The sequence below is a fragment of the Coregonus lavaretus genome (genome assembly GCF_964263955.1).
Source record: "Coregonus lavaretus genome assembly, chromosome: 4".
NCBI lineage: Eukaryota > Metazoa > Chordata > Actinopteri > Salmoniformes > Salmonidae > Coregonus > Coregonus lavaretus.
In genome coordinates this window covers 5,280,960-5,569,317 of record NC_139991.1, presented here as the reverse complement: position 1 = coordinate 5,569,317, position 288,358 = coordinate 5,280,960, and the positions used below count along the sequence as shown (strand labels likewise).

Genomic DNA, 288,358 nt, shown 5'->3' with positions numbered 1-288,358 from the left:
AGAACAGAACAAACAGAACTATGATGTGAGACCACACACAGAACACAGACTCAGTGGAATGCATCAGTATATTGTGTTCGACGAAAACACAAGGATTGCATGTTCAAATAAATATCAAATATAACAAAGAATCATGATCAGTCTTTCATTATAATGTATATCATTTTGATCCACTGTGAATATACTGAAGGGACATTCCTATCTGTTCTCAGTGTCAGGGCTTTCTAAGACTGGCACTGAAAGCTCTGGATGGACAGATGAGAGAGGAGGGGGTAAACTGGCATGAAAGGATGAAGAGATAGCTTTCCCCCTTTTTCTGTCCAATCGTCTATGTCAGCAGCAATGGAATGAATATCTGAGTTTTGGAAACTACATTGGAAGTGTGACAAACAGCACTGGTTTGGAACAAACATTTTCACTCTGAAACAAACATTAGTTGCATGACTCTCGCATCGTTATACTTTTTTAAAGGCCCAGTGCAGTCAAACACACGATTTTCCTGTGTTTTATATATATTTCCTCACTATGAGGTTGGAATAATACTATGAAATTGTGAAAATGATGATAATGCCCTTTTAGTGTAAGAGCTGTTTGAAAAGACCGCCTGAAATGTCCAACAAGCTCTCACAGTCTCACGGCAGAATTAGACGTTTATCCACATTTCTCCAAACGTCAAATTTCGAAGTTGCTCCAAATGTCAAATTTCAAAGTGTTTTTGACACCCTGGTTTGACTCCTTCCGCTCAGTATCATTCCGTTTCTCCAAAAGTCAAATTCCGAAGTTGCTCCAAACAAAGGTTTTGGATAGGGTTAAAACTTTAAGTTTAGGCACTCATTCGGAATGCTTAAGGTAAGGGTTAAAGTTTAAGGTTAAAACAAAAAAATTAAAAACAAGTGTCCATCACTGAGATCGATCACCCTAGCAAAACCCAAGCCTACTTGATGGTAATAGCACTCACTGTTGCCTCTAATGGCTGATTTTGAAGGCATTTCCCAACGTCCTCAGCACATGGATAGACGTCCAATTTCAAAGTCACTCTTGAGCAATCTGCCTGGAAAGTTTTGGCCTGCCTAGTGACATCACCAGGCTGTAAATTAGTCAATATACCAATAAGAAGGAGAGTTCCAAACCTCTCTGCCAATAACAGCTAGTTTTCAGTTTTCCCCTTCCCACTCAGACCACTCCCAGACATTCCTATCAACATTCTTGCTTGAGAAATTGCTCTTTGCTAGGAAGCTATTTTGGTTTCTTTTTTACCATTAATTGGAAACAATCACAGTAAGGTCCTTAACTGTTACCCAGAAATGATTTGATATTGAGAAAAAACGGCTGCATTGGACCTTTAACAAACTTTGGGACAATTCTGGAACATAACGGAATGGTAGCATTCTGGAACATACTTTTATGTTCTGAAATGAAAGTCGGGGTTCTAGCACAGATGGGACGGGAGGCAGGCTGGACGGATGTCATCCCGTTGAAAGACAGTAAGTGGTATGGAGGGAGAGGACAGGACAGAACAGGACTGGAGCCTATAGGCTCCTGACTGGAGCCTATAAGCAGAGATTTGAAAGCAGGCAGAGCACGGACACACAGAGCAACTGATGTGTTAAATTAGGGATCAAGGGGAGACATTTTTATCACAACAGTAAATCACAGAGTACACTATATCTGAAAGGTACAATAAAGGTCAAAATGACTACCTTCTACCATTTCTAAGTGAAAATACAATTGAGCCTGGAGCGGAATGGAGAGGCGGACATGTAAGGTCTGTTGGCATCCCTGCAAGCAAGGCAACTATTTCACAATGCAGCACATGTGTAATGTGTGTTGCTGCTGTTGCTCATAGATTGCTGGACCTGACAGCGACTGGGACTTTCACAAGATGAAGGAGCTGCCAGAGCACATGGAGGACCAGCTATTACTCTAACTACAGACTCTGCTGGTCAGAACTCATTTCAACAAGTCATACACACATGCTGATAAATGGCCTCTTGGGTTCTACTGTGGCCTTGCAATCTTTTTGTCATTAGAAAGATCAGATCACACAGCTCCTTCATAACAACATGACACCAAGGACCTGAGGATGCCCACAGGCAGGTGCACATATAGGCTACTACATGTGTTCTGTCAGTTCTCTACCAGCCGGAAAATGATAATCGGTGCAGTCAGTACAGTCTTGAAAATCCCCTACAATATTCTGTAATCAAACTATATCACTATAATCTATTGTGTCAAGATTTGCTTAGCTGAAGTTGGCAGGGGAAACACATTGATTCTGCATAAACACACATTTCTGTAGCAGCGTGGCTCTGTAAATGTGGTCCCATCTACCTTAGCCCCAGTCTCTGTGTGCACTCCCAGGGTTGGCAGGCTAAAGCCTGAGTATGATGAGGAAAAGGCACAAATAGCCTAGTGCAGGAACTCCGGAGTGAAGCACTGCCAGTGATTATACACAGACCTGCCCAAGTGCTGAAGCTTTTAATCACATTCCCCAGGCGAGTGGGGAAGGAAGAGTCCACTGTGTGTATGCACATGCAGTACACAGTATAGTCTATTGTTTGTGGGACTTCCATTGTATATGCAAATGTTCAGTGATGAGAAGTCCATTGTGTATGCACATATATTGTTGTGCAGTGGTGAAGCTGGTGAGCAGTGCTTGCTTTGTGTCACATCCTCTCACAGAGGTGGCTGAATCAGTTTCTCAGCAATGTTTTGAATTTGCATGCTGGGTAAGGGAACACACTGGCCATATGTATATTTGCTATTCAAGTTGAATCCAAACAGTTCTATTTTTAGTGGCTCAATCCTAGAAGTGCTATGCTTTGTAAACACTGTGAAACATATGTTGAATGTGTGCAGCCTTTGTGGCACAATTATTTTCACCCTAGCGTACATATACACTGAGTGTACAAAACATTAGGAACACCTTCCTAATATTGAGTTGCACCACCCCCTTTTGCCTTCAGGACAGCCTCAATTCGCCGGGGCATGGACTATACAAGGTGTCGAAAGCGTTCCACAGGGATGCTGGCCCATGTTGACTCCAATGCTTACCAAAGTTGTGTCAAGTTGGCTGGATGTCCTTTGGGTGGTGGACCATTCTTGATACACACAGGAAACTGTTGAGTATGAAAACAGCATTGCAGTTCTTGACACAAACCGGTACACCTGGCACCTACTACCATACCCCGTTCAAAGACACTTAAATATTTTGTCTTGCCCATTCACCCTCTGAATGGCACACATACACAATCCATGTCTCAATTGTCTCAAGGCTTAAAAGTCCTGATTGAAGTGGATTTAATCAGTGACATCAATAAAGGCTCAAGGATTTCACCTGGATTCACCTGGTCAGTCTATGTCATGGAAAGAGCAGGTGTTCTTAATGTTTTGTACACTCAGTGTACACATACAGTATCTTGAAATAAGGCTTTGGCATTTCCTGGAAAGAGAATATAATCCTATCCAAATACCACAAAAGTATTCAAAAAATAGCACTGAACTTCAAGACAACTCAATAGACTAGACATATGGCATGTCTGTCAACTATACACTCTCTTTTTCCTTTTCAACTTTGAATGTGACAGAAAAATATATACTTAAACTTATGCCTTTTGCTCTAAAGTCTTGCAATATTAGAGTTCAAAACCCCTTTGATCAATACCTGTCATTGCTATGCAATACTGCCTACTTTGAAAAGAACACTGTGTTTTTTAAAGAGGAGAGGTTGTGACCGGTGAGGCTACCGTCAGTGTTTCATATTCCCAACTCAGAATATCAACTTGGCGAAGTTCAGAGATATAGGCATAGCTGTGAATGTGAATGCTGTTGTCTAGTATCAGCTAGCAGCCCCTGAAAATGAATTGCACTTGTTTGGGAAAGGTGTTGGAAATGAAGAAGGGAATGGATCCTTCATTATCTGTGTATGTTGATGAGGCTACTCTGTTCTCCATTGCATGCTTCTTTCTAAAAAACAGCTTTCCTATTTCCTTTGAGGAAATGTGTTTCTTGGCTTGTGAGATCAAAAGCAATGCATAAAACTGCTACATTATCCCAGAGACAACCCTGCTGAATTCACTGGAACAATTTCAATGTTTCAAAATCCATTGTCCCTTCAGGTCGTCCTTGAAGTCTTTACTTTCTACCGGTTGCTGTCTGCTGATGGGAGATAAGGTATCTCGTGTTATTTCACCCTCAGCTCAAACACAGCATAGCCTTACTTGCATTTGAGTTACAAAATGTAATTTACTAAGTTTTCTTATCTTCTCCATGGCAACTGTGATCCTCCAAACAGATTCTATGACAGACACAACTCCTGCTGCAAGGTGGCTAGTCAACAGTTCACAGTATACAAGGAGCTGAAGGTGCCAAGAGCACAAAAGTTATTGCAAAAGAGTGATTGCAAAAGGCAATGTGTGTGTGACTATGTTGTTAAATCAAAATTAAACTGCATCCCTCTGATTGCAAATAAACTTGTCCTTGGGAGGGCCAATGAAGCAAAGTAAACACTCTTCAACTCGATGCTTCTGCAAACTTCACACATGTGCAAGCATTTTAAATAGTCTCTCTGTTGTTGCACCTTCAACTTCTCTTGCCCTGAATCCTTTGAGCAAATGTTTGTGCTGATTGCAGCAGGGATTACTGTGTTTATTTGCTACATTGAAGTTTATCCAAATGAAAGTTCCTTTGCGTGCTCTTGGGAGGACCCCAGAAAGGCAGTGATCCCTCAAAAGAAAGATCCTGTCTAAAGTCCTCTTGCAGTCTAATAATAATAATATGCCATTTAGCAGACGCTTTTATCCAAAGCGACTTACAGTCATGCGTGCATACATTTTCTTTGTGTATGGGTGGTCCCGGGGATCGAACCCACTACCTTGGCGTTACAAGCGCCGTGCTCTACCAGCTGAGCTACAGAGGACCACATCTAACAAACTAATTCAAAGACGATAGAAATGTACCATTGCATCCTCTAAAACGTAATCTGTTTAATTTCACATCTGTTCTCCTTCTGTGATTCAAAGGAGCTGCACATGAATCAAATGTTCAATCGAATTTGATCTCAAGCTGTTTCAAGGATGCCATCTTCACTGCTCATTTTATTGTTTGGACTTAAAGGAATGATTTGCATACAAATATCTTCCTGACTATCTGCAGGGGTCATTGTATTAGGCGACTCACCACAAAACTCCTCAGCTCAAGATGGCTGCTGTCATGGAGAATGGGCCATAGACATGTCCTTTTGTACCAGCTGTTATGGTGCTCTGGCTTATGGCCCATGCCCTGCTTTGCTCGCTATTCCCTCCACCAACCTCACCCAGCTGTGATACCCCCCCTCTCTCCCCCCAGGTCAGCATCTGCCCCACCTGTAGACAAGCCTCCTCATTCCTCACATGCAAGTCAATAGAGTCTGTGTATAGATGCAGCTTGAATCCCCCAACAGACGATATTACCTATGCTCAATTCAAACACATGCCTTGGGTATTTTATGGTCAGGGATGAGTCCGTCTATGTATTTCATCGTCTTTGGTATGTGTGATTTGCTATGGCTGTGTTGTGTATTGGGGCACTCTTGGCACTTTGACGTCTTAATCACTTCCTGTTAGTGTAAGCACTTGAACAAATTATTTTAGTCCGCTGTGGACAGTAGTGCACATCTAGGAAACAGTTTCGTTCTTTTCCCAAAATGTTGCACTTTCCAATATAACAACAATTCTCAACAGGAATCACATGGTGTTAACCTGTTGGTCTATTGGGGTGAGACAATGCATTGTGATGTGATTCAGTATCCGTGCACTGTATTCTTTATTTAGAAGCATTTTGACACAGTTGAATAAATAAAGCTCTTCTCTATACTGGAAGAGGCAGAGAGCAAGTTCTCGTGAAGATTTTAAACTTCCTGCCTCCAACTCCCTGTCTATTGCCCTGAATAGTCTTTGTCCTCTAATATAAACTGACATATTGGACCCCTCATAGCATTATGAGAGAAATTAAGACTCATATTATGGCGCATATGGAGACAAGCTAAGAGCTGTCACACATAATCATGATCTATTTATATTATGTTGACAATACGCAAGCAGCGTGCCATAGTAGGACACAAATCAGAGCTCCAGCATTGATTTTATGAATCTCAAAGCACCACCAGTCAAAAGAATGCAGTAGAAAGCAAGGAAATAGCACAATATCACAACCTAAATAAGGATTGCCTTGACACACGTTTAGATGACATCTTGTGCATTCTCATGACAGAAGAATGAGAAAAAGGTGTGATTGTACCCAGATTGGCTCTGTTCAGTGACTGTCTGAACACAAATCCACACATCATCATCTACGGTGCTGCTATCACTGCTCTGCTACCATTGTGCTCCGATGGCAGGCAATAACAGGCTCAAACGCTTTTCAGACAATTCCGATTTTGACATTTAATTTCTACCAAATGTTTAAAAAGCAATGGGGATACATTGTCTCTATTTCTTTAATAAGAAAAATACAAGAAAACTTCAAGGGAATATTCAACTGAAAAAGGTCACACGCTCAGAACGAATTACTAAACCATACATTTTCAGTGTTCTTTCTTTAATTTATTTCTAACTTAAGGGATCCATATTATGATTTATGTAGCATAAATGATATAGGCCTATCCGTGATATATTGATTTTGTTTTGGTATGACAAAGACATTTCAGTGTGGATTTAGACTGAGAGGGCAAAATGGAATATCTGACTGAATTGAGTGGAATATACTGCTGGTGCCTCACCGACCACCTGCAGCAGTACACGTCAACGGTTAATCTATGTAGAGGGGCACAGAGCATCCGGAGCTCATTTGGCAATTAACCTGTGGGCCTCCCTACTCCCCTCCATTAGCATGACTCTGAGACAGCTTTGTTAGCTCAGCACTTCCTCTCCAGCTCCTGGCCCCACCTTAAAGCTCAGTGAGCTTCACAGCATACAAAGAGAGATAAATTGACTTGATAATGAAAATGAAATATACTTCTGGGTGGTATTAGCACTGAGTCGCTGACATAATGCATTATGGCAAGGATGCGTCAATAGGGAGATTGTATTATGAGGTGGTTTTGGGGCAGATTGTTATTTGACAAATTCTGCGGCTCTGCTAGGGAAAATGTTCTTTGTTGTGTCAAACAAGCTCTCGAATTGGGATTTTATTGTAGTCAATACGCATATGGAAATAGAACGGCTGAAAGGTCAAAATGATGAGGACATGCTGCTGGGATGTTTTGTTCATTACTGTCTGTTCAGATTATGAAGGATGGTTTGTGTGTGAGGCAGCTGCACTGGACCTGTGCTTCATTTTATCTGTTGATTAACTTTTCAGAATGAGCTGGGGGAAAGAAACTATGCCTCAGCAAGAAAAGTAATTATTTTTTCCATTTAACTTTAGGAGATAAGGAATCGATGCTCTCTGTGTCTGTAATCATGACTATGTAGAGAAATCCCGCATGAGTCACATTCTCCCTGCTCACACATAATTCACACTGTTATTTCTCTAGATAACACAATTACACATTACAATATTAACATGCACATTAGTCACAATGCGAAACTAAATGTTCCTTTGTTGCACCACGCAGGAGGAGGGGACTGTTGAGAGTAATCCTCCTGTTTGTTCTCTCATGAAGTTAAACTGCAGTCCTCCGAAATAATTTGCCAGCTCATTTCTGTTGAACATTCATCATTTATAAACATTTACCCCGGTGGAAGATCATATCTAAAGGTATCATTAATTATTGGGCAGCTTTTCACCACACTCGTCTTCTGCATCAAAGAATACCACAGCAAATATGTATTTATACTGTATTTACTGGTATTATAATTCCTAGGTTTTCAGGACGATACAAAGCACAGAATGATTCACCTGTCAAGCAAGATTAGAGTCTATGTGCCTACGCATTACTTCACATCAGTTAGGTTGATAAACAATGTTCCATTCAGACAGTCTCACTGTTGTTGAAACACATCGCAATCACTTTTATCTCAGTGCAGTTTCACCCAGCAGCACAGCCCTCTGGCATGTATAGAGGGGTTTCTCCTGATTCTCAAACAAGAAAAGAAACAGGAAGTTTGTCAAGATCGTCTAGTAGCGAAGTAGACCAAGGCGCAGCGTGTGAAAGAAACATGACTTTATTAGATAAAGTTACTTAATAAACAAACAAAACACGACTCGTGAAGTCCAAACGGTTACACTGACCGAACACGGAACAAAAACCCACAACACCCAAAGGAAAACATACAGATTAAATATGGCTCCCAATCAGAGACAACCAGCCCACAGCTGACACTCGTTGCCCCTGATTGGGAGTCATTATCTCAAACATAGAAATGAACCCAACAGAAATACCAACATAGAAATACACCCAATGAATGAACACACCCTGGCTCAATATACAGAGTCCCGGAGCCAGAGCGTGACAGTACCCCCCCCTAAAGGCGCGGACTGCGACCGCGCCTCAATAAGGGCTAAACAAGGGAGGGCTGGGTGGGCATACCTCCTCGGCGGTGGTTCTGGCTCCGGCCTTGACCACCACCCTTCCACAATCCCCCCGTAGCGCCCCCGATCCGGTCTGACCCCGCTGGCTGGATCTGGACCGGACATAGACGGAGCGGATTGCTCAAACTCCGTAGTGGAGTAGCTGACCTGATCAGGCACCGGACTGACGACGCGCACCCCTGGCTTGGCGCGTGAGGCAGGAACGGACCGGACCTGGCTGACGATACGCACCCTTGGCTTGGTGCGTGGAGCCGGAACGGACCTCACCAGGCTGACGACTCGCATCCTTGGCTTGGTGCGAGTAGCAGGAATGGGCTGGATCAGGCTGACGACTCGCACCCTTGGCTTGGTGCGAGTAGCAGGAACGAGCTGGACCAGGCCGACGACGCACCCCGTAGGCTTGGTGCGTGGAGCAGGAACAGGCCGGGCTGGGCTGGCGACGCACACCGTAGGCTTAGTGCGTGGAGCAGGAACAGGCCGGACAGGGCTGGCGACGCACACCGTAGGTTTGGTGCGTGGAGCAGGGACAGGCCGGGCCGGGCTGACGACGCACCCCGTAGGCTTGGTGCGTGGAGCAGGAACAGGCCGGGCTGGGCTGGCGACGCACACCGTAGGCTTAGTGCGTGGAGCAGGAACAGGCCGGACAGGGCTGGCGACGCACACCGTAGGTTTGGTGCGTGGAGCAGGGACAGGCCGGGCCGGGCTGACGACGCACCCCGTAGGCTTGGTGCGTGGAGCAGGAACAGGCCGGGCTGGGCTGGCGACGCACACCGTAGGCTTAGTGCGTGGAGCAGGAACAAGCCGGACAGGACTGGCGACGCACACCGTAGGTTTGGTGCGTGGAGCAGGGACAGGCCGGACCGTACTGGGAACACACACCACTGGCTTTAAATGGGGATCAGGAATGGGCCGGACCGGACTGGCAATCCACCTCAGTCCCTCTCGCCGTGCCACTACGACTTCCTTCCCTCCTCTCGCCAATGGCTCCCGTAACCCGGTGGCCTTTTCTCCTCTTCTCCTACTACGCCCCGTGGCAGCCTCCTGCTGCCCAGTCGCCCATGCCGTGTGCCCCCCCCTAAAAAATTCTTGGGGGTGCCTCTCGTCCGTCCGACGATGGCACTGCTGACGCCGCTGCTCCTCTCTCGCCAGGGCCTTGATCCTACCCCAAGGTCCCTTGCCCCCGAGCATGTCCTCCCAGGACCACACTTTGCCCACCTGGGCCATCGCCAGCCTCTCCATCTCCTTGCCTGGCGCTTCCTCCCATGACCAGACTGCCTGCTCCTGGACACGCTGCTTGGTCTTTGTATGGTGGGTTTTTCTGTCAAGATCGTCTAGTAGCGAAGTAGACCAAGGCGCAGCGTGTGAAAGAAACATGACTTTATTAGATAAAGTTACTTAATAAACAAACAAAACACGACTCGTGAAGTCCAAACGGTTACACTGACCGAACACGGAACAAAAACCCACAACACCCAAAGGAAAACATACAGATTAAATATGGCTCCCAATCAGAGACAACCAGCCCACAGCTGACACTCGTTGCCCCTGATTGGGAGTCATTATCTCAAACATAGAAATGAACCCAACAGAAATACCAACATAGAAATACACCCAATGAATGAACACACCCTGGCTCAATATACAGAGTCCCGGAGCCAGAGCGTGACAAAGTTGTTCCAGGACCAGTGACCATCATTACCTTCACCACACATCAGGAATGACACTAGATCAGAGGGACATCAAAATCCCACTGAACCTTATTATTAAATGTACTAGCCATCAAATAGAATATTATGCAGTGTCTCAATGACAGCCGTGGCATCAGTGTGATGAAACATTCATGGAACAAGAACCAAATAACATGCACAGTGGGCAATTCTATGATCACTGAGTCTGTGCCAAGCACAGAAATAAGCCCATGTGCTATTTCAATGTATCCTTGGTCTGCTGACACCATGTGTCCTTTCATAAAACAATCCCTCTTCGTCTCTCTTTTCTAGAATCATATCCTGATGGCTAATTAGACATACGGACTGAGACAGGGTTCAGAGCGTCTTTTTACAGGAATATGATATGGACACTGAGAAGGGTTTAGAGTTGGAAGCTGAGCTGCTGACATATCCCTCTCATTGACTGATACCTAAATCGTTGGGATGATGCTTCTGTGCCAAAGATATGTATTTTTTAAGGGACAGAGGAGGCATTTCTTTAGTCTGATGTGGGCTAGAGGACTGCATGTAAGGCAATGCATGACTGTTAGCTGTCGTGACTGTTGTCTGTGTTACCTGAGATAAGGATGCTTTACATAGTTATATTACTGTAAAGTTTTGGAGTGGAACCAGAACTATAGTCTATGCTGTGTCCTCAATATGTGTGTATGTAGCATGGGAAGGAGAGGAGATGGAAAGGACAAAACATCTACTTATTCTTGCATTGTAAAGGGGTCAATTTCTTGGGCTTTATGATGAATATGCAGAATTGCAAATATGCTGCCTCACCATAAAAGCATCCTGAAGTATAATGGGCTCAAGACAGCAATAAAACCAGGTATATGCTTTATGTAGCTAGACACCCTCTCATGCATCATAAATCTAAATGCAGAAAGTGCTATTCTAGGATTATAAAAGGTGTGTGCGTGTGCGTGTGCGTGTACGTGTGCATGTGTGTGTGTGTGCAACTGACAGAGAGAGAGGGAGAAAGACAGAAAATTGTGTGAAGGTGAAAGAGAGGTTCACCACTACAGCCTTTAATGTTGAAGGTGACTGAGGTATTGACACTCAGCTCTCTCTCTCTCTCTGTTCCTGTTGAGTCTGGAGCAGCTGTCCATCACTAAGCCGTATCCTCCTCTCCACCTCCACAGCTGCTGCTGGCTGCAGAAACTACACCACACTATACAACACAAACTGACAGCCCCTGAAGATCTGAACAGAGGCCTCTCTCCTACAGTACAGGCCAGGACAGAAAACGCACCCACAGCACACTGATAAAGCTCTAATTAAAGGCCAGTAGAGAATGAACAGTGACATTTCTTTCTGTGCATTCCTCCTACTCACACAAATTGGGCTTATTTTTCTGGTCTTAAATTAAACACGTAACTAAATGAACGATTTCCTTCTGTTCCAGGTTTAGATTTAATTAGGGAAATTGATGGAAAAGTGCTCGCTTCGATTTAAAAGTAATGTTAATTGGATTTTCGGTACTGATGGATGTGGTTGCATCATGCTCATTCAACAGTTTGCAACTTTTTCCTCAAATTCTCCTGTATAACTGTGAGCATCACCCTCATCGTCTGGCCACCCTACATATCTACCTTAATTATCTCGTACCCGTGTTTATAGCCAAGTTATTGTCGCTGTGTATTTATTCCTTGTGTTATTATTTTTCTATTATTTTTCTATTTTTCTCTCTGCATTGTTGGGAAGGGCACATGAGTAAGCATTTCACTGTTAGTCTACACCTGTTGTTTTACGAAGCATGTGACAAATACAATTTGATTTGATTTGTGTGAACCAAGCCTTTTGCCTTTTGGTTTCATCATCAGACAGCCATTCTAAGAGTTAATTGTGTATAGCATGAGTACCGTCACATAGCTTGATAAACATTTTCAAAAGAGTATTAACACCAGACATATTTGCATTTTGCATAAGTTCATCCACCATTTTCATCAGTTTGTGTGCTTTTCTGCATTCCTGCATGACTTCGATCACCTTTACCATAGCTTTGCACTCAAATTGAATGCATTTTCTTCTTTGCTAGAATCCATTTCAACAGCATTGGACCCAACACCAATACCTGTCTGGAACACAATTGCCTATACTTGTAGGGAAGCCTTTTCCTAACACAGTTTCAAGTACCGATTCTTTAACATTTACATTTACATTTTAGTCATTTAGCAGACGCTCTTATCCAGAGCGACTTACAGTTAGTGAATGCATACATGTTTTTTTGTTTGTTTTTTCATACTGGCCCCCCGTGGGAAACGAACCCACATCCCTGCCGGCCAAACCCTCCCCTACCTTGGACGACGCTGGACCAATTCTGCGCCGCCCATGGGTCTCCCGGTCGCGGCCGGCTGCGACAGAGCCTGGACTCGAACCAGGATCTCTAGTGGCACAGCTAGCACTGCGATGCAGTGCCTTAGACCACTGCACCACTCGCCAACGTCACACAGTCACGTTTGCAACACTCAGGTTTGAGTGTCAAAACACATCACCAGCGCTTGCACCTTGAACGTGCCCAGTAGAATCCATCAACAAAATGCAACACAATCTCCGCCTTCGTATTACCAAAACAAAAACAAAACCCACCACCTGGGGCCTGTTGCACAAAAGTAGAATTAAGACATCCGGGATAAATGACTCAGCTGAGCTCAATGAAGCCAAAACATGTGCGTCCAGGCTTAATTGGTTGCACAAAGACCAAGCCAGGATGAGCAGACACGGATTCATTAAGCCAGGTGAAACCAATCCTGGATAGGTGCGCGCTCACGGCTCACTCAAATAGACCCCGCCACAGATCACAGATTAACTGATTTACCATGGCAACTAGAGCCGCGTACTTTTCCCCGTCGGAAGCACAAATCCTCATGGAGGCATACGAGGAGGTAAAAGATATAATTAAGAAGAAAGGCAACACCGCCACAGTGATAAAGCAAAGAGAAAAAGCGTGGCAAAGTATTGCAGACCGCCTGAATGCGTAAGTAGTGCACAATTACACACTCACCGCTCCGCTGAAACATCACAATTACAATTCAAATATTTAATTCACATCTCCAAAAATGCAGTTGTACTGTAATTATGAAACGGTTAAATTTTTAATTGAAATGCACTGCAGATATGAGTGAAATTGTGTAAAGTAACTCCATCACACTGTATAAAGCTATGATAAATTTTTTGATATTTTTACTGAAAACAAGACAAAAATAACAAAGTAATTTTTTGCAGTGTGACTCCATTAAATGTGTGTGTGTGTGTGTGTGTGTGTGTGTAGATTAAACATGAACGGGCCAAAACGGACATGGCAGCAGGTCAAAATCAAATACAAGAACATTCTGCAGAATGGTATGGTCCCTGACTAATATTTAACAAAGCACAAGCATATATTGTACCCAGAAGGTGCCTGCTCACACATTGTCTGTACTGTTTTAGCAGTGAAAAAGAATACCCACAGACAAGGCACGGGTGGTGGGTCACCAAAGGCTGACCTTACCCCAGCAGAGGACATGGCCTTGGAGCTAAATAAAGGCAGGCCCGTCTTAGAGGGGATCCCTGGGGGGAAAGAGACGAGCATAGGTTCCTCCCAAGATGCCACCCGCTTCATTCAAGGTATGTCCTTCCATCTCTACATGGGATACAACCACATTCATATTGAATCAATTTGGACTGTCTGACTTTGGTTTACCTATTGCCTTGCAGTGTCTGGCAGCACTGTGTTCCTGTTAGAGCCACCAGCACAAGCACCAGACGATGCTGATCCAGTGAGTACTCCATCAAAGGCATACTGTAGGCCTGGCATGTCTTGTCTACTAGCTTCAATATGAATCCGATTAAATGTGATAGGGTGAAGGCCCCAGTGCAGCAGCAACAGCACATGATGGAGACGATGATGAGGAGGAGACCATCTCTCTGGATTCCAGAAGGCATGAGGTATCATGTTAAGACTGTGAAAGTACTATTTACTCTACAATGGTGAGGAGTCCTCATCAAAATCAAAAAATCTAATTTCTTTTACAGGACCCAGATGCTATACAGTGGGAAAACCAGCCTGGCAACATAGTGCGTATTAATAAAAGGACACCACATCCTGCCAAATTCCAGCTGCGCTAATTGTATTGTGTTCACAGAGCTCACAAGCTATCAGAAAGTTGTATGGCAACCACCTCCGGCGCCAAATAGAACTGGCAGACATAGACATTCAGTACAAGAAGAAAAAGATGGAAAATCTTGCACTGGAGTCCGAAATAAAAAAGAGGACAATTAGGAAACTGGACCTTGAAATAAAAAAACTTGAGAGGGAGGTGAGATATGCCTTCAATGTACACTGTATGCTAACTGTAACACAAATGTATTAATCATTATTTTTCTTTCCTCCCCCAGCTCCAAGAAGATGACACAGCTCAAAATAAAAATTAGGTATATTCTCGTAAAGTCAAGTGAGCCATGACATATGAGCTCTTATTGTGAGCACACAGGACGGTGGCATCTTTCTAAGGTTTTTTTTATTTTCCCAGCAATCAGTACAACCAAGTCATCGTTATAAGGCATCGCCCTCTTTTACCCACCCCCCCAGCACCAGGTGTGGCCACTAGCCTATATGAAGGCCCAAAATTGTGTGTTCCTTTCTGCTCTGACAATGGCATGCCCATTCGTGCGAGATGTGGTGGATGAAGAAGCACTTGTGCTGAGGAGAGCCTTCAGGCGAGAAAGGGTCTTCAGGGACCGGTTGGACCCACTGGCCTTCCCTGATGACCATCTATATGAAAGATACAGGTTTTCTGCAGATGGCATCAGGTATCTATGCAGACTACTGGGTCCCAGGATTAAGCACCGCACTGCACGGAGCCATGCACTGAGTGTGGAGCAAATGGTTTGTGTGGCCTTGCGCTTTTTTGCTAGTGGAGCCTTCCTGTACTCAGTGGGGGATGCAGAACAGCTGAACAAGGCCACAATTTGCCGCACAATAAGGAGTGTGTGTCTGGCTATCAAAGCATTAGCAGATGTCTTCATCTCCTTCCCTGGCCACAGAAGACTCTGTGACATCAAAGAGGAGTTCTATAGGATTGCAGGTAAGAGGATCTACAAATTACAGGACAACTGTTAACACATAGTAGGATACTCATTACTTTGTGTGACAGGTTTCCCCAATGTCATTGGTGCAGTGGACTGCACACACATAAGGATAAAAGCCCCCTCAGGTGCCCATGAGGCCGATTTTGTGAATAGGAAATCCTTTCACAGCATTAATGTTCAGGTGAACATAACTTTTTGATATTGTCCATTGACGAACACTCTGCATTGCCAGTGATGTGCATTGATTGGTGTAATATTCCTCATCTTATGATTTCAGATGGTCTGCAATGCTGACTGTGTGATCAGCAATGTTGTGGCAAAATGGCCTGGCTCAGTCCATGACTCCAGAATCTTTCGGGCCTCTGAAATCTATCAGTGCCTATCACAAGGTAAGCCACACAACCCCTATTTATAACCATCATGGCTGTGTCAAGAATATCACTGTGTTTATGAGGTAGTAATGATGAGATTTTGTGTTGACAGGTGAATTCTCTGGTGTGTTGCTGGGAGACAGGGGGTATGGCTGCCAGCCTTTTCTCCTGACACCTTTCACAGACCCCCAGGAAGCACAGCAGGCCTACAACCATGCCCATGCCAGGACCAGGGCCAGAGTTGAAATGACCTTTGGCCTCCTGAAGGCACGCTTTCACTGCCTTCACAAATTAAGGGTCAGCCCTGTTAGGGCATGTGATATTACTGTGGCTTGTGCTGTCCTCCACAATGTGGCCTGCCTGAGGAAGGAGAGGGCCCCCAGAGTGCCACCAGCCATGGACTGGGACAATCCGGCAATCTTCCCTGATGACGACAGTGGTCGGCTGCTGAGGGACCAATATGTGTTGAATTATTTTAGTTAGTATGTGTGCTTTCAATTTTGGTTAAATATGTCCTGCGGTGGCAGAGGAATTTGGTTTTTTTTGGGTTCGTTCTTTTACGAATTTGGCCTCTTATGATGTTTGTGCGGTATACTGTGTGTAATACAAGGCTGCAGGGAGGCTACTGCATCCATTCATTTGTCTGTTCAGTTGATGTGTATGGATTTGTCCTGCATTTATTTTAGTGTGCAGACATGCAGGGTGTGTTATATACAGACCTTTGAATGTGTATGTATCATTTTGTATAATATGCTTGGATTCTGTGCTTTCCATCTTGTAGAGTCACTGTGACTTCAGTTTCGAAAGGAGCTGATGGTTTACCTGCTTTGTTTTGTCCTTATTCAATAAAGGAACATAATGTTACACATTGTGTTTTTATATTCATATGGAATGTGTATTTGTTTATATGACAGAGTACTAGGGCCACACTGAAGAAAAAGGATAAAGTCATAAATTTATGAGGCTGGTTCTTTCTGCAGAAAAGCTACATATTGTTTTTACAGTTTTGATACTTATGACAATGTGATACTTAATATTCTGGCACATCAGCATGTCTTTGTTTATGAAACCATACTGAAGTACAATTTCACGAAATGCCCCACATCTGTCATTTTAACAACTGTCCTCCTTTAAAACAACTGGTTACAATATTATGACTTGTGTTTTTTTCCCCTCTGTGGCCCTAATATTCTATCATTTTATATATAGCCTTATAGTCTATGGGAAACTGTAAATTATCTAATGATAGCAACATCATCTAAAAATCATTTTTTATCCAAAATCATTGAAATTAATGATCACAAACGTTTAAATAATGACAGTGGGTCTAGTTATATGTGATAACAATGTATAGTGAGCAGTGAAATAACTATTGGTTTCCATTTGTGGTGACTGCTGACTGACATTAGGGATGAGATTAAATAGATCCTGGAATTTAGCCTGGTCTGGAGCAGGCTAGCTCCACAGAATAAATCTCCATGGTAATTTATACCATAACATATCCTCCTGCCCCCTATCCATCTTTAGTGCAACCGGATTACGGATCAATTGAGCCAGGATCACCAAGATATCCTGGCTTAATCCCTTATCCTAGTTTTGTGCAACAGGCCCCTGACCTGTAACTGTAGCTCAGCTGGTAGAGCACGGCGCTTGTAACGCCAAGGTAGTGGGTTCGATCCCCGGGACCACCCATACACAAAAAAAATGAATGCACGCATGACTGTAAGTCGCTTTGGATAAAAGCGTCTGCTAAATGGCATATTAAATTTTTAATTTTTTTAATTAAAATTAATTAAATTAACTAGACTAGAGTGCCCCTGGTGGTGACAAGTGACAACCAACAACACACTGACCAGCAAAAAGGCTCTTACAATAATTAGCAACCTATTGAAGTTGTGGACCATCCTCAGGCAGTCACCTAGAGGTTCACAAAGATGTGAATAAGACTCATTCTTGGAGATAGATACAACTTTGCCTTGCATCAAAAGGCCTTGCACCAAGGGCACTAAACCTGTTATTCCATCAGAGTGTTTTATTTGAATGCAAAAACAAAATCTCAAACCATTAAATTGCAATGCTCCTCAAGGAGATAGACCTAAAGTGATGGCAGGTGGGCTGTCTGTCAGTAGATTGATACAGCAGGTTATTGAAGCAGTCAGTGTCAGTTTGTCTGCTGCAGACAAAGCAATGAGGCTGAATATTACGGCTTTCTGTATTTGTCAGACTGCTGGATCATCACAGAGAGGCAGAGGGAGCCCTGATAAATCACAAGGCTAATTTCCTGGGCCGCACCTCCACTAGCCAGGAAATGACTGGTTCTAAGTAATTCTTTATGCTGTGGGAGTGCAGTATAGTATGTTGGATGATATGGCCCTGTGTGCAATCATATATTTTGGTACATGCCCATCCTCTAAAGACCATTTTAAAAAGGAATAATCTGGACTATTTGCTTGAACACTAAAATCGGTCCACACATTTGATACATTTAAACTCAAGCATTTCTGGAAAGTGGCTGTCAAGACCAATTATACAGAAATTGAATGCATCTTACAACACTTTAACTGTGCCATTGTGTCATGCATTTAAAGCGCTGTCCCTCGTTGAGGAATCTAGAGACTGTACCTCTGTTTCAATCCTGCCTCTCTCTCTCTTCTCTCTCTGCTCCGTTTATTGTCCTCTTTTATCATTCAGTGGCTGATTCTTTTTTTCTGTTAGAAAAGCGGCAGCATCTCCCAGAAGGCTCTCTTTGGTCCAGCGTCTCTTTGACTGGTCTGCTCAAAGACTTTTATTAAAGGGCCTTCCCTATTAAATATTCATAGGCCCAATAACAGCTCAAAGTTTCCTCCACCCCCTACCAGAGATTAATGTGACACTTTTTCCTGAGACATGTCTGTAGTGTGGGTAGGTGGGTGGGACTTCATAGACGTTAAATCAAAGTGGTTGAGTTAATCACTATATTTACGTGATATATAATTTAAATTACAATACTGTACATAACATTGCATTTTTAAGGTGGTAAATGTGTCTGGTTCAAATATCTCTCTCCCTATGTCCTGTGAGTCTGAGTCACATTATGAGAGAAGGAGTATTCTGATGTTCCACCTACACTGTTACTGCCTGCTGTTGTTCTCATCTGCTGTTTCCCATTCCGTTTCTGCTAAAGCTGTTGTGTAATCCAAATCTTTCTATTCAGTTGTAGGGATAGCAGGAGCATACTGTATAAACAGGGTCTCAGGGGCTACACTGTGTTTGGTGTGGCTCATTCCTAGAGCTAGTCATCACAGATATAATTATGATGGATTATATAACATTGGGAAAGTTACAGCACATGAGAGGACACAAATCAATGACACAGTAAATTGTTTTCCAAAGGCAAACACACTGATCAAAATTAATTATAGCCTAGAACTACCCACTTCCCATGAATTTCATTTGGGGTGTAACCATTGAGCCAATCATGGTAAATAATTTAGAGGGAAAATCAATACACAATGCAAAACCCTGGCAGGCGCACCAGTCACAGGAGGACTGTTCCAAACAATACCTTACCAAGCAGACGACAAGTCCTTATTTGCCTTTTAAATTGACGGAGTGTATTAAGAGTAACACTGTATTCATGTTTGCAATGCTTAACAACTTCAATTGCATTTTGAATTGCAGGGAAGGGATTTGAAGGAGGCCTACGGAATTAATGCAGAGGCTTGAAAGGCACCTAGCAGTCCAGTGGATCTGGGCCTTTGTTAGTAGTGGCCCAAGGGACAGAGGTGTCGGGTATGGCAGCGCAACCTCTGAATCAACATGCTGCAGTCTCACAGGCTCCAAGGGAATGGAGAATGATTGACTGAGACTAAAATTCCCATTATTGGCTCTAGTCTAAAACAACCATTTTGATTCTATAGGACAGAACACAGTATTACTTCAACATTGATCAATCACTTGCGCTTGCCTGCCTGTAACCAACATGTAACCTAATGGGTATTAGCAGCCTGGCCTCAGAGACATACAAAATATACAGTCGTGGTCAAAAGTTTTGAGAATGACACAAGTATTGGTCTTTACAAAGTTTGCTGCTTCAGTGTTTTTAGATATTTTTGTCAGATGTTACTATGGTATACTGAAGTATAATTACAAGCATTCCATAAGTGTCAAAGGCTTTTATTGACAATTACATTAAGTTATGCAAAGAGTCAATATTTGCAATGTTGATCCTTCTTTTTCAAGACCTTTGCAATCCGCCCTGGCATGCTGTCAATTAACTTCTGGGCCACATCCTGACTGATGGCAGCCCATTCCTGCATAATCAATGCTTGGAGTTTGTCAGAATTTGTGGGGTTTTGTTTGTCCACCCGCCTCTTGAGGATTGACCACAAGTTCTCAATGGGATTAAGGTCTGGGGAGTTTCCTGGCCATGGACCCAACATTTTGATGTTTTGTTCCCCGAGCCACTTAGTTATCACTTTTGCCTTATGGCAAGGTGCTCCATCATGCTGGAAAAGGCATTGTTCATCACCAAACTGTTCTTGGATGGTTGGGAGAAGTTGCTCTCGGAGGATGTGTCGGTACCATTCTTTATTCATGGCTGTGTTCTTAGGCAAAATTGTGAGTGAGCCCACTCCCTTGGCTGAGCAGCAACCCCACACATGAATGGTCTCAGGATGCTTTACTGTTGGCATGACACAGGACTGATGGTAGCGCTCACCTTGTCTTCTCCGGAGAAGCTTTTTTTCCAGATGCCCCAAACAATCGGAAAGGGGATTCATCAGAGAAAATGACTTTACCCCAGTCCTCAGCAGTCCAATCCCTGTACCTTTTGCAGAATATCAGTCTGTCCCTGATATTTTTCCTGGAGAGAAGTGGCTTCCTCGCTGCCCTTCTTGACACCAGGCCATCCTCCAAAAGTCTTCGCCTCACTGTGCGTGCAGATGCACTCACACCTGCCTGCTGCCATTCCTGAGCAAGCTCTGCACTGTTGGTGCCCCGATCCCGCAGCTTAATCAACTTTAGGAGACGGTCCTGGTGCTTGCTGGACTTTCTTGGGCGCCCTGAAGCCTTCTTCACAACAATTGAAGCTCTCTCCTTGAAGTTCTTGATGATCCGATAAATGGTTGATTTAGGTGCAATCTTACTAGCAGCAATATCCTTGCCTGTGAAGCCCTTTTTGTGCAAAGCAATGATGACGGCACGTGTTTCCTTGCAGGTAACCATGGTCAACAGAGGAAGAACCATGATTTCAAGCACCACCCTCCTTTTAAAGCTTCCAGTCTGTTATTCTAACTTAACCTTTGTCTTTAGTTCCCCTAACCACCAACGTATCTCTGGTCTCAGATAAAGACGTGCAATACTATACGTCCTCCAAGAAGTATGATAAAGTATGTAATCCAATTTGTATGCTATTGTATGATCAAAAAGACATATGATACTATACGTCCTCTAAATTGTATGATATTGTACGACCGCTATTCAGTTCATAATGTAACCTAACGTAACATGACATATCATACTAAATTATATGGAGTGTCACAGATTTACATACAGTATAATACAAATTGCCCTGAGACTGCGTTGGTATTAGGGACACTTTCTGTAAAGTGAGACCCAGTAGGATTGTAAAATGGCTGGTTTCCCGGAGACAGATTACGCATCTTCCTGGACTAAAAAGTGCTTTCAATGAAAATTCTCCATTGGACTAGGCTTAATCTGAGTTCTGGAAACCGGCCCTCAAAGTTTTACACTACATTAAATATGTTGTTTATGACCACTTATGATCTTGGTAGGAGCGATTGCATTCATTACCCCCCAAGTTAGTCTGTGAAGTCCCACTGGAACTATCAAACGATCACCCTCAGTGCAGGCAGGGCTCCCCAGTGTGTGGAGATTGGTTGTTGGTCATGATGCAGTACACCACCACTGCTTGGGTGCATGATTAATTAGCCTTGTGTGTTAGCACAGGGACAGTGGGCAAGGTGAAACACTAAGGGGGTGGCCTCAGCCTCATTAATCCTGAGAATCTGATTTCATTGACCTTTGAGCCACCTTGCCAATCTATGAGCCGTGAGGTGAGATAAAGGGTTACGCTGCTCATTTCCATGAGACAACTATAGTTGAAGTTCTGACGTGTGATAAAACGGCATAATGAAAGGGTTCACAGAAGAGGCAGGGGTACACTGTGATAGTTACTATGTAAATATGCATCATCTTAGCATGCAGTGATTACACATAGTACCATTTTTTGTTTAATTAGGATGAGAACTAAATGACTAGCAGATGTTAACCATGATTTGGCTTGAACAGAATAATTTAAATGTGGGTGAATGAGGAAGAAATGATCATGTTGTGATGTGGGTTTAAATTATTTGTGGGATGTGCATTCTCAAACTAATATGGCAGCTGTAAAGCACTTTATTCCATATCATCATACACAATTATTGTTTATTTCTAGCAAACACAACTGAATGCACAATTATACATTCATAACCATACTCACAGCTGGCCTTTGACAACTTTACAGATGTACAGTGAGGGAAAAAAGTATTTAGTCAGCCACCAATTGTGCAAGTTCTCCCACTTAAAAATATGAGAGAGGCCTGTAATTTTCATCATAGGTACACGTCAACTATGACAGACAAAATGAGAAAAAAAATCCAGAAAATCACATTGTAGGATTTTTAATGAATTTATTTGCAAATTATGGTGGAAAATAAGTATTTGGTCAATAACAAAAGTTTCTCAATACTTTGTTATATACCCTTTGTTGGCAATGACACAGGTCAAACGTTTTCTGTAAGTCTTCACAAGGTTTTCACACACTGTTGCTGGTATTTTGGCCCATTCCTCCATGCAGATCTCCTCTAGAGCAGTGATGTTTTGGGGCTGTCGCTAGGCAACACGGACTTTCAACTCCCTCCAAAGATTTTCTATGGGGTTGAGATCTGGAGACTGGCTAGGCCACTCCAGGACCTTGAAATGCTTCTTACGAAGCCACTCCTTCGTTGCCCGGGTGGTGTGTTTGGGATCATTGTCATGCTGAAAGACCCAGCCACGTTTCACCTTCAATGCCCTTGCTGATGGAAAGAGGTTTTCACTCAAAATCTGACGATACATGGCCCCATTCATTCTTTCCTTTACACGGATCAGTCGTCCTGGTCCCTTTGCAGAAAAACAGCCCCAAAGCATGATGTTTCCACCCCCATGCTTCACAGTAGGTATGGTGTTCTTTGGATGCAACTCAGCATTCTTTGTCCTCCAAACACGACGAGTTGAGTTTTTACCAAAAAGTTATATTTTGGTTTCATCTGACCATATGACAACCCTCCCAATCCTCCCAATTTCTTTGCAGAAAAACAGCCCCAAAGCAAGATGTTTCCACCCCCCTATGGTGTTCTTTGGCTGCAACTCACCCAATCCTCTTCTGGATCATCCAAATGCACTCTAGCAAACTTCAGACGGGCCTGGACATGTACTGGCTTAAGCAGGGGGACACGTCTGGCACTGCAGGATTTGAGTCCCTGGCGGCGTAGTGTGTTACTGATGGTAGGCTTTGTTACTTTGGTCCCAGCTCTCTGCAGGTAATTCACTAGGTCCCCCCGTGTGGTTCTGGGATTTTTGCTCACCGTTCTTGTGATCATTTTGACCCCACGGGGTGAGATCTTGCGAGGAGCCCCAGATCGAGGGAGATTATCAGTGGTCTTGTATGTCTTCCATTTCCTAATATTTGCTCCCACAGTTGATTTCTTCAAACCAAGCTGCTTACCTATTACAGATTCAGTCTTCCCAGCCTGGTGCAGGTCTACAATTTTGTTTCTGGTGTCCTTTGACAGCTCTTTGGTCTTGGCCATAGTGGAGTTTGGAGTGTGACTGTTTGAGGTTGTGGACAGGTGTCTTTTATACTGATAACAAGTTCAAACAGGTGCCATTAATACAGGTAACGAGTGGAGGACAGAGGAGCCTCTTAAAGAAGAAGTTACAGGTCTGTGAGAGCCAGAAATCTTGCTTGTTTGTAGGTGACCAAATACTTATTTTCCACCATAATTTGCATATAAATTCATTAAAAATACTACAATGTGATTTTCTGGATTTTCTTTTCTCAATTTGTCTGTCATAGTTGACGTGTACCTATGATGAAAATTACAGGCCTCTCTCATATTTTGGGAGAAGTGGGAGAACTTGCACAATTGGTGGCTGACTAAATACTTTTTTCCCCACTGTACCTCATGCACCTGGAACTACATTTAACAAAAATATAAACGCAACCTGCAACATTTTCAAAGATTTTAGCGAGTTACAGTTCATATAAGGAAATCAGTCAATTGAAATTAATTCATTAGGCCCTAATCTATGAATTCCACATGACTGGGAATACAGGTATGCATCTGTTGGTCACAGATACCTTTAAAAAAAGGTAGGGGCGTGGATCAGAAAAACAGTTAGTATCTGGTGTGACCACCATCTGCCTCATGCAGCGCGACACATCTCCTTCGCATAGAGTTAATCAGGCTGTTGATTGTGGCATGTGGAATGTTCTCCCACTCCTTCTTCAATGGCTGTGTGAAGTTTCTGGATATTGGTTGGAACTGGAACATGCTTTTATACACGTCAATCCAGAGCATCCCAAACATGCTCAGTGGGTGACATGTCTGGTGAGTATGCAGGCCATGGAAGAACTGGGACATTTTCAGCTTCCAGGAATTGTGTACAGATCCTTGCGACATGGGGCTGTGCATTATCATGCTGGAACATGAGGTGATGGCGGCGGATGAATAGTTTGACAATGGGCCTCAGGATCTCGTCACTGTATCTCTGTGCATTCAAATTGCCATCGATAAAATGCAATTGAGTTCGTTGTCCATAGTTTATGCCTGCCCATACCATAACCCCACCACCACCATGGGGTTACGTTGACATCAGCAAACCGCTCGCCAACACGATGCCATACACATTGACTGCCAACTACCCGGTTCAGTAGAAACCGGGATTCATTTGTGAATAGCACACTTCTCCAGCGTGTCAGTGGCCATCGAAGGTGAGGATTTGCCTACTGAAGTCAGTTACGACATCGAACTGCAGTCAGGTCAAGCAGTGGTGGAAAAGGTACCCAATTGTCATACTTGAGTAAAAGTATAGCTACCTTAATAGAAAATGACTAGCAGATATTAACCATGATTTGGCTTGAACAGAATAATTTAAATGTGGGTGAATGAGGAAGAAATGATCATGTTGTGATGTGGGTTTAAATTATTTGTGGGATGTGCATTCTCAAACTAATATGGCAGCTGTAAAGCACTTTATTCCATATCATCATACACAATTATTGTTTATTTCTAGCAAACACAACTGAATGCACAATTATACATTCATAACCATACTCACAGCTGGCCTTTGACAACTTTACAGATGTACCTCATGCACCTGGAACTACATTGAACAAAAATATAAACGCAACATGCAACATTTTCAAAGATTTTAGCGAGTTACAGTTCATATAAGGAAATCAGTCAATAGAAATTAATTCATTAGGCCCTAATCTATGAATTCCACATGACTGGGAATACAGGTATGCATCTGTTGGTCACAGATACCTTTAAAAAAGGTAGGGGCGTGGATCAGAAAAACAGTTAGTATCTGGTGTGACCACCATCTGCCTCATGGCCAAGATAAAGCAAAGCAGTGCGATAAAAACAACAACACAGAGTTACTTATGGGGTAAACAAAACATAAAGTCAAAAATACAACAGAAAATATATATACAGTGTGTGCGAATGTAGTAAGTTATGGAGGTAAGGCAATAAATAAATAGGCCATAGTGCAAAAATAGTTACAATTTCGTAATTAACACTGGAATGATAGATGTGCAAAAGATGATGTGCAAATAGAGATACTGGGGTGCAAATTAGCAAAATAAATAACAATATGGGGATGAGGTAGTTGGGTGGGTGACAAAACGGATGGCACTGTGATAGACTACATCCAATTTGCTGAGTAGAGTGTTGGAGGCTATTTTATAAATGACATCGCCGAAGTCAAGGATCGGTAGGATAGTCAGTTTTACGAGGGCATGTTTGGCAGCATGAGTGAAGGAGGCTTTGTTTTGCGAAATAGGAAGCCGATTCTAGATCTAACTTTTGATTGGAGATGCTTAATGTGAGTCTGGAAGGAGAGTTTACAGTCTAACCAGACACCTAGGTATATGTAGTTGTCCACATACTCTAGGTCAGACCCGCCGAGAGTAGTGATTCTAGTCGGGTGGGCGGGTGCAAGCAGCGTTCGGTTGAAGAGCATGCATTTAGTTTTACTAGTGTTTAAGAGCAGTTGGAGGCTACGGAAGGAGTGTTGTATGGCGTTGAAGCTCGTTTGGAGGTTTGTTAACACAGTGTCCAATGAAGGGCCAGATGTATACATGTGGTCTGTGGTTGTGAGGCCAGTTGGACGTACTGCCAAATTCTCTAAAACTACGTTGGAGGCGGCTTATGGTAGAGAAATGAATGTTAAATTCTCTGACAACAGCTCTGGTGGACATTCCTGCAGTCAGCATGCCAATTGCACGCTACCTCAAAACTTGAGACATCTGTGGCATTGTGTTGTGTGAAAAAACTGCACATTTTAGAGTTGCCTTCTTTTATCCCCAGCACAAGGTGCACCTGTGTAATGATCATGCTGTTTAATCAGCTTCTTGATATGCCACACCTGTCAGATGGATGGATTATCTTGGCAAAGGAGAAATGCTCACTAACAGGGATGTAAACAAATGTGTGCACATCATTTGACAGAAATAAGCTTTTTGTGAGTGTGGAACATTTCTGGGACCTTTCATTTCAGCTCATGAAACATGGGACCAACACTTTACATGTTGCATTTATATTTTTGTTCAGTATAGTTTCAAATCTAGGAAGAATAACGAAAATGCATTTTACATTTACACTATATTTTAGTAATTTAGCAGCAGGTGCACTTATCCAGAGCAATTTAAAATAAGTGCATTTAAACGTTTTTCTGGCTGTACTTGTTCTCTGATGGATTCAGTCTAATTATAAAACACAAACCACTCTGACACCTCTTTCTTCAAATGATACCCCTCTTTTGTATGAGTCACCAGTGTTGGCATTTAAGGAGTTGCCTGGATGGTGAGAAGTGCAGCCAGTGGTCATGTGTGCATTTCATAACTCTGAGCACTATGTCTGCAATACCTCCTGTCAATCATCACTGGAGTGCTTGGGTGGGCTCAAAGGATGGAAAAGGGATTTCAGTGAAAGGCAGGTAATGATTTATGTGTCCTTGAAATGAAAAACACCAGCATGAGCTTTAGCACCCCGAATACTCACCACTCACTAAAATGTCTCTCTGGAGAACCACTATAAAAGTGACTGGCACATAAAAATGCCATCAGCGCTTGTAAATGACAGCTTTCCTCCCATGGAAGAAGTGTGTAATTGCATATGAAAGTAAATAACACCTGTGGCTTGAAGAGATGTCACGATCGTTCAAGGAAGTGACGGACCAAGGCGCAGCGTGATATGCGTACATTATTTATTTAAGTACACCACACGAACAAACACAACAAACAAACGATACGTGAAGTCCTAGGTTACAAACACAAACCTTCCGGAACAAGATCCCACCATAAACAGTGCCAAACAGGCTGCCTAAGTATGGTCCCCAATCAGAGACAACGAGAAACAGCTGCCTCTGATTGGGAACCACCCTGGCCAACATAGATCTACACGATCTAGATCAACAACATAGAAAATACAACATAGACACTACACACCCTGGCTCAACATTTAAGAGTCCCCAGAGCCAGGGCGTGACAAGAGAAGTGTGTGTTAACGTGGCAGTCAGCTGTCATACCATTCCTCTGTTGACTTTGTGTTAAGTTAAGCAGGGTTAAGCCTGGTGGGTACCTAAATGGGAGATCATCCAAGTGGTGAAGGGCAACCCAATGCCCAAGGACAGTGGAAGGAACTCAAAGCCCCCACTTGCCTGTTCACATTGGAAGCCGATGTGAGGTTGACATGTATTACCCTGGTGGGTGCTACCAATACAATGTAAAACATTTTGAGACTAGTGAAAAGTGTAATAGAAAATGCAATCCATTATTATGACCATTAATGACATTTTGAATAATGTAGTTCCTCTAAATTACACACATGCAGGCTTTTCAAAAGGATGTGATTGAATGACGAGAAATCTTTTCAAGACATTTGGTTATACTCTGAAAACATGAAATGAGTGGGTGTGTTTTCAACAGTACAGGCAGAGAAAGTCATTAACAGCAAGTATTTGTTCATCCATTTAACACTACAGAGTTCCATTTCTCATATTCTGTACATATCCAGTAGGGCAGCTGCACAATGTCATTCAAGAGCTCTGTTTCTCCTTGTCTTGCACCATATTGAGACACAGTTTCCATTTAGATTTACCATCTCTGTCATTTAACAGACACTCGTATCCAGAGCACTTAGGGTTAAGTGCCTTGCTCAAGGGCACATTGACAGATTTGTCACCTAGTCGGCTCGGCGATTCAAACCAGCAACCTTTCGGTTACTGGTCTCTATCTCTAAGGTATGTTTCCAATGCTGACCTCTATTGATTTTGCCCATTGCTCATCCTGGTAGACACATTTTCAACACATCGACGAAACAGTGAAGTCTGTAATTGGTGGTTGTGAGTATACAAATGGCTTTCTCTTTATGTGGTGCCCAGCTTGCAATTTTTGTTATTCTCTTTTATTTAACCAGGGAAAAACACATTGAGACCTAGGTCTCATTTGCAAAAAAATGTATATACACAATTTAAAACACAAAATTAAAAGAATAGCAATAAAAGAATAGCAAATATTACATACACAATAAACAATCAAACAAAACAAACACATTTATCAATATAGAAATCCCTAGCCTTTCTCCTAAACTGACCCAGAGACAACAACACATCCAAACCAAACGTTACTTGGAGATTATTCCACATGATAAGGGCCTGGTAGGAAAAGGCAGATTTACCCAACTCTGTGGATACACGTGGAGTCTCCTGTAATCTAGTGTTGTAATCCGAGTTTCTATATTTCAACAATGATGTTAAGTAAATTGGTAGTTTATTGATAAAAGGACAACCTCCAAATTATCTTTCTATGTATACTGAACAAAAATATTAACGCAACATACAACAATTTCAAAGATTTTACTGAGTTACAGTTCATATAAGGAAATCAGGTCCTAATCTATGGATTTCACATGACTGGGAATACAGATATGCATCTGTTGGTCACCGATATTGTACCTTTTAAAAAAGGTAGGGGCGTGGATCAGAAAACCAGTCAGTATCTAGTGTGACCACAATGTGCCTCAATGCAGGGCAAAAGCACTCTGCCCCCATCAAAACGAGGTCAGTCTACACTTGGCTAACCTCATTTGTAGCCTGAAAGATAAACATGATCAAAGACATGCAGATTGCAGCCTTGCCTTCCTGGAATCTTGGCACAGATCCTCCCCCACTGCTGAATACAGGGCAGCTCCTTCATAACAACATACTGAAACCAAGGACCTGAGGATGATTGCAGGCATGCAAGCAAACACACAAACACACATGCAGTATGAGACAAGAAGAGCACCTTTGGAAGCAAATCACGCCAGTGCCAAGATATACTGTACATCTAGGCTCATCTCAGTGTGAACACTTTGAGGAGACTGACAGACCTTATCCTGTCTCGATTCTCACATATATGTGTGAGGCACAGAAGTTGTTTACTGTTGGGAAAAACAACTCTGGAGAGAGTGCTTGAGGATGTGATAAATGCTCTGTTCTGGAGGTGTTGCTATAGCAGAACAAATATCTCACTCATGGAGATCTTGTGGAAAAGACTGCTGATATGGAAAGTGGATGAAGATTAGTCTAAAATAATCTATGGATGTAAGCTATATGACTGTCAATACTTAGATTTATCATATTTGGCAATGCAACAATGTTTACATATTGTCCCTGAGGATTCCAATCACAAACCATGAAAACATCACGTCAAGGATGCACTGTATTTGAAAAATCTCCTGAAAGCCCACTTTAAATTCAGCCTTTGCTGGGTGTTGAAAATCTCTGAGCTGACAGCCTTGACACTTCATTCATAACGAGCAACATGGGAACCGAGTGTAACTTTCTACTGACTTTTCCAAACTGATGGAGACACCCAGAAGCATCTTTGAGCTGTTATTCACTTCATCTGAAAATGGTGCCATCACACGCTGTCACGCCCTGGCCTTGAGAGGCCGGTTGTCTTTAGTTGGTTTGGTCAGGGCGTGAGAATCTATGCTAGAAATTCTATGTTTATGTTCTAGGTATTGTCACGGTCGTCTAGTAGCGAAGTAGACCAAGGCGCAGCGTGTGATACAAACATGACTTTATTTAATTAAAGTTTCTAAATACAAACAAAACACGACTCGTGAAGTCCAACGGTTAACATACCGACACGGAACAAAAACCCACAACACCCAAAGGAAAACACACAGATTAAATATGGCTCCCAATCAGAGACAACCAGCCGACAGCTGACACTCGTTGCCTCTGATTGGGAGTCATACAGGCAAACATAGAAACAGAACAACTAGAATACCCAACATAGAAAACGAACACATAGAATGCACACACCCTGGCTCAACATATAGAGTCCCCGAGCCAGGGTGTGACAGTACCCCCCCCTAAAGGCGCGGACTGCGACCGCGTCTAAACACCCCAAACAGGGGAGGGCTGGGTGGGCATTCCTCCTAGGAGGCGGCTCCGGCTCCGGCTTTGACCACCACCCCTCCATACTACCCCCGTAGCGCCCCTGGTCCGGTCTGACCCCGCTGGCTGGATCTGGACTGGACATTGACGGAGCGGATTGCTTACGCTCCGTTGTGGAGCAGCTGACCGGTCTTACCAGGCTGACGACTCGCACCCCGGGCTTGGTGCGAGTAGCAGGAACGGGCTGAACCAGGCTGACGACTCGCACCCCTGGCTTGGTGCGAGTGGCAGGAACAGGCTGGACCAGGCTGGCGACTCGCACCCCTGGCTTGGTGCGAGTGGCAGGAACAGACCGGGCCGGGCTGGCGACTCGCACCCCTGGCTTGGTGCGAGTGACAGGAACAGGCCGGGCCGGGCTGGCGACGCGCACCGTAGGTTTGGTGCGAGTGGCAGGAACAGGCCGGGCCGGGCTGACGACGCACACCGTAGGTTTGGTGCGTGGAGCAGGAACAGGCCGGGCAGGGCTGTCGACGCACACCGTAGGTTTGGTGCGTGGAGCAGGAACAGGCCGGGCAGGGCTGGCGACGCACACCGTAGACTTGGTGCGTGGAGCAGGAACAGGCCGGGCAGGGCTGGCGACGCACACCGTAGACTTGGTGCGTGGAGCAGGAACAGGCCGGGCAGGGCTGTCGACGCACACCGTAGACTTGGTGCGTGGAGCAGGAACAGGCCGGGCAGGGCTGGCGACGCACACCGTAGACTTGGTGCGTGGAGCAGGAACAGGCCGGGCAGGGCTGTCGACGCACACCGTAGACTTGGTGCGTGGAGCAGGAACAGACGGGCTGGGCTGGCGACGCACACCGTAGGTTTGGCGCGTGGAGCAGGAACAGGCCGGGCAGGGCTGTCGACGCACACCGTAGGTTTGGTGCGTGGAGCAGGAACAGGCCGGGCAGGGCTGGCGACGCACACCGTAGACTTGGTGCGTGGAGCAGGAACAGGCCGGGCAGGGCTGGCGACGCACACCGTAGACTTGGTGCGTGGAGCAGGAACAGGCCGGGCAGGGCTGTCGACGCACACCGTAGACTTGATGCGAGAGGCAGGAACAGGCCGGGCTGGGCTGGCGATGCGCACCGTACACTTAGTGCGGGAAGCAGGAACGAGCCGGGCCGGGCTGGCGACGTGCACCGTACACTTAGTGCGGGAAGCAGGAACGGGCCGGACCGGACTGGTGACGCACACCACTTGCTTGGTGTGAGGAGCGGGACTGGGTTTCATCATAACCCTCCGCTCCCTCAGCTGCCTACCGAGTTCCTCTCGCCGTGCCTCATTTCTCACCCTTTCCCTAATCGCCTCTAATAGCTCCATCCTCTGCAACATTAACTCCTGCTCCCTCTTCGCCAGTAGCCCCCTTAACCTGGTGGCCTCCTCTCCAAATCGCCCAATACGCCCTGTGGCAGCCTCCTGCTGCCCAGTCGCCCATGACGTGTGCCCCCCCCTAAAAAATTATTGGGGGTGCCTCTCGTCCGTCCGACGATGGCACTGCTGACGCCGCTGCTCCTCTCTTGTCCAGTCTGCCTGCTCCTGGACACGCTGCTTGGTCCTTTTACGGTGGGTTTTTCTGTCACGGTCGTCTAGTAGCGAAGTAGACCAAGGCGCAGCGTGTGATACAAACATGACTTTATTTAATTAAAGTTTCTAAATACAAACAAAACACGACTCGTGAAGTCCAACGGTTAACATACCAACACGGAACAAAAACCCACAACACCCAAAGGAAAACATACAGATTAAATATGGCTCCCAATCAGAGACAACCAGCCGACAGCTGACACTCGTTGCCTCTGATTGGGAGTCATACAGGCAAACATAGAAACAGAACAACTAGAATACCCAACATAGAAAACGAACAAATAGAATGCACACACCCTGGCTCAACATATAGAGTCCCCGAGCCAGGGTGTGACAGGTATTTTATTTCTATGTTTGGCCGGGTGTGATTCCCAATCAGAGACAGCTGTCGCTCGTTGTCTCTGATTGGGGATCATACTTAAGTAGCCTGTTTGCCTACCGTAGTTGCGGGATCTTGTTCTGTGTCTAGGCTTGTATGTGTATAGCCTGAGGACTTCACGTTACGCTGTTTCTTGTTTTGTTATGTTTATTGAGTTGAATAAATATGTACGCTTTTCACGCTGCACCTTGGTCTGACCCGTCTCTCAACGTTCGTGACAGAAGATCCCACCACCAACGGACCAAGCAGCGTGCCCAGAAGGAGCAAACACCCTGGACACAGGTGGGGAAGATGTGGTCTTGGGAGGAGATATTTGCGGGTAAAGGACCCTGGGCGAAGGAGGAAGCCCAGGCAGGAGAGGGGAAACGGCGACCCAAAAGGACTCGGTCAGGAAGAAAGCCCGGGAAGCAGCCCCAAGATAATTTTGGGGGGGCACACGGGGTGGTTGGCGGAACCAGGGTTCAGAGCAGAGCCAACTCCCCGTAGTCACGCTAGGAAGCGTGTGACCGTGCAGGCTCCGTGTTATGCGGAGCTACGCAGTGTGTCGCCAGTGCGCCGGCACAGTCCGGTGCGTCCTGTGCTAGCGCCACGCACGTGCCGTGCGAAAATGGGCATCCAGCCAGGACGGGTTGTGCCGGCTCAACGCTCCTGGTCTTCAGTACGCCTCCTCGGTCCAGCATATCCTGCGCCAGTTCTACGTACTGTATCGCCAGTGTGCGTGCACAGCCCAGTGCGTCCTGTGCTAACGCCACACACTGTGCGGAAGTGGGCATCCAGCCAGGACGGGTTGTGCCAGCTCTACGCGCCAGACCTCCAGTGCGCCTCCACAGTCCGGTACGCCCCGTTCCTGCTCCCCGCACCAAACCAGTGGTGCGTGTATCCAGTCCGGTACGGCCCGTGCCAGCTCCTCACACCAAACCAGGGGTGCCTGTCGCCAGCCCGGTATGCCCCGTACCTGCTCCCCGCACCAGGCCAGTGGTGCGCGTCTCCAGTCTGGCCCGGCCCGTGCCTGCTCCTCGCACCAGACCAGTGGTGCGTGTCCCCAGTCCGGCCCGGCCCGTTCCTGCTCCTCGCACCAGACCAGTGGTGCGTGTCCCCAGTCCGGCTCGGCCCGTTCCTGCTCCTCGCACCAGACCTGTGGTGCGTGTCTCCAGTCTGGCACGGCCCGTGCCCGTTCCACCGGTGCCTGGTCCAGCACCGGTCAGCTGCTCCACTCCGGAGCCAGAGCAGTCCGCTCCACCAGTGCCCAGTTCAGCTCCGGTCAGCGGATCCACTGACCGGAGCTGAACTGGGCACCGGTGGAGCGGACTGTCACGAGAATCTATGCTAGAAATTCTATGTTTATGTTCTAGGTATTGTATTTCTATGTTTGGCCGGGTGTGATTCCCAATCAGAGACAGCTGTCGCTCGTTGTCTCTGATTGGGGATCATACTTAAGTAGCCTGTTTGCCTACCGTAGTTGTGGGATCTTGTTCCGTGTCTAGGCTTGTATGTGTATAGCCTGAGGACTTCACGTTACGCTGTTTCTTGTTTTGTTATGTTTATTGAGTTGACTACCGGTAAATATGTACACTTTTCACGCTGCACCTTGGTCTGATCCGTCTCTCAACGATCGTGACACACGCAAGCATTTCATTTCGATTCTCTGCTGTGTGTGCCTGCATTCTTCTTGCCCCAGACAATGCCTCACAAAGCCTCGACAGTCCTTTTTAAATCTTCATCCAAGGCCACCTATTGAAAACCCCAGCATAACTCTCTCCAGTGAGGATGTCTCAGACTTCATTGTGGATTTTAAATTCAGATAAACATATTTACTTGGTCTGTGCTCAAACATTTGTAAATGTCTTCACAATAGTGAGTGTAGCGAGAAAGTATTTATTGAAATAGTGCATTATGAACAGCTGTACTGCCCTCAGTGACCTCCCGAGTGGCGCAGTGGTCTAAGGCACTGCATTGCAGTGCTAGCTGTGCCACTAGAGATCCTGGTTCGAATCCAGGCTCTGTCGTAGCCGGCCGTGACCGGGAGACCCGTGGGGCGGTGCACAATTGGTCCTGGGTAGGGGAGGGAATGGCCGGCAGGGATGTAGCTCAGTTGTTAGAGCATGGCGTTTGCAATGCCAGGGTTGTGGGTTCGGTTCCCACGGGGGGCCAGTATGAAAAATTAAAAAATAATGTACTCTGGATAAGTGTCTGCAAAATGCCGTAAATGTAACAAGAAGAGCATATTCGTTTCTATTCTGAAACACAAAATCGGTCAGTCCAAACCCCTGAGAATGTCCGCTACATGACTTCAGTATTCATTTGAATATGAATATGGCTAGAAATCACATAAAGTACAGTACAGTATGTTCAGTCAGTGAGTCAGACTGCTTTCAGTATTAGTATTCCACACATGGCTGCAAGCCCTCTCTCGATCAATACCTAGAGTTTAGGGTATGTCATAAGATTCAGTCCACAACTAATATCCATCAAACACCACTTGACGGCCAAGTATTGAGTTCTGGTGGACGGAGATGGTGGACACATTTCTCTTCATGTCAGCATGTGTACATCAGGGGATTACAGTCTCCTATTAGCATCTATTAAAGTTCTAAAGACAATGAAGTCCATCTAAATATTGAAAGGGGATCAAGAAAACAAAACTGTAAATCAACCAATCTAGCCTACAACACATTACTGTATTACAACCACATTCTATGTTTAAAAGTTTTACAATGAAAAACGTATTCCCCTGTGTGCTTTTCTCTCCCAAGGCCAGCTGGCCCAGGTGACTTGGCCTGTTTAGATTGGCCAGTCCTTTAATCAGGCTTTAATTCATAGTGTGTATCAGAGTGGAAGATAAAGCACCCACATCGCTCAGTCCTGACAGGACACCTCCCTGCATGCCAAAGTCATTTGGCACCACCAATCTGACGCCCATTTGTCTCACTAAACCTGAGGGATTTGGTTGGGAATGTTATACAGTGGCATAACAATGGGTCATTTGAGTAGGGTCAAGGTTTTTGTCTGTCTGTAACCAATACTTTCTTGCCACTCCTGCGTATCAGGACTACAGCTAAACTAAAAGTACCTTGCTCTTTACACATTAGGGGACACTCATTATGATTTGATTGAAATTAATCACTTTTATGCAACATTTGGAGCTCCGTTTTTTAAACTACAACACAGCTGGGAATTAACAATTCACATCAGCTGGCATTACAGTGTTTCTAATTCTTGGGTACAGTCAACTATACCTAAACAGAAAATTTTGTTTGCCTATTATTCACAGATCATGGATCATTTCAGAATTTGCAGCGATTCCCTCTGAAATATGATGACATCCTCAAGGGCTATTGAACCTAAATATTGGGAGAAGTGAGTTTTCCACAGATGAATAACTTTAGGGGGATGTAAGTGTAGTGACACGGGTAAGATGGGTCACTCTGTCAGGTGGTTGACAGGCATTTACTGTGGAGAATGGACCTCCATCTCTCAGAGTGCAGCTTGTCAGAGAGCCTGCCTATCAGTCATCAACCAGTGTGCCTCAGTCCTCCAAAGGGGTCCCATACTGCAACACTCAAACAATCCATCCCCAATTAACCACACTGGGGTGTCATACATTTGAAACCCCACCTCTTTAAGGAATACCTGGGATAGGATAAACTAATCCTTCTACCCCGCCGCCCACCCCCCCCCCTAAACAATTTTTTTTGTAAAGTGGTTATCCCACTGGCTATAGGGTGAATGCACCAATTTGTAAGTCGCTCTGGATAAGAGCGTCTGCTAAATGACGTAAATGTAAATTAGTTCACTTTACACTAGGATTTGATCATACCGTTTGTTTAGTCACTTGACTAAACAACTCCTAAAAAAAACTGACAGCTATATGCATAGGTAATCTACTTAGTCACTCAAAGTGTTAGGCTGGATTCCTGGCACATCTTGCAGCTTTATAGCACTTGTTTATATGAACACTCCATGTGCATGTGAGGTAGAGAAGAGAAACTAGCAGAGGCTCCAAATCATAAAGAGCTCATCAGCACCATCTACTGGTCATTTGTAATACAGCAAGTAAATAATCTGAGTCCTTGACAGAAATATTGAGTACTAATAGCCTATCAGAAATATTGAGTACTGATAGCCTAACATTCTAACAGACATAGAAGCTCAGATAAATATGACTAAGAGTAAGATATTACGTTACCTATCATTTATGATTCATAAATATTTATACATTTCTAGACTCACAAACCTTTGCTATGCTTATGCTGCATTCTTCATTGGAGATATGCATTGAAAAGACTTCCATTTGTCTTTCATTTGTCCAAAACCGTCAAGGCAGCAATGTGTGAGTGAAATTATTAGAGCTGCTAAGTGCTGAGCCCTGGCCTTCCTGCATGTTTAATGAAGTATAACCCCCCCTGGTCACTCTAGTGTGGGAGGTTGCATATGAAACTGAAATGACAACGCACCAGGAAAAGTCACAGACAGTAATATATTTGCTGATACGTAAGCGCTGTTAAAATGACAAATGCATATAAAAGAGGGCAGCAAGGCAGTTCTCGTACTGTAAATAGCTACTGTATATTGAAGACCCCAAACTAAAACCTGCTGATACTCACACTCACTGGCACAGGCACTGGCGCACACAAACAGTACGTACATAGGGCCTACTGTAAACTCACTTGCAACAAGCTTATACAAATGGTCTTCTGATGGTATCACTTTGGGCCTTATTAGCAGCAGTGGGCGCCCACAGCCAGACAGCTGGTCTATTTCCCTGTGATTAATGATTTAAGAAAGCCTTACAGTCACACAGCTGCCTGTAGAAATGTGAGGGAAAGTCTATACAACCTCCACAATGAGAGGTAAAGAAGTGGACTTGAGTGGATAATAAGAACTGACCATGAAGCAGCCAGCTTCCACAGTGACAAAGGAATTTCGGGCCTATTGACCATAGTCACGGTCCAGAATTTGAAAGGTTCTCTAAACTACCTACAAGAGTTAAACATGTTAGTGTGATGTGCATTGGTCATTGTCTTGAATTACAAAAAAACTAAATGTACAAGAATTCCTTCACAAAGGTATTAGCTCACAATCCTCTCATGTAATCTGATTACAAAAAAACTGTAACTGTAATCAGTTACGTTACCAGCACAAATATTGTAATCCGATTACAGATACTTTTGAAAACCTAGATGATTACTTATTGGATTACTTTTAAATTCAGAAAGGATGTTTGCAACAACAACAAAAAACGTTATGACGCCTTTCTGTTTTCTTGATGGCATTCAATTCAGCATTGACAAAATATGTAAGTTTAAGTTTGTTCCACCTGAGCAAGTCAGACCACAAGTCAGAGACCACTATGATGACAAACCAAATGATGACCACCAATCACAGACCACTATGATGACACACCAAATGTCTTTGATGGATCCTTTTTGTCTTCTTCTAATGCCTCTTAATGGAGAAAGTATTCAAAAATATTATGTTACTGAGTTTGGTTAATCCAAAAATTACGTTATTGATTGCTATTTTGGACAGGCAACTAGTAACTGTAACGGATTACATTTATAAAGTAACCTACCCAACCCTGATAGCGCCATTGTGCTTCCATTGAGGAATATATCAAGACTGGAAATAATGGGCTTTTCATCAGAGAGGGAAATAGCTAAACTTGGCAGATGTCAAGCAAGTCTGTCAGTGTGGATATAATCAAATCAAATCAAATTTCATTGGTCACATACACAAATTTAGCAGATGTTATTGCGGGTGTAGCGAAATGCTTGTGTTCCTAGCTCCAACAGTGCAGTAGTATCTAACATAGACAATATCTGATTAAACTGATTTCATTTCCCCAGAACCTCCGGGTACTGTGTCAAGGTATTCCTGTCTACCATACATTTCAGATGTTTCATATCAGCACAATTTAATACCTGATGCGATTGCTTTCAATAGACATGCTTGAAGGCAGCATCACCACTGACAGGAGTGCAATTTAATTAGCAGAATATATGTAGTAAAAGTAACTTCCTGCTCAATGTTAATGATTGCCAGTAAGCATAAGAAACCTTAAATGTATCTATCATTGTCTGTGTATTCAGTCCTGGCATTGCCTAATGCCTACTGTGGCTGACCATGGGGCTGGGCTGATGACACACTACAAGAGAGACAGACAGGTACAGACTGGCAGAATGAAATGTGTCTAGCCTTGTGTTATGCCGGCCTCATGAACCTCTGCTTCCAAAAGTAAAATACTTGGGAGAAACACAATGCTCAGTGAACTTCCTTGATAATTAAATCCTTTATACAGGGCTATGCGCCATCCCACTGGGCACACACTGGTTGAATCAACATTGTTTCCACGTCATTTCAATGAAATCTACGTGGAACTGAGGTGAAATAGATGTTGAATTCACATCTGTGCCCAGTTGTTTAGAAAGCAGATTACACATAGTGCTTAAAATTCTAACCGACCATGATGTCTCTGAAGCTGGAGACTCTTATCTCCCTCACTAACTTTAAGCATCAGTTGTCAGAGCACCTTACCGATCACTGCACATGTACACAGCCCATCTGAAATTAGCCCACCCAACTACCTCATCCCTATATTGTTATTTATTTTGCTCTTTTGCACCCCAGTATCTCTATTTGCACATAATCTCTTGCACATCTAGCATTCCAGTGTTAATACTAATTGTAATTATTTTGCACTATAGCCTATTTATTGCCTTACCTCCATAACTTGCTACATTTGCACACACTGTATATATATTTTCTGTTGTATTTTATGACCTTATGTTTTTTTTTACCCCATATGTAACTCTGTGTTGTTGTTTTTATCGCACTGCTTTGCTTTATCTTGGCCAGGTCGCAGTTGTAAATGAGAACTTGTTCTCAACTGGCTTACCTGGTTAAATAAAGGTGAAAAAAATAAAATAAAATGTAATCTAATGAACCTTGACAAACACAAGAAAGTACATAAAACCAATAGACACATTGACAAGAGAAAGATTGATTAAAGTTTCAGCCCCTGGTGGAGGGCTTTGAGGTATAGCCACTGAATAAGTCACAAACTGTATGATGTGGGTGGTAGAGAAAGAAACCTGAGCACCGGTAGCCATTTACCGGAGGCATGAGGATCTGACTCAACATGACCACATGAGCAATGTGATCAACAGTGTCAACAAGCATACTGCGTCACTTGACAAAATGTTAAGACACAGTTCCAGGAACTTCTTTCAGCAACATAGTCTGGCCCTCCTCTCAGTTCATTATGACTATTGTGAAATCTCAGAGCAGAACGTTCTGTACACTGCACTGAACTGTAAATCAAATAGTGTTAATGTTTTGAAATCACTGAATGTGAATACTGAAATTCAGGACAATCGTAAAATAGCCCACTGAATCAAGTTGAATCCCTAAGAACTCACAACAATAGGCTACATGAAACCGATATTCTCTTTTACTTTTATCAGAGATGTGTCAGTGAGCCTCCTAAATCTAAACATACTGCCTGGAGGCACCAGACCCCCAGTCAATCAATGTACTGCACTGGCAAATGAGCACATTGTCTGGGTCGACATCCTGTGCACTTTGGCTCTCTGATAATCGGGCCAGTGAGACTTATACTACCCATGGCTTTACAGAAACTGAATGACAAGGGGTTTAACCATGGGAGACCACCACAGATGGGTTACCATCTGCCTGTAGAGGAGGAGCCTCTCTATATTACTTGAATTGATGTCAATGAGATGGTAAAAAATAAAATGAATAAGCCGCTATACAATTTTTTAAAATCCAGATATTGCAACTAATAATTATATAAAAACACATACTCACATTTACAATAGCTCAGACACAAATAAATAGAATAGAAAAAACAAAATAAATATTGTATTTTTTTTTCAGACACTATTAGGAATTAGATAAAAGGCTTTATAACAATTCAAAGCGAGAGTGTGCAGTTTATGAATTCAGTCCAGGAATACAACACATAAATGCATAATGCATTTATTTCCCCCAGTAAACTGACGTTACATATTTATTTTCTTTAGGGATTGAAAAAAAAAAATATGTGGGGGAGTATTTGATGCGGTTTTACGTGAGATACAAAGGCTGGCAGCCCAGCAAATAAAGTCCCATCAACGCATGACGTAGATTACAGTCAGCATTCTTCTCACCGGTGCGAGGTTTGGCCCTGGAACGCACTGCTTTTTTTATTTAAGTATTTCCATTTAATCACGACCAAACAGGGTCCCCTCCTTCTATATTTTTATTTCTCATATTTGGAAACCACACAACCTACAAAACTGACGTTCCTTCGGTGAAGGTATGATCGTTAAATCTTGTCAGCATTTAACTTTAGGTTTGGCTAGCTAGCCGGTTAACGTTAACCGTTCTAAAATGGCTTCCGAATGTTAGCCTAGCTAGCTAGCCACTAGCGTTCCATGCAATGTGGCGTTTCGTGCGTATGCTAACTGGTTAGCAGGCTATAAGCTAACTAGCATTTTAACTACAATTTATCTCGACACATTAGCAGAAAATGGCGTCCTGCCATTGGGAATATACAACTAATATTAAGCACTTGCCACACAGAACCGGCATATTGTTATTTTCATTTAAAAGAACGATAGCAGCTACCTTGCTAGCTAATAAGCTTAGTAAATGTTGATATCGTATCACAAGACAGCTGACAATAATAATGTTGAAGGTGATATGACTGCTTGCTAACTAGCTAGCCAGCTAACGTAGCTAACTAATCCACCACATCCAACAGGTATTGAGGAAATGATGAGCTAGCTACCGGTAGCTTTAATTAGCTAACTAGTTAACGTTAGTTATTATTAATAAACTGATACCACGTTTGATCAAAACAGCCATGGGATGGCTAAGTTAACCATGACATTGATTCGGAATCTCAGCATTACAATGTACTTGTCAAATTGTGTCTAGCTAGGCAAGTTAGCTAAATGAGTCAGATATAGCTAGCTAGCCTAACGTTAGCTACTAGCCATTTACAACAAAGGATGTGTAGCTTCGAGTGAAACTAGCTAACGTTAGCTAGCTTTGTGCTGTATTCTAGCTCTATGCTGGAGCAGGAAGTGTATGCCATGCGTCAATGTATTCTTAATTTACTTTGTACTGTAAAAAGGCTTTTCTTTCTTCAGGTCGCTTTTGCCTACCCCCACCCTTTGAATATTATTATTTTCGTGAATTCATTGTTGTCAAGCCGCCAAAGTGGAGAGTGTGATTGCAGAAGGGGGTGCTTCTCGTTTCAGGTAAGATTGTAATTTGTTTCAGTCTAAATGCAACTTATTTCTCATGGGTCGTCGTTTTACTTCCTACTGATATCCTTGACATAGTGTAGAATAGATTATAGCTTTAATAGTCCTAACTATGTCCTTTTGTTCACATTATTCATCAAGTAAATAATATTTGTTCCACAGTGCTTCTTCGGGTGGGGGAGGAGGTAGGGGTGCCTCTCAACACCATCCCAAGACTGTCGGCAACAGGTACTATTCAAGCCATTTTACCACAACTTAATGTTACTCAAAACATTCTTACTTCAGATGTCACTAATGCTGTTGTTAATTGCAGCGAGTTCCTGGGGAAAGCCCCAGGATCTAGCGTTCAGAGATGGGTTCCTTCACGAAGCACTAGACGAGATGCCAATGCCTCCAATGAAAAAGAACGACATGATGCAATCTTCAGGAAAGTGAGAGGGTATGTATCCCTTAATAAATTGTGACAAAGACAAATATAATCTTGTAAGCTGGTTGCACCACATAGAAAAGCTATCCGATATCATTGGTTCATTTGCAAGTCTGCTGATTTCAGTGAATATGTGTTACAGTGGTGCTATTTTCTAACACAAGATAATGCCTTGTGTCTTCAAAATGAAGTATTTTTCATCTTATGTTTCCTATTCTTTCCATCCTCAGCATACTTAATAAACTGACCCCCGAGAAGTTTGACAAGCTATGCCTTGAGCTCCTGAATGTGGGCGTAGATTCAAAACTCGTCCTAAAAGGAGTAATCTTGCTGGTAATTTAAACATCTATTTCTCAGCTCTGTGTGCATTCATGTTTATTATTGATCGAGTGGAAAATGGCTATATTGTTCAGTGTACATCACCCCTTTTCAAACAGATTGTTGACAAAGCCCTTGAAGAGCCCAAGTATAGTTCGCTTTATGCACAGCTATGTCTGCGCTTGGCAGAGGACGCACCGAACTTTGACGGCCCATCGCCAGAGATCCAAACGTCACAAAAACAAAGCACCGTAAGCGTCTTTGTCATCCTCATCAAAAATTGATTACTACCATTATAGACAATGGTATCACAAGGTTAAACAACAATGTGATTAATCTCGTTTTGGTGTTTTCCCCCATCTAATCTTTTCATTTGGCAACAATGTGTGTTTTGCAGACATTCAGGAGACTTTTGATTTCTAAGCTTCAAGATGAATTTGAGAACCGTGCCAGAAATGTTGAAAGTGAGTAAACATTTGAAAAATGTGCCTATGTTCTGTGCCCTGTGTGGTTGACTGTGTTAACCGTTGCTCTTTTCTATTCCCTCAGTCTATGACAAACATGACAACCCTCTTACCTCTGAGGAAGAGGAGCAGCATGCCATTGCCAAGTTTAAGATGCTGGGCAATATCAAATTCATTGGGGAACTTGGCAAACTCGATCTTATCCATGAATCTATCCTTCATAAGTGCATCAAAACAGTAAGTCTAATACATTAGCACAGTTTTCATATAGTTAAACCATATGAAATGCATGTTAACTAATCTTGCGTCTTTTATTTCAGCTTTTGGAAAAGAAGAAGAGAGTCCAACTTAAGGATATGGGGGAAGATTTGGAGTGCCTCTGTCAGATAATGAGAACAGTGGGGCCTAGACTCGATCATGAAAAGGCTAGGGTAAGCATATACTCTTGAGTCATTTTATCTAGTATCTTAATATTATTTTCCATTTGGGCATGACTAATTGGTTTCTCTTGCAGTCTTTAATGGATCAGTACTTTGGCCGTATGAAATCCTTAATGAACAACAAGGACTTGCCGGCAAGGATTCGTTTCCTAGTGCAGGATTCAGTGGAGTTGCGAGAGAACAATTGGGTGGCTCGCAAAGCTTTTATCGATAATGGACCAAAGACGATGAACCAGATTCGTCAGGAAGCAGTAAAAGTTAGTTAACCATTCTTTGTGTTAAGTGCAGACAAATCTTATGAATCTGTAATGCCACGGCGTGTCTTAATACATGTCTGCTTTGTGTCTTGCAGGATTTGGGTGTTTTTATTCCACCAATGGCCCAGGGAATGAGGACTGACTTCTTTTTGGAGGGGCCCTTCATGCCTAGGATGAAACTTGACAGGGAAACTCTTGGAGGGTTGGCGGATATGTTTGGACAGATGCCAGGTACATCCATGACATGCTCTTGAGTAGTTTGAGCTTATTGCTGTCTCTCGAGTCCTGTTGTCCAACATTTAACGTGTGTCCTGGCTACTAGGGAGTGGAATCGGCACAGGCCCTGGAGTGATTCAGGACCGGTATTCGCCCACCATGGGCCGTCACCGCACCAACCCACTCTTCAACGGCCACAGTGGGCACACAGCCCCTGCTACCCAGTCTCAGTTCGAGATGGGAGGCAAGCCCTTCATCAAATCTAACCAGGTAAAAGTTGTACCCTTTACTAAAAGCAGTAGTTTTTTAGTGTTCTTGAACTGCTCAAATCTTGATGGATATGGCATTGCATCCAAAGTAATTTCAAACATTTCTCAGGGGCAGAATCCAATTTTCCAGAACCAGAATCACTCACAGCAACATCAGGCTCAGTCTAAGGACATGGCACCGCGTTTCATCAAGAAAGGATCGCTCAACGCTGATGAGGTACAACACCTGGTAGATACCCACTCTTTTAAACCACCGTTTGCACAGGCAACAAGCCAAAATACTTTAATGCAAGAGATGAGAACGATGCATAATACCCTCTATTCCCCCTCTTAGATCAGTCTAAGGCCAGCACAGTCATTCCTTCTCAACACAAACCAAGTGCCAAAGTTGCAGCCGCAGATACCAACAATGATTCCTCCAAGTGCTCAACCTCCACGCACTCAAACGCCACCACTGGGACAGGTAAAAACAAACACGCATACCGCTTTTATAGCATTCAGCTGGGGTTTATGCTTATCTAAAGTCTGTGCCCACTCTAAACGGTCTTATCATTTCTCAGCCTCCTCTACTTGGTCTGAAAACCAACCCTCCTCCAATTCAGGAAAAACCTCCAAAGACCACCAAGAAACCGCCTCCTGCAAAGGAAGAGTTGCTTAAGATGACCGTATGTTCCACTTCACTATCTCAGCCACTCTCTCAAGTTATACTTTTTGCCCCACAGAGGAAATTTGAAAGCTAACAGTCTTTGTCCATATTATATCTTATCAGGAGACCATAGTGACTGATTACCTGAACAGCAAAAACATTGATGAAGCTGTGAAAGGTGTAAGAGAGATGAAGGCTCCCAAACACTTCCTGCCTGAGATGTTGAGCAAGATCGTGATCTGTTCTCTTGACTGCCCAGACGAAGACAAGGAGCACGCCAGCACCTTGATCCACACACTCCGCACCGAGGGCCTTGTTACTGGGGAGAGCTTCATGCAGGTCAGTCTTCCAGTCATGGCAAAGGAAGAGCTTTTGTTGTAAGATATCAAAGGGTGTACTGTTCAGTGAATTTACTCACCACATGCCTCTTTATTTTTTAATTTTTTTAAAAAAAAAAATTTAATTTTTTTTTTTAAACAGGCTTTCCTCAGTGTTCTGGACCAGTGTCCCAAGATCGAAGTGGACGTTCCTCTTGTGAAGTCCTACCTGGCCCAGTTTGCGGCGCGAGCCATCATCGCAGAGCTGGTGAGCATGGATGAGCTAGCCCACCCTCTGGAGAACGGCACCCACTTCCCCCTCTTCCTGCTTTGTCTGCAACAGACTGCCAAGCTGAAGGACCGCGAGTGGCTCACTGATCTATTCCAGCAAAGCAAGGTCAACATGCAGAAGATGCTGCCTGGTATGTCAACATCTCCTCAAACCTTAGCCTAGAAAGCTCTCATGTTTTCACATTTGAACATGATTGTTGTGATTTTTACATTTGCCAAAACTCACATCTGCAGAAATCGACCAAAACAAGGATCGCATGCTGGAAATCTTGGAGGGCAAAGGCCTGAGCTTCTTATTCCCTCTCATGAAGCTGGAAAAGGAACTGCTGAAGCAGATCAAAGCAGACCCTTCTCCCCAGTCCATCTACAAGTGGATCAAGGACAATATCTCCCCCAAGCTCCACACTGACAAGGGCTTCGTCAACATCCTCATGACCAGGTATGGGGAAAGGGCCAATGCCCACATTGCGGAGTGGGTATGCATCTTGAGATGACTTATGTTAAGACTTGGTCTAAATCCCCCCCCCCCCCCCCCCCCCACCCAGTTTCTTGCAGTACATTGCCCAAGAGATAAATGCCAGTGAGGAAGAAGACCAGTTATCAGCCCCCACTAAAGAACAGCTGGACCAGGAGAAGCTGCTGCTGCTGGCCTTCAAGCCAGTGATGCAGAAGTTCCTGCATGATCACCAGGACCTGCAAGTCAGTGCCCTCTATGCACTGCAGGTCCACTGCAACGCTAACGCTTTCCCTAAAGGTACGTACGGGTCACAGGCCCAAATTATTACTTGGATCAATTTGAATGCAAACACATTTACCTCGAAGGGTCTTGTTTTTGTTCAAAACATGTTTTTAAATATAGATTATTTCTCTCTAGGCATGTTACTGCGCTATTTTGTCCACTTCTACGATATGGAAATCATTGAAGAAGAAGCCTTCCTTGCATGGAAAGAAGACATAACTCAAGAGTTTCCTGGAAAGGGAAAAGCATTATTCCAGGTAAATAGATTTATACTCCCAGATAATGTGTATTGCAACTCACACCATTGCAGGTGCATACCAAACTGGCTTTTTTTATTAGGCTATAAATGTATTACCCATGTCTGTGGTGCATCTCTGTTTTGGGCTCATTGTATGTTCTCTCTCCCTGTGAAGGTGAACCAGTGGCTGACCTGGCTGGAGACTGCTGAGGAAGAGGAGTCTGAGGAGGAAGCTGACTGAAGAACCAGCCAAAAGCCTTATGGTGCAAAAACGCTATTGATATAATACTGCTTTTTTTGTTTCCTTCCCCATCTCCCCTATCCCATTATGATATGCATACCTAACCACTGCAACATTTCATTCCGCTATCAAGTTTTTGGCCATGTTAAGCCAATGCATGTTACGTTTTTTTCCCCCTTTTTGGCTCTTTTCTAGCGCTTAAGCGTATAATGGTTTGCCATCTGTTTTAAGAGCCCCTTTTTAAGATCAATGGTATTAGCAGCTTTGAATCTAGACCTTGGTTTTTCTTCAAGACAATTGAATTGCAAGGGCCTTGTTCCTGCTGCTGAATTCTATGCTCTTTTTTTTTTTACCAATTAGCAACACTGTAGAGATGCACTTTGCTCAACGTCATACGTGAGTCGTTGCAATATTCACTCATCTCTTGATTGTTATAAAGAATCCTCAACTGTAATCATTGGTTACCATAACATTAATGGTTTATATTTGCTTGTGTTTCTACCTCCTCATTATGGGCTTCATGTGCTGGGTTTGAATTACTTCATGTCCCCAATTCAAATAAACGCTTAGTCTGGACTAATGCATAAGTCTGTAATAAAAACAACTTTTACTTGCACAATAATATCCTGATTGTAAGAATTCAAATTCAGCCCTTTTTTAAGTGCTTTTTGTGGATGTGTGGCACATCACCTGGGAGAGATGAAATTATGCGGCCTTGTTAATTTATCAACCCTCTTTGCTGTGTACCTCCCTCTGTATCTGTCAAACATTGTGATACTTGAATTCCTAATTTCTTTACAGGGAACTACCAAACAATGGGTGAGTTGGTTTTGCATGGCTCGGTGCCCCGGGTGGGTGGGGATTTCACTTAGGACCAATGGAATGGTCTAAAATTTGTTAACTAGCCCACCGGGGGCATCGGCCCATGCAAAACGAACTCACACATGGTCTGTTCTCATGCAACAATTTTTAAACTACGCAGAAGTGCAACATGAGTTTTTAACATGTTTTAATTGGTGAATAATAATTTGGTTTTATTACACTTTAACTCTGCCCCCCTCATGTGAAAATTTGAAGCCTGTTTGCCATAATGTCTGATCTAGATATTTATTGATAGTTTTTATGGAAAAAAAATTATTCTCAACTTATTATGATCTGATGAAATCACGAGGTATAACTCTATACAGTACAACTTTCTATAAGTGTTACAGAACCTTACAGTAAGTGTTAAGAATGTTCTTGTGTACCACTATTGCTTAACTTTCAAATAAAGTTAAACACTTGAGTTCACATAGACTTGTCCTGTGTAATATTTCATCAAGATTCAGGTATGTGTGAGCCCAAGAGGAGCAACAGTCCATTGAATATGTTTCACAACATGCTGTAACTACTGCATTAGTGCATGGTTGCTATGTATAACTCCCCAGTGGCCAAGGCAAGCTCTCAATAACACTTCCTCTGTTTCTTGGCAGGCCTCAGAGGAATGCCCAACAATTACAGATATTCCTGTTATCATGGACGTGAACTTTGTTTAGATTTTTGTTTATAATATGCCATTTAGCAGACGCTTTTATCCAAAGCGACTTAGTCATGTGTGCATACATTTTTACGTATGTTTAAGGAATTCTTGCCTTAATATAGCATTGTCACACCATTATTTATCAGGCCATTCCAATACTGAAAGGTTTTATTGCAATGGACTGATCCTTTTAGAGAACACATGATATGCATTTTGTAAGAAATTATGGTTAGAGATAAACTTGCTTATTGAAGTAGGTTGCAAAGGATGGATGTGAAGCAGCATTATGAAGTGGGTGGTTTGAGCCCTGAATGCTGACAGCTGTGGTATATCAGATTGTATACCATGGGTATGACAAAACATATTTTTCTGCTCTAATTACGTTGTTATCCAGTTTATAATTGCAAAAAGGCACCTCGGGGGTTTGTGGTATATGGCCAATATACCACAGCTAAGGGCTGTGTCCAGGCATTCCACGTTGTGTCGTGCGGAAGAACAGCACTTAGCCATGGACATTGGCCATATACCACTCCCCCTCGGGCATTATTGCTTAATTATAGTACTGTAGCATTTTTGGGGAAGACAGTTGTATGTTAATACAGCATGTCCACAGCTAAATAAGGCACTGGATCTTCAGTGTATTTAGTGGGCTGGGGGTATTCACCAGACTTTTGATGAGTATTTGCAATGCACTTTAGACTATAGCCAAGGCCTAGTTGTTCACTTTACTTATATAGTCCCATTTCCTTACGAGCTTTTATAATTCTTAGATTTAGCAGGTAGCTTAGTGGTTAAGAGCGTTGTGCCAGTAACCGAAAGGTCGCTGGTTCTAATCCCCGAGCCGACTAGGTGAAAAATCTGTCGATGTGCCCTTGAGCAAGGCACTTAACCCTAATTGCTCCTGTAAGTCGCTCTGGATAAGAGCGTCTGCTAAATGACTAAAATGTAAATGTAAATCTGCACTTAACAGAACTACACTGGTACCCATATTCAGAACCATGTTTATGCTACCAACACAGTGACAACTCTGAGCAAACCTCTACAACAGGGGTGTCAAACTCATTCCATTGAGGGCCTAGTTTCTGTTTTTTCCTTTCAATTAAGACCTAGACAACCAGGTGAGGGGAGTCCCTTACTAATCAAGTACAAGGGAGGAGCGAAAAGCCGCAGATACTCGGCCCTTCGTCAAATGAGTTTGACACGTGCTCTACAACATACGATCTTCAGAAAGGCTCGGTCAGCTCCGTCAGACATACCCTGAACTGGTGTTGTCAGTTCCAGAGGCTGGCCCCACAGACCTGACCTCTTCACAAACATGTGTTTGCCTCATCCACCCCACTGTGGTACCTCCAGAATGGGGCCATGTATTCCGAGTCTGGATGTGTCTCATATCTATAAATACATTTACAACTGCAACACCTAGGCCTGCCACCAGATTACTTAGCACTTCTTGTATCCATAGAGGACCTTAATTAAAAATGGCACATATTTACACTTTTAACTATTAAAGCTAAACTTGTAATATGGCATTTTATTCAGAAATATTTTTCTGAATGGCAGAGGCCATGTTGATACACAAACAAGGCAAATGCAGCCAAAACAATTGCGACACATTTACCCCATAATCAGAAGATAACTAAGTGTCAAGTTGTTTTCCAATGTCATACAAGCAGCTTCATCATCAGAAATGGAAAAAACCCACATATTTATTTTGTGTTTGTTTATTATCTACATATAATTTTTCCCATCTCTGGGCCGATTTACTAATATTCCATGACGTCACCTCTTCCAATCATTTTAAGGTACAAAATATATGGGTTACAGCTGTCAGACTACTTACAAGTCACATTTTCCATACATCATCAACAAAACAAAAGGACATGAGGTACAGCATCAATGTAAAAGTCTTAACAGTCTGGTGACCAAAAACGAGTAAAGACAACCCACATTATGGGCTACAAAGCTACACTGCATGTGCTCATTTCAATTTCAGGGTACAAACCAAGACGGAACAAAAAAGCCTCTACAAAAATTAATGTCAAAATAACCTCTTTTCTTTTCAGTAGGAAAAAATTCAGTTCTGAGATTGAAGCTTCAGTCGCTGTCAGAGCCAGAGCCGTGGTTTGAGGCCTTGTCGGCAGAGCCCTCTGGTTCTGATCCGTTGTCGGAGCGGTGTGGGGAGCCTGCCGGAGAGCCCGCCGGAGAGCCTGCTTCAGAGCCAGAGGCTGCGGCCGGTGAGCCTGGTCGGGACTCGTTGTCCGACCCAGAGCGGCTCCTCTTGCTCTCATTATCAGACTGCTCTGAGTCAGACTGCTGCTGCACTCTCTTCCTCTTCACTGGACGGTCGCTGCCTGAGTCGCTACCTGAGTTTCCGGAGCGTTGGGGGCTTCCAGCTTCGCTGCCAGAGCGGTTCCTGCCCCCGTCAGACTCACTGTCGGAGGCGATGCGCTTCTTGTGGCCGCCCTCATTATCAGAGCCTGAACCACTGTCTCTGGGGTTTCTGGGTGGTCAACAGACAAATAATCATAATGTATTAGTGTGTCACAAAACCCTTCTGAGTTGTATTTTCATGTAGCATTTCATGTACGAATGAGTTTATGCCCTCACCGGTCTTCAGCAATTTTCAGTCCATCCTCGTCTGATGAAGAGTCGGAGGACGAGATGATGGCCTTCGACTTGATCTTGCCTTTGAGAGACGGTGGCACAGGCTCAGCCTAGACAAAAACAGAACCGTTAAAACTCTGGGCATAAGGCTGGTCATTTGGGTTAAACAATACCATTAAAGGACAAAAAGACATTTAACTGACCTTCTGGAACTTCTTGCCGCCCGCTCTGGGTTTGCGTTGCTTTTTGGGCCGTGAGCCTCCCTCCTCATCATCACTGCCATCGTCACCCCCTTTGGTGGGTCTGAAATACACAGTCACAGCGCCACTCACACCAGGCCACTTTCCTACCCGTCACTACAAATAACACTTTCCACAGCAGTCTCACCTCCTCCTCTTCTTGCGGCCCTCCTCCTCACTCCCGCTGCCACCCTTCCTCTTCTTCCTCCTCCTCACTGGCAGGTCCTCATCAGAGCCATCGTTGACAAACTCATCAAAGTCACCCCCTTTCTTGCGCTGGGGAGAATGAAACAAACAAGAACAATGTATTCACACTGCACCCTAGAGCCTTTCTTTGAGATTCATATCGATCTGATGTGCCATTAGCTAATCATTGATCACCCCGGACCTCCACGTTGCACTAGCTGTTCTCTACACATTTGCACTCACTCGGCCGCCACCTTTCCTCTTCTCTTTCCTTTCCTCCTTCATTCCATCGGCGAAGGAGAGCAGACCCTTGGTCTTCTCCACGTACATGGCTCTCTGCTCCAGCAGCTTCTTCTGATCCTCTTCCTGCTTGGTTCTCTTCTCCTCCTGGTGGGGCAGCAGGAAGACAAGGTCAGTGGTTTAGAGTCACACCGTTATAAAGGAATACATTTACTGTGGACCAAAGAAACATGTTATTCAAGACATCACAGGTCTGTTTACTTAAATTGCTTATCCATTATGGTTTACAAGTACAGCATAGAAGAGGTGAGGGACTTGTGGAGATGTGACACCCCAGCCCACAGACAGACCTGTTCTTTATGCATCTGTTGGCGCAGGAAGTCCCTCTCCTGATCCTGCTTGGCCCGGATCTCCTTCTCCTCCTCGTCCTGCTTCCTGGCCCGAGCCACGTGGTACTGGGCCTGACTCAGCAGGTCAGAGCATTGCCTGCAACGACCCCACACAAACACAGCTCACAATCCAGGCTTAGCCCAACGTCTGACGGCTGGGCTCAGCTGTCATCCCTCTAAGTTCCTATGAGGTGTGATCTGAACTTTGGCTAAGAGTAGTTTATTGATTTACTGAAGGCTATGAAGTAATTACTGGCCTGAATTATTATTTTAGAGGGAAGATATTTGTTCAAACTGACCTGGCCTCAGTGGAGGCAAGCACTAGGTCGAACCTCATCTTGTCTCCTGCCTTGGCAAGGTAGCTGAAATACCTGAGACAAAAGAAAAGAGAAGATTAGGCTGAGAAAAGTGAAGGATTCTTTTACGAGAGGTGTTTGAGTTTAGGGCGTACCGGTGGGCCAGCTCCAGCTCTTTGACAGCACTGAGTACAGCCTTTAGGTTACTCTTCTCGTCCTTCAGCACCAGAGTGGCCAGCCTCTGCAGCACCAGGGCCACGTTGAACATCAGCACCGTGTCACTGGGGGCCACGTGACGCGCCTGGGGACACAGTCAGCCACACCAGTGAGTAACAGGTAGGGTTGCAATAAATTCCCTGGTTCCCCAGAAATCCTGGTTGGAGGATTCCGAATTTCCTGCTTATTCCCTTCTGATTCCGTGAATCCTCCATCCGGGATTTAGTGAAAAGTCAACTTTTAAGAGTTAACAGAATTTTGCAACCCTAGTAACACGACAATCACACAAGGGTCACCCTGTTTTCACATAAACAAGCTCAGCCAAATGAAGCCCAGCCATAGGGTTACTCAAAGGAATGAGAGACGTTTAATTTGACACAAATCTCACCTTCAGCAGAGTCTGTTTGCACTCCTGGAGTTTCCCGCATTTGAAGAGTGCCCGAGCAAGGTACAGCAGCACCTCCGTGTTCTGATGCTTGTAGAATTTCTTCAGACAGTTCTCGTACTAACACCACAAAGAGTGGATAAGACATTTTAAAAGTACAATACAGGAATATAAACCCCCCTGCAGTGTGTACTATGAGCCAGTACAGAGCCTTACCATCTGCACAGCGCTGATGTACTGTTTCTGCTCCACGTAGATGTGGGCCAGGTTGAGCCAGACGTCGCTGATATCAGCCGTGGCCTCTCTTACCTGGGCAAACACGTCACGGGCCTCACGGTAGTAGCCCTTATGGGCCAGGACGGCACCTGGACAGAAAAGACGGCAAACGGAGGTAAATACATGCTAATAGGTAAACACTCAGTCAAGTTTGAGTATTAAGCATTTATGGGAATACAATGAGTGAGAGAAGGCCAACAAACCTATGCCGTTGGCAGCGTAAAGGTTCTTGGAGTCGTTTCGTAGGACCTGTTTGTAAATGGCCAGGGCTCGATCCTGATGTCTCTTTTCCTGAGAGACACAACCACAGGCACAGACAGATGATGAAGGCACTGTTTCTGACAGTGATGATTTTCATGGCTCCACATCAAAACAATGAATATTTTGCCATACCTTCTCCCGGTCCCTGGTGGGCTGGTGCAGGGTCTGTAGCCACACGTTGCCCAGGGCCAGCATGGAGTAGGTGTCGTTCTGAGTGGACGGCTGCTTGAGGATACGCTCAAACTTCTTCTGACCCGGACCCCACTCCTGCTTGGCCAAGTGGAGATTCCCGATCAGGGACCAGGCGTCTGGGTGATCCTGATTGATCTGCAGAGCCTCTTTGAACCAGTCGGAAGCTTCATAGAAGTTTCCTTTGTCACGAGCCATTGCTCCAAGACGTAGGTAACCTGCAAGCAACAACAAAGGACCAATTGATACACACACGCACCCTAAAGAGACAGACATTAACCAAAAAGTATTGCGTGTCTTCAGTGCTTACAGTCGACGTAGTTGGGATGTTCTCTCAGGATGTTCTTGTAGAGTTTCTCCGCCTCGTGGAATTCGCACATGGCCTCGTAGAGCCTGGCTAGGTTGTAAGAGGTGGTGACAGAGATGGCGTTGTAGTAATGCTCGTCATGCTCGCCCTCAGCTTTGGCCCGCTCCAAAGAGGCCAGGAAGTATTTCTAAACATGGACAGACAAACATGACCAACCCTAAAATCAATTAATCTATTTATAGCTCTGTTGTGTCTACTAGGGTTGGGCGATGTCTGGAATGACACATCGTCCTGTCCAAACATCATTGATATACGATTGTATCGGTTTAAAAAAATCTGGGCGGGTTCGCGTTGCGCACGGAGGGGTCAGTCAAATGGGGCGGGAAGAACGCACTATAAAGGACGCATTGTTAGGCCTGAACTGTGTTAGGCCTAGTTCTTTTTTAAAATCTTGTCTAGGCTGTAGAATGATTTACAAAATTGGTAGGGCTATGTTTCTCTTGTTCATAAAAATACTCCGATATCAGTTAGCCTACCTTTTAAAAAGGAATATTATAGCCATATCAAGTGTAGTCTATAGTTATTTCATTAGGCTACTTTCCCGACAGTTTCAGACTTTTTTTTAAAAAGGACGTGACGGGATTTCACTATAGTACAGTCTGCCTTACTCCAAATCAGGGGGAAAAATGTGGCTCCTTGGTGGGAAAGAAAAGCCTGTCTTCGCCTGTTTGGCAGTTCTTCAGTTTCAGACCGAATGTTAAAGGTGAGCCAGCAGACCTGACCAAAGTCACTTGCAGAATATGTCAAAAGATAATCAGGGCAAAGGACGGACAGACTACAAACCTCCATCAACATTTCAAAGTCCATCATCCTGCTGAGTTCGTTACTCTGGGGCAGAAAAGGTGAACATGCTGGTGTTCCTTGGCAGAAACCTTTAGGTAGGCCTAAGACAAACTAGACCTAATGGTTCCTAATTATACATTTTTGTTTAATTTTTAAATGTAGCCTATATTCAAATGCATCTTACTCGAATGGCATAGACTATTCTAGCCTATCAAAGCTTGGTTTGGTTTTTGTTGCACTATTTTTTGTTATTTTCGTACTTATTTTGTTTAGGCTACTTTATTTATTTTGTAGGCATATATTTAGGATTTGTACAGTTCAATAGACAAGAGGCATATCCTAATAGGCCCATTCGTTTTTAGAATAAGCTAATGTTCATTCAAGTGTTATAAAGAATGTTAGGCTAAATAACTATTAGTTTTATCTGATTGTTGTTGACAATTTATTTTGCCTACACTTTGGTCAAGTAAAGCAGAAACGTCCCAGGTTAGTTTATGCTTCCTATTCCATTAGTCTATCTTGCAATTGTTTGTTCTTTCCCTCATTATTACTATACTAGGTGTTATTTAGGCTATTCACAACAACTTTCTGAGATGGAACTCCGTTAGGCCTATAGATTCATTCAATGGTTGTTCATGAAAGAGTAGGCTATGCCTAGGCCAACAAGTCACATTAAAATCGAATCGAATGGGGATTGGGTAGAAAAATGGAAATGAAGATGTTAAAACATTAAGCCAGACGGAGCGTCTGCTGCTAAAGGCCCATGATCATCCGACATTGGGTGAAAACACATTAGGCCCCATCTGACATTTTCCGCTGCACTTTCTACAATCTACATTGTTCTCTTGCATTATGTTAATATTCTGACTACCTCATATGTATTGAACATTTAGGCTATGGCAAATAGGGAATAGGCCATTTGGCATGTCCCCCTGCTGTGTGCTCACTGCGCCGTGCTGTCGTGCGCTGCCAGACTCCGGAGGTGCAGTCAAATTCAAATATGCTAAACCATCGTTTGTGACATCACGATGTCGTCACTATCGACGATGGCTGTCCAACATCGTCGATAGACGACACAATCGAAAATCACCCAACCCTCGGTGTCTACCATTACCACAAAGGCAAGTTCCGAAACTACAAATAACCATTCAAGTAGGTAATTGCTACAACATGCAATTACTAATTCTAGCCAGGTAGCTCTGCCATCCTCCTGAACTGTACCTTGGCCTCTCCCAGGTTGCCCAGTCTGAAGTGGAGAGCCCCCAGGTTGTTGAGGATCTCAGGGGGAACGTCGGCCTGGACCTTCTCCTGCAGGATGCGGGTGGCCGTGCCGTAGGCAGAGAGGGCGCCCTGGATGTCGGTCTGCTCCAGGATCTGGGCCAGCTCGATCCAGGCCTCCACGTCATCAGGGTACTGCTCAGTCACCTTCTTCAGATGACCCTGCAGAACACAAAGCCATTACATAATATTTATTTTAGCAATAGTACTGATTAACATCTACAGAGTTACAAGTGTAGAGATAATGCCACAGAGATCAGACAAACACTTATACTTCATGTGTGGTTCACCTGTGCATAGCTGTTTTACTTACTTTGGCAATGTCTCTCTTTTCCTGGTCATCTGAAGTAGCATAGAGAGAGCCCAGGATCTTCATGGTTTCATAGTTGTTGGGGTAGGCCTTTAGGACCTTTTCAAAGCACTGGGCGGCATTCTCCTTGTCTCTACGGTACACGTACATCTGCCCCAGGCCAAAGAAAGGCAGCACAAAGGTAGACGAGGCAAATTGGGTGGCCTGGTAGTAGTACTGGAAGGCCTGGTCATAGTCCTCCTGAAATACACAAGAAGGAGAGATGTCATGCCCATTCAATTAGAAAAGCAAGAGTCTTCCGAAAAATAAGCTGAGGCCTTAGCGCTTACCTGTACATGAAAGGAGCGGGCCAACTGGTAGCAGCTCTCAGCCTGCATCGCTTCCACCTCTGTGTTGTGAAAGGCATGGAGAGCCAGGTGCTGCACTTTACTGTAGTCCTGAAAATAAGAAAGTACAACAACGTGAATGATAAGGGAAACTCAGGTCAAGACATGCTACTATATGCCAGGAATAGGATGACAACCCTCTCACCTTTTTGAAGAAGAAGTGGTTAGCCAGGTGGTTGAGCACCATGGGGTTGCTGGGGTCGATGGTGTAAGCTCTGGAGAGGAGCTGCACTCCGTTCTTGATGGAGTCGGGCTCCTTGCTGTTGAGCTCCAGCACAGCCAAGCCCACAAGGGCTCCCACACACTTGGAGTTGAGCTCCAGGGCCCGGCCAAAGGCCAGACGGGCCTTCTCCAGCTTACTGAGCTTGACAAAGCAGTGGCCCATACCCAGCCTCACCTCGGCTGGTAAGAGAAATAGTGACAGTATGTTAGGAGAGACCAGGGATATTATTCATCTTAATATGACAGGTGCAAGTGAAATGCTTACCAGGACATCCAGGGTTTGTGCGTAGAGCCTTCTTGTAGTAGGCCAGTGCTCCCCTGTAATCCTTCTTATTGAAGGAGATGCAAGCTTTACCTGTTGAAATAAAATGTAGTGGTTAGGCCCTATTTCGAAGTGAACCTTTGTGGTCGTAATGGTAGATCTTTCCCTTTATGTTTTACTAACCAAGTAGAGCAGGGATGTTATTGGTAGACTGGTTCAAGACAAAGTGGAACTGAGCGTCAGCCTGGTCCATTTTGTCCCCCTCCAGAAGGCAGAAACAAGCTCTTCCCAACAAGTGGTTCTGTTACAAACAAAGAAATAGATTACACTAGGTTATTATTTTTTTGTGATGGGGAAATTAACTTTCACATTTTCCAATAATGGTTAAGCTGATTTTCTTACCTGGTCGTACATGATGATCTTGTCTGCCATGGTGTAGAGCAGTGTGGCCTGAGTGATGAGCTCCTTCTTAGCATCTTTGTTCTTCTCTTTACGTGCCTGCTGGACATAGTAGGCAGCCAGGGTGTCCAGACAGGTCATCTGGTCCTTCTCATGGTCTCTGTAGTCCAGGTTTCCATCGATACGGGCCGCTTCCAGCAGCTTGACAAAGTCCTCCGTCTTCGTCTGTTTGTAATACTCCAGCTAAAAGAAACATCTGTTTTTGTTTATTTTGGTGACACACAATCCATGAACAAACCATCAGTCAGTGGGAATGCAACTACATAACTCACCAGGGAGGATAGCCCATTTCCTAGACCAGAGTTCTGTATAACATTTAGCCACCTTGGGAGATATTTGCCGACCCGTACGGCAACGCTTTTCCCACGCCGGAGAGTATACCCGTGGTCGGTGGACAGTTCTGTTAAGGAAATTGTCGTTTGCGTCGCCAGACTGTGCCCAGGAAATAATTACATTCAATTGTTAGATGCTACCACCCCTCTCCAAATCAAAATTCCATGTTGTGTCTCGCTTGTGTGTTTCACACCTGTTTGTCTAGCTAATCAGCCTCACAATTGGGCAGCATGCTGCCGCAGACAGGTAGAAGAACAGAGTGTGTGCGCAAACATAGACATCTAACAATTTGATTAAATGATTTCCTTCACCGATGCATACGACAATTTCCTTATCAGAACCGTCCACGGATATACTCTCCGATGTGGGAAAAGTGTCTCCAAACAGGCACAGGTCGGCTAATATCTCACACAGACGGAATGTTACTGTTAAAATAACTGTATATGGCGGCGAGCCTGTAGGGCTACAGGGAGGAGTTACAGGTAACAGTAGAAATTACAATCTAACTGTTTTGATGCAACACTCATACAGAGTAATATGTGCAACTATCAATTCAACCATCTTTTTAAGGAATTTCCATACCAGTCTGTGTATTCATACTTACAGCAAGAGCAATCCATATGTGCAACTGTGTATGTTCCTGTTTCAGGATACTGATGACCTCATCTCCTTCTGGCAGCTGGTCGAAATCAAGCTCAATAACCTGCAGAACAAATAATTGATTCACTAACAAGACACAGGTCTATGTGAGCACCAGTTCGTACACATACAACATGACATTGTGACCTTTAACCTATGGCTAAAAAGCTTGATCAGAGGCTAAGTTATTTTATGAAATGTTTTGACTGGGGACAAGAAGTGGTTGCATTTGATTGGTTCCTGAGTCTTGTATCTCACGTTAACTAGTTAAGATTACTGAATGATCGGAAAGACAATATCACCTGTAGAAATAGACAACTTATAACTCAAACATGGGTTATGACCAATAATTTGCATGACTGATAGTAAAAATAAAAAATAAAACACTTATCCGAAGTTGTTAGCGATCTGGCTGACGTTAGTCAACAAACACAGGGCAATACTACGTTAGCCAACGTTAGTAGACTAGCAATAGCAATCCACGGTCAAACAAAGCAGCGTAGCTAGTCCTTACCTCGTCGGTGTCCCGTAAGGGAATTTCAATTGAACCCCGAGACATCTTGGCTGATGGAAATCCACGTCCCTACACCAATATATTCCCAAAATTTGTTCAGCGGTCTCGAGTATCTTCCTCCACTTCCGCCCTAGAACAAATACATGGGTGTTCACAAAACAATGTCCGGGTAGTACAACGAGCGACTGGTGGGATAATATGACCCACTGGTGTAATACCAGTAGCAAATAAAAATGTCCTCCTGACTAATACAGCTGTTGTTCTCTCTCTTCTTGGCAGGCTAAACTTCTTTAGACTGAAAGAGAAACATTCTGTATTTTCACAGTAGTATTTGTTGTATTTTCAAAAGTAGTATGTCTATTTGTTGTTTAGAAATCTGTAAATGTTTGTTAATAACAAAAGGTGGTATGTTCACTATTTTACCATGTGCAAAGTAGGGACCTAGAATTTGTACAGTATGCTGCACGCCAGAATGCCATTCCATTCAAGCCCGATAGTGGTCGTGTTCGAGAGCATCAAAACCGTGATGTATTAAGGGTACATTGTGTCTCTGATCTACAGATAATAAAAGACAAGAAAGGGAAGGACAGGACAGGACAATCAATCAATCAAATTTGATTGGTTGATTGATGATTGATTAAGGGAGGGAAAAGTAAGACATTAATAAAAGCTGTGATAATCCTCTGTGATGTGTTTCTGTGACCAGTGCCCAGTTCAGGTCTTCATTGACCCTGCCCTATCCTAAAGAATCTGATTGCATCTGTATAAAAAAACATCAACAAGCTGGTCCCGTGTAGCTCAGTTGGTAGAGCATGGCGTCTGCTAAATGACTTAAATGTAAAATGTGATTTCCTATTGGTTTATACGAAAGATGTTATGCAGATGATCTAGAATCATTTGATATGTTAAACTGACTAATGTTAATACAAAAAGTCCATTAACTGCGTTATTGTTTGCTGGCCTGAGCCAGCAATCAGTGGAGCTGAAGGGAGGGGGTGGGGTGTCAGCTGGTTTTGATGTGTGGCAGTGAATGATCAAAACAGGCAAAGGCTACACTCACTGAAGATCATCTTGAGGGTTTCCCACTGCAAACTGGCAGCAATAGAACTGTCTAAAATTAGATTGCATTTTTGACCAGTTTGTGTGATAAGATGTAGCTAGTTGTTATACGTTTTCATATGAACATTTTCTGCAGCTTTCAAAGGAATATTCCTCAACTGGGAGGTAATACTTTATTTGTATGTATTCTCACCGTTTTCTAACATATCTAACATGCTTAGGGTAAGTATATATGTCTTGTGTAACTTCATAATGCAATCTTGATTAATTAATAACTGTAAATATCTAACGTAGGCTACTTGACATCTAGTAAGCTTAAACAATCACCCTCTGTTTTGTTCTGTAATGTTTCCACTGTCTTTCTTTGCTTTGTGTGCTGTTGACTGACCTGCAGTTTCATTTACATGACTGTCACAAATCTAGTCCCTGGTTAGGTTAAAGTTCTGAAGGGTCATTCCTTTCTCTTGCCCAGGGACCCAAAAGGAAAAAACACCTGAGTTCAGGGAACACAAGTTAACAAAATAACATTCACATTCTAACGGGCCCTTAATACATTACCATGCATGTAAGTATGGTAGTATATGCGGATAATGCACTTCTACAGCGATAGCTTGTTAAGGACTATTCTAACTCAGACTTTCCCCCCATAATCAAATAGACATATTTGATATTTTACATATAAAAACAACACTTCTATTCTAACAATTTCTTCAAACTTCAGACTTTTTCAGACTAAAAGTATTTTATATGCATTGTCATATTTTTCTTTATACAGAGAGATGTTATGGCCTCGGAGAACTTACTGAATGGAGGTCAGAGTTTTCATGGTGAAAAATCTGAGTCTAATCTTCTGAGCAGCCACAGTGAGAACCATGAAAGCAGCAGGCCATCAGCTCAGACCAGGCCGATGCGAGAGGACAGAAGGGGATACATAGCACCAGCTCTCTCAAGGGACTCTGGAGTTAGCTCCATAGAGCATCACCAGGTGCCGGACAGTAATGAAAGTAAGCAATGATATTAATATTGACTTATTGTCAATGGCATAAAACATTATCATCATACAACACACCTTGATAACCAGGCATTTATTTTTTCAGAGCAGTAAACGGAATGCGTTTCAAATACTTTTTTAGAAAAAGATGTGAATAGACATTTAAGTTTAAAACTACTTTCACCACTGCACTTTGACTTCTGCATTTGCTTATTAGAAGTTGTATATGACAAAGCCTAACGGATGTGGTCCTCTGTAGCTCAATTGGTAGAGCACGGCGCTTGTAACGCCAGGGTAGTGGGTTCGATCCCCGGGACCACCCATACACAAAAAAAAATGTATGCACGCATGACTGTAAGTCGCTTTGGATAAAAGCGTCTGCTAAATGGCATATTATTATATATTATATGTTTTAGTGTGGAGCAGCTGTGGACCAGACGATTCTACTGAAGAAACCGTGGACACAAGTACATTCTCTGAGGAAGAGCTTCTTGATATTACATTTGAGGCATGCAATACCACTGGCACAGGTACAGGTCATCTCTTGTAATAACAGCTGTACATTACTGTTCTTTGTTTATTGGCATGCTTACCAAGTCTTTGTTCTCATTAGGAGAGGTTCTGGCCTCCACGATCATGCAGTACCTGCAGACGATGACTAGCCAGAGCCCAGAACAGGACAGGCTGAATGCTTTGAATCGCATGCTGGACCCTGAGTGCCGGGACCCCGCTATTAGCAGGGCCACATTCCAATCCACCATGAGGGAGTGGATTGCCCAGTGCAACCAGGATGGGTAAGGAAAAATACTCCAGACAGCTAACTGCTATAGAATGTTCATCTGCAGCAGCCTTATAATCAACAACATGCCTCAGAAGTTTTGCCACAAAAAATGACTGAAATTTGTAGTTGATTACATCTGTTTATTTGATTTATTTGTATAAGACATCGATAAGCCTGCTAATCTGCTTCACACCTATAATTGGAGACTAATGATTGTTTGTATCTTTCAGCATGCATGAGGACGACAAACATATTTCAGGGGAAAACCCTTGTAAAGTGCCTATAAATGGTAAGGTTTTACTTTTGTAGGCAGCCTGGGAATCCGTCTCAGAATCCAGTGCAATTCACTCACTAATTGTGTTGCACTTTCAGGGATGGATTTCTCCGGTCCTGAGATCAAAACTGCCTTCTCAGAAGGAGAACAGTGTTATTGGTAAGTTATTCAGCTTTTCTCAGTCACTCATGATTTGACTCTTTCTATACAGTACTATTTCTGTATTGTACTGTATTCACCTGGCTTCCAGTTGAATCACGCATCCACTACAAGACCATGGTGCTTACCTACGGAACAGCAAGAGGAACTGCCCCCCCCCCCCCCCCCCCCCCCTTTCTATGCCTGTGATATGTGTTTGTCCCACCTAGCTATCTTAAGATGAATGCACTAACTGTAAGTCGCTCTGGATAAGAGCGTCTGCTAAATGGCTAAAATGTCAAATGTAAATGTATTAATGCTATAAATCTGACTACTCATTTGGCTCTAGTGACTCCAGGGAGCTGCTAGCCACTGTGGCTGAGCTGAAGCATGCACACCATAGGATGAGTAAGCAGAACAACAGCCTGTTGAGGACTGTATCTCAGGGTGAGGACACCAACTTGCAGCTCACAGTGGAGATCACTGAACTAAGTGCCAAGCTGGCCAGGTACTGTCTGTGAGGATGGAGCAATATGTTATTTTGATATGGTGGAACATTATATGGATCCATTATTGCAAGGCATGGTAGTTCTGAAGATTTACAGTTGTAAAACTGTCTGTGTGACGTCCCCAGTGCCCAGCGGTCAGCAGGGAGAACCAGGTCCCTTGTGGAGGAGCTGGAGGAGGCCAGGAGAGCCCTGAGGGAGGCAAAGGAGAGAGCCAGCCGAGCCCAGGCTAGCAGCTGCAAACTGGTACTGCTCTCTGAGCAGGGCTCAGCTAGAGAGACTGCTATTGTAATAAGGAAATTACATATAAGGAAATGGCGTACAAATGGCTTAGGTTTAGCCAGAGGGTGGATGATTTTATTGGAATTTATACATTTCCATTTCCATTGCACCTTTTTTCCATTTTAGAGCAAAGAATGTGACTGTCTGAAAGCACACATTCAATTGCTTGAAGAAAAGGTAACTTTGATCTTTATTATTATTTTATAATGCATGTATAAAGTTTGTCATGTTACATACTATATATTATATGTGCGTAACACAATCACTTTTATATCTGCAGAATGAACAACTCACACTCGAGGGGACTTGTTCTGAAGATTGTCTCAACAAATTGAGGAAGGTTAATGCTGAGATGAGGGTAGGAACTTTTGGCCAGAACATCTCTGTCTGTCACTGAGATAGGAGTCCAGTAATGGAGATCCCCTAATTTGTTTTGCAGGAGGAACTTGAAGAGACCCTTGTCATGCTAGCTGTAAGAGACAGGGAACTCACTAAGGTTAGTATACCATATCTTCACACATAGTGGGTTCATTCTCTGTTTTACAATGACTGCATTGGTAGATTTAGATTTTTTCCTGTTCCTTTCCAGAAAGACATACTTATGGATAAGCTGAAGAACTCTCATCTGGAGAACCATAGAATTATTGAGGTATCTTCATAATAACATTCATCATTTCAAGTTCCTGCTGTTATGCCTGTGTACTAGCAGAAAGTAGCTCTGATCGTTTTTTTCCCTGTCATTGAAGGGGCTACAGTCAGAGTTTATGCATTTATCAGAACATTCCCAGCAAGCTCTTTTGAGGTAAGTGCTGTCAATCATTTCTATGTCCATATGCTACTCATCATTATTTTTGTTACCAACATCTCACCCAACAGCTGTTCAGGTGACATATTTGTTTGGGCTTATTTGTTACTTAGAATGTATGTGAGTGACATCATCACAATGGGACATGCTAGGGGTCAGTGGGGTCAGTGTGTTTAACCTGGTGGTGTGCTGCTGTAATTCATAGGTTTGACAGGCACTGTAGCAGTCCACAGGGTTTCCAGGGAAGGAGTGGAGGTGTTCCTAATCACCGCTCTCTGCATGCTGAGATCCAGGACATTCAGCAGGTGACAAAGGCTTTAGTTCTGCAGTTGGTTATCAATAGCCCTATCGTGTTACTATAGGTTTATTGTAAGGATCTATTTCCCCCAGCAGCGTAGGGGTCTGGAGGAGATGACTGGCCCAGTATGTGGGGTTCGGTCCCCTCACACTCAGAGGGACGATATCCAAAACATAATTCAGAGGATCAAGTCTGCTGAGCTGGCCCACCTTCTCCATGCACACTACCCAGAGAGGGTGAGAGCACACGCACATGCACATGCACACGCACACGCACACGCACACACACACACACACACACACACACACACACACACACACACACACACACACACACACACACACACACACACACACACACACACACACACACACACACACACACACACACACACCTGTCACCTGTCACCTGAATGATAAAAGTGTAGGAAGCTGTTTTGAGGGTCTGATGTCTGTTCAATCACTCAGGATTCTGTTGGTTGTTGTGCTGTTGAGACCCTGGAGAGGCCATATCCCCACAGCCAGCAGCCACAGGCTAGCATCAAGCAGCAGCTGGTTAATGTGTATGTGAGTTTTTATCCCCTTCTCTCTTCTGTTGTGATTACGGACATATTAAAAGTACGACATTGGCTGCTATTTATTGAAACCCATTCAGACAATAAAAAAAGAAATCCTGGTGTTGCTACTTGCCAGAGCAATTATATAGACTACCATTATGTCATCAGCAGTAGTTACTGGCTTTCTGTCTAAGATGTTAGAGTTAAGTGCAGTTTTAGGATCCTTGGTTACTTCAAGATGTAACAATGTGTGAGTGAGTTGTTTATAAAGTCCAGGCTGTTCTTCCAGACTGAAGGAACTGGAGCTGCAGAGGGCTCTGTGGGAGGACAGACAGGAGAAGGTGGCGGAACAGCGGAGGCTACAGGAGCAGCAGGAGCAGAGGCAGAAGCCCCAGGCCAAGAGGGCAGCTGTGGTGAACTGGTGGAGAACCCTTAAGGTGGAGGGGAGTAGGACCAAGGCCCAGCCGGAAGACACCCTGACCCAGCCCAGCCAGGCCCTCACTGAGACAGAGTCCAAGCTCCAACAGGCAGAGCACACCATCACAAAGATTAGGGAGCAGGTATGCCACCTTGAGGCAGCTCTGAGAACTGCCCAGGAGGGTGTTGCTGAGCACAAAAACATTCAGGACAGGGTGGGAGTTCTTCACAAAGACAAGGAGACCAACACGGTGAGAGAGGGACCTGGCTGGGCTGGGGAGGAGGCATCAAAGGAGCGTAAGGACGTGGCTGTGGCTACAGACCCTGTGGAGGACCCAGGTAGATCAGAGAAGGTAGCAGCCCAGCTTTTGACCTCGGAAGGTCTGCTGGTGACCCTCAGGAGGATGGAGGCCATGGTCAGCAGTGCCCTGGAGGCAGCTGAGCTGGTCAGGGAGAGTCAGCGAAGGGTCAGCCAGGTCAAGGAGAGAATGGAGAGCATCACTCAGAAGATGGAGGAAGCTCTGACCAGAGCAGTGGACACAGAGGGTCAGCTCAGTGCCCTGGAGGCCAGGGTCACAGCCAAACCTCAGGTCAGTTTGTATAGTCTTTTCTGTGTATTACAGGAATAGTGAGCTCAAATAAGCCCTAATAATACAAGTTTAGAATTTTAATTAATCTAGTATCTGCATTTTGAATATGCAGCCCCACATTTACGCTCACATGTCTGCTTTTGCAATGATTACCAATGATCTATTATACTAGGCTGTGTTTGTTTTCCTCCGGTAAAACCCTTAAAAGTTATTTACAGCCGTTTAATTTGCATTTCCTCTCTCTCTTCTGTTCCGAAGTTGCCAGGTCCTATAGGGCAAACAGCCCAGCCTGATGTTGAAGCTGTAGGCAGAGACAGACCCAGGAACCCCTCTCCACCAGAGCCTGTGAGCGACAGCTACAGCAAGTCTCGATGGCCCCTTATAAGCGGTATGATGAGACTACTACTACTGAAATACAGGGCAAACACAGCATTTGTATGTCACTGACTGTAGCAGTATTAATTAGCCTATTCTACTGTAAGAGGAGAAACACAGAGGGAAACAAATTAGTTAGCCACTTTCCTTTTTATTAATAGTCCCTGGGGATGTTACTGAAATAGACCCAGCAGACTGTAAGGTATACAAAGCAGCTGGCGCAGAGAGGCTGAAGGCCCCTTGGTGAGTGTCAGTCATCATGAAGGGTTTACTGTGACCACCATGGGCCTTGCCCTTCTTTTCTGTGTCTCAGAAGCCCTTTTATCTGGGGAGGAATAGAGGAAGCCCCTCAGTAGAAACACCAGGCTGTAAACACTGAACATTTGGTGTGGTTTGCTCTCACAGCTAGAGGGAAGACCAGCTCTGTTTGGTTCACACGAAAGGGAGCCATGCTCATGTGCCCTCCATGATGGGAGTCCATCTATGCAAAGTCACAGCCTTATTGTTTATTTGTTCCCTAGCCTTCTTCACGGTCAAGTTGATGAGTTTGGAAAATCTTGAGAATGCTGGAGATCAGTGGTGGTTGTTTGGTATAAACAGGCCTACTGGTCAGTGTTTGTAGTGTGTTGGTGATCAGATCAGGACAGTAGGTTTACAGTACAGTGTAGTTTATCACCTGACCCTTGCACCTGTTCTGCCAGGGTTTTGTGGTGATGAGTAGTCTTCTATTTGCTTAACAAATGAAGCAGCTGCCATGAGAACAGCAATATGCCAGAAGCATCCTCTGATGCTCAAATAACATCATTACACTGACCTTATGCATTCTCACCTGGCAGACATTCTCACACAACCATAGAATATGGCACATACTGCATGTAGGTAGTACAGGCGCTGCAGGTGGGATATGTGATATGTGGACTACTGAAAGCCAGCACCAGGATAATGTAATACCTCTAGATGTGGGCTGTGTGTAATCTAACCCAATTGATATGGCTCCTGGCTGCTTTCACTTTAGAAGTAACTCTCCATAAAAGGAGCTCTGGATGCCAGCATCAGCTCTAGCTTGACATAAAAAATCAAATGGAATCCATCCAGTAAGACAGGATGAACCTCCAGCCCTCTCTGCATGGAAATGAAGATATTTGGAATATACCTTGCAAATGTAGGCCTGTTAAGGTGTTAGTAAAAGGCCAGTATTCCAACACGCTGACTGTAACATCTCCTGGAATAAGCTTGTAGGATAGTAGCCTTCGTCTGTTTACCTTGTTATCTACATTCTACTAAGTCATTCTACTCCTATTTACCCATAAAACCCTAAAAGCAATTTTATATCCCCTGCACATCGTTTTTCATACCAACCAGGAGAGTTTAATATGGGCTAGTGTTTATTAGAATATATTAACCTGAATTCAAGTATGTTTTGTTCATACTGAACATTTTGTGCCAAAACATTTGTATTTAGTAGTACGGTAAACTAAAGCAATATTGTACATACAGTACTGTAGGCCCTATCATTATGTACAACATCACTTGTACAGGTGCTTATGGTTTTACATGAGTAATACCTATAGGACTAGAGCAAAGACTTGTAGAGCAGGTGTATGTCACTATCAAGAGACTGGCTCAATTCACATACACATATAACAAGATATGTATATTTGTTTACTGAAATCAGCAGTGGCAGGGGCGAATGTGACATTTTTACTATAGCCAGAAAGCAAAAGGGCTCTTATGACCATTTATGCTTTTCTGAGGCTGAGAGCTCTTGGTGGCGACATTGTAAAATAAATACTACACAAGAATGAAGTGCTTCCGAGATGTTTTGCCAACGCGAGGTGCAAACTGATGTTTTCCTGTCTGTCCACTGTTGGAGTTAAATAGCTGAGATGTGGTTTATTTTAATCACAACCTGCCTCTGACCCCAGAATGAATGAATTATAGATCCTTGTGATCATTGTATTTCCCTCTGTAATTAGATCTAAAAACCATGAGCACTTTTTCAGTGATAAGGATGCTTCAAGTAGCATGTAGCATTGGTGTCATTTTGATTTTTGTTTGTTCGCAATGACGTAACGACAGTGTCTTTCAGGAGAGGTTCAAAAGGATATGACACAATAGGCCTATCATGGACCAAGTGCTTTCAACCAGAGGATCAAGCGTCCCATGGAATTGGTTGCCAGGTTATTGTTGCCCCTAGAAATGGAGGTAGGGGGTGAGGTAGAGGACTTCCTGAAATACTGTCCGGTCCACCAATTAGACAGACAGCTCACTCGGTGCGTCATCCTCAGAGGAATACTCCCCAATTTAGTGCATTTTAATGCCATTCATTTACATGACATACAGTACAGTACCAGTAACATGCAAATTGAGCCCTCCTCACTTTCTCTGGTTTGGTTCAAACAGGGGCCATTTATTCACGAACTGGAGGAGGCAGCAACAGTGGCAGCAAGGTAAGATTTATTTATTTTTTTTCAGTACTTTAGGTGTTGTATAGGCTAACATAACAAATAATAAATATTGTTTGCAAGTTCATATTTTACTACACGTCTTCTCCCTTTTCCTACAATTCTGATCTATTTAATTTATTTCCTGATGTAGTGACAGTTCACTGTCTGAATCATTATTATGTTTGTCTTATAACCCAGATGACTAAGCTCTTTGTTCTCTGTATATGTTCAGTAGCATGATCCCACATGTGCTGACAGCCTGTGCCTCTGAATGGAGCTTCGCGTTTTGATCTAATTGAGTTAAATATGAGAGGAATATCTAGAATGTTTTCTACAGCTATTTCTCCCTTTCTCTCTAATCCTTTCTGGGCTTCAAACACCCAAACCTGAGATAAACAATTATCCATGTCAGCCCATATTAGAGCAAACTGTACTGCTGCTCCCAGAACAGTGAGATACAGGCTAGCTGTGTCATTATTGGATCATTTAATAATCACACACTGACAGAAGGCCTTTTCTCTTTTTGTTGTGATCTGATTTAAAATGTAAACAGGTTCCATAATGTGTCCGCTGTTACTGGTTCTACCTTCCACTTACTTAATGTGATATGTCGTATCCCCTGTTTCTCATGCTCTCTAATGGTCTTATGGTCTATTACTGTAAAAAAGCTTATAAACTCAGATCATCCATAACATTTGAGAAGCTTATCAGGAGAGCTTTTTTAGTCTGTGTGCCTCTGTATGTAGAGAACAGAGGATGCATATGTGTGCATGAGCATGCATGCATGTGCGTGTATGTCTGTGTGTTTATTTTAGGCGCTCAGTAGGAGCTACCCATCCACCCTTCATTTCTTGAGGTTATGTGACTGCTTGGAAGACTGTTTACACCCTAAACTGTGTCCTAGACTCTGATCTGGTGGGGGATTGAGGAATTATAGTTTGAGTTATAGGGTGTTTTGATCAAACACACACATCCAAACTCTACCCATCCCTGGTCAGACCTCTGCCCCCACAGAATGACCACAGAGAGGAGAAAAAAAAAGCAATTTGACGCTCCCAGGCAGAGTACGAGCTCAGAGTTGGAGCTCAGAGTTGGAGTGTAATTCAGGAGATGTGATCAGTCAGGGCTGAGTGGAGCGGAGCGGCAGCCTTAGAGAAGAGCTGTACACATACACAGCAGCAGCCCAGAGAGGCACACAGATCCTTCTCCTTAAATGGTCAAAGCTCCCAGGAGTGAAAGAGAGGCTGGTGCTGGGGAAAAAAAGACGGGGAAAGGAAAGAAAAGAGACAGCCAGGGATAGCTGGGTTTTCTGTGAAAAAATCTGGGAATGACAGTTTGACTGAGGGAAGGTTCTGTCGGGTGTTTTATGTGGAGTTTATGTGGAGCTAAGCAGTGGAGGTGGTATCTCTCACAGGAGATTACAGGTACAGCTATGATCTATTCTCTGCTCTGTGGACAGGTAGAGATGATGTATTGTACGCACGTTTTATTTGTTTAAAGATTAGAGGGTCTGCAGCTGCATGACATGCACTTTATTGTTAGTATCTTTGGCTATGTACATTTGCACTGTTCATCATCATTTTGGGGTTATTATGATTTTGTTGGAATATGCATACTTTTGGTGAGGGTCTATAGGCTGTCACTTATTGGGAAGATGGCAATGGTTTGCTAAGGGGCAATAATAATTACAAGAGTTGGTTGGAAGTTGCACATACTGTGATTCTATGCATGACCAGCAGATGCTAATGACTTATTTGTTTTATTGCTATACTGTATATAGCCATGATAGCCTAAATGGCATTGGTATTTTGAACAAGCTCACTTGCCTTCCCCTCTATCTTCCGCCATCCACCTCTCATCTTTCTCACACTCTCTCCATATCCTGTTATCTGGGATGGTGGCTGTGTAACCACCACTTCCTCTGCCGGTCCTGTACTCCCTGTGCTTCACACAACCAAATTTTAAACAAATCTGGCAACAGCTTACGTAACAGGGGAGGGGGGGGGTCGGGGCGAACGCTCTGCTCAGCTCACTTTATCATGAGGGAGCAGCGAGGCCAGGCCACTGCCTTGCCGTGAGGTAACTCTGTAGCCCTCAGGGACCTGCCTGCTAAAGGGGACCGGCTGGAGGTTCCCGAAAATAGCTCTGGTCAGGGGAGAGAGAGGCTGAGAGGCCCTGTGTGTCCAGTGGACAGAGCCTTGCAGGCGTTGATGTACTCCCGGGCCTGGCAGGAAATAATCAGAGTGATTCAATTACACTGCCATATTCATCTCATTGTCTCTCTGTTTAGACTCCTGCAGCTCAGCTTGGCCCCCTCGACTCTGTTTGCTTTGAAATTTACTCTCACTGTGGACTCCCAGAAACTGTCTCACCCACTAATCTAGTTGTTTCAACTAATTTTTATTAAGTAACTGGTCCACAGTGTTTTTTGTTTACTCAACTTTTTGTCCAAGTGTTACCTGAACTAAAAAAAATGTTGGCCCAAACTTAGCGACAACTTGACAAAAATTCTATCAAATGATGTGTTTGCTCAACTTTCTCATATGTTCATTTTACTAGAAATTATTATTTTGGCACCTTACCTAAAAAATGGCTGTGGAACTAGTTACAAACACACACAGTGCTTTTAACATACAATGTTTTCAACTTACGTATTTGACACACGTTGACATACATGATTACATTGTGCATGTTCATTTATGCAGTAATTATTATTCAACATGCCCTCACCTGGAATTTGAACTAACAACCTCTTGGTTCAAGGCATTCTGATCTTCCTGCTACGCCACCCAAATAATAATTTCTAGTTTAATTAACACGAGACAATTTAAGCAAACATTGTTTTAATTTGACTGAATTTTTGCCTACGTTTTCTCATGTTGGAGCTAAGTTTGGGCCAACAAAAAATGTTAAGTTCAGGTAACACTTTGACCGAAAAAAAAGCTGTGGAACCAGTTAGTTAATAATATTTAGTTGAATTCAAATATATATATTTTTACAGTGTGTCAAAACCCTTGCAATGTTGCACTCTCACAGTACAGCAGTCTTCCTGGACTGCTTTTATTTGTCATTGTGTGGCTGTTCTTTAGATCATTGTTTTATCCATATCTTAACTTTGTTTGAAAGTGTTCTCTCCACTTCATCTCCTTCATCATGTACAGGTATAGAAGTGTGTAGGAGTAAATACGCAGGCTTGATGAGGAGGAGACCTCCGGTACTGAACCTGATCTCACTACACCCTCACACTAATGGAAATAGTCAAACACGGCAGCATTCTCTGATGTTTGATAATGCACTAGAGATTTATAACAGCTTGTTATTAACTTTTATGACAAATCATTTATCTGTTTATTGTAGTATGTTAGACAGGAGATCCGGGTGCATTTTGTGTTGTATATGAATGGTTCATCACAGCTCCAGTTGTAGGAAGTTGGCCTATCTGGACATTGTATTTTGTGAAGGCCATAACAGGACAGTGATTTAATTTGGTCAGTGTTGGGTCTAGTTTTTCTGATCAGAGACTGGCACACAGTTCTCCTGGCTCATTGGCTCAATGTGATTATGGAAAATAAAAGGCCATGTCCTTACAAAGGGGTCAAGCAACTCCAGTTATATTATAAGTATTTCAAACTGAAAATAAATTGTTTTTCAAGGTTTTGTATTAGCTCACATTTGCTGTTCCTGGGTGTTTTTTTAACTCTATAAAAACGAGTAGAGAATAAGAACATAAGTACTTTCATCTTCCTGAGGCCTGGTCTAAATATCCTTCTTGTTCCTAGGAGACCGCTAAACAGTCTACTTCCTCCCTTGTGAGGGATGGCTCTATTAGCCTCACGTTCCCAGCATCCTCTAGCCATGTTAGCCATGTTTGTCATGACATTTATCAGCATACACTGTTACTGTACTGTGTCTGGACTCAGGACTCAGGAAGCCATTCCTCAATGAAATGTGCACTCTGGATTACTTATCAGCGAAGATAAGAGGGTGGTGGTTTTGAATGTTTTCTGTTCTACAGCTTTTAATTTATTCCCTTTTGCTTAGTGAATACTGAACACAGAACACTCAATCCCTCATTGTCGTGATGTCAGAAAAATCCATTGATGCAGTCTCTCTTTTTTTTTTTTTTTTTTGTCAAAATAGGCTAGATATGATACGGCTAACAGCCCCATAAAACATTAAACATAGGTAGGGACTAGGAGATGATGAGTGTGGATGACACAGCATAGTTCATGAATGGATAATGGAAGATGTTGTTTTCTGTCTGTCAGAGCTGTGACGATTCAGAGGCACCCTGCAATGATGAGAACAAACCAAGCCAAGTCCAATGTCCTGACTTTGTCCCAGACCAAAAGCACAACAGTACCAGCAGTGATGGTCCTGCACCTGCATTTTTAGGTAATAGATCCACTGCCATCTACAAATAAAAATCAAATGTATTTGTCACATACACAGCTTACAGCAGGTATAAAAGGTGCAGCGAAATGCTCATGTGCACCTCACATCTCTTCCACTTCCTTTTGGCAGGTAAACAGTGCTAACATTCATTTGCCTGTCATTTGATCTGCCTGTCATTTTTGCTCTTATCTCCTGTCTATCTGCTTGTTTAATGTGTTTTGTTTTCACACGTCTGCTACTTTGCCTACAACATGTTGTTAGTGTGACTGGGACCTCCCTGTCTGACCGTGTTGGTTCCTCCCTCTCGTAGGTTCCATCCCAGTGTCAGAGACACAAACGCCCCCAGTGTCCCCATCCCAAGTCTTCCTCCAGTACGAGTGTGCACCTCCTCTTACCGTCCCACCGGAAACACCCCCTCAGTCTGCCTGTGACAGTCATGCTGCTGCTCACACTGAGGAGAATGTAGCACGGTTAGTGTTTATATTCTCTCTTTTACAGGAAGAGGATATTGCATGTGTTTAGATTAACATCCCCCCACACTGAAGAGCTAGGCTAAAGTGAGACTGTGCAGGGATGTCGGTGTTTACATGGTCACACACCAGCGCCCCAATAATATTTTAGTGGCACTCAGTATGTTCCTAGGAGGAAGCGGGAACTGTCAGAGGATTGCATAAAGTGTGTTAGGAAAGGCCCACCTCTCAGGGTTTAGCATGAGGAGGTGGTGGTATTTCACAGAGCAGGAAGCTGTGGAAGTTATCTCAAATATTCAAGCTGATATACGGGTTATAATTGTGTTTGATATGATTTTGGAGAGATTTCCCTGTTGATTATGGATTAAGAACAGTGTGTTGATGTGTTTGATCAGTCTCAGATCGGAGGATCCTTGTTGCCGTGACTACTGTCAGTCAGAGACCCGCGACTGTGGGAGTGGCCAGGCCTTGCCACCTGGAGACTGTGGGAGGAGTCAGCCATCAGACTCAGGATACAGTGCTGGTAGTAAAGCCTCTGAACCAGAAGATAGTGGGAGGAGCAACAAATTAGAACCAACAGATATTGGGTGTGATCTAGAGCACTGTGGGAGTTTCCATTCTCGAGATCTACCGACTGTTTTAATAACATGCTTAGATAAGGTAAGTTTAGACTGAAAACGTTTTAATGATTACTTTAATGAGGATAGCCTCTTTTATTATTTAATGTTCGGGTGATTCCCAAATCACTGTAGTTCAAAAATAAATGGGCAGAGACAGAAACATAAGCAAGTTATTTTATCCATTTAAGGTGTACACATCCTTCCAAATCCATGGTTTCCTACACAAACACCCCCTCCTATACCCAGGAACAGAGTGAGTGGTGCTTGAGGGCTGGCTGTGGGGGGCACGGGTTGGCTGATGGATAGAGAGGCAGGGCAGGATGAGGGGGGACGGGCTGGGCGGGGTTGGAATGGAGGCAAGGAGCCCTGGAGTGAGCCCTGGCAAAGACCATTAGGCTCAGAGAGGGAGACTCCAGTAAGAATGTGACCTCTGTCAACCCCGACAGTGCTCTGACTGATGACATGTCTGATTTGGATGTTTCTGGCTCTGCTGTATGACATTTTCCCAGTGTGTTATTTCCATAGGTATATTGAAATGGATAGAATAAATGTAACTGTGTTTGTTTCCCCTTTAGAATCAGATTGTGATTGTGTGGTTAGATATGCTCCTTTTCATGTAAATATGGTAGTTCAAGCTAACCTTGCTCTATGACGATTTAATTGCGACCCTGCTAACCTTTCATCCTCCATTGTGTTACCTCGCTGCCCTCCCAGTTTGATTTGCCTGTCATAGATGTTTAGATTCGTTGCAAGGCAAGGGTATCTTGTTTTTCTTTGTTCATTCTCAGAATGAAATAAGTCTAATTTTAATAGCTGGAAGAATGCGTTCCTCTGGGATTCCCGTTCTTCCAGATTAACTTGGCTCATCCGCCCCCGCCTCTGGGGAGAGAAAGGTCACATTTGTTTATGCACAGTTCTGGAGGCTGCGGGACTTGCTAGTCAGGTCTAACAATAGAGAGAAGCAGCTGACATATCTGTGTGGTGCTTTTGTCTGAAACATTATTATAGTAATATGCCACTAGAGAGTTGTGCTGGATCTGGAATATTGCAATGATAATTCATTGCATCATAACCAAGTTATTTGAGAGAAGTGCAATTCCATTGTAACAGAGTGATACAATTCCATTGTAACGGGCTGATGGAAACATGAAATGCCTGTACAATTTTATAAATGCCGACAAACAATTTGTTCGTTCGACATGGTGGGATCTTTTTGTGTCGGTAAAATTTATTATTTGAGAAATGGTGGTGGAAATGCCTTTATGTGGAAACATTGATATAATAACTATCATATTGAAGTAAACTTGGAGTCACGCGATGATATGTTGTGTGGTCCTCCCACTATGACTCGGGAAAGCATGCAGTTTATTAAGCTACAGATGAAATAAATGATGATGAACTTCACAGGGTGATTAATGTGCAAGGGGATGAGCTTGCTCCTTTCCAATAAATATTGAGGGTCTTATTCTGGTGACATGATGATCAATGGTTGTCTGCCGTTTGACAAATACAAATAATATCGCTCTTATCCATAGTAATCTCATAATGTACAGTGCATTCAGAAAGTATTCAGACCCCTTCCCTTTTTCCACATTTTGTTACGTTACAGCATTACTCTAAAATGTATTAAATTACTTTTTTTCGTCATCAATCTACACACAATACCCCATAATGACAAAGCGAAAACAGGTTTTTAGACATTCTTGCAAATGTATTACAAATAATAAACAGATATACCGTATTTACATAAGTATTCACACCCTTTGCTATGAGACTCGAAATTGATCTCAGGTGCATCCTGTTTCCAATGATAATCCTTGATATGTTTCTACAACTTGATTGGAGTCCACGTGTGGTAAATTCAATTGATTGGACATGATTTGGAAAGGCACACACCTGTCTATATAAGGTCCCACAGTTGACAGTGCATGTCAGAGCAAAAACCAAGCCATGAGGTCGAAGGAATTGTCCGTAGAGCTCCGAGACAGGATTGTGTCAAGGCACAGATCTGGGGAAGGGTACCAAAACATTTCTGTAGCATTGAAGGTCCCCAAGAACACAGTGGCCTCCATCATTCTTAAGAGGAAGAAGTTTGGAACCACCAAAACTCTTCCTAGAGCTGGCCGCCCGGCCAAACTCAGCAATCGGGGGAGGAGGGCCTTGGTCAGGGACATGACCAAGAACCCGATGGTCACTCTGACAGAGCTCCAGAGTTCCTCTATGGAGATGGGAGAACCTTCCAGATGGACAACCATCTCTGCAGCACTTCTTTTTCAGTGGCAGGGACTGGGAGACCAGTCAGGATCGAGGGAAAGATGAATGGAAGTACAGAGAGGTCCTTGATGAAAACCTGCTCCAGAGCACTAAGGACCTCAGACTGGGGTGAAGGTTCACCTTCCAACAGGACAACGACCCTAAGCACACAGCCAAGACAACGCAGGAGTGGCTTCAGGACAAGTCTTTGAATGTTCTTGAGTGGCCGAACCAGAGCCCGGACTTGAACCCGATCTAACATCTCTGGAGAGACCTGAAAATAGCTGTGCAGCGACACTCCCCATCCAACCTGACAGAGCTTGAGAGGATCTGCAGAGAAGAATGAGAGAAACTGCCCAAATATAGGTGTGCCAAGCTTGTAGTGTCATACCCAAGAAGATTCGAGGCTGTAATCGCTTCCAAAGGTGCTTCAACAAAGTACTTAGTAAAGGGTCTGAATACATACGTAAATGTGATATTTCAGTTTTTTATTTTTAATACATTTGCAAAAATGTCTAAAAACCAGTTTTTGCTTTTTCATTATGGGGTATTGTGTGTAGATTGATGAGGGGGAAAAACTATTTAATCCATTTTAGAATAAGGCTGTAACGTAACAAAATGTGGAAAAAGTCAAGGGGTCTTTCCAAATGCACTGTAGGTAGACTACCCGCACTGTATCTGCGAGCTGTTGGTTAAACCGTATGTGCCAAGACAAGAGTGGGCACATTTGCTATATAACGCAACGGTGTTTGTGACAAAACCATCAGTAGGGTTGAAAATGCGATGGAAACCCATTTAACCTGTATTTATCATTCAGTAGATGGGAATTTAATGGAAAAAGTCATTTATTTGCACTACATCATCGCGCACAGACTTTTACCCGCAAAAGGTCAGTTTGATGGAAATACATCTCTGGTGGAAAATGGGCATATTGTTTTATTCAGATTTTTGAATATTCACATACAAATCTGTCGTAAATTGGATGGAAACCCAACTACTGTGATTGTTTACAATCAAAATAGTCAAAAAGAAACAAAAATAGCTTCTTATCAAGAGCAATTTCTCAAGCAAGAGTTTTGCTAGGACTGTCTGGGAGTGGTCTGAGTTGGGAGGGAAAAACTGAAAACTAGCTGTTATTGGCAGAGAGGTTTGGAACTCTCTTTCTTATTGGTCTATTATTAACTAATTTACAGCCTAGTGACGTCACCAGGCAGGCCAAAACTCCATCCCACCAAAACAGGCTGAAAGTTCAGACAGTCTTTTCAAACAGCTCTTACACTAAAAGAGCATTATCATAATTTTCACAATTTCACAGTATTATTCCAACTTCATAGTTTGGAAATATATATAAATACACAGAAGTCTATACACAGAAGCCTACTTTTAACAATTGCCACTGAAAATGTTATTAAAACACATTTACTAGAGGAATAGTGCAGATGCAAAGTTTGGTAACTGAATGACAGTAAAATCTCCCTCAGTTTTTGATTTGACCACGTTTTCCAAAAGCTCAAAAAAATATTCAAAGATGTCTGCAGAAAGAATGGGGTGTTAGCTATGATATGGCACCTTGAGTTTGAAAAGATCTACACTGAACAAAAATAGAAACTCAACATGCAACAATTTCAAAGATTTTACTGAATTAGAGTTCATAAAAGGAAATCAGTCAATTGAAATAAATTCATTAAGCTCTAATCCAATGTTTCCCAACTCCAGTCCTCCAGTACCCCCAACAGTACACATCTTTATTGTAGCCCTGGACTAGCACACCTGATTCAACTTGTCAACTAATCATCAAGCCCTCAATGAGCTGAATAAGGTGTGTTTGTCCAGGGCTACAACGAAACGTTGTACTGTTGGCGGTACTGGAGGACCAGGGTTGGGAAACACTGCTCTAATCTATGGATTTCACATGACTGGGAATACAGATATGCATCTGTTGGTCACAGATACCTTAAAAAAAAAAGTTGGGGCTTGGATCAGAAAACCAGTCAGGTATCTGGTGTGACCACCATTTGCCTCATGCAGCGCGACACATCTCCTTCGCATAGAGTTAATCAGGCTGTTGATTGCGGCCTGTGGAATGTTGTCCTCTCCTTTTCAATGGCTGTGCGAAGTTGCTCGATATTGGCGGGAACTGGAACACGCTGTCATACACGTCGATCCAGAGCATGCCAAAAATGCTCAATGGGTGACATGTCTGGTGAGTATGCAGGCCATGGAAGAACTGGGACATTTTCAGCTTCCAGGAATTGTGTACAGATCCTTGCGACATGGGGCCGTGCATTATCATACTGAAACATGAGGTGATAGCGGCGGATGAATGGCTCGACAATGGGCCTCAGGATCTCGTCATGGTATCTCTGTGCATTAAAATTGCCGTCGATAAAATGCAATTGTGTTTGTTGTCCGTAGCGTATGCTTGCCCATAACCCTACCGCCACCATGGGGCACTTTGTTCACAACGTTGACATCAGCAAACCGCTCGCCCACGTAACGCCATATGGCTGTCTGCCATCTGCCCGGTACAGCTGAACCTGGGATTCATCCGTGAAGAGCACACTTCTCCAGTGTGCCAGTGGCCATCGAAGGTGAGCATTTGCCCACTGAAGTTGGATACGACACCGAACTGCAGTCAGGTCAAGACCCTGGTGAGGACAATGAGCACACAGATGAGCTTCCCTGAGACGGTTTCTGACAGTTTGTGCAGAAATTCTTCAGTTGTGCAAACCCACAGTTTCATCAGCTGTCCTGGTGGCTGGTCTCAGACAATCCCACAGGTGAAGAAGCCAGATGTGGAAGTCCTGGGCTGGCATGGTTGCATGTGGTCTGCGGTTGTGAGGCCGGTTGGACGTACTGCCAAATTTTCTAAAACGACGTTAGTGTCAGCTTATGGTAGAAAAATTAACATTCAATTCTCTGGCAACAGCTCTGGTGGGCATTCCTGCAGTCAGCATGCCAAATTCACGCTCCCTCAAAACTTGAGACATCTGTGGCATTGTGTTGTGTGACAAAACTGCACATTTATGATCATGCTGTTTAATCAACTTCTTGATATGCCACACCTGTCAGGTGGATGGATTATCTTGGCAAAGGAGAAATGCTCACTAACAGGGATGTAAACAAATTTGTGCACAAAATTTGAGAGAAATACAATTTTCTGGGATCTTTTATTTCAGCTCATGAAACATGGGACCAACACTTTACATGTTACGTTTATATTTTTGTTCTGTATATTTTGGTTAGTAAGTGAAGTGGAAATCACATCATGGGTCCTTGATCTGGACTATACAGAAATGCAATTATGAATGTAATTCTATTCATGGTGATACATCCTGAATAAGTAGAACAATTGTATATACTCCTTTGCATGTTTGGGTATTATTCTACACACTGGCTATTATTGGTCCAGACCGGACCAAATCTGTACCAATCATAAACGTCTATGTTTCACAAGTTTGGACATCGTACAGCACAGTAGATTACAGTACAGCACAGTACAGTAGAGTATAATTCAGTATAGTACAGTAAAGAAAAGTAAAGTATAGTTTAGTAAAGTAGAGCACAGTACAGTAAAGCATAGTACAGTACAGTAAATAAGTACAGTACAATAGAGTCCAGTCCATTTTAATGTACTGTACTGTACTGTGCTGTGCTGTACTGTACTGCAACTGCAACTGCAACTGCGACTGTGGCAACTACTACTATGATTTTCCATTGTGGCCAATTCAATTGCAGTCATTATGTTACAGATTTTCCAGTCACTCTGTTACAAATTTGGTAACAGTGATGCGTTTTAATCACTTAATAATTCATAAATACTATAACTAATTGTTAGGTCTACCTTTACTTGTTACTTCTGTGAACTTTCATATCCCCCTCCTCATGAGGGAGAGAAATTAGAAAATATCTTAAAGATATGTGGGTTTTTGATAACAGAATGACAAGCCACTTGCCAATATTTCTAAACTTACAGGCAAATCGTTTCTGTAAAAGTAAATATAAGTGTTGATATTAGTTGGCAGGGGTCTTTACTTCAACATTATTGTGTTTTAATGTATTTCTGATACCTTTTAAGACTTTTTCTGGTAGATGTTTTCTAAGACCCCTTTTCCATCTGTTTATCCAGAAATTAAAGCCTTTACTTATGCCACATTTTATGGATGGAAAATGATTGAAAAACCTATCTATGCCTTCATGTCCCAAAAATATAGACTCTTAGCTTTCATTTGACACCAAATTTCATATGCTAACATCAAAGCGGTGAACCGATCCTGCAGGTTCATGCTCTACAACATTCGCAGAGTACGACCCTACCTTACACAGAAAGCGTCACAGGTCCTAATCCAGGCACTTGTCATCTCCCGTCTGGATTACTGCAACTCGCTGTTGGCTGGGCTCCCTGCCTGTGCCATTAAACCCCTACAACTTATCCAGAACGCTGCAGCCCGTCTGGTGTTCAACCTTCCCAAGTTCTCTCATGTCACCCCGCTCCTCCGTACACTCCACTGGCTTCCAGTTGAAGCTCGCATCTACTACAAAACCATGGTGCTTGCCTACGGAGCTGTGAGGGGAACGGCACCTCCTTACCTTCAGGCTCTGATCAGACCCTACACCCAAACGAGGGCACTACGTTCATCCACCTCTGGCCTGCTAGCCCCCCTACCTCTACGGAAGCACAGTTCCCGCTCAGCCTAGTCAAAACTATTCGCTGCTCTGGCACCCCAATGGTGGAACAAGCTCCGCCACGACGCCAGGACAGCGGAGTCACTGACCACCTTCCAGAGACACTTGAAACCCTACCTCTTTAAGGAATACCTGGAATAGTATAAAAGTAATCATTCTCCCCCACACCCCCCATTAAAAATAAATAAATAGGGTGGTTGTCCCACTGGCTATCATAAGTTGAATGCACCAATTTGTAAGTCGCTCTGGATAAGAGCGTCTGCTACAGGGACGGCTTGTTCAATAGGGCGATATGGGCGACGCACTGCCAAACGGGAAAAGGAAGGGATTTTTTTTCTAATCAATTATATCACGGCAACAGCAGTTATCAGTGTTCACGTCTGATCTGCCAGCCACTAAATGTCAAATCAGGCTAAAGTCGTGCTTCAAATGGCCCCGCCCGTTTTTTGGGCGATTTCAGTCAGGTTGAAAATCGCCCAGAAGTCTCTCATAGCCTGTCATGTAAAATCTATTTTTTTCACATTTCAAAGCTTTCAATACATTCTCTATGGGTGTCTGTGGGCTTGCACTTACGCGCTTTCGTCATACGTGACGTAACGTTGAACGTAACTAAGACAATGGCGGCTAGCAGCGTCTCTGTTGTGACCTGCAGTGTGGCGTTATTTTATGTTTTTAATTTGTAGACTTAGTTTACAAACATTCTGCAAACATTCTGCTTTGGACTGATCTTCGGTTTTGGACTGATCTTGTTGATCGTGTACATACCCGCTACGAACGGACTAAATAATGAAAACGCTGCTGGCAGCGGAATCCCAATACAGCTGGGAGACTTGGCTGGATGACAGAGTCCCGGACAGAGAGGTGGAGCCGGCCGGCTTCACCCTGGTCAGAGCGGACCGCGATCCTGGTAAGAGAGCGACTCTGTACCCCGACATTGAACTGCTTTCTGTGTCATTGAACCTTACTATTGTTGATAAAACAAGTTTACTGGAGAACGGAGACCAAGTAGAGACTTTTGGACAAGGTGGATAATTGTATAATATAAGGCAGTTTATTCAGAGGTAAAGATATCTGGAATCGCGTGCACGGACCCGTTCGTCAAACTCGTAGGGAGTTTATCAGAAGAGCCCCTAAACATTGTGTGCTGACATTTTATACAATAAAATGAAGTAGGTTGAATCTAGTAGTTCTGATCTTCTGATTGGTCCTGATGAGTTGGGCGAGGTCACCTCCAGGCTAGTGTCACTGTTGCATTGGCTCTGAGTCGGGTTCTCTGTCTTCAGATGTTCAGCCTAAGAGAAGAGGATTTGTGTGTGTGTGTGTGTGTGTTTGTTATCAGTGTGTGTGTGTGTGTGTGTGTGTGTGTGTGTGTGTGTTTGTTATCAGTGATGATGTGTGTGTGTGTGTGTGTGTGTGTGTGTGTGTGTGTGTGTTTGTTATCAGTGATGATGTGTGTGTGTGTGTGTGTGTGTTTATCAGTGATGATGTGTGTGTGTGTGTGTGTGTGTGTGTATGTGTGTGTGTGGGTGTGTGTGTGTGTGTCCTCAGGGCAAGAACTCGTGAGTTGGAAGAACTGAGAGACCTATGGCGTGGGTGTTATCCTTAGCCACCTGCTGACAAGGCTGACAAGATAGGACTCTTGTTCATTGTATTGAATACAAAGGCCCAACACAAAATGGGTCATGCACAAGATTTTAGTCAGACCAAGCTATAACATTATATATTTACTACGACAGTACATTCAACCAAAAGCTAATATAACAAAGGCATCAGAGATTATTTATAATCTGTCACAGAAACTGGAATCCATCTCCCCAGATCAGTCAATAAATGCTTCTGGTATTGACTTATATGCTGCCCCTGTCTTCATGTTGTTGCTGGACATATCTTTTTTAAAATGTGTGTAGGTCACCTAAATCATCAGAAAAATTGCCCCTCCTGAGAATTTTTTCAGGAGCCGCCACTGGTCTGCTAAAATATGTAAATGTAATAAACTTCAAATGTTGGTGCTCATTGGTCCTTTTACATGGAGATGACCAGAATACTGCAACTGCAATACTATTTACAGACTTTGAATGTATGTCTACAAGGCCCTTTCCTTATGATACCATTGGTTTTGTCTTGCAACATCAAAGTTCAAACAGACATAGCCACCACCAGTTGGCACACCCATTCATAAGCAAATGTATCAATACACTTATCCTATTTGAGGAAGTGTCATACTTCTTTGTGGTTTCCCTGATAGTTAGAAGTATATTATCACTTGTGCATCTGTGACTTCATGCCTGCATACATATAATTCTGGTTACAGGAAGGAGGGGGCCACGAGTTGTACTGCTTTCCCTGGGTTCAGACTGAACAGCAGTTAGAAGAATCCCCTACCCAACCCATTCCAGCTGAGAGCCCCTTTTTTTTCCCCCTGACACGACCCCGTCCCCCACAGCCCCCCGTCATGCCCGTCCTCCCTGAAGAAGAAGAGGATTCCCCTGAGGAGCTCGACAGTTCCTCCAGCTCACCCAGCACAGTGAGTACCTATCCATTACACTAAACCTTCACTCTAAAGCTGTGGTATGTTTCACTCAGAGCTATACATGGCACTAGCTCATCAATACTGAACCTAGAACCTAAGGTTCAGTATTGACAAGCTATACTGATTTGCAATGAATATGTTAGCAACAATAGCATATGAACAATACGAGCATTAGGCTTAGATCATATCTATGCTCATAGTGTTGCTCACATATTCATTGCTAATACATGTTAATGTGTTATGGATGTGTGTATCTTTAGTAACAATTAATAGAAATCCCTTCACCGTCCCTCACCAGACTTTACTTACTTCATGATGTGAATTTGGGATTCCTGTGCTTTATGGTCTGCTTTCCAAAAATGGTGGCTTCCCCACTTCTATTTTTGAATCAGGAACAAAGCTTCACTCAGCAGTGAAAATATGTAATTAATCCCAGCAAAATCATGAGCAGGATGTTCTTTCCTCTTCTGTCCAGCTCACTAACTTTTTTTCTTCAGTCCCTCTTATTACCCAGTTTTTTTGTGTTGATGCGGTAATTTGCACTGCACTGGTGGTCAAGAGAGGTTAGCACAGTGTGTCCAGAACACTCCAGATCTTGGCTCTACTCTAAAGACTGAACTGTCTCTCGTTGTTTTGTTCTGTCATCTGTTCAGATCCTGTGGCTCCCCACCCTAATATTTATTGAGTTGAGTAGACAATACAGATCTGTGGATAGCTTGGATGTTTTATGAGTCTCTGAATGTGGCCTTGCCCGCAGTCCTGTATGTCTCCCAGAAAACATGCTATTGAAACTCTCTTAGTCTTTGAGACAAAAAGTAGAGGCTTTCTGAAAGCTGTCTGTTTACAGTCAGGAGCTATATACGGCTGTTTGATTTACACTGTAGAGACACAACAGATTTGTGTTGAGCGGATGGCTGCCTCACCAAAACCTCTGAGTTACTCCTCCTAGGAGTATACTGTCATCCGTCCCAGTCAGTCATTAACACAGCCTAGATAAGACTTCTCTGAGGAATGCAATGAGCCTCTGTAATCTAACCTGGGGGTATGGCAACCGTATAAAATTATCCTCCTTTATTAAACAATAGCCCTGGCCTTTCAGCAGTTTTAGACTGTTATAGGGATATAATTTATTAGCATTCTCTTCCAGGACAAAGGTCTCAGTGAAGCTCTCAGTGAAGTATCATTTAATGTCTCACTGTTTATTTGCATACTTTTATCTGAGGATAGAACTAGGATACTAGGATATAAATCTAAAATGAAAGAGGTATATAAGCCTGACCTTTAATGTTGGAAATATACTTAATATGGTTGACTTAGTTACAGATCACATGGTTCAAGTGAGTGTTCATTCTGTCCTTCCACTCTCCTGGGATGCTGAGGTCCGGTGAGTTCAGGATGTGTTTAATCCAGAGGGACGTTGTCTAGAGTTTCTGATGTTCAGGGGTTCAGGTTGTTGACATTGTGCTGCTGAGCTAGAAATGCTGCTGCTGGAAACCAGGGACCACCTGTTAGTCAACAGAGCTAAGTGTCTCACTGAAATACCCACCGATAACAGAGGACCACAAGTTTATTTTATTTTCCCCTTAAAAGTGCTTTGAAATGGTTATGCCTTGAAGTTGAAGTGTCCTTTTCCCCCTGCGGATTCCACCACGTTCCCCATACAGTCCCAGTCATGGTCAACATCAGGGAGGGCCTAGAGAGACTTTAAGGTGTCTGTTTGGCTCTGTCTTCACATTAATATCAACATTAATAGCTTAAGAAAACAGCAAATCTTCAGTTTGGGGAACCAAGTCACCAAACATCTCTGTGAAAGTGTATACACAAGATGTTATAGATGTGTACATAAGCAGGAAGGTTAAAGGGTAGAGAATGAGAAAGTTTTGCTGCCTTTGCAGTGACACAAGCCATTTGGTGACATGTTTACTCAAATATCTCTGTAATCTTTGTTTTGCATGCTTTTATGTTTCGAATGACTTAAATGAAATTGTCCCCCAATTTACGTAATTGCAATAACAATATCCATATCTATGAATTTGCCTTCTATTTGAGAGACAATATCTGATTTTTCAGGTGTCAGGATCCCATTTCTGTTATCCAGGTCCCTCAAAAGTCCACTCAAAACCTTTTTCATGCGGACTAGTTCTGGTCTTGCTGCACAACAAAAGTTACACCTCTCCTAACTTATTTGAAACCTTTTGTTTCTCACATATCTTTCTCTCTAGTATACACCAGTTGAAAGTAGAGCAGTTACCATGGCCATGCCTGCTCCCACCATTGTCTTCCCAAAGCAAGCGTCCGTAACCGTGTTCCAAGCAGACGGTCGCCCTCTGGAACAGACCAGGTACATGTGTTATTTCATCCTCAGAACAGGACTGTTCATGTCAAAAAAGCTTGAGAGCAATCCACCTCTTGAAAAATGAGCCACTTTATCCAAACCAGCATCGAGATATTTCTAGAAAATAAAATCGATCCTCCACGTTTCTCTTTCCCAGACCACACAGTCCCAGACCTTGCTTGTCCCGAAACTCCCTGGGAGGACCCATCACTACAGTCGGTGGGTACAGTCAAGTACTTAAAGGCTAAATATAGCCTCATGTTAACAACACTTACATAAGTCCATTGTTCAAAATGTGTGTTCCATTGTGATTTTTTTCAGCATAACATTGTATGGCTAATTTTAATTCCATCTATTGAAATGTCTAAGTTTGGTCATCAGTGTCTGACAGCATAGAGAACTGGGGCCCTTTGTCCTTAGAAAAGCAGAGCCAAAGCTCTCAGTGCCTGGATGCCTCTGCTTTGATTACTATTGATGTTGGCTTGTTGCTCTGTGCTTAGCTCAGAGAGAAGACTATTGGTTGTTGCCATTTGTCTCTTATTGTCTCTGTTTGTGTTTTAATTACGACTTGTGCGTGTGTACATGTGTATCCTTCTCAGACAGCACAGGCAATGTGATAGACCTGGTGAAAGACCGTCTGCCTGAGCTGCAGCTCTCTGAGGAGGACCGTCAGAAGAACCTGGAGCTACTGCAGGAGGCCAAGAAAGTCAGTGACCGCTTCCTGAGCCGCAGGGGCCGAAAGTCCACCTGCAGCCTCTCTGAATCCCCCACAGGTGAGAGACAGTCACTGGTTTACAGACTGGTATACAAGTGAAACAGGGAAATATACAAGTACTTTACGGTAAGTCTTACTTAAGACAGAGACAGACAGATGATACAAAATATGACACATTAATAAGCTCTTCAGCTTAAAACCACTATTTACACAGTAGAGATTTAATCAGCTGGTGAAATGTAAATTTGGTTTAACAATATTTTTATTATTTTAACACTGGTTATGAAATACAATGAGCAGCCAACAAACCCACAAGTCTGCTAGCTGAATTGCGTGAGTGAGTCATTGTAATTGCTGTATTTTTCTATCTTGGCTTCCGGAGTTATCTGAACATCACGTACGTGCCCTCATGCCTTCGTCTTGCAGCATTCTGAATGCATGCCAGATAATTCCAGTCTTCCCTCACGTAACAGACTACAGTAGCAGATATCAAATGAAGTCCCAATAACTATAGTTTTTATATTGCGTTGTTATCTGGAAAGCGATGCTGAAGCAGTATACTGTACTTTCATTGTCCAAGCATAAAACAAATGTGTGTGTTTTGTCCACAGGTCTCTCTCCCAACCACACACCATCTTCCTCACCTGTACCGTCCAGAAGCACCTCTCTTATCACAGCCCCTCAAATAGGTACGTTCATCTTTCTGTCTGTGAGATAATATTGACTCTCTTCACTGGAGAGCATGAAAAGCCCTGCATAAAAAATTTATACAAATATTGTAAACCTTTTTCTTTCAGCTGTAGCCACAGAGGTGAACTATGCCCCCTCGTCGCCTGTCAGCCTGGTAAGACCACTATGCATTATATTTTTCTGATGCACTCCATAATAGTGTTTTAACAGTATGTTGATGTGTGTTGTTTTGTGTTCCTCTCTGGCAGCGATTGGAGGTTCTGTCTGAGAGGGAGCAGGCTGATACTAGTACACTGGAGCATGAGGTCAGCATAGCACTCTCACCACCACTCTCATTCTCAAGTGGCACCCTGGAACAGTTAGTCAGACATGGAAATGCATTACATAGTTAGTAAAACCCTCATGAGTTTACACTCCAGAATAGCTATGCTCATAGCTATGTTGGATACAATAATTCATTTACGGTAGAACATTGTAAATGTTGACATTCTTGCGCCCCCTCTCCAATAAAATCTGATTAGTTTCTCCTGAATTGACAGTGTTTAAAGAATAGTGATATTATGTTACTGCTGTTCTTAGAGCACCAGGAGGCTGGTGGACTGGAAGCCCAATGAGAAGCGTAAGGTGTCCTCAGGCACCCTGGCTCCCCGCTACTCTGGTCCCCCACCCCCCAGGGAGCCCAGTGGGGGCCAGAAGGAGAACTGTGACCCCCGGGTAACAGCTAAGAATTGCTTAGCACCAGTACTAGTCAATAAGCCAGAGGAGGGTCTGGTCCGAGCCCCTAACCAGGCCCCTGCTACTGGGGTGGCCAAGCCTGTCCCTCGGCCCCCCACTCAGCAGGCCCCCTGCACGGCAGAGATCAAGACCATCGGGGCCTTTCCTCCCCTCATGAGAGCTGTCTCCTGGGACACTGTTGGAACCCTCAACTCCAGGAATGGGGCTCCAAGTCTCCCCCCTACAAACGAGGAAACCATCTCCTTTCAAGACAAGACCCAGGATGCCTTGCTCAAGTCCTCTGGGTACAAGGACTTCCCTGTACAGCCTGTCAACGTGCAGAAACTGTCTAAAATAAGAGAGGTACGATGGGAGCCTTTTAACTACTGGGGCTCACCCCTTGAGTTTCACCTGATAGCATTAATGTGACATTTACTGCATGTTTTGGGGATTTAAGAGCCTTTTGTTTTGTTCTTGTAATGTTTTGTTCTTGTAAACGTGTTTTTATGACCTATTACAACATGAAAGCTTCTGCAAGTTCTTAAACATCCTAATTTGCACTGTTCTTCTGTATACAGGAGCACAAGCTGATGCGGAACCAAAGCATTGTGGGGTCAAAGTTGGCAGACTTGAGTGAAACAGCTGAACAGGAAAGAGGTACTGTGTTATCCTGTGTCTGACCTGGAGAGGAGACAGTGCTGTGTGTAGTGCTGTGTAACAGTAGAGAGGATAGTAGACTTTTATCTAGTAAGGGGGAAAGGAGTCAAGGATCCCAGCTACGTCACAGGATGCTAGTCCTTACTGACCCCAAAAGATTTTCCTTAGAACTGAGGGTATGTTCTGTTCTAAATTTGGCACAGAGCTTTACTTTATTGGCAACCTGAACTGTTATTTTAAGTTTGCACCAGCAGATGGTGTTAGTGTTAACTAAAACATGAGAGCACCCAGTCGGCTAAAAAATTGGTTTGCAAAAACTTTGAAAGGACATCAGTGAAATAGTTTGTGATCCAAGAAAATTGCAGTACAATGTTGTTCAGAAGTACGTAGATTATCAAATGATAATGTGGTCCTCTGTAGCTCAGCTGGTAGAGCACGGCGCTTGTAACGCCAGGGTAGTGGGTTCGATCCCCGGGACCACCCATATACAAAAATGTATGCACGCATGACTGTAAGTCGCTTTGGATAAAAGCGTCTGCTAAATGGCATATTATTATTATTATTATAATCTGATCATTTATTAGTTTGATCATAAATTAGGTTTTCCCTGATAGAGACCAGATAGCCATGTTGTAACTAACTAATGGTCTTCTGCGTGTGTGGCCAGGTCCCTCTCTTTTGCCCCCTGCAGGGTCTCATAATGATGAGGAGGCTAAAGAGAAGTCAGACGCCATGCCCAACATCTCAGACATCATGCTGAGGAAACTCAAACTGCACAGAGGGCTACCAGGCTGGTGGGTATCACAGTATTTAGACTGACAGGGAATGACCTTTGACAAATACACTTTTCCAGAATATATCTCTTCTATATCTGTGAGCATATATTTTTGTATTTTCTACTTACATACTGAACCTATATTTCCTCTCTGATTCTATTGCAGTGCACCTCCACTCACGGAAAAAGAAGTTGAGGTTAGTATTTACTCTGGATAGTGTATTATGCAGAGTAACACAGTTTTATAGTGCATGTTCTCCCCATGTCTGTCTGTGTCTAGCCTCATGAATGTAATGTACAGGAAGCCCCTAGTCTCTACCCATGATTGAGACTAATGGGAGCCTTAATGATTTCCTGTCTCTAAGGAGAAAATGCAAACATGGCTGTGTTTGAGTGCAGAGCACTGGGCCTAGGCTATAGCCCCGCCTGCCCAGTCGCCTGTCGCGTCCAGGGGGATACATGTTGTGCACTAGGACAGTCGAGTTCACCAATTTCCTCTCAACACTTGCCTCAGTATCTGAGACGATGTTTGGAATGCTGCAGCAGAGACCCTTTGATCATGACAGCATGGCACCAGGAGTTCATCTGTCAGCATCGCTGCACGTTATAGGCTCATCTCAGGCCTGGTAGCAAGCAGCACTGTCAACACACTGGCTAGTTGGTACTCTATATGGTAGCTGGGTAGCCCACTGGGGTAGTTGTGCTTTATATTGCCACATACATTGCTACCATAACAGTTGTTATGTTAACATGTTATCAAGGATGTTCAGTGTTACATGTGTTTATTCAGTCCCATACTGTATTAATGTTTTCTTGGGCAGCACATTCATTGACGTGACCCCTCTAGTTTTCAGACCCCTTGACTTTTTCCACATTTAGCTATGTTACAGCCTTATTCTAAAATGAATTAAATGGTTTATTTTCTCATCAATCTACACACAATACCCCATAATGACAAAGCAAAAATAGTTTTTTTGAAATGTTTGCAAAGTTATAAAAAAAACAACGGAAATATCACTTTTACATAAGTATTCAGACCCTTTACTCAGAACTTTGTTGAAACACCTTTGGCAGTGATTACAGCCTCGAGTATTCTTGGGTATGACGCTACAAGCTTGTCACACATGTATTTGGGCAGTTTCTCCCATTCTTCTCTGCAGATCCTCTCAAGCTCTGTCAGTTGGATGGGGAGCGTCGCTACCAGTGGCGGCTCCTGAAAAAATTCTCAGGGGGGGCAATTTTTCTGATGATTTAGGTGACCTACACACATTTTAAAAAAGATATGTCCAGCAACAACATGAAGACAGGGGCAGCATATAAGTCAATACCAGAAGCATTTATTGACTGATCTCAAAAGTGTTGGCTTACCAGGGTTGGTGGAGCCCTCAGTTTCATCTTTGCCTCGCAAAGCTAACTCAAACACTCCGCAAAACTTCACACACTGGATTAGCCGGCTGAGGATGTGGCGGTTCTTGCTAATGTCGTAGTAAATATATTTGTTATAGTGAATATGGAATATGATATGTTGAGTAAAATGTTGTGCTAAGATCTATTTAGGTCAGGAGCTGGTTATAAGTTCTGTTCCTATCCAATAACAATGGACAAAAGGGTCCTATCTTGTCAGCCTTGTCAGCAGGTGGCCAAGGACAACACCCACGCCATAGGCCTCTCAGTTCTTCCAACTCACGAGTTCTTGCTCTGAGGACACACACACACACACACACAAACACACACACACACACATCATCACTGTTAAACACACACACACACACACACACACACACACACATCATCACTGTTAAACACACACACACACACACACACACACACACAAAAATCCCCTCTCTTAGGCTGAACATTTGAAGACAGAGAACCCGACTCAGAGCCAATGCAACAGTGACAGTAGCCTGGAGGGGACCTCGCCCAACTCATCAGGACCAATCAGAAGATCAGAACTACTAGATTCAACCTACTTCATTTATTGCATAAAATGTCTGCACACAATGTTTCGGGGCTCTCTTCAGATAATAATAATAATAATAATAATAATAATATGCCATTTAGCAGACGCTTTTATCCAAAGCGACTTACAGTCATGCGTGCATACATTTTTGTGTATGGGTGGTTCCGGGGATCGAACCCACTACCTTGGCGTTACAAGCGCCATGCTCTACCAGCTGAGCTACAGAAAGTGGATACTCATGGATGCGCATCGCAATTGTAAAATGTCAACACAATTGGAGACACCACGTCATTTTTGGAGACATGTTATTGACAGTAAACTATTGTAGATGCGACTGCTAACTAAATAAAACATTTTAGCTGGCTAGCTAATCATCTTAGCTAAATGTGGGGCAAACAATTCAGTTATTTACCCTTAATTTGAGGGATTGGGGTGAAAGAAATCGAGTTACATAGTGATACTTTACGATATACTGTATTGACAATATCGCAATATTTTAACGCTAGTTGGCTGTACCTGCACCAAAACACCATTATTGTTCCTTCATAGCTTGTTCTCAATCTTTTCACATTGGGAGCCAATTTGTTTTCAGCACTTTTATTTCCATGACTGATCAAAACTCGTTCTCATGGCTTTCTGATCCCTCTGCAACAGACATATGGTGCGCAATAAAATCACAGTATCGAATCGCAATACGTATAGAATCATGAGACTCGCAATGCTGATGCATATATCTTATCGTGAGGTTCCTGGCAATTCCCAGCCCAAGTTCATTTGCCACAACAAATCTCTTCGCTAGCAAACGCGATGTCTTCTCCAAAACGGCAATGTGTCTCCAGCAATGTTTACTTTTTTGACGTTCTATGGCATCTCCACTTTCCAAGCATATATGACCACATGTAATATTTTGGTAAGTGATGCAAATAGTGAACTATGTAGGGCCAGGATGTAAAATATATGTAGCTGCAGCAATTTCTCTTATCTGATATGGTAAGTAATGGGGCTTAATTTATAGCTCCCTAAGAGTTTGACGAACGGGTCCGTGCACGCGATTCCAGATATCTTTACCTCTGAATAAACTGCCTTTATTATACCATATCCACCCTGTCCAAAGTCTCTACTTGGTCTCAGTTCTCCAGTAAACTTGTGATTATCAACACTAACCTCATCGTTGTGGCGGCGGACAGCTAGCCTGTATCCCTCATCAAGTTGAGTGGCAATGTTATTTTTCCGTTCGTACCAATTTTTGGAAAATCCTCGGGTGTAGGACTTTCCGCCTTTAGTAGAAACCTGTTGAATTATTAAATTTGGTCTGGGAGGTCCTAATTGTTTCGTTGCCAATTTATCTTCATTTGTTCGCCGACAAAAAGGAACTTCTTTCAAAGACACAATCCGCTCTTTTCTCAGTTACGTTCATGGTTACGTTACGTTACGTATGACGAAAGCGCGTAAGTGCAAGCCCTCAGACACCCATAGAGATTGTATTGAAGGCTCTGAAATTTGAAAAAAATAGATTTTACATTAGAGGCTATGAGAGACTTCTGGGCGATTTTCAACCTGACTGAAATCGCCCCAAAAGGGGGGGAGCCATTTGAAGCACGACTTTAGCCTGATTCGACATTTAGTGGCAGTGTGGCACTGTGGCAGATCAGACGTATAGATTACAACACTGATAACTACTGTTGCCGTGATATAATTGATTAGAAAAAAAATCCCTTCCTTTTCCCGTTTGGCAGTGCGTCGCCCATATCGCCCTATTGAACAGGCCGCCCCTGGTCGCTACACAGCTATTTTCATGTCTCTCCAGAGATGTTCGATTGGGTTCAAGTCCGGGCTCTGGCTCGGCCACTCAAGGACATTCACAGACTTGTCCCAAAGTCACTCCTGCGTTGTTTTGGCTGTGTGCATAGGGTCGTTGTCCTTTTGTAAGGTGAACCTTTGCCCCAATCTGAGGTTCTGAGCACTCTGGAGCAGGTTTTCATCAAGGATCTCTCTGTACTTTGCTCCGTTCATCTTTCCCTCGATCCTGACTAGTCTCCCAGCCTTTTGGCCAGCTCTAGGAAGAGTCTTGGTGGTTCCAAACTTCTTCCATTTAAGAATGGAGGCCACTGTGTTCTTGGGAACCTTTAATGCTGCAGACATTTTTTAGTACCCGTCCCCAGATCTGTGCCTCGACACAATCCTGTCTCGGAGCTCTACGGACAATTCCTTCGACCTCATGGCTTGGTTTTTACTCTGACATGCACTGTCAACTGTGGGACCTTATATAGACAGGTGTGTGCCTTTCCAAATCATGTCCAATCAATTGAATTTACCACAGCTGGACTCCAATCAACTTGTAGAAACATCTCAAGGATGATCAATGGAAACAGGATGCACCTGAGCTCAATTCCGAGTCTGATAGCAAAGGGTCTGAATATTTATATGTAAATAAGGTATTTAAGTTTTTTTTATTTTTAATACATTTAATAAACCAGTTTTTTAAAAATCCATTTTAGAATAAGGCTGTAACGTAACAAAATGTGGAAAAAGGGAAGGGGTCTGAATACTTTCCGAATGCACTACACTTTGTGTGGCGGTCCAGTGAGTTGGTGTGTCTCAGTCCTTAATAATGGTATCCAATGTGTCCCTGGTGACTGTTTAATGAACATTAAACACAGTCATATCCTTCCCACAGAACGCGTTTGTTCAACTGTCGCTTGCGTTCCGGAACGACAACTACACTCTGGAGACGCGGCTCAAACAGGCGGAGCGGGAGCGGACCCTGACCGAGGAAAACACAGAGAAGGAACTGGAAGAATTCAAAGGCTCTCTGAAGGTCAGCCTTTAGTAGGCCATGATAACACAGGAGATTAAATGAGTTGTGATCCACTTTCACTTATCAAGGCCCTGTGTTTTATTGTTGTTGTCTCCTCAGTGCACGGCACCACAGTGGAGCAACATGGATCAGCGGGAATCCTACCAGAGCCTCATAGAGACAGTAGCAGTACTGCACCGTCTGGCCACCAGGCTCTCCAGCAGGGCTGAGATGGTTGGAGCAGTGAGACAGGTACTGGAACGCAGGCATAGGATAGGATAGGATGGGCCATTCACGAGGTACCCTAATGATTTGCCTATAGAGAGAGGAAACCCCTGAATGAGAGAAGAAAACAATGAGTGAAAGTGAAAACTTTTCCATGCTCCACTGTCATGAGAAAAACACTGCCTTCTTTGGGATGTTCAGGGGGCATTGGAATGTTTGTGAAGGATTTAGCCCGATGTTATGCTTTCCCTCAGGTTATCGTTCATGCCAAAGCCAACTCCAATAAATGACTAGGGAAGGACTCAGGGCTATGTCCGTTGTTAGACGTCACACAAGTCCCTTGTGATTTATAGCCTAACAACACATTGCTGCTGTACGAGACCTGACCCCAGACCTGACATGATGATGGCTTTCCACAGTGTTGGAGTCCCTCTCAAAATTCTATTCTCTCTCTCTCTCTCTGCTGTGACTGTATGGTTAACTATCCTGCCCATAGACAGTAATGACCCTGTTGTCGCTGTGTTATCTAGAACCTAAGAGGATTCTTCGTCTGTCCCCATAGGAGAACCCTTTAAAGAACCCTTTTTGGTTCCAGGTAGAACCCTTTTGGGTTCCAAGTAAAACCCTTTCCACAGAGGGTTCTACCTGGAACCCAAAAGGGTTCTCCTATGGGGACAGCCAAATAACCCTTTTGAAACCCTGTGTGTGACAGGAGAAACGCATGAACAAGGCCACAGAGGTGATGATGCAGTACGTGGAGAATCTGAAGAGGACCTATGAGAAGGACCATGCTGAGCTGATGGAGTTCAAGAAGCTGGCCAACCAGAACTCCAGTCGCTGCTATGGAGGATCCATAGACACTGGAGGTACACCTGCACAAACCCTTTATCTCCAGTGCATGATAGGCGAGTTGTTGCAAAATGTTGATTGACTTAAACTGCATTCTCCTGTGTGCTTTGGTTAGATGATGGAGTTCCACGGCCATCCAGATCCATGTCGCTGACCCTGGGAAAGGTTGGTGCTGGAATGTTGAACAGAGTGTTTCCAGTGGGTTTATTGTTGAGAGAATGCACTGGATTTGACTGGTTATAGCAGGGTTACAGTTCTCAATGTGATAGACCATACAGTAAGGATAATGCCCCCAACTAAAACTCTCCCTCTCTTTTCTTCTACCCTCTTTCTCTCACCCTCTCTCTCTCCCTTCCAATTGTTCCTTATTAGGCTTTGCCTAGACGGAGGGTCAGTGTTGCGGTGGTCCCCAAATTTAACCTCCTGAACATACCTGGTCAGACCCCGGTCATGGCAGGTCCTGGCCCCAGCGTTGCCATGGGACCCAGCCACCAACCCACCATGGGCCAAGCACTTCCTGTCCTGGTATGTTTTCTACCCAATCATAGCCTTCTCAGCCTGTCAACCTGACCACATGATTAAGTGGTAATATCCTGTCTATTTAAATGTATCAGTCTGCTCTGTCTACATGCATGTTGTTTGTTCTTGTTAATTACAGTGTGAAGCCAACAGTATGAAAAGCATCTTTCCCACTCAGCCTACACAGCCAGCTATAGCTGAGAGGTATGTTCCTCCATCCTCTATCATAATGTGCACCCAATGCATACCCACGGATATACTGTACATACTGTACTCAGCACAATCTATCTGCTTGCATGTACAGTGGCTTGCAAAAGTATTCACCCCACTTAGAATTTTTCCTATTTTGTTGCATTACAACCTGGAATTAAAATTGATTTTTTTGGGGGTTTGTATCATTTGATTTACACAACATGCCTACCACTTTGAAGATACAAAATATTTTTTATTGTGAAACAAACAAGAAATAAGACAAAAAAACTGAACTTGAGCATGCATTACTATTCACATACTATTTGTTGAGTCAGGGTGTGTATTTTCTCTGTTGTGTTTGGCTATGTTGATTGTCTATGTTAGATTCTAGTATGTCTAGATCTATGTTGGCCTGTGTGGTTCCCAATCAGAGGCAGCTGTCGCTCGTTGTCTCTGATTGGGGACCATACTTAGGCAGCCTTTTGGCACCTGTTAGTTGTGGGATCTTGTTCCGTGTAAGGTATGTTGTGTGTATGCTACCTTGGACTTCACGTTTCGTTTGTTGTTTTGTCGTGGTGTTTATTCGTTAAATAAACATGTATGCTTATCACGCTGCGCCTTGGTCCTTCTCGTTCGTAAACGATCATGACAAATCTTTAAGTCATACCACAGATTCTCAATTGGATTGAGGTCTGGGCTTTGACTAGGCCATTCCAAGACATTTAAATGTTTCCCCTTAAACCACTCGAGTGTTGCTTTAGCAGTATGCTTAGGGTCATTGTCCTGCTGGAAGGTGAACCTCCGTCCCAGTCTCAAATCTCTGGAAGACTGAAACAGGTTTCCCTCAAGAATTTAGCGCCATCCATCATTCCTTCAATTCTGACCAGTTTCCCAGTCCCTGCCGATGTAAAACATCCCCACAGCATGATGCTGCCACCACCATGCTTCACTATGAGGATGGTGTTCTCGGGGTGATGAGAGGTGTTGGGTTTGCGCCAGACATAGCGTTTTCCTTGATGGCCAAAAAGCTCAATTTTAGTCTCATCTGACCAGAGTACCTTCTTCCATATGTTTGGGGAGTCTCTCATATGCCTTTTGGCGAACACCAAACATGTTTACTTGTTTTTTTCTTTAAGCAATGGCTTTTTTCTGGCCACTCTTCCATAAAGACCAGCAAACCTGGTGGACAGATACTCCAATCTCCGCTGTGGAGATTTGCAGCTCCTTCAGGGTTATCTTTGACCTCTTTGTTGCCTCTCTGATTAATCCCCTTTTATAACCCAACCCTGATCTGTACATCTCCACAACTTTGTTCCTGACCTGTTTGGAGAGCTCCTTGGTCTTCATGGTGCCACTTGCTTGTTGGTGCCCCTTGCTTAGTGGTGTTGCAGACTCTGGGCCTTTCAGAACAGGTGTATTTATACTGAGATCGTGTGACAGATACTGACACTTAGATTGCACACAGGTGGACTTTATTTAACTAATTATGTGAATTCTGAAGGTAATTGGTTGCACCAGATCTTATTTAGGGGCTTCATAGCAAAGGGGGTGAATACATATGCACGCACCACTTTTCCGTTATTTATTTTTTAGAATTTTTTGAAACAAGTTATTTTTTTCATTTTACTTCACCAATTTGGGCTATTTTGTGTATGTCCATTACATGAAATCCAAATTAAAAAAAACAATTTAAATTACAGGTTGTAATGCAACAAAATAGGAAAAACGCCAAGGGGGATGAATAATTTTGCAAGGCACTGTATTGCCTGGTTCCTAAGGTCAGGTCACAGCTCCATGAAACAATGGGCAATGAGGGGCCTTACATTATGTACACCCTTATCAGAAGACATCTTGTGCTGTATCAGAATCATTGCCTCGTTTGCTTGACCTCCAGGAAGTGTTCCCTGGGGAGTAGCTTGATTAATCCTGGCCATCCGGATACCAGGGGCCATATACAGCAAAGCACTGCACTACCCTTATGCAACTCCCAGATTGTCTATGCACCCAAAATAACTGTGCAAGCATTCCATAAAAAACAGCTGCAACTGATTGATGGGCTATTCTGAGATGTAATCTAAACATTTGGGTTGGGGAGCTTGACAAAAGCCAGCCAGGGGCTCCTTCCCTGGCCTAATAATAAGGTGAGTCTGAGAGAGAGAGAGAGAGAGAGAGAGAGAGAGAGAGAGAGAACATTCAAGTGGATGCTGTCTTAGTTCGCCCCATGCCAAAATCTCAGGATCTCTCAGAGCGAGAGAGACAATAACAATCGTATCAAGTGTCTGCTCAGTAAAAGCCAGGGACATTTTAAGAGTCCCCATGTACACATTTTGCCTTTGTACTTTTGGTTTTTACCCAAGCTTGCCTGGCAGTGATGGTGCCATCCACGCACACTGCCTTTCAACTACGTTCCAGCCTGTCCATTAAGACAAGGCCACAGTGTTATGATGGAAAGCCTAGTGACCATGATGCACTCCTCTCTCTCATCATAATGTCTGTTGGTAAAATGTTCTATGTGTTCTTTCCGCTATGAAACAATGCAGTGGAAAGAGTGTGGCAGAGCAGGAAGCTGAGCCATCAGCCCCAGCCAAGCCCCCCGTCAACCTAGAGGAGATCAGATCAGAGATCAAGGCAAAGATCGAGGAGGAGGCCTACAATAAAGGGTGAGGCCCTTTTCTATGTACCCGCTCACACTGACCACCCACACACATACCCACAGTCACACACCCTGTGCACGCTGACAGAAGTGTGGCGCAACACTGGCTGTACTGTACTGACATAATAGTATGAAGAATCAACAAAATATACAGTACATTCAGCATTCAAATAAAGTTAAGTAGTTTATATGTAATGAGCCACTGCTGCCTTGTGATACATCCTCTACATTCAGCTCATGTGCTTTTAATGATAAAACAAATGTAATGTTCCAAATACAGCTACCAAGAGGGACTGAAGAGAAGTAAAGAAGTCAAAGAGGTGGTGGAGGAGGAGGAGGAGGAGGAGGAGGAGGAGAACGCAGAGGAATTGCCAGAAAAGAAGGATGAAGAAAAAGGAAAAGAAGTCAGCAGAAAAGAAAAGTTCAGCAGGTGATTTTCACTTCATGTAGATAAATTGTAAATACATAATTATGTAGTTATATTAACCACTGTATAATGACTGGGTGTATACCTTGAATTGTTCTGAATCCCCTCTCAATGTCGCCTTTACAGTAAGGTTGAAGAGATCCTAGTTGTCCTTGACCGGCTTTGCCCCAAGATTTTCCGCCGTAACCGACTTCTCTGGATTGTTTTGACGCTGTTCCTGGTCACGTTTCTGGTCGTCAATGTTTTCACATACTTTAGTGATCGCTATAACAACCATGGGGACATGTCGGCAGAAAAAGCCATGGTCCAGGGCAAGAAGAAGATCTTTGGACTGAATGTAGGAGTACAGCCAAAGAATCCCACTCCAGAATAAGAGTCTGTCTCATCCTTCTCTCAGCCCATAGACTATTTTTCCCATGATACATCACCATACAAGAGCTGAACTTGAATATAGGGTTTTGAAGATATAGGGTTTGGGGATGTATCTTTGGGAGCATTTGTTGATTATTTTCATGGTTTCAGAGGATAAGCCTTCTAATGATCATAGACTTTATCAAGGCATATTTATGTTGTTAGGAAAGCTGCCTGAGTGTTTGTGATGGTGATATATGATTGTTGCTTAGGGGGCCAAGTATAATAGTTTGATGAAATGTTTTCTTATCTACAGTGAGGTCCAGCACTTTGGATATGAAATGATACAATGACTATGAGGTTAAAATGCAGAAAGTAAGCTTTAATTTGAGGGCATTTCCATCCATACCAGGTGAATTGTTTAGAAATTACAGCACTTTTTGTACATAGTCCCCCCATTTCAGGGAGCCAGAAGTATTTGGACAAATTCACTTATACAGTTGAAGTCGGAACATACATACACCTTAGGCAAATACATTTAAACTCAGTTTTTCACAATTCCTGACATTTAATCCTAGTAAAAATTCCCTGTCTTAGGTCAGTTAGGATCACCAATACATTTTAAGAATGTGAAATGTCAGAATAATAGTAGAGAGAATGATTTATTTCAGCTTTTATTTCTTTCATCACATTCCCAGTGGGTCAGAATTAGTATTTGGTAGCATTGCCTTTAAATTGTTTAACTTGGGTCAAACGTTTCGGGTAGCCTTCCACAAGCTTTCCACAATAAGTTGGGTGAATTTTGGCCCATTCCTCCTGACAGAGCTGGTGTAACTGAGTCAGGTTTGTAGGCCTCCTTGCTCGCACACACTTTTTCAGTTCTGCCCACAAATGTTCTATAGGATTGAGGTCAGGGATTTGTGATGGCCACTCCAATACCTTGACTTTGTTGTCCTTTAGCCATTTTGCCACAACTTTGGAAGTATGCTTGGGGTCATTGTCCATTTGGAAGACCCATTTGCGACCAAGCTTTAACTTCCTGACTGATGTCTTGAGATGTTGCTTCAATATATCCACATAATTTTCCTTCCTCATGATGCCATCTTCAGTGAGGGAAAAAAGTATTTGATCCCCTGCTGATTTTGTACATTTGCCCACTGACAAAGACATGATCAGTCTATAATTTTAATGGTAGGTTTATTTGAACAGTGAGAGACAAAATAACAACAACAAAAATCCAGAAAAACGCATGTCAAAAATGCTATCAATTGATTAGCATTTTAATGAGGGAAATAAGTATTTGACCCCTCTGCAAAACATGACTTAGTACTTGGTGGCAAAACCCTTGTTGGCAATCACAGAGGTCAGACGTTTCTTGTAGTTGGCCACCAGGTTTGCACACATCTCAGGAGGGATTTTGTTCCACTCCTCTTTGCAGATCTTCTCCAAGTCATTAAGGTTTCGAGGCTGACGTTTGGCAACTCGAACCTTCAGCTCCCTCCACAGATTTTCTATGGGATTAAGGTCTGGAGACTGGCTAGGCCACTCCAGGACCTTAATGTGCTTCTTCTTGAGCCACTCCTTTGTTGCCTTGGCCGTGTGTTTTGGGTCATTGTCATGCTGGAATACCCATCCACGACCCATTTTCAATGCCCTGGCTGAGGGAAGGAGGTTCTCATCCAAGATTTGATGGTACATGGCCCCGTCCATCGTCCCTTTGATGCGGTGAAGTTGTCCTGTCCCCTTAGCAGAAAAACATCCCCAAATAATAATGTTTCCACCTCCATGTTTGATGGTGGGGATGGTGTTCTTGGGGTCATAGGCAGCATTCCTCCTCCTCCAAACACGGCGAGTTGAGTTGATGCCAAAGAGCTCGATTTTGGTCTCATCTGACCACAACACTTTCACCCAGTTCTCCTCTGAATCATTCAGATGTTCATTGGCAAACTTCAGACGGCCCTGTATATGTGCTTTCTTGAGCAGGGGGACCTTGCGGGCGCTGCAGGATTTCAGTCCTTCATGGCGTAGTGTGTTACCAATTGTTTTCTTGGTGACTATGGTCCCAGCTGCCTTGAGATCATTGACAAGATCCTCCCGTGTAGTTCTGGGCTGATTCCTCACCGTTCTCATGATCATTGCAACTCCACGAGGTGAGATCTTGCATGGAGCCCCAGGCCGAGGGAGATTGACAGTTATTTTGTGTTTCTTCCATTTGCGAATAATCGCACCAACTGTTGTCACCTTCTCACCAAGCTGCTTGGCGATGGTCTTGTAGCCCATTCCAGCCTTGTGTAGGTCTACAATCTTGTCCCTGATATCCTTGGAGAGCTCTTTAGTCTTGGCCATGGTGGAGAGTTTGGAATCTGATTGATTAATTGCTTCTGTGGACAGGTGTCTTTTATACAGGTAACAAGCTGAGATTAGGAGCACTCCCTTTAAGAGTGTGCTCCTAATCTCAGCTCGTTACCTGTATAAAAGACACCTGGGAGCCAGAAATCTTTCTGATTGAGAGAGGGTCAAATACTTATTTCCCTCATTAAAATGCAAATCAATTTATAACATTTTTGACATGCGTTTTTCTGGATTTATTTGTTGTTATTCTGTCTCTCACTGTTCAAATAAACCTACCATTAAAATTATAGACTGATCATTTCTTTGTCAGTGGGCAAATGCACAAAATCAGCAGGGGATCAAATACTTTTTTCCCTCACTGTATTTTGTGAAGTGCACCAGTTCCTCCTGCAGCAAAACACCCCCACAGCATGATGCTACCACCCCTGTGCTTCACGGTTGGGATGGTATTCTTCGGCTTGCAAGCTGACCCCTTTTTCCTCCAAACATAACGATGGTCATTATGGCCAAACAGTTCTATTTTGTTTCATCAGACCAGAGGACATTTCTCCAAAAAGTACGATCTTTGTCCCCATGTGCAGTTGCAAACCGTAGTCTGGCTTTTTTTATGGTGGTTTTGGAGCAGTGGCTTCTTCCTTGCTGAGCGACCTTTCAGGTTATGTCGATATAGGACTCGTTTTACTGTGGATATAGATACTTTTGTACCTGTATCCTCCAGCATCTTCACAAGGTCCTTTGCTGTTGTTCTGGGATTGATTTGCACTTTTCGCACCAAAGTACGTTAATCTCTAGGAGACAGAACGCGTCTCCTTCCTGAGCGGTATGATGGCTGCGTGGTCCCATGGTGTTTATACTTGTGTACTATTGTTTGTACAGATGAACGTGGTACCTTCAGGCATTTGGAAATTGCTCCCAAGGATGAACCAGACTTGTGGAGGTCTACAATTTTTTTCTGAGGTCTTGGCTGATTTCTTTTGATTTCCCCATGATGTCAAGCAAAGAGGCACTGAGTTTGAAGGTAGGCCTTGAAATACATCCACAGGTACACCTCCAAGTGACTCAAATTATGTCAATTAGCCTATCAGAAGCTTCTAAATCCATGACATCATTTTCTGGAATTTTCCAAGCTGTTTAAAGCCACAGTCAATTTAGTGTATGTAAACTTCTGACCCACTGGAATTGTGATACAGTGAATTATAAGTGAAATAATTTGTCTGTAAACAATTGTTGGAAAAATTACTTGTGTCATTTACAAAGTAGATGTCCTAACCGACTTGCCAAAACTATAGTTTGTTAACAAGACATTTGTGGAGTGGTTGAAAAACAAGTTTTAATGACTCCAACCTAAGTGTATGTAAACTTCTGACTTCAACTGTATGTGTATTAAAGTAGTCAAATCTGTAGTATTTGGCTTGTGACGCTACAAACTTGTTGGACGCATTCACAGTTTGTTTTGGTTGTGTTTCCGATTATTTTGTGCCCAATAGAAATGAATGGTAAAATAATTTGTGTCATTTGTAAATAAGTTGTAAATAAGAATAAAATATTTGTCTGAACAGTTCTATTTTAATGTGGATGCTACCATGATTACGGATAATCCTGAATGACACAATGAACAGTATGAACAGGGAGGGTTAGCATTTTGGGGGGGTATGATATTTATGCCTCAGTAACTTTCACACTAATCATTATTCACGATTCATTCATGATTATCCGTAATCATGGTAGCATCCACATTAATTTAAAAGTGTTTAGAAACATGTTCTATTCTTATTTACACTAAAGGTGACTCCAAAATACACAACACATTATTTACCATTCATTTATATTTGGCACAAAATAATCTGACACACAAACTGCAAATGCATTCAACAAGTTTGTAGTCACAAGCTTGATGTAGTCATTGCATGCTATGAATATGGGACCAAATACTACACTTTTGACTACTTTAATACACATAGAAGTGAATTTGGCCAAATACTTTTGGTTCCCTAAAATGGGGGGACTATGTACAAAAAGTGCTGTAATTTTTAAACTGTTCTCCCGATATGGATGAAAATACCCTCAATTTAAAGCTGACAGTCTGCACTTTATAGTCATTGTATCATTTCAAATCCAAAGTGCTGAAGTACAGAGCCAAAACAACACAAATTGTCACTGTCCAAATACTTTTGGACCTCACTGTATATATTCACAATGTATTGTTATTATTCCTTGTCCTACTCTGAATGTCATCCTGGAGGACTGAATGTGGCCCCTTGGGCGAAAATTGATGATTCATGATGAGTTCCCTAAGACAAATGTCACAGTAGACATTAGACTAATGTACATTTATCTAACACTCTAATGTTACTGTGTGTTCGTTCTCTCAGGTCCAGTAAGATGACATCCCCTGAAGAGATTTACAGAGATATTTCAAGAGATAGATATGTTTAAATAAAAATCTTTAGTAAAATATCTAGATTTGTGGTATTTAAGCAGATACTTTTTTGGAAAATCTGTAATACAAGCACATTCCAAAGTAGTTCCTCAAGTGCAATATTTAGCAGCTGATGGTTCTTGTTTGTTTAGTGTTGTTACTGTGTTGGTTTGCGTCCTCAGAGCACTGAAAGATTTCCTTCATGTACGAGAGCACTTTTACACAGCATGAGAAATGTTTTATCTTCTTCGCACATGTGTGCGATGGTTTTCTCTTGTGTCATCTTCGCCTTGAAATAAAGGTGCCTTAAAACTCGCAGCCTTAATTTCCTGAGTGAATAATGTGTCACACAGACAGTTGCAGTTTAGATAAAGCAAACAGGTGTGTTGGCAGAGTTCTCATGCTAACCTCCCAAATCAGTCGTTTCCTTGGAGGAAAGAGTGACACAGCGCTTGTTCCCTTCCGCCCTGCACTTATGAAAATGAAAGATCTTCTGAACCTTTCATATCTCTCAGGAAACCACTTCTGTAATCTAATTGGGTCCATTGGGCTGTAGCTGCAGTGTGCTGCTTGAGTGATTCTCTCTATTTTAATATTAAATTAATGTCACAAAATAAAATATAAATGTCCTCTTTAGATGTTCATTTTTTTGTGCTGTTTAAATGTCACTGACTCTTCTCATATGGCAAACAACTACTTTTGCTTATTTTTCAGTTCTGCCTGCGTCATTTCCTGCTGTACTACGTTGGGGTGAGGTGTTTTGCTGGAAGTTGGATTTCGCTGTGTGTCAGAGTCACATCAGAGGATGCCAGGGATCATGAGCTTGTTAATGACAAGCAATGGGCAGAGGGAGGAAATCATTGTGTGAGGTGCCAAAGCCAATAGAAATAAACAATTTGCCCAACATCTATCTGTGCCAAACATTCCTCCTGTACTCTCTCGAAAGAATAACATTTAAGGAGTAGCTTGTTTGATTTATGCTTATTCTGTATTCATACGTTTTTTAGGCAGACTCCCAAATTCACGTGCCTATCTATTAAAACAAATTAGCATTAGAGCCTTTGGTTTTCCTCAGGTTCAATGTTTTAATGTTAGTTGTTTTAATAGAAGGGATCCTTGAGGTCAGATCAGAAATGATCCTCTCAGAAATGTTTTCCTGAAGTTGGTAAAGGAGTCTTGAAGATCGGTTTGGATGCAATCCTCCATTTGTCTTTTCAAGCATAATGTGTTATTATACATTATGAGTAAGAGCTGTTCATCTTATTCTCTGTTAATTAACCTCTTAAAAAATATTACCACTACTTCAGCAGTTTATCCCACACTTCCGAACCTTCTGCACCATGTTATGTTAACGTCTTGGTACGTTTATCTTCTTCTTGGACCTGGTTGGTTCCTAAAGTGCTCATACTGAATGGCCTGTACAATGTACTTCCTGCTTCTGCTTCCTGATGGTTCCGTGGCCTTCTGTCACCACCTCGTATGAATGGTCATTTATGCAACAGCCTTGTACACTTCATGAACCCACCCTTCTGATCTGAAGAGAATCACCTCTCACTAACCCCTTCATTTGGCTCACAGACACACAGTGGAACACTTGTCATCCTAGTAGCTCCCAGTCCTGTGTCTCTGACCATTAGTAACCATGATGCAGGTTTGGATCCTCTCACTACTGCTGCCTCTCACACTATCATTCTCTGGTCTACATGTTGATCCTAGCAAAATTCATGGTAAGATTGTTTTATTTTTTGGATGATATTGTGTGTGCCTCAAAGCTCAAAAATGTTACCTTCTTTCACTAATCGAAATCAGTTCTCAAATATGCATTGTGCTTTTGGATAATTATTTTGAAGTGATTTTGTTTTGTTCATTAATGATTACTGATGAACATTGATATAAAAATACATTAAGTAATACCAGGCATACAAATGCATTAAGTGATAATTGTTCACTAATTGATCTAAAAGAAAAAACTAATGAGTTTAACATATTCCGACTTATTATTGGATTTTCAAATAGATAAACTTGACTAATTAGAAACAAGAACAGTGAAATATGAATAATGTTTTAAAACCAGCAAACATGCACAGAAACGTATCTTCAATTCCCTTTTCACCAGCTTTCCCAGATAGCCAAATCGCTGGGGTGTTTCTGGTCAGCTACACAAATGCCCTCAACCAGTTGACCTATGCCTTCAATGCCTCTGAGGCCAGGGAGGTGTGCTGGTCTCTGGGTGTAACCATGGCCTCCAATTCCCAGGTTGAGGAGGCTCAGAGACTGGGCTTGGAAACATGCAGGTAAAATGGCGTTTGGATTAGATTTTTCTTTGTATGCTAGTGATCCTTTTAATAATAGATAACCTCTGGGAATTAATTCATCCATTTCAAATCGTCTGTGTCTCCAGGTTTGGGTGGATTGATGAACATTTTGCAGTGATCCCTCGTATTGAGGCCAGTAAAACCTGTGGTCAAAACCAGACCGGTGTCATCAAATGGAGAGCCTCTGTCACCAAACTTTTTGATGTGTTCTGCTTCGATGCTTCAGGTACAGTTAAGGATTTAAAAAAATCTTAATCTCAATGCAGTCAATCGATCAAAGGTAAAGTAGAGAAATGGTATGGTATGGTGATTCATGGATACGTAGGCTAATTGCTCTGTGCCTTTCTGACGACCCTAAACTCGGAGGTATTTGGGATTTTTCCAGAAAGTCCAATTACATACTTTCATTTCCTTTTGTGAGACTAACAATTTTATGAACGTGAGAGGAAAAGGGAACATTTGAGCGTGAAAAACATCCTACATTAACTTCCTGAACTGTCCCTGGGGTGGTGTGACCAAGTTTTAGGAATTGAGTGAAATGAAAATATTTGGCAAACAGCCACTGTGATGTCAATGCTGGATATCAAGTTATTAATTTAATTGAATGTGAATACATTTTCTAATTTACACTTTCATTTACTTACTACAGTGAGACAATTGGAGGATACCACAACTGATGTCCCTTTGACCACACAGGAGCAACAGGAGGGACCACATCCTTCTCCTTCAGGAGCGGCCTCATTCCCCTCTACCTCCCTCTCTCCAGCCATCACTCATCTTGTCCGCTCCACACAGTCCGCCCGGCCCACCTCTCAGTCTCGTTCTTCCCTTCTCTCTCTCAGTATTTTTTCTGACAACCCAGAGGAGGTAGAGGTAGAACTACACCAGTCCATGAGCAGTGCAAATTCTTCAATCGGAGGTTTGAGACATTTAACTACCAGCATTGCTGTTGTCCATCAAACCACTCCTTTGTTCTGTCATCATTACCATTGGGAGTGAAAGTGACAAGGCCTATTTTGTATGAGTAATCTCTTCCCTCTCCTGTGCTCTGTTGTTTTAGCGGTGTCAAAAGCATTAGTTATCACCTCGACCTTTGTTCTCCTTCTAACTGCAATGGCCATTCTCTGGTACTTTAGAACGTAAGTGTTTAAAAAAAAAAAACATGTTTGTAAAAGTGAAAAAACGAGATATGTAAGATTCCTTGACTTGAAAGCCATTATTTAGATCAAGGTAATTCATTAAGCACAATTACTATAACATATACATGTTGACATGATCATGCAAACATTTTATTTGTATCAGAGGAACGTTTGGGATGTAATTTATTTAACGCTGTGTTAACTGGCGTTCAGCCTGGAAGTCACATTTCATTTTTCTTCTCTTTACAAAGGAACAATGGGCTGAAGACTCTTCTCCCCTGCTGGGATGTGGAGCAGCAGAAAGAGTACATTGAGACAGAGGAGTGTGCAGCACACACCTGTATGAAGGACACAAAGGAAGCCCAGACTGAGGCTGAGGCTAAGGCTGAACCTGAGGAGGATGTGTGCAAAGAGACAGCCAATGACGTCAGTGTGAACATCAGTGATGAGACCAACACAGATTCAGCATTAGAGACAGAACCTTGATGCTTCAGATTCTGTAAGACCAAAGATAAGATCTGACTGTTTTTTAAAAGTAATGTTCCTTTTTTAAAGTTATGTTCCTGCTTATGGAAGTTATGTTGTTTAGTAGTTTGTACAAAGTGTGCATTGATGTTATTCAAAAGCATTTATTTATAGCATGGGAGGTCTTTCCAATTTTGATTAAAAAAGTTAATTTATGTCTCGTTGTTTTTTGTTGTTCATATTCGAAATAGATTGTTCTAGAGATCGTCCTATATTTTAGCCACTAGATGGCGATGTCATCAAGGCAATTATTGTTGCAATGTGGATGAGTTGGGGCTAGGACTAGTATTGTAGCTGAAATGAAAATGGGTTCATATTTTCTGCTATACAGATCATTGATTTGACGACTTCAGATAGAGTTAGTCAATATTCCAGGGCCACTGCTTACTACTGCATGTTAAATAATGTTTTTAACCTAATGCCAATCTTGAACTGATGCAATAAATTCAAACATTTTGTATCCCTGCCTTGCAGTTACTTCTTAGCCTTTTTTGGAAATGTAGTAGGCTACTGCCATGAGATTTGGGTTAGTGCTTAGTAATATTAATGTTCTAATAAACAATCTATTCCATAATCTCACAGTTTTAAATTGCTGCAATAATAATTAAAAAAATAGAATAATCCATGTTAAACATCTTTATTGATAACAAAAGTAACATAATTAAAAACAGGTTATTTTATAGCATTCTGTCAACCATTAATGAGCAAGAGGTGAGATAGACCAGTATAACATCTTTGGACAGTAGAGATAAAATATGTGCCTCTTGTATCTCAGTGCAACTAGAAGAGAAGACATGCTTTCACATTTTTCTCTCTTCTCCAAACTCTCACAATTCAATTGACTCAATGTTGCTTTCCAAAGTTATAGATACAGTACATTCAAATTAAATATTGCATACTCTGACCAATAGAAATGCCTCTGTTTTCATTCAAATTCAAACAAAACATTCACACAAATATTTCAAGCAAATATCATACAGTGCATACAAGTACAATGTATTTTACCTACAGTGTCCACAACTGACTTCAGTGTCCTCCTTGGAACCTTCTGCATGACATCCTCTAAAAACAAGCACACATAGAAAGGGACAGTGGAAATGTACCAGCCTTCATTCATCACAGCTACAGCAGTGTTCCAGCTCCAGAGATAACCACTGTCAGGTTCTGTCAACAGCTGGGACCGCCCATCACAAGGGCATGAGTGTTGGACATGAAAATAGAAGTGGCCAGTGTTTTTTCTACCAGACATTGCACTTGAAACCCAAATATTTTGTAACATTACTGAACTGTGAATAAGTGCTCTGCAGAGTGAGCCAGCCTTAGTGCAGATGTTGTTGCTGCACTGCAGAAGGAAACCCTTGTGTCAGGTAGCAAACCTGACATCAGTACTGTGGACATACATCATTTAGACACTAAGATGTAGTTGGCTCCTACTACATTCTATTTTTATACTGTTAAAGACATGCTCCGGAACTTTGGCGACCACTAATTATTTTTTAAACCTCCCGCTTTGGATGTGTCAAAGTGTAATTCATACATGCATAATCTATTAGCAGAATTAATGTCTTACCTCAATTATCCATGAAATCCCTCGTTTGAAAGCAAGTGTTTTTCTGGAAGCTGTGCTATGCCATTTCCCCTACATATACCTCCACATGGGCCAGCCCCTTAGGATTTGAGTTCAACCAATGAGCTTCAGTCCCTCGCCATATGAGTGACAGCTATCAAGATGCACATGATGCACCCACAGCAGAGTGAGAGAGCGAGCAATGACATGGTGCACATATCTGCACATACAGTATGTGACGTAGTACACCGTTTTCTGAGACCACTTTTGGCTCTTGAGCGCTACTTTCAGAACTACTTGCAAAAAGTATACAAAAGTACTGGAGAATCCCTTTAACTGCAATGGCACCCCATGTTATCTGCTGTCACTGTAGCCTACATGCAGCCAGAGAAACAAGAGACACACTTATCCATTCAAACCCTTGGGTTTTTACTCCCATGAATGCAAGAGATATCGTTGTCTCATGTTGTTGTCCCATGTTGTTGTGGTCACTCAGGTTGTGTGCCAATGGCCTCTTCAGTCTTCACTGCATCTACTAGGAAGCTGAGCTCATTGCACAGGGTCTCGTGGCGGTAGGCCATGCGGATCTGAGCCACATTGGTCCGCCGAATGTCATTCCCCTCAGGTCCATCCTTCAAATAGTTGGCCCCAATAAAGTGCTTCTTCTCCTGCACAAAATGAGTCATACAGTATTACCATAGATTGTATATCATGTAAGCTCCTTAGGTATAACCACTCCATTAGATGGGGGACAGGGGAAGGATATTTTATTGTTATTTTGCATTCTTGCTATTATACAGTCTTATAAAAAGATGTGCTCTCTAGAACCTAAAAGGGTTAATTGACTGTCCCCATAGGAGAACCCCTTGAAGTACCCTTTTTGGTTCCTGGTAGAACACTTTTGGGTTTCTTGTAGAATCCTTTCCACAGAGGGTTTCTACCTGGAACCAAAAAGGGTTCTACCTGGAACAAAAAGGGTTCTCCTGTTGGGACAGCGAATAACCCTTTTGGAACCCTTTTTTCTAAGAGTGTAGATATCAGTGCCCAGGGCTCTACCTGGTGAGACAGGCCGCTCTGCAGCACACTGTTCCTGGCAATCTCACACACATCACAGGTGCTGAGCTTCCACAGCTGGGCCGCAATGGCATACTCCTCCATCAGTGCCTCCTACAGGCAGGACACACAGTCATCAAATACTGTCCTACAATACAGCTATGGAACATTCACCTGGAGCTGATTTGAGCTACTATTTTCTTCAACAGTTTACCTTGGTGTAGTGGAACTGCATAGGATCATCTGTTGATAGGGACACACACAGCCCCTTGTGTAGGAACTCCCTGAGCGGGTTTTTGGAATATTCCAGGAACAAGCTGTTATTGCTCAGAGGAGACATGGCAATGGGCACCTGGGCCAGGTAGTACAGGTACTGTAGGACAGGGCTCTGTGGCAGAGAGAGACAGACACACTCAGTACATACACACAGACTCACACATACCCCGCTGTCACCTGTTCAGCAGACATGGTGGATGTTAAAATGTGTCAAACATTGATAGCTAGCTCCTGTCCCTGTGGCTGGCTCTGTTATTTTCAGTGGCTGTATTTGCATGGAGCAGGCCTGGTAGACAGGGCCTTTCTTTGTCTGTGTGCTGGTTAGGCCCACAGATAGACAGGAAAATGAAGAAAACAGGGAGGCCTGAAGGCCTGAACACTGTTACTGTATTGCAATGACTTGCATTTATACAGCGTGCTTTCATGTGAGATTATTAGATAGCTTTGTATTTCTTTAGGCTTATCTAATGACATCCACTATTCATGTGAGTAGCAGCTACTGTATCACATGTGAGATCAGCATGAGAGTGCTCCATTCAAACATGCTGGGGAGTTGAGGAATTATATTAGTCCATTGGTGGCAAATAAATGTGTGTAGGCTGGAGTGTGTTGAGGACAGATGATGCAGGGTTCAGTATAGTAGTAACCTTCTTGAGGTTGAGGCCGTGGGAGATGTTGTCAGCGGTGAGGAAAGCAGAGACCAGGTGGGTGATGGATCCAGCCTCCCCACAGTGTGGACGGAACTGGAAGGTGCTCAAGCCTCGCTCTCTGGAAGAGACCCAGGGAAATGTTCTGTGGTCATATTCACACACACACACACACACACACACACACAAACAGAGCTACACAAGTGTATTATGTAGGCCTACAGTAGCATCTTCAGTGACCTTGGAGGAGCTCCTTGACCATATGTGCCAGTAATTCAAGTCTGTCAGAGACTAATTCTATTCCTTTGTATTATCATAGGGAATGTATTTATAGATGCCTGGATGAATTACACTGTGTAGTAATGTGGCATGCCTGCAATCAGACACCTGTTCTGCTCCCCTTGGTTGTCCTCAGGACATGAAGTGCCTTACTGTAGATTGAATTAATAATAGCAACATCCTCCACATACAACACTCGTTCTGCCAGTCACATTCTGTTAAAGGTCCCCAAAGCACACACATCCCTGGGTCGCTCCTCTTTTCAGTTCGCTGTAGCTAGTGACTGGAACGAGCTACAAAAAACACTCAAACTGGACAGTTTTATAAAAAAAAGACAATGGGTGTAACCCCTAAACATGCCCTCAGCAGCATCAGTAGAAGGACAGTTGGTACTCTCTGTTTCTCTTGAATGAGATGTAATGGTTTGGATCCATTACCAGAGGCCTGAGAGGGGCAGATAGCAACAGGCACTTACTTCCTCAGATTGTTGAGCACCATGATGTTGGCATACATGTGGAAGAGGTAGTAGCTATAGGGAGGGTTTTCATCTGCTGTCCACTGCTCAGGCTTGGGGCTCTTGTAGGAGAACATGTGGTCACTGTGCTTGGACTCATCATCCACACTGTCAAAGCCTGTCACCTGCACAGGAAGAATAGGGGTTCAACGGTGAATGGTTGACACTATCAGGACAGTTTTTGCAGGAAAATCAAAATGAATTACACTCACATATTTGAGAAATACATGTAGCTCTTTATGCTTCTGTGGATTGATTGTAGCCTCAAACAGAGGAAGGAATATGTTCTCCAACATCTTGGCAAAGTTAGTGATCAACTTTTTTGACTTGAAAATATCACTGAAAGAAGTGAAACATTTTTCAGCTTGACAAACATCTCATAAAAAGAGTACTATCTTTCATATCAGCCATGTTACATACTTTCTCCAGTTGAAAGTTAAATGTAACTCTTTGCCTTCAGCTCTCACTCAGGCAGCAGCACTCACTAGATCCTGGGCACTTGGATGATCCACTGCATGTTGGTAGAATGCACTTTGTGCTGGATGAACCACTTGGAGAGGCTGTCCCATTCGTCTGCAGAGCGTCCGTAGATGGACAGACGAGGCTCAGCATGCTGGTACCTACTCTCCTCTAGGTCATGGGACACTTCCTGTCAAGGGCAAGACGTGGTAGAAAAATAAAATAAATGTCAAGTGCTGTGTCTCTGTCACTTCCCATCCATCAGAGTAACACATCTGCAAATGTGTTGCTGCACATGTTGTTGTTGCAAAATAACAATAGCTTATGCAACATAACATGTGTTATCAATTTGAGAGAAGCAGGATGTTTTCTGTGTGAGTGAACTATACCTTGATAATGTGTGCAAAGTACTCTCCATGTATGAGGTTGTCTGTTTTCAGGTAGATTTCTCTGAGTTCACTGGCCCCCACTGGGTTGTACTTGGAGTTGAACTTATCGAACCGGTGAAAGGTTTGTCTGCCCTGTGGGGTGGGAAACCATATTTTCACATGTATTCAATTAAGAGTTCACATGTTAACACCACCTAACATGTGAGGAGAATAACATGTTTTCACCTCACATGTGAATTGCGGTTTCACATGTGAAATTTGCAGTTTCACATGTTAAAAACTTTTAAATGTGAAAATCGGATATGCAGTTTCACATATGAAAAACATTCACATGTGGGAATGCAAGTTCACATGTGAAATTCAATTACAAAAATTACAAAAAATTACAAATAAATCAAATTTGCAGTGTCAAAGAAAACTCCACATGTGAAATTCTCACTTTCACATGTGGAATTGCAAGTTCACATGTGGGGTTGAAATAATGTTATTCTCTTCAGATGTGAAAAGATGGTGTTAACATGTTGCAGTAGCAATGTTTCCACCGGTGGAATTAGGGTGACTGCATAAAAAAATCCTAAATGCGGTAGGATTATGCGGGACATCCGCCTTTTGCCCTCAGAACAGCCTCAATTCGTCATGGCATGAACTCTACAAGGTTTCGAAAGCATTCCACAGGGATGCTGGCCCATGTTGACTCCAATGCCTCCCACAGTTGGCTGGATGTCCTTTGGGTGGTTGACCAGTATTGATACAAACGGGAAACTGTTGAGTGTGAAAAACCCAGCAGCGTTGCAGTTCTTGACACAAACCAGTGCGCCTGGCACCTACAACCATACCCCGTTCAAAGACACTTAAATATTGTGTCTTGCTCATTCACCCTCTGAATAGCACACATACAAATATATGTCTCAATTATCTCAAGGCTTAAAAATCCTTCTTTAACCTGTCTCCTCCCTTTCATCTACACTGATTGAAGTGGATTTAACAAGTGACATCAATAAGGGATCATAGCTTTCACCTGGATTCATCTTGTCAGTCTATGTCATGGAAAGAGTAGGTGTCCTTAATGTTTTGTACACTCAGTGTAGTTCTTCTGTATGAAAGTCATTGCCTGTTATTAAGGGGGCAATCCTTAGTGACTACATCCATTTTTGGACTTATAAATTAATGATATGTACCAACTGATTCTTGAAGAATATAAAGTATTTTGCCTCAAATTTCTGCCCTGCTAGAGCTGCTCTGGTCAGTTGTAAGTGCTGTTACTGTGAAGTGGAAACGTCTAGGAGCAACAACGGCTCAGCCGCGAAGTGGTAGGCCACACAAGTTCACAGAACGGGACCACCTAGTGCTGAAGCGCGTAGCGTGTAAAAATTGTCTGTCCTCGGTTGCAACACTCCCAAGTTCGTCTGTCCTCGGTTGCAACTACCGAGTTCCAAACTGCCCCTGGAAGCAACGTCAGCACAAGAACTGTTCGTCGGGAGCTTCATGAAATGGGTTTCCATGGCCGAGCAGCCGCACTCAAGCCTAAGATCACCATGCGCAATGCCAAGCGTCGGCTGGAGTGGTGTAAAGCGCGCCGCCATTGGACTCTGGAGCAGTGGAAACGGGTTCTCTGGAATGATGAATCGCGCTTCACCATCTGGCAGTCCGACAGACGAATCTGGGTTTGGGGAAGGCATGACAATGCCCCAGTGCACAAAGCGATGTCCATACAGAAATGGTTTGTCGAGATCGGTGTAGAAGAACTTGACTGGCCTGCACAGAGCCCTGACCTCAACCCCATCGAACACCTTTGGGATGAATTGTAACGCCGACTGCGAGCCAGGCCTAATCGCCCAACATCAGTGCCCGACCTCACTAATGCTCTTGTGGTTGAATGGAAGCATGTCCCCGCAGCAATGTTCCAACATCTAATGGAAAGCCTTCCCAGAAAAGTGGATGCTGTTATAGCAGCAAAGGGGGGACCAACCCAATATTAATGCCCATGATTTTGGAATGAGATGTTAGACGAGCAGGTGTTCACATACTTTTGGTCATGTAATGTATCATAGATGGTCAGTCCTTGCATCCGTAGCGTAGTGTAGGGATTTGAGAGTGGTTGCATTTCTCCAGCCCCATCCCTTAGCTTTTTACTGAAACTGTGGTGGGGAGAACACTTAGTTAATGTTTCAATAAAGGATTGCCGCTTTAAACACCTAATAGAATAATAGTGTTATGAAATGTGGAAAATAAATGTGTGTTGTTTTTTTTAACACATGGACAATTAACATGTGAAACTTCACACGTGTCTGAAAACCACGTTTTTTTCACATTGTTTTTTCATGTGGTTTTTTTATAAGGGTATTGCATGATGGCAGGAGAGATAGATAGAGAGCGGGAGGGTCTTACAGCATGTACATCCAGGGAGTCCACAGTGAGGTCATAGGGGTCCATGTTGAGGTGTTGAAACACCTCTCTGAGGGTCAGCTTCCGCCCGCCCTTCTCCAGCACCACACGGTCTGCCTCCATCTTGTAGGCGGTCTGGATGAAGTTTAGAAGGTGCTTCTGGGACATGCAGGCGGCTGCATGGATGTGTGTGTCCACCTGGGAAAAGAGATGTCACAGTTGGAATGTGGCTTTTTATCACAAAGCCTCTGGGAAAGTAGCCAAATCTGGTTTAGTCTAAATGGTGGACTTTCACGTTTTACATTACAAATTTAGCTTTTACATTAAAGTGTTGGAACTTGCCTTTCTGACATTGTAAAAGTCTCTGTGCGGAACACCCTTCAGTTCCTTTAGCTCAGCCATCTCATTGAGCATTTCATGCAGGTAGAATTTTGAGGCCAGGAAATTCAGGCGTCTGTGACAATAGGTCTTCCTGTAAAGCACATTAGTTATGCAGAGACAAAAATAAAGCTCCATTACACTGTGGTGAGGTCAGGAAGTGGTGGTCACTCACGTGGGTCCATCAACGATCATGGCCAGAACATGGCTGAGGTCTATGGCGAAGGTCTCCAGGTCAGGGTAGGGCAGGCTGCGGGGACTGTTCTGACTTAGAGCCTCTGCATTCTCATACACATACACTATGCCATCTTTCATCTGCAGCTCATAGCTCAGGTTGTCTGGAATATTCTCCATGCTGTAAGGGTCCTCCCCCTCCCTGGGGCAAGGGCAGACATCTGTGGGGAGACCAGTATGATTGAAATAGACCCTAATATGCCCTAATACAATGGACTCCACTTATACAGGAAGTTAGGAACACATTATGTACATACAGTTAATTTATGGGCACTAATCGAGTGTACAAAACATTATGAACACCTGCTCTTTACATGACATAGACTGACCAGGTGAATCCAGGTGAAAGCTATGATCCCTTATTGATGTCACTTGTTAAATCCACTTCAATCAGTGTAGATGAAGGGGAGGGGATAGGTTAAAGTAGGATTTTTAAGCCTTGAGATGTATGTGTGCCTCAATATTAGGAAAATGTTCTTAATGTTTTGTACACTCAGTGTATACCTGGTAGAACCTCGTCCTCTTCCTTCCACCTCTGGTTCTCAGCGCTACGGAGGAACTGGGCAACAGTCCGGGGAAAGCGATGGTAGGCCAGTCTGGAGTACTTCTCCCTAATGAACAGGGCTTTCATCAGGGTTTTGGCTGCCTGTTCATAGTCTTCCACTGTGATCTGGGGAGAGGAGAGCGCTGTCATTACGGCATCCCGAGTGGCGCAGCGGTCCAAGGCACTGCATCTCAGTGCTAGAGGCGTCACTACAGACCCTGGTTCGATCCCGGGCTGTATCACAACCGGCCGTGATCGGGAGTCCCATGGGGCGGCGCACAATTGGCACAGTGTCGTCCGGGTTAGGGGTAGGGTTTGGCCGGGGTAGGTCATCATTGTAAATAAGAAATTGTTCTTAACTGACCTGCCTAGTTAAATAAAGGTTAAATTACTGGTCTTACCACATGGCTTTCCATTTCATCCTGTGGACTCTGCCACACAAGATCATTCCTAACCACCTGGGAATTTATTTTTTATTTTATTTTTTAGTGGGTGGATCAGTTTTAATATTGCAAATAGATTGTGGCTTGTATCAATGTAATTGTCTGGATCATTTCCAATCCCCCATATATTTTATTTAAATAAATACACTGCTCAAAAAAATAAAGGGAACACTAAAATAACACATCCTAGATCTGAATGAATGAAATAATCTTATTAAATACTTTTTTCTTTACATAGTTGAATGTGCTGACAACAAAATCACACAAAAATTATCAATGGAAATCAAATGTATCAACCCATGGAGGTCTGGATTTGGAGTCACCCTCAAAATTAAAGTGGAAAACCACACTACAGGCTGATCCAACTTTGATGTAATGTCCTTAAAACAAGTCAAAATGAGGCTCAGTAGTGTGTGTGGCCTCCACGTGCCTGTATGACCTCCCTACAACACCTGGGCATGCTCCTGATGAGGTGGCGGATGGTCTCCTGAGGGATCTCCTCCCAGACCTGGACTAAAGCATCCGCCAACTCCTGGACAGTCTGTGGTGCAACGTGGCGTTGGTGGATGGAGCGAGACATGATGTCCCAGATGTGCTCAATTGGATTCAGGTCTGGGGAACGGGCGGTCCATAGCATCAATGCCTTCCTCTTGCAGGAACTGCTGACACACTCCAGCCACATGAGGTCTAGCATTGTCTTGCATTAGGAGGAACCCAGGGCCAACCGCACCAGCATATGGTCTCACAAGGGGTCTGAGGATCTCATCTCGGTACCTAATGGCAGTCAGGCTACCTCTGGCGAGCACATGGAGGGCTGTGCGGCCCCCCAAAGAAATGCCACCCCACACCATGACTGACCCACCGCCAAACCGGTCATGCTGGAGGATGTTGCAGGCAGCAGAACGTTCTCCACGGCGTCTCCAGACTCTGTCACGTCTGTCACATGTGCTCAGTGTGAACCTGCTTTCATCTGTGAAGAGCACAGGGCACCAGTGGCGAATTTGCCAATCTTGGTGTTCTCTGGCAAATGCCAAACGTCCTGCACGGTGTTGGGCTGTAAGCACAACCCCCACCTGTGGACGTCGGGCCCTCATACCACCCTCATGGAGTCTGTTTCTGACCGTTTGAGCAGACACATGCACATTTGTGGCCTGCTGGAGGTCATTTTGCAGGGCTCTGGCAGTGCTCCTCCTGCTCCTCCTTGCACAAAGGCGGAGGTAGCAGTCCTGCTGCTGGGTTGTTGCCCTCCTACGGCCTCCTCCACGTCTCCTGATGTACTGGCCTGTCTCCTGGTAGCGCCTCCATGCTCTGGACACTACGCTGACAGACACAGCAAAACTTCTTGCCACAGCTCGCATTGATGTGCCATCCTGGATGAGCTGCACTACCTGAGCCACTTGTGTGGGTTGTAGACTCCGTCTCATGCTACCACTAGAGTGAAAGCACCGCCAGCATTCAAAAGTGACCAAAACATCAGCCAGGAAGCATAGGAACTGAGAAGTGGTCTGTGGTCACCACCTGCAAAACCAGTCCTTTATTGGGGGTGTCTTGCTAATTGCCTATAATTTCCACCTGTTGTCTATTCCATTTGCACAACAGCATGTGAAATTTATTGTCAATCAGTGTTGCTTCCTAAGTGGACAGTTTGATTTCACAGAAGTGTGATTGACTTGGAGTTACATTGTGTTGTTTAAGTGTTCCCTTTATTTTTTTGAGCAGTGTATATATATCATTATATACAGTACCAAACAAAAGTTTGGACACACCTACTCATTCAAGGGGTTTTCTTTATTTTTTACTATTTTCTACATTGTAGAATAATAGCGAAGACATCAAAACTATGAAATAACACATATGGAATCATGTAGTAACCAAAAAAGTGTTAAAAAAATTATATATTTGAGATTTGAGATTCTTCAAAGTAGCCACCATTTGCCTTGATGACAGCTTTGCACTCTCTTGGCATTCTCTCAACCAGCTTCATGAGGAATGCTTTTCCAACAGTCTTGAAGGAGTTCCTACATATGCTGAGCACTTGTTGGCTGCTTTTCCTTCACTCTGCGGTCCAACTCATCCCAAACCATCTCAATTGGGTTGAGGTCAGGTGATTGTGGAGGCCAGGTCATCTGATGTAGCATTCCATCACTCTCCTTATTGGTCAAATAGCCCTTACACAGCCTGTTGGGTCATTGTCCTGTTGAAAAACAAATGATAGTCCCACTAAGCGCAAACCAGATGGGATGGTGTATTGCTGCAGAATACTGTGGTAGCCATGCTGGTTAAGTGTGCCTTGAATTCTAAATAAATCACTGACAGTGTCACCAGCAAAGCACCCCCACACCCTCACACCTCCTCCTCCATGCTTCACGGTGGGAACTACACATGCAGAGATCATCTGTTAACCTACTCAGCGTCTCACAAAGACATGGCGGTTGGATCCAAAAATCTCAAATTTGTACTCATCAGACCAAAGGATAGATTTCCACAGGTCTAATGTCCATTGCTCGTGTTTCTTGGCCCAATCAAGTCTCTTCTTATTATTGGTGTCCTTTAGTAGTGGTTTCTTTGCAGCAATTCGACCATGAAGGCCTGATTCACGCGGTCTCCTCTGAACAGTTGATGTTGAGATGTGTCTGTTACTTGAACTCTGTGAAGCATTTATTTGTGCTGCAATTTGAGATGCAGTTAACTCTAATGAACTTAACCTCTGCAGCAGAGGTAACTCTGGGTCTTCCTTTCCTGAGAGCCAGTTTCATCATAGCGCTTGATGGTTTTTGCGACTGCACTTGAAGAAACTTTCAAAGTTCTTGACATTTTCCATATTGACTGACCTTCATGTCTTAAAGTAATGATGGACTGTCATTTCTCTTTGCTTATTTGAGCTGTTCTTGCCATAATATGGACTTAGTCTTTTACCAAATAGATTTTGATTTGTTTAACACTTTTGAGGTTAATACATAATTCCATATGTGCTATTTCATAGTTTTGATGTCTTCACTATTATTCTACAATGTAGAAAATAGTAAAAATACAGAAAAACCCTGAAATGAATAGGTGTGTCCAAACTTTTGACTGGTACTGTAAGTATAGCTTTTGTAGGACTGAAGCCTTTAGTGAGAGGTCTAATGCTTTCATTTTGAATAATTTCTGCCTTCCTAATTCATATTTTCTATATAAATAGGCCTGTTTAATTTTGTCTGGCTTGCCATTCCAAATAAAATTGAATATTTTTTGCACATATAATTTAAAAAAGTCGTTAGATGTAGGCAGGGCCATAAGCAAATACAGTGGGGGAAAAAAGTATTTAGTCAGCCACCAATTGTGCAAGTTCTCCCACTTAAAAAGATGAGAGAGGCCTGTAATTTTCATCATAGGTACACGTCAACTATGACAGACAAAATGAGATTTTTTTTCTCCAGAAAATCACATTGTAGGATTTTTAATGAATTTATTTGCAAATTATGGTGGAAAATAAGTATTTGGTCACCTACAAACAAGCAAGATTTCTGGCTCTCACAGACCTGTAACTTCTTCTTTAAGAGGCTCCTCTGTCCTCCACTCGTTACCTGTATTAACGGCACCTGTTTGAACTTGTTATCAGTATAAAAGACACCTGTCCACAACCTCAAACAGTCATACTCCAAACTCCACTATGGCCAAGACCAAAGAGCTGTCAAAGACACCAGAAACAAAATTGTAGACCTGCACCAGGCTGGGAAGACTGAATCTGCAATAGGTAAGCAGCTTGGTTTGAAGAAATCAACTGTGGGAGCAATTATTAGGTAATGGAAGACATACAAGACCACTGATAATCTCCCTCGATCTGGGGCTCCACGCAAGATCTCACCCCGTGGGGTCAAAATGATCACAAGAACGGTGAGCAAAAATCCCAGAACCACACAGGGGGACCTAGTGAATGACCTGCAGAGAGCTGGGACCAAAGTAACAAAGCCTACCATCAGTAACACACTACGCCGCCAGGGACTCAAATCCTGCAGTGCCAGACGTGTCCCCCTTGTCAAGGGGTGCTGAAGGTGGGTGTGGTGCATGAATCAAGCGCAGGACGCAGAAGCTCAGTCCAAAAGACTTTAGTGCAATATTCACGTAGAAAATAAGCACAATAAGCCCGAAGGCGAAATAACGGCGCACACAGGCGTCAAACAAACGGCGCACTAACATGTGCGAAAACCTCTCCAAAACACTGGAGGGAAGTACGTAGCTCCAACACCAAAACAGATGAGCAATCACACACAAAGACAAACACACACAACGAGAACTAAATAGGACACTAACGAGGACTAACAAGACACAGGTGTGCAACATCAAGACAAAACCAAACGAACATGAAACATAGATCGGTGGCAGCTAGTACTCCGGGGACGACGACCGCCGAAGCTTGCCCGAACCAGGAGGAGGAGCAGCCTCGGCCGAAACCGTGACAGAACCCCCCCTTGACACACGGCTCCAGCCGTGCGCCGACCCCGGCCTCGGGGATGACCAGGAGGACGCGGAGCAGGGCGCGCGGGATGGTCCCGGTGGAACTCCGACAGGAGAGATGGGTCTAGGATGTCCCTCCGCGGCACCCAGCACCGCTCCTCCGGGCCGTACCCCTCCCACTCCACGAGATACTGGAGACCCCCCATCCGGCGTCTTGAGTCCAAGATGGACCGAACGGTATACGCCGGAGCCCCCTCAATGTCCAGTGGGGGCGGAGGAGTCTCCCCTATCTCATTGTCCTGGAGTGGACCAGCTACCACCGGCCTGAGAAGAGACACATGGAACGAGGGGTTAATATTCTTATACTCAACAGGTAGATGTAACCTATAACATACCTCATTCAATCTTCTCAGGACTTTAAAGGGCCCCACAAACCGCCGACCCAGCTTCCGGCAGGGCAGGCGGAGGGGTAGGTTTCTGGTAGAGAGCCAGACTCGATCTCCGGGTGCGTACACCGGCCCCTCACTGCGGTGGAGATCGGCGCTCGCCTTGTGACGACGGACGGCCCGCTGCAGGTGGACGTGGGCAGCGTTCCACGTCTCCTCCGAGCGCCTCATCCAATCATCCACCGCAGGGGCCTCGATCTGGCTCTGCTGCCAAGGTGCCAGAACCGGCTGGTAACCTAACACACATTGGAAGGGGGTTAGGTTGGTAGAGGAGTGGCGGAGAGAGTTCTGGGCCATCTCGGCCCAGGGAATGTACCGTGCCCACTCCTCAGGCCGGTCCTGGCAATACGACCTCAGAAACCTACCCACATCCTGGTTGACACGTTCTACCTGCCCGTTACTCTCCGGGTGGTACCCTGAGGTAAGGCTAACCGAGACCCCCAAACGCTCCATGACCGCTCTCCATACACGGGAGGTAAACTGGGGGCCTCGATCAGACACTATATCCTCGGGTACCCCGTAATGCCGGAAGACGTGTGTAAATAGGGCCTCAGCGGTCTGTAGGGCAGTAGGAAGACCCGACATAGGGAGAAGACGACAGGCCTTAGAGAACCGGTCCACAACGACCAGGATGGTGGTATTCCCCTGAGAGAGGGGAAGGTCTGTCACAAAATCCACCGAGAGGTGGGACCATGGTCGTTGTGGAACGGGCAGAGGTTGTAACTTACCCCTGGGCAGGTGTCTGGGCGCCTTACACTGGGCGCACACCGAGCAGGAGGAGACATAAACCCTCACATCCCTAGCCAAAGTGGGCCACCAGTATTTAGTGCTAAGGCAATGCACTGTCCGGCCAATACCTGGATGTCCAGAGGAGGGTGACGTGTGAGCCCAGTAAATGAGTCGATCCCGAATCTCGAGCGGAACGTACTTCCGACCCTCAGGACACTGTGGAGGGCTGGGGTCGGTACGCAACGCTCGCTCGATTTCGGCATCGACCTCCCACACCACCGGTGCCACAAGGCAAGACTCCAGTAGTATGGGAGTAGGCTCAACGGACCTCCCCTCCGTGTCATACCGCCGGGACAGCGCATCTGCCTTACCATTCTGGGACCCAGGGATGTACGTGATTTTAAATACGAACCTGGTGAGAAACATACTCCATCGAGCCTGGCGAGGGTTCAGTCTCCTCGCTGCCCGGATGTACTCCAGGTTCCGATGGTCAGTCAAAATGAGGAAAGGGTGTTGAGCCCCCTCAAGCCAATGCCTCCACACCTTAAGGGCTTGAACTACAGCTAACAGCTCCCTGTCCCCAACGTCATAGTTACGCTCCGCCGGGCTGAGCTTTTTTGAGTTAAAAGCACAGGGGCGGAGTTTAGGTGGCGTGCCGGACCGTTGAGAGAGAACGGCCCCTATACCAGCCTCAGACACGTCCACCTCAACCTGAAAGGGTAATGCGGGATCCGGATGCGCCAGCACCGGAGCCGACGTAAACAGGTCCTTCAGTCTCCTAAAGGCCCTGTCCGCATCAGCTGACCACTGCAGGCGCACCGGACCCCCTTTCAGAAGGGACGTGATGGGAGCTGCCACCTGTCCAAAACCCCGGATAAACCTCCGGTAGTAATTCGCAAAGCCCAAAAACTGCTGCACCTCTTTTACAGTGGTTGGGGTTTGCCAATTACGCACAGCGGACACACGGTCCACCTCCATTCTCACCCCTGAAGCGGACAACAGATAACCCAAAAAGGAGACCGACTCCTGGAAAAACAGACATTTCTCTGCCTTGACATATAGGTCGTGCTCCAACAGCCTCCTCAATACACGACGCACCAGGGTTATATGCTCGGCTCGGGTAGACGAGTACACCAGAATGTCATCAATGTACACGACCACCCCTTGTCCCTGCATATCCCGGAAAATGTCATCTACGAAGGATTGGAAGACTGATGGAGCATTCATCAACCCATATGGCATGACGAGATACTCGAAATGACCTGACGTGGTACTAAACGCTGTCTTCCATTCGTCGCCCTCCCTAATGCGCACCAAGTTATACGCGCTCCTGAGATCCAATTTTGTGAAAAACCGCGCTCCATGCAATGACTCCGTCATGGTCGCAATCAGAGGGAGTGGATAACTGTATTTCACAGTAATCTGATTGAGACCACGGTAATCAATGCACGGGCGCAACCCTCCATCTTTCTTCTTCACAAAAAAGAAGCTTGAGGAGGCGGGAGAAATGGAGGGCCGAATGTATCCCTGTCTCAAAGATTCGGCTATGTAAGTCTCCATAGCTTTTCTCTCCTCTTGAGACAAAGGATACACGTGGCTCCGTGGGAGCGCTGCTCCTGCCTGGAGATCAATCGCACAATCCCCCTGTCTATGAGGAGGCAACTGCGTCGCCCTAGTTTTACTAAACACGAGAGCTAAATCCCCATATTCAGGCGGAATGTGCAGTGCGGGCACTTGGTTTGGACTTTCCACCGAAGTCGCCCCCACGGAAACACCCAGACATCGCCCCTCGCACTGAGCAGACCACCCATCGAGAGCCCTCTGTTGCCACGAAATAGCAGGGTTATGGGTGCTTAACCAGGGAATTCCCAGCACCACTGGGTACGCAGGAGAGTCGATCAGATACAGCTGTATAGTCTCTTCATGACCCCCCTGCGCACACATCCTAAGTGGTGCTGTGATCTCCCTAATCAACCCCGACCCCAACGGGCGGCTATCTAAGGCATGAACGGGAAAAGGTTTGTCAACAGGTAGGAGAGGGATCCCTAAATCTAAACAAAACTTCCGATCAACAAAATTCCCAGCTGCGCCTGAATCTACTAGCGCCTTATGCTGGGAATGAGGTGCAACCTGTGGAAAACACACAGGTATACAAAAGTGCGCAACAGAAAGCTCTGGGTAAGTGGGACGTCTACTCACCTGGGAGGCCCCCCCAGTGCGTGGCCTGTTGTCTTCTCCCCCGGAGAACCCTCCCCAGCACCTGGCCGCAGTGTGCCCTCCACGACCGCACTTGGTGCAGGAGACAGGCCCCCTCGGGCTCCTCCTCCTCCTTTCTCTAGCGCCGGCACCCCCGAGCTCCATAGGGCTCGGCTCGGAGGTGCCGGAGGGCGGAATGGACGGACCCCCCTCGGGACGTCCACGGGTGGCCAGCAGGGTGTTCAGATGGATGGACATATCGACCAACTGGTCAAAGGTGAGATGGGTATCCCTGCAGGCCAACTCACGTTGAACGTCCTCCCGTAGGCTACATCGAAAATGGTCGATGAGGGCCCGTTCATTCCACCCTGCGTCCGCCGCAAATGCCTGTGTGCTCCTCCTCCCCTGTCTCAGGTGGACTAGACGCTCCCCCGCCGCTTTGCCCTCAGGTGGATGGTCGAACACGGCCTTGAAGCGACGGGAGAACTCGGCGTAGGAGATGGTGTTGGCGTCCATCTTCCTCCACTCGGCGTTGGCCCATTCCAACGCCTTGCCCGTGAGACAGGAGATGAGGGCGGAAACGCTCTCGTGTCCCGAGGGCACCGGGTGTACAGTGGCCAGGTAGAGCTCCACCTGCAGGAGGAACCCCTGACACCCGGCAGCTGTTCCGTCATACGCCCTCGGGAGCGAGAGCCGAATCCCCCTGGGTTCCGGACCTGGGACTGGTGGACCGGCCGATGGGGTTGGCAGGGTAGGTGGAGGTGTGGGTACCCCTCTGGCCTCCCATCGGTGCAGGGTGTTGATGACGTCCTGTAGAGCGGTCCCCAGTTGTCGTATCTGGTCATCCTGGCCGCGGACATGCTCCTCGAGCGACTCAGGCGTAACTGCAGATCCTGCTGATTCCATTCTGGTGTGTGATTCTGTCAAGGGGTGCTGAAGGTGGGTGTGGTGCATGAATCAAGCGCAGGACGCAGAAGCTCAGTCCAAAAGACTTTAGTGCAATATTCACGTAGAAAATAAGCACAATAAGCCCGAAGGCGAAATAACGGCGCACACAGGCGTCAAACAAACGGCGCACTAACATGTGCGAAAACCTCTCCAAAACACTGGAGGGAAGTACGTAGCTCCAACACCAAAACAGATGAGCAATCACACACAAAGACAAACACACACAACGAGAACTAAATAGGACACTAACGAGGACTAACAAGACACAGGTGTACAACATCAAGACAAAACCAAACGAACATGAAACATAGATCGGTGGCAGCTAGTACTCCGGGGACGACGACCGCCGAAGCCTGCCCGAACCAGGAGGAGGAGCAGCCTCGGCCGAAACCGTGACACCCCTGCTTAAGCCAGTACATGTCCAGGCCCGTCTGAAGTTTGCTAGAGTGCATTTGGATGATCCAGAAGAGGATTGGGTGAGTTGCATCCAAAGAACACCATAGGGGGGTGGAAACATCTTGCTTTGGGGCTGTTTTTCTGCAAAGGGACCAGGACGACTGATCCGTGTAAAGGAAAGAATGAATGGGGCCATGTATCGTGAGATTTTGAGTGAACACCTCCTTCCATCAGCAAGGGCATTGAAGATGAAACGTGGCTGGGTCTTTCAGCATGACAATGATCCCAAACACACCGCCCGTGCAACGAAGGAGTGGCTTCGTAAGAAGCATTTCAAGGTCCTGGAGTGGCCTAGCCAGTCTCCAGATTTCAACCCCATAGAAAATCTTTGGAGGGAGTTGAAAGTCCGTGTTGCCCAGCGACAGCCCCAAAACATCACTGCTCTAGAGGAGATCTGCATGGAGGAATGGGCCAAAATACCAGCAACAGTGTGTGAAAACCTTGTGAAGACTTACAGAAAACGTTTGACCTGTGTCATTGCCAACAAAGGGTATATAACAAAGTATTGAGAAACTTTAGTTATTGACCAAATACTTATTTTCCACCATAATTTGCAAATAAATTCATTAAAAATCCTACAATGTGATTTTCTGGATTTTTTTTCCTCATTTTGTCTGTCATAGTTGACGTGTACCTATGATGAACATTACAGGCCTCTCTCATCTTTTTAAGTGGGAGAACTTGCACAATTGGTGGCTGACTAAATACTTTTTTTCCCCACTGTAAGTAAACTGAGATATGACTAAAGTGTTAATCAGGGTGATTTTTCCACAAATAGACAGGTATTTTCCTTTCCATGGTAGCAAGATCTTATGTATTTTTGCTAACTTTACATTCAAATGTATTGTAGTGAGATCATTTATTTATTTCGGGATATGAATACCGAGTATGTCCACTTCACTTTCAGACCATTTTATTGGTAAACTACAAGTTGTATTTTTTAGTGATCCAATACGTAATATAGTACACTTATCATCATTTGGTTGTAATCCAGATGTTCGAAAAATTATCTAGATCCTCTATGAGGCTGTGGAGGGATCTAAATTGTGCATTTAAAAGAAAACTTGAATCATCAGCGTACAATGACACCTTTGCTTTTAAGCCCTGGATTTCTAGCCCCTTGATATTATTGTTGGATCTGATTTGAATAGCTAACATTTCGATGGCCATAATAAATAGATATGTCGATAGTGGACAACCTTGTTTTACTCCTCTTGACAGTTTAATACTTTCTGAGAAGTAGCCATTATTTACTATTTTACACCTAGGGTTACTATACATAACTTTAACCCGATGTATAAGAGATTCTTAAAAATTGAAATATTCCAGGCATTTATATATACATTTCAGTCGTACTTTATCAGAAGCCTTTCCAAAGTCAGCTATGAATACCAGGACTGGTTTTTCAGATTTTTGCGTCACAACACTGAAGTGTAAGGGGCCTCCAATTATTTTTATGGATTGGATCTTTATATTTACCACCTGGGTCCTGTTTCAGTAATAGTGAAATCAGACCTTGTTGTTGAGTATCTTATAATCTAAATTTTTTGTAAGAGTGGTTAAAACATGCTAATAACGGTCCTCTGAGTACATCAAAAAAGGTTTGATATACCTCAACTGGTAGGCCATCCAGCCCTGGGAATACCAAAGTAGCACTTTTATTATTTTAATGTCTTATTTAACTTTTATTTTGACAGGGAGTCATGCTGAGACCAAGGTCTCTTTTACAGATGAGCCCTGTATACACATCAAATACATCAATACACATCAATATACACTATACACATCAATATACACATCAATATTCACACCAATACATGAAAAGCAAAACACAATCATTACTGTCCCATTTCATCGCAACTATTCCAGTATGCAGTGAAATACTGTATGAGTTGTGTATGAACTGTATGCCACCTGCTTGGAGCACTTACGCCTGCGCAGTAGTCTCCACTGATGGTGACCCTCTGGTACTCTGGGCAGTTCTCTGGGAGTGAGGAGCAGGTGGAGGAGGGTGAGAGGAATGGGGTCACCACAGAACGGGCCCACTCTGCAGTCACAGGGATCTGCAGGCCCTGGAAGGACGCTGACTGGGAACGGATCATCTTGAAACTTTTCTTCCTAGAAACCAAACATTCTTATGAATACCCGACACTCCAGTACTGAATTGATCAGCTAGTTTAGATTCCATGAGGTCCTGTATTGTTGAGGGCCAGACTCACCTCTTGGCGCTCTCTTCTGAATGCTGCTCTGCCAGCTCTTTGAGCAGCTCCCTCTCCTTGGCCTGGTGCAGGCCGATGGGACAGTCCTCAGGGACGGTAAACATGGACAGGGCATCCTTAGTGTCCTCCTCCTTCAGCGCTGACGCATACACCTTCTCAGCCAGCAGACGTGTCTCCTCATTCACCTCACTCAGCGTGATCTTAGGGAACTGTCGTGGCATGTCTGTAAAAACACCAGCAATAGTGTAGCAGCCTATATAAACACTGTACAGATATGTATACACGTAGATAGTCATTTTGGAGGGGTTAGATTGGAGTTTTGGAGGGGTTAGATTAGTTTTGTTATTGTAGGAGGTGGAACTGCCACTTAATTCGTCCCCAAAAATAGCTGCCATTTCCAGTGTTTGTATCCACTCAGAACTCAAATCTGCTTTGTCATCACACCTCACTGTCATGACATCGCTCCGCAATAAGCATTGCTTTGCATGTTCACCTAGTATTAATGGAGAACAATTAGCACCATGTATTAGCTAATATTACAACAATTAGCATATATTCGTTTATTTGCTTAGCCCATTCTTTCTGTCTCCAGATATCAAATAACGTAATTTAGAGTGTAAGTTACCTCGAGGCAAGGCAAAACAACCACCATGACAGATTGACAAATTGTGCTGCGCTTGTACTGCAATCTCCTTTTGAAATGACTCCGGTAAGCAGATCCTTGAGCACTTGTGACCGACATAAATACTGACAACTGGTCAAGTTTCATCCAACATGCTAACCGTATTTACCTCTGAGACAATATGCTATTTTCACTTATGACCTTTAGGGTCAATGCCAGGCCTCATAATATCCTCCCTGAGGACAACATAGAGAGGGTAGAGAATGGCATCAGGTTAGTGTTTCGCTAACTCAGAGACTGTCTACTGAGTGAATTGTACTGTCAGATGTCATCTTATTAATGAAGTTTTAATTCCCATTCTCTTCGTATTCTGAAGACCAGAGTATCTGCAGTTGTACACTCAGGCTGCAACAATACTGTTTATACTGTTTCATGAACATGTTTGTTTGTCATGTATCAAGATGAGGCTAGGGACACAAATCTTGAGCTGGCAGACTACATTGCAAAATCTGCTGTCTTCAAAATTGAAAACTCAACTTGGGAAATACAGTAGGAATGCCATTTTTATTTGTCTCCAGACACATACCAGCTCTATTCCTTTAAGGTTTATGGTCCTAATCATATTCACCTCTGTAACCATGACAGTAACGGTTGTACTGTAGACTTTATAGCCCTGTGTCTGATTGTCGGTCTCTGGTCCAGTAACCACACTGTTGTCCCATTTAGGGACGTGTCTCCACCCACAGATCAAGTGACTGGACTGCGAGGAGTTTGTTGATACCCACAATGACATGAAACCCAATCCACCGAGGCATCACTGTGGCCATACAGAGCTTGCGCCCCTGAGAGAAAGGCCCTAGTGTCATCGGTGACAGAGTAATGTCAAGGCTCCAAGAGGGCTGCCATTCCTGACACAATTCTGTGCCACAAACACCCCACTGCTCACCCTAAGCCACTTCCAAGAACAGCTTTGTGGATCAAACTTGCACCTGTCCACTGCCCACTGCACTGCAGACAGAGAGAGCAGCACATTACAGCAAAGACCACAGGTGAACTCTGAAAGCTGGGACGGTTTCTGTGAAGCAGCAGCAGCATAAATAATATAGCACCACTTCTTCCTCTCAAAGAATTGCAGTGCTGCTTCACTCACACACGCACACACATCCTCTCTCTCTCTCTCTCTCTCTCTCTCTCTCTCTCTCTCTCTCTCTCTCTCTCTCTCTCTCTCTCTCTCTCTCTCTCTCTCTCTCTATCTCTCTCTCTCTCTCTCTCACTCTCTCTCTCTCTCGCTCTCTCATACTGCTGCCTCAGCATCAGTTATACATCATTTTCTCAGTCGGAGACACCAAACAGCCATCAGCATTCCTCCCAGAGTTCTAGCCATCTCATTTCCATTACACGTTATGAACTTTAACACACTCTCTCAAACAGCAACACAATAGTTTCTGAGGCTCTTGCTGCTAGAACAGTATGTAGTGTACCTTAACTCGTTATCATCTGCTATGTGCCTTACCTTCCGGTCTGTTCACAGCCATCTCTCTGTGCTGTACAGGCTCCACTGGGAGTCCTGATTATTGGAATCTCAGCTACAACCACGGTGTCTCTGTACAGGCTCTCTGGGTAGAGACTGGCTAACAGGCTGGCTGCCTGACTTTGATGGGCTGGCTGTGATGTGGGTCAGTCCCACTCTGAGCCTGCCGTGGTTCACGACCGAGGTTCTGTTTTCTTTGAGTGTCCTTTATCTATTTTAAGAAGCCAATGGCATCATGTCGACAGAGCCACTAATCCTTGGGATATGTCACAACTGGCTGTCTACAAAGAGAGAGCCCAGAGCCGAGCCACTGGCACTCCCCCATCCAGCTGGGCTCACACACACACTCACATACAAACACTCCTCACACACTCCTCTCCACCTTTGGGACAGTGATGAGTCACAAGCTGGTAGCCGCAGCCTTCCTATTTAAGGAGCCAGATAGCAAGCTATGCAGCCGTCGCAAGTATTGTAAACATTACCCAGGCAGCCCTGATTGAGAGGACTGCCGCTGCGCAGCCATGCATCATCACTGCTTTGCCTCAGAGCCTCGAGAGACCTGCCCGCACAAATAATCTCAGCTCTGACCTTGGTTTAGGTGCATGGTGTTAGAAGGAAAAATCCTGCTGTAGTTCCCTGGCATCATGTCAGTCAGCGGAAGGGTAATCACCCTCAGTAAAGGATCAAACTAACTCACACTCTAACATCACCCCATTAGAATAGGTGATGACAAAAAAGTGGTGACGCACAAACCCATGTTTACCCATGCACACACTGTCCTTCATGTTCATGCTCAAAGCTGCCAATTTGAAACCGTATAGGACCCTCTACCCTGATCTGTGTGATTCAGTCCAGGCTGATCCTATCTGCCACTGGCTTCGGCAGGGACACTCACATAGTTTGTAGTGTATGCTGTAAATACATGACATAGGACTCCATTCTCTACCTGGTACTGGTGTTGTTCAGCGTTCCCAGTAGAGCTCCAGAAAGAGAGATGTATGGCAGATTAAACTCAGTGTTTTCGATAAGGTCCTGTTGTTTCCCCCAATGACAACTGCTGCGGCTCTGATTACACCCACTTGACTACAACTCACATCCCAGCTGCCTGTCCAACCCCCTCTGCTCAGACACACACACACACACACACACACACACACACACACACACACACACACACACACACACACACACACACACACACACACACACTCCAACCTGCAGGTCACAATGTTAACAATCTGTGTTTATTTTTACCTGACGTGTTGAGGTTGACTGTCTAATGCCTCACAGCAGAATTATTTATCTTTGGACAGCAACAATGTCATTTAGCTTGCTCTGTATTTCATTCAGAGCTTCATTACATGGAGAAATAATGTTGCTCTGCATTAGAGCTGACTTCCTATTATTGATCTGCACATCTGGTTTTGGGAGCATTAGATCATTATGACTGAGGGGATTTCTGCTGCAGCTCCATAGAGAGCATTACAGGATATTAATGTAGGCACAGCCACAGTCTGATCTTAATGGTTCCCAATCTGCACTGATATACTCATGATAGGGGGATGTGGGGAATGAGAGAGAGAGAGAATGAGAGAGAACTGAGCCAGGATCAGTTTATGTGTTGTTCTAAGCCTCTGTAAGTTCCAGGAAGCCCCTCTGAGTCTGCAAGTGGCATTTTGATATAATGATGTTGGAACTTGAGCATCTCCTGGATGAGTTGTTTCCTAATGGTCTGGTCATTGTATCCCTGCTATCTTCCTGTCTGTGTTGGATCATTTATTGTAGCACTCCCTGTACCTGAGGAACATTAGGCCAGAGGATCATACCAGTAATTCTCTTGCCTCAGACACAGCTGTCGCACACTGTTTTTATCATGTCCTCACTGGGCTCTCTCAGACACCAGCCTGCTGTCACTGGTGGGGGTCCAGTCCTGAATTACTGATACCTCTATAAGAGAAGGTCAACTACATCTCTGTCAGTCTGTGTATGAGAAAGACACTTATCAACCTGGCTAAATATATTTTAAGAGAGTACAGTGCAGTATATCAACCTTTATGAGCATTGGTTGGAGTGGTAGTCATTTTATTTATAGGGCTGATGTCTACATGTATGAGGGTCTACATACATGAGTGAGAGAGCATAAAAGAGATTGAGTGAATGAATAAGCCTGAGAGAGCGAGAGAAAATTAGAGAGGGGAGGAGGGCGAGAGCAAGCTTACCGTTTCCCAAGCAGGAGCTTGACTGCTGCTTTAGCAGAGGGCTGTCCCCTCTCCTCATCTTCCAAACAGGGTTTGGGCCTGGGGGAGAAGAGGGAAAAACAAAACAGCGCAGTCATGCACAAGCGCAATGCAGCTTTGCCCAGAGTGTTCCTCAGACACAGTTGGATGGGCCCTTAATGCATTTACATTAGTCTCATAGTATTGACAGATTGATGCTCAAATCCCGTTGATATGATCTTAGGGAAAGAAACTGGAGAAGATAGCAAGTTGCTGAATCAGTAAGACTATGTAAGAAACACAATGCACGTTCAATATGTAGCATATCACCAACAGATGTCAATGATCCATCATTTGAGTCTTGGTGAGATACAATAACATCTTTAGATCATAGCTGTTCACTCACCTCCTCTGTCTCCGTGCCTCCGTTCCCTCTCCAGTCAGACTATATGAACCCTGGACGTTCCCTCAGAGAAAACCCTCAGTCATTTTCTGCTCCTGTGGTGGTAAGGAGCTAACTCCCTCACCGCCCTCTAGTGCACAAGACACCATCCTTAACTCTTTCACTGCCGCTGCATAGCAAATTACAGTAAAATGTTCATTCTTACTACTTACCCAGAATGCAAATGAGCATGAGTTGGTCATAACTCACACAGGTTACACTACCATTGTTGTCCTCGCACCATCCCTCTCTGCATATTCTACTGCCGCTCCTCAGTTTAGCAACTCCCTCTTCGGTCTGAGACAAACTGAAAAAGAGGTGCTGACATTCTGCAAAGAGCATATTGTTAAACATCAGTACTTTGTGAAGAGTCCTCTTCCAGCAGTAGACACAGTGGGCCCTCATGTGGAGGATTTGTTATTGCAGGATATCAGAGTTAGATTAGCCTGGTCCCAGATCTGGTTGTGATATCATGTCAACTCCATGGCATGACAAGGAGTGGCAACGAGTGGCATGATGGCACAAACAGCCTGGTACCCAGGCTAGGGTGAGATATGATGCTGCCAAGATGTCAACCTTCCTGTAACTCAAACTACAACCTCATGTATTGTAGATGTGTTTGGATAATATCACCACTCTGAGGTCATCTTCAACACACGTGCATCTTACCACATGTATGTCATAGATGATCAGAGAGTGTATTAGCTAGCATGAGACAGCGGTGTGGCTCTCCACAGGGCCTAGGAGGAGATCCAGCTTTACCACTGCGCCCTTTTCCGCCACAGGCCTCATGGTGCTTGATTTAGCCTGGCACTGCTAGATTACAACACTAACCCTCCCCTGCTCAGGTTATCGGGGCACTTGTAGAGTTGGCTGGAGAAGACTCACTCACAGAGCCATCGGTCTGCTGCTCCTGATTGACTGACAGACAGCAGGACAGAAGGATATGGGCTTGTACTGTATGAATCTGCCCTGGGCTCCTCTAGCTGTCTGCCTGGGGTAGAGAACAGCATGTCACAGTTGGCCAGAGGCTTCACTTCCTCCATAACCAGAATGGAAAAACTGCATCATGTCTCCAAGTGAAGCATGGGAAAGGAGATGGCTTCCCACTGATATGACTGTGGAAGTGATCAGGCTGCGTCCATAAACAGCGTAAGTATGTGATCTTATCAAAGCCTTATTGTATACTGATATTTGGCTTCCCTGACAGCTTCAGACTGTGGTTATATCACACATGCCGTGCTAACCAATTGATTACATTCATTTGGATTATTCAATTATGCATTGATATCTAATGACATTTAGTGGTTGAGATACAGTATCTTCAATGACGTTGTGATGGAAAGAATGTCCCTCTTGTGACTTTGTGATAACTGTCTAAGAGGAACACAAGAATCACACGTCTTACCAAGCCATGGGCTCTTATCAAGCATCTAGGAGGGCCTGGGGGAGTAATTCTAGTTTTTTGACTGATTGGAGACCTGCACTAGTCAGTTTGTAGACGCTATCACACCACTGGATGACTCCTTGTGTCCCTATGGCAAGGCAAATCTATCCACTTCGTTTTCTTCTCAGATTTTTAACAGAACAATGACAGGACCGTTGTTGAGTTTTCCTATGTGAGCAGTCATTCAACTGACTGTAGAGCAGCGTATGGCAAGTGTCAGCTACTGTACCTACCACCAGGTGGCAGAGTCGCCAAGAAAGAAGAGCGTAGTACCATAGCGTCGTTTACACACGTCTATGGATAGAGCGGAGCCTAAGCCCTGATACTGTTGAAATAAATCCAAAGTGTGAGCTAATATGAACATGTGTGGGCAAGCAATTGTCATGTATATTCTATATTCTAGAGGACAGTATGAGATGTGTGTTATTCCTTTCTAATGTACATTACAGTTAAATGATGAATGACAGCCCTAAGGCATTAGTACCGTCTTACTGTGTGATGGGTAACTTCTTGGCTTTGCCTTTATGGACAACTGTCTGGGCTTGATGGTTTTACATACGCTGAACTTCTACTTGGCTAGCCACATGTCTTAGTTCCTACTTTTTTTTCTGGATTTGTCCTGGAAACTGTTGATACAGTTTGCAGCTTTTGGAGTCTGGGTAGTTTTTAGGTAGTTTGTTGTCTCACTTGGCCAGAAGTCATAGTCTTGTGTTTGCTCTGTCTGCATAGTTCCAGGAAAAGCCTTGAACTTTAGGCTAGCAGGGCCTTCTTGGTGACCCATGATGGAATTTGTTAAAATCACTTCACAATAAAAATGTGATTGATTAGTATTTGACAACTCTCACATTTTCCTTGATCACTCTTGACCTGTATACATAATGCCTTATGTAAGATCTGCTGCGCCGTCTGTTCTGTGACATTTGTAGTCAGATCACTCTGTTCAAAATCAAAGAGATTCTCACCTCTTCAACTCTAATTATTACTGTCAGAGGCTTTGAAGATGGAGAGGTCCATTGCATGCTTTAGCCTCTTGGCATATTTCCACAGTTTTTCGGTTCTCACACTTAAAACTTCCATTCCTTACGTGAAGGAAAGTAATGAACTTGAGATGCATGGCCCCCAGGCTTACAGGATTGCCACGTCTCCAACTGTCCAGGTGTCCCCTGGAGGAAGGAGGATTGATGATGAGGTTTCCAAACACTGGTTAGGGAGACATTTACCTGAGTATACTCATCATTTAGCTCATATGTCACCTTATAAACTGCTACTGTCCTCAATGTTGCCTGTGTGGATTTCAGCACTGCTGTGGTCCAACTGTAACAGGCCCAGGATGTTTCACTACTCTTTAGTGATTTCAAAAAACATTTCTGGAGATTGAATAGGTGACATATCTATTTTCCATTAGTACCATTTAAAAATGATGCTTTTGTGTAGGTGGCCAAAGCGATCACTTTGTCAAGCTGGTGCCATTTGAAGTCACTAGATGGCATTAGAGCCAAAACAATGTAATTAAACATGTCTCTGGCGAGCTGTCTTGTAGCGCATGCCTTCTCATACAGATAATAATCATCTGCATTGCAATTCCATTGGCGCCTATCCCTGACTTTTACAATGACCCAAGACAATCCACAACCTCTCTCTGGCCCAGTGGAGTTACTAATGACCATGTTTTGAATAAGACAGGAAGGAAGTGCAATGGCCTCTTCTTGAACCACACATACATCCAAATTGTATTATGCATACCAATCAAATAGAGTTCTGGTATACACGTCACTTGCCTGTGCAGCAACATATTCGATAGATTTGGTCAGCAAGCAAACAAAATAGGTAGGGTATACCACAGACAGTTGTTGGAAACCCTTAAATGTTATTCAAAATGTACTTTTGAAATGACCTGTGGAAGAGTAATCTTTAATGAGAACACATTTAATTGCCATTAATAATTGCTTAATTATTGTAATAACTGTTCCTGACTTAATTAATATTTAATAAATAAACATCATCTTTTACAGGCTTTGATATTTAAAACATCCAAGGAGTGACTGTAATCTTCCTGTGGCTGATTAATAGCAATGACACATTTTTGTGGTTAGGAGTGTTCTACCATGGAAAGTCTTGTCAAAGCCACATTGCTAATGAATACCAGATGCAGGCAGAGGGACCTGGAGCCTAGGTTAAATAATCAAACCCTTAGCTTTATGTTCCCAATCTATTGATCATAATAGACTGTGAACCAAGTGGCTTGGATTGGTTGTAGCCTAGGCTACTCCATGCAAACAACTCATGACAATGAACATGACAATACATCAATCTCTTGGAATAATTCTACCTTTGGTAGGGATGTTGGTATCTTGTATGAATGAATAGCACTGTGGAATTTCCCGTTTCTGAGAAGTAAATGTACAACAATTAGATACTCTGAGATTCACATTCCCTGAGGATGGAGGGAGAGGTCAGCAACCTCTCTGTCCTGCCCAGTCGGATGTGGTATCTCTGTCTGTCTGTCTGTCTGTCTGTCTGTCTGTCTGTCTGTCTGTCTGTCTGTCTGTCTGTCTGTCTGTCTGTCTGTCTGTCTGTCTGTCTGTCTGTCTGTGTACACAGCTCATGAACGCGCTTCACGAGAGCTGTTTTTACGATGTTCTCTGCGTGCCTCTCAGGAATGTTACACAGACCCCCCTCCATCCCCCTCATAGCGCTGCATCCTGATGTCCTGACCATCTACCATTGTGTGCAGATGGAGCTGGGTCTCTCAGTCTCCTGTACTGGCTCAAGGGCCATGCTGCGGTGTGGAGCGAGCCAGCAAATATGCACTGTACTATGCAGGAATGCGCCTGGCACTCCTGTCTACCCTCTAGGGGGGTCACAGGGAGAGTGGAAGGGGGGTTGATTTAATGAGACCCTGAAATCACTTAACCCAGACCAGGTGCTGTGTGTCTCACTGGAGCTGGGCAGACGATAGAATGCCACTTTCAATTTACAACAGTAATTTCCTGTGGAAAAGAGAAAGTCTGGACAGAGTCAAGTTTTATATGCAAAATGTTTATTGTATGACAATGTTAATTGCTTCAACACAAATAAAATAGACCACATTTACAAATATATTATACCATAGCTATAAAACCATTTATCCTATTACCACAGTTTGAAACATATAACATCCATGATGCAAACAATAGTGGAAACAACAAATAGCTACAATGCCCTTATATTTTCTTCCTGTACGAAAATAGTTCTATCTCCATAAGTAGTTGAATCTAACCTATATAATATTTAAATAATGATATCTGAAATATCTTATATACAAACTGGCAAATAAAAATATACATACATAGATTGCACATGTGTTTATACAAAACATATTCAAGTATAGTTCAATCCATTGTGGACTGGCACAGATATTTCATACAATCTCTAAGGTATTTCCCTCATACAGTGTCCAAAAACTTCAGCTTCATAGCTCCTTATTATAAGTCCATCTCCATATGTCTTATCTCCCTGTATGGCATGGACCAGATGTCTTTAGATATATTTTAGGTCCACATGGATGTCTGACTGAGAAGGCTGGGACTGAAAAGTGCAGATGAGTATAGAGGGTTTGGTGAAATTGGCTCCTGTAATCCACAGAGTAAAACTCAAAGTCCAGGATTTGCAGAAGAGGTGTATAAGTCCCAGTATTTACGCAGTGGCCACTTTTCTGAGTCTGTACCGATGTATTAACCTTGTTCCTCTCCCTCAGCTGTGCAGAGATGGCACCATCCTCAGCATCTCTCCCTCTCTCTCTTCACGGTGCTATCCAGTGCCTGTAGACCAGCTGTTGTTTTGGCGCTCTGCATCGCCGATGCCTCTGCTGAGTCCAGCTTCCAGAGGCACTGCAGCTATCGCTCAGTACTTGCGCCTTTTAGAACAGGGCAGAGACACTAAGCCTCGGCTGCTGCTCTCCTCCCCTGTTCCTCCCCCGTACAAGTCCAGCTCATGTCCGTCTGAGCAGCTCCTCCAGCTTGTGAACATGTGAGTCTGCGTTGCCCCACACTGGCCACAGCCTGCCCCCCTCCAGCCTCAGTGTGGTCCTGCGCTCAGGGAGGGAACGACGCCTCCGGCCGTAGCCCTGTGGGCTGATCTTGTCGATGGGTGCACTACCAATCTTTAGCTTGTTGTTGAGCTGGTGGATACGGTGGGCCAGGTCGTGCACCGTGCAGGTGCCCAGAGAGCAGCCCGGTCTCCAGGCCTGGTTCACTGAATTTTTTGATCTCTTGGTTCGGACGCTGATGTCAGTGCTGGAAGAGAGAGGAGGGAGAGGACCATTAATTAATGCGCTGCATTCCTGAGCGGACACAACTTGGCTCAGAGATCCCATGCGCAGTGTGCATACTTTAATGAGCCTTGTTTGACAAGGGTGATTCATCTCTTAATTCCATTTGAAATCTTGATTTCACAAGGATAACGAAATAGCACCATGCACATTGTGTTATGTAAAGGTATGTATGGTATGGGCTTTTACCTGGAATGAGGAATCAGGGTGTCCCTGACGTCTTCTGGTCTGACAAACTGTACAGACTCTGATATCCTCTCTGCAGAAAAACTTTTTAGATCTCGTCTCGATCTGCTCTGCATCCATATGCTCAACCTGCATATAAAAAATAAACATAAAAAATAAATTAAACTCATTAAAAACTGTTCAAAGAAGTCCACAAAGTACACAACAGTATGTGCTTATATCATGGTCACTATGCATTGTAACAAACTAATCTTGACAAATAGCTCATCAATTAGCTTACCTCTTTTTGAGCTCTGGGCTCATTTCAAGTTTGAATCCAGCCACGCTCTGTGCAATGGTGGCCAGCAGACAGCCGTAGAGGAAAGACTGCAGAATCAGTTTCATTTTGACTGGCACCTGTGGGGAAAGTGGAGAAAAAAAAAGTTAGTTATTTACTTATTAACGATTACTTACTTAGTTACCTCCTATCATACCATGAGAGCCCCACACAAGAGTCCAAAAGCCAAGTTATTTGCACTTATCATTCATTTATTTAAAATGTCACACTAAGGTCACATTATGTTCTGTTAAGTAAACTTCCAACCAAGTTGCAGGCCCTGGCCAGTGAAAAGCAAGACACAGTCTATAGAACACTGAGTTTCCTCAACTAGAGTCAGCTTTAAGCTCCCCTGAGCAAAGTCAATCCCATTCAGTCAATTAAATCCATAGCGCAAAAATAACCAATAAACTTAAGGTTGGATAGAGAGAGATAAGCCTAATCTGTTATTTTTGCCTGATGTCTTTCACACACAAGGGCCACCACCCCCCACAGTCATGCACAATAAGACTGCAACTCCTTATTTAATAAGACTGATAACCTGTCCTTGTCAAACGCACTTGAGCTCCTGACCTCAAAAAAGCAAGGATAAAGCCATCTGTAGTAAGCAGAGCAACAGTCAATATCTGCTTCAATTGAAAGTACATACCTGAAATCCTTCAATAATTCACTTGGGTGATAAAGTAGTTATAGTAGAGTCAATGTGGAGAGAGTATTCCACAGGCTTCTTGAAGTTGCTGTTGGTGCTGAAAGGCAGCTGTGACACTGTGCTAATAGTCTCTACACACCAGACGTTGAGCCTTTATAGTGGAGGTGGGAGGGGCTCACTGACTGACACACACAGACTCTCATCCCAGTCCCCCGCTCCACCCCACACAGCCCAGCACTGGTGGAAGCCTGCTTTATCAGTGGGATAATGCAACAACATAGCAAACCCAGGAGAATAATACAGTTTAAATAAACCAGAAGTAAGTCAATAAATATTTGGGTCATATGAGAGTGATTTACTTTAATACTTGTTAAGGAATGTTGTTGTTGTTACCTCTGTTTTTCATTGACATAATCTTTATTTGTGATTTGAAATTCACATTTTTACAACCTTAAAGATTACATATATATATATTTTATGTCTTCACAAACACATGAAGAGTAATTCTGACAGACTAATGAGTTTCTAAATTAAGAAAATTAAGAAATAATGATTCACACTCCCAACAGAGACAATGATGAGTGCTCATAACTTTGGTATTTGGGGAGGAGGCAGAGAACATTCTAAACCAAATTATTATTTCCACTGACATAATTAAACATTTTGAACATAACTGAACTTTGAGGTCAAGGGAATATTAACTTTTGCCCACCTGCATTCCGGCACATTTTTGTCATATATAATTTCATCAATGTTGACAAGGCAATGTCTGATTACAACTTTAGTCAGCTTGAGGAAAAGTTGGTTAGTGGGTTTGACATGAGATAACACAAGAACACTCAGTAGTTATTCATTAATAGTAAGTGTGTCAAATTATAACAACAACATTCTCCATGTCTGCATTTGTTTAAACATTAAACAATTTGACTGCAAAATTGATTATTTATTTTCATATTTTCTGGACAAATGTTTAGAGGAATTTAGCAATTATCTAAAATAAATCTTTTTCCTAAGATTATATCTGTTGGCTTTACATAATCTCCAACTAACATAGTATTTGAAAAACAATTAGGATGTCTTCTTCATGCTCAACACATCACAACTGAGATCCAGAAATTAAGGGGATAACAGGTTCAGTCACAAGAGCCAGCAAGTCTGTCTGCATCCGTGACTCAGATCCATGTGTTACTGATATCTGCTCCTCACGATCACTGATTATATGACTTCATCTCAAACCAAAGTACAAGGAGTGCACTGAACCCCTTTAGCTCTTTGACCACGATAAGAGCACATTTACTTTCCATTTGTGCTTAGCCAAATTAAACCATTCCAGAATTAATAGTGAGACTTATTTCAACGTATGGGCAGTGAAATAAAGTGAAATATGCAGGGGGGTCAAAACAATGTCAGCGAGGGTCATAAGGCAGATGCTGATTACAGGTCCCTGGGGATAGATATCTGCACAAGATGCCATCAGGATTAGCACAGGGGGTAACAATTTTAGTTTTTTATTCCAATCGACCACACAGCTGACCCAAAGCTGGTGTCTGTTGAGGGTATGTCTGGGGCTGGGAACAGTGTGTTGAAATTTGATTGTGTAGTCCCCAAGACTTGGTTTAAAATCTCAACAACACTCTGAGAAACATGTAAGCCTTGATGTGGTCAGATAATCACGATTTGTGGCTTTCAATGTGTAATGTCTTTAATAGCAAATACGTAAGTATTTTGGGAACAACATGTGAAATGCTTTCTCAGTGCTCAGAATGTATCTCAAACAACTGATAAAGAACCTTGTACGTGCTGAATAGAACATATCTGTGTGTATCTTTCGAATTTGACTATATCACGTGCAGTAATTCAGAAAGAAAGTCACCTAAATCTCCCTTCAGCCTTGAATAGAAATCCTTTTACGCAGCATTCTTTTCATAATTCTTATGGCTTCCTTGCTTACCAAGTGTCACTTGTGTTACTGTAAATACATAAATGTGAAACACGTGTTGTAAACCAGCAAACATTTTGTAACTATTTTGTAATGATAATTCCCACCACTAGACAAGTAATCCCGAAGCACTCAAGTAATTTAATCTCCTAATATGGAGAGAAGAAGATTGCGCAACCATGACAGCATCATTGCTCAGTGGCTCCTTACATGGAGCAATCATTTGTTAGCTTCTTGTAAGACAGGTGTCAGGAACATTACTGATATTTCTTCAGTCACAGCTGTGGTATGCTAATGTACACAGGTAAGGTGGGAAGGATGGTAAGTTAGGAAGCTATGTCTTGGAAGGTTTATAGAGGAATAGATGAACACATACCTAGATATTGATATGTTATGGAAATGTTCCTCAACGTTGTCATGGTGATTTGATAGACCTGGAAGCTTTGTGGGGTTTGCACCTGTATAGTCATTCATTCTCAGATTTATGTTTCATTCTGCTCCCTTGAACCCCATTGATCTGGAACAATTTCAAATGTTTTGGATTCAACAACTCAAATACCAAAGTCTGTAGAGGAGATGACAAAAGTCATTATTTATTATTTCAACTGCAGATGGAGTGGCAGACATGTTGGATTATTATAAAATACTTTCTATTAAAAAATATTATGCTATTGTGCAAAATACAACTAGGCTACATGTCTGGTGTTGGAGTGAAGACCCTGTCATGACAGATATGATAACACCTTATGGGAGAGAAGCAGCTGATAGCATAAGCAGAATGGTTGCAGGAGCGGCATCATCAAAATGAACTTAACAATAGGCTACTTGTTAATGAAGAGATTCTCTCTCAAATTGCCCTAGTACGCTAGGGACAATGACGTTGTGGAATATGTTCAGTCCAAGTTGTTGAGATGTTGGCAAAAACAGCACAAGAGGAGAATTCCCGCGCACCGGTGTTTTCCACCCCGGAGCGTCTCCCTCCCCTATTTATTGGCAGGAAAGGTCACTCACTGTCCACAGCATTCCAGAACTGAGTGGAGTTCTGCGCTCTTTTTTCACATTTTGCCTGACCTTGGACCAAGTCGTGTGTGTGAGTGATCCTAATGCCCCCCGGTGTGTGTGTGTGTGTGTGTGTTTGTGTGTGTTTGCGCCATAGACATTAAAAGGTGTGCGCTTGTGTGTCTGAGAGAGAGAGAGAGAGAGAGAGAGAGAGAGAGAGAGAGAGAGAGAGAGGATGTTTAAGTTTGAAGGAGCATTGTGATTATGGAAAATAGAAATCATGCTATTGACACTGATTTTTCCACCAGCACCCCCTGCTTAGTGCTTCTAGCATACTAAATATCCTACACAATTAATTCAATACATTTGTAAGAAATACTGGATGCCACAATCTGCAATACTTTTAATTTATCTTAACCCACATTCTTGCAAAGAAAATTAGCCTAGTTACTCCTCTATTTTGTCTCATCGACTCTCAAATGGGCTTTAAAATATTTAGGTAACTTTTTTTTGTGAATATTCTAAAGCGATTCTAGTGGTCATCAGATGGTTTTCCGTGGGGGTCAACAAGCGGTGTGGCAGGGTGTGACCCCGTTTGCAGCCACACAGTTTCTATTTGTAAACCAAGCGCCCACGCCCATGGATGTCGCTACTTCTGCACGCAGGCGCAATATCACTCCTTCTGTCAAACATGGCTGTGCTTTTGAAGAAAGAAAAATGCTGATTTGTGTTGGTAGATTTCGGAAAAAGCAGCAAACATGGCGAGATTGGCTGATTATTTGATTGTCGTGGGATTAGATCAGGACAAAACTGGTGAGTTTTTTAACGTAACGCTTGGAACACGAATGCCAAATTGAGCTTCAAATGCTTGGGTTTATCCAGGCCGTCAGTGTTGATAATGCTAGCTGGTTAGCATAAGCTAGCTAGGTAGCTAGCTAGCAATTGATATCTGAGATTTGAAGCAGTCTGCAGCGTTTTATTGTTGAACTATCCGTAGATTTTGAATGTGTGATGCACATACGACGGTTTGTAAACATATGCAACAGTTGCATACTGTAATGTCTTGGGGGCGTGTGACTGTGTGTTGTAGATATTTAAACCACAAATTGGAGTTTCAATGAGTCGAACTGTCACATCCTGTCGAGTTGATGTGACAAATCCAGCATTTGGAATTGTAGTTAGTGACCTGCGTGGCTTTCACGGGGAGCAGTTTAAGGAGCATGATTTTGGAGAATGCATACTGCTGTAAGGTTTGCATTAGTTGCGAGCTGCTGTAATTGATTTATTCTCATATAATTTGCAACCTGTATGATATCCCCTTTTGTTTGACACTGGCAGAGTGCGAATAGAAGTAATAACTTCCTGTCTTATCCCGACATTGTTTTTATCCACCGTTCCTACAAGATGGGCTGAGCATAGGGGAGGTCAATGACTTGGTTTTTCTGCATTGTTTTGTTTTTTTGTGTCTCAAAAGTGGGGCCCAGAACTGATGTTCCCAAACCAGACCCAGGCTGTGGCCTGCTATAATTCCAACCCAAGAGGTTATGTAGTTCTCTTAAATGGCCTAGTTTTAAAATATTAAATTCACTATTACACAGCTATAACCATTTTTATACTGTACTTTTTTTAATAAAGTTACTTGGCCTACAGTTGTAACATTCATTTTGAATGGGCTTGGTTGAAATAGAGGAACCTGGTTGAAAGCAAAGAACCTACTGAAGAAGAGCAAACAAGAAAGGTGATGTTTATATTGATCCCAAAAAATGGCCTGCAGTCGAAGAATGATGAAGGAACGTAGACTACCCGTAAGGGAGTAAAGACACATCCTAAGTGCAGTGGCATCTTTCCAGGCCCATGTGTGAGAGGGACACACCAACTCGTCCAGCTGAATCCACTCACTTACTAGAGGAAGCCACATGAATAGGTAAATAGTGGCCCCAATGTCACTCAACTGACAAACAACTTTTGTGCCGTAGGAACAAAATGTTCCTGGCATCGCCGGAGCCTAGATGGATTCAGACCGCCATCCTCACAAAACTCCCTGTTCTGACTCTGAGATGGATAATGATGAATGGACTGAGAGAATGGTGGATCTCCCTGATAAGAGGATGTTTCTATTACAGGCAGGGGTGATTGAATACGCCTCTAGCAGGGACGGGAATCCCTAGAGAAAAAAAGTCTCTCTGTCCTCCATCCATAGTGAGGTTAATTTTCGTCTTCTCATGTGTTACTGAGGTGTGGGATTATGTACATCCAGGGCTGTCTGGACCTGGGGGGGATCAGCAGTTGTACTGCATAGATGTCCCTCTGTGGGAACTGGAGTGGCATTCTCTACTCCACTAGAAAACCGGAAATGCTTTTTAGAGTTAATACACACTCTCGCAAAAAGAAAACAAACAACAAGGACATTTCTCCCTGAGAATGAGTTTCACTTAATTGCTTTGCCCTTCTTTTGTAAAGATTTGTATTCGTTTTCTAAATACGCCTAGACTTACCTGGTCATTACGTTGGACAAAACAGGACCGTAGACAGTGGGCTGAGGAGTAGACAGACAGCTTGTCATACCACTAAGATTGACTTCAGCATGGGTGAGAGGTAGGCCCTACTTGGAAAGGAACCTTTTATGATGATGATGATGATGAAGGGAGCATTTGGTGAAAGTGATTTTTTTGTGTTCTGCATCACTGTGGTCACTTAGATAACAATGCATAGAAGTAGGCTGTGATATTTTATGAAAGAACTCCACTAGGGTTGGGCGATATTATGATAGCATCGTCTATCGACAGTGATTGACAGCCATCGTTGATGGTGATGACATCGTGATGTGACATTTGACTGGCGCCCCACAGAATAGAACAGTCTGGTAGAGCACAGCAGGGCAGCACACAAGTAACATTCCAAGTAATTTGCCTATTACAATTTGCTATAGCCTATTTCAATAAATATGTTATGCATAACGCAAGAGAGGGATGTAGGCCAGACAGAGCGGAAGAATTCCACCAAAGCAGCGCAAAATGTCCAGTCAGAAAATGTTTCTCTCCACCACCCCACCCCCCGGTAGCCTAAACCTATTATTATATATTTATTTTTGTAACGGACACTCTTTAACTATCTTGCGTTTTATCGGTTTTAAAGAAACGTAGCCTATATTCCCTTCTCTTTCCTTCGATTGGCTATATGACCAAATGATACGCTTCATCATTTTATGCATGGCTTTCTCACCTTCAGCATTCAAATGTTTGTAAATGGCTTGCGCAATATTAGGCTTTACTAGTTGAGTGACAACCAATGTAATGTTTTGTTGACTTGTCGCTTAAGTGTAGCTCTGTGAATAATTGCAGATCCAACATTACTTATTAGCATATTGCAAGGGTTGTGTTTTCAAGAATGTTGGCAGCTTGGTGTAATACAAATTTTTATTACAAAGCTGATTGTATTTTCTTGACTGGCCTTTATAATGTGATTTATCTGACATCTCTTGTGCTTGCCTATTTTCAATTTGCACAAACAAAATGCTTTTGCAAACAACCATTTGTCAAAAGACACTACTGCAGCCAGCATTCTTAGCTTTAGTTGACTAAGGTTTTATTGTCAACAGTGCATTTTGTAATGTACTGTAGTGTGTGAGTGCTGAATAACATGTCAATAGGTCAGTTAGAAGAGGGGTTATCCATTTCCAGGGCTCCAGACTAACATTTTCCCCGGGAGAAATGTTTTGTAGGGTCACATAGAATAAATTGGAGTCGGCATTAGAAAGTAATTCACTATGATTTATTAAGAAGTGTAATAGACTACTGAGATGGTATTCAGTAAATGCATTGTTAAATATAACATGTCCAAGCATGAATGCATAATTCACAATCCAGTGATTGTCATGAATTCTGGATTGACAATTAGGCTATTTTTGTTATATTTTACTATCAAAATCGGGCTCCAGACTTTTCAGATGTTTTTGTTCATGAATTTGCCTTCATCTTTATGTGTACTAATATTATATATAGGCCTCATTCAATTGGTGCTAATTCACCACCTGAGGAAGTGGAAACTCAAAACATATTAGCTAGATTGCTAACTCTAAATATAACACGTACTGCTAGTAGCCATGTATTAATCTAACAGTAAATGTAATGTCCTAAAAAAAACGTTGCAATGAGGCCTAGTGCACTTGCGATTGCCGATGCGCAATTTAGTGTGCGCCATATTTCAAAGCCATATCAGATATATTGAGTGTAAAGCAGTGTGCTTTGATCTCATTAATGAAAAAAAACTTGCACAGCCAATTTAAAGGGTCGCAAAATGCGACTAAATGATCTGATTTCCATTTCTCTCATTAGTGTGCTCTGGTAGACCCTCAGAGAAATATGAGGCTGATCCTGCATTTTTCTTTCTTATCGAATTGGATAATTTGATATCACAGATGCCATATACGATACATAGTCAGGATCAGAAACTGTAATACACTTATGGGAAAATCATGAGCTTGGTTAGTGTCACAGACAGGCTGTTGCCTGGACTGTATTGAATGAAACTCAGGACCAGGCTGTATCATGCAAAAAGTCAAGGGAGATTTAATATAGCTTCTTACATGGCTCTCAGGCAGAAAACGACAAACAAATCATGGTAGGGGTGGCAATACAAAAGGGCTCCTCACGGAGACACCCTCTCACATATTCTCCCAGGCCCAGAACCCAGGAGACTCAAAACCCCACCCCATAGCACCCAAATAAATACACTTCCCCTCTGTCACAGGTGCAGCTCATCACCTGTAATCAGAGATAGAGAGAACAAAATGACATTACATTTAAATTTCAGTCATTTAGCAGACGCTCTTATCCAGAGCGACTTACAGTTAGTGAGTGCATACATTTTCATACTGGGAAACAAACCCACAACCCTGGGGTTGCAAACGCCATGTTCTACCAACTGAGCTACACGGGACATCACATACTCTCATTCATACAACTACTTAAGAATAACAGATCAGGGTGTAATGATGTATGCGTATTAGGGTTGACCCCAATTAGTCGACTGGACGATTGTTTGGTCGTTAGGCTGTTGGTCGACCGAGATTGTTTTAGTCGAGCAGTAATACATACAGTGAGGGCAAAAAAGTATTTGATCCCCTGCTGATTTTGTACCTTTGCCCACTGACAAAGAAATTATCAGTCTATAATTTTAATCGTAGGTTTATTTGAACAGTGCGAGACAGAATAACAACAAAATAATCCAGAAAAACGCATGTCAAAAATGTTATAAATTGATTTGCATTTTAATGAGGGAAATAAGTATTTGACCCCCTCTCAATCAGAAAGATTTCTGGCTCCCAGGTGTCTTTTATATAGGTAACGAGCTGAGATTAGGAGCACACTCTTAAAGGGAGTGCTGCTAATCTCAGCTTGTTACCTGGATAAAAGACACCTGTCCACAGAAGCAATCAATCAATGAGATTCCAAACTCTCCACCATGGCCAAGACCAAAGAGCTCTCCAAGGATGTCAGGGACAAGATTGTAGACCTACACAAGGCTGGAATGGGCTACAAGACCATCGCCAAGCAGCTTGGTGAGAAGGTGACAACAGTTGGTGCGATTATTCGCAAATGGAAGAAACACAAAATAACTGTCAATCTCCCTCGGCCTGGGGCTCCATGCAAGATCTCACCTAGTGGAGTTGCAATGATCATGAGAACGGTGAGGAATCAGCCCAGAACTACACGGGAGGATCTTGTCAATGATCTCAAGGCAGCTGGGACCATAGTCACCAAGAAAACAATTGGTAACACACTACGCCGTGAAGGACTGAAATCCTGCAGCGCCCGCAAGGTCCCCCTGCTCAAGAAAGCACATATACAGGGCCGTCTGAAGTTTGCCAATGAACATCTGAATGATTCAGAGGAGCCAAAATGGAGCTCTTTGGCATCAACTCAACTCGCCGTGTTAAAATAAAGTGATCCTAACTGACCTAAGACAGGGAATTTTTACTAGGATTAAATGTCAGGAATTGTGAAAAACTGAGTTTAAATGTATTTGGCTAAGGTGTATGTAAACTTCCGACTTCAACTGTATATATATATTATTTATTTATTTATTTATTTATTATGCGCCCATCTCTCAGTGAACTATTCCATTGCGGAGGCCTAGACAAAAGCCAATATATGCTTGATCCGAAAATGTGGTGGGAGGCTCCATATGCAGGGTGTGATGCAATTGCAGAGGCCAAATAGAGCTCCGTACGGCAACGCCTCCCAACTTTTGTAACAATGCGGCGGGCTCTGTATAGCTCCGCATTGACATGATTGGTTGACCGTAGATAACACAACTCACTTCCTTGACAACAGCTCTGCACTGCTCCCCGAAGCGCAAGAAGTATGAATGCCCTGACTTCTGCTGAGGTCGTATCACCATAAATGCTGCATGGGCAATGCAGACGTCGAATTGACCATGCGCCCACATACATAATGCACTTCTCTCTCCAACCAATTTGTGCACATTCATTGTTTCATAACTTCATTGTGTGAATTGTTTGTGTGTTAGTGTAGATCAATTCCCCATTGCATGTCACCATTAGTACATTTACCGTTAATTCCTATAATTTCTAATCTACAATGTTTGTTACTTTGGTTACGGTCATTTCTGTTAATGCATTCAATATTATTATTCCAGTCTTCCCGTTATCATTGTCGGAGTGGACACATTGTTTGCAGAGTGCACAACCTATGCAACACTTGTGAGAAACAAGTTTTGGTTTATTTAATTCCATTTACGAGTTTTGTCAATTTAGTCATTGTCTTTTGTTAGGAGCGCTCCTGTCAATGTTGAGTAAGGACGCACACGCATAGAAGTAGGCATATAGGCTACCTGGCCTTCACGCAAATGTAGGCATATAAATTTGCCCATTTGGGGATCTGATAGTATTTCTGATTGGCTTAACGCACCACCACTAATGACCTGTGGAGCTTCTCAAAGTAATGTTTTCTTCACCTCAAACCGGAAGCAAATGAAGTCTGTTTTTACATCCATTGAGAATAACAATAGTTCCTCAATGTATTTGAAAAATCTTTCCAACTCTCTCCCTTTCGATAACCACTCAGCGTGAAAGGGAAAAATGTAATGCTCTGATCCATTGGAAACCCAAGTTCATAGTTGATACAACGTTTCAAGTTCGTTGCAAACAAGCCATATGTAGCCAATGTGATTTATAATATATTTATTTTTATCAGGATATTTTCTACCTGCAGGCGGCAATGTTTTTATTTGTTTGCTTTATGTAGGATATATTTACGTAGTTGGCAATGGCAATAGAAGTTACTTTTTAGGTTTGTCATTTTCTTTTAGATTTGGATAGAATTTTGATTAACCACATGACAATGATTTTGAGATATGAAGATGTTATTATAAATAAAATGAAACCGTTTCATGAAAATATGCATATGAAAACCATAACTGGCACGCAGATCGGTAGAAATGGTAAGATAAATTGGCATTCCACATGGGAAAGGTTGCCGACTCCTCGGGTAGCCTATTAACGGCAACTTCAGGAGAGTAATGGCAGAATCTACGAAAGCCAGCAGGAGCGGGTGGAGAATAGTTGGGTCAGGTTACGTTTTTTTTCTTCTTCTGGTTATCTAGATCTCTGGCGCCCTCTTGAGGCATTTGTCTTATTTCATAAAACCGTAAGCTTTAAGCATCAGACAAGCTCAATGCATATCGTTGATTTTTTGTCAGGGACAGCCCTAATGCATATAACTGTAAGTTGATACAAAATTGATTATGACACTGGCCATTATAATAAAGGATAAACACAAACATTCATACATCCACTCTCTCATGCTCAGCCCTCCCATCTAGACAGAGATGGCAGGCACCCTGTGAAGGCCTCCCTTCACAGTTAGACTTATTCAAGATCTAAATGCTGATTCTCTGTAAATAAAGTTCCCTGCTGCAGCTAAAGAGGTACAAGAAGTGCAGATCTCCAAAGCTGGTGTGGTTAGATCACATTTATCCTTACATGTTGGACAACATCATGGGCATAGCCTATTGTCTACATCAGTGGTTCTCAACTAGTTTTGCCTCAGGACCCAAATTGAACCAGGCTGTCTCATTCGCGACCCAATATTCCCATCGCAAAAAATAATCACCAAAATACAATCAGGATTTTTCTTTTTTTTTGCTATATTGATAGTAAATGTAGATTTGCTTACTGATTCCTTGAACACTTCTGAAAGTTATCTGCCTCTTGGGTAGACGGGTAAATGCCCTCCCAGCCTGTGAGGGTGTTGGAATGCATGCACTGTTATCTCAGACCCAGCTGTGGAGCATGGAATTGGCCCTGATCGAAATCACAGGGGGAAAGTATGGACAAATGGTGGGGAATACCCCCCCCCCCCCCCCCCCCCCCCCACCAACCAGACAAAGGATTTATTATACGGACCACTACCCCACCACCCCACCTCAGTTAAACAGTTGTTGTTGGCAACAAGCAACGGCTTAAACAAATTGTCCCAAGATTAGAGCCGCCTCATCCTTTACTTATTTATTTAGGGTGAAAGTTTTGTTTGCAGGATTGGTGATAAGAACTAACTATAGCTTTTGATTTGTCCACCTCAAGTTACTCAGGGATGACATTATAGCCTAGTAGCCTTCATGAAATCAACATTATACTGCATACAGTACAGTTGTATGCTATCAGAACAAGCTCCACTCTGCAGACGGACAAACAGGATATTTTGACACATGGTTTGAGAGACTGGCATTCCATGTTTCCTGTTGGTCAAACTTAGTGTTAATACAAAACATGCATCTCAGGTGTTGACAGGTGTTATTGCTGAAATTATTAATCATAAATCATTGGAGTGTGTTATTGACTTTGTTTTACCAGGGACATCCAAAGGTGTAGAGGAAATGTTTACCAGCTGTTTTCAAAGTACATAGGAAAAGAGTTGGCATGTTACATCAAACACTTTGCTTTTATGACTTGTGACTCAGGCCAGGATTATCCACTTGGCCAAGAACTTGTAGGCCTACACACCGTAATAGGCTATGTTAAAAAACATATTATTGTTCCTTAAAACTGTCCACACTTTTTTATTACAACCCTTTAGCATTGGTAACAATAATACTTTTCTGACATTGCAGATGTTTGACTGCAAATGAAGGATCCTGTCATATGAACCTTTTTGCTGTACTGTAATGCTTTTGTTGTTGAAATCTCCACCAATTATTGTCTTATTCTTTCATTAAGTTGCCATGATGGTGGGGATGGGCATTTAAAATTATTTTACTATTCAAATAATATCATGACATTTTTTTTTCGGATATCCGGACAGGGGCAATTCAAAATATATAAATAAAATAAGGAATTTGGTATTGATTAATCAGAATAATGCAATTGCACATGGCAGAGGTAAACATACTGCTTTTCTCCTGTATTTTGGCTAACAGCAACAGTGAAAGACCGAAAGACAGAGAGACAAAAAAACTGCTTATTTTACCAGGCCATCAGACTGTTGAACAGCCATCACTAGCCATCTACCAGGTGATGCAGACTCACTTACACAAAAGTCCGGATGAGCTACTTTGTTTTGCCCGCGATATTTATTACGGCTTCTACTTTTAACATTATGTGCTTTGGCACCCTCATTGCCCCAATATGTCTCTGTCAAAAAAGAGAAAAGTGGACGCAGAGTGTTCCAAGAAAAATGGTCATCCTCCTATTTATTCACGGAATTGAATGGGAAAGCTGTATGTTTGGTGTGTTCACAGCATGTTGCAGTGCTGAAAGAATATAACCTTCGTCGCCACTATGTGAGTCTTCATGCCGACAAATATGACAACTTTCAAGGACGGCGGAGAAGAGAGAAGGTGAATGAACTGTTGGCGGGTCTGAAGAAACAGCAGTCTGTGTTTACTCACAGCCGAGACATCAGTGACGCTGCAGTGAAAGCTAGCTACCTCATTGCTAATGAAATCGCAGTGGCTTCAAAACCATTTAGTGAGGGTGAATTTGTAAAAACATGCATGATGAAGGCAGCGGAGATTGTGTGCCCTGAAAAGCGTCAGGCTTTTGTAAATATCAGCCTGACAAGAAACACAGTTGCAGACAGGATTTCCGATCTTTCAGTGGATTTGGACAGCCAGTTGAAGCAAAAAGTAAAGTCATTTATTGCGTTTTCGGTTGCAATTGATGAAAGCACGGACATTACAGATGTTGCACAACTGGCCATTTTCATCCGCGGAGTTGATGACACATTGACCGTCACCGAGGAGTTTGTGGAGTTGGTGCCGATGACAGATACAACGACAGCAGCTGATATTTTCACCGTACTCGTCGGCGCGCTGGACAGGGTCGGAGTGGACTGGTCCCGCGCTGTCACCCTGGCTACAGATGGTGCGCCCTCAATGATCGGGAAAAAAGCAGGCGTTGTGACAAAGTTCAGAGAAAGTGCAATCTGCAAATGGAGGACGTGATTTTTTGACTTTTCACTGTATTTTGCACCAGGAGGCTTTGTGTTGCAAGTCATTAAAGATGGATAACGTCATGAAGGTGGTCATCCAAACTGTTAATTTCATCCGATCCAGAAGCCTGAATCACCGTCAGTTTGACAGCCTTCTCAGAGAGAAAGACCACATCTATGGCCTGCCATACCACACTGAGCTAAGATGGTTAAGCCGAGGTGCTGTGCTGAGGCGTTTCTTTGATTTACGAGAAGAAATTGAACAGTTCATGGAAGAAAAGGGCAAACCAGTGTTAGAATTTCATTCCGCAGAATGGATGCAGGACCTTGCATTTATGGTGGATGTTACAGAGCACCTGAATAACTTGAACAAACAGCTGCAATGGCGCAACAAAGTTGTCACGCAGTATTATGACAGCATACGTTCTTTCAAGTTGAAGCTGTCATTGTGGGAGACGCAACTCGCCGGTGGTGATGCAGCTCACTTCCCCTGTCTGAAAAATGTGTGCGCGACCCAACATGTGGCAGACATGAAGCGGTTCAAAGATAAAATAAAGGGACTGTTGCTTGAGTTTGAGCAACGCTTTCAGATTTTTGGTGAACTGGAGAAAGACTTCAACGTTTTTTGCTCGCCATTCACCGTGAATCCCTCTGATCTGCCCGTCAGCATCCAACTTGAAATAATAGACTTGCAGTGTGACTCGGATTTGAAGGGCAAATTTGCCGCAGCTGGCTTGGACACATTTTATCAGAATCTCTTGCCAGGTTACCCCAACTTGACAGCCCTCGCTGCAAAACTGTTGTGCCTGTTTGGAACCACATATCTTTGTGAGCAAGTTTTCTCTGTAATGAGCATAAATAAAACAAAGCTGCGCTCAAGGCTCACGCACAAGCACTTGAATCACATCCTGAAGTTGGCTGCCACTCAGGATGTGACGCCTGATATTGATGCGCTGGTGAAAGCTAAAAGATGCCAGGTATCAGGAGTCAAATAAACTATGCTACCCCACTTAAAGTGCTGCATGAGACACCCTGATATAGTTATGTGATCTGTGATATACTTCTGTGAATCACTGAGGCATTGTGTGTTTGTGTGTTCTTTGTCCTCAGAACTTTCAAATAACTTGAGGTGTTTTATGATTAATAGTGATGTTGTGCTTTTGGACACACTGTCCTCAGGCTCCAGCTTTATGTTTATATGTTTTTATGTTGATGTGCAATTGATTTTATTTTATTTGTATATTTAACCTATTCTTGACTCTGTGGTTCTTGCACTTGTTTGGGGAACAGGATTTCATTATTTTTATCTACATTTCTGCCTGAGAAATGACACCCTGATATAGATCTGTGAAACAGTTCTGTTAATCACTGAGGCATTGTGTGTTTGTGTGTTCTTTTTCTTTAGAATTTTCAAATAAACTTGAGGTGTTTTATGATTAATAGTGATGTTGTGCTTGTACTATTTTGGACACACTGTCCTCAGGCTCCAGCTTTATGTTTTATGTTGATCGTATGAAAACAAAGAAAACAATCTGAAGTTGTTGTTTTTTAAGTTATATATATATACACCATGATTTTACCGGTCCGGCCCACTTGGGAATAGATTTTCCTCCATGTGGCCCCTGAGCTAAAATGAGTTTGACACCCCTGCACTAGATGTTGGATCATTGCTGCGGGGACTTGCTTCCATTCAGCCACAAGCATTAGTGAGGTTGGGCACTGATGTTGGGCGTTTAGGCCCGGCTCGCAGTCAGCAATCAATTCATCCCAAAGGTGTTCGATGGGGTTGAGGTCAGGGCTCTGTGCAGGCCAGTCAAGTTCTTCCACACTGATCTCGACAAACCATTTCTGTATGGACCTCGCTTTGTGAACGGGGGCATTGTCATGCTGAAACAGGAATGGGCCTTCGCCAAACTATTGCCACAATGTTGGAAGAACAGAATCATCAACAATGTAATTGTATGCTGTAGCGTTAAGATTTCCCTTCAGTGGAACTAAGGGGCCTAGCCCGAACCATTAAAAACAGCCTCAGACCATTATTCCTCCTAAACTTAAACTTTACAGTTGGCACTATGCATTGGGGCAGGTAGCGTTCTCCTGGCATCCACCAAACCCAGATTCGTCCATCGGACTGCCAGATGGTGAAGCGTGATTCATCACTCCAGAGAACGCATTTCCACTGTCCAATGGTGGCGAGCTTTACGCCACTCCAGCCGACACTTGGCATTGCGCATGGTGATCTTAGGCTTGTGTGCGGCTGCTCAGCCATGGAAACCCATTTCATGAAGCTCCTTACTAACAGTTATTGTGCTGACGTTGCTTCCAGAGGCAGTTTGGAACTCGGTATTGAGTGTTGCAACCGAGGACAGACAATTTTTACTCGCTACACGCTTTAGCACTCAGCGGTCCCTTTCTGTGAGCTTGTGTGCGTTGTTGCTCCTAGACGTTTCCACTTCACAATAACAGCACTTACAGTTGACCGGGGCAGCTCTAGCAGGGCAGAAATTTGACAAACTGACTTGTTGGAAAGGTGGCATCCTATGACGGTGCCACATTGAAAGTCACTGAGCTCTTCAGTAAGGCCATTCTACTGCCAATGTTTGTCTATGGAGATTGCATGGCTGTGTTCTTGATTTTATACACCTGTCAGCAACGGGTGTGGCTGAAACAGCCGAATCCACTAATTTAAAGGGGTGTCCACATACGTACGTGTGTGTGTGTGTGTGTGTGTGTATTTCAAAGTGGTTTAGATGGTACAATGATTCTCTACACTATACTTAGACAAACGATTAAACATTTTACAAGCAGGAAATGGCAGAGCGATTTCTGCATATTGCAGCTTTAACTTATAGTTATAAGCAGTGGCGTAGTGGCTGTGCCCCAAGCCCCCCCCCCCCCCCCCCCCCAACTTTTTTTTTACAGGATTAAAAATCAGACTGTTCGTATTTTGAAATACCCCGGTATACGATATAAACATATATATTTTTTCATTTTACTGCATTGTTAGGAGCTAGTAACATAAGCATTTCGCTACACCCGCTATAACACCTGCTAAACTGTACGCGTCGCAACCAATAAACTTTGATTCTATTTTTTATTTGAACTCTGATTTGAAGTCAGATTTTTGCCATGATAGAACTGATTCTGTTATAAAAAGCTTTTCTGGTGAGTGTTTTGCATTGATCTGTGTTAGGTATTGTGGAAACTCTAGGTGAGTGTCTGTAATTGCTATTTGAAGTTGGGAAAACACAGATGTCAGGGCAGCATGGATGTGCAGCAGTAGCTCAACACACTGTTATTAAAAACTACATTCAGAAGTTTGTTTTATTAAATTAAGGAATGTAATGTTATATCCTTTTTAGGTACACATTTCACAAGGATAATTTAATTAACACAAAGCTTTTTCATTGTTTAGGGCTGGGCGGTATACAATTTTTACTTTACATTCTATAACGGTATTTGAATGTTAGATTTGTTAAATGTGATACGTCGTGTGTAACGTCCATTTTTATAGTTTACTTCGCTACTTGAGTCATCTCTTTTCCGCTCTCTCTCTCGATGACGCTTTCCACATAGACCTAGCCCCGCTCCGTCACTGGAGCGCATTTGTTGTTTCTGGACCATGAGACACTTGTGTTCAGTCTGCATGGTCAGCAGCCTCTGTGCTAGTGAAGGCTATTTAACTGTCTGATGGCCTTGAGATAGAAGCTGTTTTTCAGTCTCTTGGTTCCAGCTTTGATGCACCTGTACTGACCTCGCCTTCTGGATTATAGCGGGGTGAACAGGCAGTGGCTCGGGTGGTTGATGTCCTTGATGATGTTTTTGGCCTTCCTGTGACATCGGGTGCTGTAGGTGTCCTGGAGGGCTGGCAGTTTGCTCCCGGTGATGCGTTGGGCAGACCGCACCACCCTCTGGAGAGCCCTGTGGTTGCGGGTGGTGCAGTTGCCGTACCAGGCGGTGATACAGCCTGACAGGATGCTCTCAATTGTGCATCTGTAAAAGTTTGTGAGGGTTTTAGGTGCCAAGCCAAATTTCTTCAGCCTCCTGAGGTTGAAGAGGCGCTGTTGCGCCTTCTTCACCACACTGTCTGCTTGGGTGCACCATTTCAGTTTGTCAGTGATGTGTACGCCGAGGAACTTGAAGCTTTCCACATTTTCCACTGCGGTCCCATCTGTGGATAGGGGGGTGCTCCCTCTGCTGTTTCCTGAAGTCCACAATCATTTTGTTGATTGAGAGGTTATTTTCCTGGCACCACACTCCCAGAGCCCTCACCTCCTCCCTGTAGGCTGTCTCGTCATTGTTTGTAATCAAGCCTACTACTGTTGTGTCATCTGCAAACTTGATGATTTGAGTTGGAGGCGTGCTTGGCCACGCAGTCATGGGTGAACAGGGAGTACAGGAGGGGGCTGAGCACGCACCCTTGTGGGGCCCCAGTGTTGAGGATCAGCGAAGTAGAGGTGTTGTTTCCTACCTTCACCACCTGGGGGGCGGCCCGTGGGGTTCAGACCCAGGGCCTCGAGCTTAATGATGAGCTTGGAGGGTACTATGGTGTTGAATGTTGAGCTATAGTCAATGAACAGCATTCTTACATAGGTATTCCTCTTGTCCAGATGGGAGAGGGCAGTGTGATGGCGATTGTATTGTCTGTGGATCTATTGGGGCGGTAAGCAAATTGAAGTGGGTCTAGGGTGGCAGGTAAGGTAGAGGTGATATGATCCTTGACTAATCTCTCAAAGCACTTCATGATGACAGAAGTGAGTGCTACGGGGCGATAGTCATTTAGTTCAGTTACCTTTGCTTTCTTGGGTACAGGGACAATGGTGGCCATCTTGAAGCATGTGGGGACAGCAGACTGGGATAGGGAGAGATTGAATATGTCCGTAAACACACCAGCCAGCTGGTCTGCGCATGCTCTGAGGACGTGGCTAGGGATGCCGTCTGGGCCAGCAGCCTTGCAAGGAATCATGGAAATAGAATGATTATTCTAATTCTATAGTTAAAATATAATAGTGGGCACTTTGAATACAGTGTTGTTTGACATGACAACGAATGAAAATGACAGGGAGGAGTTATTGTGACAGGGTAGGAACCAAAGTGTTGTGTTTCCATGCAACGATGTTGATGACAACCATGCTGTTTTCACGTTGCTTCTTAATATAAATCCACTAGCGTTCTGTAATTACACTATTAGTTTGTGTTTCTTACCTCTGCAAACAGCTAGTTTGTAATTTCTTAGCAAGTTGGGCCTAAATCTTGTTAGCCGCTAATGCTAATCGCTAGTTAGCTGACTAACTAGCTAATACAGTGAGGGAAAAAAGTATTTGATCCCCTGCTGATTTTGTATGTTTGCCCACTGACAAAGAAATGATCAGTCTATAATTTTAATGGTAGGTTTATTTGAACAGTGAGAGACAGAATAACAACAAAAAAATCAAGAAAAACGCATGTCAAAAATATTATAAATTGATTTGCATTTTAATGAGGGAAATAAGTATTTGACCCCCTCTCAATCAGAAAGATTTCTGGCTCCCAGGTGTCTTTTATACAGGTAACGAGCTGAGATTAGGAGCACACTCTTAAAGGGAGTGCTCCTAATCTCAGCTTGTTCCCTGTATAAAAGACACCTGTCCACAGAAGCAATCAATCAATCAGATTCCAAACTCTCCACCATGGCCAAGACCAAAGAGCTCTCCAAGGATGTCAGGGACAAGATTGTAGACCTACACAAGGCTGGAATGGGCTACAAGACCATCGCCAAGCAGCTTGGTGAGAAGGTGACAACAGTTGGTGCGATTATTCGCAAATGGAAGAAACACAAAAGAACTGTCAATCTCCCTCGGCCTGGGGCTCCATGCAAGATCTCACCTCGTGGAGTTGCAATGATCATGAGAACGGTGAGGAATCAGCCCAGAACTACACAGGAGGATATTGTCAATGATCTCAAGGCAGCTGGGACCATAGTCACCAAGAAAACAATTGGTAACACACTACGCCGTGAAGGACTGAAATCCTGCAGCGCCCGCAAGGTCCCCCTGCTCAAGAAAGCACATATACAGGGCCGTCTGAAGTTTGCCAATGAACATCTTAATGATTCAGAGGAGAGATGGGTGAAAGTGTTGTGGTCAGATGAGACCAAAATCGAGCTCTTTGGCATCAACTCAACTCGCCGTGTTTGGAGGAGGAGGAATGCTGCCTATGACCCCAAGAACACCATCCCCACCGTCAACCATGGAGGTGGAAACATTATGCTTTGGGGGTGTTTTTCTGCTAAGGGGACAGTACAACTTCAACGCATCAAAGGGATGATGGACGGGGCCATGTACCGTCAAATCTTGGGTGAGAACTTCCTTCCCTCAGCCAGGACATTGAAAATGGGTCGTGGATGGGTATTCCAGCATGACAATGACCCAAAACACACGGCCAAGGCAACAAAGGAGTGGCTCAAGAAGAAGCACATTAAGGTCCTGGAGTGGCCTAGCCAATCTCCAGACATAAAACCCATAGAAAATCTGTGGAGGGAGCTGAAGGTTCGAGGTGCCAAACGTCAGCCTCGAAACCTTAATGAGGAGTGGAACAAAATCCCTCCTGAGATGTGTGCAAACCTGGTGACCAACTACAAGAAACGTCTGACCTCTGTGATTGCCAACAAGGGTTTTGCCACCAAGTACTAAGTCATGTTTTGCAGAGGGGTCAAATACTTATTTCCCTCATTAAAATGCAAATCAATTTATAACATTTTTGACATGCGTTTTTCTGGATTTAGTTGTTGTTATTCTGTCTCTCACTGTTCAAATAAACCTACCATTAAAATTATAGACTGATCATGTCTTTGTCAGTGGGCAAACGTACAAAATCAGCAGGGGATCAAATACTTTTTTCCCTCACTGTACATGTATTGAGTCAGCGCAAACGTAACTAGCTATACAGCCTGATAATACCAGTGATGGTGTAGACCTACATCAGCATGTTGTTTGTGCAACAGTATCTTCTAAATCAAAGAGGAATATGCAAAGCATGACTTTTTTAGCTACATGAAGTAGCTAAGAGAGAACATTCAATGTAGCCAAAGATTATAGGGTCCCCTAGGAAACACTTAACACTTTGGTTCCTACCCTGTCACAATAACTCCTCCCTGGCTTTTTCATTTGTTGTCATGTCAAGCAACACTGTATTCAAAGTCTTCACTATTATATTCTAACTATAGAATTAGAATAATCATTCTATTTCCATGATTCCAACAATTCACCCAAGTGTTTTGCTCTAAATTGGAAGTCAAATTGCAGTTGTAACATTTGGTTAAAAACAAGGCCTAGATTGTTTGCCCATATTGTGCAGCCCTATGTGGCAGTGTGGAAATGATCTCAAATGAGTGCAGGAAATGCAGAAATTGATGAAAATGTTGAGAAATGTCCTTGTTTTCGAAAGAAAAGCAATTTTTCTGTCCATTAAAATAACATCAAATTGATCAGAAAAACAGTGTAGACATTGCTAATGTTGTAAATGGCTATTGTAGCTGGAAACGGCAGATTTTTTTATGGAATATCTACATAGGCGTACAGTGGCCCATTATCAGCAACCATCAGTCCTGTGTTCCAATGGCACGTTGTGTTTGCTAATCCAAGTTTTATAATTTTAAAAGTCTAATTGATCATTAGAAAACCCTTTTGCAATTATGTTAGCACGGCTGAAAATAAAACTGGCCTTCTTGAGACTAGTTGAGTATCTGGAGCATCAGCCACCAATTGTGTCAGCTTCAGCCACCAATTGTGCAAGTTCTCCCACTTAAAAAGATGAGAGGCCTGTTATTTTCATCATAGTTACACGTCAACTATGACATAAAATCACATTGTAGGATTTTTTATGAATTTATTTGCAAATTATGGTGGAAAATAAGTATTTGGTCACCTACAAACAAGCAAGATTTCTGGCTCTCACAGACCTCTTTAAGAGGCTCCTCTGTCTTCCACTCGTTACCTGTATTAATGGCACCGGTTTGAACTTGTTATCAGTATAAAAGACACCTGTCCACAACCTCAAACAGTCACACTCCAAACTCCACTATGGCCAAGACCAAAGAGCTGTCAAAGGACACCAGAAACAAAATTGTAGACCTACACCAGGCTGGGAAGACTGAATCTGCAATAGGTAAGCAGCTTGGTTTGAAGAAATCAACTGTGGGAGCAATTATTAGGAAATGGAAGACATACAAGACCACTGATAATCTCCCTCGATCTGGGGCTCCACACAAGATCTCACCCCGTGGGGTCAAAATGATCACAAGAACGGTGAGCAAAAATCCCAGAACCACACGGGGGGACCTAGTGAATGACCTGCAGAGAGCTGGGACCAAAGTAACAAAGCCTACCATCAGTAACACACTACGCCGCCAGGGACTCAAATCCTGCAGTGCAAGACGTGTCCCCCTGCTTAAGCCAGTACATGTCCAGGCACATCTGAAGTTTGCTAGAGTGCATTTGGATGATCCAGAAGAGGATTGGGAGAATGTCATATGGTCAGATGAAACCAAAATATAACTTTTTGGTAAAAACTCAACTCGTTGTGTTTGGAGGACAAAGAATGCTGAGTTGCATCCAAAGAACACCATACCTACTGTGAAGCATGGGGGTGGAAACATCATGCTTTGGGGCTGTTTTTCTGCAAAGGGACCAGGACGACTGATCCGTGTAAAGGAAAGAATGAATGGGGCCATGTATCGTGAGATTTTGAGTGAAAACCTCCTTCCATCAGCAAGGGCATTGAAGATGAAACGTGGCTGGGTCTTTCAGCATGACAATGATCCCAAACACACCGCCCGGGCAATGAAGGAGTGGCTTCGTAAGAAGCATTTCAAGGTCCTGGAGTGGCCTAGCCAGTCTCCAGATCTCAACCCCATAGAAAATCTTTGGAGGGAGTTGAAAGTCTGTGTTGCCCAGCGACAGCCCCAAAACATCACTGCTCTAGAGGAGATCTGCATGGAGGAATGGGCCAAAATACCAGCAACAGTGTGTGAAAACCTTGTGAAGACTTACAGAAAGCGTTTGACCTGTGTCATTGCCAACAAAGGGTATATAACAAAGTATTGAGAAACTTTTGTTATTGACCAAATACTTATACACCATCATTTGCAAATAAATTCATAAAAAATCCTACAATGTGATTTTCTGGAAAAAAAATTCTCATTTTGTCTGTCATAGTTGACGTGTACCTATGATGAAAATTACAGGCCTCTCTCATCTTTTTAAGTGGGAGAACTTGCACAATTGATGGCTGACTAAATACTTTTTTTCCCCCACTGTACATTAGAGTGTCTAGTTTGAGAAACAGACGCCTCACAGGTCCTCAACTGGCAGCTTCATTAAATAGTACCCACAAAACACCAGTCTCAACATCAACATTGAAGAGGCAACTCCGGGATGCTGACCTTCTAGGCAGAGTTGCAAAGAAAAAGCCATATCTCAGACTGGCCAATAAAAATAAAAGATTAAGATGGGCAGTCTGAGATATGGCTTTTGCATCATACCGTCCCCATTCAAGTCAATGATAGCATAATGAGGTTCCGTGGTTGCCATGGCGCCATGAGGTAGCCTAGGCAGAGAGCTTCTGTACATTTTGTAAATAATTCATTATTTTCTATGGACATTTTTCCCTACAAACTTTTTTGTTTTTAAGAATGAATATAGCTAATATGATCAGAATCCACCACAGAGTTTCAAGACTGAAGCTGGCAAGTCATTTGTTTGGCTAGCTAGCTAATGTTAGCTGGCTTGCTGGAAATTGTTTTGATTCGAATGCCAGCCAGTGTCCGGAGGTTGAGGATGGAGAAGCCCGAAAGCAAGATGGCACAGCAGAGTTGTGGAGTGATGAGAATCGTAGGGTGGACTAAGTTACAAGACTACTCTTGAATTATTATTGAAATGTGGTGTGCTTTCTGGTGCCACGTGACTCCCGTAGATTCATCCAAGTGGGTGCTTCATTTTGCTAGTAGTGAAGGAGTAGCTAGCTAGCTACACCTAATCCGGAGTCCATGAACTGCAGTGGCTGAGCTCAAACTTAACCTGAGTCCTGCTATGAAGAAGCCACACAGATGGCAGGGACGGCAAGACACCTTGATGACACAGACCAGCGTTGCTTGCTCTCCCCCTTATGACCACCTTCCTCTGATGACCTCTCAAGCCATTAACTTTCCTGACCCTCACATGACCTTCCATTTCATGAATGATGTTGTTTTTCTAAATTGCTTATCTTTTATGTTGTTGCTTTAAAGCGCATCTTTTTATTTGAATGAATAGCGCGATAAAAGTTGAATAAATTATTATTATTAATGGGTGGACTGGCGGCCATTGCGAGTGAACCCATAGGTGCAAAGCAGGAAGTGTACCCATCAATATGTGTTGTGATTTGTTGATTCAACTCAACTGATATTACCAAAAATACATTCCATTGCTAGAGCCACATCATTTGAATGAACATTCTACATTACCATGAAAATGATTGTATCCCAGGCAGTCATTGCAAGTGTACCCATGAGTTTACCAGTCAAACGCGCTTATACGGTAATTGTGTCAGCCCTAATTCTTGTTACAGTTCTAAAAGCTTGTGCAAGGCCTTAATGTAATGACTAGCTTTAACTAATATTATTTCAATCATATTTTATAGGTATTTGTGATGCGCTGAGTCAGAAGAGTCAGGTTGTGGTGTTGTAGAATTGAGAAGATGTCAGATGTGGAAATGTCTCCTATGTTATTGAACACTAGGGATTTGTTGCCTCTGTTGATTGGCTGATGCACTTTGGGCAGCTTCCCTTTTGGTTTTGCACTTTGTGATGAGGCATCCTGACCACAATGGAGGAGTTCCTTCCTTTCTTCGTCAGAGTGGAGAGTGCAGGAGGGGTTATAGCCAAAACTTGTCCAGGGAAACTACACTGCTTCAGAGCAGCTATCCAGATGGGGATTCTGGTTTCCATAAAAAAAATAAAAATAACATTCCATTCAAGTACTTATGTAAGTCAAGTAATCAGTTAGGAAATGCATTTGCATATTGTATGATTGGAAAAGGAAGTGTAGGTTGCTGAATGTCACACAGTGTGTGGTAATGTAGGAAGGATTGCAATGGAAGTCCCACTCCCTAATCATTAACCGCCTAATCTCTGTGATCAGATATCCGTCAATGTTCACATAGAGCTCATAGCTATAGACTAGTTGTAATGGAGACCAGAGGTTTGAACTCAATGAAACATTTCATTCACATGCCTTGCTCTTTTAGGGAAATGAAAACAAAACAAAACCACTTATTTAGGCAAATTTTATGGCCACCATTCGTCATCCATAAAGGACAAGTTAACAAATGATATGTGCTAGGTACGTCAGTGGTTGTATGGTTAACCTTCCACGGCTCTTAATTCATTTGACCCATATTATTTTGATGGTTCATGTTGATGTGCATTTTGGTCCATCTTTTCCTGTGATGCCCTGATGCATTTCCTTCCAAATATTTTCCTAGTTTTGCAGCTGCTTTCAGACACTGGAATGCTTCCTGGAATTGGATCTCTGTGATATCATTAATTTGATCATCTTTGATACCCTTTCCCATGCAAACCATGGCATATTCCTTTGCATATCTTCTTTGGAACATCCAGTCCAGTGTGTTTAGATCTAGGATGGGCGCTGTGGAAAGCTTTTGGACATGTTGTTGGAGTGATGAGGGGCTTTACGTAATAACTCTCACTGAAAAAATAGCATTCAGCACTAACTGGGTTTCATTACGTGGAGCAGCAGTGGGGGATTTTAATACAATCCTTCTTGTGGAACGGAGGAAAACAGAGTTAGCAGCACCTGCCAACCTGTCTCCAACCAACCGGCACACCTGTCCACACACTGGGCCAGATGCAGGTTAGGAGCTGACGTGGAGATGACGAAAGCTGGCGGCTAGCCGCTGGCCTAGGGCCTGCCCAGGCCTCCTAGAGCTGATTTATGGAGCAGCTCTGCTAGAAGACAAAGGCCAGGACGATGGATTAACCTTTTTCCAGTAGAAGAAACACATGCACTAATCACGAGAGTATATCAAGAGAGACCAACGACCATCCTGTGTTTGTTTTGGAAACCGAATTAGGCAATGATGAATAATGTCTAGAGCATTATGTCTTTGGTCTCGTTTTTATTTTCTCTTTAGGTGTTTTTTCATTTGAGTTCGTTTTCATTTAAGCCGTTGTGATGCAAGTGTACGCAAATATTTGCTCATCTTACACTCAGCACACTTTTGTCTCTTGTCCCAAATTTGCTCAACAGTCAAATATTTTGTGTATCTTACCACAGGCCCAAAATGTAAAATTGGCTAGAGTTTTAGCTGTGGAATGCACATAGCAGTAACCTCCAGCTCTGATAGTCTGTGTTGCACTAACAGACTATGTGTAGTAAACACTCAGCAGACCCAGTGATATAACCACTATCTTATTCTGGTCATTACTCTACTGTGAAAATACCCTGGCCAACTCATTAACTCTTGAGTCTACTAAAAACTGGTTTTTAGGACACACAGGAGACCTATGTGGAGTATTTGGGAAAAACATTGTTTAATGGTTTGGTTTACAGTTTGGTTCTGTGGGTTTGACATTTGCTTTGTGCCTGTACGTTTTACAAGATTTTCAAATGTAATAGATCTTGTAACCTTTTATACTACATAACATATTTTGTTAATGTAAAAAAAATAAAGAAGAAACCAGGCATATGCCTAAATCTGTATTGTTCATTGCTACTGTTAATTCAGGGCCCTGTTCAATCAACAATTTCAGCGCAAAAATAATGTTGTTTGACTAAGCCTGACCTACAAACTGAATAGTTTTTTTGCAACCCTTGTTAAACATGGGAATGAATTCCATGTAGGCTAGTGATTGGGCCCATGGTGTTACTAAACAGACCAAGAACTTGGTCTTCTTCAGAAAGTGATCAATATTATTCAGCACTTCTATAAACTGAATGTTATTCACTTGTATATTTTATGTCATGACCCCCAAGCAGGTTTACAGTGTGAAAAAGAGAGTGGAAAATCTACCAGTTGTTTGGAATTCCTCTCTGTCTGTTATTACAAGAGGATCCTGAAATTAGCATGTTCCTGTTCTAGCCTGGCCTGTATTACCCTGAGCCGTCAGGCTGCTTTTATTGTTATCTAGGGGGTAATATCTGACAGTGTGGACTGCTTTTAATTGTTTACAGAGTGCAGCCTCACCGAATGTCAGGAATTCTGTAATGTGTCATCCTTGAGTGGAAAGTAGAGCTTGGAACGCTGAAAGAGTCTAAGCATGTGATCTCAATCAGGGAAGGGACACATACTGCAGACACTTGATGCGATGTCATGGTCAGGATGGGGGACGGGCTCCTCAGGGCTCTACTCAGCCAACCACACAGCCCACCACACATGCCCAGACCCTCATGAAGATTAACGGCCCCCCTCTGTCTCCAAAGCCTTGACAGAGGTCAGCGTATTAAGGGGCAGCTGACAGCTGGCTTGAGCCACTGAGGGCAGGAGGGCAGCAGCCAAATGAGACTGGTGATTAGGTGTAGCAGTCCCTCCTATTGGATTCCTGCTCTCTCCCCTCTACATGACCTGCCTGACTCATGGGCCGCTGCTCCACCATGATGAAACAGAGTATGCTACTTAAGATGTGTGTTTTAGACAGAAGTTTAGGCCTATAATTCATGGTACTTCAGGTACTGTAAGAGGAAATGCTAGGCTGTCATTTATTTTTGTTGTAATAAGAGGTTTAGTGACAGTGTTTTACTGCTTGTTACAATTTCAGTGACCGACATAGCCCTTAGCATGTTTTGTGAGCCAGCAGTTTTTAGATCTGGAGAGAAAACACTCGGCACTGCCACTCTCCACTTGGCTGTCATGTTTACAGGAAGCAGAATCAACGTCAATGTGGGGATAAAAAGTGTTTTGTGGAAAAAAAAAAATGGAAAGAGATCTGTCTATTTGTGAAGGAAACCATGCCATGATATACAGTAGACCGTCTTGTCAGCAAATTCTCTTAATGTCACTCTTACACGTAAACAGGTGTCAGTGAGGTTACTCTGTTCAAAGCTGCTCTGTTTAATGCTGCTCAAAGGTAGGATGCTACTACGTTTTACATTTTAGTCATTTAGCAGACGCTCTTATCCAGAGCAACTTACAGTTATTGCATTCATCTTAATATAGCTAAGTGGGACTACCATATATCACAGGCATAGAAAGTACATTGTTCCTCAACGTAGCTAGCATTAGGTGACATGAGAGAACTTGAAGGTTGAAAACCAGGCGGGCTGCAACGTTCTGGAGAAGTTGCAGGGGTTTGATGGCATAAGCGGGGATCCCAGCCAACAGCGAGTTGTAGTAGTCCAGGTGGGAGAGGACAAGTGCCTGGATTACAACCTGCACCACTTCCTGTGTGAGGTAGGGTCGTACTCTACGGATGTTGTAGCGCATGAACCTGCAGGAGCGAGTCACTTCTTTGCACTCTGGGAGGGTGACACGGTGGAGTTGTCAACCGTGATGGAGAGGGTTTTGAGTGGGCAGGCCTTCCCCGGGGGGAAGAGCAGTTCGGTCTTGAGGTGGTGGGCCGACATCCAAGTTAAGATAACTGCCAGACACGCAGATATGTGTCGCCACCTGGGTGTCAGAAGGGGGGGAAAGAGAAAAGTTGTTGATTTGTCATCCGCATAGCAATGATAGGAGAGACCATGTGAGGATATGACGGAGCCGAGTGACTTGGTGTATATAGAAGAGAGGGCCTAGAAACGAGCCCTGGGGGATACCAGTAGTGAGAGTACGTGGTGCAGACACAGATCCTCTCCACGTCACCTGGTATGAGCGGCCTGCCAGGTAGGATGCAATCTAAGAGTGTGCATAGCCTGAGACGCCCAGCCCTGAGAGGGTGGAGAGGAGGATCTGATGGTTCACTGTGTCGAAGGCAGCGGATAGATCTAGGAGGATGATAACAGAGGAGAGAGAGTCAGCTTTGGCAGTGCGGAGAGGCTCTGTGATAGAGAATAGGAGTCTCTGTTGAGTGACCCGTCTTGAAGCTTGACTGGTCAGGGTCAAGAAGATAGTTCTGAGAGAGTTAATGAGAAAGTTCATCAGCGACAGCACACAAGTGTTTTGGAAAGAAAACAAAGATGGGATACAGGTCTACAGTTTTTGACGTCAGATGAGTCGAGTGTTGTTTTTTTGAGGAGGGGAGCAACTCGGGCCATTTTGAAGTCAGATGGGGCTCCGCCAGTGGTCAGGGATGAGTTGACAAGGGAAGTGAGGAATGGGAGAAGATCTCCAGGGATGGTCAGGAAAAGGGAGGAGGGGATGGGGTCGAGTGGGCAAGTTGTCAGACGGCCAGACCTCACTAGTCGCAGGATGTCATCTGCAGAGAGAGGGGAGAAAGAGGTCATGGCATAGGGTAGTTCTGTGTGAGTGAGACCAGTGGACTCAATAGGCTGAGTGAATGAGTAGCAGATGTCGTCAACCTTTTTTTCAAAGTGGTTGACAAAGTCGTCTGCAGAGAAGGGAGGGGGTGGAGGATTAAGGAGGGAGGAGAAGGTGGAAAATAGTTTCCTAGGGTTAGAGGCAGAAGCTTGAAATTGAGTGGTAGAGAGAAGGGAGTGAAAGGATGACTGGTCCTCCGCAAGTTTAGTTTTCCTCCATTTTAGCTCAACTGTCCGCAGCCCTGTTCTGTAAGCTCGCAATGAGTCACTCAGCCACGGAGCAGGAGGGGAGGGCCGAGCCGGCCGGAAAGAAAGAAAGGGGACAGTGCGAGTCATAGGATGCTTAAAGGGAAGAGAGTAGGGTCGAAGAGGCAGAATCAGGAGACACAAGGAAGAAGGATTTAGCAGAAGGGAAGTGTATTGGAAGTGTAAAGTGGTGTACTGTACTGACCACCATTGATCTGTTGAACTATACTGAACAAAAATATAGACGCAACATGTAATATTCCTCAATCACTTTCTTTCCTATTCTGGTATGATCATTTAAAGGTGCCACCCTCCCTGGCATGACTTTGCAGAATATAAGATCCCATAAATGTTCCATATGCACAAAAAGCTTATTTATCTGAAATTTTGTGGACAAATTTGTTTACATCCCTGTTATTGAGCATTTTTCCCTTGCCAAGATAATCCATCCACCTGACAGGTGTGGCATATCAAGAAGCTGATTAAACAGCATGATCATTACACAGGTGCACCTTGTGCTGGGGACAATAAAAGTGCAGTCTAAATGTGCAGTTTTGTCACACAACACAATGCCACAGATGTCTCAAGCTTTGAGGGAACGTACAATTGGCATGCTGAATGCAGGAATGACCACCGGAGCTGTTGCCAGATAATATAATCTTCATTTCTCTAACATAAGCCGCCTCCAACGTCGTTTTAGAGTATTTGGCTGTACGTCCAACTGGCCTCACAACTGCAGACCACGTGTAACCACGCCAGCCCAGGACCTGCCCATCCGGCTTCTTCACCTGCGAGATTGTCTGAGACCAGCCACCCGGACAACTGATGAAATTGAGGAGTATTTCTATCTGTAATAAAGCCATTTTGTGGGGAAAAACTCATTCTGATTGGCTGGGCCTGGCTTCCCATTGGGTGGGCCTATGCCCTCCCAGGCCCACCCATGGCTACGCCCCTGCCCAGTCATGTGAAATCCATAGACTAGGGCCTAATTTATTTATTTCAATTGACTGATTTCCTTATATGAACTGTAACTCTGTAAAAATCGTTGAAATTGTTGCATATTGCGTTTAATACTTGTGTTCAGTATATATTGCCCCATATAGTCTGTTGCACTAATAGACTAAGCAATAGGCTACGTGCAGCAATGCTCCTCCTCATTCTTGATAGGTTTCTTCTCAACAGTGATGGAATAAAAACGGTGCTAAATTAATGCGTGACTGAGAGCTTAAAATAAAATGTAAATTAAGTCATCGTGTCAGACAATACTTTGTGACAAACGGCACGTTGGAAAGGAAAGCATTTCTACATGCTGTTCTTGGCATGCCGAAGAAAGGAATTCTTTGAAGTTTCTTAATTAGATTCATTTTCCATTTCTTAGCTTTCCAGATTTTTCATTCAAATGCTCTTCTATCACCTCCTTAAATAGATTGCAGTCAGTTGTAACTCATTACATTTTGTTGATGAGCAATTACATCTCATTTGTTTCAAAATTCCCTAAAACAATTGTGTCAGCCATATGTGACAGTGACCCTGTGTTGTTTTTCATGATATGTTTGCTCTTAAAATAGACCAGACAACACTTTGACTCTATACAGTCCATGCTGTGGCAGTGTCTGTTCAACCATGCATTGAATACCGAACTGATAATAAAGGGATGACCGTGTTCAGCAGATCAGCCTTGTACTGCATCTCTCTGTGCCACCACTATCTATTGAAATCTGACCTCTTGTTTGGAGATATTTCCCTGAGCTGTCTGATTAGTGACCTACCTGACAGATGCAGGGGGTTGTGTAGGAGGAGGAAGAAGGTGCTCTCTCCTTCATTCGCTCCTCGTCCTCCTCTCCCTGAATCAGGCTGTCAGAGTGGATCACTCCCAAATGGATGACCTCCCCACTTCTGTAATCTGCTTTGTGTTAGCAGTCCGGGTTCTGTTTCTCGCACTTAATCTTTGACCACATTCTCTGTAAAACATCTTGATTTAATCCAACCCTGTAATTTATTTATTGGTCAGGACTGATTCCAGATCTGCTGATGCATTTCGCTTTCGTTCTTTTAACCTCTGTGTTTGTTTCTCGCGTCGATGGCAATGTCACATTTGAATTCAGTTTCACTGTCAATTAACTCATTTACACGCCCTGCATGCACCCTCTTTCAATGGCGACTTGGCTACATTAGGGCTTTGGCTCCATGCTCACCGATTTGGAAATAGGCCTATTCATTTATTTCAGCGTCTTCTCGTTTTCTAGTGCAGATGCAAATAATATGGAAACAAACTTAGCCTATCTATTTGTGTCTTCCCCTTAGAGTGGGTTGGCAATTGGCTTGTAGGATTGCTTCACCATTTACACTTAAAGGGATACTTCTGGATTTTGGCAATGAGGCCCCTTATCTACTCACCCAGAGTCAGATACTAACTTGTGGATACCATTTTTACGTCTCTGTGTGCATGTTAGTAGATACCAATAGACTTCCAGTCATTGCGCTAAAGCTAGTTAGCATTGGCTCACAAAATGACCTTGAACTTCCATCATACTGGACACAGAGACGTATAAAAATGGTATCCACAAGTTAATCTGACTAGATAAAGGTCATTATTGCCAAAATCCAGAAGTATCCCTTTAACATGGCTATCTTGGGATATTTGTTAGCACTCAGGAGCAACACATTCCCTCATACATTACCTCTGGAGAAGCACAGGATGGATGTTCTGCTGTTATGACCCTGTAGTGCTACTTATCTGTGCTTTCCTCTTGTAAGTTGTGGTCGAAGTGTTCCCACAGAACGAAGAGAAAGATGGAAAATACAAGGAGAATCATCACAGTGGACCTAACCGATTGTGCCAATTAGGAAGTCTGGAAATGTGATCATACATCAAAATGATTTGTGCGTCCTCGAATGCCTCCTTCAACTCTCTCTTTTGGAAAAATAGTTTTATTAGGGCCATTCACAACCAGTATGTCCTTTAACAATCTGAAAAGCTGACTTTTTTATTGTAAAATGTCCATTCCACAGAACATTATCTTGACCCATGCATCATTCACTGTACACAATGCATCTGGCTGTGTTAACTAGAGGAGCTTATCTCTTCCCTCTCTTCCTGTTGGTGGTATAGGTCCTAGAGCTCTGTCCTAGATGAATTCTATAAGATTGTAGATAATATCATTCAGGCTACTCCTTAGGTGGAGGACACCTTGACATCAGATCAGATCTGTACCATGCCGGGTCTTCCCTACAATTGATTGCCATTGTTTGGTTTGGTTTCCAGGTGAAGGAGAAGGATGTGGGAAGATCATCCAGCGCTTTCCCAAGAAGGACTGGGAGGGCACAGTGTTTCCCCAGGGGGTGGAGATGGTGAGTACATAAAATGTCACTGAGACTGACACAGTGTTGAGAGAACTTGCTTCCCCACATTAACCTCCCTACCTCAGCCTGCATGTTTGATGGGTGCTCTGGTTTCTCTTTGCAGAACTTGAGTTGACCTAATGTACACATGGGGCTCTGCCTGATGGAGCAAAATTTAGAGAGGATTGCATAATTTCCTTTTGTGACTGAGGACTATTTTAGTGGTTATTTTGTCTGCAATGGAAAATGGGCTTGCTAAGCTACGGTGCTCCAACCAATCATGCTGTTCGAGTGCTCTGTTCACTAAGGGAGCCCTCCCTGGAGTTAATGTGTCATTTGTACAGGTTGTGCAGTGTTTCCCTGGTTAATCCTCTCACAGTGCCCACTTCCCGACTTCCCGATTTAAAATTTTTTTTTTTATCCTCTCCACTGACTGAGATGCCAACGTTCTTTTGCACTGTGAAATGTTCTGTTGCCGTATCGTACTGACAAGAACCCCAGGAGTGGCACAACAGTTGAGACATGTTCCCAGGACACATGTTCTTCTGGAGTGTGCAGAGCAAATATTGGCATTTCCTGTGTCAACAAATGCATAATGATTGTTTATTCAAGAGTTTGTTTCAACCCTTTCCGCCTCCACTAATTGGGACATTCCTACCCCCCTCCCAGAATCCTCAGCTATGTCCAGCCTGTTATCGCTCCCTCTGCTGGGTGTCACCATCTTCCTTTTTTGGTTGCATTAGGGAGTTGCATCCCTCTCTCTCCCTCTGTCGCTCTCATTACTCTATCTTCCTCTATCCCATATCATTGCACTCATCGAGAAAAAAATATTTGCTTATCTGGGTCTGGAGAGATCTGGAAGTCAATATCCAGGGCAACAGTAGCAGTAAACTCACTGGCCCAGGCAACCTCCCACAGTTCAACAGTGTTCCCCGGCAAGCGCATGGCCAATGGGGCCTGCCCGCCTGCGTGTTTGTTTATTTGTTTGTTTACTTGGACATACTAAATGATTTAAATGAGGATGCTTTTGGCCCACAGTCAACAGCAAGGAGAGCGAGGCGCCTCCTAAATGCCACTGTCCTGCGAAGACTCCCTAATGTCCCGATGTTTTGACAGATTCCAGGCACTACTTGAGCCATTTACTTAGAACAAGCAAAATCAGCACAATTTCTTAAAGATGCAATCGCTGCTACATTTTGAACATTTGTTTACGGTCACATATGCACTTCTCCCCTCATGGAGGCTAAACTACTCTGCCTTTTTAATGCCAAGTGGATACACATGGGCATTTCTTCTTCCTCTGTTATATAGTATGTTCTAGTTACAATTTCAGTTTTTTCACTATGGATTTTATGTTACATTTAGCATATGCTTTCACAGAAAAACGTGTTGCCAATTTGTGGGTTATGTTACTCAATGTCCACATTTTTGGCATAGCCCTCAGTTTGGGACAAGTAGTGCTAAGCGATTTAACAAAAATCTGTTATTTTTGGTTTTTTAAACAACTAATTGACCGATGTCTGTTCAATTATTTGAATTCCATTTAGTTTCTTTTTTTTTGCTGTGAGCAAGATGAGTAGTTTCTGTAGAGATAAATCAGATGAAGCCTGAACTGTGCAATGTAGTAGGGAGTTGTAGTTTCCAACAGCCAATATTCTACATAGTTCAGCACAGAAATTGTGGTAATTAACTACAATGACCATAATCCATTGACAACCGCTTAAACTTGTCCGGTCTGTGCGGCGCAAAACACGGAAACTGAGAGAACACCAGATCGAGAGGGATAGAAAGCAGTTGCTTCACAAACCTGAAAATACATCTAAGTGATTGACAGTTGGGATTCAGCAGTCAAAAGTATCATAACATTGACTAAATATATTTAGTTGACCCAAATATTTTCAAATAGCCTATTCCACTCTGGTGGAGCTGTGGCACGAAAGAGATGTATAGTAGCCTAGGCCTATCTGGCTATCTGTGTGTCTGTGAGTGCCGAATCGTGCAGATGGAGCGAGTGACACAGGCAACGATCCTAGCTGACTGTGCGTTTTTTGTGATGGGTTGTAAATCATAATGGGCTGCAGAGCAACTCTGCTGTCCTCAGAACTGAATAATTATAAACTGATTCGCATTTTTGTCTCATCTTCTTCTCTCTTATTAGCCTAGGCTACTATATGTGTTGTAGGTAGGTTGCACATTGCTAGAATAATATGGAAATTAGTTTAGGCCATTTCTTTCATAATCTTTCTTCAGCTGTAGCCTTTTCTTTGGACTCGTGATCTTGATATTGTTTGCTCAATTTCACTTCTTGTGGCCTAAAATGTTTGTCATTCAAAATACATCTGTGACTCAGACTTTCATAATTATTCCCATTTAAAAGCGGCAACTTTAGGGCATTAAACACTTTATTCGAATAGTTTTCAAAATACTGTTCATAACTTTAATTTGTCTTAATTATTTTATGATGTTTCAGTTAGTAGGATTAGGCTTTTGGTTGTTTGGTTCACAATGGCAAGGAGGGATTTCTTTTCTAGCCTCTCATTCATGCATCATTTCTGTCTTATAATGCTTTGCTCAACTGTAAGGTTTGTTCAAATTTCTCATTAGATTTTGCTATTGTTTCTTCTATCTCTCTCATTATTACTTTAGGCCTCCCATGTTTTTGGGTCATTTAAAAACAACTTCAAACTTTCTGAGAGCCTAGAACTCCATTAGATGAATTCATTGTTTGATCATGAAATAGTGCGGTGGGAGAAATCCAGCATGCATTAAACTGTAAGTGGCTTAATAGGTCAAGTCAAATTCATATCAAATGTAGAGTAAATGTGGGCTTCTATAACAATACGACACCAGAGTGTCTGCCAGTGTTCCCTCTAAGCTGCGTGCGTGCTGTATTTTTGAGACAGGCTTGAATAAGCTAAGTAGCCAATAGGCAGAGGGTAGCGTCATTTCTGATTCTCTAATAATGGTATGGGAATAATACTGCATTTTTATTTTGTAAAGTGATTTCTTGCATCAAACAACACAACATTTTCAGTCACTTCCTTGTCTGAAGGACAAGTGGATAAACAGGTTAATGTCAAGCCCTGCATGTTTTTCTCAAAAATCTCATGATATGTAGGTCTACATTGAACACCACACATTGGCTGCTACTGTAGGCTGAATGATAGAACAGCTATTTCCATGTGAAGATGTTATGGGGTGCATTTTCTCCATTGTTTTTGATCGTAGGCCACTCTGGTAGGCCTACATTATGATCAAATAGCCACAGTAGCCTACTTGGCCACTGTTAAAACTGTAACTTAAAGCAGGTACAGCCTCAGTGTTCACAGTAAACGCGCGCCTGAAGTTGCACAGAATTTTCACAACGTTCAAGTTTGCGCTCAGCAGACCAGAAATTTGCTCAGTTGCAAAATAAGTTATAGGGAACATTGGTGTCTGCTATACAAATAGACTTCGGCTATTGGCCCAGATCATTGGAGAGAGAGAGCTAAAAACAACAGATTTTCTGACCGGATATTTTGCGCTGCTTTGGTGAGACTACATTGTTCTCTTGCTTTGTGTAAACATATAACATATTTATTCAAATAGGCTATAGCAAATAGGAATATAGGCAATTTACTCAGAATGTCAACCATGTACTGTCCATCTGTGCGTTGCATGATCCAATTCTGATCAGAGTACTTGTTTGATATTGTGATTTTTTTACTTGTCCATTCGGACAACTGACATCTATATTCTGGTTGTCCCACAATTGTTTTACTTTCCCCGGACAAGCCTCAATGTCAAGCCCTGCTCACCTCAGTGCTGAGAGACTCCACACTTTGCCCTGGTGAATGAGGTTTCCTGCTAGCTGTTAGCCTGGCTGGGGTATATGTAGTCCCTATTTGCTTTGAGCAGAAAAACAGGATGATGGAATCAGCCTTTTTTTAAAGGAATTTATTCTCCATTTTTTTTATTGACATTTTTCACTTCAGAATTGGAAACTTTGTGTTTGATTTAGGCTAGGCCTAGTCATGCAAACCTCATGTAACATTGACATTCCAGTCAGAAGAAGTAGACCTCACTCTGTATGCCTACAAGTCATTGTTGTTTTTTCTCTTGACATTAAAGTAGACGTTACAATCCTGTCCTTTTTTGATGCAGTCAGGTGGATTCTTGGTAAACCCAGGCACATTCCTCCTGGCCTCGGTGAAAGTACACTGGGGAGATTTGGTAGCATTACTAAGATGCTCTCTAGTCTCTCAGTGCTAAGCTGAAGCTTGCTCCTGTACCAACTCCAGTCTTGTCTAGAGAAGGGCTTTGGATGTCAGAGTAGTCAAATAAAATACAATTGTATTTGTCACATGCACCGAATACAACAGGTGTAGACCCTACCGTGAAATGCTTACTTACAAGCCCTTAACCAACAATGCAGTTCAAAAAAGAGTTAAGAAAATATTTACAAAATAAACTTTGATTAATTGTTCAGCAGTCTTATGGCTTGGGGGCTAGAAGCTGATAAGGAGCCTTTTGGTTTGTGACTTGGCGCTCCGGTACTGCTTGCCATGCAGTCTATGACTTTGGTGACTAGAGTCTTTGAAAAAATGTTGGGCCTTCCTCTGACACCACCTAGTATATAGGTCCTGGATGGCAGGAAGCTTGGCCCCAGTGATGTACTGGGCTGTACGCACTACCCTCTGTAGTGCCTTACGGTCAGATGCCGAGCAGTTGCAATACCAGGCGGTGATGCAACCGGTCAGGATGCTCTCGATGGTGCAGCTGTATAATTTTTTGAGAATCTGGGGACCCATGCCAAGTCTTTTCAGTCTCCTGAGGGGGAAAAGGTGTTGTCGTGCCCTCTTCACGACTGTCTTGGTGTGTTTGGACCATAATAGTTTGTTGTTGATGTGGACACCAAGGAACTTAACTCTCGACCCGCTCCTCTACAGCCCCGTCGATGTTAATGGGGGCCTGTTGGGCCCGCCTTTTCCTGTAGTCCACGATCAGCTCCTTTGTCTTGCTCATATTGAGGGAGAGGTTGTTGTCCTGGCATCACACTTCCAGGTCTCTGACCTCCTCCCTATAGGTTGTCTCATCGTTGTTGGTGATCAGGCCTACCACTGTTGTGTCGTCAGCAAACTTAATGATTGTATTGGAGTCGTGTTTGGCCATGCAGTCGTGGCTGAACAGGGAGTACAGGAGGGGACTAAGCACGCACCCCTGAGTCATGCATCACCACAGCTGTCTGAGTTTGATAACACAGTCAGTCAGTCTCATCCAGGCCTTTCAAGAGGTCCAGTGAAATAGACCAGGCCAGATCAGACCAGACGGGCAGGTGGAGGAGCCCGTGAGCAGCCAACCTGTTGCATAATGTATGTCAGTGTTGTTGAGAGTGGAGCCAATTTTTTCCCCCAGTGGGAATGGGAAATATTTGTAAACCTCAGAAATTCCGTTAATGGTTAGATGTTCGTTTTCAAGGAAAAACATAGAGACCTGTATGGATGCAGCAATATATATTTTTGTTGTCAGATGTACGCTTAAAGGTCATGAACAGTCAGTCATGTTTTTCATGAAATTGGATGATATTTGGATGAAACCAGATCAACGTATTATGACCAAAGTATGACAAATGACTGATATAGCTAGATAGCTACTCTACTGATGCCAACATTTGACTTGTAGGGTGTCAGCAAATATAATTAAGTTTACACTATTCATATATGGCAAAGATACTTATGTCTCCCCTTTCATCTGTGTCTGGTGTTAGCTAGTTACTGGCTAGCTAGGTCTTCAGCCAGCATGGAACAAAAGGGCGGGAGGTCGTTCAAAACTCTGACGCAGTTGTCATGTCAACACATCCATCAGTGCTGCTGTGAACCACATCACAGGAGACATGCCAAACAGGAGATCTATAAAATGTTCATTGATGCAATTTCAATGTTTGAGTTGCTTTGTTTATCACCAAATTAGCTTGATGATTCTACTGCAACACTTCTCACTGCATCAAAGTTTCTTGACACAGGGTAAGTGTACCTATTAAGCCCACAAAAATATAAGTTTATAAATTTTTAACATAAAATAAACTGCCCAAAACTGAAGTTTTATGCCTTTACTTACACATGTTTTTTATAAGACATACAAATATTTGTTTAAATATGTGAAAAGTCTAGCCTGGGCTTAATGTGTACCAAGTGTACCCTTTAAGCCCATTGGTGTTTCAAATAAAAATGTCAAAATTTACAAACTTTTTTTATTTAAAATGTGATTATATTAATCTCCCATAAAGTTATTAAAATAAACTGATCATTGCTATTCATCATGAAAGTAGCACTTACAGTGGGTAAAAAAAGTATTTAGTCAGCCACCAATTGTGCAAGTTCTCCCACTTAAAAAGATGAGAGAGGCCTGTAATTTTCATCATAGGTACATGTCAACTATGACAGACAAAATTAGGAAAAAAAATCCAGAAAATCACATTGTAGGATTTTTTATGAATTTATTTGCAAGTTATGGTGGAAAATAAGTATTTGGTCAATAACAAAAGTTTCTCAATACTTTGTTATATACCCTTTGTTGGCAATGACACAGGTCAAACGTTTTCTGTAAGTCTTCACAAGGTTTTCACACACTGTTGCTGGTATTTTGGCCCATTCCTCCATGCAGATCCCCTCTAGAGCAGTGATGTTTTGGGGCTGTCGCTGGGCAACACGTACTTTCAACTCCCTCCAAAGATTTTCTATGGGGTTGAGATCTGGAGACTGGCTAGGCCACTCCAGGACCTTGAAATGCTTCTTACGAAGCCACTCCTTCGTTGCCCGGGCGGTGTGTTTGGGATCATTGTCATGCTGAAAGACCCAGCCACGTTTCATCTTCAATGCCCTTGCTGATGGAAGGAGGTTTTCACTCAAAATCTCACGATACATGGCCCCATTCATTCTTTCCTTTACACGGATCAGTCGTCCTGGTCCCTTTGCAGAAAAACAGCCCCAAAGCATGATGTTTCCACCCCCATGCTTCACAGTAGGTATGGTGTTCTTTGGATGCAACTCAGCATTCTTTGTCCTCCAAACACGACGAGTTGAATTTTTACCAAAAAGTTATATTTTGGTTTCATCTGACCATATGACATTCTCCCAATCCTCTTCTGGATCATCCAAATGCACTCTAGCAAACTTCAGACGGGCCTGGACATGTACTGGCTTAAGCAGGGGGACACGTCTGGCACTGCAGGATTTGAGTCCCTGGCGGCGTAGTGTGTTACTGATGGTAGGCTTTGTTACTTTGGTCCCAGCTCTCTGCAGGTCATTCACTAGGTCCCCCCGTGTGGTTCTGGGATTGTTGCTCACCGTTCTTGTGATCATTTTGACCCCACGGGGTGAGATCTTGCGTGGAGCCCCAGATCGAGGGAGATTATCAGTGGTCTTGTATGTCTTCCATTTCCTAATAATTGCTCCCACAGTTGATTTCTTCAAACCAAGCTGCTTACCTATTGCAGATTCAGTCTTCCCAGCCTGGTGCAGGTCTACAATTTTGTTTCTGGTGTCCTTTGACAGCTCTTTGGTCTTGGCCATAGTGGAGTTTGGAGTGTGACTGTTTGAGGTTGTGGACAGGTGTCTTTTATACTGATAACAAGTTCAAACAGGTGCCATTAATACAGGTAACGAGTGGAGGACAGAGGAGCCTCTTAAAGAAGAAGTTACAGGTCTGTGAGAGCCAGAAATCTTGCTTGTTTGTAGGTGACCAAATACTTATTTTCCACCATAATTTGCAAATAAATTCATTAAAAATCCTACAATGTGTTTTTCTGGAATTTTTTTCTCTCAATTTGTCTGTCATAGTTGACGTGAACCTATGATGAAGATTACAGGCCTCTCTCATCTTTTTAAGTGGGAGAACTTGCACAATTGGTGGCTGACTAAATACTTTTTTGTGTTCGGAAAGTATTCAGACCCCTTGACCTTTTCCACATTCTGTTACATTACAGCCTTATTCTAAAATTGATTAAATTGTATTTTTTCCCTCATCAATCTACACACAATACCCCATAATGACAAAGCAAAAACAGGTACATTCTTTGGTGCAAATTTATTTAAAATAAAAAATGGAAATATCAAATTTACATAAGTATTCAGACCCTTTGGGTATGACGCTACAAGCTTGGCACACCTGTATTTGGGGAGTTCCTCTCATTCTTCTCTGCAGATCCTCTCAAGCTGTGTCAGATTGGATGGGGAGCGTCGCTGCACAGCTATTTTCAGGTCTCTCCAGAGATGTTCGATCAGGTTCAAGTTCGGGCTCTGGCTGGGCCACTCATGGACATTCAGAGACTTGTCCCGAAGCCACTCCTGCGTTGTCTTGGCTGTGTGCTTAGGGTTGTTGTCCTGTTGTAAGGTGAACATTCGTCCCAGTCTGAGGTCTGGAGCAGGTTTTCATCAAGGATCTCTCTGTACTTTGCTCCGTTCATCTATCCCTCGATCCTGACTAGTCTCCCAGTCGCTGCCGCTGTAAAACATCTCCACAGTATGATGCTGCCACCACCATGCATCACCGTAGGGATGGTATTGGCCAGGTGATGAGCGGTGCCTGGTTTCCTCCAGACGTGACGCTTGGCATTCAGGCCAAAGAGTTCAATCTTGGTTTCATCAGACCAGAGAATCTTGTTTCTCATGGTCTGAGAGCCCTTTATGAGCCTTTTGGCAAACTCCAAGCGGGCAGTCATGTGCCTTTTACTGAGAAGTGGCTTTCATCTGGCCACTCTACCATAAAGGCCTGGTTGGTGGAGTGCTGCATAGATGTTGTCCTTCTGGAAGGTTCTCCCATCTCCAAAGAGGAACTCTGGAGCTCTGTCAGAGTGACCATCGGGTTCTTGGTTACCTCCTTGACCAAGGCGCTTCTCCCCCGATTGGTCAGTTTGGCCGAGTGGCCAGCTCTAGGAAGAGTCTTTGTGGTTCCAGACATCTTCCATTTAAGAATGACGGAGGCCACTGTGTTCTTGGGGACCTTCAACGCTGCAGAAATGTTTTGGTACCCTTCCCCAGATCTGTGCCTCGACACAATCCTGTCTCGGAGCTCTACGGACAATTCCTTCAACCTCATGGCTTGGTTTTTGCTCTGACATGCACTGTCAACTGTGGGACCTTATCTAGACAGGTGTGTGCCTTTCCAAATAATGTCCAATCAATTGAATTTACCACAGGTGGACTCCAATCAAGTTGTAGAAACATCTCAAGGATGATCAATGGAAAAAGGATGCACCTGAGCTCAATTTCGAGTCTCATAGCAAAGTGTCTGAATGCTTATGTAAATAAGGTATTATTATATATTTTGTTATACGCAAAAATTTCTAAAAACGTGTTTTCGCTTTGTCATGAGGTATTGTGAGTAGATTGATGAGGAAGGTGCTTCAACAAAGTACTGAGTAAAGAGTCTGAAATACTTATGTAAATGTGATATTTCTGTTTTTTTATTTGCAAAAATGTATTTAACAGTAAAATAAGACAAAATTCATGAAATGTAAGCTGTGATACCTGAAATCTATTATCTTGTTATACAATGGGTGGGTCTAATCCTGAATGCTGATTGGTTAAAACCGCATTCCAGCCAGTGTCTATTCCACAATTTACCACCGGCTAAATCTATGACGGTAAAATGCCTATTTACTCTGTTCCATCTGACTGCGCAATCCACTGTCTCATCAGCCCAGCCAAGCAATTTATAAACTTGATCTCTACTATAAAAAGCATCTAGACATTATCTCACATTTCTTTTAGACTAACATTTTGTTTTCAACAGTGGAGATTTGTGTGAACCTTGCTGTCTGTCTCTCCGACATTTGCAAAATTGTTTAAATATTCAAATTTGATCTCCAGCTGTCCCATAGTAATGAAGGAGTCGGGATGAGACAGACAGGCTGGCAGCGTTTCCTCAGCTAGTCGAAATCATGAATCGGCTGGCATCATTTTTATGGATATATACAAAGAAATGTCAATAGAAAACAGGTAAAACTAAATAAAGTGTAGCCAGTTTGCAGTCTTTCCAGCTTCAGTTTGAAGTGATTGTGCTCGCTGTGTTGTTGGCTAGCTCCTCTGAACAACAGACGATTATGCACATTTTCTATGCAAGGCAAAATCGTGCCTCATTAGCTCATTTGTTATGGATGTATCCAAATAAATGTCTCTTGCTGTTATTCTGGCTTTTTGACGTGACTGTAAGTTAGCCGTAGTTGGCAAGCAAGGGATCGGAATGTTGCCAGCCAGTATGGCAATGGAACATTTACAACGAACGACTAGATATAGAACAAAAAGACTAAACGACTGGGCTGCGTCTCCGGCAACCGAACCGATAGAACGAACAACCAGCCGGCTTGGGTAGCAACCCTAGATTTGTGTCGGGACTATATCTTGTGGAAGGATGAAATAGTATGAATAAATTCATCAAAATAAAGTTTTTAATGAAAATATGTCAATCATTATTTGAATATGGTTGTGACCCGTTGTATAAAAGTGATAATACCCTCGAAGCCAGTGTTTGGAGGATATATTGGCACGGTTTGTCAGCACTCAACTTCGTCTCGGGCCTAACAACACCCGTGTCAGTATATCCTCCAAACACCGGCTTCTTGGGCATTATCACTTAATTGTAGTTCACCAAGGTATGTTACTACTGTGAGACTGTAACATGCAGGCACGACTGCTAGCATGAAAAACTCATATTTTCAATTGGCAAGAAATGCTCATGAAATATGCTATAATGTGCATATATTAGCACATTCATCTCTTAATTTTAGGTAAAGTATGATCACTTATCTGAAAAGGTGCTAAAAATATCAGAACAATTTGTTTATCTGACAGGAGCCTCAATACCAAAGTTATTTTGCTGCTTTGAAATTTGCCACAGCTTTGAAATTGGCCACAAATAATTGTCTAACTTAATAAAGCATCTGATTGGCTTAAAATAAAAAAAATTATGGATATAACAACCAGATGAATTAGTTGAAACATTAAACAGCAGAAAATGTTAGTTTTTTTATTTGAATCTAAAGGTGGAAGTGGGCTTAATGGGTACGTGGGCTTAATAGGTACGCTTACCCTAGGCGTTTCAAAGAGCTGTCAGTCAAGGTGAGCTCATTAATATAAGCTTCACGCCCACTCAGCCTGTCTTTTCAAACTTCCTGGTAGTTATCCATGAGTGAGAAAGTACTTTTTTCTCAAATATTGAGCATTTCTATCCCAAAAAAATATATTATGGGTGATATTTTTGTCACTCAAAAGGCTATTTTACATGGGAATCAGAATGACTGTTCGGGACCTTTTTAAAATTAAAGAAGTGCTTTTAATGAATGACAAATCTACTTGAATGCCATGAAGAGCTGCAGCGGAAGTCTGAGGGTCTCTGGCCAGTGTCCATGGTTTTAGGTGAACATTCCAGCGACCTTGTTTATGCATGGATATTTATGGGATTTTACGAAGGAGACACAAGCTCTTAGTGAAGAACAAATATACTTATTTTGAGGATGTTGTGCTGTGGGTCATTGTGTGGTCTTCCTGTGTGAGTCACTAGGTCCGCTCTGCTGGTGGCCATCATGGCTGTGCTGCTCTGTGAGTTATAGCACTAATGTATCACGCTGCAGAGCCATCTTCCCGCTCCGTCTCCTAGGGATCGATGAACTTTGACAGCATCCTCACAGCATCATCCTCCAAATATCCAGCCCCTGTAGGGTGGTAGTTAAATATAGAAGCATTACCACTAGTTCAGCCAAACAACATCACTCATGTCTACAGATGTCCTTGGACACCCATGTGTGCTTGGTTTCCAATATATGGCCCCCTGAACTCTTCCATGTTGATTTGTGATGTTGTGGCATTTAGGAGGCATTGTGCGTGTGGAGGACCCCCAAGAGCAGCTTCAGTCATTGTGTCTGATGAGACTAAAGAGAAGATATACTGGCCCATATGTGACACATTAGATTGCATTACAATAAACAACTAAAAGCTGAGTAACCATGACCATTTATAACAGCCACTAATGCACGTCATGGTTTCTAAATTCTAAATTGTGTGCTTCCTCTAAAATTATATGTTCAAGACAATTAGAGGATTGGATGAAACCAATAGCATTACAATGTTGTTGATGTATTTATTATTGTAAATGGAAAAAGTAGAGAGAAGTGAGGCAGCACGCAGCATGTAAGGGGGCCAGTCCTGGTGTCCCCACTGGGGTGTGACACACTTTGGTCAAAGGCCAAATGAATGGGATTCCAACTTTGAACTTTTAATGAAGATACACTGTAGTGTTTAACATACCCCACCAAGCAATTTGGCTCCAGTTTTAGCTGGTATGTAAATTGTTATTATTTGCAGATTTTCTCCACGCCATAAAAAAGAAAATGAGTCGTTTACTAACGCTTGGAATACATCTGTAGAATGAAAAAAAGCGGATGGGGCTGAGCACGAAAAGCATTTTGTGGTCAAAACAGGCCCCCAGCAAACTAAATAACCCCAGATGAAGAATGCACCAAGAAAAAGAGTTTACAACTCGAGCTCCGAAAATGTGTTTCTAATCTTTTCAGGCAAGTGACGAGTAGGCTATATATATGACCCAGCTCCACTTCTCTCATCTGCCAGGCTGGACTGCTCTGCTTACGCCTAGAGCCTGTGGTGTTACAGACAACTTCACTCAGGAAGGTGTGCCAAAATGTATGTTGTCCCAAACACAGAGATTTGTTCACTACAGGCCACTTTTCACTTGTTGCAATATGCCTCTCCACACACGTGCTTACCTCTACTGTTGCATTGACTAGTGATTGATACAGATACATATCGCAATATTATTTTTGGATGATATTATATTTGACTATTGTTTTTTGCTACTGTAGGTAGCATTAGCTAGCGCTAGTCGGCTGTACCTACGCCAAAACTCTGGTATTTTCCATTCTATAGCTTGTTCTCAATCTTCCTTTTAAATGGTGAGCCAACATGTTTTCAGCACTTTTATTTCCCTGACTGATCAAAACTCGTTTTCACATGCTTTCTCTTGTCTCTCTGCAGCACTGAGTGTACAAAACATTGGGAACGCCTTCATAATATTGAGTTGCACCCCCCTTTTCCCTCAGAACAGCCTTAATTAGTCGGGGCATGGACTCTACAAGGTGTCAAAAGCGTTCCACAGGGATGCTGGCCCATGTTGACTCCTGTGCTTCCCACAGTTGTGTCAAGTTGGCTGGATGTCCTTTGGGTGGTGGACTATTCTTGATACACACAGGAAACTGTTGAGTGTGGAAAAACCCAGCAGCGTTGCAGTTCTTAACACACTCATACCGGTGCGCCTGGCATTACTACCATTCCCTGTTCAAAGGCACTTAAATCTTGTCTTTCCCATTCACACTCTGAATGGCACACTTACACAATCCATGTCTCAATTGTGGAAAGAGCAGGTGTTCTTACTGTTTTGTACACAGTGTATAGTGGGCAATATGTTTGGAACATCAAATTGCTCAAAATTCGCAGTATTGAATCACAATACATATAAAATCGTGAGAATCGCAATACATATCGTATCTGCACCTAAGTATCATGATAATATCGTATCGTGAGGTCCCTGGAAATTCCCAGCCCTAGCATTGACCTCTTGATGTACAATAGGCTGGATGGATGGAGGCACAGGAAGAGGAGATGGTAAGGGGAAGTACAGACAGTCAGCATTAATTGGAGTCCTCAGCAGTGAAATGTCATAGATTCAGAAGAGTCCGGTCCATGTTGTGACTTGGGGATAAAGATGCTACGGACACACAAGGACAAACTGTATCCCATAAACAGGAGTGACATTTGGCCAGCTCATGTTCAGGATGGATACACCTCAACTCCGTGACCAGAGACCAACCACAGCACCACTGACATGGATTACTGCATTCAGAAAGTCAAGGCTGTTTCAATTTCCCTTGGTTCCAATGCATCCATTGAGAACCTATTATTCCCTATGAGGATTCATCAATTCTCTGTATGACATGATTTAAGTTAATTTCCTAGATTGCCTGAAATTGAATTTTCCCTACCCCCGTGAATGAGGGTGTTCGATATGGATAGAGTGTAGGTCTATCATTCACTTCACACATTTTTACTTTCATGCACAAACTTCGACAACAAGAATCAATCCAAAGGTACTTTTGGCTAAGACTTAAGCTTAGACCCCCACATAGACGTTCTATGGTTTTCTTTTGAAACTAGGGGAATATATAACCTACATACAGTGGGGAAAAAAGTATTTAGTCAGCCACCAATTGTGCAAGTTCTCCCACTTAAAAAGATGAGAGAGGCCTGTAATTTTCATCATAGGTACACGTCAACTATGACAGACAAAATGAGAGAATAAAATCCAGAAAATCACATTGTAGGATTTTTAATGAATTTATTTGCAAATGATGGTGGAAAATAAGTATTTGGTCAATAACAAAAGTTTCTCAATACTTTGTTATATACCCTTTGTTGGCAATGACACAGGTCAAATGCTTTCTGTAAGTCTTCACAAGGTTTTCACACACTGTTGCTGGTATTTTGGCCCATTCCTCCATGCAGATCTCCTCTAGAGCAGTGATGTTTTGGGGCTGTCGCTGGGCAACACAGACTTTCAACTCCCTCCAAAGATTTTCTATGGGGTTGAGATCTGGAGACTGGCTAGGCCACTCCAGGACCTTGAAATGCTTCTTACGAAGCCACTCCTTCGTTGCCCGGGCGGTGTGTTTGGGATCATTGTCATGCTGAAAGACCCAGCCACGTTTCATCTTCAATGCCCTTGCTGATGGAAGGAGGTTTTCACTCAAAATCTCACGATACATGGCCCCATTCATTCTTTCCTTTACACGGATCAGTCGTCCTGGTCCCTTTGCAGAAAAACAGCCCCAAAGCATGATGTTTCCACCCCCATGCTTCACAGTAGGTATGGTGTTCTTTGGATGCAACTCAGCATTCAAGTTATATTTTGGTTTCATCTGACCATATGACATTCTCCCAATCCTCTTCTGGATCATCCAAATGCACTCTAGCAAACTTCAGACGGGCCTGGACATGTACTGGCTTAAGCAGGGGGACACGTCTTGCACTGCAGGATTTGAGTCCCTGGCGGCGTAGTGTGTTACTGATGGTAGGCTTTGTTACTTTGGTCCCAGCTCTCTGCAGGTCATTCACTAGGTCCCCCCCGTGTGGTTCTGGGATTTTTGCTCACCGTTCTTGTGATCATTTTGACCCCACGGGGTGAGAACTTGCGTGGAGCCCCAGATCGAGGGAGATTATCAGTGGTCTTGTGTCTTCCATTTCCTAATAATTGCTCCCACAGTTGATTTCTTCAAACCAAGCTGCTTACCTATTGCAGATTCAGTCTTCCCAGCCTGGTGCAGGTCTACCATTTTGTTTCTGGTGTCCTTTGACAGCTCTTTGGTCTTGGCCATAGTGGAGTTTGGAGTGTGACTGTTTGAGGTTGTGGACAGGTGTCTTTTATACTGATAACAAGTTCAAACAGGTGCCATTAATACAGGTAACGAGTGGAGGACAGAGGAGCCTCTTAAAGAAGTTGTTACAGGTCTGTGAGAGCCAGAAATCTTGCTTGTTTGTAGGTGACCAAATACTTATTTTCCACCATAATTTGCAAATAAATTCATTAAAAATCCTACAATGTGATTTTCTGGATTTTTTCCCTAAATTTGTCTGTCATAGTTGACGTGTACCAATGATGAAAATTACAGGCCTCTCTCATCTTTTTAAGTGGGAGAACTTGCACAATTGGTGGCTGACTAAATACTTTTTTCCCCCACTGTATATACACCTGCTCTTTCTATGACACAGACTGACCAGGTGAATCCAGGTGAAAGCTATGATCCCTTATTGATGTTAATTCCACTTCAATCAGTGTAGATGAAGGGGAGGAGACCTGGTTAAAGAAGGATTGAGACATGGATTAAGACATGGATTGTGGATGTGTACCATTGAGGGTGAATAGGCAAGACAAAATATTGAAGTGCCTTTGAACAGGTTATGGTATTAGGTGCCAGGTGCCGTGTATATTCTGCTCTGGCTGCTCCAACATCAGTCTGGTTAAGGAATTCCTCTCTGATGATGCCAAAGGAAAGGCCTAATCACAAATCGTGACATACAAGTGTTTGACTTTTACCTCCCTCCGGCCATCTTTATTTCTGCATTGGGATTCAGGGGTAATGGAATCAATGTGCTGAAATAATTTCAGCGTGTTGTGATGGTTATCATGAGTGTTTTCTGTTTGTATTGGAATCGGATACTTCCAGCGCCTCAATCTCTCAATTTTTTAAATTTACTACCATCAAGTCCACAACAAGGAAATTAAACGTGCCACACAAATGCCAGAGAAATGATCGGAATGACTGATGTTTATTACTCAATTGTTGAGTATGCTAATTTAATTACATGGACCCTTTGTATAATGCTTTGATGAAAGTTAATTGCAGGCCCATATCCATTCACATCCGTCTTATAGTATTTTAAATCTGATACAAGTTTGTTATTTCAGCTATTTGTGGTCATTGAGTGATTCTTAAACAACCCCCAACATATATACCCCCCTCCCCTTCTGTTTTTTTCTCTCTCTGTCACTTATGTACCCACGACACTGTTAACTTATATGTTGCTGAGCTCTAGGCAAAACACTGGGCGAGAGGTCACTCACATTCCAGAGAGCATTCAACACTGAACATCAGGGTCCCTTAATTACTAGGCGCAATTTGTCTTGTCTCCTCTGTGGAAATATGTGACAGTTGGAAAACAAACCTGTAATCATTATTGAATATAATTTTGAGCATTTCAGACTGACATTGTGCTGCCCTTAACCATCTTAACAAGACTGAAAGAACTGATGGTAGATAAAGAAAGGTGTGTGTGTGTGTGTCATTGTTTCTAAAAGGTTGGAGGTCTATTAAAGAAGAGGCTTTCATACAGTACAATGTGCACTTCAACCAGTCTCATTGAGGTTGAAAGGGCGACATTGTAGCATACCAGCTAACCAAAAAAGGTCTCAGTAGAACCATGTGCCACTCTCAAGGACTCTGGTGACGTCGGTTGGTGAAGTCCATCTGTGTAAAGCTGCAAACTCCACAATACCATTGACCTTTCTTAGCCCAATAAATGAAGCAGGCGGCACATCATCAAAGGGTCTGCTAAAAGCCCTGGCTTCCCAACACATCCCACACTTGGACACCTCACAACCATCACGCATTCTCCCTCTTTGACTCAATCTTCATTTTGTTTTGGTTGAGTTTTAAGACCACCCTCCTCACCTCATGCGACGTGGAGGATGAGGCAGGTACCTGCAGAGCGTTTGTTTGCAGTGACGTAACTGTACACTGCTGAAAATGTCACTGCTAGACTGCAGTTGTTGTGGTCTGGCTGTGGGCGAGATGCTGACCAAGTAAACAATGGGAGTCGTGTCCAGCCCTGTCCGACTGACTCCCATGCTCCTGTCAGACTAAGCTGCTTCTCTGTGGTGTCTCTGGCATACTCCGCCAGGCTTCTCCTCTGCTTTACTATCCTGCCGTTTACTCAGATATGGAACCTGGAGGTGTTGTTAGATTTATAGATCCACTTAGTGGATGTTTAGAGCTCCTCTCATTCCTCAGGATTCCAGCTAGTCTCTCACTGGACTCTCACCTAAAACACTACCTCATTACTTAAATCTCCACATTGACATTTTCTCTTTTATGATGCTTGCTATCTCAATCAGAATGGAGAGAATCAACAGTGCTTTCTCTGGACGCTGTAATAAGCAGTCCCTCCAGGATTTCGTGGGGATTTTTTGTGATATTTGCAGGCAAAAAATTTGTTGCGGCAATTCTGACATTTGGCATGGCAATATACAATGATTTTGTCCAATTTGTGTTGTTTTACAGGGTCAGCCATAGTAGTACGGGGCCCCTGGAGCAAATTAGGGTTAAATACCTTGTTCAAGGGCACATTGACAGATTTTTCACCTTGCCAGCTCGGGTATTCGAACCAGTGACCTTTTGGCTACTGGCCCAACGCTCAAACCTCTAGGTTACCTGCCGCCCAGATGTACCATATGATTGAACCACATTATGCGATAAAGGTGCAGTGATTGGTTGAAATTGATGATGGGTCAGTTTATGTGATAATATTGCAATGATTTGACTGTTTTATGAGGAAATAGTGTGGTGATTGCATAATATGCAAGGAATAATTGATTTTACAAAAAAATAAACGACTGCAGAATCAAGGAATCCTGGAGGGACTGAATAAGACTTGGTGAGCTTTTAGTTAATGCTTCTCTTGATTTATAGAAGTTGGATGCCTGTCAAAAATGGAGTGTGGACAACATGGTAATGTTTGTCTGTCTCCCAGTTGTTCAGTGTTTTTCTAAAATGATTGTGAGGATATAGTGTGCCTGATATTTGGTCAGGTGCTGGGGGTATGAACTTATTTTTGGGTTGGGTTCAGCTCTAGTACCTCACTACACAGCTGTAAGGCAAGCCAATTGTGAAATTATGGAAAAGTGCTTTTAGCCCAAATCATCGCAGTGCATTTGTTTCTTCTCAAATTAGGGATATGACATGTTATACAACAGCCTTGATCTGTTTGACGTATTATTAAGTTAAAGTAGCCTTGCGATTTGGGAGCCTGTCATTGCAGGAATGCAAGGTAAGAGTAATGTTCCTTCAACACCAAAAAGATTGATAACACATTTTTCAAATGTTCTTGGATTCTTTCACTTCTGGACCAAAGAGATCAGGCTGTGATTTCCTTGGTGTTATTATTTTGGACCCCTTACCTCAAAAGCTGTGAGTAGGCGGTCAATGGTGGAGGCATTTGAAGGTTACATTTTATTTTGGGCTCTTTGAAGGCTTAGATACCACCCTTCACTTAAAGGAGACAGGCATTTCCATCAAAGTACCCAGGAGCACAAACGTGAAGTTCATAGGAGCATATCAAATTGGGTGTCAAATGAAAGCTAAGGGTCTATATTTTTGGGGAAATGAAGGTATAGATACATTTTTCAACCATTTTCCATCTTAAAAATTGGACATAAGTAAAGGCTTTGATTTCTGGATAAACAGATGGAAAAGGGGTCTTAAACATCTAACGGAACAAGTCTTAATGTATCAGAAATGCATAAAAACACAATAACGTTGATGTAAAGACCACTGCCAACTAATGTTAACACATATATTTCGTTTTGGAGAAATTGTTTCCCTTCTGTAAATTTAAGAAAAAAAAAAAAAAAAACTATCTTTAAGATATTTTCAAATTTGTAATGGTAGACCAATTAGTTATAGTGGTTTTACTGATATCAATTTTGTTTATGAATTATTAAGTGATTAAAACTTGTAATGCCAAATTGGTAACAAATACAAAAAAATCTAGCGGATTTACTGCAACTGAATTGGCTACAGTGAAAAATCATAATAGTCACAAAACACAGTTGGGTGCCTTCCACTGGTATACTGTTATGTTCAGCTCATAACTGTTTTCTTTGTCTTTCTGTTGTCTGGTGGTCAAACCAAGAGTGTTGAAACAGTCTGGACAACCCCTCTCTCTCGCTCTGTCTCTGCCTCTCTCTCTCACTCTCCAGTTAATGTCACCTCTCTTAGCTCTTACTGACACCTTCCCATGAGCCCCCTCTCTTTCCATTTACGGCATCATTTCAATCATAGAAATATAATTAATAGAATGGACCTATCCCTTCAGACCACTGCAATTTAGCTGGTACACCATTTGAAATTTAAAGTGAATTGTTATTTTAACTTCTAATTACTACCACAATGATAGCTGCCACTCCACCCACCTTCGAATGTCTGCAAAAATTGTCAATTCTATTCTATTATCTATATTTCTATGGTTTCCATAGGTTTCCTATGGAGGATTGACAGTATAATTTAAAACAACATATTCCCATTCAAGTCAACATTCTCTGATGTGTGGACCGCCAACCATCTTTGTTGTACCATTTGAAAGTACCCCTCGTGCATTTTACCAATAACCCTATGGTCTCATGAGTCTTCTCAAGGTACCCGCTGTGGATAGGCCAAGTACCCCCCAGGGGTCCTAGTACACCTGGTTGGGAACCACTGGTCAAAGCCACAACATATGCGAATATGAAGAACCCCCCCCCGGATTTTATGCATTTTTAGCATTAGTATTTTTATTAAGCTCCCCATTAGCTGTTACCAAAGCAACAGCTACCCTTCCTGGGGTCCAGAAAAGATCATTGATGTTTAAGGTTAAAAAATGACATTTTTATTCAAAGAAAAAAGAAATAGTTTGTCAACCCTGTTTGTAAGCTTTTAAATGATATCAATCTCAACCATTTATCTTTTCCAATGCGAAATAGGTCAACTTTGAGCACATTTATCTCTTGAATGTTTTGGCATTCAGTTCCAAAAAGTTACTTTCTGAGCACTTCTACAATGGGCAGATATGGTAGGTTTGGTTCAAATCCAACTGGGTGCTGTCAAAAAGTGATTGAATTCAAATGGATTTACCCTATAAAGTCATTCACAAGTGTAATATACTACTGAGATGGTATTCAAAAAAAGTATTGTTACATCTAACATGTCCAAGCAGGAATGCATGATTCAAAATATTTTCATATGCAACCTAATCCAGTGATTGTTATGAATTTTGGGTTGACAATTAGGCTGTTTTTGTTATACAGTGGGGAAAAAAAGTATTTAGTCAGATGAGAGAGGCCTGTAATTTTCATCATAGGTACACGTCAACTATGACAGACAAATTTAGATTTTTTTTCTCCAGAAAATCACATTGTAGGATTTTTAATGAATTTATTTGCAAACTATGGTGGAAAATATGTATTTGGTCACCTACAAACAAGCAAGATTTCTGGCTCTCACAGACCTGTAACTTCTTCTTTAAGAGGCTCCTCTGTCCTCCACTCGTTACCTGTATTAATGGCACCTGTTTGAACTTGTTATCAGTATAAAAGACACCTGTCCACAACCTCAAACAGTCACACTCCAAACTCCACTATGGCCAAGACCAAAGAGCTGTCAAAGGACACCAGAAACAAAATTTGTAGACCTGCACCAGGCTGGGAAGACTGAATCTGCAATAGGTAAGCAGCTTGGTTTGAAGAAATCAACTGTGGGAGCAATTATTAGGAAATGGAAGACATACAAGACCACTGATAATCTCCCTCGATCTGGGGCTCCACTCAAGATCTCACCCCGTGGGGTCAAAATGATCACAAGAACGGTGAGCAAAAATCCCAGAACCACACGGGGGGACCTAGTGAATGACCTGCAGAGAGCTGGGACCAAAGTAACAAAGCCTACCATCAGTAACACACTACGCCGCCAGGGACTCAAATCCTGCAGTGCCAGACGTGTCCCCCTGCTTAAGCCAGTACATGTCTAGGCCCGTCTGAAGTTTGCTAGAGTGCATTTGGATGATCCAGAAGAGGATTGGGAGAATGTCATATGGTCAGATGAAACCAAAATATAACATTTTGGTAAAAACTCAACTCGTCGTGTTTGGAGGACAAAGAATGCTGAGTTGCATCCAAAGAACACCATACCTACTGTGAAGCATGGGGTGGAAACATCATGCTTTGGGGCTGTTTTTCTGCAAAGGGACCAGGACGACTGATCCGTGTAAAGGAAAGAATGAATGGGGCCATGTATCGTGAGATTTTGAGTGAAAGCCTCCTTCCATCAGCAAGGTCATTGAAGATGAAACGTGGCTGGGTCTTTCAGCATGACAATGATCCCAAACACACCGCCCGGGCAACGAAGGAGTGGCTTCGTAAGAAGCATTTCAAGGTCCTGGAGTGGCCTAGCCAGTCTCCAGATCTCAACCCCATAGAAAATCTTTGGAGGGAGTTGAAAGTCTGTGTTGCCCAGCGACAGCCCCAAAACATCACTGCTCTGCATGGAGGAATGGGCCAAAATACCAGCAACAGTGTGTGAAAACCTTGTGAAGACTTACAGAAAACGTTTGACCTGTGTCATTGCCAACAAAGGGTATATAACAAAGTATTGAGAAACTTTTGTTATTGACCAAATACTTATTTTCCACCATAATTTGCAAATAAATTCATTAAAAATCCTACAATGTGATTTTCTGGATTTTTTTTCTCATTTTGTCTGTCATAGTTGACGTGTACCTATGATGAAAATTACAGGCCTCTCTCATCTTTTTAAGTGGGAGAACTTGCACAATTGGTGGCTGACTAAATACTTTTTTCCCCCACTGTATTTTACTGTCAAAATAGTGCTCCAGAATTTTCAGATTATTTTATTCAATAGAGATGAATTTGCCTTAATCTTTGTGTACTAATATTATATAAAGGCCTAATTCAATTGGTGCTAATTCACCACCTGAGGAACTGGAAACTCAAACCACATTTGCTAAATCACCAACTCTAAAACTCTCCTTTCTTTAATCTGGACAACTAGTTGCTTCCAAAGTCATTTTCCCCCTGTAATTTCATTTTGAAATGTTATACATCACGAGGGGGGGGGAGAGTGTGAGAGGCTCGCTCATTACTGCTGGCACAGCGGCATGGCAGGCACAGCGGCATGGCAGACACTTTTATTACAGGAGGATAATGCACTTTACTGTTTGACAAATTCATGGTTTTATCCGCCCCGAAAATAAGAAGTTTTGTAGGGATGGGCGAAAACATTTATACAGTCACATATCCCTATATTATTTTGGACGATATTATGTCAAAACTTTTGACTCTACTTTGACTTTGCTAGGCTGTACCTGCTTCTATAGCTTTTTCTCCATCTTCTTTTTAAAAATGTTTTTAGCACTTTTATTTCCATGACTGATCAAAACTAATTTTCTCATGCTCTCTCTTGTCACTCTGTAGAAGACATAGAGTGAGCAATATGTTTGGAACATCAAATCGCAATAAAATCGAAGTATCGAATCTCAATACATGTAGAATCGTTAGAATCGCAATACATATCATATCGGCACCTAAGTATCATGATAATATCGTATCGTAAGGTCCCTGGCAATTCCCATCCCTAATGTTTTGATCGAGGTGACCAGGTAGAATGTGCAGCTCACGCCAGTGTGACCAATTAAACATTTTCTTGCACAGCCAAGTCAAAGGGTCGCAGTCTGGAGCCCTGCAAATGGGAAATCTGTGAAATTGAAGCGCCAAGTCCCAGTCAGCTGTCCCCCACTGGGTTAAGGGGAATCTGATTCCTGTCAAAGTAGCAGCACTATACATCCTGATGTCTACATCTTGGTACAACTTTGCATTTGTTATACTGTTCCAATGATCATGAGGCCTTACCTGGAAATCCATTGTCAGTATGTTTAACCATATCCTAGTACCCTGATGGTTATAATTTGATCCCGAGGACATTCTCCTCATGGTTGGCTTCTATGTCAGCCCCACACTTTTCACATATTTTCTGCCTCTACGTGCTAGGAATGTAGCACACCCACTAGCAGCTCTGTAAGAGGGGAGTGTGTTTGTGTATAGGGTCCACTGTACTCTGTCTCGTGCCACAAACACAGAACAGAGGACAGCTGTATTTCTTGAAGATAAAAAACCTGAAACCACCCTAAATAAACATTGCTGTAAGTACAGCGATGTCTTGTCAAGGAAATAAAACATAGTTTGATCTTAGACATTTGTCTCTATCTGATGTTCTCTGTTTGGTCTCTTGTTCAGGTTGTTTATTTGATACATGTAACAACGGTGACACTGAAGTCTTGGCTGAAGATTTACAGTTGAAGTCGGAAGTTCACATACACCTTAGCCAAATACATTTAAACTCAGTTTTTCACAATTCCTGACATTTCATCCTAGTAAAAATTCCCTGTCTTAGGTCAGTTAGGATCACTACTTTATTTTAATGTCAGAATAATAATAGAGTGATTTATTACAGCTTTTATTTATTTCATCACATTCCCAGTGGGTCAGAAGTTTACATACAGTCAATTAGTATTTGGTAGCATTGCCTTTTAAATTGTTTAACTTGGGTCAAACGTTTCGGGTAGCCTTCCACAAGCTTCCCACAATAAGTTGGGTGAATTATGGCCCATTCCTCCTGACAGAGCTGGTGTAACTGAGTCAGGTTTGTAGTCCTCCTTGCTCGCACATGCATTTTCAGTTCTGCCCACAAATGTTCTATAGGATTGAAGTCAGGGCTTTGTGATGGCCACTCCAATACCTTGACTTTGTTGTCCTTAAGCCATTTTGCCACAACTTTGGAAGTATGCTTGGGGTCATTGTCCATTTGGAAGACCCATTTGCGACCAAGCTTTAACTTCCTGACTGATGTATTGAGATGTTGCTTCAATATATCCACATCATTTTCCTTCCTCATGATAACATCTATTTTGGGAAGTGCACCAGTTTTACTGTGGAGATAGATACTTTTGTACCTGTTTCCTCCAGCATCTTCACAAGGTCCTTTGCTGTTGTTCTGGGATTGATTTGCACTTTTCGCACCAAAGTACATTAATCTCTAGGAGACAATGCGTCTCCTTCCTGAGCAGTATGACGGCTGCGTGGTCTCATGGTGTTTATACTTGCGTACTATTGTTTGTACAGATGAACGTGGTACCTTCAGGCGTTTGGAAATTGCTCCCAAGGATGAACCAGATTTGTGGAGGTCATACATTTTTTTTCTGAGGTCTTGGCTCATTTCTTTTGATTTTCCCATGATGTCAAGCAAAGAGGCACTGAGTTTGAAGGTAGGCCTTGAAATACATCCACAGGTACACCTCCAATTGACACAAATGATGTCAATTAGCCTATCAGAAGCTTCTAAAGCATGACATAATTTTCTGGAATTTTCCAAGCTGTTTAAAGGCACCGTCAACTTAGTGTATGTAATCTTCTGACCCACTGGAATTTTGATACGGTGAATTATAAGTGAAATAATCTGTCTTTAAAGAATTGTTGGAAAAATTACTTGTGTCATGCACAAAGTAGATGTCCAAACCAACTTGCCAAAACTATAGTTTGTTAACAAGAAATTTGTGGAGTGGTTGAAAAACGAGTTTTAATGACTCCAACCTAAGTGTATGTAAACTTCCGACTTCAACTCTAGTTTTCAGTGGAGAATTTGCACAGGACCAAGGGGATATGCTTTTCTAAAATGGCAAGATAGCCTCATTACGTATTAAGCAAGAAGTAAAGATGTTTTCTCTATTCTTTTGTCTGGTGTCACTTTCATTTGTGAAAGTCCAATAGCCTATTTCTTTTCATTTTAATTTTTCAGCATTTTAATTGCAGATCTTGTGCTAGCAATGAATTGGTATAACTGTTTTTTTCAACTATTTGCATAGCCTAATCCATAGCGGCAATCTTTAGTTTGCCTGATGAGGGTTTGTGGGGTCTCTCTGTGCAGACTTGCCTACTTTCCTCTTTCCCCACCTGGCTGCATGGGGAATTAATGAATTATGATGCAGGTTATGTTTGCAGCTAACACACTTGTTTGCCTCAATACTATAGAGAGATTGATAGAACTGTTGCCCCCTGGAATGATTACCAGGCCTCATGCTGCTTGATAAATCTGCCCCCTGAGTTTAAATCAAAGCGGAATTTATAGTGTACACAAGAGCAGAATTAATCTGGTCATGACTGTAAAACAAAAGTTGTGACATTCTTTGATGTCACCAATGGCAAAACAGTTTTAATCTTCCTCTGCTTGTTTTGTTTTTACAAAACTGTGTACATATGAAACAAAAAATTCCTCCTTGGGGCCTGACTTCCTCTAATGAAGGAATTTGACCAGACTTGACCAGATTGTAAACGTTTGTTTCATTTCTCTTGTCTGGAACTCTGTTTTCTTCCCCCCAAATCCCTGTTGTAATGGGGAATGTGGCACGTACTTCCGGGAAGGATGCTGGAGTTATTCAGACTGTGTATACTGTTGGTGGGCAGTGGATGGGACAGTGACTAAGGTTAGCATATCTATGCGCTAGTGGATTGATCTTGACTGGGGGGGGTGTATTGAGGGAGTGGGGGGGGGCGGCATCTCTGGGTGTTATTGTTTCAGGGTGTCAGGATCTGAAACAGCATGCTTACACTATCTGGTTCAGACTAGGAAGCTTGCCACATGTCACAGTATTGCTGTCTCCTCCTGGCCAGTCCAGAGACCCAGGGAGAGGTGCTGGGCTGGCTAGTTACATCACCAGGCTGAGTGACCAAAGCTGACATGTCGCGCGGCACGTCGTTCCTGTAATGTTTGTCAAACTAAATACAACAGTGCATTCCAGATACAGGATGTCTTCCAACTCGGTGATAATAGAATCATGTGTTTGTCAGGAAGATGTTCATGAGTAATCAATGCTTTGGCTGCCAGCTAAACAAAAACCCCCAGGAAACTGCACTGGCAATGGGCTGGAATGCATGGCAGCCCTGTCCAGGATGAAAACCACAGTGAGCTCATCAGGAAATGTAAATACTCAAGTTCCATGGAGCTAATCTGTTGGAGTCGTACAGTAAACTGAGATTTTCTTTATTCTGGGAGCACATAGTTATGTTACACAGTTTAGCAGAACTAACCCCTCTATTGTAGTAATTAGAAGCGCTATAGCGCACACACACACCAAAAAACACTTATTTCCTTGTTTTCCAGAAAACTGAAATATACTCACAAGGGCTACATTCCAGCTCCACTGAATCAAAACAAGCCATTGAGCGGTGAGACCGTCCATGGTCCACCTCTCCGTCTGGCTTGGGCTTGGAGCTGGAGCTGGAACTGGAACTCGAAAATAAGTGGATAGGAGCCAGGAGTGGAGCCAGCCACAGATTTTGGCCCAGGAGCGCAGCTCAGAAGCCACATAGCATCCTGTGGCCTTCCGCTTCCTCACTGCACAGCTCCATGGTGGCTCTCCCCTGCCAGCCACCGCCTCTGTTTACGTGGAGCAGTGGAAATGTGCTGACTGCAAGACCAAAATGCCTGCGGACATACCTGAGATTCCTTGCAGTGCTAAGAGATGTCCTCATTTGTCTGGAATGTCCGTTCTCTTGACATGACCCACCTGTAAATCATGGTGTCTTGTCCTACACCTTCTCTGTCTGCCTCCATTCAGTATGAGAGGTCCACAGGTGAAACCACAACACCCATACATTTTACTCAAACCATTCCCCTTGTCACAAGAGCTTCTTCACAGATGCCATAGTTGGGTTAAGTTCACCAGTGGCTCTGCAGAAGAGACATATGTTTCACATTTTTCAGCCCAGTTTCGAGCTCCCTGTTGTCATAGCAGAAGCAGTCCACACATACCTAGTGATTGAGGGCAGGGCGGGGCAGGAGACATATTCGAGCTGGATTGATCCTGAGGATAGACCAATGCTGATCAATGACAAATGCTTTAGCATGAGGTGCTAACCCCAGCTCTTGTGCCTAGCCAGCGAACAGTGCTATAAGATGGACAGCTATATATGCAGTATTGTTGACTTATCTGAATTGCTGTGTTTAAGAGCAGCATGTCATGACAGTCATGTATTGCCATTAAAATGAAGTATGAAACGGCACCAGTCCTTGACCCTTTCGGTGAGGCCTTTTCTCTCCTATGCCAGGTCAGTGATCTCCCACAGCCCTCATCCTGTGTGGCGGGCAGAGGGCAGTACAGTAGACCCAGAGCCCTGGAGAGGCAGTCAGCTGGAAAACTAAAGGCCAGCGTTCCCTGTGCAATGCACTGCCATTGTGTTAGTGTGAATAGTGCCACTGGAAAAACACAACATCAGGGATATAGCATAACACACACTCACTTTCGACTTCCTGGTCTGGGGTAGTACCACAACAGTAGAAAGTGCTACTGGTCCTCAGGAGGGGTATATAACTCTGTGAGCCAATCATATGAAGTTTGGGGGGCCTCACTGTTTTTTCAGGTGAAAAACTAAAGCGGAGGTATAAAAACAGGCAGAAAAAAGGCCACGGTTGGAGGGTCACTCAGTGAGAGTGATAGGGAGAGAGGAGTGGGCCTTGCAGGAAGCACCTGTCTCATGGCCATTATCACAGGGCTACCAGGCAGGGGCTCCACAGGCTGACGCAGAAGCACATTGTGTTTCTCTACGGCCCAGGACAAAGCTGTTTACCCTCTGCTGTCCCCTCATCAAACACACTGCACTCTTCAAATAGGCCAACCTGTTGTTGTTGTTGTTATTTTTGTATTTTCTTTGCTTCGCACAGCTGCGTAGAATACTGTTTTACTTACTGTAAACAGCACTGCACACTCTAACTATATAATGATGAGTAAATTGTTCATGTGCAGTAATGCTCTTGAAAGTTAACTATACATGTTACATAAATGTGCTTGTCATGAATGTGTTAATCAGTGTGTTACAAACCAATGAATGGGGGCCTCTCACAGGCTGTACAGTAAGCACAGGTCAGATAGCAGGGTACAGCACTCCACCTGCAGGCCTGCGCTATCCACGGGGTGTGGGAGAGTGTGAGGATGCAGCACAATAATGGAGGCAGAGTAACGTCAGGTTTGGATGAAGATGGAAAAGCCAGGCTGTGCTCATATCCCGCCATCGGCAGCCACGGGAAAATCCATGGAGTTTTCTTGGACTGTGGAGGGGGATTTCTGCACTGAAGAGCATCCATCCCTGCTTTTAAAACAAAGCGTTGTCTCTAAACTTAGACTCCATCCGCTTGTAGTCCTACCCTTTTGCCCAGGAAACACATGTTTGAAAGATCTTACTAAGTTTATTAACCCACTTAACCTACTTTTCCTAAAACGAAACTCTTATAGTCCATATCTGGTCACTAACATTCACCCCTTATGGTTTGGGACACCCTTGAGTGTAGTGAATAGCATATGTGACCAACCGCCTTGATTCGGTCTTATGTAGCAAAATGTGAAATTGTTTTTTTTTTTACATTGGATAAAAGCGGAGACACAGAGCTACAAAATGGTATATCATACACTGCATTTGAGGAACAATGGGAAAGTAATTCTGCTTAGAAAGTTGATAAACTTGTAACCTCACCTGATCCAAGCATTCTGTACTAACAACAGCAGTCAAGCACCCAAGCTAACTGGCTAACTTGCTAGCTACTTCCAGACACAAATGAGAGAACAGCTCACTGACCATTACTTGCCCTAGCAGAGCTGGTTAGGCTGTTTTCATGTTATCCAGAGTGTTGGTGACTAACTATGCAGCTGGCAACAATTTAATTACGCTTTTTTGCCGATGTTTACTGACACCGGCCATATTCAACGTGTGTTGAGCATTTGTAAATTAATCAGTTATTCTGCGCTCTGGCACACTCAGACGAGAGTGCTCTGTAATCGGAGTAGATGGCCAGACTGAATTTACGAACGCAGCCGAAATGGTTACTTGCATATTGGAGTCTTTTGTTAAGACATGTAGCTAGGTAAACAATTAACCATAATCCCAACTCATGACGTTACAACCCTGCATGAATCTGCAGGTAGCTAACCAACCAGGTTCAATGTTAGCTAGCTAACATTAGGCTATAACTAGCAAAGCAAATGGCTCTGAGATACGAATAATAAGATCATACACGTAACGTTAACTAGCGAGCCAGCCAGCCAACGTTAGCTAGCTAACAGTACACTTTAACTTGAAATGAAACCACTTTCTGTCAAAATTAGAAACGTGTAATATCTGAAAATGTAGCTAGCTAGACTATCTTACCCGTATACATCATGGATGGATGCATCTCCCTGTCACGGATGCCATAGTTGCCCTTAGTTTGAAGATGTAACCCGGAGATGGGTGTTTTCTCCATCTCCTTAGCTATCATACTCTAATTCCACTGATTTCAAAACTCGGTCCTCCAAAAAGTGGAGAGCAACACTTATGCAGTTTTACTACGCGATTACCTACACATACTGACCAGCTCAAACAGACAGAAGCGTGCTATATGGCAGACCAATCCAAACTCATCTCTCGGCATGTCCAGCCCACTCATTATCTCAGCCAATCATGGCTAGCGGGAAGGTTACTAGGCTCGTAATTTAACCATTTTATTCGTATTTACAGATGGCATACAAGTTTGTTATTAAGGCACATGAAGGTTCCAGAAAGCATTACTGCCAAAAACGCATTTTGATTTAAAAAAAAGTTTACATTCAAACGACTCTCCTGTGAAGTAGTGACCCGCAACTTACGCCTAGTTTCCTGAAACGAGTCACATATGAGTGCTCAAGGCAGGGTTTGAGAGGTTGCAGTGATTGTAGCAGAATTAAGCTGAAATGGAACTGACAGTAGATTCTCCAAAGACTCCTTTTTCTATTTGCATTTTCATGCATCTCGTATTGAAATAAGTTGCATGTGGTGAACCAGCCGTATGTTTTTAATTTGTTGTGTTTTAAAATAAATCCAAAGTATTCACCCCCAAGTGAATAAATCTTCCCAAGAGACTTTGAATGTGAGGAACTCGGCAGAGCTGTCGGTATTCTACTCGCTAAACTATGTATGGCTTAAGTTTATTTTCAAATTAGCTAGCACAATAAATGACATTTTCCCCCCCATTTCTCCCCCCCACTATTAGAAATGATGGCCATATGAGTTATGGACCCTGAAATTCTCCAGTTTTAGACATGGACTTCCTAGCCTATTACTCTCTTTCCCCATCTTCCTGGCCTAAGCTATCTGTTGAATTATTGCGGTCCTTTATGACCAGCTAAAAATATCCATCTCTAAAATGAACCATATGTTCCGGGTTGCATAACAGATCCCAGGGAACCACAGCGCTGTGGGGACACAGGGAAATAAGGATGGATGTGAGATGCCAGTTGTGGGCAGTCGCCTGCTGTGTGATGCAGCTCTCCAGTCAGACCCGTTGGCCTACAGTACATCACAGGGCTGCCTCGCTCTACTTACCACTTTGCACTTTGGTACCTGTGGTTTGAAGCTGTCTAGCTTTGTTTAGTTTTCTTGTTTGTGTCGCGCTGACCCTGAAGAGGTGTTGTGTGTGTGTGTGTGCCTCCTGTTTGCTGTGCTTCCTCCTGGCCTCTTATGAATATAGCCTCCATCTCTGCTCAGCTCAAGACTTCCTACCACGTGGCTGCTCTGTGTGGCCGCTGGGGAAACTGAAATAGCCGTGGCTCATGTTTTGAGTTCAGCTCTGTCCACTGTCCTGTCCGTCCTCCAGAGTTGATAAAGCAGCAGAGCTCTAGGCCAGCCAGGCTGCAGCCCGGTAATGACCCACTCACCCCTGGCCAACCCCCTGTCACCTCAGACACCACTTTCCTACAAGTCATTGTCTTTCTGAGAAACAGGCCCTCGAAGTGAAGCGGGAAGAGATAGAGAGGAGGTTAAGATGGAACGGGAAGATAGAGAGGGAAGGAGCAAAAGAGAGGAGCGTACACAACACAACACAACACATCTGTTGCCGTGTTTTTGTCCTGACCACAAAGTCTTGGCAATCACTTTGCTTTTAGACTGTGTCAGCACTTCACTGGCATCGGTTGGATGCACTTTGTTTTGGAAATGTGTTTTGTGCTCATGCAGCGTGCAGTAATACTGTTACTACTTTGAGTAGGCCCGTCTGAACGGGATGCTGTCCTTCATAACAAATACCTTGTTGCCTTGCAACCGTTCCACGGTGCATGATTCACCTACCTAGTCAGCCACTCTTGTTGGATAATATAACTTCATGTGTTTGGTCAACAAAGTATCCTCAAAGGCTTTAATTCAGACAAAGTCGGATGCTCTTGTGTATTATGTGTAACGTATTATTCTCAGTCATCAGACCCCACCAGGTAAATTTGGGTTAAATCTACTGCGACAGAGAGAATGTGGTGTTGGAGAGATTCCACTCCAGGGATGCTCTTCATTCCTGTCGGAGGAGTTGGGAAAGTATTTTCCCATCAAGTTGTCCTTTTTCCAGTTCCAGACTTCCTTCTCTTTCACCCAGTTCAGTCTTGCATCACATTTGTTAATGCTCAGAAGGGAGGAGACATCTACATTTTATTACCGGACAGGGGAACTCAAGAATGCTTTGATATTTGTTTGTTTGGCTATGTCATTTTGGAACTGATCAACTTAGGAAATCTAACTATGAAACCAGTATTTTTTTCTAGGAATTTTAGGTGTGTAGAGCTGGGGATGTCATGTACCATTTCATACCATGTCATAGGCCTATATTAACTCCATTCCTCATTTTTCAACTGTAGCAACACTAGTAAAGGTTGCATCAGATTTCTTTCAAGGGGTGTCTCCTTGTAAAACCTGCCCAGTGTGTGTGTCTCTGACTGACTGTCTTGAGTTTCAGCCCCAGTGCCCGCAGCATAGCTGTTTGTTTGTCCCCTGTGCAGTTATTACAACGGCATACAGTACATTTTCACAGTATTAGAATACACCCCTGACCACACACTAGGCTTCAATTGGGTGGGACTGGTCCCCATGCTTTACTGTGCCGATTCTTAGCAGGTCAAGCTGCAGATCTAGTGTCGCTATCTGAAAGGGTGGAGGGTGGACTAGGGGGGAGCCATGCCGCACAGTGCCACATGATGCGGAGGGCTCAATCGGTGACAGGGCAACAATGTGCAAAAGGACAAAGATCCCAGAGTCGGTTAGCCAATGAGTTCCATTGTCACTTGACTGTGGTCTAATTTGAGACCAGGGACTGTCCTTGCCATGACTCAGCTTGTGTGTGTGTGTGTGTACGTGTCTGTACACCATGCATATATATAGGCTATGTGGGTGTGTACGTGTAGTCGTGTACGTTTACACCATGCGTATGTGTGTTTATTCTTGCACTGTATGTTTCTAGACAAGCCATGCACCTGTTGCACTGCAGTGAAGATATTTTGCTTGATCTCTCCAAACAGTCTGCTGGTACTGTGTGTGTCAGTCACAGCTGGCGGCAGGCAGGGCCTCCCTGGAGCTGCTACCTGGAGTGGTGCCTAGAATCACTGCTCTGCTCCCTCTGTCACTCTCTCTGTGTGTGTGTGTGTGTGTGTGTGTGTGTGTGTGTGTGTGTGTGTCTGTCTGTGTGTGTCTGTGTGTCTGTCTGTCTGTCTGTCTGTCTGTCTGTCTGTCTGTCTGTCTGTCTGTCTGTCTGTCTGTCTGTCTGTCTGTCTGTCTGTCTGTCTGTCTTTCACTCACTCACTCACTCACTCACTCACTCACTCACTCACTCACTCACTCACTCACTCACTCACTCACTCACTCACTCACTCACTCACTCACTCACTCACTCACTCACTCACTCACTCACTCGGAATGACTACACATGTTCAAGGCATGCTTGGATGCACTTCTTCTTACTATAGAATGATTCTTCTTACTATAGACCGCTACTGGTCCTGGGACTTCTTTTTTTTTTTTGCAAGTCTCTTTTATGCAAGTCATCCTCCTCCCTGTCCTCTGGTTAATATAATATACAGTGCCATTAAGCAGGTGCTTTTATCCAAAGCGACTTAGTCAAGCGTGCGTACGTTTTACCTATGGATGGTCCCGGAAATCGAACCCACTACCCTCTGTCCTCATCTACTCTGCTTTTTCTTCAATTTTCCCTCTCTCCTTCTCTCTCCTCATTCCACCTCTCTCCACCCGTATGACTGGTGCTGATATTAGTGTCTCAGGTCTTGTGACTAAAGGCCCTGTCAGTCAACTCTTACTCAGTCTGTTTTTCCCTATTCAGACTTCCTAGTAAGTCTAGCTACTTGAGAATAAGCTAATATTTACAGAGAGAAAATGCTTCAAAACATGATTGCCTTCCAGTCAGTCACTGGCATGCGAAGAGGGATAAGATATCTCCTTTGGTGTTTGATAGTAGTCTGTCTGGCTGTTATTCAGCCCACTAAAGGCACTGGGCACGTGGAGGGGAGGGAGAAATAAACTGTGGACCCAATGAAGTGTCTTTGAACCCAGTCCAGAGCCTCTCCTCAGACCTCCGGATAGTGTGAGCATAACAGCTTTGCAGAAGATGACCATTGATATAATTGAAACAAAACAAGACCCCCTTCATCCTCCTACACACACACACACACACACGTCTGCTTCCATTCCCCATTTTATCGTATCTCAGCACATCTCCCTAGGTATGTGGTCCGAAAGCCGTTTATCTCCTTTCCGACAGTGATTAATGACATATACTTTGAATATTTTTGGATGTGTTCACAGTTATCTGCAACTGTCCTTGGATCCTGTCTGGGCCCTAGCCCAGTATGTATGACACTCCCCCACAATGCAGCTTTTCCAGATTTCCTGCTGTCTATTGTGTCTATTGGAGGATGGTGGCATCCTGGTTCAAGCCCCCGGGCTAACCAAGCACAGCTCCCTCTCTCTCTTCCTCTCTCTCTCTCTTTTGCTCGCTCTCTTCCTCTCTGTCTCATCCTGTCTTACGCCACCCACCCACCTTCTCTTTTCATTTTATTTTCTCTCCCTCCATCCATCTATCCATCCTCTCTTCCCCCCTGCTCCTCTCTCCTCTCCGTCAGTCCAATGTTCTCCCAGTGAAACACCTGAGGAGCAGTCTAAATACTGTCCCACAGCCAGGCCAGCCTCCAGCACAAACACACAATATTTACTCACTCTGGCTGGCTGACTGCCTCTCACATGCTGCTCTCGACACTCCATCATCCTCATCATTTCTCTGTTTTTCTCCTAGGCCTGTATGCTTTTTATCCTCACACATCTCTCTATTTTCTAGCCCTTTGCACTCCTCTTCTTTCAATCTTCCCATCCTCCCTTCTCTCCCTCTCCTCTCTCCATCCCTTGCGTCCCCTCTTCCTTCTCTTGCTCACCAGTACTTCATGTTCCCATTAGATTGCATATATATTCTGGTGTGTGGTTTCTAATGTTTATAAATCAGGTTGAGATGGTTCAGGAATAGAGGAAAAGTTAAAACAACATGAGCCCTAACTGATAGGTTTTATCCCAGAAAAAGGAAGAAGTGGTGCATTCTTTTATGACATGGGGTTTTATGTCAATTAGTCATTATTATCTTGTTTATTTTTTAATGATAACATGGGATTTCCTGCTTGAACAACCAGAGTTGGCCTAAATATGCACGATTACATTCTTCATGTTAATCCCAGTGTTATCCAATACAATCCGACTTTTGTCATGTTGAGCCTATCCTAAACTTTTGCTTATCGAACTGAGCACATAGCAGCCTACTGTTTCACAGTAAAAGTCAGCACTTTTGGTTTCAGTGCCTTTTCTCATCATTTTCTTTGTGCCTAGAACAAGGCTGATATCAAACGGTCATGGTTGGTGGGCACCTCTGACGAGCAGTGAGGAACGTGAACCAGTGCCATTTCCCTCTCTGTAATGAGAGGATGCAGTAGTGGTACTAATGCACTGAAACAGGACATCCTGTGCATCCTCTCCACAATGGCGTCAATGGCCCCCTAACTAACGTAATACCTCTCCAGTCACACTGAAGAGTTACCAGCAGCGGATCTCCTGGGGACACGGGCTAGAATAAGGGCTCCGCTCTCAACACAACAACACTGGCTTCCAGTAACCACTCTGGAAAGGCCACAGGGTGTCCTGTACTCTGCCTGTTCCATTTAATCTGTACCCTGAGGGGAGAGTATCTCTGAAGCTGGAGACACTTATCTCCCTCACTAACTTTAAGCATCAGTTGTCAGAGCACCTTACCGATCACTGCACCTGTACACAGCCCATCTGAAATTAGCCCGCCCAACTACCTCATCCCTATATTGTTATTTATTTTGCTCATTTGTACCCCAGTATCTCTATTTGCACATAATCTCTTGCACATCTATCATTCCAGTGTTAATACTAATTATAATTATTTTGCACTATAGCCGATTTATTGCCTTACCTCCATAACTTGCTACATTTGCACACACTGTATATATATTTATTTCTGTTGTATTTTTGACTTTGTTTTGTTTTACCCCATATGTAACTCTGTGTTGTTGTTTTTATCGCACTGCTTTGCTTTATCTTGGCCAGGTCGCAGTTGTAAATGAGAACTTGTTCTCAACTGGTTTACCTGGTTAAATAAAGGTGAAATAAAATAAATAAATAAAAAAAGTGTGTTCCTGATTAGTTCCAGTACAGGTGCTCATGTATAATGGTGTGTTATACTTTGTGTGTTTTTTTCAGTTCTGCCAGCCAGGAGGATGGAGGGTGTCCCGAGAGAGGAAAGCTCCCACCTTCTTCACGGTGGTGTTGACGGACATCGACTCAGACAGACACTACTGCTCCTGCCTCACCTTCTATGAGGCAGAGGTCAACCTGCAGGTGAGATGGCTTGTTGTACTCCTCAACCCCAACCCCCCTACATGCATATTTTAGTGTTATAGCCAAAGCCACTTACAAGGGCATTATGTAAAATATTATATAAAATCTAATGTATATCTGTAACAGCGTACCCATAATTGCCCTATTCAAAGCAATCAGTTATATGTATGTTTTGACATTTGGTGGTTTTTCATGCCTGTAAACACTTACACACTTGCTGAATACGACTACATGTCCTGCAGTTCCTGGGTTTAGGATCTCGGTCATAAGGGCAACATACACTACCAGTCAAAAGGTTTAGAACACCTACTCATTCAAGGGTTTTTCTTTAGTTTTTACTAGTTTCTACATTGTAGAATAATAGTGAAGACATCAAAACTATGAAATAACACATATGGAATCATGTAGTAACCTAAAAAGTGTTAAACAAATCAAAACATATTTGAGATTCTACAAATAGCCACCTTGACGACAGCTTTGCACACTCTTGGCATTCTCTCAACCAGCTTCATGAGGTAGTCACCTTGAATGCATTTCAATTAACAGGTGTGCCTTCTTAAAAGTTCATTTGTGGAATTTCTTTCCTCTTTAATGTGTTTGAGCCAATCAGTTGTGTTGTGACAAGGTAAGGGGGGTATACAGAATATAGCCCTATTTGGTAAAAGACCAAGTCCATATTATGTCAAGAACAGATCAAACAAGCAAAGAGAAATGACAGTCCATCATTACTTTAAGACATAAAGGTCAGTCAATACGGAACATTTCAAGAACTTGGAAAGTTTCTTCAAGTGCAGTCACAAAATCCATCAAGCGCTATGATGAAACTGGCTCTCATGAGGACCGCCACAGGAATGGAAGACCCAGAATTACCTCTGCTGCAGAGGACAAGTTCATTAGAGTTACCAGCCTCAGAAATTGCAGCCCAAATAAATGCTTCACAGAGTTCAAGTCACAGACACATCTCAACATCAACTGTTCAGAGGAGACTGTGTGAATCAGGCCTTCATGGTCGAATTGCTGCAAAGAAACCACTACTAAAGGACACAAACAAGAAGAAGAGACTTGCTTGGGCCAAGAAACACGAGCAATGGACATTAGACCGGTGGAAATGTGACCTTTTGGTCTGGAGTCCAAATAGGAGATTTTTTTCGTTCCAACCTCTGTCTCTTTGTGAGACACGGTGTGGGTGAACAGATGATCTCCGCATGTGTATTTCCCACCGTAAAGCATGGAGGAGGTGGTGTTATGGTGTGGGGGTGCTTTGCTGATGACACTGTCTGTGATTTATTTAGAATTCAAGGCACACTTAACCAGCATTGCTACCACAGTAGATACACCATCCCATCTGATTTGGGCTTAGTGGGACTATCATTTGTTTTTCAACAGGACAATGACCCAACACACCTCCAGGCTGAGTAAGGGCTATTTGACCAAGAAGGAGAGTGATGGAGTGCTGCATCAGATGACCTGGCCTCAACAATCCCCCGACCTTAACCAAATTGAGATGGTTTGGGATGTGTCGGACCGCAGAGTGAAGGATTAGCAGCCAACAAGTGCTCAGCATATGTAGGAACTCCTTCAAGACTGTTGGAAAAGCATTCCAGGTGAAACTGGTTGAGAGAATGCCAAGAGTGTGCAAAGCTGCCGTCAAGGCAAAGGGTGGCTACTTTGAAGAATCTCAAATATAAAATATATTTTGATTTGTGTGTTATTTCATAGTTTTGATGTCTTCAGTATTATTCTACAATGTAGAAAATAGTACAAAATAAAGAAACACCCTTGAATGAGTAGGTGTTCTAAAACTTTTGACCGGTAGTGTAGGTGAACCACGGTATAGTAGATAGTGCCTACTGCCTCGGCATCTCTTGATAAGCATCACAGGGTTATGTCCGTTCATTTCTGTATCATTTCCAGCTTCTCTCTCTCCCTTGATGAATACTTGATTCCGAGCATCCAGCGGGGGTGGTTCCTACCTCCTTTTTGTTTTTCATTGTGTTGTAATTGTTTTGTTTTTGTCATGTTTTCTTTCATGGCACATTTTTGTACTATTAGGAATTTGTGTCACGGCATGATGTGTTCCAGAACCCACTATAGTGGAAAAAGAAAGCAGCACTCTGGATGAATTGAGATGTGAACGACACTTCACATACTGTAGGGTTTTGGTGTGATGGGAGAACATACCTATCCAATGAGCTGACATCTCATCCCCTCTAGCACTGGCTCTTGGATGTACCCATCCTCACATGAATTCAGTTCTATCTTTTGATGTTTTTTCTTCCACACAAGTTCACAAACCCTTGAAATAAACTGAAGCAATGACCATAATCCTCTCAAGGTTTACCCTGATACATTACACAGAATGCCTGGCTGGATGTCACAAGAATATGACTCCTTACAATGGCCTGAAGTGCTGCATTTTGTCCCCTGTCTCTATTAAACACATGACAACCATGGCCATTAGTCATATTCATTCAAGTCAATGACCTTTAGTTCATTGAAATCTGACATTCCTTGAAAGGCCCATTCAATCAGGTGGAATTCTTCTGACCATTAGTCATGTTAATTCAAGAAGTCTTATGACAAAATCAGAAATCTGATTTTCCATGTGTGTTTCAAACAAAGCCTTGGCCTGAGACAAGGTATGAACCACCACATCCGTTATCAAATAAGCGTCATAACGGCTAGGTTAGCTGCGACTGGGTCTCTCTAGCCTGGCCTGGTCTGTGCCTGGGCTGGAAGGTTACGTAACCGGCCCTGCTGTAGACTAATTCCCCTGTCAGGCGCTGTTTGGTGATGTCCTGCAGCTGTCCTCTCTGGGCCGACTGGACCCTCTCCTCCGTGACCAGACGTATTTATTTTCTGTCCTCCTCACATGCCAGTCGGTCTGCTGAGGGAGAGGAGGCGAAGGCCACCCGTAACTATCAGTGCAGTGTCATCGCAGACATTAGTACAGGATCATTAGAGGTCTTGATTACAGGGCTTAATGTGGCCGGTCACCTCACTGCCTCTTCGTCATGGCCCCACCTCTCTGTTTTGGTTTGATTTCTTTCCAGGAACTGTTCCCAGATCCCTTTGTGCACTTGGTAATGGCTCAGATAAGGATAAGAGTTTGGATCACACCCACTGGACAGATGAGGGGATGGTTTCTCACTGTGTACAACTGTGTAGGTGACTGTTGCGGTATTTTATGGTTTAGGGACCAGCTTGATACAGTATACCGTCCACTGCAAAAGTTTGCTTTTCTCAATATTCTCCTCAGACTGTCACGTTTACACTGTTAACAAGGTTAGCAAGATGCTAAAGTAGTTTGAGGTAGTGTTGCACGGTATACCGGTACCACGGTAATATCACGGTACCAAAACGTAATTTTTTTACATTTTACATTTTACGTCATTTAGCAGACGCTCTTATCCAGAGCGACTTACATTATATATATCTTTTTTTCATACCCCCTGTGGGAATCGAACCCACAACCCTGGCGTTGCAAACACCATGCTCTATCAACTGAGCTACATCCCTGCCGGCCATTCCCTCCCCTACCCTGGACGACGCTGGGCCAATTGCGCGCCGCCCCATGGGTCTCCCAGTCACGGGCGGCTATGACAGAGCCTGGATTCGAACCAGGATCTCTAGTGGCACAGCTAGCACTGCGATGCAGTGCCTTAGACCACTGCGCCACTCAGGAGACTATGACGCAGGAAGTACTATGTCATAGTACTGATGATGCCAACATTTTAGAATACCGTACTACCGTTTCATATGATAATACAACAATTTTCAGTCCTACCGATTTAAATGATAAAATGTTTAGAAAGTCAGTTTTGTTTAGAAATTCAGTTGAATTTAAGCAACAGCAACACTAGTCTCTTGTACAGTGGGGAAAAAAAGTATTTAGTCAGCCACCAATTGTGCAAGTTCTCCCACTTAAAAAGATGAGAGGCCTGTAATTTTCATCATAGGTACACGTCAACTATGACAGACAAAATGAGGAAAAAAAATCGATGTAGGATTTTTAATGAATTTATTTGCAAATTATGGTGGAAAATAAGTATTTGGTCAATAACAAAAGTTTCTCAATACTTTGTTATATACCCTTTGTTGGCAATGACACAGGTCAAACGTTTTCTGTAAGTCTTCACAAGGTTTTCACACACTGTTGCTGGTATTTTGGCCCATTCCTCCATGCAGATCTCCTCTAGAGCAGTGATGTTTTGGGGCTGTCGCTGGGCAACACAGACTTTCAACTCCCTCCAAAGATTTTCTATGGGGTTGAGATCTGGAGACTGGCTAGGCCACTCCAGGACCTTGAAATGCTTCTTACAAAGCCACTCCTTCGTTGCCCGGGCGGTGTGTTTGGGATCATTGTCATGCTGAAAGACCCAGCCACGTTTCATCTTCAATGCCCTCGCTGATGGAAGGAGGTTTTCACTCAAAATTTCACGATACATGGCCCCATTCATTCTTTCCTTTACACGGATCAGTTGTCCTGGTCCCTTTGCAGAAAAACAGCCCCAAAGCATGATGTTTCCACCCCCATGCTTCACAGTAGGTATGGTGTTCTTTGGATGCAACTCAGCATTCTTTGTCCTCCAAACACGACGAGTTGAGTTTTTACCAAAAAGTTATATTTTGGTTTCATCTGACCATATGACATTCTCCCAATCCTCTTCTGGATCATCCAGATGCACTCTAGCAAACTTCAGACGGGCCTGGACATGTACTGGCTTAAGCAGCGTAGTGTGTTACTGATGGTAGGCTTTGTTACTTTTGTCCCAGCTCTCTACAGGTCATTCACTAGGTCCCCCCGTGTGGTTCTTGGATTTTTGCTCACCGTTCTTGTGATCATTTTGACCCCACGGGGTGAGATCTTGCGTGGAGCCCCAGATCGAGGGAGATTATCAGTGGTCTTGTATGTCTTCCATTTCCTAATAATTGCTCCCACAGTTGATTTCTTCAAACCAAGCTGCTTACCTATTGCAGATTCAGTCTTCCCAGCCTGGTGCAGGTCTACAATTTTGTTTCTGGTGTCCTTTGACAGCTCTTTGGTCTTGGCCATAGTGGAGTTTGGAGTGTGACTGTTTGAGGTTGTGGACAGGTGTCTTTTATACTGATAACAAGTTCAAACAGGTGCCATTAATACAGGTAACGAGTGGAGGACAGAGGAGCCTCTTAAAGAAGAAGTTACAGGTCTGTGAGAGCCAGATATCTTGCTTGTTTGTAGGTGACCAAATACTTATTTTCCACCATAATTTGCAAATAAATTCATAAAAAATCCTACAATATGATTTTCTGGATTTCTTTTTCTCAATTTGTCTGTCATAGTTGACGTGTACCTATGATGAAAATTACAGGCCTCTCTCATCTTTTTAAGTGGGAGAACTTGCACAATTGGTGGCTGACTAAATACTTTTTTTCCCCACTGTATGTGCAGGTCCAATAATGTCCACTTCACTTTCATGCACATATCACCTGTTGCAGCTGTAATCAGCCAGCCTCATCCCCTTCCAGCCATCACTCACCTGCTTCTTTCCTCTCCGTCCGCTCTTCCTGCGCATCTATTCCTCCGTCAGCTTTTTAAATATAATTTAGCTGTGATGTCGAGGGGGGGATGCGGACCCTGATCAGTCTGCTGCTGTTACATTTCTACGTTTGATACATTGGAGCAGCACGCAGAGCGAGCAAAGTTGTCACACATCAGTGCCAGAGAGTAGAAACAGCTTCACAACAGTCATGTTTGCAGCTTTACAGCAAAGAAAACAGCTTGTCTCTAGCTGAAACGGTTAAAAGAATATGACTCCTATTACCGGAGCTTCCTTTTTTTCCTTCCTGCGCGCATTTTATATAATTTTACAAACCATTCCGCATGCCGTTTTAAACTAATCCCAGGCCGCTAATTATTGTTTTGATAACGTTGTTCAGTCATGTTACCTAGCTAGCTAACATCCTGGTAACTTGATAGTACGTTTAGGCTAATTTGATTGGCCCAGGAAGAAAGTTAAAGGGTCTGTTAATCATGAGATGTGCCTCAAAGGTAGGATTCATAATCTCTCTCTTTCTGGTGCTCCTTACATTCTGTTTGGTGCCTAACGTTTTTAAAGTTGGGAGCAGTGTGTACGTGTTTGTGGGAGAGAAAGGGGTGTGTGTGTTTATGAGGGAGACCGAGAGAGTGTGAGGGAAGGAGTGTGTGTGTGTTTATGAGGGAGGCAGAGAGAGTGCGAGGGAGGGAGTGCGTGTGTGTGTCTTGTCTGTTAACTGAAGAGTAAAGGTTTCATGCAGTGTTTTCCCCTTACTGCCACAATGACATGCAGATCATTATGCATGTTACATTTGACATTTTAGTCATTTAGCAGATGCTCTTATCCAGAGCGACTTACAGTTAGTGAGTGCATACATTTTCATACTGGCCCCCCGTGGGAAACGAACCCACAACCCTGGCGTTGCAAGTGCCAAGCGCCATGCTCTACCAACTGAGCTCCTCCCATTCCTCCAGCCAAATCACAGGTAGACCTTTAGCCTTTAGCAAATTAGCCATTCTGTGCAGTAGACAGTGAACAGTGCGAAGTTAAATTCAATATGTGTTTTATTGAGTAGAAGTGTGAATATCAGTGACAGGTTTTTTGTGTAGCGCATAACGTTTACAAAATGGGAAAACATGTCGGGGGACGGGGCGAACAGGACGCTAGGCCAATCAGAATTCCCTGTGGTATCGTGATACTACTCGGTATTGTGATACTTGGCCTGGTATCATGTTGGTATCGTGACAGCACTAGTTTGAGGTGCACCATGTGTTTTGTCAAATACACCTAACTTGGACAGTATACATTTACATTTACATTTTAGTCATTTAGCAGATGCTCTTATCCAGAGCGACTTACAGTTAGTGAGTGCATACATTTTTCATACTGGCCCCCCGTGGGAAACGAACCCACAACCCTGGCGTTGCAAGCGCCATGCTCTACCAACTGAGCTATAGGGGACCTATAGTAAATTGGGCCTAGTCTGCAAAGCATTTAACTGAGAAGGGCTAACATGGTTTTCGTAGACCCTTGTAAGCCAGCATACAGCTCTGTTTTTATTTAATTTTTACGTGTGGGCATTATCATGCGCCTTACCCTGTAATGTTTAAACCAGCGTGGCTTTTTTCTACGTGATTGGATTCAAGAGGCAGAAATATATTTTCAACGATTATTGAACCAAATCCACAGAATGCTGTAGAAATGTGTTTCCCATCTGACGGAATATTTTGATCCTGTGTTCCCTGCTCGGAGCATGCCAGAGCTCTTGTGGCATGTTTTCATTGTCTGAAGAAATATATGTGATTCTGATAAAGGGTTTAGCCAGGAACGAGCCCTGTGAGGCTGCTATGCTGCTATCTCTGTAAACTGATAGGACTGACGGCTCCTGGTATGGGACAATTGGAACCAGATTGAGACTTGACCACTGAGACTTGACCTCTGTGGAGCACTTTGGGAAGGAGTGGGAGGCATCTTTGGTCAAATCCTTCACCTTAATGACTTAGCCCATATGCTGTTAGTTTAACATGATCACTCAATTGCTATTTATGGTACATTACGCCATGCCCTTTGAACCCAAGTGTCTGGATCTTATTTTAGCTAGGTTTTGAATTATTAATATCCTACAGGTAGGCCTAGGTCTATCTCCAGTGTGGTTACTGCATCAGAGGTGTCAGAGGTCGAGTAGCTTTTGCTTAAAAAAAAACATAATTGAATTCAGGCTTCAGGGGGTTTATTACAGCTATTTCTATACCGATTACATTTTGTGACTTCGTTTTGTAGGAAATTTATTTTTAAACTACAACCCCTGCCAAATTGAATTCAACATGTTTCAAACCACCATCTCCAGCTCTGAGTTTATAGCCATAGTTTAGAATAACATCTCCAAACCGAAAAATATTATTCCTCGACAACTCAGGGAATCAAAGTAATGACATTGTTGTCTTTAAAATAAATACCCTATTTTGTGAAGAAACAACTCAACAAATGAGAAAGCAGTATGGGTAAATTCCAGACTGGAAGTGGCTTATTCATACTGTATTATTAGAGTTTTCACAACTATTTTAGTAAACCGAGTAATGTGACTTGATGCATAGTTGACTTAATTTCATATACATCTCACTGCTGATTTACGGTTGGCCTTTTTGTCAGTATGTGACACTCCTCTCTTAAGCTCCTGGGTTTCGTTCAAACGGTCTCCATGAAAATAAATGTTTTATGCTCAATTTCTTGGGTTAGTAATCTTTTATGAACCCCATGGTGATTTGAAGAAAATCCTCTTTGCTCTTTCAACTCCTCAACTGTGATGAGTATCTGTTTTAATGGGTACTACATGTTGGAGAGGATGTTTTATAACTCAAAATAAATCTGTATCCCATTGCAGAGGAAACACAGGATTTTGCGTGCACTGTACTCTGTGCCTGCATCATTCAGAATTATTGAGGAGGTTTCCAAAAATAGGCTACAGTTTGTGATGTACTATAGAATGTACACACTGTGGTTTGACCTGGAAGTAGATAACACTAGAGCCACCCTCAGCGGAAAAGCTTTCGTTTATTTCCGATCCCACTCAGGCGTTTCTTTTACGCCTGCTATGTTAGGTTACACTAGAGCCATCCAAAGGGTGACCGCACAGGGTCTTAACTCAACCCCATATCACTGTTGAACTCTCCCATTTGAATAACTTATGTTTGATGTTTCAGGGAACAAAGACCATCGATGCAGATGAGGACGAGGAAGAGGATGGCTTGATCCAGCCTGCTCAAGTCTTTGCACCCAAAAGTCTCATTCTGGTCTCAAGGCTGGATTATCCTGAAATATTCCGGGTAACTAAAATAGGTTCCTTTCAAAATGTCAGATGACCATTCATAGTGGTCATTTCAGTTTCTGCAGGTGTATTTGCGATCTATTATTGACCCGGCCAGAAACATACTTGGTCCTATTCATGAGGTTCATGACTGTTCACGTTACTTATCTCTGCCTAATTAGCATTGGCATGATAAACCGTAGTTAATGCACTAATTGCTGCGCTATCGATTGTCTCATGATAGTGATAGAATGCATCATGTTGAATCTTGTGTGCATAGAATGAACATATTGGCTTTATAGAGTGAGTTCTGCATGTACTCAAGGCCAGGATATCCAGCCCATTCCTCACTTAAGAACAGAGTGGGGCTGAGCGGATCTCTCTTGTCCCTAGGCACTCCACTGGACCACTACGGCGTTCAACTTTGGCATTCAAATGTCTCCGACACATATTCCTTTAGCATTTATTTTTAGCTTTGCTTTGCCCAGGCATTTGCCATTGTGCTGTAGGACCCATAAACCACACATCTCAGCTGTACATTAAGAATATTACAGAAAATACTATAAATCTGATGGTATTAGATGACAAATTCCCACACACTGTCTCTAATTGTCCAAAACTGTGATTGTGTGTATGTATCTTGCGATACATCTGTGTGTGTTTGTGTATGTGAGTGTGTTGATTGACCTGGCTGTGTGTCTGTCTCCTCCTGATCTCCCCAGGGCTGCTTGGGCCTGATCTACACGGTGTACATCGACAGCCTGCCGTTCCCCCTGGAGGGGCTGGTTTCCAACCTCTTCACGTGCATGGTTCCTGTGGCTGGCGGCTCCCAGGTAAGCAGGCATTACTAAAGCAAATAATTCCTCAAATACCTCCATCTGAGAGGGCCTGTCTAACCCCCTCTCTGCCCCCCTCTCAACCCCTCTGGCCTGCTCTCCACACACACAAATCCACCCCAGGGGTCAGTCTGGGTTAATGTTGCTGCTAGACCCACACAAGGTGCTGATTACACACTGATGGCCTAATGCTTATTATAGTTTCAGTCTCCTACAAGTAGAGTGGGAGTGAGGAAGGAAGAAATGTTTTGGCCCATGTGAGAGTCTAGAAAAATGATTTGCGTTTGCTTTCCATTCAATCATGCATTCCTCGTCTAGATGGTGCCATAGATTGCTGTACCGCCACGCGCAGAAATGTCCTCAAAATACTATTTTATTTTTCTAGCTGGTCTTGTGATGACTTTACTTAGTGAAGCCAGGGTACAAAAAAAACAGAGAGTAGGGGGCATGTTTTTATATTTTCACTTCTCTCTAGGTTATTAAAACCTTTTTTAAAGGTTATTAAAACCCACATCTAAAGCAGTCCTATAACAAAACCCCTACGCTGGTCTGTAGCCCCTTAAAGTCTAGACAATGGTGATCAATGTGGCTTTAAAAAAAACGGACAATATTTCATCTGTGTTTGTAAAGGGGAAGGAATGTGGCCCATGATGAAGTTCACATTCAGAACCTTGGGGTAATTTAGTGTTTTTTATGTAATTTACCAACACATGTCAGTGTTCCTCCTCAAACGATCGCCAAGTGCTTTAGGCTGTAGTGACACAACAAGAGTTAGAAACCTCAGGAGTGGAACTAACTCATCCTTCAACAGACTGTCAAACATGAAGGAATGTCATGAATCAGGGGACAGAGAGTTGTTCTCTAGCTGGTTCAAACTCAGTTGAAAATAACATAAAGGCTATGCTCCCAATTACTACCTTTATTGACAAAATTTCGATCCACAAGGATCTTCGTCAGGTCAAAAGCCAAACTCCATTGAACCACTGTCTGTACCTCTGTCATGTTCAACATTGGTTTAACTGAATTAGACGCAGTGATTGTGTTCACGTCAACACACACCGATTCAACTGTACGCTTACTTCTGGACCCTCAGCCACACTGAATATAGGGACGGACATGGTTAACATGCAATTGAGGTTTCTCCCATTGCAGCCGGACTGATTCAAAAGGCTAATTCAGTCATGCAGCTGCGATGTCCATCTGGTTCAACAACACGTGTTTTATTCATTTTCTGGGAGATCGTTAAAAAAACACTCACACAGTGGATCCCTTAACTGCCATTGTACTGTCATTTCTCCCTTGCCTATATGACCTTTGGCCTTGTACGGAGGTACAGTCTTGTTCAGTTTCCTAATGATATATACAGTACCATGACAACAGTGGCATGATGTCTGTTAAAAACATTTTCCATCTCTGAAACTGTTGTACGGTCTTGTCTAGTTCTAAGATAGATCCATCCAATGGTTTTGGATATAACCTATAACTTTTCACTTTTGTGTTTTTTGTGATTTTCCCACAGAAACTGTTTTCCCTGGGAGCTGGCGACCGACAGCTAATCCAAACCCCTCTGAATGACAACCTGCCTGTTACATGCAAGAGTGTGGCCATGCTCTTCCAGCAGCTTGGTATGTCACTGGGATTCTGCTTCCTCATTACTACACTACAGTACAACCAGTCAATCCCAAACTCAATGAACTCGACTCCACTTTATGGCACCATCATGTTCCCGCCGTTATTTAAAGTCTGGTCTGCACCGGGTCTACTTAGCTGCAGTACAGTTAGCCCTATGCTGCTCTGCCTGTTGGTCACATACAGTCACAGTATACACAACTCCCATTGTAATTTAGCTTGTGCTTCCTAGCAACATGCTTACGCGGGCGGCTCAAATAACCTGACAGCTGAATACTAACTGTAGTGCCAGAAATTAGGAATATCCCTCTTAATCATATTGTTTGCATCATTTTCTTAGTTTTTTTTAGTAAGTAGCTTAGTTGTATGACAGGTTATCCGGTCTTGATCCTTGATGGTATTAAACATTTTTAGGTTCAACTCCAACATTAAGAGGTTTAGAGCTACTACGCAGATGATCACATGGTTATGAATAAAGCATCTGTCCAAATCACAATTTTAAACTCTCAAATTGAATAGCCACTAAGCAGTTGGATTAATGCTGTAGAAATGAACAGTGAAGACAGTGCTTACCAAGAAGACAGTGAATGTTCCTGAGTGGCCGAGTTACAGTTTTGACTTAAATCTGCTTGAAAGTTGATGGCAAGACCTGAAAATGGTTGTCTGGCAATGATCAACAACCAATTTGACATAGCTAGAAGAATTTTGAAAAGAATAATGGGCAAATGTTGCACAATCCAGGTGTGGAAATGTCTTAGACACTTACCCAGAAAGACTCAGTTGTAATCGCTGCCAAAGGTGACTGAGTGGTTTGAAAACATATGTAAATGAGATACTTCAGTTTAATTTTTCATAAATTCTAACATTTGTAAAATAAATATAAAAAATAAATAAATAAAGAATCTTCCACTTTGAAATTACAGAGCATTTTGTGGAGCTCGTTGACAAACAATTATAATTAAATCAATTTTAATCCCACTTTGTAACAACAATGTGGAAAAAGTCAAGGGGTGTGAATATTTTTCTCAAGGCACTGTATGTATACTCCTTTACTAGGATGTACGTAGTCTGTTTTGCATTCTTGTACACAGGACGTTGCTTTGCTGTGGTTTGGTGGCTTCACATTACCATATTGTCCAAAATTCCTGCTCACTTCATTTGTGCGTACACTGGTCTCAAGTATGTGGTTTTATCAGGGCCTTAATACACTCAAATCACCGCAGCAGTCAAGTCTACATTCCATGGGCCGATGTTGGGGGCGAGTTAGTAAATAAGTGAAATCCAATCAAATGTTTCTGATGCTTTCTTTGATTTGTAATGGAAAATAGGCCCTCATTTAGTGTGATTAGAAGAATGTGTTACAAAACGAAATGGATTATGTTTCTTGTAAGCATTAGACCCTGAACCCCTTGAGGAATTCAATAATAGTTTGCATGCTCCTTTGTGTTTATTTGGACAGCGAGCAGTGGACGTGCACACGGGGGGGGTACTTTACCGATACACAAATGATCAGGGTCATGTGTTTGTAGCCAATCTGGATACACACAGAGATGGAGGAAGAGAAATGGCCTGTACCTTGACATTATCCTCAGCCATGGTTTGTGTCAGTCCTCACCAACTTTGTTTTTGTTACCAAATACTGCACGTTATCCAGGGAACAGTCCACAAAGCTAATAAAACGGACCCGATTCATATGTCTCTCTCTAAATTGTACATTCCAAAGTGTAGAATTTACCCGGAGCTTGATAGAGGATAGGTCTAAACTCCTCTGGTCTAGACAGCTGTTTTTGGAGTCACAGGAGGAGATGGGGCTTGTTACTGTGCAGCTCAGTCCAACCATCAGGAGGAATGTCTCTGTGTGTTGTGATGTGTCCAGTCCTCCCTAAGCTGGATCTGAAGATGGCCCCTGGCCCTGACAGATGATGATAGGCAGACAGAGAGGGCTGGGCTCCTCACACCACTGCTGTTTGCTTACAGTACCCTTGAACAGGACTGCCTGTAACTCTTAAGAGATGCTCTCTTTCATGTCCTTGGGCTACAGGTGATGTGACTGATGTCCTGTAAGAACTGATCAGGACTGCATGATATCATATGGAGGATAGGCATTCCAACAGCTCCAGAAGCGATCAGATCATGCGTCTCGTGTAAACGAAGCCCTTGCATCTCCCATCCATCACTGCTGTTATACAATGCAAGCTGAGAGTATGTTCTGAGTGCAGAATCAGTGTTTCCCATATATTAATTTAGCAGGGGCGGGCTGCTGCTGCTAATTTGTTGCCACCACGTAAAAAAAAAAAAAGCTCTGCCGAGACGCACTTTTAAGGTCAGAGTGACAAGTTACAACGTTTATTTGTACCAAGTAGCATTGGATGCATTTAGTCTTTTGAGGTTTTGCAATTAAGTAAATACAGATTGCAACCCCATGCTTCAGGCTATTTATTTAAAGGGGTAGTGCAGTTGAAAACGTAATTATCCTTTAAATATATATATATATCCACACTATGAGGTCGAAATAACACTCTGAAATGGTGAAAATGATGATAATGGCCTTTTGTGTAAGAGCTGTTTGGGGAAAAATTTCCTGGATTTCAGCATGTTCAGGTGGGATGGAACTTTTGGCCTACATGATTACGTCACAATGTGATCTGATTATAATAGACCAATGACTGTTCATCTAGGTAAGGGGGTAGGATCTAGACCATCCTATCAGCCCAATCAGGGCTGTGTATGTTAATACAGTATCTTCAAATTTGTTTCCTAACGTCCACACGATCAGACTGAGCATTCCAAGGGCCAAAGGAGACTCAGGGAAATAAATGATTAAAAACATATAAATAAAACAGTGATTTATTAGACATGCAGTGATGATTTTAAAATACAATTACAAAGACTGCATGAGGGCGTTAAAGCCACTATGCTGCATTAGTTGAGCAGGTTATTTTCATCAATTTTTTTGTAGAATGTCCTTTCAAAAAGTCAAGTCAAGTGACCTTCTCACATTAATTCTACCTTTGCCACCGCTGCTGAAAAAAATTGTAGGGGAAATACTGCAAGTGTTTGAGTATCGTGACAATGCAACCGCTGCACAGCCCAAGGTCGGATCATATGTCAGAACATGTTCTCTCATTATTTGTAATGTCCATGGTTCTATTCCATGAATCAGCAACAGATTTGCTCTCCATGTTGGCTGGGCTGTGTCCTCTTCCACCTCTGGTTGGAGGGTCTATTTAAAGCCATGTGTTTGTGTAACATGCTAAATCCATGTGATTCATCATGACAGTCAGTCAAATCTGTGAGAACAAATGATTAAACACAGATTTGAGTTATAACATGATATACAGTACAACTTACAGTAGGCTACATTTCCACCCCCTCCCCCTGTGTGGGATGGACTTTGTCTCTCCCCCAGCCTGTCAGGTACTGAGGTATTCAGTCCACCTCATGACCAAACAAGACCTGGGGAAAAGGCCCAGACCTAGTGGGTGGTGAGGAGACGTGTAGCATGTCCACGTACCACTGTGTCCAGAGGTCATCCCAGAGGAATGTCCTTCCAACACGTCACACTGCACAGGAAGTGTGGCCCCCAGGGGGATAGAAAGGACAGGCCCTGGACAGGCTGCTGGGCTGTTTGTTGTTTGCTGCCTTTTTCTTGGCCCGGTCTCTCTCTTGTTATTTAGGGTCGGAAATGTGTTGCTGTTTCCAATAGATATGTAAACACCTGAAGGACACTAAACGAGCCAGGCAGTTTACCTCAGGACGCCATTATGAAACCTAATCGACTGCCAAGCGCAAAAATGCCAGATTAATCACCTCAGACCTATGCACTTCCACAGAGGAAGTCATGTTGAGGTGACAGAGAATGAGCCAAGTGACCAGCCTGTGTCGCTTTGAGAGATCCAGGTATTCAGTCAACAACGGAACAGACAATGTCTATGTTCATGTTCCGGTTCCTGTTTATCAGGGCCTATCTGAGCTGGAGGCAGACACAGAATCAGTGACCTCAGTTTGTTACGGACTGCGGATATGTCTGCCACTGTTCTGTTGTCTTAATCTCTGTAATGTGTGATGGATGGGTCTACCACTAGGTTGATAGGAAACAATAACAGGAACTGTAAACTTTAGAATTTGTCTTGACTGTCATATTGGTATTTGACTGATTATTTATATAGTCTCATAGCATGTCATTTTCTCTGGCTATTTTTGAGATTGTATTTTCCTTATCATTAATGATATACACTGAGTGTACAAAACATTAGGAACACCCTTTTGCCCTCAGAACAGCCTCAATTCATCGGTGCATGGACTCCACAAGGTGTCGAAAGCGCTCCAAAGGGATGCTGGCCCATGTTGACTCCAATGTTTCTCACAGTTGTGTCAAGTTGGCTGGATGTCCTTTGGGTGGTGGACCATTCTTGATACACACAGGAAACTGTTGAGTGTGAAAAACCCAGCAGCATTGCAGTTCTTAACACACTCAAACAGGTGCACCTGGCTCCTACTACCATACGCCATTCAAAGGCACTTAAATCTTTTGTCTTTCCCATTCATCCTCTGAATGGCACACATACACAATCTATGTCTCAAGCCTTAAAAATCCTTATTTAACCTGTCTCTTCCCCTTCATCTACACAGATTGAAGTGGATTTAACAAGTGACATCAATAAGGAGTCATAGCTTTCACCTGGATTCGCCTGGTCAGTCTGTCAAGGAAAGAGCAAATGTTCCTAGTGTTTTGTACACTCAGTGTATAATGTACACTGTACTGTTTGGTAGCTGAAATTGCATTGTTTTTCCACCTGTTATCCCTGTGGGCAAAGAAGAACATTGTTTTCTCAGCTATTTGTTCGTGATAAGTCAGAATGTAATAGTGTATAATATACTGTCAGTAAAGGGAGGGAGAGGTTTTCAAAATGTTGTGATACATGTACTTTGGTTTTCATACAGTATGTCTCTGCAAAACAGATCTTTCCTCCAATTATTTCAACAAACAGCTAGTCACATAGAATATGTGGTGTTATCAATCATTCTATCACCCCAAATAAATATAATTTACTCAATGTTGTTTGCTCAGCTTAAAAATAAAATCCACCCCCAACAGTATGTTTTTGTTTTATCTATTGTCCAACCGAATACCTCATTAATTACACATTCTCTCTACTTTCTTCTGCTAGGAATCCAGAATGTTCTGAGTCTTTTCTGTGCGGTTCTGACCGAACACAAGGTTTTGTTCCATTCCACGAGTTACCAGAGACTAGGGGAGGCATCGCGTGCTCTGGAGGCCCTCATGTTCCCCCTCAAATACAGGTACGTGATTGGTCCGTTGTTCTCCACATTCCCCCATCAGTCTCCATTACACCTCGGCTATTGACATGACTTGTCTTGCACCAAGTGTGACTTGACTGATAATGTTTATTTTTAATGTTTCTTATTATCGTTATTTGTTTCTTTCTCAGTAAAATTCTTACACTTAGGCTGGCTTTGATTATGAGTCCATTGAAAGTTCTAACATTTTAAGATGTTCGTGTCAATTGCGTTGCCAACTGACTTTCTGTGACAAAACAAAACAACATTCTAAAATGGTCTTGGTTATCTTTTCTCATATGTCTTTAAGATTTTTTTTTTTTTTTTTTTTTTTTTGTCATTTTAGCAGACGCTCTTATCCAGAGCGATTTACAGTTAGTGAATACATATATATATATATTTTTTCATACTGGTCCCCTGTGGGAATTGAACCCACAACCCTGGCGTTGCAAACGCCATGCTCTATCAACTGAGCTACATCCCTGCCGGCCATTCCCTCCCCTACCCTGGACAACGCTAGGCCAATTGTGCGCTGCCCATGAGTCTCCCGGTCGCGGCCGGCTGCGACAGAGCCTGGATACGAACCAGGATCTCTAGTGGCACAGTTAGCACTGCGATGCAGTGCCTTAGACCACTGTGCCACTCAGAATACACTTACTGTAAATCGCTCTGGATTAGAGTGTCTGCTAAATGACTCAAATGTAAATGTACTTGAAAGATTATACTCTGGTTTACTGAACACCAAAATGGTCACTTTGAGCACAACAGTTTGATGTAGAATTTGACCTGGCAATTGTTGTGTGTGTTTACTCACTGTCGTCTCCTGTTTGAAACTCAGTTACCCATACATCCCCATCCTGCCGTCACGGCTGCTAGAGGTGCTGAGCTCACCCACCCCCTTCATCATCGGGGTCCACTCCATGTTCCAGAGCGAGATCCAAGAACTGGTGAGTGATCTTTAGCACCTTCTCCAGACGTTAACTGCCTCTGACCCTGACTCAACATGGACAGTACATCAGGGATAACAATATACCTTTATTTAAGCTGATTCCTTGAAAGCTTGCCCAATGTAACCAGTTGCCTATGAATCATGTAGCCTTATTATATATTTCAGTCATTGTACATTAAGGGAATGTTATGCTGAGCTGACATTCCTTACGCTGGGAAGTGTAGATTGATGCGGCCTCCTGAGTCCCTTAGTCTCAGGGAGTTGTGACTCATCCACTGTGTTGGCCAAGAGCCTGTTTTAGCCGGTTTCGGCCTTAGTTTCTCTTATATGCTCTGTCATAGTAATGTAGAATGTGCTCTACAGCTAAACTAGGAATCTAACTAATTTGAAAGGATTGTTTAGTGGTGTGTATTGTCTGTCTTACAGTTGGACGTTATCATAGCTGATCTGGATGGAGGAACCATAAAGATTCCAGAGTGCATCCACCTGTCTCAGCTCCCTGAACCACTGTTACACACTACACAGTCTGCCCTGTCTCTGGTATGTACCTGTTACACCACACAGTCTGCCCTGTCTCTGGTATGTACCTGTTACACCACACAGACTGCCCCGTCTCTGGTACGTACCTGTTACACCACACAGACTGTCATGTCTATGGTAGGTACCTGTTACACCACACATACTTCCCTGTCTCTGGTACGTACCTGTTACACCACACAGACTGCCCCGTCTCTGGTACGTACCTGTTACACCACACAGACTGTCATGTCTATGGTAGGTACCTGTTACACCACACATACTTCCCTGTCTCTGGTACGTACCTGTTACACCACACAGACTGCCCTGTCTCTGGTACATACCTGTTACACCACACAGACTGCCATGTCTATGGTAGGTACCTGTTACACCACACATACTTCCCTGTCTCTGGTACGTACCTGTTACACCACACAGACTGCCCTGTCTCTGGTACGTACCTGTTACACCACACAGACTGCCATGTCTATGGTAGGTACCTGTTACACCACACAGACTGCCATGTCTATGGTAGGTACCTGTTACACCACACAGACTGCCCTGTCTCTGGTACGTACCTGTTACACCACACAGACTGCCATGTCTATGGTAGGTACCCAGCATACACCACAGCCTCTGTCTGTAAAGGCTGAATGCTCACCCTTGGAAGTCACAGATGCCAATTACACATTTCACATTAGATCATAATGAGAATGTGGTTTGTTGCAAACAGCTGTATAATTTTATGTCCTTATGTAACTAGTCTAGTTATTGTAATGGATATTTGTTTATGTAATCTGAACAATAAAAGTGTACTGAGGAACGAACAAAATAATAAGTCAAGACTAAGAGGCATTTGTATTATTTTCAGGTTTTGCATCCTGATCTGGAGATAGCTGACAATGCCTTCCTACCCCCTCGCACAGCCCCCTCCAATCTCAAACTGTTGGTAAGGCACCATCATTCCAGTAAACACAGTGTCTTCACCCTTAACCCCTGGCCATGTCTCAATGTAATAAATGGAGTCTCTTCCCTAAACATCATGTGTTTGTGAAATGAGGGGGACACCACTGTTCTGAGATATCTCCTATAGCACACTTGTCTCTTGTCCGACCTATAAATAGCACAAGAATGTGAACTTTAGTGGGGGTTTCGATTTCTTCAGACGGTAGAATAATCATGTTAAGATGTGAACTTGACTGAATAAACAAGGTGGTATTCATGGCATGTTTGTGAGGTGACTCTCCCCTCTCTCCCTTGTGTTTCAGGATAAGGAGGTGAGAGCCGTGTTCCTCAGGCTGTTTGCACAACTCTTCCAGGGCTACAGGTCCTGCCTGCAGCTTATCCGCATCCATTCCGAACCTGTTATCCACTTTCACAAGGTGAGATCAATGCACTTCCGTTCAACTCAATCTGGGTGGGTCAAAAATTCAATTGCCAACTGAAGCCATGATGATGACACACTTTTGTCACCCATGCTGTTGTAATCCAGTAAAATATCTCATTTCACTGATCACTGCAATGTAGATGGTTACCTTTCTTTTTCAATTTGTTTGTCCCCATTAACATTTAATAGGTGGAGTGCTATCAATTAATGTGCCGTAACAAAAGCCCTGCAGGCTGAAGTTTATCCCTTGTTCTCGCAACCTGTAAAAGAATGTTTGGAGAGAAACCAAGAACAAGAGGATAATCTCCTATCCTGTCTTGTCCTGTCTGATAAAGCTGTTTGGAGGTGTTTTTGTTTTAGTGTGCGTGTTTTTTTGATGCGCTTTAGTGACTGACTGTATGACTCTTCACCATGGTATCTGCTTGTTTGTGTTATGTGTTGTCAGCCTTGGCCAATGGCCTCGCGATGAGCCATATGAAATGTATCAAATCAAAAATAAAAAAATAGCTGGGTTTGTATTTGTTTGTGTCTGCGGCGTCTCCGTGGTAACCTCTCAGCACGTCCCTCTCAAAGTACCCCACATGGCTCGGATTATGGGCCAGGAATTCTACAGAAGCTCACCGCTTTTTTACGGAGAGGCGTAGACTGGGGAGACCAGAAAAACTGCCCCCATTTCTATCTCTGTCACCCACTAGCACGAAGCACAAGCCTAATTCAGCAGATAAAGCTTGCTTTTCTTTGCATATAGTCAACTTCAGTCATTTGTTTCACTTTTGTGACTGGGTTCATTGTGAAAAGGGAAGAGAAGCTACTCCGATAAGGAAAGTAAAGCTGTTACAGTCCTAAACGTACATCTTTATGTACCTACCATTTATTTAACCTTTGACCCTGTCCCCCTATAGACTGCCTTCCTGGGCCAGAGAGGCCTGATCGAGAACGACTTCTTGACCAAGGTTCTGGATGGCATGGCCTTCGCTGGCTTCGTGTCCGAGAGGGGTCCGCCTTACAGAGCCTGTGATCTCTTTGATGAGGTACTGTCCAGCATGGCTACTGTAACCAGACTCATTTCACTGTTGTGTATGAAACTGGGCTTGTTGAGAGATTTTATCGTTTGGGAACAGCTTGACTGACTTATTGTTGGTTCTGTAGCTGGTGGCCTTTGACATGGAGCGCTTTAAGGAGGAGGAGGCCAGCCCTGCCAAGCTGCAGAAGCACATGAGGGAACTCTCTGAACAGCTGCACAAAAATGTGAGTTAACATCACTCAGCCGCTGGGCCTGTATAGTATAGTGTTCATACAGTGGGGAAAAAAAGTATTTAGTCAGCCACCAATTGTGCAAGTTCTCCCACTTAAAAAGATGAGAGAGGCCTGTAATTTTCATCATAGGTACACGTCAACTATGACAGACAAAATGAGAAAAAAAAATCCAGAAAATCACATTGTAGGATTTTTAATGAATTTATTGGCAAATGATGGTGGAAAATAAGTATTTGGTCAATAACAAAAGTTTCTCTACTTTGTTATATACCCTTTGTTGGCAATGACACAGGTCAAACGTTTTCTGTAAGTCTTCACAAGGTTTTCACACACTGTTGCTTGTATTTTGGCCCATTCCTCCATGCAGATCTCCTCTAGAGCAGTGATGTTTTGGGGCTGTCGCTGGGCAACACAGACTTTCAACTCCCTCCAAAGATTTTCTATGGGGTTGAGATCTGGAGACTGGCTAGGCCACTCCAGGACCTTGAAATGCTTCTTACGAAGCCACTCCTTCGTTGCCCGGGCGGTGTGTTTGGGATCATTGTCATGCTGAAAGACCCAGCCACGTTTCATCTTCAATGCCCTTGCTGATGGAAGGAGGTTTTCACTCAAAATCTCACGATACATGGCCCCATTCATTCTTTCCTTTACACGGATCAGTCGTCCTGGTCCCTTTGCAGAAAAACAGCCCAAAAGCATGATGTTTCCACCCCCATGCTTCACAGTAGGTATGGTGTTCTTTGGATGCAACTCAGCATTCTTTGTCCTCCAAACATGACGAGTTGAGTTTTTACCAAAAAGTTATATTTTGGTTTCATCTGACCATATGACATTCTCCCAATCCTCTTCTGGATCATCCAAATGCACTTCAGACGGGCCTGGACATGTACTGGCTTAAGCAGGGGGACACGTCTCGCACTGCAGGATTTGAGTCCCTGGTGGCGTAGTGTGTTACTGATGGTAGGCTTTGTTACTTTGGTCCCAGCTCTCTGCAGGTCATTCACTAGGTCCCCCCGTGTGGTTCTGGGATTTTTGCTCACCGTTCTTGTGATCATTTTGACCCCACGGGGTGAGATCTTGCGTGGAGCCCCAGATTGAGGGAGATTATCAATGGTCTTGTATGTCTTCCATTTCCTAATAATTGCTCCCACAGTTGATTTCTTCAAACCAAGCTGCTTACCTATTGCAGATTCAGTCTTCCCAGCCTGGTGCAAGTCTACAATTTTGTTTCTGGTGTCCTTTGACAGCTCTTTGGTCTTGGCCATTGTGGAGTTTGGAGTGTGACTGTTTGAGGTTGTGGACAGGTGTCTTTTATACTGATAACAAGTTCAAACAGGTGCCATTAATACAGGTAACGAGTGGAGGACAGAGGAGCCTCTTAAAGAAGAAGTTACAGGTCTGTGAGAGCCAGAAATCTTGCTTGTTTGTAGGTGACCAAATACTTATTTTCCACCATAATTTGCAAATAAATTCATTAAAAATCCTACAATGGGATTTTCTGGATTTTTTTTTCTCAATTTGTCTGTCATAGTTGACGTGTACCTATGATGAAAATTACAGGCCTCATCTTTTTAAGTGGGAGAACTTGCACAATTGGTGGCTGACTAAATACTTTTTTTCCCCACTGTATTAGGCACTTTCTGTACTCTTTAGTGTTATAGCATGTCCTATGGCCGTCACAGATGTTGATGGTGTTGTGCGTGTCTGTATATTTTATTATTGAATGGTCCATTACAGGAGAATCCCAACCCCCACATGGCGTTCCAGAAAGTGCCTCGGCCCACAGAGGGCTCCCACCTGCGGGTGCACGTGGTGCCCTTCCCCCTGCTGGATGATGAGAAGGTGGAGAGGCTGCTGGCGGAGGGCCTGGCCAAGCATCCCAGTGCCCCTGCCATCACTACCACCACCCGCGCAGAGAGGAAGTGTGTGGTGCCCGCCGGCCCCCCCATGAGTACGTGAGACACAAACATCAGCTCTACTCCATGCCTGCTCCTGTGTGAGACTAATGGCTTGGCAGGAGTCTATAATGTGTTAATAGCTGTTAGTACTTAGTTGCTGAGTATTGAATGGCGTCTGTTCTAGTGTTGCTAGTATTTCTACCACTCTTCTATTCCTAACCCCCTCATCTCTCATCTGTGCAGTGTCCATCATGGGGAATATGGGCTCAGTGTTCAACAGCGCTCGCAGGCTGGAGGTGGTGAGGAGCTGCATCGCCTTCATCTTCCACAACAAGACCCAGGAGACAGAGAAGGTGACGCACTGTATCCTCCCTAATCCCTGTCTCTCAGCACAGTGTAATCAGCCACGTCTGTAATGGCCCAGACATCCATCCCTCCGATTACAGCAGGCAGGCAACCGTGTGTGTCTGTCTGGAGTTAGCACTCTCAACATCATCAGGCTAATTATACCTCCCAGCTGGGAGAAATGACCACACTGGAGACAGATAATCAAACACTTAGACTAACCTCATAATCTCCTCGTTATCAGCAGAAATAACCCTATTGTTTTAACACCGAGGTTAATGGCATAGCTGTTTTGCTTTCTGGTTTCCCGTAAAGCATTTACACATAAATTATGCTCTTTGATTTCCCAGCACCGTGGCACCCCCTATAGGAGAGCCTATAGGAACATTGATGGGGTGTCCCATATGTACTGCATGAAATGGGACGGGAGCCAGTTCCTTTATGCCTGCACCACTGGCTGTAATAAGCAGGTTATATAAGGCAGACGTGCATCCCTGTGTTGGTAGAGGAACACCGGGTACTCCAGCTATAGCCCCCCCCCCCCCCCCGAGCCTATAAACCCTTCACCTCAATATACATTATACAGCCAATTACCCAGACGCATGGCCATCGCATCTTTCCTCTTAGTTTGACATTAGTATAAAATGTGTCGGATTAATATTTCCCAGAGGTCAACAATTCACTGTCTGGACTGGTAGTATTGTAGCTGATATTGTACCTGTTCCTGAGCTCCTGCAGCGCTACTAGCTTGGAACTGCTTGGTTCTACAATTCAGGGACATAACGTTCTGAGAAGTTAAATCAATTCGCAGATTATTATCCCCACTGTTTTTGTTCATGTATGTTGTGTTGTGCCTTATGGTATTTGTGTTAAAGACAGGCTCTGTGTCTGCTGTGCTGTGTCCCCAGACCCTGCCGGCTGCGCTGCGTGCTCTGAAAGGCAAGGCGGCTCGCCAGTGTCTGACTGAGGAGCTCAGTCTGCATGTCCAGCAGAACCGGGCCATACTGGACCACCAACAGTTTGACTACGTCATCCGCATGATGAACTGTGCCCTCCAGGTGGGTCAAAGCCAGTCTGCCCCTGTCATACCTAAGTGATGTGACTCTTTCAGAACAATCCAACTGGCTCTGTTATTAAAGGTCAGTGTACGGTATGTCCCTCCACGAGGTAGTTAACATCCCTCCTAAAAGCCTCTGAATGTCAACGTACTCCTTTTACAAAGGATGGAACACTGTTTTCTAATAGCTAATGTACAGTAAGTATCCAGATGTCAGTGGCAGTCTTTTTTCTTGGGTGTTCCCTAGCGTTCTCACAGAGGCATTAACAGGTAAACCACAATATATTTGAGGAGCAGGAAGCAGTAGTTTGTTTCCAGGCTCTACCCCTAAAACAATCCCACTCTGGATGCGATGGCGTGTTTTCATAGGCTTTAACTGGTTCTAATTTAGTGCGTCTGAAGTTGTCTATAATGGAAACAGTACGAGACAGAGAGAGCGTGCCGGCTAATCAAGCGCTAAGCAGACAGCTCTGGCAGGGTAATGTGATGTAGAGCTATGCCTGCTCCACCACTCAGTGGTGGAAAAAGGACCCAATTGTCATAAAGATACATTAATAGAAAATGACTCAAGGAAAAATGAAAGTCACCCAGTAAAATACTACTTGAGTAAAAGTCTAAAAGTATTTGGTTTTAAATATACTTAAGTGTCAAAAGTAAATGTAATTGATAAAATGTACTTAAGTATCAAAAGTAAAAGTATAAATCATTTCAAATTCCTTATTGTAAGCAAACCAGACGACACCATTTTCTTTTAAATTTATTTACGGATAGCCAGGCACACTCAAAACTCAGACATTATTGACAAACAAAGCATTTGTATTTAGTGAGTCCGCCAGATCAGAGGCAGTAGATGACCAGGGATGTTCTCTTGATAAGTGCGTGAATTGGACCCCCTGTCCTGCTATGCATTCAAAACCATTACCCAGACACATGGCCATCGCATCTTTCCTCTTAGTTTGACATTAGTATAAAATGTGTCGTATTAATATTTCCCAGAGGTCAACAATTCACTGTCTGGACTGGTAGTATTGTAGCTGATATTGTACCTGTTCCTGAGCTCCTGCAGCGCTACTAGCTTGGAACTGCTTGGTTCTACAATTCAGGGACATAACGTTCTGAGAAGTTAAATCAATTCGCAGATTATTATCCCCACTGTTTTTGTTCATGTATGTTGTGGTGTGCCTTATGGTATTTGTGTTAAAAACAGGCTCTGTGTCAGGCTAAGTGCGTGAATTGGACCATTTCCCTGTCCTGCTATGCATTCAAAATGTAACGAGTACTTTTGGGTGTCAGGGAAAATGTATGGAGTAAAAAGTACATTATTTTCTTTAGGAATGTAGTGAGGTAAAAGTTGTCAAAAATTAAAATAGTAAAGTACAGATACCCCAAAAAACTACTTAAGTAGTACTTGAAAGTATTTTTACTTAAGTACTTTACACAACTGCCACCACTCAGATAGCTTCCTAGGGTACACAGGCCTCTGGCAACAACACATGCTGCTACTGCACCATACATACTCTCACTGCCCTTCTCCCTTATCTTAGTCATGCTTGGCTGCAGGCGGAAGAATGGCCAAATCATACATTTTCCCAGTGAATTATGCTCAAGTTAGTCTTCATTTACAATAGTTTGACAGGCTGTCAAGAGTAAGTGCTCACTGCGCCCCACATATCTAGTAAAAGGTTGGTGTTTGATGTACCTGGGTACTATTGGGTTTTTGTCCTATCGCTTCGGTTATTAGTCAACGCGATTAGTCGCAGGGATGGGCAACTCCAGTCCTCAGGGGCCTGATTGGTGTCACACTTTTGCCCCAGCTAGCACACCTGATACCAATAATCAACTACTCTTGCTCTTCAGTTTAGAATGCAATTAGTTGAATCAGCTGTGTTTGCTAGGGATGGGGGGAAAGTGTGACACCAATCAGGCCCCTGAGGACTTGAGTTTCCCACCCCTGGTTAGTGGTTTATTCTGTTCTCCCTCTGCTGCACACGCCCCATAATGTTTCACTCTGCCGTCAATCAGGTGGGAGAGGAGGGCTCTGAGAGGAGGGCCGGAGCTCAGAGCTGAGGCCTCAGTGGTAGTTCCTCATGTTTTACAGCCTCACATGGCCATTGTCACGGGGATTTAATGATTCGGAGCAGTGTTCACAGAGAGCGACTTTTATGGAGTGGCTCTGGATTCCACGCATTCTTCTGGCCAAATGATCAAGGCCGGCAAGCCAATTAATCTCACCATCTGCCTTTAGCCTGGGTGTGTAGAGGTCACTGGACGTGTCACTGGCCTCCCCACTTGTAAAATAGGTCAAGAGCCAGCCAGCCAACCAGTTAGAGAATTCTGGTTTGAATGGTGGCTGTGTAGTTTATACATGAGAGGTATATATGCTCTCCCTTCCTGTGCTCCTGTCGGCAACGCAGGTTCTAGGACCTAGGACCTGTGCCATACCATCTGGTTTCAGTTGCCCCCTGCATGCATAGGTAACCCCATGTCTTCAGTATCTGAGTCCAGGTCCCACTCAGTCCAAGCCAAGGCAGTGATGGAATGAAGCTGCTGGTCCTGGGGCGGCAGGTAGCTTAGTGGTTAAGAGCGTTGTGCCAGTAACCGAAAGGTCGCTGGTTCTAATCCCCGAGCCGACTAGGTGAAAAATCTGTCGATGTGCCCTTGAGCAAGGCACTTAACCCTAATTGCTCCTGTAAGTCGCTCTGGATAAGAGCGTCTGCTAAATGACAAAAATGTAAAAATGTAAATGTAGTCTCCCTGTGGTACAGAGCTGTTGAAAGGCACCACAATGACACTGGGCCTCGTTGTATAATAACTGCAGATTAGTCTTCTTTGTTGCTAGATCTGTCTGGCGAATACCGGACCGTTCTGGAATGTACAGAACAATGTAGAAATGCTTGTCTATTAGGTTGTTTAATGTGGCTGTTTTATCTGATAGCTGGACTGCAAGCGTGTCTGACATGTATTGTGTTTCTCCCCGAAATGGGATCCTGATGTGGAGTAATTTTTTTTCAAGGACCAGATTAATAGTATTTCTGCAGATAAATATTTTTTTCCCTCAAACTGGACGTGAGCATTTTCATTGACGTTGCATTGGGAATACTGAATCCCTAGAAAGATGCTATAAAGCGAAGCATGTGAGATGCATTCAATACCAACCTTCAGAGTTGATTAGTCAGGATAACAACCACGTGTGAGTGTGTGCACCCCGGACCAGAGGATTTTTATATAAAGAGCCAAGCGCAGCGGAGTGACTTAATGTGCACTCATACAGACTGTCTCTCTAGTACTGTGTTTGGTCCAGGGCGCACTTGGCAGGGTTTCCCATAAAACAGCATGGAACATGTCAGGAGAGGGTGACAGGCTGGAGAGAGGGGAGCAGAGGGGTTCTCTCTGGCTGTGGCACAAAGACAGATAAGCATCAGTCAGGGGCGCCTGTCTCTCCTCAACAACCACTATTCAAACCCAAACAACAGATGGAGAGTTGCAGATATAGTCCACCATAAGAGATGGACATCTCCACACCAAAACATCCCCAGTGCATCTGAGATGAACTGCCTGTCTGCATAGTACTGCACTACTGGTGACCTAGTGTCTTCACTCGGTTAGGCCCTTTAAGGTAGATGGATAGAGGCCAGAGTGTATATTATCTCCAAACCTTCAGGGTTCTCATTTCACCAGACATTCCTGTCTTATTTTGATTGAATCTCTGCTTTGCCTCTCAAGACAAAATAAGCAACAATTTTACACATGGAGCCGGTATTTACAATGGAGCAAGGGTTTACTTGCCAAAAGGTCAGATAAAACATAGCGAACATTTCTCTATAATTTTATTTAGCTTTACAGTGTAATACTGTATTGTTATTTCTCCCCTATATTTTCACTAAGGCAACAACAGGCCAGAGGTCCATCCATTTTGCAGTTACTTGGTTCTGATTCGGTGTCCTGGTCTGTAGCCCAGGTCGATGGATTTGTCTCAGATGGGCTGTAAAAGGAACAGAAATAGCAGATTGCCTCGGCAGTAATTACTCTCATATTTTATTTTCACCCCTCTCCTCTCAACGCCCTTCCCTGTCAAAAAGCCCTTGGAGATATCACAGATTGCACCGATGCCAGTGATTATGCTGCGTGTGTGTGTGCGAGAGCGTGTGTGATCCCTCAACACCCCACAAAGCTAGTGTGACCTCTACAGTGTGCTATGCACCACAGTCTCTGTACAGTGACAGAACGATGCCTCATTAGAACGGGACGGGAGGCATGTGTTTTTCTATCTAAAAACATCTCACATTCCTGATGATATCATCATCCTGAGGCCAATCAAGAGTTTATAGGCCACATGTAACATGTCAGTTTGGGGCTAACCGTTGGGGTGCGTACTGGGAAAGGGGATACCTAGTCAGTTGCACAACTGAATGCATTCAACCAAAATGTGTCTTCCGCGTTTAACCCAACCTCTCTGAATCAGAGAGATGCGGGGGGCTGCTTTAATCGACGTCCACATCATCGGCACCCAGGGAGCAGTTGTTGTTGGGGGTTAACTGCCTTGTTCAAAGACAGAACGGCAGGTTTTTCAAACTTGCCAGCTTGGGGATTTGAACCAGCAACCTTTCGGTTACTGGCCCAACGCTCTTAGGCTAGGCTACCTGCCGCCCCCTGTGTTGCTCTGGCTCTGTTGACAGTTAGAAGGCTAGCGTTAGCGGTTCAAACTGGTTTGAAGGGGCACACATCCACAGGGAGCTGTGTAAGAAATGGCTCTGCCTGTACATTAGTGCAAAGGTGAGCAGATTGGAGGCTCATAGAAGACAAATGTTTGTCCTGCTGTGTTTCTCTGTACTACAGTATGAATCAAAGCAGTGTGTGTATACAGTACGCTAAGTTTCTGCTTACTGACAGACAACCAGGTGAGAGAGGGGATAGTCCTTTCTAATGAAAGTAGGTGTGTGACCTCATCACTCAGCGTAGTACTATAAATCAGGCTATATTGTAACTCAGTGGATGTCTGTGTACATTCACTGAGCCCCAGCTTTGCCGTCCTCAACTCCCCACTGTCCTGAAGCAGTGCACTCAAGGCAGAACATAAGTCACCTCAAGTACTTGTAAGGCCATGGAGGACCAAGTGAGCCTTCGAAAGACTGGACGTTATTGTAATTTATGTGTTTTCTTACAAATCTGAAAAATGTTTATTTCTGAGGAAATGTCATTCCCTGGTGCAGAACATGCCCATGTTTGTCCCTACTGAACCTGTATCTGCTGTGACTGTTAGACACATTTTCCCGCTCTCATTAAATGCTTCAAGGTTTGTTTACATACCTTACCCCGTTTCTTCATTTATTGCAAGTATTTGAAGTATTCAAAGTAAATATTTACCAGACTTTCATTGAGTCAATTGTTATTTAAATGAGATAAAATCCTCCGTCAGTGCGTTGGAGGCCTGCATGTCTGTCTGTGTCTGTGTGGTGTGAGTGATGTGATTGGCTGATTGAGCCATCACCAGAGGTATCAGATGAAGACCACGCAGTGTTACTACTTCCTGTTCCTGTCCTGTCAGGCCTCAACCCAGAGGCAGGCAAACACATTTTTACACAACTTCTTTGAAAAATCAATGAGCTCTGACCAAACACATTAGTTGTCCATTCCTCAAGTGCTTTGACCGCAACGGTTACAGTAAGATGCTGACTAAGCTGTCCAAAGTGGATGCCAGTGCTATCGGTGCTGGACGCATCTTATCTGTATATGTGGTAAACATTCTGCAGCTGTTTTAAGTCGTATCTCCTAAGTGACAGCTGCATGACTCAGACATGACTGACCTTAATTCGAGTATTTGCACTAATGGGGGGCCTATATGTTTCTGTGTGCGTGCAGCCGCTGTGCAGAGCACCTCTCCTCCCACCCTCCCCTCCAGCTGTTGCAGGTTTGGAAGTGGACATTGCATAAAGCAAGGCCAGGCGAGCGGAGCCCTGCTGTGGAAAAAGGGGTAAATGCATCCTGGCATCCCAACCATTTCCTATCAGAGAGAATTATGGGCTCCATGACAGTGCTCACAAAACACTGGCAGAATGTCATTCACACATGTGCTCCTTCACCTGCGGGGGGTTGTTCGGCAAAGGAGAAAAGTTGTAGGTCCATCCATTCTAGATTAGTTTATGTTCAGAGGTGCTCTGGGTTGGCCAATGCTGTGATGCTATTGGCCAGATAGGCCACAACCAATGTTCCCTCTAAGCTGCGGGCGCGCTGCTCACCTCGGACTGCCGTGCAGAAGAAATATGAGCCCGCACAGAGAAGCACGAGATTGAATTTTACTCAACTTTCTACAGTTTTTCCCTTTAGTTAACTCTATCAACGTTTCGCTCTACTGTGGCAATTGTGGTTGAATCAATGCAAAACATGCAAAACTAACTGTGCAAGAGATTTTCTTGTAGGCAGAGCGCATTGGAGTAGAATTCTATTGCGTTGACAGGCACTACTCAGGCCCGTATTCTACACAGACAGGTGTGCCATAACCAATCAGAGCTGCAGTAGGTCTATATGCAAATATCCATTTCCATATATGGATCTGTGCCATTCACTTTGAACTGGACTGTGTTTAGGCTACAGTATGAGTGGTCGCTAGATGCGCTTGTTTTGAGATCAAAGTGAGAGCTGCATGTAACCACATGTGCATATTTGTTCATATTCTTTGCGTCTTTGAGTTATTAGCTCAGTTATAGCACAGTTCTAGTCAACAGTGGGGGAGTGGTTGCTTCCAACAAGAGAACAAAATGTTTGCATTTCTAGCCATCTTTGAAAAGCGAGTCAGGTAAAGAGCTTTTTTATTTCTTAAAGGGGAAGAGTTGTATTTTGAGACAACCTTGAATAAACTAAGTAGCCAATAGGCAGAGGGTAGCATAATTTGTCTGATTCTCTGTAATAATGGTATGGGAATAATAATGTAACGTGGTTTCTTGCATCAAACACAACATTTTCAGTCACCTTGTCTGAAGGACAAGTGAATAAACATGTTAATGTCAAGCCCTGCATATATTTTCTATTTATTTTTTAAGTCTAATGGAATGTAGGCATTGAACACCACACATTGGCTGCTACTGTAGACTGAAAGATAGAACAGCTATTTCCATGTTAAAATGTTATGTGTTTTTCTCCATTGTTTTTGATAGTAGGCGACTGGTAGGCCTACATTATGATCAAATAGCCACAGTAGCCTACTTGGCCATTGTTAAAACTGTAACTTAAAGCGGGTACAGCCTCAGTGTTCACAGTAAACGCGCGCCTGAAGTTGCACAGAATTTTCGCAACGTTCAAGTTTGCGCTCAGCAGACCTGAAATTTGCTCAGTGCCCCCCCCCCCCAAAATTGAGGGAACATTGGCTACAACCCCATTCAGACTAGGGTGTGAGAGTCAGGGAGCCTGCTTGCTCTCTCCTCATTGGTATTGGTATTTATTAGGATCAAAAGCAGCAGCTACTCTTCCTGGGGTCCACGTGAAACATGACATAATACATAGAACAGAACATTATTAGTCAAGGGCTGAACTACATACATTTAAAATGTCACACATAGCCTACATACACATTTTTACATTTACATTTTAGTCATTTAGCAGACGCTCTTATCCAGAGCGACTTACAGTTAGTGAGTGCATACATTATTTTTTGTATTTTTCAAACCCACAACCCTGGCGTTGCAAACACCATGCTCTACCAACTGAGCTACATCCCTGCCGGCCATTCCCTCCCCTACCCTGGACGACGCTAGGCCAATTGTGCGCCGCCCCATGGGTCTCCCGGTCGCGGCCGGCTACGACAGAGCCTGGATTCGAACCAGGATCTCTAGTGGCACAGCTAGCACTGCGATGCAGTGCCTTAGACCACTGCGCCACTCGGGACCAGTCAAAAGTTTGGACACACCTATTCGTTCAAGGGTTTTTCTTTATTTTTACTATTTTCTACTTTGTAGAATAAAAGTGAAGACATCAACACTATGAAATAACACATGGAATCATGTAGTAACCAAAAAAGTGTTAAAAGAATCAAAATATATTTCATATTTTACATTCTTGAAAGTAGCCACCCTTTGCCTTGATGACAGCTGGGCGCATTCTCTCAACCAACTTCACCTGGAATGCTTTTCCAACAGTCTTGAAGGAGTTCCCACATATGCTGAGCACTTGTTGGCTGCTTTTCCTTCACTCTTTAGTCCAACTCATCCCAAACCATCTCAATTGGTTAGAGGTCGGGTGATTGTGGAGGCCAGGTTATCTGATGCAGCACTCATCACTCTCCTTCTTGGTAAAAATAGCCCTTACACAGCCTGGAGGTGTGTTTTAGGGTCATTGTCCTGTTGAAAAACAAATGATAGTCCCACTAAGCCTAAACCAGATGAGATGGCGTATCGCTGCAGAATGCTGTGGTAGCCATGCTGGTTAAGTGTGCCTTGAATTCTAAATAAATCACACAGTGTCACCAGCAAAGCACCATCACACCACCTCCTCCATGCTTCACGGTGGGAACCACACATGCGGAGATCATCCGTTCACCTACACTGCGTCTCACAAAGACATGGCGGTTGGAACCAAACATCTCCAATTTCGACAGATTTCCACCGGTCTAATGTCCATTGCTCGTGTTTCTTGGCCAAAGCAAGTCTCTTCTTCTTATTGGTGTCCTTTAGTAGTGGTTTCTTTGCAGCAATTCAACCATGAAAGCTTGATTCACGCAGTCTCCTCTGAACAGTTGATGTTGAGATGTGTCTGTTACTTGAACTTTGTGAAGCATTTATTTGGACTGCAATTTCTGAGGCTGGTAACTCTAATGAGCTTATCCTCTGCAGCAGAGGTAACTCTGGGTCTTCCTTTCCTGTGCCGGTCCTCATGAGAGCCAGTTTCATCATAGCACTTGATGGTTTTTGTGACTGCACTTGAAGAAACGTTCAAAGTTCTTGACATTTTCCAGATTGACTGACCTTCATGTCTTAAAGTAATGATGGACTGTCGTTTCTCTTTTACCAAATAGGGCTATCTTCTGTATACCACCCCTACCTCACAACACAACTGATTGGCTCAAACGCATTAAGAAGGAAAGACATTCCACAAATTAACTTTTAACAAGGCACACCTGTTAATTGAAATGCATTCCAGGTGACTACCTCATGAAGCTGGTTGAGAGAATGCCAAGAGTGTGCAAAGCTGTCATCAAGGCAAAGGGTGGCTACTTTGAAGAATCTCAAATATAAAATATATTTTGATTTGTTCAACACGTTTTTGGCTACTACATGATTCCAAATGTGTTATTTCGTAGTTTTGATGTCGTCACTATTATTCTACAATGTAGAAAATAGTACAAATAGAGAAAAACCTTTGAATGAGTAGGTGTGTCCAAACCTTTGACTGGTTCTGTATATACAAAAGTATGTGGACATCCCTTCAAATTAGTGGTTTCAGCTATTTCAGCCACACCTGCTGCTAACAGGTGTATACAATTTAGCACACACCCACGCAATCTCCATAGACAAACATTGGTATTAGAATGACCCGTACTGAAGAGCTCAGTGACTTTCAACGTGGCACCGTCATAAGTCAGTTTGTCAAATTTCTGCCCTACTATAGCTGCCTGTAAGTGCTGTTATTGTGAAGTGGAAACGTCTAGGAGCAACAACAGCTCAGCCGCGAAGTGGTAGGCCACACAAGCTCACAGAACGGGACCGCCGAGTGCTGAAGCGCGTAGTGCGTAAAAATAGTCTGTCCTCAGTTGCAACACTCACTACCGAGTTCCAAACTTCCTCCGGAAGCAACGTCAGCTTCATGAAATGGGTTTCCATGGCCGAGCAGCTGCACACAAGCCTAAGATCACCATGCGCAATGCGAAGCTTCGGCTGGGGTGGTGTAAAGCTCGCCGCCATTGGACTCTGGAGCACTGGAAACGCGTTCAGTGGAGTGATGAATCACGCTTCACCATCTGGCAGTCCGACGGACAAATCTGGGTTTGGCGGATGCCAGGAGAACACTACCTGCCCCAATGCATAGTGCCAACTGTAAAGTTTGGTGAAGGAGTAATAATGGTCTGGTGCTGTTTTTCATGGTTCGGGAATCTTAACACTACAGCAAACAATGACATTCTAGACGATTCTGTGCTTCCAACTTTGTGGCAACAGTTTGGGGAAGGCCCTTTCCTGTTTCAGCATGACAATGCCCCTGTGCACAAAGCGAGGTCCATACAGAAATGTTTTGTCGAGATAGGTGTGGAAGAACTTGACTGGCCTGCACAGAGCCCTGACCTCAACCCCATCGAACACCTTTGGGATGAATTGGAACGCCGACTGCGAGCCGGGCCTAATCGCCCAACATCAGTGCCCGACCTCACTAATGCTCTTGTGGCTGAATGGAAGCAAGTCCCGACAGCAATGTTCCAGCATATAGTGGAAAGCCTTCCCAGAAGAGTGGAGGCTGATAGCAGCAAAGGGGGGACCAACTCCATATTAATGCCCATGATTTTGGAATGAGATATTCGACATCAGGTGTCCACATACTTCTGGTCGTCTAGTGTATCAGTACATACACTCTATCTAGGACTATTAAATACTAAAGTGCAAATTACAATACACAATATATAAAATGGCTGTGTCTCATTACAGTCCCCTTTGTGCAGTAAGGTGTTATTTTATTGTTTGTTTTTATCTGTTTTTATTGCTAGCTTGAGTTACCTGGGGTGGCAGAGTTTCATGTAGTCATGGCTCTTTTTAATACTGTGCGTTTCCCAGGCTCTGTTTTGGACCAGGGGACTATGAAGAGACCTCTGATTGCATGTCTTGTGTTGTACCGATGAGTGTCCGAACTGAGTGCCAACTGCTTGAACAGACACTTCGTTACCTTCAACACATCAATACCTCGCACAAAGACCAATAGTGATGCAGTCAATCTCTCCTCAGCTTTGAGCCAGGCGAGATTGACACACATGTTACTGACACTTGCCCTCCGTGTACATCTAAATGCGATACGTGCTGCTTTGTTCTGATACGTGCTGCTTTGTTCTGGACCAACTGCAATTTACCTATGTCCCTCTTTGCAGTACATGACCACACAGCTGGGCAGTAGTCCATGTGTGACAAAACTACAGCCTGTAGGACCCGTCTGGTCGACTGAGATGTCAAGAAGGCAGAGCAACGCCCTGTTATGGACTACTGCTTCCCATTTTAATAACCATTGAGTCTATATGTTTTGACCATGACAGCTTGCTATCTAGGGTTACACTCAGCAGTTTAATCTCTTCAACTTGCTCAATCGCCACATATTTCAATAATAGAGGTTTAGTGTTGAGCAGGTGATTCGTTTTTGAGATATTTAGCACTCATGGCTTTGCTTTGCTAAAGGGAGGAGTGTCCACAGATTCCCATTCATGCAATATCGTGATGTTTTCTTTGCCCTCCTCTCTACTAGGATGTACTGCTGTGTGTTTGACAGTCTCACACAGCGTCTCCAGCCAATCTCCCTCCAGGTCCTGGACAGTAACTTGGTTAAGGTTTCATTTAGAGTCCCCCACTTTTCCTGCTCTCCTTTAATATCCTCTGTCAGAAGAGGAGTCGGTTCTTGCTGTGAAAAGTCTCCTCTGCTCTGCTTGGGGTTGCAGATCTGTCAGTTTCTTGCCTGGTTGGACAGGCTAACATAACGAAGGCACTGGGAAGTTCTCATGAGCATCATTCCCATGTACAGATAAATCCGTTCCCCTCGGATGTCAGCCAGCAGGACCAGGTAAACATGGCCAGGGAACACTGCACAGGCCAGGAAGCGAACAGTGATTTTATTCCATGCTTCTGACATTCAATTTGATTAGTGTACCATAGTTTGTAGTCTGTCTTTGTCTGCGTGTATGCTATGTGTCTGTGTGCACGGCTGTGTGAAGTATTATGCTTGTTTGTCAATGAGTCAGCTTATGATGAGTGAGTATGGTTTGTGCTCTATGGTTCCTGTATTAATAATACCACAGCACAGCAGCCTCATAAAAGCCTCCTCCAGCTCCCTTTCTCTGCTTTAAATGCCTGTCTCAGTCGGACAGTTCCTGGAAAGCGCTGAGGGAGAGGTGTCTGGAGTTTGCAGGAAGCTGCTCTCTGCTCACTTCCTGTCATGGGGGTCTGTTAAACGTGCGGGCCAGGGTCTTTGTTTGCTGAGTATAGGCCTACGTGTTTATCAGGGGCAAAACACCATGAATCATCCATGAACCACAGCCTTGAGAGAGAATGAAAGAGATGGAGGAAAGGGGAGACGGCTTCCTCCTTCCTAAGCGGAGCTGCAGGGGTGCACGTTGCTCTCCTCACAATTCCACACACAGATACGCTTACGCACATACATTTATACACACGCCCCTGCACTCTTGCATGTGCTCGTATGCGCTGGGCTCTGCGGCGACTGCAGTGTCCCGAATCATAAACGGCAGCATTCCTCTGTCTCAATGTAAACAGGCTTACGTGCTGCTGGTGAACCAGGGATAACTCCAAGCACATGCAGTAGAGCTTACACAGGCCAGCAGACAACAGGGTCTCCCTCACACGTTGCCTTCTTTCAGTCATTCAGCCTCACTGTAGTTTGGCGTCTTTATACTCTCAGTAGGGTTTGTTGTGACCTATTGGCCTAGGAAGTTCTGAACTACAGTAAATCATGGCACTAACCTGGATAGCTGCTACTAAGACATCAAGTCTTCCCTAAACTTGGCACTTGAAGAACATCACTTTTCCTCTTCTGTCAGATTACCATGCGGTCCTGTTTGTAGATGATACTGAGGTCGGCTAAAGTAAACGGGATTGTGCCAGAATGACATATGAACATGTACACTGGGTCTGTTTTCTTACAGATAGCAGAGCACTGCTTGGTCTTATGACAATTCTTTATGCTCTGAATCAATGCTTCTGCCTTTTGATGTTGACAGGCTCGGCTCAAGGCATTACAGTACAGTGTTGTGGAAAGATGAAGTAGAACGATGCTGTATGAAATGTTAGCCCAGACTTTGCTCCTCTGACCTTGTGGTCTTTTTGTCTGAATAATGACGGCTCTTTTAAATGTTCCCATTTTTCTGCCGTTGCACTTCCGCTCCTGGAGTTATTTTGAGAGTTTTCACTGGGTTCTTTGAACCTCTGTGACCTGCGGCATTGTCAAGGATGCCGGTAAACAAAGCTTTCGTGGCGCTCCAAACTGGAGCATTCAACCACAACCCAAATAACTGAAAACGAACTGCAAGGGGAAAACAAGAACGTATATAGCTCGGTCCATGGGGGGCCAGGCTTTCATGTTTAGCTAAAGTCTGTGTGTTTTGCATTTGCTCCTTTCTGTACATTCCTCCGTTTTTTGTGAGGGATGAGGGAATGGGGGAGTTATCCATGAAAAGGCCCCCTCTCCACTATTGGCAAGTCCAGCATTCCTGTCACAATCCCTTCACCCCCCTCTCCTGCCAAAATGAGAGGCTCTGATTGCATGTGTGTGAGGTTGTGTGCGTCTTTGTGAAAATGCAAAGTTTGTCTAATGCGTGCATGGTTATGAAGTGTTTGTTCGTATGTGTATGAAAGATGGGTTGTGAATGCAGATGTGTTTAGGGTTGTGTGTGTGTGTGTGCACGTGTTTGATTTATTACGTTCCCTGCCCTTGGGGTCCCTGTGAGGGTTATGAGACACAGCACCAGATCAGGATCAGCTCTGCTGTTTTGACATGGACTTAAATCAAGTTTCCGGCGGCCATTCTCATTTTCCCAGTTGAACAAATGAATCCCAACAAAGCTCATGGAGATAACTACCAATTTCCTGTGTGTGGAGATCTTTTGGGTCCAAATTGGGTGCTTTTCAGATTTTCTCCTTTTCCCATCCACTCTCTATGTTCTCATTCCATTTGGGCCTTTAAGTCCCCAGCTCTGCCATATGCCATACTTATCTCTAATGCTCCATTGAATACAACTTTATTTTATTTCAAACAGACCCCAGTACAGATGCATTCTGTGAGTGGTGTAAAAATGATGGGAGAAATAATAGTCAGCTGCGCTCTAGCTGTTTCAAAAATCAAATGTCTGTTTTTTTGGACTCACCATGGTGCTTGACTAATGGATGTTTCATTTTATAGCCAAGACAATTTGTGATTTTATGCAACATCCCATGGTTTTATTGAATACTTTTGTAGATGTTGATCCCGGAAACTCTGGGATGTCATCTGGAGCAGGAATGCAAAACATGAAATGACCAATAAATAGAGAAATTGGAACATTCTGACAATTGTCAGGATTATATAAGTCTATTGGAAGCATATGTCCCAACGCTGCAGTGGCCTTAATAGGGAAAGTATGGGTGGTGCCAGCCCTGAAGATTAAATTACTCAAATTATTATTGTAATTTTTGCAAACAACTACAGTATTAGATTTTGCTCGTACGTAATGTTTTTTGGAGAGGTGTACTGCCCAGACCTTCTTAACCCATAGAGATATTACAGGTACACTGCCCAGACCGTTTTGACCCATAGAGATATAACAGGTTTACTTGGTGGCCTGACCTGCTGCTGTAATATTGTCATGCTGTGTTTTAACCTAACCACTCCCCTGTTGTGTGACCCACAGGACTGCTCCAGCTCTGAAGAGTACACGGTCGCCTCCGCCCTGCTGCCCCTGACGACGGCCTTTTACCGGGTGAGTGACTGACTGACTGGGAGATTCCACTCCACATAGGTCTTCTCCTCTCACACAGAGAGAGCGGATAGAGAGTCAGGCAGCAGGTCCTTTTGATTATATTGCTCAATCAAGGGCAGGACGGCCTGGCATTCACCACAAGCTGGCCGTCCTAATGGATTGTATTTTTAACAGGGGGTTGGCAATAATAGAAAAAGGATGGGGTGTGATATTCCAGCTGTCCTGGCACTGGTCCTGTTCTGAAGGTTGCCACTGGTGCATGCAGCATGCTCTAACCTCATGTCAGGAGATGTGTTCCAGGCAGGACAAGAGACTTCCCAGGCCTCCGAGCATACAGCTCTGACCACCAGCCTCAGTTGGGACAGGGAGGGGGACAGGGGAGTGTCCCGTTTGTTCTCAGACTAGCCACATTAGGGTAAAGGGGGTGAGAACTGTACCTCACACCAAAGCCAAGTGGGCTGCTGTGGTTTGTGGTTGCCAACCCCCTGTGATCAAACTCGGTTGCTGCAGCGCGCACCACAAATATGTCCCCACAGCTCTGCTGTTTCCACAGCGACAGACAACTGTGGGCTGTTGCCCTGCATTGGGTACAGACCCTAAGACAGAATTTGGACCTCGCCCACTCTCTGCCATTGTATGACTCACCCTGTTCTCACAGGACAGGCTGATGTAACGCTCCGAGATAAGCCTGCTCTCTCTGTTTCCCAGCCAGGTTAACCATTCTATCAGACCACAGTGGCATTGGAAATGTACTCATATAGTAAATTATCTAAATAAAACCAAGGGAATTGTCTCTGTTTGTTGATACAGGTGTGCTGTGTGACCTGCTATGTAATGGTGGTGAGAGCAGAGCATTTTTTTTTTTTAACATACTCTTCTGTCTCTGTACACAAACAGAGTAAAGTGGTCACAGACCCCACTACAGCACATTGTTGATAGTTTGGTTTGTTGCTATAACGGAGTAACAGTGTCTCTCTGTGACCGTCAAGTTGTCAACACAACACTGTGACCCTAGGCTCCAGCTTTCTACCTCTTCATTAAGACATCTGAAAGCCATTGCCCAAACTCATTGGATTTCCTGTAGTTTTTTTTCTCTGTTTTCCCATTTTACGTAACCATACAATCTGATTAAAGGATTACATTAAAGGACCTTTATTACCAGGTTTTCAGAAAGAAACACAAATCCTGAGAGGCAACTCTTCGATTCTCGATTCAGGGGAGGAATGAGAAGGAATGATATCGTGAGATCCTGAACGCAACAGATTTTTCCCAGCTTTCCAAAGAAATGGCATTAACTGTAGAGTCCAGCGTGTGGTCAGGCAAATTGCGAAAAGCAAGAGCGCAGGAATCCGCCACGGTCCATATTGTGGAATCTCTTGTTTGATGAAAAACGCCATGAAAAAGCTGGAAAAACAACGTATCCCAAAAAAACGGAGCACCTTAAGATGGTTCACTACGTTCCACAGAGGTTCTCGAGATAATCGCAGAATTGCACGATAGTCAATTACATACTTCTGCAAAATGTCTGTTGGCCTGCTTTACTCTACCCCCCATCCTGCAACATTTCCCCATAGTCTTTGACTTTACCACACTGACTGTTATGGGGCTGTTCAAAGCATGCCTGGCAGCAGATGAAGGAGCCAGTGGTTTTGTGAGTGTTTGGTTTATCCCACGCTATAGTAGAGGACCATGACAGTCTACTGTAGGACACTGCTGAGAGAACCATTTGTAGAATCGTTGGTTGGGAGGAAGGGGACCAGAAGGAGTGTCTTCTCTCTGTATCCAGGTGACAATCGTGACAAAAAGGTGACAAAATAGCAGATGAAATGTGCAATAATTTTTCAGTTGTGCATGTGTTTTGTTACGAAGCCAAAAATAGAAAATTTCATCCAGAACCGTTTTTTGCTTTGCCATGGAATGGTTTTGACACGGGTCTTATGGTCAAGATTATTTGCATACCTTTTCATGGAAGATTAACTCTGATTTAGGAAAACAACACGTCTCGGGTACATGTTGCACATCTGTGTCCAAGTACTCCTAACCTCCTAGCTTCAGTACTAAACTGCTAAGCCCTCCAAACACAGCCTTACTACAACAGCACACTGGCCTCAAGTCAAGACAACCTGCTGTCGGTGGATCCCATTTAGATTTCCTAGAAGGTGAAGCTGATCTGATAGGTGTTTACCTGTGGGTCACGCCAGCGGAGGAGAACCTGTAATAAAATGGTAGTTCAAACTGGGCCAGAGGTATCCCCAGAAAGGCATTTGGGCAGAAGGATGAAAGACTTCCACACACACACAACCTGTCTGTAATCTCCATAGAAATACTTTGTTAATCAGTGCTCAAGTGGCTTTGAGTGATTAGGTGATTAGGTTACTCTTTTACACATTTTGCATAACCATAGTAACCCTGGCTTGCCTCGTGAATTTGCTGCATAGTTTCATTATAAACATGTTCTTATTTTTTAGTTTCTCATGTAGATTACTTTACAAGATCAGGCCTATTGCTTTCCTTGAAAAGTATAATTCCATCCGTGTAAATAGTGAACTGTACATAATAGACAGTCTTGCAGTGGCAAGGACAATACATGCCGTACGGTAGCACGTGCCATTGACAACATCCGCCTTGCTGGTTACTGTACATCGTTTTTTTTTACTCCAGCCAGTCCTCATGCTCAGCCCACAGGAGTATATATCACCTAATCGGGAAGTTTTACATCCCCTCCACCCTCAACTCCTCTCAACGAGGTCAGTTGGCTTAAGGCCCTTTCCTATTAAAACCGCTGCGTCACCTGCACCTGTCATCCATCACTCCTCATTGACATCTTCCCCAGAGCCTCTCAGCCCCTCAACGTCTGCTGCCCGCAGTAACGACAATGAGAAAAGTGGATCAGGTCTGGAAGAAATTAGGTCAGGGCTTCACATTCTGGGTTTTATCACCACAATATGTAATGTATTCAATCACCACAATGCCCTCATCTGAAGGCTGCCCACAGAAACACACTCTAAACTAAAATGACCCTTTTATAGTAAATCACCTGTCTTTCAAAATTCATGAAAGCCCAAGTCAGGGATTTCTTATGAGGTTTTTCTCAACTTAATCTGATGAATGTATGGGGCTCCCGAGTGTCGCAGCGGTCTAAGGCACTGCATCTCAGTGCTTGAAGCGTCACTACAGACCCCCTGGTTCGATTCCAGGCTGTATCACAATTCCAGGCCGTGATTGGGAGTCCCATAGGGCAGCGCACAATTCTCTGGGTTTGGCCGGTGTAGGTCGTCATTGTAAATAAGAATGTATTCTTAACTGACTTGCCTAGTTAAATAAAGGTTAAATTAAATTAAAATTAACATTTTTAGATTGCCCGTTGCCCGAATGTAGATTGGTCAAGTGTCACGTTTGAGGTCAAGTGTCACGTTTGTGGTCAAGTGTCACGTTGGTCTCCTTTCTCTTAGCTTTAGTCTGGCTAGTCTGGACCCTCCCCAGTGGACTGTCTTCAGCCCACAGTGCTGCTGCCCAACCTCTCCTCACTACAGAATGTGGGAAGCTTCCCAGCAATGTGCCCGCTCACACTGAGTGTTTGTGCGAGAGACATTGTCTGTGTTTGGTTTGTGTTTTGGGCAAATGTTCATACTGAAGAGCCGCCTTTCAATGACCTATATTCTATATTCTGCCCCTTCCTTCACGCTGTCTGTCTGGTGTCTGGCAGGCTGCACAGTGAGGTCTGCTAAACTAAACCACTCTTGGAACAACATATGTTACTTACTTTAGAGGGCTTTGTGTCTGGTGTAGTCGTCATAATACAGTCAACAGGTTGAACTGTGTTTGACAGGAGCTTTTGGGTTAAACTTGGTTGGCGTGCTCTCTCTTGGGCTCAGTAAGTAGTTTACTTAAACTGCATGCAACCTTTGTACAGGCCATATCTCAGTTAGCAGTGACAGGTTGTTGTATTGTTCAGTATAAATGTTTCTGTATTTCTCAGAAATATACTACTTCTGATGATAAACCCCATCTTACTACAAGCGTCAGCACTGTTTGGGTTGGTGTTATTGTACCCTTTAATAAACTCACATTTGTATTCATGTTTTTGTTGTTGCAATTGAATGTAGACCAAGAGTAGAGATCTGCCTACCTCTTGGCTCTATGAGTAAATTAATTCATTGGATGCGCCGCGGCAGCTGTCAAAACCAAAACATGATTTCTCAACACAGAAAACCGCTGGACTGTTTGCATTCTTTCTGCCACCGTTTATGCGTGGAGGGTTTGGAAGGTTTTCCCTGTCAAGCTGTTTTACGTTTGGTCCTGGGGAGGACAGATGACTTACGGCGTGACCTTTGTGTCCCTGTGAGACGTCTAGAGCTGGACTCGTCTTCGTTTACGTTGTAGAACATTTATGTTCACAGTACATCCCGCATGTATACGTATGGCGAGATGGACTTGTTTGTTCCACGCTTTTCAACATGTTGTCTCCTCTGTTTGTTTGACTCAGTCATTTGTGTAAATACATTGTTTGGATGGAGACGTCTTCAGTGCTACAGGACGCAAATAACTCCAATGACACAATAGTGATTAATGGGGAAATAAATCTAGAAAGATTGATTGGTCCAGGTCGGGATATTTTCTTCCCCCAGAGTCTCTGTCACAAAGGACTTCTAAAGGGATGTCTATTTTTATACCCATGGACACCAAGTGATTTGCTCCAAAACAGCTATAAACTATTTTGTTGCCCAATTCTGGTCACGGATCAAACACGTCTCTTTTCCTCCAGTGTCCAGATACATACAGGTCAACCAGCAGAGCTATGAGACATCGTACCTCCCTTTAGAGCTGATGAACACACCCTGAGCTGTCTCTCTGTATATGTCTCTGTCTCTCTCACTATCTATCTAGCTCTATGGGAAATACTATATTATTGAAGAGTTACCACCTTTTCCTTCAAGTCTTGTCATAAACCCTAACATCATCCTTCTGGGATCCCCTAGCCAGACCTTGAGCTCTTTTTCTGTCTCTTTCTCTCTCCCCCTCTCTCTCTCTCCCTCTGTCTGTCTGTCTGTCTGTCTGTCTCGCTCTCTCTCTCTCTCTCTCAGTCTGTCTCTCAATTCAATTTCAATTTCAATTTAAGGGCTTTATTGGCTTGGGAAATGTATGTTAACATTGCCAAAGCAAGTGAAGTAGATAGTAAACAAAAGTGAAATAAACAATAAATATTAACAGTAAACATTACACTCAGAAGTTTCAAAAGAATAAAGACATTTCAAATGTCATATTATGTATATATACAGTGTTGTAACAATGTGCAAATAGTTAAAGTACAAATGGGAAAATAAATAAACATAAATATGGGTTGTATTTACAATGGTGTTTGTTCTTCACTGGTTGCCCTTTTCTTGTGGCAACAGGTCACAAATATTGCAGCTGTGATGGCACACTGTGGTTTTTCACCCAGTAGATAAGGGAGTTTATCAAAAATGGGTTTGTTTTCGAATTCTTTGGATCGCTGTAATCTGAGGGAAATATGTGTCTCTAATATGGTCATACATTTGGCAGAAGGTTAGGAAGTGCAGCTCAGTTTCCACCTCATTTTGTGGGCAGTGTGCACATAGCCTGTCTTCTCTTGAGAGCCAGGTCTGCCTACAGCGGCCTTTCTCAATAGCAAGGCTATGCTCACTGAGTCTGTACATAGTCAAAGCTTTCCTTAAGTTTGGGTCAGTCACAGTGGTCAGGTATTCTGCCACTGTGTACTCTCTGTTTAGGGCCAAATAGCATTCTAGTTTGCTCTGTTTTTTTGTTTGTTCTTTCCAATGTGTCAAGCAATTCTCTTTTTGTTTTCTCATGATTTGGTTGGGTCTAATTGTGTTGTTGTTGTTGTTGTTGTCCTGGGGCTCTGTGGGGTCTGTTTGTGTTTGTGAACAGAGCCTGTCTGTCTGTCTGTCTCTCTCTCTCTCTCGCTCTGTCTCTTTCTTTCTTTCTTTCTTTCTGTCTGTCTGTCTTTCTGTCTGTCTGTCTTTCTGTCTGTCTGTCTGTCTGTCTGTCTGTCTGTCTGTCTGTCTGTCTGTCTGTCTGTCTGTCTCTGCCTTGTATTGCTTGTTTTCCTCTTTTCCAGCCCTGCATTCCTCTTCTGCATTTGGCAAGTGGACCGTTCATATGTGTCTCTGAGGGTCATCTACCTCCATCTATCTTCTCTTGTCCCTGTGCTCTGTGTAGTAGGTTCTGACTGCAGCCTAGGCCCTGGCTCCCCTCTGCTATCAGAGTAGGGAGAGCCAACCGACCGCGGTCAACCTGACCTCCAGACAACTGAGCAGGCTGTGTTTAACACGGGAAGACACACACATCTCCACTCAATCTGCTGCAAGACCCACACCATATGACATGAGAACATGATGACTAATATTGTAAATATTGTTTTCTGGTGCAAGTCCCAGAAGAACAACTGCATTAACATGTCTACTGTTCTTGTTTTTCTTATTGGTTACTGTTCCATGAATGGACACGGTTAATTCATTTCCATCCTTTAACACTGACCTCTGTGCATTTAGTCTAGACTCGTTAATCCACTCAGGTAATCTGTAAATCTATTAGCGCCACAGTTTGTCCTGAAAGCACTTGTGGCCGTGTCAGATTTGTCTCTGATCGACAGAGGGTTGTTAGCCCAGCTCCCTGTAAATGACTGAGTGCTAGCGGAGGACACGGTGTTCCTGGGAAGATGTAATGTGTATAAAACATTCCTGGGGGAATGAAACTATCCATACGAGCTTTGACATTGGCGTCATCCTCCTTATAAAGCTGCACACTGACGGACTGCGTACTTTTGGAGGTGAATTATGTCTTTGTGACAGCAGTTTAGATAGGAGGCTTAGTAGTGGATTTATAATTTACATCAGAGGGATACGACGCAAGGTGCAGGGCTGTCCTGAGCAGGGAGGGAGGGAGCAGAGCAGACGGTCTACTGCTGCACTCCAACGGCCTTCAAACCTCTCTGGAGAGGAGAGATGATGAGATACACAGACCAACTTACACTAGAATCATTTCCAGCTCCAGTCTCACCTTTGAACTTCCTCACACTGCTCTCTCACTCCCCCAGGGCTCTGTGCTCGGACCCCTGCCCTCGGGTAAGCCTCAGCAGGGTGCCGGGACTATAGCTATTTTAGTTCTGCAGCCTCTGGTAACTACAGTAGCCCCACTGCCGCTGGTCATTCAGGGAGAACCAAAGCAATAATGAACAGCGCTGTGTTGTATTGTGTCATGGGAGAAATCAGAAGCTAATCTAATAAGAGGCTTGAGCATCACTAAAGAAAGACACATGGCCTTCAGACTCGGCCAGGGGGAAGAGATGAACATAGAGGTAGGGGGGTTGTAAGGATGTTAATTTACAAACAGTGTTGGCACTCTGTGTTCTTGGGTCCAGGACTAGTAGGTGCTATAGCTTTTGCCCAACATTCATGTGTTTATATCGGGGCATAGGAACAGTCTTCATGGCTTTAGCAGAGCTGCATGTTCTCTCTAGCTGTGTGCAAACAGGTGCTTCAGTTCACTATTCATACCGTGGAAAAACAGCAGGGCCCTGTTTTTAGTGCTCATCCAGCGAGAGAGCGGGAGTCTAACGTTCTTGGTATGGTGTTGTAAGTGTTGAAAAACTTACGGCCAATGAGAAATGATTGATTGTGCTTGAAACCTTTGGCAGCTTTGGATTATTTTCCTATTTTCACCCAGGTTTTAATGGTCTTCTTTACAAGCTATGCTCACCACAGCCCAGTTAGTTTCACGAGTTGTGAGACGGTGAGCCCAAACTACTCTCTTGTATGTTAAGTCAAAAGCGGACACTCAGCACATCTGAACATTTGGCTGGTCAGAGCCTCAGTGTAAGCTGTTGAAAACATCTACTCCACAGCCTCTTGCAGTCAAAATATTCCCTTGTGTTTGCAGAAACTGCCGGCTGGGGTGAGCCAGTTTGCCTACACCTGTGTCCAGGACCATCCCATCTGGACCAATCAGCAGTTCTGGGAGGCCACGTTCTACAGCGAGGTCCAGAACCAGATCCGAGCCCTGTACCTCACCGCCCCTGAAGACAAACTAGGCATCACTGCCAGGCTAAAGGTAAGATAATGAGAGGTTTCAGAGCCATATAATGCCAGTTTTTCTATTCATTTTTTTTAGCCCCATTTGCAGAATGACACTGAACCATATCTTTCTCCCCCCCTCAGGAGCAGGGTCCCCTTCCCCCGGCGGCCCCCAGCGCCTCGGAGCGCACGGCAATGGACCTGGCGGCGGAGCAGCTGCGCGCCTGGCCCTGCCTCAGCAAGGAGAAGCAGCAGGAGCTGGTGAAGAATGAGGAGAGCACGGTGTTCAGCCAGGCCATACACTACGCCAGCCTCCTGGTCTACCTGCTGGTCCCGCTGGACACCAGCAAGAACAAGCTGCTCCGAGCCAACCCTGTCGCTGACTGGGAGAGCGGCAGCAACAGCATCGTCACCAACAGGCAAGCAGAGCAGCTGGTTGCACATCACTGCACCCCACTGATATGCAGTCAGTTCTATCTGACTCCTATCTATTCCCCACAGCTATATCAACAGTTATTTTGGCACAGCACACAGAAGTGCATGGCCCCCTAGAGTGAAATGCACTTGATCAGAAAGAGAAAAAGAGCTCAAATGTGAGGTTGTTATCTTGGACGATAGCTCTCTTGCTTGGGGAGTTTTTTGTATGTTGTAATAAGGTGATGATAAGTGTGTGGGTGAACATGGTGTTACTCTCTCCGTCTACATGATCCACTCTCCTCTCCTCTAAAGCGGATCAGTGTCCAGCACCTCCTCGGGCATATCCTGCCCACTCCCACATCCATCCTATCACCTGCTGGAGTTACAGCCTCAGGTCTGCTAGGGTGGGTAACACACTCAGCCTGTCTGTAGGGGGGAGCGACCTCCAATCAACCAAAATAAGCAAAGATTGGGATTTCCAGTGCTCTGCACTAACAATAATGTAATGTGTACCAAGTTTGTAAAGTTCGCACACGTAGGGGGGCTGGCTTTTCTCAGAAATGGAGAAGGGTCTGCCAAGGCCATATCCTGAGTTTCTCACTTTCGCTTTCTGTATGTGCTGCTGCTACACAGTAGCCCCCTAGCTAGTCCCCTCTGAAGCCTATTACAGGAGATGTTAGGCCCTTTGAGTTGATTACATGAAGAATGTTCCAGACTACACCATAATGAATCCTTTAGTTCTTGTTTTGCCGCTAGTTTCATGAGTAGGGGGGGAAAGGCGATGTCCTTAATGTGTTTAATTGGTTGTTATTTTCTCTCTTTTGGTTCTTGCCCCAGACTTGTTTTGTTTCTCACAGAGAGACTTCTGGATCTCATCTGTGTGTTTGTAAACCCTGCGGGACATTACATCACCGTCTCATGTGAAACGTGTAGCGTGGCCAAGAGACCGCGTGAGCCGAGTGAGAGGTCATGGCATCACAGCTGACCTCTCGCCAGACTGCTGGTGTGCCATGCTCACAGACCTCAGACACACTATATCGTCGTGTGCATCTCTGGGAAAACTTCAAGCATCCCTCTCTGCAGTCTGTGTTCTATTCTCATGCCATTAATGCAGACTAAAATCTGACTAAATGTGTGTTTGCAGTATTGCAGGCAGTGTGGCGGAGAGCTTTGACACAGAGAGTGGCTTTGAGGACTCTGAGAACAGCGACGTGGCCAACTCTGTGGTACGGTTCATCGCCCGCTTCATTGACAAGGTGTGCACAGAGAGTGGCGTCAGCCAAGACCACATCAAGAGTTTGCATAGCATGATCCCAGGTACCGTACGACTCCCAGTCAACCTCAATACTACCCAATACAATGTCAATTAAACCCCAATACAACCTCTATCCCGGAGCTCTGTAGCTAGCAAGCACTGTGACCTCTGACTTCAGTAGCAAACTCCCACTGTCCTCATTCTGTCAGCTTTATCAGTTAACCCTTTTATTTTATTTTATTGTAAATAAGAATATTATGTTTTTAAACACTTCTACATTAATGTAGGGGGGGGGGGGGGTGATATTTGTGCATCTAACTTTCTCACTCATCATTATTCAATATTCATTCAGGATTATCCGTAATCATGGTAGCATCCACATTACTGTAGAAGTGTTTAGAACCATTATATTCTTATTTATAATAAAAGTGACTCCAAAATGACACACTACATTATTTACCATTTATATTGGGCACAAGATAATCTGAAACGCAACCAAGACAAACAGCAAAGGCTTCCAACAAATTTGTAGAGTTACAAACTTGATTAAACAGTTCAACCGATATGGGTGAAAATACCCTCAAATGAAAGCTGACAGTCTGCACTTTAACCTCATAGTCATTGTATCATCCCAATACTTTTGTAGCTCACTGTAGGTGGTGGCCTTCAAATCTGTAAATATAGGCTTCTTTGGGTTGTAAGTAGGTGTGTACATGCATGTGTTTATGTTTACCTGGGTTGGTTAACTTATGTGTATGTGTTTTTGTGTGTGGATGACATCGTGCTAACTGGTCATGACATCTGACCCCAGGCATCGTGGCCATGCAGATGGAAACTCTGGAGGCAGTCCACAGGGAGAGCAGGAGGCTGCCGCCCATCCAGAAGGTAGGTGCTGCGCTGCACTGGGCCACCCATTCAGAAGGTAGATGCTTCCCTGCACTGGGCCACCCATTCAGAAGGTAGGTGCTGCACTGCACTGGGCCACCCATTCAGAAGGTAGGTGCTGCACTGCACTGGGCCACCCATTCAGAAGGTAGGTGCTGCACTGCACTGGGCCACCCATTCAGAAGGTAGGTGCTGCGCTGCACTGGGCCACCCATTCAGAAGGTAGGTGATGCCCTGCACTGGGCCACCCATTCAGATGGTAGATGCTGCCCTGCACTGGGCCACAGTTCTCTAAATGTCTGTCTGAATATAAATTGAGTTTATCAATCATGAATATTAGTACCATTTGAAACTCTGTAATTTGTCATCAAAATGTTATCAAAATCATTCTCATTAATGGAGTAATTTTGTTGTGCCTTTGAAGTAAACCTGTGTCCTTTGATAATGAAGTGGTGTTAGAACCCCTATTCTACTGGAAGTGGTGTTAGAACCCCTATTCTACTGGAAGTGGTGTTAGAACCCCTATTCTACTGGAAGTGGTGTTAGAACCCCTATTCTATTGGAAGTGGTGTTAGAACCCCTATTCTACTGGAAGTGGTGTTAGAACCCCTATTCTACTGGAAGTGGTGTTAGAACCCCTATTCTACTGGAAGTGGTGTTAGAACCCCTATTCTACTGGAAGTGGTGTTAGAACCCCTATTCTACTAGAAGTGGTGTTAGAACCCCTATTCTACTGGAAGTGGTGTTCTGTAGCTGAAGTGCCTATCATCCAGTAATGTTGCAGTCATCAGATTGTCATCACTCATCAACCATCAGACTGGGTTTTTTACGGTGAAGCCAGTTTACAGTACTCCTGGATGATATTGTGCGCCTTATCACACTGCCAGCTCTTGATAAGGGCTCTCCCCCTAGTCGGCTCGTTCCCAGGACACTGCGGGCCCAGTCAGGTCCAGTGTAATTGATGTGTATGTTTGTCTGGCAGGGCCTTGTGTCTGACATTCATAGCTGAGACCACGTTGTGCACAGCTCTGCTGCCAGCAGCACATTAAATCATGTGAACTCTGTAAACAAGCACAGGAATGACCCTGGTGGGCCATCAGCACAGATATTTATGACTCGTGGAGTTGGAGCTGTCCTTGCCTGTATGTGGAACCTGCTACTGCTTTGGCCCAAGGTTCAGGGGGAGGAGGAGGTAGCGCTGTTGGGTCTGTCGGGATTAAACATTCAGTTAATGGAGCTGGTAGTAGTGGTGTACCTTGAGCACTCCAAGCTACAAGCAGTGAAAAGGGTCACTGTGATAAGTGGCTATCGCTGGCTCTGATATCTCTGGCGTAGGTGGGTGGGTTGTCTAGTGTGTGTGTTTAGGGGTGAATACTTTTAGAGTCCCAGCTGGCAGCCTCATTGGGGTGCTGGGGGACCGTTGGAGCCTTTAACACACTGGCCCCTGGCCCTGGGCCATCCAACACCAGCAGGACCATGTTCCTCCTCTTATCTTTTGGCTAGACTGGACCAGAACTCAACCGCACAGCCTTTGGACCGGCCTGACCTTAGCATGGATGTCCCTTCAGGTTCCATGTATCATCATGGTGGAGCAGAGCTTTCCTCTGCAAGAGAGTAAACACAGAACTCACTGTGTGTGTGTAAAGGCTGTGCTCACAGTGACACCATTCTGTTCCCCATAGAAGACATGAACACTGCACAGAACCATGCCCTTTTGACTAGAGGGCATTTACTGTATAGGCCCCCTCACACAAGGGTGCTCAACATGGCTACAGTTTGATGAGCTAGAGAGGCAGAGCAGTGTTAGACCAGCTGCTTTCAGACCTGGCTCTGCTGCGGAGCTGAAGAGAAACCAATTCCCAACACATTGGAATGGAGTTTGGATTTACAGGTTGCTACGAAGCACCTCAAAGCAAATGTTCAGCTGTTGTCAGTGCTCATTGATCAGGGGTTTGCTTTGGATCCTCCAGCATTTCTTGAAGAATATAAATCAATATATTGTGGTAGTGTGGTGTAAGAGTTGAGTTAATAATTCAGAAGGTCACTGAAAATATGTTGCGCGGACTACACTCAATGCATATATAAAAATGAACTAAATTAATTATTGTAGTTGTACATTTTTTTAAAGATTTGCATGTACCTAAGGACCAAATTATTGACTTGGAGTATTACTGATGATTAGTCTCCACGGAACACAAGCTTGTTTTTCTTGGTAAAGCATCAGTGACTGTAGCTAGCTGTGTTAAACGCTATATGATGCTGAGTGTGCTTGCGACACACTGTGTGTTGGTGATGTGTTGCTTTTATGACATGATAATGATGTGTGTGAGATACATTCATGTCTTCGATATGCTCAGTGGTTGTTTAGGTGCGACGTGTGTGTTGATATCTATCCTTATCTAATGCACTGATGTTGACATTAGGGCTGTCCCCGACCCCCCGCCACCCCCCCCAAAAAAAATATATTGGTCGACCGAGAGTCATCTGTTCTTTCAACTAATCTATTGGTCTACATTTTTTTACGTGTATTTTTCCATATATAGACACACCCTATGTGTTTGAATAAAATCAACTATATGTACTGAGCTTGTCTGATGATTTTAAGCCCACTGTTTGATTAAATGGGTAAGACACACAAATGACTCAAGAAGGGAGCCCGATGGCCACGCTGTGTTAAAAATGAAATGACAGTGAGTGCCTGTGTGACTGGTGCACGTTGTGTCTCTCCTCCCTGCTGCAGCGAACATGCACAGCAAGTGTTTATCGCGCTGTCTGTACTGAAGCTGCAACATAATTACAGCCATTTTGTTTCTTACTTGTTTCTGACTCAATAGTTCTGTTACCGAAATACCTCATTTGTTTAGGAAAATCATTCCCTATTCCCTCAACCCTTGCTCTCTTTACGTGAAAAATGTATGCTTTTGACCAATAGGGTCTGACCTATAACCTATCATAATCTCATCAATAAATTGGTTATAACAAACTCTAAGCACCGTAACAGATGTGACAGCAAAATGGATGCGGAGGACGTGAAAAATAAACTCGAAACGGCCAAAAGTCAGATCTGTGGAAGACATTTGACTTAGTTGTAGAAACTACTGGAGATCAAGAAAAAGGAGGGTATAGGAGCAAGCGTTGCATGAGTATTGTGTGTGCCAAACAGTTGATGTTAGATTGCAATATAATTTTTTTCTGACCATTTGGAACAGTGTGAACAACACTAAATAAATAAGTGTACCATAGTCTGTTCTAACGAAGAATAAAAATATATATACTCTATAAAACCTTTATTACAGCAGAATAACAGTTATATGCATTCGTGAATTGCGGTTAATTTTTTGGCCTAATTATTGAAAGCTCCCGTTGTTATTTAATTTAAAAACTAAAATGGTTTAAAACTAAAAACCAGGGTATAGGAGCGAGAGCTGCGTGCTTATTATGTGTGACAAACAGGTGCTGTTAGATTACAATATAATTTTTCTGCCTGTTTGGATCAGTGTAAACAACACTAGATAAATTATAATTAATACCAGTCTGTTCTAACCCTGCCTTTATTACAGCATAGCTAGGATTAAAAACAGCCGAACCTGTGAAATTGCTTTACCCGACATTTTGCCGTTGCATGAGGCTTGGTGCTCATGGAATCAGTAGGCTATTAAATAAACACTCAAACAGGCAACAGGGTCTGTCTTATTTCTTTGGAAATACATTACCGGTCAAATGATTTAGAACACCTACTCATTCAAGGGTTTTTATTTTATTTTTTATTTTTTCTACATTGTAGAAGATAGCCCTATTTGGTAAAAGACCAAGTCCATATTATGGCAAGAACAACTCAAATAAGCAAAGAGAAATGACAGTCCATCATTACTTTAAGACATGAAGGTCAGTCAGTACGGAACATTTCAAGAACTTTGAAAGTTTCTTCAAGTGCAGTCGCAAAAACCATCAAGCGCTATGATGAAACTGTCTCTCATGAGGACCGCCACAGGAATGGAAGACCCAGAGTTACCTCTGCTGCAGAGGATAAGTTCGTTAGAGTTACCAGCCTCAGAAATTGCAGGTCAAATAAATGCTTCACAGAGTTCAAGTAACAGACATCTCAACATCAACTGTTCAGAAGGGACTGTGTGAATCAGGCCTTCACGGTCTAATTGCTGCAAAGAAACCACTACTAAAGGACACCAATAAGAATAATAGACTTGCTTGGACCAAAAAACACAAGCAATGGACATTAGACTGGTTTAAATTGTCCTTTGGTCTGGAGTCCAAATTTGAGATTTTTGGTTCCAACCGCTGTGTCTTTGTGAGACACGGTGTGGGTGAACGGATGATCTCCGCATGTGTATTTCCCACCATAAAGCATGGAGGAGGAGGTGTTGTGGTGTGGGGGTGCTTTGCTGGTGACACTGTCTGTGATTTATTTAGAATTCAAGGCACACTTAACCAGCATGGCTACCACAGCATTCTGCGGCGATACGCCATCCCATCTGGTTTGGACTTAGTGGGACTATCATTTGTTTTTCAACAGGACAATGACCCAACACACGTCCAGGCTGTGTAACGGCTATTTTACCAAGAAGGAGAGTGATGGAGTGCTGCATCAGATGACCTGGCCTCCACAATCCCCCGACCTCAACCAAATTGAGATGGTTTGGGATGAGTCGGACGGCAGAGTGGAGGAAAAGCAGCCAACAAGTGCTCAGCATATGCTGGAACTCCTTCAAGACTGTTGGAAAAGCATTCCAGGTGAAGCTGGTTGAGAGAATGCCAAGAGTGTACAAAGCTGTCATCAAGGCAAAGGGTGGCTATTTGAAGAATGTCAAATATAAAATATATTTTGATTTGTTTAACGCTTTTGGTTACTACATGATTCCATATGTGTTATTTCATAGTTTTGATGTCTTCACTATTATTCTACAATGTAGAAAATAGTAAAAATAAAGAAAAACCATTGAATGAGTAGGTGTTCTAAAACTTTTGACCGGTAGTGTATATGGATGATTTATAAAGCCAGGCACATTTAAGAGTTAAGCTATTGATGATTATTGGGGCGGCAGGTAGCTTAGTGGTTAAGAGCGTTGTGCCAGTAACCGAAAGGTCGCTGCTTCTTATCCCCGAGCCGACTAGGTGAAAAATCTGGCGATGTGCCCTTGAGCAAGGCACTTAACTCTAATTGCTCCTGTAAGTCGCTCTGGATAAGAGTTTCTGCTAAATGACCAAAATGTAAATGATTATGGACTTAATTAAGTTGGGGTTTCCTCTCCTCAATTTTCTTAGACAATTAGGCTAAGGCAAGGGCTGTTTCCTCTTCTCTGCTACTGCTGCCTCCACCGCATTGTTCTCAATCCCAATATGCTGGTTAACTTTGCTATTATTCACATAGCAACATAGGGAAAGGCGCCAATTCTACGCCGCACTGAAGATTGTTTCAGAACTGCGGACAGCGACCGTATCCAATCCTGGAGAAAGCGAATTTGTTATAAAATAATATTCGATTTATTAGTGTTGCACTATTATTTTTACATAATATATCTATATACAATTTCAGCATCACATGTCAGAGTGATAGACGGTGCCATCCCCTTGGCCTCCGCAATGAATTAGTCCACTGAGACGGGCGCGAATCAGACAGGTGTCTTGTGCACCTTGAATTTTTTTTTTATTAAATTGCGACTGCTCGATTAAAGAAATATTGGTCCACCAACAGCCTTTCAACCAGACAATCAACCAGTCGACTAAATGGGGTCAGCCCTAGTTGACATGCTTAAGTACATGGTGTGTGTGCAGGTGTCTGTACATACAGTATGTTCTGTGTTCTGATGAAGTGTGTTTGACATGTGCATCCTCTGTCCCACCCAGCCTAAGATACTGCGCCCAGTGCTGCTCCCTGGTGAAGAGTTTGTATCGGAGGGTCTGAGGGTGGTCCTGGACCCTGATGGCAGAGAGGAGGCTACGGGGGGGCTGCTCGGGGGACCACACATCCTGCCAGCAGAGGGAGCCCTCTTCCTCACCTCCTACCGCATCATCTTCAAGGGCTCCCCACATGACCCACTAGGTAAATCCTCCAGCTAGCATTTAATTATATCTGTCCCTGTTGAGAGAGTGCACTTTGGAATTCCCAATGTAGTTCACTATATAGGGTATCATTTTGAGATGACGCCTGTTTGAATATGTTGTGTGGATGAGGTACGTTAGCATAGAAGTGTATGTTGAGGTGTTGTCCTGTGTGTGGGAGCAGTGGGGGAGCAGGCAGTGATCAGGAGCTTCCCAGTGTCCACCTTGACCAAGGAGAAGAAGATTAGCATCCAGAACCAACTGCAGCAGAACATGCAGGAGGGACTGCAGCTCCGCTCGGCATCCTTCCAGGTAACACACACACACCTACTCCTGATGATGTGGATGATAATGAAGATGAATGTACAAATTATGTGATTTTGATGCTACAGGCTTTTCCATTATTCATTTCATCGTGGAGGGGACTGTGGATCTGTCTCCGTTCGTACGTTAGTCACATGCGATATCTCAGACAGCACTGGGCCGATTTTGACTAAACTTGGGTGAATGATGCGTCTTGCCATAGAGACCCGGCATTTACAAAACTGATTGGCCCAAGGTGTGAGCTATAGTAATTAACTTAAATATGTTGGTCACACGTGGCACTGCATCATTCATGGGCGACGACATGTTTACTGTTCCCTTGTCTCTCGTTTAAGTACACAAAGTCATATTTCTTAGATGCTAAATAAATGCTAACATAGTTTGTCTAAGTATGTGAGTGTTCCCTCCTTTTGCCCCAAGCCAAGTATAAGATTGCTAGAACATGTATAACAGATTCACAGAGAACCCAGAATTACTGATCAGTTGTGACATTTGGAGAGATTAAAGGAATGAATATGCTCCAGACTCTTCCCTACATCCAGCCTGAATACATTTCTTGGACGTTATACGAGTAACCTATGTTGACTTTGATTTGAAGGAAAAAAAGGCAACCGTGCACATGTTTTTGGTCTTTCACAATTCATGTAGTGCTGTAAAAATGTTATGGTTCATTCCTATCTTTTTAGTAACACGGACAATAAAACAGGCCTTTATGTGGGGAGGGGATCACTTGGCCTGGCTGGGCCTGTGTGTGCGAGCTAGAGTGTGTGTTTGTGTGTGAGCGAGCTAGAGTGTGTGTTTGTGTGTGAGCGAGCTAGAGTGTGTGTTTGTGTGTGAGCGAGCTATAGTGTGCGAATGTGTTGCTAAGCCTGGCCAGAGGGCTGTGTCTACGTCTGGGGTGCGTTATTAGGCCTTCATTGAGAGCTGCAGGCTGCTGGGGATCCACAGGAGAGCGGGGGGGGGGGGGGGGGGGGGGGGCTAGGTCTCCTCTCTTCTCATGCAGGAACTGGTGGGATGTTGGGGGAGGGATGGATGGGGAGTGGAGGGACTACCGGGTCAGGGCAGTCAATGAGAAGCGGACCTCACTCTGGAAAGACATTCTGTGTGAAATATGTGAACATTCCGTACTTTCTGTTTCCGATTTGCAATTATTAGTATTTGCCTCCCTGCAAGAAAAAAATTAAACAGAATTTTTGGCCTTCACAGATGTGCGTATCTGCAGAGCCATTTAGATTTATGAATGCATTATTATTTTCCAGCCATTCCATGGAAGGCCATTTGTTTAATCTGGAGGCAATGAGCTCACATGTTCCCTGATGCTTCCTGTGTCCTCTTCAGTTGATCAAAGTGGCATTTGATGAGGAGGTGAGCTCAGAGATGGTGGAGATCTTCAGGAAACACATCCAGAGGATCCGCTACCCTCAGTCCATCTTCAGCACATTCGCCTTCGCAGCGGGCCAGACCGCTCCCCAACTCATCCTTCCCAAACAGAAGGAGAGGAACACAGGTTTCAGGTCAGTCCCACCTCTCTCTACCTCTACCTCACTGTTCTACCTCAAAGTTGTTTTAGATGGCAAATCCCATTATGTGGTTGAAAGGTTCCTGTAATAACTCCCACAACCGACACCGCCTGAAAGTGTTGAGAAATCTTCCTTATCTGATGCTGGAATCAGACATGATAAATTATGTTATGGTCTCCTCATCCTCCTCCTCACAGGACACTGTCCAAGACCATTGTGAAAGGAGCCAAGAGAGCTGGGATGATCACCATGGGCCGTCAGAGTCAGACCACGCTGAAGAAGAACGACAGAGGGAGTCGGATGACCTGGCACGAGGATGATGACATCTCAGGTATGAGCAGACTGATGTTAAACTCCTACAAGGGAGAAGAGGAGGGGGAGTTTTGACAAGCTGGAGTTTCCTGACCAGTTACCTGACCTTGGCTCACTCTCTCTCTCTCTCTCTCTCTCTCTCTCTCTCTCTCTCTCTGTGTCTCTGTCTCTGTCTCTGTCTCTCTCTCTGTCTCTGTGTGTGTGTTCCAGTGTCAGATGAGGGCGAGCCACCCCCCAGCAGCACGTTGAGGGCGTCGGAGAAGTCCACCATGGAGCAGCTGGTGGAGCGGGCGTGTTTCCGTGACTACCAGCGGCTGGGCCTGGGAACCATCACAGCCAGCTCCTCCCGCTCTAAGACCGGAGAGCAGTTCAGAGTCACTGCAGTCAACAGACTCTACTCCCTCTGCCGCAGGTACACACAATACACATATACTTTGTCATGTCAGATATTGGCGCTCTGATCAATGTAGAAGAGGTGTATTCAGTGTTCATGTATTGGTTGTATCAGATCAAACTGCCATCATAGGTGTCCCAATAGTGGTCTCCATCATAGGCTGATGGTGTGTGTACCCCACAGTTACCCAGGGCTCCTGGTGGTTCCCCAGTCGGTGCAGGACAGCAGCCTGCAGAAGGTGGCCCGTTGTTACAGACACAACCGCCTGCCAGTGGTGTGTTGGAAACACCCCCGCACCAAAGCTGTGCTGCTACGATCCGGAGGCATCCACGGCAAGAGTGTTGTGGGACTCTTTAAGTCCCAGAACCAATCTTCAACAGGTACAGTACAAACACACATGACTTACTTACACACACCTGTAGAAACCTTTTGATACCATTCTCGTAAGGCGTACACCGTACAGAGTTTAAAGGACTTACATTAGATAGTCATGTTCTAAAATTGAAGACAGTTGATGTTGAATATGTCTAATGACTGGTCTCCTCTCCCTCTAGCCCCTGCCAACTCTTCAGAGTTGTCCAGTAGTCTGGAGCAGGAGAAGTATCTACAGGCCATCCTCAACTCCATCCCCGTCTACTTCAAACTGAACGGCAGTAACACTCTGTCCAACCGCTCTCTCATCGGCCTCTCACCAGGTACCCCCTGCTCTGGGCTCTGCTCTGGGCTCTGCTCTGGGCTCTGCTCTGGGCTCTGCTCTGGGCTCTGCTCTGGGCTCTGTCCTGCTCTAGACTGGTGGTGTTTTTCCCACTCTGTCACTATTGTTTTTGTGTGTTTGTCCTCGTTCCTTCAGTGTTATTCTGCTGATTATCTTAGTGAGGTTTCCTCTGGGCCGCTGCCTGTTATTTATGTTGTGTCCGTTGTGTTTGGAAGGAACTGTGGCACAATGTTATGGTTATGTAAGAGGAACAGGACACCCAGGGGTCACCATCCATCCATCTCCCCAGACTTCACCCGACCGCCAAGTGCCAGTCCAGAGAGCTGTGTGACCAGCACAATACCCTACGCAAAGTCAGCGGGATTCTGTTTCCCATGTAACCGCAATAGATCTTTAGTCTCTGGGAACTGGGTCAAAACACACCCGGAATCAATGTCAATGGCATCCATCTCCATCTCCCAGCTTTAAGATCTACGTCTGCAGGGATCAAATAGTCTTAATGGGGGAAATAGGATTCCCAAGGCTTGATAGCTTCAGACTTTCTGATTATGTTCAGATAAGCTAATTGGAATTTAAGCAACGGGACACGATTGCCGAGTGTGAGCCCAAGGCTTAGGCCTAATTGAAACACAGCAATCAGTGTTTTCCCCCCTAAATGTAGGTAATGCAACTCTCTGTTAGCTCGCCTCATTTAACTCTTAAGTAATCCCTCCTTGCATTATCATTGAAAAATCTGGCCTAATCTCCCAGGTCTGTGTCCATTTTGTGTAAAATCTGAGACACACTGTGGGGTAGTTATGTTCTCAGATGCTGTGTCTGACAAATATAGATGGTTAGTCATCCAGGCATGGTTTTCATTCGCTATGCTCTCTGGGTGTGTGTTACTGTGTTTGTCCTGGTTACAGCTGAATGGTGGTGTTATCCCCGTTTCATGTCTGTGTGTACTCTTCAGGCAGTGAAAGGAGGACATCTAGAATACCAAAGATGGCCCCCGTCCATTTGGACATGCCCTTCTCCAACAGCTTTGCCAGAGGAGGTGAGTGCTGTACCCACGTGTCACTTCCTCAAAGTCCTATATATCACACTGCAACCGCAGTTCTGGAAATAAACTGGCCCCCTTTTGGTCTATGACTCAGCTATTTGTCATCTGTATTTGCCATTAATACACATGGTGATGGTCTGTGTGTTACATGATTATTAAGGCAGCAGATGTGCCCCACTAGAGCACTATGCTAGTAGGTCACAACTTCATACAAACAGGTTGACACATTTCAACTTCAACATTGTAAAAATCCTATAGGAGGAGCACGTGGAGTTCACTGGAGTTTTCTGACAGTTTACAGTAATGGTATGAAGTGGAATGACACGCTAGGCAAATTACTGTACATGGCCCAGTTCAATACACTGAGCAGTTTCCATTTCAAATATAGCACAAGCTGTGACTCCAAAATCCATCTTTAAGAGCATCTTTAGTGTAATGTTAACAACGAGGTTGATCTGCTTATTCATTTAAACACATTAATCTGTTGATCATTACTCTTATTCAACATGGCCTATTTGTAGCTTGTCAAATAAATGTGACCTAGTAGTCTGGTATGACCAGTGAAGATGTCTCCATATCTGGAAGATGTCTGTCATTGGCATGCAGCTGTCTGCATCATGATTTGAGAGAAGTCTTCTCTGGAAGTTGAAGTGCATAAGTGTATTATTGGGTTAGTTGCCACAGTTCCTGTAATATTCAACCACAAGATTGCAACACCCAAAGATGACTTTCAATGTCATTCACAGCAGCATTAAGTGGATTTCGATTAGTCTTCTAAGAAATGTTCAAATATTTCCAATAACATGGGGCTTCTTTGGGATTTTGATAATCGTCTCTTCATTTTTACACAACATCATGGTCTGTACTATGTCATGCATGTTAACCCCCATTCTGTTCATCTCAAGACTGAATTACAAATGAATATTTTCCTTTGGTATTCATATCTTTCCACCACCCAACCCTGTTGGTCCTCTGTAGCTCAGCTGGTAGAGCACGGCGTTTGTAACGCCAAGGTAGTGGGTTCGATCCCCGGGACCACCCATACACAAAAATGTATGCACGCATGACTGTAAGTCGCTTTGGATAAAAGCGTCTGCTAAATGGCATATATATATATATATATATATATATATATATATATATATATATATATATATATATATATATATATATATTAAGTCTGAAGCCTAGCTCCCCATGCCCTGGTCCCTTGCTGTAACCCCTCAGGTGACCTTTTGACTACGTGCGACGTTATGTCGCCCCTACGGTTGGGGTGTGTGCCGGTATGTTATGTCCATCTGATATTGTGATCTTTCTGTACCCCCCTCCACCTCACCCATAACCTGCCAGTGCTTGGGTACAGGGATAAGCTATTCACTCACTCAAACCAAAAACCTACCGCTAAGGGGAGAATCCAAAATCAAGGTATAGTGAAAATGTTTACTCTCTTCAGATCTCACCCCACCGTTCTTCCTCCACCCCTCTTTATTAACATCTTAATCTTATTTCCTGGTCATTGATCCTATCTAACCCGCACTCTTGCCTCTGTAACAGTTAGACATGTATCCTGTGTTCGGTGTGCTCATCTCTTTCGAGTAATAGGGAGTATCTCTGTGGAGATTCCTGGTATCACTCATGGCTTCCTCTTTTGGCGCGCTTGGGCAAGGCTGAGGTTCTCCTCTGCTGGAAAATAATCTGACTGTGGTCCACTTCAGGGTAAATGTAGTCCACTTGTCACTGAATGTGATGTATCAGAAGTTGTGGATGTGGTCAGTCAGCAGTCTTGGCCCAATGGGAGGTACTGTGGGCTCAGCTCGGTCATGACAGGCAGCTCGGGAATGAGGCCTCCGTGGCCTAACCTCTGCATTGTATTCAATGTGTGTCTAGCCTTCTTAAGGCGAGATAGGATTTAGAATGTAAGGTACCTGCCTATTGGTTGATGGTTTGATTGGTTGAGAGCTCACTCTAAATTGTTGTAATTGATATCCGGCGGTTTAATTCGACAATGTACTCAATGCCAAAGCTGCTTAAACACTAAATGTGGTGTCCTTTCCCTTATCTACCAACAGCCTGGCTCAGACCGGGCCCCTGAGGGCAGTAACAGCAGCATAAGCAAAGCGGAGGAAGTATGGTTTATCACAAAAAGTTATTGCATATACAGATCTGTATTGTAGTTATCTTGGTGGTAGTGGTTTGTCAGAGAGAAATGAGCATCCCTCCGTTTCTTCCCCTTGGATTAGTGAATGAATAGATCTGTGCCCATAGATTTAGTGTCCAAATTCTATTTCTGTGTCTGCACCCTTCAATGTGCTATAGTCTTTATGTCGCTATGTGCCATTCTGTCATCTGTTTCCCCAGTATGGTGGTCTAGGCTGTTAGTGCTTAACCAACCCCTCTCTGTGGTCATTCATTGTCATGCCAAACATAACAGAGGAGCACAAGTATTGGACCAGGCTAGCTAGCACCTTTTGTGTTCCAGCCCTCTACAGGCCTGCGGTGCCAACTCTAACTGTACCTCTCTCGCTGTGTTGTTGCAGGTGTCTGGGCCAGCCTGCGTTCCAGCAGCCGCTTCAGCCAGCACCCGTCTGCAGCCGATGTTGGCGCCAGGCTGGCAGGGAAGGATTTGGCGCCCCCTGCAGGCAGCGAGAGCCTGCATGCCCAGCTCCTCAAACAGCAGGCTGCCCTCTACATTTTTGGAGAGAAGTCCCACCTCAGGGTAAGACGAAAGTTATAAGAGTATTTGTCTATGGGAGGGCTGGTAAATTTTTACAAGATACTGTGTAGGGGAATCAGGTCACTCCAGTCTAGAATGTGTAACCACTGTTTTGTTCCAGCAGACTGTACATTTCCAAACTGATAAGGGGACTTGATTGCAATTAATCAAAATTATGATTTATTATTAATACAGTCCCACATCTCTGATAATATTACATTTGGACTGCTGTTGGAACATTCTGCTCATTTCAGTCACTTGTTCAAGTGGAGCAGTGTGTCTGTGTGTGTTGAATGTGAAATTGATATTATTTTCATTGGCTAAAAGAGGTTATAAATAAATGTGAGCGTGGTGGAGTCGCCAGCTGTGTGGGTGGCTGTAATTGGCCAGTGGCCACATTGACAGAGACAGTCTTCTCTTAAATGAAACTTCTACTTCATTTCCTAACAGAAGGCCTATTTTTACCTCATACGTCCCAAGTATTTAAGATATTCCCTATCTGTGTCTTCTGTTTGAATTTTATTTATTTATTTGTCAGTCAGAGTTTTACGTGTCTTTTAATCAGTCTTTCAGAGTCTTATTTTAATGTCTGCGTCTACTAGTGATAGTTGACTCTCAGGGACTGTTAATTTTCAATGACGTTTCTCCGCTTTTGTCAGGGCTTCAAACTGGACTCTACGCTGAACTGTGAACTGGTGCCTGTGGACTTTGCTGACACGCGGCAGATCAAAGGTGCCTTTAAGAAGCTGCTGAGGGCATGTGCTCCGAGCGCTACGTCTTCAGACACAGAGGACTCCTTCCTCAAAGCCCTGGAGGACTCTGAGTGGATCCTTCAAGTGAGCTCCCGTCATATACACAAATACATACTCACCAATATACATATAGTTGAAGTCGGAAGTTTACATACACTTACTTAGGTTGGAGTCATTAAAACTTGTTTTTCAACCACTCCACAAATGTCTTGTTAACAAACTATAGTTTTGGCAAGTGAATTAGGACATCTACTTTGTGCATGACACAAGTCATTTTTCAAACAATTGTTTACAGACAGATTATTTCACTTATAATTCACTGTATCACAATTCCAGTGGGTCAGAAGTTTACATACACTAAGTTGACTGTGCCTTTAAACGGCTTGGAAAATTCCAGAAAATGATGTCATGGCTTTAGAAGCTTGTGATAGGCTAATTGATATCATTTCAGTCAATTGGAGGTGTACCTGTGGATGTATTTCAAGGCCTACCTTCAAACTCAATGCCTCTTTGCTTGACATCATGGGAAAATCCAAAGAAATCAGCCTGAAGGTACCACGTTCATCTGTACAAACAATAGTACGCAAGTATAAACACCATGGGACCACGCAGTCGTCATACCGCTCAGGAAGGAGACGCGTTCTGTCTCCTAGAGATGAACGTACTTTGGTGCGAAAAGTGCAAATCAATCCCAGAACAACAGCAAAGGACCTTGTGAAGATGCTGGAGGAAACAGGTACAAAAGTATCGATATCCACAGTATAACGAGTCCTATATCGACATTAACCTGAAAGGCCGCTCAGCAAAGAAGAAGCAACCGCTCCAAAACCGCCATAAAAAAGCCAAACTACGGTTTGCAACTGCACATGGGGACAAAGAGGGTACTTTTTGGAGAAATGTCCTCTGGTCTGATGAAACAAAAATAGAACTGTTAGACCATAATGACCATCGTTATATTTGGAGGAAAAGGGGGGGGCTTGCAAGCCGAAGAACACCATCCCAACCGTGAAGCATGGGGGTGGCAGCATCATGCTGTGGGGGTGCTTTGCTGCAGGAGGGACTGGTGCACTTCACAAAATAGATGGCATCATGAGGAAGGAAAATTATGTTGATATATATTGAAGCAATAGCTCAAGACATCAGTCAGGAAGTTAAAGCTTGGTCGCAAATGGGTCTTCCAAATGGACAATGACCCCAAGCATACTTCCAAAGTTGTGGCAAAATGGCTTAAGGACGTCAAAGTCAAGGTATTGGAGTGGCCATCACAAATACCTGACCTCAATCCTATAGAACATTTGTGGGCAGAACTGAAAAAGCGTGTGCGAGCAAGGAAGCCTACAAACCTGACTCAGTTACACCAGCTCTGTCAGGAGGAATGGGCCAAAATTCACCCAACTTATTGTGGGAAGCTTGTGGAAGGCTACCCGAAACGTTTGACCCAAGTTAAACAATTTAAAGGCTACCAAATACTAATTGAGTGTATGTAAACTTATGACCCACTGGGAATGTGATGAAAGAAATAAAAGCTGAAATAAATCATTTTCTCTACTATTATTCTGACATTTCACATTCTTAAAATAAAGTGGTGATCCTAACTGACCTAAGACGGGGAATTTACTAGGATTAAATGTCAGGAATTGTGAAAAACTGAGTTTAAATGTATTTGGCTAAGGTGTATGTAAACTTCCGACTTCAACTGTACATACACACCCTCCTACGGTTTCCACAACAACAACTCACTGACCCTCGGTGAGAGATCTGTGAGAACGAACCAGCGACGTGCTCTCCATGATCTTGCTGTGTGACTCTGACCTCATCCTTTATTCTCTCCTCATCCTATAAGCTTCTTTCCCAAGGGAAATGATAACGATTCAAACAGACATGGGAGAACCACTAAATTGCTTATCATGGTAGTTATCATAGTGACAACCACAGCCTATGGCCCTGCATTAAATGTGTCATAAACAACAGAACAATATTATCTGGGAGAAGCCCTGCTCAGGCTCCACAGTCTTAACTCAGCACTCTTTTGAGTCTGTGGCCAGTAGACTAAAAATAACAATGAATCCACAGGAACAGCTTAACGGCATGAACTGACAGTGTATTATTGTGTGTGTATGTGTTCCCGGCAGCTTCACAAGCTCCTGCAGCTGGCCCTGATTCTGGTGGAGCTGCTGGACAGTGGCTCATCTGTCCTGCTGAGTCTGGAGGATGGCTGGGATATCACCACACAGGTGAGCCTCACACACACACACACTGTCTCTACCCCAGCAGGAGTAGTGGAAGAAGGGGACTGGGGATGTAGGAGAGTTGGAGAGAGAGGGGGACTGGGGATGTAGAAGGGTAGGAGAGAGAGTGGGACTGGGAATGTAGGAGAGAGAGGGGGACTGGGGATGTAGGAGGGTAGGAGAGAGAGGGGGACTGGGGATGTAGGAGGGTAGGAGAGAGAGGGGGACTGGGGATGTAGGAGGGTAGGAGAGAGAGGGGGAAGAAAAGGAAAAGAGAGAGACATCTCGGCTGAAACTGACAAGTGAAACGTCTACACCAGGGGTGTCAAACATACAGCCCGCGGGCCAGGGTCCAATCCAGGCCGCGGGTGGTTTGAGTAAAATAAAAAAAGCCAGGCTGTAGGTACAGTGAGTGAAAAAAGTATTTCATCCCCTGCTGATTTTGTACGTTTGTCCACTGACAAAGAAATGATCAATCTATAATTTTAATGGTAGGTTTATTTGAAGTGAGAGACAGAATAACAACAAAATAATCCAGAAAAACGCATGTCAAAAATTGTATAAATTGATTTGCATTTTAATGAGGGAAATAAGTATTTGACCCCCTCTCAATCAGAAAGATTTCTGGCTCCCAGATGTCTTTTTATACAGGTAATGAGCTGAGATTAGGAGCACACTCTTAAAGGGAGTGCTCCTAATCTCAGTTTGTTACCTGTATAAAAGACACCTGTCCACAGAAGCAATCAATCAATCAGATTCCAAACTCTCCACCATGGCCAAGACCAAAGAGCTCTCAAAGGATGTCAGGGACAAGATTGTAGACCTACACAAGGCTGGAATGGGCTACAAGACCATCGCCAAGCAGCTTGGTGAGAAGGTGACAACAGTTAGTGTGATTATTCGCAAATGGAAGAAACACAAAGTAACTGTCAATCTCCCTCTGCCTGGGGCTCCATGCAAGATCTCACCTGGTGGAGTTGCAATGATCATGAGAACGATGAGGAATCAGCCCAGAACTACACGGGAGGATCTTGTCAATGATCTCAAGGCAGCTGGGACCATAGTCACCAAGAAAACCATTGGTAACACACTACGCCGTGAAGGACTGAAATCCTGCAGCGCCCGCAAGGTCCCCCTGCTCAAGAAAGCACATATACAGTGGGGAGAACAAGTATTTGATACACTGCCGATTTTGCAGGTTTTCCTACTTACAAAGCATGTAGAGGTCTGTAATTTTTATCATAGGTACACTTCAACTGTGAGAGACAAAAATCCAGAAAATCACATTGTATGATTTTTAAGTAATTCATTTGCATTTTATTGCATAACATAAGTATTTGATACATCAGAAAAGCAGAACTTAATATTTGGTACAGAAACCTTTGTTTGCAATTACAGAGATCACACGTTTCCTGTAGGTCTTGTCCAGGTTTGCACACACTGCAGCAAGGATTTTGGCCCACTCCTCCATACAGACATTTTCCAGATCCTTCAGGTTTCGGGGCTGTCACTTGGCAATACGGACTTTCAGCTCTCTCCAAATATTTTCTATTGGGTTCAGGTCTGGAGACTGGCTAGGCCACTCCAGGACCTTGAGATGATTCTTACGGAGCCACTCCTTAGTTGCCCTGGCTGTGTGTTTCGGGTCATTGTCATGCTGGAAGACCCAGCCACGACCCATCTTCAATGCTCTTACTGAGGGAAGGAGGTTGTTGGCCAAGATCTCGCGATACATGGCCCCATCCATCCTCCCCTCAATACGGTGCAGTCGTCCTGTCCCCTTTGCAGAAAAGCATCCCCAAAGAATTATGTTTCCACCTCCATCCTTCACGGTTGGGATGGTGTTTTTGGGGTTGTACTCATCCTTCTTCTTCCTCCAAACACGGCGAGTGGAGTTTAGACCAAAAAGCTCTATTTTTGTCTCATCAGACCACATGACCTTCTCCCATTCCTCCTCTGGATCATCCAGATGGTCATTGGCAAACTTCAGATGGGCCTGGACATGCGCTGGCTTGAGCAGGGGGACCTTGCGTGCGCTGCAGGATTTTAATCCATGACGGCGTAGTGTGTTACTAATGGTTTTCTTTGAGACTGTGGTCCCAGCTCTCTTCAGGTCATTGACCAGGTCCTGCCGTGTAGTTCTGGGCTGATCCCTCACCTTCCTCATGATCATTGATGCCCCACGAGGTGAGATCTTGCATGGAGCCCCAGACCGAGGGTGATTGACCGTCATCTTGAACTTTTTCCATTTTTTAATAATTACGCCAACAGTTGTTACCTTCTCACCAAGCTGCTTGCCTATTGTCCTGTAGCCCATCCCAGCCTTGTGCAGGTCTACAATTCTATCCCTGATGTCCTTACACAGCTCTCTGGTCTTGGCCATTGTGGAGAGGTTGGAGTCTGTTTGATTGAGTGTGTGGACAGGTGTCTTTTATACAGGTAACGAGTTCAAACAGGTGCAGTTAATACAGGTAATGAGTGGAGAACAGGAGGGCTTCTTAAAGAAAAACTAACAGGTCTGTGAGAGCCGGAATTCTTACTGGTTGGTAGGTGATCAAATACTTATGTCATGCAATAAAATGCAAATTAATGTGATTTTCTGGATTTTTGTGAAATTCTGTCTCTCACAGTTGAAGTGTACCTATGAAAAAAAATTCAGACCTCTACATGCTTTGTAAGTAGGAAAACCTGCAAATAGGCAGTGTATCATATACTTGTTCTCCCCACTGTACATGCCCGTCTGAAGTTTGCCAATGAATATATGAATGATTCAGAGGAGAACTGGGTGAAAGTGTTGTGGTCAGGTGAGACCAAAATGGAGCTCTTTGGCATCAACTCAACTCGCCGTGTTTGGAGGAGGAGGAATGCTGCCTATGACCCCAAGAACACCATCCCCACCGTCAAACATGGAGGTGGAAACATTATGCTTTGGGGGTGTTTTTCTGCTAAGGGGACAGGACAACTTCACCGCATCAAAGGGACGATGGATGGGGCCATGTACCGTCAAATCTTGGGTGAGAGCCTCCTTCCCTCAGCTAGGGCATTGAAAATGGGTCGTGGATGGGTATTCCAGCATGACAATGATCCAAAAGACACGGCCAAGGCAACAAAGGAGTGGCTCAAGAAGAAGCACATTAAGGTCCTGGAGTGGCCTAGCCAGTCTCCAGACCTTAATCCCATAGAAAATCTGTGGAGGGAGCTGAAGGTTTGAGTTGCCAAACATCAGCCTCGAAACCTTAATGACTTGGAGAAGATCTGCAAAGAGGAGTGGGACAAAATCCCTCCTGAAATGTGTGCAAACCTCGTGGCCAACTACAAGAAACGTCTGACCTCTGTGATTGCCAACAAGGGTTTTGCCACCAAGTACTAAGTCATGTTTTGCAGAGGGGTCAAATACTTATTTCCCTCATTAAAATGCAAATCAATTTATAACATTTTTGACATGCGTTTTTCTGGATTATTTTGTTGTTATTCGGTCTCTCACTGTTCAAATAAACCTACCATTAAAATTATAGACCAATCATTTCTTTGTCAGTGGGCAAACGTACAAAATCAGCAGGGGATCAAATACTTTTTCCCCTCACTGTAGATAAGGGAAAGGACACCACATTTAGTGCTTTGGCATTGAGTACATTGTCCAATTAAACTGCCGGATATCAATTACAACAATTTAGTGTATATGTATTGTTTGGAATGTGTTGAAACGATGCTGAGACTGTAGGGCCCTATGTCACTATGTACTGATTTCAATCCTGAAAGCACATGATTCTGGTTTTTAGGAGAGTAAAAACAAGCTTGTTTTTATCCTCATACATTTTCTGTTCCTGTTCGCTCTGCTGCAGCGCTCAGCGTTTTGTCACATTTTTGCACTGTGAGCTCACATTTTCCACGCCAACCTGTTAAGTGAGCGTGTGTTATTGGGGATGGCATTGTGTGTGTGCGCGTGGCCTCCAAATGTGTTTACTGGGCCCGTAAAGCCCAGGGCTGCCGTGTAAAAGCACAGGCGCAGCCTCGCTTCCCGTGCCAGGCACGTGTCAGGCCCAGAGCATCTTGCTCATCACGGTGGGGCCTGATCAGCCTTGCTCCAGGAGATGGGCTCCATATGCCTTGGCTCTTCAGTCTCCTGACCAACTCATAGACAGACACCCAGCAGAGGAGAAGCAGAACCCTGTGTTTCTCGCTCTCCCCTCCTCTTTCCTTTCTGATGGCCTCCTTCAGTGATGGTGCTGTGGTCATTTTGGAGCTCAGGTCTGTACTGGGGAGGACCGCTGGGCTGTGATGAAGAGGACTTTTCACCAACTCCAGAAAGCCCATAGCTTTTTGGGAGGATATTGTGGTGCACTAGAGAGGAACTGCACTCTGTTTCCTCCATTCAAATCAGCCATAGCCGGCCCCAATGCATATAGAGGGAGAGGATTCAAACCACAGACAGGAAAGGAAGTGTAACCACATACCAGGGAGAACAGACATGGTGTCCTGAGGTTACTGGTTTGGAAAACAGGGTCACTGGAGCCCTCTCCTGGTCACCTACCCCTCTGTCACAGAACTCTGAAGTCCTTGTCACGCCATCAACAGTTGGCAGCTTTCAGAGTTTTAAAGAACTTCTGATTGTTTTTTCTCTCACTCCCCACCCTCTTCCCCCCCCCCCTGTATCTCTCGTTCTCTCTCTCTCGGTGTCTCTCTCGCCGATGTTCTCTCTCTTTCTCCCTCTCCCTTTCTCTCTCCCTCCAGGTGGTGTCCCTGGTCCAGCTGCTGAGTGACCCGTTCTACCGGACCCTGGAGGGCTTCCAGGTGCTGCTGGAGAAGGAGTGGCTGTCCTTCGGCCACAAGTTCAGCCAGCGCTCCAACCTGACCCCCAGCAGCCAGGGCAGCGGCTTCACGCCCATCTTTCTGCAGTTCCTGGACTGCGTGCACCAGGCAAGCCTTGCACACCCTCCTCCGAGGCCCACACCCCTTTCACTATCCCCCGTCCGCACACCTCTTCACCCCCTCCCCTCCCTCCCACCATACCTCCTCCATGAGCTCATCACATTCCTTCAGCGAAGAGAAGAGGAGGAGAGAGACTCAGCTGTCATTATCTATGCACTCGGTTGAGTTTTGTACTCTGCAATCCCCCCCATCGGATAAGTAATTTAGACAGAGTTGTACGCTGGGGAGTTTCAGCTGCAGGGCTGTTGCCCAGATGGTCTGTGAACCCTACGGTCAGCGCTGTGCTTTCCGTGCTATTGTGTTTCACCATCCCCTCCGCATTTCCTCCTTCAGTGTTTAGAGCGCAGAGTGGAAAATTGCAGTTTTGGGGATTAAAAGTGTCTTTCCTCGGAAGGCGAGGTGGGGAGGTAGTGAGGTTGGGGGGGTGGGAGGTGCAGCTGAAGTGGTCTGGGTTTTACATGCTCAAATGCTAACTTTAGAGAACGTTGTGTTTTCTGTCTCCCCCAGGGTCCGGCAGTCCCACTCCCATACACTTACATCAACACATAGTTTAGGAGTTTGTCTTTTGAAATTGGAGGGGCGTCTGCCAAGGCGGCCTGACGGAGGCTCTCTGGGGCTCGAAGTGCGATAAACAGGGGGAGAGGGAATTTGATGAGTTTCTGAAAATAGAAGTTCCTCATCTCAGAAACAGCTGTTGTTTTCGCCAGTACGCCCAGGTGGCCCAAAACATGCAAAAGAGCGGCAAGGTCCTCTCGCTTGGCCGCTGCTGCACATTGCTGGACCGGGATACTGCCTTCTAGCTCTGCCCAGCTTTTGTCTGAGAATGATGATGTCAGTCACTGGCCTTTGCTCCCTGGTCTCCATTTGATTCTGCCGGTAATGGGGAGCGTATGTAGTCATAACGGACCCATCTGTAGTCATAACACAGGGCCATGCTCCAGCCATCACAATGTGTCACCTTCCCCTCTCTCTCTCTCTCTCTCCCTCCATCTCCTCTCATTGCAGATCCAGGACCAGTGCCCCTTGGAGTTTGAGTTTAATCAGCACTATCTGAAGTTCCTGGCATACCACTACATCTCCAACCGCTTCAAGAACTTCCTCCTGGACTCCGACTACGAACGCCTGGAGCATGGTCAGTATATTACAAATACAGTGTAAAGGGATGATTTAACAGTAAGGCCATTTAAGATCTGTACGTGTATTAAAAGTATTTGGCAGAGTTGCCGGCTTCAACAAGCAGAGTGTTGAAACAACTGTTCTGTTTGTGAAATGATAGTGTTTAATGATAGTGTAATGGGTCAGGTATTTCAGGATACTGACATGTTGCAGTGAAGCACTTCTAAATTACCTAGATCTTATCTCTTATCTTAGATCAGGGATTTGTCAGCTAATAGTGGTAGTGTGTCTTAGCCTGTTGAACAACCTCTTCTTTGTCTGTCTCTTCAAAAGGCACATTGTTCGAGGACAAGCCGGGTGACAAGCAGGCCAGGAGGGGGGTCTGTATCTGGGAGTGTATCAGCAGAATGCACCGAAGGAGTCCGCTGTTCTTCAACTACCTGTACAGTCCCACAGAGGCTGAGGTGACTGCTTGTCTGTGCCGTCTTTGTTTGTGTGTCTTGTGTGTTGCAACTCCCCAAGCAGTTTGCTGCCATCTCGTATACATAGCAATGGTACTTCATTATTTTTGTGTATGTCAGCCAGATCCCCAATGGCCTTTTCTCTAGTTCACTCACTGACTCACATTTACTCACACCCAAGTTCTCCTGTTCTGGACATCCTCAGTAGAACATCCTCAGTAGAGATACAGGGATCTTCCCACTTCCCAGAGCAGCCAGTCCAGCTCCTAGAACTTCAGATGATCTCTCCCAGATAATCTCTCCCACTCTCTTGCACAAGATGATGCCTTATTGTGGTGACCTTCCAGTGTTCCTCTCCCAGTCCTTCTGAATGTTCTGTAGCAGACTGTTGATGTTGGTGACGACCGTGAGTAACAGGCCCAGGAGAGTCCAGCTGAACTCTGGACCAGTTCCTTATCAGTGTTGTTTGGGATCTTTAATAAGGATCGTACCCTTTTTTAAAATTTTTGCCTAAAATGACATACCCAAATCTAACTGCCTGTAGTGCAGGACCTGAAGCAAGGATATGCATATTCTTGGTACCATTTGAAAGGAAACACTTTGAAGTTTGTGGAAATGTGAAATTAATGTAGGAGAATATAACACGTTAGATCTGGTAAAAGATACGTTTTTTTGTTGCATCATCTTTGAAATGCAAGAGAAAGGGTAGACAGTGATGTGGGAATCTAGGTGTAATTTAGATTATGTCCACAAGATGGCAGCATTGTGTATACAAAGTTTCAGACTGATCCAGTGAAGAATGACATTACTATACAATATTTTGTATCAAGTCTGCCAGGAGTTTTCCCAAATTTTCCGAATTGGTCAATTTATAAATTTTCAAGTACATAACTATAGAGAAAATACAAAAATGGTATGGTAATACAAAAATTATGTTTACACACTCCCCGGAATGTCATGGATCATTAGCTTCCCTACAGAAAATACACTAACCTTCACACATCTAGATGGCCGTGTGGGGGTTGGGGGTGGAGCCAGAGACAGCAGGGGGTCAAACTGTAGAACCGTTCCTACATTTGAATATAAAAATGGATTTTATCAAACAAAATGATGCTACATTTTATCTCTGAGACCCTCAGGATGACAAATCAGAGCAAGATTACTGAATGTAAGTACATTATTTACCTTCAGAGGTGAATGTATCAAACCAGTTGCAATGACAAAAGTGTTTTGTTGTTGTGCACTATCCTCAAACAATAGCATGGTATTTTTTTGCTGTAATAGCTACTGTAAATTGGACACTGCAGTTAGAATAACAATAATTGAAGCTTTCTGCCCATATAAGACATGTCTATGTCCCGGAAAGTTGGCGTTGTTTCTAGTCACATATCGCATATGGAGCAGTAACCGTCCCGGTATAGGGACACCGATCCCGTAGAGGTTAATATCTGTGGTCGTAAAGGAAGCATCTCGCTTAGCCTCTTCCAACTCCCTGACAGGGACTTTCTAATGTTGCTGTTTAACCCTCTCTTGGCATACGTCTGGTCTTCAACTTCAAAGTCCATCCCAATGGGTTAGTAGTGTTCATGGGAACTGTAAATCCTCTTCCCACTGGCCAGCGATCGCGGCGGCTGTGCCCATTATTCCAGGGGCGTATAAATCAGAAGGAGGAGGTGAAGGAAAACAGCCCGCGTGTTTGTGCACCCCGGCTCCGACGTGATTAAGTGTTCAGTGGAGTGTTAGGTCCGGTGGGCCGCATTCTTTCCCACTGGCTGTATACAGTGGTGTGCTCACTGAGAGATTGGACAGATTCACATCATTGGGGAGAGAACTCTACTCTACAGACTTGATTTCAAACAAGCCAAAAGAGATATTTGTCTCATGTATTATCAATGTAAACTTATCAGATTATCATAAATTATTCATTTGTTGTTGTTTCATATGTTATTTAGCCGGTGCTCAAGCCCTCTATTAGCATCCCTGCTTTGAGGAAGTGGGACTTCTTCACGGGGGAGACCCTGTGCACAGGCCCGTCCTATGACTGGAGGATGCTGGCTGTCAGGTCGGAGAGCATGGAGGAGACGGACACTATCGCCACCAGCAAGAGGAGGATCGTGTGGCCCTGCTACAGCAGTGTGGGGCGCGCCCAGCCTGACGCCATCACCAAGCTCCTGGCTGTGAGTTCTATAAATCTGAGTTGGGATGATGTTATCCATGCCTGACTGTGTGCCTGATACTGATGAGAACCCTATTGATGTTGCAGGACATAGAGCGGCTGGAGGGGGAGATGAGCCAAGCACCAGAGAGGTGGCAGGCCACTCTGGAGAGGGTCAGAGTCAGCATCCAGGAGGACCTCAAACAGGAGGGAAATGTAAGACAAAAACAACACACTTTCCCATGTTTTCTCCTCTCCCCCTGACTCCTGTTTCCCATAAACCTTACTTAGCCTTAAGTCACCTCTTGTTTACTGGAATGTTCAGCAAGACAGCATTGCTTCACTCGTCAATCTGTTTGTGAGTCAAAACATCCTCCCGATGTTCTGTGTGCTTTCATGGCTTTTCTTATTCCATCTGTCTGTCTCTGTGTCTGATTTGCAGCTCCGCAAGCAGTCTGCGTCCATCTCGGGGCTGATCCCCACGTCCAGTCTGCAGGCATTCCAGAGACGCTCCATGCTGCACCTGCCTGACAGTGGCCTGGGGGAGGACAGCAGCCCCACCGCCACTAACGGGGTCAACCGCCGGGCCGCCACGCTCTACAACCAGTTCACCCCCAAGAACGAGGAAAACAGGTGGGTCTCCACTCCCAGCACTGATACAGCAAACGGGCCAGGACTTCTAATTACTGCTGTTTCCTCACCCAACTCTCTGTAAAGCTTTTGACAGATAGACAGAATGTCTCTACCAAGCAGAGGTTTTAAATTCATCTTAATGGTGTGTTTTTCAGATCCTTTGAGGGGATTCTGTACAAACGAGGAGCACTGCTGAAAGGATGGAAACCTCGCTGGTTTGTTTTGGACATTACAAAACACCAGGTGAGTATTACAGCATGTTGTATGTTGCTACCAGTCTGTTCCAGGTCATTTTTCCGCTCCTATGCCAGTGGTGTTATGTGTGTGTGTGTTGTCCCAGCTGAGGTACTACGACACGGGGGAGGACACTAACTGCAGGGGCCAAATTGACCTGGCAGAGGTGGAGTCAGCTCTGATCACAACCCCCACCATAGGAGCTCCTAAACACATCAGTGAGAAGGCCTTCTTCGACGTGAGTCTCTCTGGTTCTCCATTCCTCTGTCTGCTTGTGATCTTATGTGTTCTGTGGTAGAATACACTCCAGCCATGGCAATATCAGGCTCTGTATGTCACATCCCATTTCTCCAGTCACTGTTTAACCATTGTTTGGGTGTTGTCATTCCAGCTGAAGACCACCAAGCGAGTGTACAACTTCTGCGCCTCGGATGCCCAGAGCGCCCATCAGTGGATGGACAAGATCCAGAGCTGCATCTCTGATGCATGACCTCTGAACTCCTCAGCCACGGCTCGGTCGGGGTGTGGTCAGATCACAGCATTAACACTAGGTGCAGCAACGTGGCTGAGAGCAGAGACTGTGGGCACATATATACAGTACATATTCAGCTCAGTCACCATGGGAGTGGCTTTACCATGAGGACCACAGTGACCTAAGTGCCTGTAGGGTGGAGGATATGTTATCATGTTATCTATCAATCCATCCTGCTGCCTTGCAGGACTTCAGGCAGTCATCACTCTGTCTGTCTGTCTGCCTGACAGCTTTAGTAAGAGTTGATGAATGTGTCCTGGTCTCTGCTGTCAGCTCTCTCTGTACTGTACCTTGTTACTGCTACAGGGATCAACACTTATAGCGAAAAATAAATGGCAAAAACTGATGCCTGAGCACTACTAAGGATAGTTTATGCCATTTCAGTTGTAAATGGATCAAAAGCAATAGCACTGGCCATTTTAAACTGTGGGTTCTATATATAAACTAAGATATATATATATATATATATATATATATAAAGCATACAAGATAATTTATATCAGATATTTTACAATGAGGAAAAGGTATTGCTGCTTGACGAAAGGTATTAACCACCAAAAACTCAGAGGTTTTAAAAATGCACAATATGACAAGGCAATTTGTTTGCACTTAGTTCTATAATATGCACTTCATATAGAATTATAGATTTTCTAACTGAAGCGAACAGCCAGGCAAAAAGCATTACTTTATAATGATTTACATAATTACCTTTTCCTTATCAAGACAAAATGGAAGAAAAAAACACACTAAAGTTCCAAAAATTTTCCTGACATATATTTAAGTAAGTGATGTCCTCTATTTTTTAAAATACACTATGAATGTTTTGACTCATGGATAACAGTTTGTTTGTTCTTGTGATGTAAATTATTTTTTTTATTAAAAGAGTAAATCATGTTGTTAAAGTGTGGTGGCTTAACGTTTTATGTAAATACTCATGTGATATTTCAAATTGTATATATATATAACATGTGTATGCTTTTCTAACCTTAACTGTAATAAGACCAACTTTACAATTCTGCATTTTTGTATGTATTGTCTTATATGTGCAAATATAGTAACCCTGTTTCCTATCTTTGATGAAACTGACCGAGACATTGTGTGTTAGATGAAGGGGAGTCGACTATATTTCTCAGAATATCCAGAAAGGCTCCATGTCTTAAGGGCTTTTAAATAAATCAGTCGGACAGTGTGGTTTGTTTTTAAAGATATGTGTCTCATCTGTTGTCTGCATCTTCCAGTCTGATAAAACAAAGCAAAAAAGAGCATCAAAGTCATTTCAGAAGCTATTTGAGAAGATATCTGTTACTGTATCTTTTGTACCATGTTTTGTATTGATACTAATGTTTTTTTTGGAAATAAATCAAGAGTACTTGAACTAGCCAGATGATTATTGCGTGATTATTTTACAGTACATATGACGGCGGCATATATTTGAGATTAAGAGAATTTACTAATTATGAATTATGTGGCTACTGACGAGTGCTTTTTTTTATTTTACACTAATAGCCCTTTAGATGCCACCTACATCTAAAAGGGATGAGAGCATACTCTGGCGCCATAACAGTCTCTATTGTAGGTTGCAAAATACCTAATTTATTTGCAGATAATAGGTTACAAGATATAGGGAACAAACCTGAACCTAACCTAAGCCACTTGTAATAGGTTTGGCTTGTCATGAACACCTCTCCTCTTGTTAAAAATAGTCTCTCTTTTCTCAATGAAAGGTAAGCAGACACCACCGCAGCAGAATAGTTCATATGGCCCGAGCCAAAGCTGGGCTTGGCAAGGATTTTTCACTTCCAACAATGAGTAAGGAACTGGGCAAGAAACCCAACATAGAGCCACTGGCGCCTGCTTGGCGGGACTCGAAGGCACTCCTGGTCCTGGAGAGACCCGTCCCGCAGCAGGAAGGCGGGAAAGCCCTGAACTGAAGTTCTCTAGAAGACATTGGGGACGTGTTCCTGATCCTGAGCATTCTCTCCCAGCTGGCTTGTACTGCGAGCAGGTGCAGTGCTGGCTAACATCTGGACAGACTCTTCTCTGGCAGGTCTCTCCGTATTTAGCTGCCCCCTGGAGGAGGGGATTTACGCCTCCGCCCATGACGAGAGGGATGAGGCGGAAGTGGAGATCCGGCTGGATTTTCAGGAATGGAGCCGTTGGGACTCCTCAGTGCCTTAAGGAGAGTTAGTGGTTTAAGACTCACTCAACAGGACGACGAAGAGTCCATCATCACTTGTTCACCGCTGTGATTGTAGTTTAATAGACTGTACTATGACTATTTCACAAATAGATTGTCTGTGTTAGATGATGATTTACTATCTATTACATGATGATGAGCAGGACATGAGGCCTTGTTAATGTTACGCAATTCTCCAGGTGCAACAGTATACAGTGTATTCGGATAGTATTCAGACCCCTTCCCCCTTTCCACATTTTGTTACGTTAGACTTATTCTAAAATGGATTTTTTTTTTATCCTCATTGATCTACACACAATATCCCATAATGACAAAGTGAATACAGGTTATTAGACATTTTAGCAAATGTATAAAAAAAAAACCAGATACCTTATTTACATAAGTATTCAGACCCTATGCTATGAGACTAGAAATTGAGCTAAGGTGCATCCTGTTTCCACTGATCATCCTTGAGATGTTTCTACAACTTGATTGGAGTCCACCTGTGGTAAATTCAATTGATCGTAAATTATTTGGAAAGGCACACACCTGTCTATATAAGGTCCCACAGTTGACAGTGCATGTCAGAGCAAAAACCAAGCCATGAGGTCAAAGGAATTGTCCGTAGAGCTCCAAGACAGGATTGTGTTGAGGCACAGATAGGTACCAAAAGATTTCTACAACATTGAAGGTCCCCAAGAACACAGTGGCCTCCCATCATTCTTAAACGGAAGAAGTCTGAGGTCCTGAGCGGTCTGGAGCAGGTTTTCATCAAGGATCTCTCTATAGTTTGCTCCGTTCATCTTTCCCTCGATCCTGACTAGTCTCCCAGTCCCTGCCGCTGAAAAACATCCCCACAGCATGATGCTGCCACCATCATGCTTCACCGTAGGGATGGTGGCAGGTTTCCTCCAGACGTGACGCTTGGCATTCAGGCCAATGAGTTCAATCTTGGTATCATCAGAACAGATATATTTTTCATGGTCTGAGAGTCCTTAAGGTGCCTTTTGGCACACTCCAAGCGGGCTGTCATGTGCCTTTTACTGAGGAGTGGCTTCCGTCTGGCCACTCTACCATAAAGGCCTGATTGGTGGAGTGCTGCAGAGATGGTTGTCTTTCTGGAAGGTTCTCCCATCTCCACAGAGGAACTCTGGAGCTCTGTTAGAGTGACCATCGGGTTCTTGGTCACCTCCCTGACCAAGGCCCTACTCCCACGACTGCTCAGTTTGGCCAACTCTAGGAAAAACCTTGGTGGTACCAAACTTCTTCCATTTAAGAATGATGGAGGCCACTGTGTTCTTGGGGACCTTCAATGCTGCAGACATTTTTTGGTACCCTTCCCCAGATCTGTGCCTCGACACAATCCTGACTCGGAGCTCTAGGACAATTCCTTTGACCTCATTGCTTGGTTTTTGCTCTGACATGCACTGTCAACTGTGGGAACTTATATAGACAGGTGTGTGCCTTTCCAAATCATGTCCAATCAATTGAATTCACCACAGGTTGACCCCAATCAAGTTGTAGAAACATCCCAAGGATGATCAATGGAAACAGGATGCACCTGAGGTCAATTTTGAGTCTCATAGCAAAGGGTCTGAATACTTATGAAAATAAGGTATTTTTGTTTTTGCTTTGTCATTATGGGGTATTGTGTGTAGATTGAGGGGGGTGGGAACAATTTAATCCATTTTAGAATAAGGTGTGACATAACAAAATGTGGAAAATGTAAACGGGTCTGAATACTTTCCGAATGCACTGTAACTGCAAATGGTGCAAGGGAAATAAAACTATTATTTTTTGTGCTGCAACTGTTGAGCCAAACAGTGTTTCATTGTAAAGTATATAATACTGTAAGATATCATTATAGTTTTGTGCATTCTGAATGTTTTCCACATTAGCTCATAGTAATTAGTCCTGGTGGTTTAGGAGAATAATGCCTCGAATCAAAATGGAAATCAAAACCTACTG

At 43.6% G+C, this 288,358-nt stretch overlaps 6 protein-coding genes, 1 long non-coding RNA gene and 1 pseudogene across 11 annotated transcripts; 5 read left to right on the top strand and 3 right to left on the bottom strand.

Moving 5' to 3' along the window:
- Positions 1 to 13,977: 13,977 nt before the first annotated feature.
- Positions 13,978 to 14,330, top strand: LOC311127239. Its single transcript, XR_014613105.1, has 3 exons — positions 13,978 to 13,987; positions 14,070 to 14,156; positions 14,244 to 14,330. It is a non-coding gene; the product is annotated as an uncharacterized lncRNA (long non-coding RNA).
- Positions 14,331 to 40,507: 26,177 nt separating this feature from the next.
- On the top strand, positions 40,508 to 47,806 carry LOC311128052 (eukaryotic translation initiation factor 4 gamma 2-like). 2 transcript variants are annotated; one of them, XM_084160001.1, is made up of 21 exons: positions 40,508 to 40,698; positions 41,537 to 41,647; positions 41,816 to 41,881; positions 41,967 to 42,092; positions 42,311 to 42,413; positions 42,518 to 42,649; positions 42,796 to 42,862; positions 42,948 to 43,099; positions 43,183 to 43,293; positions 43,377 to 43,559; positions 43,655 to 43,790; positions 43,882 to 44,045; positions 44,154 to 44,261; positions 44,379 to 44,507; positions 44,605 to 44,709; positions 44,814 to 45,029; positions 45,171 to 45,429; positions 45,533 to 45,737; positions 45,844 to 46,052; positions 46,173 to 46,294; positions 46,451 to 47,806. In XM_084160001.1, exons 8-21 carry the CDS (start codon positions 43,016 to 43,018, stop codon positions 46,514 to 46,516), a joined length of 2,097 nt encoding a protein of 698 aa, XP_084016127.1. In that variant the 5' UTR covers positions 40,508 to 40,698; positions 41,537 to 41,647; positions 41,816 to 41,881; positions 41,967 to 42,092; positions 42,311 to 42,413; positions 42,518 to 42,649; positions 42,796 to 42,862; positions 42,948 to 43,015; the 3' UTR covers positions 46,517 to 47,806. The 2 variants fall into 2 exon arrangements, with proteins under 2 accessions (XP_084016127.1, XP_084016126.1); XM_084160000.1 differs by having other exon boundaries at positions 40,530 to 40,698; positions 44,154 to 44,273.
- Positions 47,807 to 49,740: 1,934 nt separating this feature from the next.
- LOC311127944 (RNA polymerase-associated protein CTR9 homolog) lies at positions 49,741 to 58,999 on the bottom strand. The gene is made up of 22 exons (XM_084159844.1): positions 58,870 to 58,999; positions 58,321 to 58,419; positions 57,327 to 57,566; positions 57,108 to 57,225; positions 56,928 to 57,017; positions 56,586 to 56,842; positions 56,384 to 56,491; positions 56,058 to 56,294; positions 55,688 to 55,906; positions 53,627 to 53,810; positions 53,260 to 53,534; positions 53,070 to 53,157; positions 52,807 to 52,955; positions 52,594 to 52,710; positions 52,145 to 52,290; positions 51,993 to 52,064; positions 51,655 to 51,790; positions 51,308 to 51,451; positions 51,027 to 51,154; positions 50,843 to 50,942; positions 50,643 to 50,749; positions 49,741 to 50,535 (listed from the first exon to the last, which is right to left on the bottom strand). The coding sequence occupies exons 1-22, from the start codon at positions 58,912 to 58,914 to the stop codon at positions 50,130 to 50,132; spliced, it is 3,465 nt and encodes a 1,154-aa protein (XP_084015970.1). The 5' UTR covers positions 58,915 to 58,999; the 3' UTR covers positions 49,741 to 50,129.
- A 6,381-nt stretch (positions 59,000 to 65,380) lies between these two features.
- Positions 65,381 to 100,237, top strand: LOC311127943 (inositol 1,4,5-triphosphate receptor associated 1-like; the record flags this gene model as incomplete). Its single annotated transcript, XM_084159843.1, has 26 exons — positions 65,381 to 65,566; positions 65,825 to 65,954; positions 68,345 to 68,391; positions 72,657 to 72,783; positions 73,094 to 73,253; positions 73,649 to 73,913; positions 83,124 to 83,336; positions 85,565 to 85,683; positions 85,835 to 85,896; positions 86,277 to 86,450; positions 87,004 to 87,081; positions 87,190 to 87,236; positions 87,331 to 87,387; positions 87,662 to 88,159; positions 88,375 to 88,453; positions 89,121 to 89,247; positions 89,395 to 89,425; positions 93,869 to 94,009; positions 94,109 to 94,240; positions 94,926 to 95,079; positions 95,178 to 95,227; positions 95,435 to 95,587; positions 95,721 to 95,785; positions 98,314 to 98,433; positions 98,707 to 98,856; positions 98,980 to 100,237. 26 exons carry the CDS (start codon positions 65,381 to 65,383, stop codon positions 99,224 to 99,226), a joined length of 3,612 nt encoding a protein of 1,203 aa, XP_084015969.1. The 3' UTR covers positions 99,227 to 100,237.
- Positions 100,238 to 105,528: 5,291 nt separating this feature from the next.
- Positions 105,529 to 108,414, top strand: LOC311127111 (uncharacterized protein). The gene is made up of 6 exons (XM_084158874.1): positions 105,529 to 105,702; positions 106,092 to 106,269; positions 106,377 to 106,516; positions 106,940 to 107,209; positions 107,351 to 107,429; positions 107,681 to 108,414. Exons 1-6 carry the CDS (start codon positions 105,618 to 105,620, stop codon positions 107,913 to 107,915), a joined length of 987 nt encoding a protein of 328 aa, XP_084015000.1. The 5' UTR covers positions 105,529 to 105,617; the 3' UTR covers positions 107,916 to 108,414.
- A 1,595-nt stretch (positions 108,415 to 110,009) lies between these two features.
- LOC311127081 (AMP deaminase 3-like) lies at positions 110,010 to 133,041 on the bottom strand (annotated as a pseudogene). The gene is made up of 15 exons: positions 132,926 to 133,041; positions 128,554 to 128,776; positions 128,266 to 128,452; positions 116,640 to 116,805; positions 116,077 to 116,296; positions 115,866 to 115,995; positions 115,527 to 115,721; positions 113,139 to 113,270; positions 112,776 to 112,939; positions 112,503 to 112,629; positions 112,252 to 112,415; positions 111,498 to 111,618; positions 110,789 to 110,962; positions 110,578 to 110,688; positions 110,010 to 110,189 (listed from the first exon to the last, which is right to left on the bottom strand). The product of its transcript is annotated as an AMP deaminase 3-like (transcript).
- Positions 133,042 to 137,829: 4,788 nt separating this feature from the next.
- On the bottom strand, positions 137,830 to 140,397 carry LOC311128101 (pro-adrenomedullin-like). Its single transcript, XM_084160073.1, has 4 exons — positions 140,272 to 140,397; positions 139,587 to 139,702; positions 139,310 to 139,435; positions 137,830 to 139,085 (listed from the first exon to the last, which is right to left on the bottom strand). Exons 2-4 carry the CDS (start codon positions 139,688 to 139,690, stop codon positions 138,782 to 138,784), a joined length of 534 nt encoding a protein of 177 aa, XP_084016199.1. The 5' UTR covers positions 139,691 to 139,702; positions 140,272 to 140,397; the 3' UTR covers positions 137,830 to 138,781.
- Positions 140,398 to 143,881: 3,484 nt separating this feature from the next.
- On the top strand, positions 143,882 to 285,592 carry LOC311128436 (myotubularin-related protein 13-like). 3 transcript variants are annotated; one of them, XM_084160572.1, is made up of 42 exons: positions 143,882 to 144,022; positions 172,618 to 172,703; positions 208,713 to 208,850; positions 217,567 to 217,689; positions 218,393 to 218,503; positions 220,026 to 220,131; positions 225,307 to 225,439; positions 226,275 to 226,383; positions 226,812 to 226,925; positions 227,773 to 227,850; positions 228,170 to 228,283; positions 229,191 to 229,319; positions 229,438 to 229,536; positions 231,283 to 231,496; positions 231,687 to 231,796; positions 232,697 to 232,846; positions 247,418 to 247,486; positions 255,407 to 255,577; positions 255,685 to 255,959; positions 257,102 to 257,274; positions 258,024 to 258,097; positions 263,960 to 264,155; positions 264,339 to 264,466; positions 265,817 to 265,992; positions 266,196 to 266,329; positions 266,521 to 266,722; positions 266,888 to 267,084; positions 267,259 to 267,399; positions 268,372 to 268,455; positions 269,812 to 269,886; positions 270,999 to 271,177; positions 271,834 to 272,010; positions 274,059 to 274,160; positions 278,886 to 279,071; positions 280,089 to 280,215; positions 280,533 to 280,663; positions 282,613 to 282,837; positions 282,924 to 283,031; positions 283,258 to 283,448; positions 283,604 to 283,691; positions 283,789 to 283,920; positions 284,074 to 285,592. In XM_084160572.1, the coding sequence occupies exons 1-42, from the start codon at positions 143,968 to 143,970 to the stop codon at positions 284,170 to 284,172; spliced, it is 5,709 nt and encodes a 1,902-aa protein (XP_084016698.1). In that variant the 5' UTR covers positions 143,882 to 143,967; the 3' UTR covers positions 284,173 to 285,592. The 3 variants fall into 3 exon arrangements, with proteins under 3 accessions (XP_084016698.1, XP_084016696.1, XP_084016697.1); XM_084160570.1 differs by lacking the exon at positions 269,812 to 269,886; XM_084160571.1 differs by lacking the exons at positions 268,372 to 268,455; positions 269,812 to 269,886.
- Positions 285,593 to 288,358: the final 2,766 nt, after the last annotated feature.

What these genes read in the sequence shown, in the direction of transcription:
- LOC311128052 (XM_084160000.1), top strand. Translation starts at nt 43,016, where the DNA reads ATGCTGGGCAATATCAAATTCATTGGGGAACTTGGCAAACTCGATCTT. An exon ending in CCTTCATCAAATCTAACCAG is followed by an intron (nt 44,046 to 44,153) that starts GTAAAAGTTGTA and finishes AACATTTCTCAG; the next exon opens with GGGCAGAATCCAATTTTCCA. An exon ending in AAACGCCACCACTGGGACAG is followed by an intron (nt 44,508 to 44,604) that starts GTAAAAACAAAC and finishes ATCATTTCTCAG; the next exon opens with CCTCCTCTACTTGGTCTGAA.
- LOC311127111 (XM_084158874.1), top strand. Translation starts at nt 105,618, where the DNA reads ATGATGCAGGTTTGGATCCTCTCACTACTGCTGCCTCTCACACTATCA. An exon ending in CTGGGCTTGGAAACATGCAG is followed by an intron (nt 106,270 to 106,376) that starts GTAAAATGGCGT and finishes CTGTGTCTCCAG; the next exon opens with GTTTGGGTGGATTGATGAAC. An exon ending in GTTCTGCTTCGATGCTTCAG is followed by an intron (nt 106,517 to 106,939) that starts GTACAGTTAAGG and finishes TACTTACTACAG; the next exon opens with TGAGACAATTGGAGGATACC.
- LOC311128101 (XM_084160073.1), bottom strand. Translation starts at nt 139,690, where the DNA reads ATGAAACTGATTCTGCAGTCTTTCCTCTACGGCTGTCTGCTGGCCACC. An exon ending in AGCCCAGAGCTCAAAAAGAG is followed by an intron (nt 139,436 to 139,586) that starts GTAAGCTAATTG and finishes TTTTATATGCAG; the next exon opens with GTTGAGCATATGGATGCAGA. An exon ending in ACCCTGATTCCTCATTCCAG is followed by an intron (nt 139,086 to 139,309) that starts GTAAAAGCCCAT and finishes TCTCTCTTCCAG; the next exon opens with CACTGACATCAGCGTCCGAA.
- LOC311127944 (XM_084159844.1), bottom strand. Translation starts at nt 58,914, where the DNA reads ATGTCTCGGGGTTCAATTGAAATTCCCTTACGGGACACCGACGAG. An exon ending in CCCGCTCCTTTCATGTACAG is followed by an intron (nt 56,295 to 56,383) that starts GTAAGCGCTAAG and finishes TGTGTATTTCAG; the next exon opens with GAGGACTATGACCAGGCCTT. An exon ending in AACAGATGCATAAAGAACAG is followed by an intron (nt 51,452 to 51,654) that starts GTCTGTCTGTGG and finishes CTGCCCCACCAG; the next exon opens with GAGGAGAAGAGAACCAAGCA.
- LOC311128436 (XM_084160572.1), top strand. Translation starts at nt 143,968, where the DNA reads ATGGCGAGATTGGCTGATTATTTGATTGTCGTGGGATTAGATCAGGAC. An exon ending in TCCTGGACTGCGTGCACCAG is followed by an intron (nt 279,072 to 280,088) that starts GCAAGCCTTGCA and finishes CTCTCATTGCAG; the next exon opens with ATCCAGGACCAGTGCCCCTT. An exon ending in CTACGAACGCCTGGAGCATG is followed by an intron (nt 280,216 to 280,532) that starts GTCAGTATATTA and finishes TCTCTTCAAAAG; the next exon opens with GCACATTGTTCGAGGACAAG.